This window comes from Canis lupus, chromosome 6 (genome assembly GCF_003254725.2).
Source record: "Canis lupus dingo isolate Sandy chromosome 6, ASM325472v2, whole genome shotgun sequence".
Lineage (NCBI taxonomy): Eukaryota > Metazoa > Chordata > Mammalia > Carnivora > Canidae > Canis > Canis lupus.
The window spans coordinates 38,148,870-38,408,555 of NC_064248.1; the positions used below are offsets into that span (position 1 = coordinate 38,148,870).

General features: G+C 55.2%; 13 protein-coding genes and 5 long non-coding RNA genes across 52 annotated transcripts; 8 read left to right on the plus strand and 10 right to left on the minus strand.

The window, feature by feature from the left end:
- Positions 1 to 5,649: 5,649 nt before the first annotated feature.
- LOC118354941 (uncharacterized) lies at positions 5,650 to 26,159 on the minus strand. Of its 2 annotated transcripts, XR_007411307.1 has the most exons (4): positions 24,261 to 26,158; positions 22,601 to 22,769; positions 14,443 to 14,813; positions 5,650 to 5,921 (listed from the first exon to the last, which is right to left on the minus strand). It is a non-coding gene; the product is annotated as an uncharacterized LOC118354941 (long non-coding RNA). The 2 variants fall into 2 exon arrangements; XR_007411306.1 differs by lacking the exon at positions 5,650 to 5,921 and having other exon boundaries at positions 13,320 to 14,813; positions 24,261 to 26,159.
- A 19-nt stretch (positions 26,160 to 26,178) lies between these two features.
- Positions 26,179 to 44,621, plus strand: SRRM2 (serine/arginine repetitive matrix 2). Of its 13 annotated transcripts, none has more exons than XM_035717282.2 (15): positions 27,369 to 27,442; positions 29,603 to 29,882; positions 30,731 to 30,838; positions 31,023 to 31,187; positions 31,380 to 31,457; positions 32,256 to 32,318; positions 32,427 to 32,459; positions 32,663 to 32,713; positions 32,887 to 32,979; positions 33,636 to 33,828; positions 34,807 to 41,504; positions 42,249 to 42,533; positions 43,635 to 43,748; positions 43,868 to 43,978; positions 44,067 to 44,621. In XM_035717282.2, exons 1-15 carry the CDS (start codon positions 27,406 to 27,408, stop codon positions 44,074 to 44,076), a joined length of 8,319 nt encoding a protein of 2,772 aa, XP_035573175.2. In that variant the 5' UTR covers positions 27,369 to 27,405; the 3' UTR covers positions 44,077 to 44,621. The 13 variants fall into 13 exon arrangements, 8 of the variants coding, with proteins under 8 accessions (XP_048967434.1, XP_035573175.2, XP_048967432.1 ...); XM_049111475.1 differs by having other exon boundaries at positions 43,871 to 43,978; XM_049111476.1 differs by having other exon boundaries at positions 32,259 to 32,318.
- A 460-nt stretch (positions 44,622 to 45,081) lies between these two features.
- ELOB (elongin B) lies at positions 45,082 to 49,682 on the minus strand. Of its 2 annotated transcripts, none has more exons than XM_025416865.3 (4): positions 49,533 to 49,682; positions 48,378 to 48,512; positions 47,319 to 47,424; positions 45,082 to 45,246 (listed from the first exon to the last, which is right to left on the minus strand). In XM_025416865.3, the coding sequence occupies exons 2-4, from the start codon at positions 48,498 to 48,500 to the stop codon at positions 45,134 to 45,136; spliced, it is 342 nt and encodes a 113-aa protein (XP_025272650.1). In that variant the 5' UTR covers positions 48,501 to 48,512; positions 49,533 to 49,682; the 3' UTR covers positions 45,082 to 45,133. The 2 variants fall into 2 exon arrangements, with proteins under 2 accessions (XP_025272650.1, XP_025272649.1); XM_025416864.3 differs by lacking the exon at positions 49,533 to 49,682 and adding an exon at positions 48,658 to 48,805.
- A 3,089-nt stretch (positions 49,683 to 52,771) lies between these two features.
- On the minus strand, positions 52,772 to 56,378 carry PRSS33 (serine protease 33). Its single transcript, XM_025416871.3, has 6 exons — positions 54,969 to 56,378; positions 54,592 to 54,624; positions 54,325 to 54,487; positions 53,976 to 54,241; positions 53,571 to 53,740; positions 52,772 to 53,382 (listed from the first exon to the last, which is right to left on the minus strand). Exons 1-6 carry the CDS (start codon positions 55,009 to 55,011, stop codon positions 53,224 to 53,226), a joined length of 834 nt encoding a protein of 277 aa, XP_025272656.1. The 5' UTR covers positions 55,012 to 56,378; the 3' UTR covers positions 52,772 to 53,223.
- A 933-nt stretch (positions 56,379 to 57,311) lies between these two features.
- LOC112640512 (testisin-like) lies at positions 57,312 to 61,740 on the minus strand. 6 transcript variants are annotated; one of them, XR_004816410.2, is made up of 6 exons: positions 61,640 to 61,740; positions 61,168 to 61,332; positions 60,253 to 60,536; positions 58,195 to 58,349; positions 57,635 to 57,803; positions 57,312 to 57,432 (listed from the first exon to the last, which is right to left on the minus strand). XR_004816410.2 is itself a non-coding variant. In XM_049111482.1 (4 exons), exons 1-4 carry the CDS (start codon positions 61,624 to 61,626, stop codon positions 57,577 to 57,579), a joined length of 792 nt encoding a protein of 263 aa, XP_048967439.1. In that variant the 5' UTR covers positions 61,627 to 61,722; the 3' UTR covers positions 57,499 to 57,576. The 6 variants fall into 6 exon arrangements, 1 of the variants encoding a protein (XP_048967439.1); XR_007411308.1 differs by having other exon boundaries at positions 61,511 to 61,718; XR_007411309.1 differs by lacking the exon at positions 61,640 to 61,740 and adding an exon at positions 59,233 to 59,344 and having other exon boundaries at positions 61,168 to 61,459.
- LOC112640514 (uncharacterized) lies at positions 61,613 to 71,362 on the plus strand. Its single transcript, XR_007411312.1, has 4 exons — positions 61,613 to 61,658; positions 64,989 to 65,109; positions 68,024 to 68,121; positions 70,946 to 71,362. It is a non-coding gene; the product is annotated as an uncharacterized LOC112640514 (long non-coding RNA).
- LOC112640510 (serine protease 33-like) lies at positions 64,955 to 72,514 on the minus strand. Of its 2 annotated transcripts, XM_035717403.2 has the most exons (6): positions 71,546 to 72,514; positions 68,988 to 70,028; positions 68,316 to 68,478; positions 67,626 to 67,903; positions 66,389 to 66,555; positions 64,955 to 65,606 (listed from the first exon to the last, which is right to left on the minus strand). In XM_035717403.2, exons 2-6 carry the CDS (start codon positions 69,100 to 69,102, stop codon positions 65,364 to 65,366), a joined length of 966 nt encoding a protein of 321 aa, XP_035573296.1. In that variant the 5' UTR covers positions 69,103 to 70,028; positions 71,546 to 72,514; the 3' UTR covers positions 64,955 to 65,363. The 2 variants fall into 2 exon arrangements, with proteins under 2 accessions (XP_035573296.1, XP_025272651.2); XM_025416866.3 differs by lacking the exon at positions 71,546 to 72,514 and having other exon boundaries at positions 68,988 to 70,180.
- A 174-nt stretch (positions 72,515 to 72,688) lies between these two features.
- Positions 72,689 to 76,844, plus strand: LOC112640511 (testisin-like). Its single transcript, XM_025416867.3, has 7 exons — positions 72,689 to 73,107; positions 73,222 to 73,251; positions 73,357 to 73,383; positions 73,580 to 73,745; positions 74,262 to 74,545; positions 76,062 to 76,216; positions 76,514 to 76,844. Exons 1-7 carry the CDS (start codon positions 73,038 to 73,040, stop codon positions 76,739 to 76,741), a joined length of 960 nt encoding a protein of 319 aa, XP_025272652.1. The 5' UTR covers positions 72,689 to 73,037; the 3' UTR covers positions 76,742 to 76,844.
- A 9,718-nt stretch (positions 76,845 to 86,562) lies between these two features.
- On the plus strand, positions 86,563 to 88,530 carry ZG16B (zymogen granule protein 16B). Its single transcript, XM_025416872.3, has 4 exons — positions 86,563 to 86,712; positions 86,797 to 86,879; positions 87,096 to 87,195; positions 88,127 to 88,530. Exons 2-4 carry the CDS (start codon positions 86,825 to 86,827, stop codon positions 88,455 to 88,457), a joined length of 486 nt encoding a protein of 161 aa, XP_025272657.1. The 5' UTR covers positions 86,563 to 86,712; positions 86,797 to 86,824; the 3' UTR covers positions 88,458 to 88,530.
- Positions 88,531 to 90,457: 1,927 nt separating this feature from the next.
- On the plus strand, positions 90,458 to 93,529 carry LOC118354948 (uncharacterized). The gene is made up of 3 exons (XR_004816438.2): positions 90,458 to 91,227; positions 91,727 to 91,891; positions 92,006 to 93,529. It is a non-coding gene; the product is annotated as an uncharacterized LOC118354948 (long non-coding RNA).
- An 11,106-nt stretch (positions 93,530 to 104,635) lies between these two features.
- On the minus strand, positions 104,636 to 108,953 carry PRSS22 (serine protease 22). Of its 3 annotated transcripts, none has more exons than XM_025416873.3 (6): positions 108,305 to 108,932; positions 107,722 to 107,748; positions 107,292 to 107,463; positions 106,926 to 107,203; positions 105,680 to 105,837; positions 104,636 to 105,119 (listed from the first exon to the last, which is right to left on the minus strand). In XM_025416873.3, the coding sequence occupies exons 1-6, from the start codon at positions 108,384 to 108,386 to the stop codon at positions 104,907 to 104,909; spliced, it is 930 nt and encodes a 309-aa protein (XP_025272658.1). In that variant the 5' UTR covers positions 108,387 to 108,932; the 3' UTR covers positions 104,636 to 104,906. The 3 variants fall into 3 exon arrangements, with proteins under 3 accessions (XP_025272658.1, XP_048967444.1, XP_035573302.1); XM_035717409.2 differs by having other exon boundaries at positions 104,980 to 105,119; positions 106,850 to 107,203; positions 108,305 to 108,953; XM_049111487.1 differs by lacking the exon at positions 107,722 to 107,748 and having other exon boundaries at positions 108,305 to 108,941.
- LOC112640517 (uncharacterized) lies at positions 107,744 to 114,611 on the plus strand. Its single transcript, XR_004816431.2, has 3 exons — positions 107,744 to 108,114; positions 109,266 to 109,329; positions 111,612 to 114,611. It is a non-coding gene; the product is annotated as an uncharacterized LOC112640517 (long non-coding RNA).
- Positions 114,612 to 119,976: 5,365 nt separating this feature from the next.
- On the plus strand, positions 119,977 to 125,930 carry LOC118354943 (uncharacterized). The gene is made up of 3 exons (XR_004816432.2): positions 119,977 to 120,625; positions 121,186 to 124,129; positions 124,864 to 125,930. It is a non-coding gene; the product is annotated as an uncharacterized LOC118354943 (long non-coding RNA).
- Positions 125,931 to 126,564: 634 nt separating this feature from the next.
- PRSS27 (serine protease 27) lies at positions 126,565 to 133,271 on the plus strand. Its single transcript, XM_025416875.3, has 6 exons — positions 126,565 to 127,567; positions 130,232 to 130,258; positions 130,880 to 131,042; positions 131,741 to 132,012; positions 132,247 to 132,416; positions 132,873 to 133,271. Exons 1-6 carry the CDS (start codon positions 127,438 to 127,440, stop codon positions 133,161 to 133,163), a joined length of 1,053 nt encoding a protein of 350 aa, XP_025272660.1. The 5' UTR covers positions 126,565 to 127,437; the 3' UTR covers positions 133,164 to 133,271.
- A 1,358-nt stretch (positions 133,272 to 134,629) lies between these two features.
- KCTD5 (potassium channel tetramerization domain containing 5) lies at positions 134,630 to 159,185 on the minus strand. Of its 5 annotated transcripts, XR_007411313.1 has the most exons (8): positions 158,875 to 159,185; positions 149,115 to 149,223; positions 147,369 to 147,460; positions 146,504 to 146,599; positions 143,949 to 144,074; positions 142,685 to 143,035; positions 141,392 to 141,450; positions 134,633 to 137,984 (listed from the first exon to the last, which is right to left on the minus strand). XR_007411313.1 is itself a non-coding variant. In XM_025416884.3 (6 exons), exons 1-6 carry the CDS (start codon positions 159,124 to 159,126, stop codon positions 137,955 to 137,957), a joined length of 705 nt encoding a protein of 234 aa, XP_025272669.1. In that variant the 5' UTR covers positions 159,127 to 159,184; the 3' UTR covers positions 134,633 to 137,954. The 5 variants fall into 5 exon arrangements, 4 of the variants coding, with proteins under 4 accessions (XP_048967443.1, XP_048967442.1, XP_048967441.1 ...); XM_025416884.3 differs by lacking the exons at positions 141,392 to 141,450; positions 142,685 to 143,035 and having other exon boundaries at positions 158,875 to 159,184; XM_049111486.1 differs by lacking the exons at positions 143,949 to 144,074; positions 146,504 to 146,599; positions 147,369 to 147,460; positions 149,115 to 149,223; positions 158,875 to 159,185 and having other exon boundaries at positions 134,630 to 137,984; positions 142,685 to 143,004.
- Positions 159,186 to 159,463: 278 nt separating this feature from the next.
- Positions 159,464 to 238,859, minus strand: PDPK1 (3-phosphoinositide dependent protein kinase 1). Of its 7 annotated transcripts, none has more exons than XM_025416880.3 (14): positions 238,836 to 238,859; positions 202,585 to 202,851; positions 198,909 to 198,951; positions 198,585 to 198,722; positions 194,296 to 194,440; positions 193,212 to 193,309; positions 183,158 to 183,233; positions 179,761 to 179,829; positions 179,463 to 179,559; positions 178,081 to 178,254; positions 174,506 to 174,723; positions 166,163 to 166,220; positions 165,205 to 165,357; positions 159,464 to 164,918 (listed from the first exon to the last, which is right to left on the minus strand). In XM_025416880.3, the coding sequence occupies exons 2-14, from the start codon at positions 202,792 to 202,794 to the stop codon at positions 164,802 to 164,804; spliced, it is 1,596 nt and encodes a 531-aa protein (XP_025272665.3). In that variant the 5' UTR covers positions 202,795 to 202,851; positions 238,836 to 238,859; the 3' UTR covers positions 159,464 to 164,801. The 7 variants fall into 7 exon arrangements, with proteins under 7 accessions (XP_025272665.3, XP_025272663.3, XP_025272661.3 ...); XM_025416878.3 differs by lacking the exon at positions 238,836 to 238,859 and adding an exon at positions 236,720 to 236,830; XM_025416876.3 differs by lacking the exon at positions 238,836 to 238,859 and adding an exon at positions 236,705 to 236,749.
- Positions 238,860 to 242,366: 3,507 nt separating this feature from the next.
- Positions 242,367 to 252,267, minus strand: AMDHD2 (amidohydrolase domain containing 2). Of its 3 annotated transcripts, XM_025416882.3 has the most exons (11): positions 252,074 to 252,265; positions 251,752 to 251,888; positions 251,536 to 251,675; positions 245,246 to 245,300; positions 244,859 to 245,071; positions 244,686 to 244,774; positions 244,448 to 244,592; positions 244,265 to 244,372; positions 244,035 to 244,103; positions 242,962 to 243,063; positions 242,367 to 242,610 (listed from the first exon to the last, which is right to left on the minus strand). In XM_025416882.3, exons 1-11 carry the CDS (start codon positions 252,154 to 252,156, stop codon positions 242,522 to 242,524), a joined length of 1,230 nt encoding a protein of 409 aa, XP_025272667.1. In that variant the 5' UTR covers positions 252,157 to 252,265; the 3' UTR covers positions 242,367 to 242,521. The 3 variants fall into 3 exon arrangements, 2 of the variants coding, with proteins under 2 accessions (XP_025272667.1, XP_025272668.1); XR_003124078.3 differs by lacking the exon at positions 242,367 to 242,610 and having other exon boundaries at positions 244,035 to 244,126; positions 252,074 to 252,267; XM_025416883.3 differs by lacking the exons at positions 251,536 to 251,675; positions 251,752 to 251,888; positions 252,074 to 252,265 and adding an exon at positions 245,519 to 248,657.
- A 158-nt stretch (positions 252,268 to 252,425) lies between these two features.
- On the minus strand, positions 252,426 to 257,812 carry ATP6V0C (ATPase H+ transporting V0 subunit c). Its single transcript, XM_025416886.3, has 3 exons — positions 257,545 to 257,812; positions 253,304 to 253,487; positions 252,426 to 253,159 (listed from the first exon to the last, which is right to left on the minus strand). The coding sequence occupies exons 1-3, from the start codon at positions 257,621 to 257,623 to the stop codon at positions 252,955 to 252,957; spliced, it is 468 nt and encodes a 155-aa protein (XP_025272671.1). The 5' UTR covers positions 257,624 to 257,812; the 3' UTR covers positions 252,426 to 252,954.
- Positions 257,813 to 259,686: the final 1,874 nt, after the last annotated feature.

Here is a 259,686-nt window from a genome sequence, read left to right on the forward strand (position 1 = left end):
CCCCGGGCCTCCTCTCACCGCGACCCTCCCCAGCCCCGCGGGGACCCCTCGAGCCTCCCGCTCCCCTTCGCCAGGCCGGAGCCCCCGGTCTTCCGGCCGCGCGTCCTCGGCCTTTGCAGAGTGAAGACGCTGCTCCTTTCCAGAAACCTCCACGCTGCCCCGTCCCCCCGCCCCTGCGCCTCGCTCCCGTCTCCCTAAAGCTGCTGCTGGAAGTGCCCCCCACCCCACCCCCTCCCCGGGCTCCGGGCAGGTGCAGGTGCAGGTGCGGGTCCCGTGGGCCCAGCGGGTCCTCCGACTCCCGGCGTCTCTCTGCCCGCCCCCTCTCTGTTCCCCACCAGCCCAAATCCGCGGGGACGTCTCAGGGACCCCAATGCCCGAGGACCCCTGCTCGGGTGTGCTGGGGCTTCTGTCGCGGGGAGCGGGCGAGAAGCACTGGGTACGAACAATGAGTTGTGGGGTGTTACAGGTGGTGCGCGCGGTGGGGAAATGGGACGGGGCGTGGGGGGCGCAGCAGGTGGTTCCGGAGGGACACCGGGTGGGGGGGTCTCACTGGGCCCCGCGGGGTGGCCGGGACCGCCGAGCCGCGCGCGCGCCCCCTGCCGGCCACTGGCCGCCTCGGCCGGGGCCACAGAGGTCCGGGGCGCAGGGCGCGGGGCTGTTCCGTTTGGCGGGTGGTCACCCCCACCCCCTTTCTGAATAATTAGAAGACCTCCTGTTTAGGCGTCGGACCTAGTTGTTTCATCGCAGTCGCTCCTTGGCCCGCCTCGAGGTGTCGGATGTAGCCACATGGCTTTTTTGAATTATTTACTTCAAATGTGAAGTGCCTCGAGTGTTCATCAAGTGACGGATGGATAAACAGATGTTGTCTGTGCTCGCCCTGCAGGGTCTTTCAGCCCAAGGACAAATCCTGCCTGATTCCCTTGCCCTAAAATGCCCACAGTGCCGAAACCCATCTAGACAGAGAGATTTGTGGTTCCCCCGGGGCTGGGGGAGGTTTGAAGGGAAACTTGGACTATTCATGGGTGCGGATGTTCCTTCTGGTGTGATAAAAATGTTCTGGAATTAAGTGACGGTAAACTACTGAATTGGGGGCACCTGGTTGGCTAAGTAGAGGAAGCTGTGACTCCACCTCTGGGTGGTGAGTTCAAGCCACAGGTTGGGGGTAGAGATTACTTAGGAAAAAAAAAAAAACACTGAATTGTACACTCTAAAATGGTGAATTGTATGGCATGTGATTTAAATCTCCATTTTAAAATTTAGATTCAATAAATTAGTAATTAGTTTCAGAGGTAGAGTTCAGTGATTCATCAGTTGCATATAACACCCAGGGCTCATCGTATCATGTACCCTCCCCTTAATGCCCATCACCCAGTTACCCCAACCCCCCACCCCTCTCTTCTCCAGCAGAATTAAGAGTCTCTTATGGTTTGTCTCCTTCTCTGATTTCATTTTTTCATTTTCCCTCTCTTCCCCTACGATCCTGTTTTGTTTCTTAAATTCCACATATGAGTGAAATCATATGGTATTTATCTTTCTCTGACCTATTTCGCTCAGCATAATATCCTCTGGCTCCATCTACATCGTTGCAAATGGCAAGATTTCCATTTTCATGGCTGAGTAGTATTACACTGTTTATATATAAACCGCATCTTCAAAAAAAAAATAAATAAACCGCATCTTCTTTATCCATCTGTTGATGGACACCAGGGCTCTTTCCATAGTTTGGCTATTGTGGACATTGCTGCTATAAATATTGGGATGCAGGTACCACTTTGGATCACTACATCTGTATCTTTGCTGTAGGTACCTAGTTATGCAATTGCTGGGTCATGAGGTAGCTCTATTTTCAACATTTTGAGGTTAAATCTCAATTTAAACAGAAGGAACAGGGATCCCTGGGTGGCGCAGCGGTTTGGCGCCTGCCTTTGGCCCAGGGCACGATCCTGGAAACCCGGGATCGAATCCCACGTCGGGCTCCCGGTGCATGGAGCCTGCTTCTCCCTCTGCCTGTGTCTCTGCCTCTCTCTCTCTGTGTGTGACTATCATAAATAAATAAAAAAATTTAAAAATAAAAATAAATAAATAAACAAACGAACAATCAAACGAACGAACAATCAAAGTGGCAGCTTCATTAAAATTGCTCCCTCAAAAATGGTTTGTACTGGGGACGTGGATGGGACAACAGGTGAAAGAAATAAAGGAGATTTAGGGGTCCCGGGTGGCTTAGTTGGTTAAGCATCTGCCAGCTCAGGTCATGATCTCCAAGCTCTAGAATCATCTAGCCCCACATCAGGTCTCCTGCTCAGTGGGAGTCTGCTTCTCTCCCACTCCTCCCTCTGCCCCTTCCCACCACTTGTTCACTTGTTCTTTCTCTCTCTTTCATAGATACATAATCTTTAAAAAAAAAAAAGATTCAGAGGTACAAACTTGCGGTTATAAATGTTGAGGATGAGAAGTACAGTATAGGGAATGTAGTTGATAATATAAGAACATTGCGGGGATCCCTGAGTGGCTCAGCGGTTGAGCGCCTGCCTTCAGCCCAGGCTGTGATCCTAGAGACCCGGGATCGCGTCCCACATCGGCCTCCCTGCATGGAGCCTGCTTCTCCCTCTACCCATGTCTCTGCCTACCTCTCTCTCTGTCTGTCATGAATAAATAAATAAAATCTTAAAAAATATATATATAAGAATGTTGCTTGGTGACACAGAGCACAGATACCAAGGTGAGCATTAATGGATGGAATTGTTGAACCAGTATGGTAGACACCTAAACTAATATAACATTGTGTGTTAATTATATTTTAATAAAAAAAACAAACAACAGGATGTAGGGTAAATAAGATGGGCTTGGGAAGCCAAACACAACACTTAGTAGTCACAGGGCCTTGGGCAAACAACTAATCTTTATGAGCCTTAATTTCTTTAAAAGAAATTAGAATTCCTTTTTCCTTAGAAGAGAGGTCATGAGAATTCAATAAGATCTTTGTAAATCATTTAGCACATGTCTGGCACAAAAACAGCGCTCAGTAAATGTTAACATCTAATATGCTTTATGTAAATATATCTCATTTTAATCCTGTGAGTATCCTATGAGGTTGCTATTATCAGCCCATTTTATGTGTGAGCAGATGGAGTCTAAGAGACTTTGAATTAAGCTGATCATGGTAAGAGAGCTAATGATAGGCCGAGTCAAGTAATAAACCTAGAGAAACAAAACTAGGTTTATCTAGCTAAAAAATATTTTCTATATCCATAATTTTATTTATATTATCTTTTAAGATCTTTTGAAGATTTATTTATTCATGAGAGACACACAGAGAGAGGCACAGACACAGACAGGTTCCTCACAGGAAGCCCAACTCATGACTCGATCCCAGACCTGGGATCACGACCTGAGCTGAAGCAGATGCTCAACTGCTGAGCCACCCAGGTGTCCCTTTAAAGATTTTAAAAAAGACTTTATTTTTAAGTTATCTGCATCCCCAATGTGGGGCTCGAACCCAGAACCCCGAGGTCAAGAGTTGCATGCCCTAGAGACCGAGCCAGCCAAGAACTTCACATTTATTTTACATAATTACATTTTATTTATTCTTTTTAAAGATTTTATTTATTTATTCATAGAAACACAGAGAGAGAGAGAGAGACAGAGAGACAAAGTCACAGGCAGAGGGAGAAGCAGGCTCCATGCAGAGAGCCCGACGTGGGACTCGATCCAGGGTCTCCAGGATCACGCCCTGGCCTGCAGGCGGCACTAAACCGCTGCGCCACTGGGGCTGCCCCATAATTACATTTTAAATACTCAACAGTGAAGCTAAAATATCTTTTCTTCCTTGATTTTAGACATGGATTTTCTGCTTATTTTCATTCCCTGTTTGACACTAAAATCAATTATTGTTTAAACAATACTTGCAAAAATCACTGATCTCTTTTGTACGGATTGTATTGATCGACCTCATCGGATTCATGGGGTACTGGCTCCACTGTGTGTACAGTTTTCAATCAGATGTTACTTACTTGTGTTGAAAAAGTCATCGTCTTTACATAGGCCAAGAAGGGACGTGTACTCCAGCCGGTGTGGTGCCTGAATCAAATTACAAATGTGCCTTAGGCTCAAGCATACATATCCACATGAGATGGTTCTCATTCCTAAAGTATTCCGTTTCAATCTGGAGATAAATATAGTTTGAGTCTTTTTTTTTTTTTTAATAGTTTGAAATTTAAGCCAAGCTATTATTGGTGTGCAAGCCAACAGGTGATACCACCCATCATTTAATTTCCCGGTTCATATTTTTCAAATAAAGTAGGGTTGATGAAAATTTGGGTCATGCGATTTAATACACATATGATTTAAATTGCTAATGCGTGTAAACATATACTAGTTGTCATTCATTAGTGGAGGCTAAGGAGACAGGACAAATAAATGCCTTGGGAAGATGGGTTAGATCCTGGTCCAGAGAAGGACATTAGTGGAAAATCTGGCCAAATTTCAGTAAGTTTGAGAGTTTAGAAGTTTATTATTTTTTAATTTGACTACTTTTTGAGAGTTTAGAAGTTTAGTTAAAGGGGGAGAACGTGGGTCACTCAGTTAATTAAGCGGCTGACTTCAGCTCAGGTCATGATCTTGGGGTCCTGGCATCGAGCCCCGTGTTGGGAATCCCTGCTCAGCCGGGAGACTACCTCTCCCTCTCCCTCTGCCCCTCCCCTGCTCACATACATCCTCTCTTTGAATAAATAACATCTGTAATGCCTGGGTGGCTCAGTGATTGAGCATCTGCCTTCAACTCAGGGCATGATCCCAGGGTCCTGAGACCGAGTCCCACATTGGGCTCCCCTCAGGGAGCCTGCTACTCCCTCTGCCTCTCTCTCTCTGTCTCTCATGAATAAATAAATAAAATCTTTAAAAGAAAAACAAAAACAAATAAATAACATCTTAAAAAAAGTTTAGTTAAGGAGATTATATCAATGTTCATTCTTTTTTTTTTTTTTTCAATGTTCATTCCTATGGTTAATTATATTGACTATGTTAGACTATATTACCTATATTGGTAATATTAGGAAAAACTAGGTAAAGGATATATGTGAAGTCTTTTTTTGGAACTTTCCTGTAAGCCTAAAATTATTTAAAAATAAAGTTTAGGGATGCCTGGGTGGCTCAGTGGTTGAGCACCTGCCTTTGGCTTAGGGCCTGATCCTGGAGTCCCACATCGGGCTTCCTGCATGGAGCCTGCTTCTCCCTCTGCCTGTGTCTCTGCCTCTCTCTGTCTGTGTTTCTCATGAATAAATAAATAAAATATTTTTAAAAATAAAATAAATAAAAAGTTTAAAAAGTTCTACTTTGGGGATCCCTGGGTGGCTCAGCGGTTTGGCGCCTGCCTTCGGCCCAGGGCATGATCCTGGAGACCCGGGATGGAGTCCCACGTCGGACTCCCTGCATGGAGCCAGTTTCTCCCTCTGCCTGTGTTTCTGCCTCTGTGTCTCTCATAAATAGATAAAATCTTTAAAAAAATAAAAATGAAAAGTTCTACTTTCTGGTTAGGAAGATATTTCTTATCCACGCTTTATTTTTTTAAAGATTTTATTTATTTATTTATTTATTTATTTATTTATTTATTTATTTATTTATTTATTTATTTATGATAGTCACAGAGAGAGAGAGAGGGCCACAGAGGCGTCTACACAAGCAGCTATAGGACTAAAGGGCACACTCGGGTCTCCAGGGGAGCCCAGGGGCAGCGCTTGGCACACACTTAACCGGCTGAGCCCCCAGGCACCTCTGGAGAGTGCAGCAGGGGGCCACGGGGGAGCTGGTGGGGCAGCGGGGCCGCGGCGGAGGGCGAGGTGCATGGGCCTGGGCAGCCCCAAGTCCGCTCAGCGGCCTCCTCCAGTCGCCAGAGGGATTCAGGCTGTGAAGTAGCATCTCCACTAAACAAATAAAAAAGCAGAAGACAAGTTCAAGGAGGCCCACACCACAGAGACAGCTGGGTGCCCCGCATCTGTCTCCCCAGGCGCACACAGCTCTGTCCTCTAGGGCCTGGGTCTGCTCTTGGCCTCAGCCTGGCCTCCACGATCATCACTTGTCCCCCCCCCCACCCCCATGTCCCCTTTCGGCTGCTGACCTTGGCCTGACCTGAGGCAATCTTTGAATTTTTGCCTTGGACTGTGAGTGAGTGCAATTCTCTTTTTCAGGCTTACAGGTGATTGCTGCTAGGGGAGTCAAGTGTTCGAGAAAACCCTGTGGCCTGGCTGCCAGTGCCATAGCCTGGAGGTGACCGGTAGTACTCTGTCCAGCATTCTGGTACCTCGTGTACCTCGCCAGTCCCTGTAGCCCCTGCTCCGTGCTTGGGCCTGTCCTGGGCACTGGGGAGAGGCAAGAGAGCAGGGGACATCTTGCTTTGGAGACCAGGAATGTCAGAAAGGACAGTGGCCGGCCACGTGACCACTCTGGCCCCCAGGCCCTGCAACAGTTGCCCCAGAAAGCCGAAGCCCCACCTCTGCAGCCATCTGCAGCCATGGTCAGGACTCAGCCAGTGGCCACAGAGAAATCCTGCTATGCTCCCCAATCCGGGCACACAGGACACCCCTCCTAGTCAGCTGCCCCAGCTTCTCCAGGGCCACGGCCTCCAATCAGGGGCCTTTTTCCCCCCGTAAAGCTCTCCCAACTTTGAGTGTCTATCAGTCACAAGAGACGAGGTGGAGGGGACAGCGTGGTGGCAGCTCCGCACATCTAGGCCTGGAGGTCACCCTGCCTGGTGGGTGCAGAGAGCTCAGCAGGAGACTCCCTGGGTTAGCCCCCCTGCATCTGGAGGGGGTGGGGTTCATCCTGAAGCCAGTTGTGTGTGCGTAGGGTCAAGGGAATCTTATAAACTGAAACTGATAGACAGTAAATGCTGGAAAAGAAGCTTCCAGGCCTGGTGCCCTGTCCCTGCTGGGGGCCCCATTGCCCCCTTTCAGCTCTGGGGCAGTGGGAACTGGAGGCTTGCTGGGCGAGGGAGATCCCACACCCCTGCTGCTGGAAGCCTCCGCGACTTGTTTTTCCTTTCTCAGGCTCCAGATTGGGTGGAGGAGGCCCCGGAGGACCCCAGCCAGACAGCCCTGGAGGGAGGGGCGGGTAGAGGCCCAAAGGTCCCAGGCCTCCTGGAGGCCGCACTGGAGCTGGGTCTCCGGAGACAAAGAGCCCGACTCTGGGAAGGAGTGAGGCCCGCAGCAAGCACTCAACAGATGGGTGTTCGGTGGATTTTGTTTTTGCCCCAAAGTTGACTTCGTTCGCACCAGAAATGTCAAGCAGGGATAGCTGGCTGCCTCAGACATTCCCGCCCTGGGGGAGGGCGCTTCCGGGCAGTGCTGGGGGTGGGGGCGGCTCAGAGGGGGCTCCTGTCCACACAGCTTGTTCATTTTATCTGCAACAGGAGGGGTGCAGGCAGGGCCCGACCCCTGGGGAGGAGGGTGGGAGGGGTTGCTGGGCCTCCGGCCAACCGAGAGGTCCAGTCTCCTCCTGACCTGACCTACACCTCCCCCAAGCCATCCCGGGTCCTCCCTGTAAGTCACGTGCCCCCACGCCCACCCCTGCCAGCCTGGGCCGTCCCCCCACCCCCCTTCATCCCAGGCCTGCTTGGACCTACTCCAGGAGCCGGTGGCAAGCTCCGTGACAGTGGTGCCCAGCAGGAAATGCACAGTGGGTCACCGCAGTGACCCCAGGCCGACCCCACAGGATGCAGACGCTGAGGGGACTGTGGGGCTCAGAGTCCCAGGATGACGGGGGCAGGAAGCAGAGACAAGACAGGGACCCCCGAGATCCCCTGTCCTACCAGGGGGAAGAATGGGCTGTGAGGCAGATGCTGGCCCCGCTCCACCCTCTGCAGTGACCAGCTGGTGGCCCCAGGGCGGTGACTTGGCCCCTTTGAGCCCTACTTGCCACAGGTCATGGGGACCTTACGCTCCACCCCCAAGGCTGGAGGCAGACCACAGGAGGGGGCACGGAGGCACTCACAGGTGAGCCCAGCATGTGGCAGAGGCTCCTCCAGGCTCCGGGGCAGGTCCCTCTGACCCCCCAGCACAGCTCTGCCCAGGCCTGGGACCCCTAGCAGGGGTTGGAAGCCAAGGGGTCCCTTGGGTGACCTGAAAACATCTGGCCTGCAGCTGTGAATGCCCCATCCTGGTGTCCTGGGGTCTTAGCCCAGGGGGAAGTGGTGCCCCTCCCCATAGGCCCCTGGGCCATTGGGTGTCCTGGGTGCGCCTGGTCCACAGGAGAAATGACTGGGGTCCTGGTTCCTGTCCCCTCTCTAGCTGGCGGCTGGACATGGCCAGGCCGGGCTGAGGGTCAAGGGGGACTCTTGGGTCTCACCGTGGTGACAGCCACCTTGGGCACTCCTCCTGCCACCATCATCCCAGCTCTCAGAGCTCAGCCCTGTGGGGAAGACTCCCCACACTGTCTTTCTTCCTCCATGATCCAAATCTCCTAGACCTGGGGACCCACTCCCCAGAGGCCAAGGCCAAGTGTCAACCTTACAGCCTGAAGGGGTCACTCAGACAAGAGACCAGAGTGCTGACTCTCCTGGAGCCTATGAGACCACCCCTGGCCTGTTCTCTGGGGGGGAGGGGTTGCGGAGGTCCCACGACCCTCTTGGCCTCTGGTTTATGTGTCACCTGTGCAGGCCTGGGGTGTTCACATCCCCCCAGGACCCTTTGCTGGGGGGCCCACTGCCTCCTAGACTCGCCAGCCACAGGGGCCCTCACTGCCCCCTGGCCCAATACACCAGGAGCCACCCCAGGCTGCTCCCTACCCACCCTAGTTCCTGTTCTCCTGGGACCCCGGGGAGGGCCGGTGGCAGAAGGCAGGAGCTGACAGGAGAGAGGTCTCCTGTGCTGCCTCCTGACAGCGGTGACCGCTTCTCCTGGCGTCAGCCTCCTGTCCCCTGCTCCATCTGGGGTAACCCTCCTCTGAGAAATTCCAGGGGCTGCCAGCCTGGCCCCCCGCCCCTCCCACTGCCCCCCACACCCTGCAGTCCTAGGCTTGGCCCGTGGACCCCTCCTCTGCTCCCTGGGTCCCCTGAGGACACCCCCAGCGGCCCCCTGCGCCCTCTCCCTGCTCCCTAGGCAGTTTCATCTGGGAGGCGGCCTGCAGGGCATGGTCCTGATGAGGGAGCAGAAGGCTAGCTGAGGACAGAGCCCCCCGGGGCTGACACCCTGCCCGCCCCCCAAGGTGGGACATTGCTGGGGCGCTCCTGGCTGCCCGGGGGCTAAGGAAGGGGAAACAAAGGGTTACCTTACAGGGATCACAGTCCTGCTGACGGGAGGCCCCCTCAGGTCACAAGCATCCTAGTGATTTACAGGATTTTCTTCTCCATGACCTGACCTGGCGGGGGGGGGGGGGGGGGGGGGGGCAGGCTCCCCTCCTTGAGGGTGCACAGCGCTGATGGGCAATGCCTCGGGTGTTTCCTAGGGGTCTCCGAGGTCCTTTTCGGGGAAGGAAAGTTCTTTTGAATCCTTCCTACGGACGCCTGGGTGGCCCAGCGGTTGGGCAGCTGCCTTCGGCTCAGGTCGTGATCCCGGGATCCTGGATGGAGTCCCGCATGCGGCTCCTGCAAGAGCCTGCTTTTCCCTCTGCCTGGGTCTCTGCCTCTCTCTCTCATAAATAAATAAATCTTAAAAAAAAAAAAAACAGAAAAACTTTTCCTGACCTCCCCCGACTTCCAGGTACATACTCAGCCCCCTCACGCTGGGCAGCATCTCTTCCCGCCCATGGATCCTGATCCGGGGCTTTAATAAAACCCCCACTTTGCACCAAAGACGTCTCAAGAATTCTTTCTTGCTGGAAGGCTCTGGACCTCACCCTCCCAACCTCCCCCATGTCCCCAAACTATGTCAGTCTGCTAGCAGGCGATAGTGGGTGGGGGTCTGGACCACGCTGGGGACTGCTGCGTGTGGAAGGGAGCAGCCCACGCCCTCCCGCCTCCGCCCCCCGCCGCTCCCCGCTGCCACCCCCCACCCCCCCACCCCCCCACCCCCCAGCCAGCACAGAGGCACACCTTCCGCGGCCAGGATGTCCCCCAACCCCGGTCCTCATCCTTGTGTCCTGCGGCCCCTTCTGAAGGAAGGTCTGCTTCCCGCATGCACGACAGTCCCCAAGTCCCCCCAGGACCCCGGGGCTCAGCACCCTCTCCACCTCTACTCCTCCCTGCAGAGCCCTGCTCATTCCCAGCCTGGCACTAGGCCCCCCGGACACATCCTGATGGGGCAGCTTTCCTGCCCCTGCCCTGCCCTGCCCCTGCCCTTGCCTTGCCCTGCTCCTGCCCTCCCTGCCCTGGCCCTGGCCCTGCCCCTGCCCCTGCCCTGGCCCTGCCCTTGCCTTGCCCTGCCCTGCCCTGCCCTGGCCCCTGCCCTGCCTTGCTCTGCCCTGGCCCTGCCCTGCCCTGGCCCTGCCTTACTCCTGCCTGGGCCCTGGCCTTGCCCTGCTCCTGCCCTGCCCCTGCCCTGCCCTGCCCTGCCCCGCTCCTGCCCCTGCCCTGGCCCTGGCCTGCCCCTGCCCCTGCCCCTGCCCTGGCCCTGCCCTGCTCCTGCCTTGGCCCTGCCCTGCCTTGGCCCTGCCCTGCCTCTGCCCTGGCCCTGCCCTGCCCTGCCCCTGCCCTGCCCCTGCCCTGGTCCCTGGCCAGGCTGCCTGCCCTCACCTTGAGAAGGAGGCCGAGCTCTCCCTCCCCACAGGCTCCCTCAGACTGGCTGGGCCAGACCTGGAAATGGACTTGAGAGTGGCATTTCCTGGGTCCTACCTCCTGTGGCTTATGAGAAAAGCAGGGGTTCCCCTGAACCCCCGTGACGTTTTCTGAGGTCATCACGGCCCTGGTTTCATTTCATCTCTCTTTTGCATGCTCTGAAGTAAAAGCAGTTGAAATGTTCCTAGTTTGTGAGGCAACCAGGAGGGTGAGGGAGAGAGCGAGAGGGTTGGCTCTGGGAGAGACAGGAGACCGCGGTGAGGCCCCAACGGCAGGGGCAGTGCGGGACGTGCCCTAATAGTGGCCATGGGAAGGGTTCCCTGAGCGCCCTAATAGTGGCCATGGGAAGGGTTCCCTGAGCTCGTTGCCTAAAGCAGATTCAGGTGCAGCCCGTGTCGGTCCCTCGCATAGCTGCAGCCCCTCCGGCCAGCACTCACTACAATCCCCAGAGCCAAGGTTTTTGGCCAAAGACCCTTCCCCTGGGAGCTTGCAGCCTAAGGGCCTTCAGGCCTGGGACACTTCTCGGAGGAGGGGACTCTGGCCCTGGGAGGGCAGTGACTCCAATGCCCTTTAACCATGACCATCGGGAAATTTTAAGGAAGAAAAAGATTTATTATTTACAGGACCTGGAGGTTCCACAGCACCCTGGGGGCCATGGGGTGGGGTAGCTGGGGAGAGGGAGGGAGGGCCGGTGGGGAAGGGGTGGGGAGCGTGGGTGCAGCCTGGCCTTGTGGGGTGGCTGGCAACAGGTTTATTCGAGATGGCCCTTGAGGTAGGTGCCTCTTTGACGGAGGCCTCAGCAATCAAGGTGAAAGCTGGGCCCTTGGGATCCCTGGGTGGCGCAGCGGTTTGGTGCCTGCCTTTGGCCCAGGGCACGATTCCGGAGACCTGGGATTGAATCCCACATCGGGTTCCCAGTGCATGGAGCCTGCTTCTTCCTCTGCCTGTGTCTCTGCCTCTCTCTCTCTCTGTGACTATCATAAATAAATAAAAATTAAAAAAAAATTTATAAAGCTGGGCCCTTGCATCGCAGCAGAGGGAAGAGCCGGGTCAGGGCTCCGAGCTCTGTCCACCCCAGGCTCTGCGGGCCTCCACCAGGCCCAGTGTGGGTGGCTACTGTGCTGCCAGCTGGGCGGGCACGTTGTGACAAGGCAAGTGCCCTTCCACAGCGACTGTGGTACCCTAGCCTATCAAAATTACACGGGCAGTAGTCTGGACTGTGGTCTGTAGCCATCGCCCCAAACTGTAGGGTCCAGCCACGAAAACCCATGGTCATCCTGGCAGGGGCCACTCAGGGGACCTGTTGGAGGGTTTGGGTGATACTACCAGGTACTTTAACTACTTGTGCCACCTCTCCTGAGGGCAGCTCAGGCGGAGACAGGTGGGCTGGAGCAGAGACTGGAGGTAGAAGCTGATAGGATTCTCGGCAGGGAGCAGTGGGCAGGACCCCAGAGGAGAGGCTGACTGCGAGGAGGAGGGGGCAAGGGTGGGGCTGGAGTTAAAGGGAAGGTAAGGAAGTGTGGAATCTTCCTAACCGAGGAAGCAGCCCATTGGTCAGCTAGGGCTTACGGCCACCTGATGGGCCTGTTTGTGCTCAGCCTGGGGTGGGGGTGGGGGTGTCACTGTGGGAACTGGTCTCCTAGAGCGGCCTCTCCAGAGCGGGTTCCAACCTGTCCTGAGCTGCAAGATTGTTCCATAGCTCATTGAACCAGTCTGAGTCCTGAGGACAGGTCAGTTTAGTGAAAGGTTGGGTCCCATGTCAGGGGGGTGGGACTCCCAAGTTAGGCCTATGGTAGTTCCCAGCACCCCCTTGGATGCCTGAGACTGAAGGTAGTACTGAACCCTACATACACTATCCCTGGCTCCATTCATAGACCCCGGCTAAAATTTAATCTATAAATCAGGAACAATAAGAGATTAATAATAAGTAATAAGGGATGTCTCAGTGGTTCAGTGGTTGAGCATCTGCCTTCAGCCCAGGGCAGGATCCTGGTTGGGGGATTTTTTTTTCTTTTTAAAGATTTTATGTATTCAGGGGCAGCCTTGATGGCCCAGCGGTTTGGTGTCGGCCTCGGGTATGATCCTGGAGACCTGGGATCGAATCCTGCGTTGGGCTCCCTGTGTGGAGCCTGCTTCTCCCTCTGCCTGTGTCTCTGCCTCTCTTTCTCTCTGTGTCTCTCACGGATAAATAAAATAAAATATTTAAAAAAAATTTTTAAAAGAAAGATTTTATGTATTCATTCATGAGATACACAGAGAGGTAGAGGGAGAAGCACGCTCCTCGCAGGAAGCCTGATGCAGGATCGGGACTCCATCCCGGACCCGGGATCACGGCGTGAGCTGAAGGCAGACACTCAACCACTGAGCCACCCAGACGTCCCCTGGGTCCCCTGGTCAGAGGATTGAGCCCCACATCAGGCTCCCCACCGGGATCCTGCTTCTCTCTCTGCCTGTGTCTCTGCCTCTCTCTCTGTGTCTCTCATGGATAAATAAATAAAATCTTTTAAAAAATATATTAAGAAAACAAAAAAGAATGAGTAATAATAAAATACAATTGTAGAACAAGTATAATGATAGAAATAGTATATTGTATTATAAAATAAATTATGCGTTATACAATGAGAAACCATAATAAAACTTATGTGAACGTGGCCTCTCTCCTCGAACACCTCGTTGTGCTCCACTCACCCTGACTCCTGCCGTGATGTGACGGGACACAATAGGGGTTAAGGCTGGAGCAGACACTGGTGGGCAGTCTGAGCTCTGAGGGCACCCCGGGGAGATTTCTAGGTCTTCACAATTGAGGGCTTGAGGTTCTCCAGCTGGACGGAGGGCAGGCCGTGGCGAGGGCTGCATCTCCGCCGACTTGGGCGGTCCCCCCGCAGGGACCCACGGGTGACGGGCCTGGGCACCCTGTCACGAGCCGCTGTGCGGTGGCTCCGAGGCCGGGTCACGCGGCCCCACATCAGCCTGTGAGGCTGCGGGACGGGACGAGGGCAGTTCTAGTTCTCAAGGATTCCGGGTTGGATGGTGGGAGAAGAACCAGAAGTGCTAAAAGTGTGGAGGAGGGCAGCCCCGGGGGGCCCAGCGGGTTAGCCGCCTTGGGCCTGGGGTCTGATCCTGGGGTTCCGGGATCGAGTCCCACATCGGGCTCCCTTCGTGGAGCCTGCTTCTCCCTCTGCCTGTGTCTCTGCCTGTCTCTGTGTGTCTCTCATAAATAAATAAATAAATAAAATCTTTAAAAATCAATAAATAAAAGTGTGGAGGGATGTCAGCCAAACACTGGAGGCAACTGCAAGAACTGACCATCTAGCCCGGGGAAGATCATTGCCAGCATTAGGATATAGCCGCACAGGCCTATTACTGAAACACAATTGTTCCCTCCTCAATCACCCCGATTTTATCAAAGATAATCAGAGCAAGACTATTTTGTTTTCAGATTCAATCTAGTTTCAAATTACTTGGGTTGATTATTTACCTAAGGGGAACATAGTTTTACCGGACTTACACAAATAAATATGTTGCTATGAAAATATAAGAATACTACCAGGGGATCCTTGGGTGGCTCAGCGGTTTGGCACCTGCCTTCAGCCCAGGGCGTGATCCTGGGGTCTTGGGATCGAGTCCCATGTCGGCCTCCCTGCATGGAGCCTGATTCTCCCTCTGCCCATGTCTCTGCCTCTCTCTCTCTGTGTCTCTCATGAATAAATAAAATCTTTAAAAAAAAAAATACTTACCAGGAGTCTCCAGATTATGGAGACATCAGGCAGGGAGAAAAGGTAATTGCTTCATCTTGCTTGACAAAGGTAGACTTTACTAATTGCTGTTAGGTCATAGCTAGTTTAAGAGAAAGTTTCTTGAAATCTGGAAGATACGAGATTAAAGAACCAGCAATGTTTCAAACAAAAGTCATAAAAATTTATAATCATGCTCATCACATCTGTCAGTTCCCAGAAATTAATTCTTGTTGATCTTGATCTTTTGTTAATGGTTTTACGAGTCCAGGTTTTCTCTTGAGCTGTGTAAATTCTCTTGCAGCTGAGTGATGTGATCTGAATTATCTGAAGGGGTTTTCTAGAGTGCCCGTCAGTCCTTTCCGGGAATTTCTCTGAAAATGAAACAATTTTGCAAAAGCATCAGAATACAACAATAGCTGTCTGTATTTGACAAAAGACTTGAACATGGCCGAGGCGAAAGATCTGATTAGCGTTCATTACAGAGCAATTGACAATGAAATTTGGTTATTTTTGTGACACACAACATTTTAAGATGGTAACTGGAATAATGAATGATATTATTACATATCAGATTTTCAGGAGTTTTTTTTTTAAAGATTTTATTTATTTATTCATTAGCAATGGGGCGGGGGGGGCAGGCAGAGACACAGGCAGAGGGAGAAGCAGGCTCCATGCAGGGAGCCTAACATGGGACTCCATCCGGGGTCTCCAGGATCACACCCTGGGCTGCAGGCGGCGCTAAACCGCTGAGCCACCGGGGCTGCCCAGGAGTTTCATATAATTTCTGGAACACTTATAATAGCATATGTCCACATATGGATATTAATAAAGAGCTCACAGCATTATTTATTTGAAAATGCTTTCCATGTAATGTCACATATTAACTAGTACTAATTAGTTTAACGTCTCTCTTTATGAAGACAGAGAACAAACGTTTCAAGATATTCCACTGGCATTCTGGAAAACCCAAAAATTATTTCCAGGTCAAAAGACTTCATTTAGAATTTGATTTTGAGGGGCTCCTGGATGGGTTAAGCATCCAACTCTTGGTTTCAGTTTAGGTTGTGGTGTTCTGCGTGGTCTTGGGGTCATGGGAGGGAGCTCTGAGTTGGGCTCCAAGCTCAGCATTGAGTCAGCTTGAGATTCTCTCTGCCTCTCTCCCTGCCTCTCCCACTCATGCTCTCTCTAAAATAAACTAAATCTTAAAAAAAAAAAAAGGAATTTGAGGGGTGCCTGGGTGGCTCAGCCAGTTAAGCATCTGCCTTTGGCTCAGGTCATGATCCTGGGTCCTGGGATGGAGCCCCGCATCTGGCTCTCTGCTCAGTGGGGAGTCTGCTTCTCCCTCTGCCCCCAGCTCTGTTCTCTCTCTCTCTCTCTCTCCCCCTCTCAAATAAATAAATAAATACTTTTTAAGATCTTTAAAAGAATATCAAAAAAGGGGCACCTGGATGGCATGGATGATTAAGCACCTGCCTTTGGCTTGGGTCATGGTCCCGGGGTCCTGGGGTCCTGGGGTCCTGGGATTGAGCCCTGCCTCCAAGTGGAGAGCCTGCTTCTCCCAATCTCTCTGCCCCTCCCCCTGCTCATGTTCTCTCTCAGTATCTCTCTGTCTCAAATGAATAAATAAAATCTTTCAAAAAACATCAAAAGGTTTTGGGCAGTTAACTAAATAGGATCACAAATCATTTTTTTTTTAAGATTTTATTTATTTAACAGAGGGAGAGAGCACAAGCAGGGGGAGGGGCAGAGGGAGAAGGAGAAGCAGGCTCCCCGCTGAGTAGGGAGCCCAATCCGGGCTCCATCCCAGGACCCTCAGATCATGAGCTGAGTCTAAGGCAGACACTTAACCGACTGAGCCACCTAGGCACTCCAGGATCACAAATAATTATGAAACAGTACTTATCTCTTTTTTTAAAAAAAGATTTTATTTATTTATTCGTGAGAGACACAGAGAGGGAGAAGCAGGCTCCATGCAGGGAGCCTGATGCGGGACTTATCCCAGGACTCGATCATAGGACTCCAGGATCACTCCCTGGGCCAAAGGCAGGCACTGAACCACTGAACCACCTAGGGATCTCCCAACAATACTTATCCCTTTAACCAAAGTGACAAAAAGATTTCAAAGGTAAATATAGAAGGTGACATGGATCTGAGCAAAACTTAGCTCTTTTAATATGGAGAAGATTCCGTTTACTCAATAATCAAACACTTGATGATACAAATAACAGGAAGCACAGGAAATAATTTGGATAAAACACAGGATCTTGGTTTTCTAGGCATATTACTTAAAAGGTAAAGAAAACCCTAATAATCTCTTTTAGGGGCAGAGCAGTAGTCCAAGAAAACTTTGTCCTCTGAGCAGATGAAAGAATTAAGTTTTAGTTCTGGATCAGTACAATATCAGGACTACAGCTTATTTTTAAAGACTAAAAAGAATTTTTTTTATTCCAAGTAATCTCTACATCCAACATGGGGCTGGAAAGACCCAGAGATCAAGAGTGGTAGTCTCTGGGGACTGAGCCAGCCAGGCGCCCCAAGCCTATTTTTAAAACTCTTATAATAGTCATTCCATTTTTAGCCAAGTTGACCATACAAGATCCCCTGCCCCCCAATTTTTCTTTCTCTTCTCAACTTCCTATGTGCACAGTTTTTTCTTTATTTTCCCCTTTCTTATTCTGAAATAGCCAGCTTTCCTTTAGGACACAATTACTTTTGGAGCACCTGGCCAGCTCAGTAGGTGGAGTGCATGACTCTTGATCTCATGGTTGTAAGTTCGAACCGCATGATGGATGTAGAGATTGCTTAAAAATAGGATGAAATTACTTTCTTTCTCTTTATTATTTCTAGTAGTTTAAATTACATATATTAATTAAGTTCTCAACCCTTAGAAAACTTAGTTTCTAGTGCAAACTAAGAAATGTGCAGCTGCGAACTACACGGCCATCTTTTAGATTGTTAAGCTTATGAATACATCTCTTAATTCCTAGAAACATAACATTTCAGGGACGCCTGGGTGGCTCAGCAGTTGAGCGTCTGCCTTTGACTCAGGGCGTGACCCCCAGGGTCCCGGGATGGAGTCCTGCATCAGGTCCCTGCATGGAGCCTGCTTCTCCCTCTGCCCGTGTCTCTGCCTCTCTGTGTCTCTCATGAATAAATAAAATCTTAAAAATAAAAAAAAAAGAAACATAACATTTCCTCATGGGGCAATTTTTCCCAATTAAAAGGTGGAAGTATCACCCTGTAATTCAGAGGAATGCCCTGAGAAGAATTCTCTGGACTCAGGGTCAAAAAGGGACCTCTTGCAGGTTGGAAATAAAGAGGGGATCATTTGGGTCCCTATGGTCGCAGAAATGACCAGCCCACTAGATCGTGCCAAATTTGCACAGGATATGGGCCTCATCTTAATATTTGCTGTTCCCTGTGAGCCTCGGCAGTGATCACGGTGTGGGCATGGCACCAGGCAATACATATTATTCAAGTGAAGAGGGGGTATGAGTATCAGGCTCTGGGGGCCTTTGCTTCCCTTTTCCCTCTGCCTCCTCACTAGAGACCTTGATAAGCTCATCAGCTTTTCCCTTGGTGGCCAGGACGCCAGAAAATCTTAGGATGATGTCACTGGGAGCCCTCTTTGTGTCTGCTTTCCTTCCCGGGGTGTTCCAAGAGATCTCCCTGAAATTAGGGTACACTTCCGCGGGTGTGCTCTGTGCTGGGCCTTTGGGAAAAGCCCCAGGCTTCTGGAGTGGTGTATGAGGCTCAGCGTGTTGGAATACATGGCACCGAGTGATGCCCAGAAGCTTCCACGGGGTTTGGGTTTATCAAGGAGCTGGTACCCTCCTCAGGCTTCTCAGGGAGTGCTGGCAGCAGATGCTCAGGGCATTTACATTTGTGCATTAATCTTTTAGCAATATCTCACCAGGAATAGGATATCAGGGGACAGAGAACGACAGTAGTGTGTGAGGGGGTGGCCCAGAGACCAGGGCCTTTGTCGTTTCTTTCTCTGGTGCCACCGTTGGTTTCCACTGCAAGGTTATTGGACTCTTCTGGGTCGGGACGCATAGTGCGGGCATGGCCCACTGACTTTGGTCGCTGGTATAGGTCTCCTGTCCTCACTTATGGGAATCTTCTCACTGAGTCAGCCCTCACCTCCCCCTTGGGCGGGGCTCCTAGCCTTGAGATCCAGCCCACTCTCCTTAGCTCAACTTGGCCTTGAGATGTGGAGCACCCTCATGCATGTCAACAGTCAATTAAGGGCTTTATAATTAGTGGTCTAATCATCTCGTTAGACTACATGGCCTCCACCACAGATCACACTGCGCTAAGGAGATCATTGGATAATTATGGCAGCTGTGACCTTTTGGGGTTGGGTCACCGCAGGCAACAGAGGACAGAGGCAATTTGCAAAAGCACAAAGCTGCAGGACTGCCTGCAAGTGGTGCTTGTTTCCCAGATGGTGCCACCCACTGGAGTGAGTTAGGCCGTTGTAAGCAAGTTACAGGTAAAGGCATTCCCCTCAGTTAATTGCAAGGGCAATCATGCAATCCTGCCAACTGCAGATTGTTTTGTGTGCTGGTCAGAGCTTCTCAATAACCAGTGTTGTTGAGATAATTGCAAGAAGCATTTCGGCAACAACCATAAGGAAATTGTGGCGGGGGGTGGGGTGGGGGAAGTTTATTACTTTAGGACCAGGAAATTATACAACACACCTGGGGCCAGGCAGTGAGGTCTCTGGGAGGGAGAGATTCTGAGCTTGGAAAGGCAGGTTCACAGGCTGAGGGTTCTGCTTTTGTTGGGGTCCAGGATGCAGGCTTAGGGTTTCATGACTTTGTTCTTATTGCTGGATTTAAAATTTAAGAGCAGGAATTTAAAGCTGGGGGTGGTGGTGGAGAGGGATGGACAAGTGGCCCAAGTGGTCAGTTACTCAGATCAACTAAACTCTCTAATACAGAGGAGCCTCAGTTGGGGGACGTGGCCTGGCTTCTTAGTGTGGCTGGAAATGTGTTTGAGATAGCTTGCTTGCTTGCTTACTTTCTCTTTTAAAAATTTATTCATTTTTAATTTTTTATTTATTTTTATTTTTATTTTTTTGGCGGGAATGCCACTGTGAAATGGAGGCTTTAGCAATCAAAGCTGAAGTCACACACCAGCATTACTAAACCAAACCCAACCCAACCAAAACAACTGCCAGGACTTAAACTACAGAAGCATTTAGGTTTTCCGCATCTTTTTTTTTTTTTTTTAAGATTTTATTTATTTATTCATAGGCACAGAGAGAGAGGGGCAGAGACACAGACAGAGGGAGAGGGAGAAGCAGGCTCTATGCAGGGAGCCTGATGTGGAACTTGATCCCGGGTCTCCAGGATCACACCCCAGGCTGCAGGCCACGCCAAACCGCTGCGCTACAGGGGCTGCCCTCCTCATCTTTTTGTATAATGAAATTGTGCCAACACTGTACTTGGGAGCCCGTGAGGTGACTCTGTGGGCCCCCAGCCAGCAGCTCCCAAGTGGCTCTGGGGGCTCCACAGTGCGGGGCTAAGTTGTGGCCAGGTAGGGGAAGCCACTTTGTATTTTCTAATTTTGTAATTTTTAAGTGATGGGATTTGGCTGATCTTTTACCTTTCAGTGTTTGTTTTATCCCAGGAATTTTTTTTTAAAGATTTTATTTCTTTGAGAGACAGCACGAGTTGGGAGTGGGTGGGAGTGGCAGGGAGAGGGAGAAGCAGGTTCCTGCTGAGCAGTGAGCCCCATGTGAGACTCGATCCCAGGACCCCGGGACCATGCCCTGAGCCACTCAGGCATCCCCATTTCCTAACATTTTTAAATAAAAAAAGTGCCAAAAAAACAAAAACAAAAACAAAAACAAACAAAAAAAAAAGTGCCAAGCCTAGTAGTCATAATTGATCTGAATTTTCATAAAACAATCCTAAAAAAATAGCTACTTTAGGGATCCCTGGGTGGCGCAGCGGTTTAGCGCCTGCCTTTGGCCCAGGGCGCGATCCTGGAGACCCAGGATGGAATCCCACGTCGGGCTCCCGGTGCATGGAGCCTGCTTCTCCCTCTGCCTATGTCTCTGCCTCTCTCTCTCTCTCTCTCTCTCTGTGTGATTATCATAAATAAATAAAAATTAAAAAAAATAGCTACTTTTATTTCATTTTATTTAAGTTTATTTTTTTAGTAATCTCTACACCCAACATGGGACTCAAACTCACCTTCTAGAGATCAAGAGGTGCATGCTCTTCCAACTGAGTAAGCCAAGTGTCCCTAAACTAATTGCTTTGATTTTATTTTTTACTTTTTTTAAAGATGTATTTGAGAGCAGTTGAATGTGCACGCATGAGCGGGGCGGGGGTGGGGGCCTGCAGAAGGACAGAGAGAGAGAATCCTCCAGCAGACTCCCCCACTGAAGGCAGAGCCCCACACAGGGCTGGAGTGCCAGGACCCTGAGATCACAACCTGAACCGAAACCAAGGGCCAGACACTCAACCGATTGAGCCACCCAGGTGTCACAAGTTATTGCTTTTGAAGCTGTAGAAAAATCCCAAATCTGTAGAAAGTGTCCTCTCCAAGAAGGAGGGAGGGGGGCCGGGCACAGCACTGACAGGGCCAGTATGTGCTGCACAAAGGCTGCTGAGTACATAAAGGAGACAATGCCCCAGATGCTGCGGACTGGGACTGTCCCTGTGGCCCGTGGCAGGCCTTCCCTCGTCAGGCTCCATTAAAATTAAAAACCTTCATGCATGAAAGGATACTATCAAAACACAAGAAACATCCCACAGAATGGAAGGAAACATACATAAAGAACTCTTAAAACTCAATAGCAAAAAAACCCAACCCAATTTTTAAAAAAGGATGAAAAGCCTGAATAGACATTTCTCCAAGAAAGATATTCAAATGAACAAAAAACACATGAAAAGAGGCTCTGGGTCCTCAGAAAAATGCAAATCAAAACTACAATGAGATAGCACTTCTCATCCACTAGCATGGCTGGAATAAAAAAGGCAGATAACAAGTGTTGGCGAGGATGTGGAGCATTGGAACCCTTGTCCACTGCTGGTGGGGATGTGAAATGGTGCAGCCTCCGTTGGAAAGTGTGGCAAGTTCCTCAAAAGCTTAAATGAGTGGTTTGGCGCCTGCCTTTGGCCCAGGGCGCGATCCTGGAGACCCGGGATCGAATCCCACGTCAGGCTCCCGGTGCATGGAGCCTGCTTCTCCCTCTGCCTGTGTCTCTGCCTCTCTCTCTCTCTCTGTGACTATCATAAAAAAAAAAAAAAAAAAAAAAAAGCTTAAATGTAGGGGCAGCCCCGGTGGCGCAGCGGTTTAGCGCCGCCTGCTGCCCGGGGTGTGATCCTGGAGACCCAGGATTGAGTCCCATGTCGGGCTCCCTGCATGGAGCCTGCTTCTCCCTCTGCCTGTGTCTCTGCCTCTCTCTCTCCCTCTCTCTCTGAATAAATAAATAAATAAGTCTTTAAAAAAAAAAAAAAAGCTTAAACGTAGAGTTACATATGACCCAGCAATCCTAATCCTAGGTGCACACCCAAGAAAATAAAAACATATGTCCACACACCAAGTTGTATACCAACATTCACAGCAGCATTATTCACAATAGCCCAAGTGTGGAAACCTAAATGCCCATCAACGAACGAATGGATAAACACAATGTGGTCTATCCATGCAATGGAATACGTTCCGCCATGAAAAAGATGAGATTCTGACATTTGCTACAACATGGAGAAACCTTGAAAACATGATGCTAAGTGCAATAAGCCAAACACAAAAGAAGAAATATTGTGTGATTCCATGCTTGGGATACCTAGAACAGGCACATTTATACGAACAGAAAATAGAATAGAGGTTACTGGGGGTGGGAGAAGGAGGAAGAAAGGAGTTATTGTTAATGGGGACAACGTTTCAGTTGGGGTGATGAAAAAGTTCTGGAAATGAATGGTGGTGATGGCTGCAAAACACTGGACACTAATGGTGAAAATGGTACATGTTATGTACATTTTACCACTACACTGAAATACCATTCCTCACATCAGATTAGCAGGAAATGGAAAGTACAGCAAATCCACTTTGTTGGAGAGGCTGTGGGAAAGCAGGCCTTCTCCTATTTTCCTCCTGGAACAAATCTATCATTACCAACAATACTACAGGTTTTTACCTTTAAAAAATATTTATTTTTTGGGATCCCTGGCTGGCACAGCGGTTTAGCGCCTGCCCTTGGCCCAGGGCGCGATCCTGGAGACCCGGGATCGAATCCCACGTCGGGCTCCCGGTGCATGGAGTCTGCTTCTCCCTCTGCCTGTGTCTCTGCCTCTCTCTCTCTGTGACTATCATAAAAAAAAAAAATTATTTTTAAAAAATATTTTATTTATTTATTCATGAGAGACAGAGAGAGAGACAGAGAGAAACAGAGACAGAGAAAGCGGAAGAGACACAGGCAGAGGGAGAAGCAGGCTCCATGCAGGGAGCCCGACTCTGGGATCAGGCCCTGAGCTAAAAGCAGACGCTCAACCACTGAGCCACCCAAGCATCCCTAAAAATTATTTATTTATTTTACTGCTCAGGTCTGCTCATCCACTCTTCCTCCCACTGGCCGAGAGAGAGAGGAAGGGGGGAGGGCAGAGAGTGTAGGAGTGTGTGCGCAGGAGGGGGGCAGAAGGTCTGAGAGAGAAGCCGGCTCCCCGCTGAGGCCAAGCCTACTGCTGGGCTCAATCTCATGACCCTGAGAACTCAGTGTGAGCTGAAATCAAGAGTCGGATATCCAACCCACTGAGCCACTCAGGCGCCCCATGTGTCTTTACCATTTGCCTTAGCAATCCTAATTCTGGAATTACCTTGAAGGTACACCCTCAACAATATGAAAATACCTCTGACCTTGTTATTCACTGCAGCTTGGTTTGTGATTATAAAATATTGCAAACAATTTAGATGTTCATACACAGAGAAGAGTGATTGAATGAAAGTCCATTCATACATCTCTGTGAACTGATGTGGAATGATTTCCAGGCTCTGTTGCTAAGTGAAAAAGGCAAGTGTGAAAGAATATCTATAATGTGCATATAGAGGAAGGGGAATTAAGAAGATGTACATTTGCCTCTTCACCTGAGCAAAGAGAAACCTAGGAAAGAAAACCCAGAGAGGATTGAGACCGATTTCAAAAGGTAGTTGGCAGGAATTGCATGGAGAGAGGGAATGGGAGAAGCCATTTCTCTGAATAGACCTTCCTGTGCAGACCCGCCTACTGGAACTATGTTATTGTTTCACATTTAAAAAATAAAGTAAAATAAAATCTTCAAGGATGGCAAGAAAAATCCTAAAATTTAATACAAACAGAAATAAATGAACGGAAGCATTGTTTCAAGTGAATAATACACTCAAGGGTGAGAAAAAATAAAACTGGTAACTCAAGTAACTTCTGAATATATTCTTTAGAGCATATGCCCCCAGGGCAAAGACAAAAAGAACTCCAAAGAAACATTTACCTCTAATTGATAAGCTTCTCTGCCCCTCCAAGTATAAATGAACAATTCTGAAGCTTCTCTTTGGGATTCTAGCATATTGAGCACATAAATAAAGGAAGCCAAGTCCCTCCGGGCCAGACAAAGGAGTTACAAATACTGAGTGGGGAAGAGAAGGAAGCCTACAGGATTGGGTTGGAATTAGAGTCTGTAAACTCATGCTTATTCGCATTCGTCCACGTTCCAGCTCTGTCCTCCAAGAAGGCCTAGAAGAAATGATGCCCCAGTAATGCTAATTGTGCAGCAAGGAAACCATGCTGACTGCCCTTCGGAAACACATCAACTCTGGAAAGTATGTACCTCTTCGTGTTATGCGCTGAGAACACAGCATCACTTCCATGGTCTCTCTTGGCCAACGTGTGCGACCCCAGTCGAAAACAACGAAACATAAGACAGACCCAACTTTAGGGATGTCCTACAAAAAATGGCAATGTCATGAATTACCAAGAACTAGAACTGTTCCAGATTAAAGAAGTCTGAAAAAGACGGGACAACTGAATGCCAGGCGTGCACGGTTTTGAACCTTGTCTTACTAGGAAAGATTTATTGGAACCACTAACAATGCTTCAGTAACACCCGCAGATTGTAGGAATCCCTGGGTGGCTCAGCGGTTTAGCACCTGCCTTTAGCCCCGGGCATGATCCTGGAGTCCCAGGATTGAGTCCGTCGGATCCCTGCATGGAGCCTGCTTCTTTCTCTCTCTTTCATAGAACAACAACAACAACAACAACAACGACAACAACAAAAAAAACAGACAGACCCGCAGATTATGTATTGTTTCAGCCAGCTTTTCCAGATTCGGAAAGCCAGGCTGTGGATATGTAAGGGGTTCACTGTTGTTCTCTGCGTGCGGTTGTTACGAACATCAAATCAAATGCAGACTCACATACAGGATTCAGCATAAAACACTGGGTAAGGGCAGCCGGGGTGGCTCAGTGGTTTAGCACCGCCTTGGGCCCAGGTCGTGATCCTGGAGACTCGAGATGAATCCTATGTCGGGCTCCCTGCGCGGAGCCTGCTTCTCCCTCTGCTTGTGTCTCTGCTTCTCTGTCTCTCATGAATAAATAAATTAAATCTTAAAAAAAAAAAAAAAAAAACAACGCACAAAAACATTGGGTAATTACAAGGATCATCCCTGGGAAGAGAGTCTCACCGCACCCTGCACTCCAGAAACCCCAGCTCAGGTGCACACGGTCCCCTGGGTCCCGGGAGGGTCCCGCTCGCGGTCCCGGTCCAGCCCCTGAGCCCCGGGGGCAGGTTAAAGAAGAAATCTGTGAACAGCCAGCACAAGGCCCCGAAGGCTAAGGGCCTGCCGCTGCCTGCGGGGCACCAGAGGTCATGACCCCGGGCACCGCCAAGGGCGAGCCCAAGGTCGGCGGAGCCTGGCGCCTGTCCGCTCTGCTTGGAGACAGCGGCTGGAGAAACGGACTTTAAGTCGGTAACGGGAGACCCGCCCTCCCGTGCGAGGTGAGCAACCAAGAGTGTTTGTGACATTTCCGCCGTGCCCGGAGAGCCTGTCCAGGTTCCGGAGGAGAGCGCGGCCTGGCCACCGGCCTCCTCAGCCAGAGCCACCGGTACGGGCCGGCTCAGCGCCGGGTGCAGCGGCCTGCGGGTGGTCCAGGCCTACGCAGCTGCCGCGGCCTTCGGCTCAGGCCCTGCCCTGCGCCTGACGCCGGGCTTGGAAGCTAGGGGCGTGCCCGCTGCCTGGGGGCTGCGGGGGCTTCTCTCGGGGGCTGAAGGCCGAGGGCGACGCGGCCGCGGGAACGCCCCGCGAAGCCCGCGCTCACGCGGGAGCAGCTATGTCGCTGGGCTCGCACCATCAACTCCAAACATGGGGAGATAAAATGGCGGCCGTGTCCCTGGCGAAGCCACATACGGGTCCCGCGGCACGCACGACCTACAACTCCCACAGTGCTCTGCGTCGAAAGTGGGAGGGCGGGGAGCGCGCTAGCGACCCTCGATGTGGCGCTTAGGCCCTGTGCCCCGCCCCGCTCCCGGCGGAAACGCTCTGGAATACGTGGCCCGTTTCGGGCCGCTCGCCCGCCCTTCGTCGCACTGGCTAAAGGGATTTGTAGTTCCTTGGCTGTGGAGTTGACCCTCCCTCGGGCCTTAAGAAACTACAGTTCCCGGTGTGGCTTCGGCGCCTGCGCATAATGCCGCAGGGCGTACTACGGTTCCCGACGGGCCCTGCGCCGCGCGCGCGGGTGCGTGCTGACGCGCTTAGTTGGTCGTGCTGACGTGCAGCGCGGCCCAGGCGGGGTGCGAGTGGCGCAGTCGGAACCCGCTGCGGCCCCTGAGGAAGCGAGGAGGCGTCGGTCTCGGCTGAGGCAGGCGGGCGGACCGGCGAGGCGAGGCGGCAGCTCCAGGCCCCGAGGGACTCGGGAGCTTAAGCAGCGGCAGCGGCGGCAACACCTCTCCCCCTCGGAGGCGGCGGGCGGAGGCGGCGGCGGGTGAGAGGGTGAGGGAGCGCGCGAGCCGGGTGGGGGAGGGGCGGCGGCCCCCGGCGCGAGGCCAAAGCGCGCGGAGAACGGTCCAGGCCGCCGCGCGCACGCGCGCTCGCCGCTCCTAGCTCGTGCGGACGCTCTCGCTCGCCTGCCTCCCCTCCCCCCCTCGGCTGCGTTCGGTTCCCGTCGCGCGCGGGCTTTTACTGCCCTCCCCTCCCCCATGGCAACGGCTCGCGCCGCCGACTGCTCTCGGGTTCGCGCGCGCTCGCGGCGGGGAGGTGGGGAGCGCGCGCCTCGGCTTCTCGCCTCCCCCACGCGTGCGGCCGAGGAGGCCTTCCCGCGGCTGCCCCTTCCGACATTTTGTCGGTGGGGAGGCGGCGGCGGGGGCCAGTTCCCCGATCGCTTCCCCCGAGCCCCTCCGGCCTCCGGGCCCTCCTGCGGGCTTGCGGTCCGGCGCAGAGCCGCCCAGACTCCCGGGCGCCGCGCAGCCCCCTCCCCCATGCCTCAAGGCCGAAAATAGGCCTCGGCAGCCCGGCCGCTGCTGGGAGGCCCGGGACGAGGTGTCCGCGCGTCGGGCCCCGAAGCGCTAGGCAGAGGGGCGCTGCAAACCTTGCTCCCCCCACCTTTTTTTTTTTTTTTTTTTTTTAAGACGTGTTCAGCCCAGGTACGTAAAGGCAGTCTGGGTCTCTCTTAATTCTTTTTTTCATTTTTCCACTCTATAATCGTCTTCTCAAAAGTTGTGTTAAAGCCGAGGAGGCCGTTGGAGCCCTTCCTTGGGAAGGAATCGCTGGGCGCCGTTTCAGGCATTATTTGGCACCCAACTCTCGGAGGCTTCATTTCCACTCACGCTTATCTAAGATGTCGTCTGGACCAGAAATTCGGAGACAGTGTTGTGTTTTAAGTGTGTGCTATTAGGTTTTCTTCTTGAACTAATATTTCAAACTTTCTGGGTTCCATAGTGTCCTCCGAGCCACCGAAATGCCCCCTCTCCGCGCTTACCTATGTCCATTTTCCTGCACGTCTACCTCCTTGTTTTTGGTGCGTTGTCTTCAGTATCTTAGTATTGAATTTCCAGGTTGCTTTCTAACGCTTTGTTAGTTTGGCATTGTGATAAATTTCCCAACAAAAGAAATTCTCTGTTGTCTTGCTTTGCAGCTTATTTTTACTCTGACTTTAGCTTGAGTAACTTTTGTGCTTTCCCAGTCTGTGGACTCCAGTTAAGAATGCCTGTTTTATTACAAAGTTACTTTTTTTGGTTATTTCTCTGTGTTGACGTTCCCCTTAGGTTCTTCCTTTTAGTGTTTTGAGGACTGCCTCTGAAGCTGTGGGATTGGGGGGGGGGCTTGTTCTCTAAAAGTTCTACAATTCGTTGTGTTTTAATACTCTTTTCTCAGCAGCTACTGGTTTTTTCTCCTAATGGAGTGGGAGGATTTTTGTGTGAGGTGGTATGGAAGTGTGGGTGAATGGTTAAGCTGAAGAATTAATTGCATGTCAGAAGCGTTCTTTATGGGAGGCAGAAATTAGGTGGGGTTTAGAGAAAGAGACCTAGGTTTAGAGTAGGGAGGATTGGGATTTGAGAAAATGAAGTGAAGATTGGAAGGTAGAGAAAGTGATTTGTGCTGTAAGGAGATTTTTCAATTTTTTGTGCATATTTACTTGCCTTTCCTAGGTTTAGCTTTGTCTCCTTTACCTTAGGCCTTTTTTTTTTTTTCCAAGCCCCCCCCCCCCCCCCCCCCAAGCTTTCTTGGATCTGCTAATGGGATTGGGCAGGGATCCAGCCTTTAGAGTTTGGGGATAGAGGTACAAGCAGTTCTGGAATTCGGCAATTTTTCTTCCATTCGTTGTCTCCCCATACTTATGTTTTTGTTTGTTTTAGTATATTTTTCCAGGTGTTTGTATACTTTTTAAAAAAATTTTAGAATTTTAAAAATAAGTCTTTTATCCATTTTTATCTCTTTAACTAATTTTACTTATTTTTTGGGTTTTATTCTTGGGGTAATTTTCCCTCATTTACGCTCTGTGAAGCTGTCTTCGACAGGATAAGATGAGGGAAGAAATAAAGTATACATAATAGGGAAAATAAATAGAGTATGCGTAACTAAGCGATCTAACCAGAAGAATGGGGGTTTGAGGGTTCTTTGGAACAGGTTGAGAAAATAGAACTTGGTAGGAGGCATGGAGATAACATGAAAGGGATAAGACAGGGCTGGAGGAGAAACTCTAGGAAGTCAGATACAGAGGATTGCCAGGGAAAGCTGACAGTTTGAGGTTAGTGAAGATGGGTATAAAGTGTGAGGGGGCTTCTGAATAAGTTGAGGGCAAGGGACGTAGAGAGTACAGGGTAGTTGGAGCAGAGGAGGCTGATTTGATGTGTTCAGAGCATTGAGTTGAGAACAGATGATGTGTAAAAGCTAACGAGACTTGGGTGAGCTGCAGATCATGTAAGAAATCCTATTGGGAAGGAAATTAAAGGAATAAGTTATTAGGTGGGGTTGGTAATAGGAGCTTATAATATTTGGAAACAAGGAAATGGTCTCTTGGGAGGTAAAGAAGAAGAGGATTCTGTATTCAGGAATCATATGTTTATGATAGGCGTGCTGGCTTTTATTCTTGAGTGTGAGGTTGCACAGGACACTTGGTTTATGTTGGAACCAATTAGTCCACAGTTCAAATATGTAGGTTTTGTTTTTGTATCGGGGTAGTCTGAAGTTTTCAGGTCAGTTTTTAGAAGAACCTTTGAACTTGGACTGTGGGCCTTTAGGTGACACAGATCCATGGTGGTGGTTGTGCCGTGTTGGGAGATCCTAGTCAGTTAACAGATGTTTGGGATTAGATTGGTTGGTGGAGACGTCACTTGTGCTTATTGGGGCCAAAGGAGAATAAAGAGGTAGTGTGGAGAAATTTGGGAGAAATAGGTTTCTTTTTTTTTTTTTAAGGGTGGAAAAGAACATTTAGGTGCAAACAAATGGAAATAGTTCTTGCATTTTGGGGGGAAAGGGCTGTAAGCGTAGATGTCATTCAATGGAAAGTATAGGAAAGGTAAGGAAGGGTTTTTGTTAGGAGACCAGGAGGATTATGCAGCTAAAGGAGGTGTAATGTGGAGATTCATGTTGAAATAGGGATGAAGGAGAACAGGGATTTGGGTGGTGGTTAGTTTGGGGTCAGGGCCCTGACCCGTGTTTCCCCGCTCCCCTTCAGGAGCGGTGGTGCCCCCCCCTCCCCCCGGGCACGGGGCCATGTACAACGGGATCGGGCTGCCGACGCCCCGGGGCAGCGGCACCAACGGCTACGTCCAGCGCAACCTGTCCCTGGTGCGGGGCCGCCGGGGTGAGCGGCCTGACTACAAGGGAGAGGAGGAACTGCGGCGCCTGGAGGCTGCCCTGGTGAAGCGGCCTAATCCTGACATCCTGGACCACGAGCGCAAGCGGCGCGTGGAGCTGCGATGCCTCGAGCTGGAAGAGATGATGGAAGAGCAGGGGTGAGGGGAGGGCTGGGGGAGAGCCAAGCACTGAGTGCAGAGCTGGGGGAATTAGGTGGGATGTAGAGCACTTAGGGCTGGTTGAAGAGACTTGGAGAGGAGTTGTAGGAGGGGAGGAGGTTAAGGAGCTAGCAAGTGGAAAGGAGTTAAGGGACAGCTCAAAGTGGGAGATGAGGTAACTGCGACAAGAGGAAGCCTGAGGGAGTCTGAATTATTTAGGTGAAGGTCCTTGGGGAAAGGGGGGAGCCATTGAGAAACAAAAATGTACTTTAAGGGGAGAGGTGGGAAAGCAGGTGTCAGGCAAGAGAAGAGCTAAGGTATAAGCTGACAGGTGTTGCCATTGGTAGAGAAGAGGAAAGTAAACGGATATAAAGGATTGAGGCCTTGGAAAATATCGAAGGCAGGAAAAGAAGAACTGGAATAATAGCTGGATAAGGGGATGATGGGTAGGGAAGTGAAATTTTGGAGCACAATCAGGCAGAAAACCTTTTAGAGCAGTGGTTTTCAAACTTCAGCAGTGGCACCCTTTTTATACAGTGTACCTTACCTTGGAATCTCAGGAAATAGCCTGTTGAAGTTGGGGAGGAACACCTGGAATTCTGCTTAACTTTACTCTTTTGGCCCCTCGAGTGTAGCTTGTTTAAAATCCACTGTTCTAGAGGCTTCAGTAAGCAGAGAGAAGAAAGATAATAGCAAGATTTAAGAGAAAGGCCCTTTGGGTAACAGTGAGTGAAGTTTTATGTGTGCATGGAAAGGAAAGGGATCCTCCTGGGAATGAGGAGACTATAAACTTGGGACTGGGGAAAGTGCCTAGTCAAGCTTTAACCTTGAAGGGATTTGTTCTTTAGGTACGAGGAACAGCAAATTCAGGAAAAAGTGGCTACCTTTCGACTCATGTTGCTGGAGAAGGATGTGAACCCTGGGGGCAAGGAAGAGACCCCAGGACAGAGGCCAGCGTGAGTGTTTTAATTGTTACTTGTTTCCTCAGAACCCTAAATAGCTGCTTCTGTTGTCGTCTTTTACTTTGTACTCTCTGCCTGCTCTCATGTTCTTTTCCCAGTCTCATTTGGCTGCCTACAGTTATGTGATTATGACTGTTTTTTGCTAACTCTTTCTGAGCTTTGCCTTTTTTCCCCTTAGGGTAACTGAGACTCACCAGTTGGCAGAACTGAATGAGAAGAAAAATGAGCGACTCCGTGCTGCCTTTGGCATCAGTGATTCGTATGTGGATGGCAGCTCTTTTGATCCTCAACGTCGTGCTCGAGAAGCTAAACAACCAGCTCCAGAACCTCCCAAACCTTATAGGTACTCAAAGCCAAGGAACCCACATCAGCTGCTTTTCTTGATTCTAAGCTTTGTTTTTTGTTTCTGTGGGGGTTTCTTTGTTGGGTTTTGTTTTTGTTTTTTTAATCAAGCTGTTCAGATTTTGTTGTTTTGAAGCTAAAATGTCTAAGATATGTCTTAGTCTTTATTCTACTACTCTTTATCTTTCTCCAGCCTTGTCCGGGAATCCAGCAGTTCTCGCTCACCAACCCCAAAGCAAAAGAAGAAAAAAAAGAAGAAAGATAGAGGACGGTAAGTTAGTTGGAAAGTTACTCAATAGCTATTGAACAAATTCTGTTTTTCTTTCTGGAAATAAGGAGTTCTTGCTTTTAGGAAGGAGGTAAGAATTGTCAGATAAGGAAGAGGGAGTTACTGTTCTTTATTTATTTTTAAGATTTTATTTATTCATGAGAGAGAGACAGAGACACAGGCAGAGGGAGAAGCGGGCTCCCTGCAAGGACCCTGATGTGGGACTCTATCCTGGACCCCGGGATCATGCCCTGAGCCAAAGGCTGAGCCAACCAGGCGTCCTGGGAGTTACAATTCAGATTTCAGTTGGAGGAAGAATATGTATGTTTCTTGAGTGGGAAAGGGTTGATTTCTGTAGTTTTGCCAACTGAGAACTAGCTAGCAATATCTTAAATTGGATTTTCTTTTTCTTTCTTTTTTTTTTAAAATAATTATTATTTATTCATGAGAAACACACACGGGGGGGGGGGGGGGGCAGAGAGACAGGCAGAGGGAGAAGCAGGCTCCATGCAAGGAGCCTGATGTGGGACTCGATCCCAGGTCTCCAGGATCACACCCTGGGCTGCAGGCGGCGCTAAACCGCTGCGCCACCGGGGCTGCCCGATTTTCTTTTTCATTTGAGATTTATTGCTTCAGAGCAGAGGTACTTAAACTTCTTGGAGAATAAATAAGTGCTGGGCTTAGGTGTAAGACCATGGTGCTGTTAGTTTTTCTTTATTATTATTTAGAAGCCTTTGTGGGGATGGGTTGTAAGTCATGGAAGGAGCAAAGCAGGATGACTGTTTTTGAACCCATGTTTAGCAGGTCAGAGAGCAGCTCTCCTCGAAGAGAAAGGAAGAAGAGCTCTAAGAAGAAGAAGCACAGGTATGAGATGGGAGTATGTGGGGTGATAGGAGAGGCTTGATTGTTCCAGGCGTAGGTGTTGGTTCATGTTCTTTTTTTTTTTTCCCCTCCCCTCCTCCGTCCCAACAGGTCAGAGTCTGAATCCAAAAAACGAAAGCATAGGTAAGCGCTTTTTGGGGCATAAGGGGCATAGTGGCACATGGAAAGGTGAGCCAGTTTGGCCTTACCTGTTCTCTAGAGAGCTTCTTGCAGTATAGCTCAATTTCTCGATCTTGGACTGTTAATAATTTCCTGATTCTTTTCATTTCATTTTTGGTTTTATGAACTTTTAAAATGATTATTTTTAATAATCTTTTATTTGGCAGGTCTCCCACTCCAAAGAGCAAACGTAAATCTAAGGACAAGAAGCGGAAGCGGTAAGTGAATTTGTGTTGATTTAAGGGTAATTTGCTTAGGAAGTAGGTGAAGGCTACAGAGTGGGGGATGAGGAGAGTTAGTTATGTTCTTGACTAATGGTAAAGGGTTGAGAGATGGATGAGGAGAATTCAGTACAAGTGAGACAGCACTCTGAGTTGTGGCTTTTCTTCAGGTCTCGAAGTACAACACCAGCCCCCAAGAGCCGCCGGGCCCACCGTTCAACGTCTGCTGACTCTGCTTCCTCTTCCGATACTTCTCGCAGTCGGTAAGGGGTGGTCCAGGAGGAAGGGAGGGAGAGGGACTTGTGGGTTAATCAATTTAATATTTATTGAGCGCCCACGGTGTGCTAGGCGCTGCACAGACCATTCGGAAGACACGGTCCCTGCCCTCTAGGAGCTGACAGGCTAAAGCAACAGGATGGACAGACATATACATTTCCCCTTCTCTTTTTTTTTTTGTTTTTGTTTTTGTTTATTTTGTTATTTTTTTTTTGTTTTGTTCTGATGTATATGGACTGCCAGAATAGGGGGGGTGGTGGTTTGTTCGTGGTGTCTGGGGGAGGAAGGAATCCTTACCCTGGCTTCCTTAATCGGGGAAGGCTTCCTGAAGGAGGTGGGCTCAGAGGTGAGTTGTGAATGAAGTGGGTAGGGAATGGGCAGGGTGGAGGGTTTGGGGAGGTTGAGGGAGGTGAATAAAGGGGTAGAGGGAGAACATTTCTGGGAACTGTGTTGGGAAGAAAAGGACCAAAGTGAATTGGACTTGAATTTCCATATGAGTGAGTTGAGTCTTGTGTGTAAGAGAAGGCTTTTTGGAAGAGGGTTTGTACAGTCAGTAAAGGTGGTTGGGAGTTGGGGAGGGGGTTCTCTGTTCTTCCCTGAGCTGATTTCCTTCCTCTTCCCTGCCCTCAATTACCTTCCTCAGGTCTCGAAGTACGGCAGCAAAAACCCATACAACTGCCTTGACTGGGCGAAGTCCTTCCCCCGTTTCAGGGCGTCGAGGGGAGGGAGATGCGCCTTCTAAAGAACCAGGTACCACTAACACAGGGCAGCCTAGCAGCCCAGAGCCATCTACAAAGCAGCCTAGCAGTCCTCATGAAAAAGATAAAGAGAAGGAGGTATGTTTCTGAGTTAATGGATGTTTATTGGGTTGCAGGGTTAGGATGGATGTTTAAAGAGAAGGAAAGAAGTGAATTTGGTTCTTTTTGATCAAGTTCTCTTTTGTATTTACAAATTCTTCAGAATTCTGGTTTTCAGACTGCTGGCTATTGATAGGTTTTATGTCATTGTCCTTTAATGTGTTTATATACAGTCTGGGTAAAAGTTTATTTTTTCTAAATTATGTTTAGCTTTACTATCTGTGATATCTAGGCTTTTTTATTTCCTTAAATGCTCGTTTCCAACCCACTGGGTTGCTGCCTGCAATTTGAACACGCTACTATACCTGTGCTTTAAGTATGTGTCGTTTTATGGGTATTCTGATTGAGCCTTATTCACAATGTTTTCTTACTTCATAAATTCCATAAATAGTTTTTTGCTAAATTCTTAGCTCTTTGTTCTTTTTTTCACGTCATCAAGTTTTCTAACTACAGGATGGATCACTTCAAAAACTTAATGTTTTTTTTTATATTTAAAGCTCTTATAACTATACCAACTGTAGTCTTATTTACATAAGTCATGTCCTCGAACCTTTGCCTTTGTTTTTTATTTCAGTATTCTTTTTCAAGGGTGAAGTTAGATGCCTCCCACTTTAAGGGAAATTGCTTTGCTTCTCAATTTAATAAAAGTGCCTTTTTTTTATGTTGCCATGGCACTTTGTTACGGTTGTTAGAAAATGTCATATGTTAGTTTACATTGTGTTTTTTCTAGATAATAAGACTTTTAAAGTGATAGCCTGTCCATATTTTCATGTTTTCCCCACTGTCTTTTTATACGGTCTTTCGTTAATGAATGACTGCCTGTGGTGAGAAAAGGACCAGTTGGTGTGATGGGGTGTGTAAGAGGAAAATTTCATTGGAAAGGGTGTTTGGGGTCTTTTAGGTAATAGGAAGTTCTGGTGCTTATGTTCCTATCCATACTTTCTTTTCCACTCTTAGAAATCTGGAATTCGACCTAGCCCCTCTCCGGAAAGGAGCAGCACAGGCCCAGAACCACCTGCTCCCACTCCGCTCCTTGCTGAGCAACATGGCGGCTCCCCACAACCCCTTGCAACAGCCACCTTAAGTCAGGAGCCAGTGAACCCCCCATCTGAGGGTTCCCCAACCAGGGGCCGTTCACTACCTAAGTCTCCTGAGAAACCTCCCCAGTCTTCTTCAGAGAGCTGCCCACCATCCCCTCAACCTACCAAAGTTTCTCGACATGCCAGCTCTTCCCCTGAAAGTCCTAAACCTGCACCGGCTCCTGGGTCCCGCCGAGAGATTTCTTCTTCTCCCGCATCCAAGAGTCGCTCACATGGCCGGGGAAAGCGGGATAAGTCACATTCTCATACCCCTTCTCGAAGAGTGGGGAGGTCCCGTAGCCCTACTGCTACCAAGAGGGGGCGATCTCGGTCTCGAACCCCTACCAAAAGGGGTCATTCTCGGTCCCGGTCCCCTCAGTGGCGTAGGTCCCGGTCTGCACAGAGGTGGGGACGTTCCAGAAGTCCCCAGCGACGTGGCCGCTCTAGGTCTCCTCAGAGACCAGGCTGGTCTAGAAGCAGAAATACCCAGAGAAGAGGCAGGTCTAGATCAGCAAGGCGAGGCAGGTCACACTCTAGATCCCCAGCCACTAGGGGCAGATCACGTTCTAGAACACCAGCCCGTCGGGCCAGGTCTCGCTCTAGAACACCTGCCAGGCGGAGGTCACGATCCAGGACACCTGCCAGACGTAGGTCACGCTCTAGAACACCAGCCCGGCGGGGCAGGTCTCGCTCTAGAACACCTGCTAGGCGCAGATCTAGGACCCGGTCGCCAGTACGACGGAGGTCTCGTAGCAGATCACCAGCCAGGAGAAGTGGCAGGTCACGCTCTAGAACCCCAGCCAGACGGGGTCGGTCACGCTCTAGAACCCCAGCCAGAAGAGGGAGATCTCGGTCTAGAACACCTGCAAGACGAGGACGATCTCGGTCTAGGACACCAGCAAGACGAGGACGATCTCGGTCTAGGACACCTGCAAGACGAAGATCTCGTAGTAGAAGTGTAGTTAGACGAGGAAGATCTCACTCTAGAACACCACAAAGAAGAGGCAGATCTGGTTCATCATCAGAACGGAAGAACAAATCCAGGACGTCACAGAGAAGGAGCAGGTCCAACTCAAGCCCAGAAATGAAAAAGTCTCGCATTTCTTCAAGGCGGAGTAGGTCTCTTTCTTCACCACGGTCCAAAGCAAAATCTCGCTTGTCTTTGAGGCGAAGCCTTTCAGGATCATCTCCATGTCCTAAACAAAAGTCTAGGACACCACCAAGGCGCAGTCGCTCTGGATCATCCCAACCAAAAGCTAAGTCCAGAACACCACCGAGGCGAAGTCGGTCTGGTTCTTCACCTCCTTCTAATCAGAAATCTAAGACACCATCAAGACAGAGTTGTTCCAGTTCATCTCCTCAACCTAAAGTGAAGTCTGGAACACCACCAAGGCAAGGGTCTGTAACAAGTCCCCAGGCAAATGAACAATCTGCAACACCACAAATACAGAGCCGTTCAGAATCATCACCTGACCCTGAGCTGAAATCTGCAACCCCTTCAAGACATAGCTGCTCCGGGTCCTCTCCTCCTAGAGTAAAATCTAGCACACCTCCGAGACGGAGCCGATCTGGGTCATCCTCTCCACAACCCAAAGTCAAGGCAATAACATCACCAGTCCAAAGCCATTCTGGCTCTTCTTCTCCTAGTCCTAGTAGGGTGACATCTAAAACACCGCCAAGGCAAAGCAGATCAGAGTCTCCTTGCTCCAAGATGGAATCTAGATTGTTGCAAAGACAGAGCCGTTCTAGGTCCTCCTCACCAGATACCAAAGTGAAACCTGGAACACCACCAAGACAAAGTCACTCAGGGTCTACTTCGCCATGCCCTAAAGTAAAGCCCCAAACTCCATCAGGGCACAGTCTTAGTGAATCAAAATCACCATGTTCCCAAGAGAAGTCTAAAGACTCACCAGCACAAAGTTCAGGATTCTTCTCTCTCTGTCCAGGAATAAAGTCTAGCACACCACCAGGAGAGCTGTATTTTGCAGCCTCCTCTTTGCAACAGAAAGGACAATCTCAAACTTCACCAGATCCTAGATCTGATACTTCAAGCCCAGAAATGAAACAGAGTCATTCTGAGTCTCCATCTCTGCAGAGCAAATCTCAGACACCTCTTATGGGTGGCCGGTCCAGGTCCTCCTCTCCAATCACTGAGCTGGCACCCAAATCTCCAGCAAGACCAGAAAGAAGGGAATTGTCAAGTCCTAGGCTAAAATCTGGACTGTCTCCTGAGCAAAGCAAGTCCCAATCTGACTCTTCCCCATATCCTGCAATGGACTCTAAATCTTTTCTGGGGCAGAGTAGATTGGAGCCTTCTGAATTGAAAGAGAAATCAGTCTTACTCCTTCAGGAGGATTTTACTGCATCGTCTCCCATACCAAGAGACAAATTGAGTCCTCTTCCAGTGCAGGATAAGCCTGATTCCTCACCAGTACTCAGAGAAACACCTAAAACCCCGTCAAGGGAAAGAGGTGGTGTTGGATCATCTCCAGATACGAAAGACCAAAGTGCGTTAGCTAAGCCAAACCAAGATGAGGAATTAATGGAAGTGGTAGAGAAATCTGAAGAATCCTCAAACCAGGTTCTCTCCCATTTGTCTCCGGAACTTAAAGAAGTGGCTGGAAGTAACTTTGAATCATCACCTGAAATAGAAGAAAGACCCACTGTGTGTTTGAGTGTTGACCAAAGTCAGTCACAGACTTCTTTGGAAGCAGAAGTCCCTGCAGTGGCCTCAACTTGGAGTGGGCCACATTTTTCTCCAGAACATAAAGAACTGTCTAACTCTCCTCCACGGGAGAATAGCTTTGGGTCACCTTTAGAATTTAGAAACTCAGGCCCTGTTGCAGAAATGAATACTGGATTTTCTCCTGAAGTTAAAGAAGATTTGAATGGCTCTTTTCCTAATCAACTGGAGACAGATCCGTATATAGACCTGAAAGAACAATCAACAAGGTCCTCTAGACGTAGCAGTTCAGAGTTATCCCCAGATGCAGTAGAAAAAGCTGGAATGTCTTCAAATCAGAGTGTTTCTTCACCAGTACTTGATGCAGTACCTAGAACACCATCAAGGGAAAGAAGTAGCTCTGCATCTCCTGAGCTGAAAGATGGTTTACCCAGAACCCCTTCAAGGAGAAGTAGGTCTGGGTCTTCTCCAGGACTTAGAGATGGGTCTGGGACTCCCTCAAGACACAGCTTATCTGGGTCCTCTCCTGGAATGAAAGATATACCTAGAACACCATCCAGGGGGAGAAGTGAATGTGATTCTTCTCCAGAACCAAAAGCTTTGCCTCAGACTCCTAGACCAAGAAGTCGTTCACCATCATCCCCAGAGCTCAACAACAAGGGTCTTACCCCCCAGAGAGAAAGAAGTGGGTCAGAATCTTCAGTTGAACAGAAGACTATGGCTAGGACTCCTCTTGGGCAGAGAAGTCGATCGGGATCTTCTCAAGAACTTGATGGGAAACCGAGTGCATCCCCTCAAGAGAGAAGTGAGTCAGACTCTTCTCCAGATTCTAAAGCTAAGACACGAGTACCGCTTAGAGAAAGGAGTCGCTCTGGATCATCTATAGAGGTCGAGAGCAAATCTCGACCTTCTCCTCGGCGCAGTAGATCTGGCTCATCTCCTGAAGTTAAAGATAAGCCAAGAGCAGCACCCAGGGCACAGAGTGGTTCTGATTCCTCTCCTGAACCCAAGGCTCCTGCCCTTCGAGCTCTTCCCAGACGAAGCAGATCGGGGTCATCAAGTAAAGGCAGAGGCCCTTCTCCTGAAGGAAGCAGCAGTTCAGAGTCCTCTCCAGAACACCCACCCAAATCTAGAACTGCTAGAAGAAGCTCTAGGTCATCACCAGAGCCCAAGACCAAATCCCGTACTCCACCTCGCCGTCGCAGTTCTCGATCATCTCCTGAGCTGACTAGGAAGGCCAGACTCTCTCGTAGAAGCCGCTCTGCATCATCCTCACCAGAGACCCGTTCTAGAACTCCACCAAGACGCAGAAGAAGTCCTTCAGTGTCTTCTCCAGAGCCAGCTGAAAAGTCCAGATCCTCTCGCCGTCGGCGCTCAGCTTCATCCCCACGTGCTAAGACAACTTCAAGGAGGGGCCGTTCTCCTTCACCAAAGCCTCGCGGGCTCCAGAGGTCCCGTTCCCGCTCAAGGAGGGAGAAAACCAGAACGACTCGACGTCGAGATAGGTCTGGATCTTCTCAGTCAACCTCTCGGAGAAGACAGCGGAGCCGGTCAAGGTCTCGGGTCACTCGGCGGCGGAGGGGAGGTTCTGGTTACCATTCAAGGTCTCCTGCCCGGCAGGAGAGTTCCCGAACTTCTTCCCGACGTCGAAGAGGTCGTTCTCGGACACCCCCAACCAGTCGGAAGCGGTCCCGCTCACGCACCTCACCAGCCCCGTGGAAACGGTCAAGGTCTCGGGCCTCTCCCGCCACTCACAGGCGATCCCGGTCCAGAACACCGCTGGTTAGCCGCCGTAGGTCTAGGTCTCGAACTTCACCAGTCAGTCGGAGACGATCAAGGTCCAGGACATCAGTGACTCGACGAAGATCTCGATCCAGAGCATCCCCAGTGAGTCGAAGGCGATCCAGGTCTAGAACACCACCAGTAACCCGCCGTCGTTCAAGGTCCAGAACACCAACACGCCGCCGCTCCCGTTCTAGAACTCCGCCAGTGACCCGAAGAAGGTCTAGATCTAGGACTCCACCAGTAACCAGGAGGCGATCTCGAAGCAGAACTTCTATCACTCGCAGAAGATCAAGATCCAGGACATCTCCAGTCACCCGTAGGAGATCTCGATCTCGCACATCTCCGGTAACTCGAAGGAGGTCCCGCTCTCGAACCTCTCCAGTCACACGCCGCCGATCACGGTCCCGAACACCTCCAGCTATTCGGCGCCGCTCCAGGTCTCGGACCCCACTGTTGCCACGCAAACGGTCTCGAAGTCGCTCTCCACTTGCTATCCGCCGCCGTTCTAGATCCCGTACTCCGCGAACAACTCGGGGCAAGCGGTCCTTAACAAGATCTCCTCCTGCCATCCGAAGGCGTTCTGCATCTGGAAGCAGTTCCGATCGCTCACGGTCTGCTAGTCCTCCAGCAACAAGGAATCATTCTGGTTCTCGGACACCTCCAGTAGCACTCAATAGCTCTAGAATGAGCTGCTTCAGTCGTCCTAGCATGTCACCAACACCTCTGGACCGCTGTAGATCACCTGGAATGCTCGAACCCCTTGGCAGTTCTAGAACACCCATGTCTGTCCTGCAGCAAGCTGGTGGCTCCATGATGGATGGTCCAGGTCCCCGAATTCCTGATCACCCAAGAACATCTGTGCCAGAAAATCATGCACAGTCAAGAATTGCACTTGCCCTGACAGCCATCAGTCTTGGCACTGCGCGGCCACCTCCATCCATGTCCGCTGCTGGCCTTGCTGCAAGAATGTCCCAAGTTCCAGCTCCAGTGCCTCTCATGAGTCTCAGAACGGCCCCAGCTGCCAGCCTTGCCAGCAGGATTCCTGCAGCCTCTGCAGCAGCCATGAACCTGGCCAGTGCCAGGACACCTGCCATACCAACAGCAGTGAACCTGGCTGATTCAAGAACACCAGCTGCTGCAGCAGCCATGAACTTGGCCAGCCCCAGAACAGCAGTGGCACCCTCTGCTGTGAACCTTGCTGACCCTCGCACCCCTACAGCTCCAGCTGTGAACCTAGCAGGAACCAGAACCCCAGCTGCTCTGGCAGCTTTGAGTCTCACCGGCTCTGGCACACCCCCAACTGCTGCAAACTATCCTTCCAGCTCCAGAACACCCCAGGCTGCAGCGCCTGCAAACCTGGTGGGTCCTAGATCTACACATGCCACAGCTCCTGTGAATATTGCCAGCTCAAGAACCCCTCCTGCCTTGGCACCTGCAAGCCTCACCAGTGCTAGAATGGCTCCAGCCTTGTCTGGCGCAAACCTTACCAGCCCCAGGGTGCCCCTCTCTGCTTATGAGCGCGTTAGTGGTAGAACCTCACCACCGCTTCTTGACCGAGCCAGATCCAGAACCCCACCAGGAGGGCCAGGTTCCAGAACCCCACCATCTGCCCTGAGCCAGTCTAGAATGACCTCTGAGCGGGCTCCCTCTCCTGCCTCTAGAATGGTCCAGGCTTCCTCACAGTGTGTTCTTCCTCCAGCTCAGGATAGACCTAGGTCACCTGTGCCATCTGCTTTTTCTGACCAGTCCCGAGCTTTGCTTGCCCAGACCACTCCTGCAGCAGGGTCTCAGTCCCTTTCCTCTGGGACAGTGGCCAAGACCACGTCTTCTGCTGATGACCACAATGGCATGCTCTCTGGCCCTGCCCCTGGCATGTCCCATCCTGAGGGTGGGGAACCACCTGTCTCCACGGGGGCCCAGCAGTCTTCTGCATTGGCCGCCCTGCAGCCGGCAAAGGAGCGGCGGAGTTCCTCCTCCTCCTCCTCCTCCAGCTCCTCTTCCTCATCGTCGTCATCATCGTCCTCTTCCTCCTCCTCCTCTTCCGGTTCCAGTTCTAGCGACTCAGAGGGCTCTAGCCTTCCTACTCAACCTGAGGTAGCACTGAAGAGGTGAGAGGCTTGACTTTTAGAACTGTTTCTATGGGGCAGGTTTTGGGGATGGTTGGTGGTGGGGAGGGAGAAGCCCTGTCCAGAGGTTCTCTGCTCTTTGATGGAGGTATGGGGAGCTTGACCCTTAAGCTGGGGGTAGAAGAGAATGCTGGGGTGGGGGCAACGGGGGGGGAGGAATGGGTCAGATAAAAGTCTCCTAAGGTTAATTCTCTAGAGGATAATGATGAGTTTTCCGTCTCTACAGAGGACAGAACTAGAGGAAATGGACTTAATTTTACAGCAGGAGGGATGGCAGTTAGACCTCAAGAGGAACTCCCTGGGCTGGAAGGATCTTCAGAGGTCATCCCATCCCTCTCCCTGCCTCCAGGCAGGACGGCCCCTCCCCCAGCCAACCTGCACTCACAGGGGCCTCCCCAAACTGTGGCTCTCCGTGGAAGGAGACCACCCAGCTCACCTTCCACACCTGAGCCCAGGAGCCTTATTCCATCAGGGACATTCTTGAGGTTTAGCCTTGATCCCTTGTGCTGCGGGCCCCAGCCTGTTGCTTGTCTTAGCAGAGGTTGGGTCAGCTCGGGGCCACTGCTCTCCAGAGAACGCGCTCACTGGCTCTCTGAGCTCTCGGCCTGGAGAGCACTCACAGCCTTTCTGCAGCACCACTCCCCCACTGCCGTTCCTCCAGGCCAAGGAAGGTAGGGTTGGGGCTGGGGCAGCTCGTCTCCTTGTGACACTTTGCTTCTCCCACAGGGTACCCAGCCCCACCCCAGCCCCAAAGGAGGCTGTTCGAGAGGGACGTCCTCAGGAGCCTACCCCAGCCAAGCGGAAGAGGCGCTCTAGTAGCTCCAGTTCCAGCTCTTCCTCTTCCTCTTCATCTTCCTCCTCGTCCTCCTCCTCTTCCTCCTCTTCCTCCTCCTCTTCCTCCTCCTCCTCTTCCTCCTCTTCTACTTCTTCCTCCCCCTCCCCTGCTAAGCCTGGCCCTCAGGCCTTGCCCAAACCTGCAAGCCCTAAGAAGCCGCCCCCTGGTGAGCGGAGGTGAGTGCTGCCTTGCTTGAGATGGAAGGGGTGGGGTGAGACCCTGGGTGTGAGATCCCATGAGATCCCTGCTGGGAATCTCAGGTGGACTGTGGTGTCTGGTTATGTGGGAGGAGTCGGGCTCTCCTCTCCCTACCACCTTGGTTGTGTCCCATTGTGGCGAAGGGCTGCACCATCCGAGTGGGTGCTCCAGTCAGAATTGTGGAGTAGTCCTAGGTTCCTTCCTCTCCCTGCCCCTGACATGCATCCTGTTCCCTGCTCCCAGGTCCCAGGGATTCTAGCTTTTAAATCTCCCCGTTGCTACTGCCAGGGCTTTGGTCTGGCCACCGTCATCTTCTCCCGACTCTGTCCACAGCCTCTTCCCTGTCTCCCTGCCTCCACGCCATTCTCTTCCACACGTAGCCAGAGGGATCTTTCTAAAACGCACATCTGGTTACTTCCCTCCACTCCACAAATCCTTCCGGGACGCCCTGTGGCCTGCAGGATAAAGCCCCACCTCTGCGGGAATGGCGTGTGAGGCTCTTCACCAACTGGCCTTGCCTGCCCTGTGTTCTCCTCTCCTGCCCGCCCCCACACATGCCCTGTGCTCCAGCCACACCCAGCGCCTTGCAGTCTAAGGAGAACCCCATGCCTTTGGACATGCTGTTCCTTCTGCCTGGAATTCCCTTGTCCGCCTGGTGAACTCCTCGTTCTGCAAGACTCCGCTCAAACAGCACCTACGAGAAGACTACCCTGCCCCTTCCCTGCCCCACATCCCCTCCCCCGGGGTCCCCAGACCCACGTACATCGGTCCTTGTGGGGCTGCTTCCCATACATGGGGCCAGGTGGGCCTCCCTTGGCCTGCCTTCACCACCAGACTGAGCCCCTCCAAGGGCAGGGATTGTCTTTATCTTTGCATCCCCCGCTGCACCCCGTGCCCTGCCCCTTGGGGCACTCGGTGGATGGTGTGCGGGCGGATGGGTGAGTGAGCAGACAAAGGTGGGTCTGAGGCTGGCCCTGTGTGGTATGAGGTTTGGTGGTCAGGACCTGGGGGGTGGTCCTGAGTGTCGGCTGGCGGCTTTGGAAGTGCGTGGTGCTATGGGGGCTTGCTCTGCTCCTCAGGTCCCGTAGCCCCCGGAAGCCAATAGACTCTCTCCGAGACTCTCGGTCTCTCAGCTACTCGCCTGCGGAGCGCCGCCGCCCCTCGCCCCAGCCCTCGCCACGGGACCAGCAGAGGTAGGGCCTCCTGTCTGTAAGCCCAGTCTGACCAGCATTGCTGAGAAGTTCTGAGGCCCAAAGGGGCCAGTTTGATGTTGCCTTGTGTGTGATCTGATCTCTTCTCGGTGTTGTTGCAGCAGCAGTGAGCGGGGTTCCCGCAGAGGCCAGCGTGGGGACAGCCGCTCCCCAGGCCACAAGCGCAGGAAGGAGACACCCAGCCCCCGGCCTGTGCGGCACCGTTCCTCCAGGTGCGTCGTCCTGGCACTCAGGTGCTAGTGTCCTTGTGAGTGTGCGGGCTTGGCGGGCCACTTCCCTGACTGTCCCTTTCTGTTGCAGGTCTCCTTGAATCTTTCTGGGGCTCATTCTATCATACCCCAAGTTCCGGAGCTGCAGGGAGTGTCCCCTTTCCCCAGCAGAACTGTGGGAAGGGTCCTTGTCTGCCCCCCTTTGAGCCCCGGCAGCATCTTGGGGGCGGGCTCTCCCCCCCCCCCTTTTTCTTTGTTCCTGTGAAATGTTAATCTCTGTGAGTTTTTCCTGGTTCACGTTTTTGGGGGGTTTGGGGTGGGTGGGAATGAGAATGGGAGTTGTGGGAGGGGAGGATACAGTTGGGGACACCCTGGTCTTGAGTTAGAAAGGGTCTGGGAGGCCATGATGCCCCCTCCTTTACCCCTAAGTTCCTGGGGGGGCGGTGGTTTGGAACTTGGGAACTTGTGTGAGGTGTTCCCAGAGGGAAGGGGCAGGAGTGGAAATTAGTTGGCCCCTACTGCCCCCCAGTGAGGTTGTGGCCCCTCCCCCAACTTTTCTTCACGTTTCTTAAAGGCATTTTGGTTTTTTAAAATCTGTACAGCAAGAGCAACTTTTTCTGTCAAATAAAAATGAGAAATGCAGGAATTGGGTCTATAGATTGTTTATTAGGGGTGGAGACAAGAGCTGTCCTCTGACACTGCCCCCGCTGCCCCTTGGGCCTCAGGATCTCAGGCTGCAGGTCCTCCAGGGATCCCAGTCTAAAGCCTACACCCTGGCTCCAGCTTGCTTCTCCTCAGCTCAGGAGCTTGGGGGAGCAGTGGGAGCCTGCCTGCTGGGAGGAAGTCTCTAAAGGAACAAAGCCTCAAACCTTAATCCCCAGGCTGAGTAGAAATATCTTCTGGGGCTCCAGGTACCTCCCAGTCCTCTGCCAGGGGCTTCGGGCAGGTGGGGGTGGACGGTTGGGCCCACAGAGCTTGGGGTCTCTCCTGCTGGCCTAGCAAGCAAGGGCCCAAGAAGGAGTCTTGAATGGGGGGCAGACCCCATCCCAGGAAAAGGGTAATGCCTGAGTCAGAAGAGGGTGCGCAAAAAAGGCAGCAACCAGGCAGACACCCAAATCTCTTTTATTGGGGGGCACTGGGGGCGGGCCCAGGGCCCTCTCACTGCACCGCTTGTTCATTGGCGCTGCTTCCTGAGTCCTGCGGCTTCATCACGTCTGGCAGCTCAGGTGGGCTGGAGAAGGGTTCAATGCGCAGGGCCTCGAAAGCTTCATCTGGTGGACAGGGGAGTGGGGAAAGCTGGAGGGAGCAGCCACCTCTAGCTTCTGGGGTCCTCTGGGCAAATTCCCACCTCTGAAGAGGGAGTCTCCTCCTACCCAGATTGCCCATCTCCAACATCCCTGTCCCTCCTCAACCCTTTGCACCTACCAGTGTGCCCATGTACTGACCCCTACCCACTTGTCTCCTCTCACCCAGAATCTCCACCATCTGTTCCATTCACAGTTTTTCTCTACCACACAATTCTGAGTTCAAACCAGACTGTTCTTCCCTTACCTGAAACCTCCCGATACCTTCCCCATCACTCTGAATAAAATTCCAAGTCTACACATCCATACCTTGGTCTACCTGTCTCCTGCGCTCCCAGTTTCCCCATTAAGCTCTTTCCTGCCTCAGGGCCTTTGTATTTGATGATCCTGAGAATTCCCACTGCGAGTGGCTGGTTGGGGGCAGGCTGAGTGTCAACCCCAAGTCACCTCAGAGAAGCCCTCCCCCACCATCCTATATAGCCCCTGCACTGCAGCAGTGGCTCAGTCCTTTAAGCTTAAGCATCTGCTTTCTGCTCAGGTCTTGATTCCTAGCTCCCCGCTTAGCTGGAAGTCGGTCTCTGCCTCTCCACTCTGCTCCTCCCTCTTGCTGGCAAAATTATCAAAAACACCAACTCGGTGCATTCCAATGCCTGTGCGTTGCTACAGGAGTATTTACCTACCACTGGCCAAAATGGAGATTTCTTTTGACCAGCTGCTTCCCCCATTACCACCAGTTCCAAAAGGGCCCTTCTTGTTCCTGTCACCTCAGCACAGAGCAAATGAGCCCTGCTTCCTCACTTTTCTCCTGCACTTTTTTCTAACAGGGAGACTTTATCTCTTCCTGGTGCAGGGTTTTGAAGCAATTGGCAGAGTGGGTGTATAGCCCTCCATAGTAATGGCCAGAGACGGTAAACATCCTGTAGGGCACAAGACCCCTCACACGATTTTCCAACCTAGATGTCAACAGTGAACTGAAAGAAAGATCCCCTGCCCCAGCTTAATAATGGCTTCATCTTCCAAGCTACAGATCTGCAATGACCACTCTCTCATCGCCGCTCTCATTTTTGGTTAATAGTCCGGAAAAATGCTATTTAACACTTGATTTGACTGAGCAGCCAGTTTAGGGTGGGAAGAGTCCTGTGTTAGAACTCTATAAGGACCCCCCCCCCCATACATTTTGCAACAAAAGTAACCTGTGGGAGGAGCAAACAACAGCCAGTCCAGTTAAAATTGAAGCCTTTTTCTTATAGGCAGGACATATACGGAAAGCAGTGAACCACTCCCCCCAGGTATCCCTTGGATTTTTAAATACTAGGGCAGGGGCTGAACATCAATTCCAGGCCTGTCAGTCCCAGCAAGTGACCTAATTTCCTCAGGCTCAGCTACTCATTCTTAAAATGGGCACAATACCAGTCTGGAATGCACAGAGATGCCGTGGGATTAAGCGATGCCTGGCAAAGACTACTTGGCATGGTGCCCAGCTCAGGCAAGGTCCCGCCTGTCTGCATCTGAACCACAGCTCTCCCCGTGACTGCCAGCAAGCCTCAGCGTCCATGTCTCCAAAGTGGGGACAGCAGTGCTTCCCTCTCAGGCTGCGGAGTATTAAATAGGACAATGGAAATAAAATACAAGGCCCAGGACTCACTAAGACCTCTTTAAAAACAAAGCTGGTATTGTGATTAGGAATACCTCAATCCCTTGTGAAATAGGCTTCAATTTTTTTCTTTTTTGAAGATTTTATCTATTTATTCATGAGACACACAGAGAAAGAGGCAGAGACACAGGTAGAGGGAGAAGCAGGCTCCACGCAGGGAGCCCAATGTGGGACTCGATCCCAGGACCCCGGGCAGAAGGCAGGCACTACTAAACCACCCAAACCACCCAGGCGTCCCCTAGTCCCTAGGCTTCAATTTCGACAAGCATCTCCTTTGCCCCTCCCCCCCTTTGTGAGGAAACACTGTCAGAAGACACTGCCCTAGAGGCTGGGAGGAACAGCAGCAGGCTCCCTGTGACCCCTTTCTTTGGCTGCCCCCGCTCACCTGCTCGGAAGGCCAGCCCTACAGTGGCTGGGGCCTGCGGCCTCGCCGTCTGACTGGTGAAGCCACACTCTCCCAGTGTCTTGCCATCATCCAGAAGCTGGTCATCCTGAGGAGAGAGGCAGGCAGGGTGTTGGGAGAGGCCCCAGGAGGGGTGAGTCCCAAGGACTTCCCTGGTCAGCAAGTACCCTGAAAGTCAGAAGAGGGAAGATAGATGGCCCCCAGGAGGGCTGAGAACCACCCCCAGAGCATACCAAACACGACTTCCAGGGCTACGTGCATTACTTCCAAAACCAGAACCTCCCAGACTGGGGCTCCTCAATCTCCTTTCCCCACCAAACTCCAAGTGATCCTAATTTTAAGACTCAGTGACCCAGTGTGTCCAGTGGCAGACTTGCTTTAAATCCCAGCTCCGCCACCTTGGACAAAGTGGTGGATCTCTTGGAAGGTGTGGTTTTCTCATCTGTAAGATGGGAATTACCAGAATTTTCGCACCGTTTTGGGCAGCCAGGGGCTTTGCCGAGGGCAGCCGACCCGGAAAGCAGAGAGCACCGGGCCCGGAAGGGGCACACGCAGCGGGGAAGCCCAGGGACTGACCGCGGCCAGCTCCGTCGGGAGTGACTTCCGGCGAGGCCTAGCGGGGCCCCTGCCCCTGGACCCCTGCGTCGGGCCAAGGCGACGGCCAGCCTGCCCCGTGAAGACCCAGCGGCCCAAGCCGCCTTCGCCGCACGGCTGCGACTGACCAGTGAGGGCGGGACGGGCTTGCAGAGCCTCGCAGGAGCTCGGGGGAGGGGCAGGGAGGCCCGCTGGGCTGGGCCGCTCGGCTGCCGCCCATCAGGGCTGGGGGCGCTCCCGACCGGCCCGCGGGGGGCGGGGGCCGGGGCTTCAATCCCGCGCTCGGCCGCTGCTGACCTTGGACTGCGAGGCCGCCTCGCCCAGCCTCAGTTTCCCCAGCCGGCCGCCTCGCCTCCACGCGGGGGGAGTTCCGGCCACTGTTTACACCAACGACGCGGCCGCCGCGCAGCGCTGCCGCCCCCGCCCGCCCTCCCGCCCGCGCCGCACCTTGTACAGCCGCTGCTCGTCGGGCGGCCGCTTGAGGATGCCCTCGACGATGCGCTTCAGCTCGAACACAGTGCTCGACTCCTTGGCGTCCGTGAAGATGGTGGTCTTGTGGCGCCGGATCATGAGGAACACGTCCTGGGGGCGGCGGGCCGGCGTGAGCACGGAGCCCGGACCCCCCGCGCCCCCGCCGGCCGCCACTCCCCCAGCCCCGCGCGGCCCGACGCCCTCCGCCACCCCCCGCCGGCCCCGGCCCGCCGCCCCTCCCCCCGCACCCGCTCACCATCGCGGCGGCTGCCTGTCCCCCCTCGACGCGCCGGCGCGGCCGCGCTCCGCCCCGTTCCCGGCAGGCCGCGCGCCCCGCCCCAGCGTGCCTCGCGCCCGGTGGCCCCGCCCCGCGGCCGCCATTTTAAGTGATGCGCCCCCGGCTCGGCCGGACCGCGCGGCGGGCGGCCATCTTGGCGCCGTGGCGTGGTGGGCGTGGGACGGGGTCCGGCGCGGCAGGTGGCGGCGCCATGTTGGGAGTGGCAGAGCGGAAGGCCCCCCGCCCCCCACCGCCTGCGGTCAGGAGGTGTGGGCGCAGCCTCGGCGCTCCGTGGGGAACGAGGGGGGCTGACCCGGCGAGTGCGGAGTACCCCCGGGCCTGGGAGGGCTGTGACCGCTGTGCATCCTGGTCATCGGGGCGGCACAACTTTCGCGCCGCAGCGACCCCTTGGCTGCTGCGTGTGTCGGGGGGGGGAGGAGGGTCTGTTCATAATTGAGGGGCTCCCTGGCCGCCACGGGGGTGAGGTTCTGGGTCTTCTGGCCGCCCCCGTGGTTGGCCGTCCCCATCTCCACGACCAGCCGTAGCGGGGCTTGGTGACCTGGAGGGACTCCGGGAAGCGGCCGTCGGGGTCGGGGGTGGTCAGGGGAACTCGCTCGGCCCCGGGGGGGCGGGGCCGCCGCGCGCCCGCGGTCGCAGCTCCCCTTGGGACGCAGCCAGCCCCGGGAGGGCGCGAGCCTCAGCCAGGTCCCTGGCGGGGCCCCCAGGAGCCGCGGGAGCCCCCCGCCGCCGGCTCCGCCCCTCGGGGGGGGCTGCATTTGACAGTTGCGAGCGGGCGGGACCCGGAGATGCCGCCGGCGGGGCCTGAGTCCAGCCGGTGGCTGACGGCGACTCACCCGAAGAAACGGAAACTGCCAGTTGCTTTACCAGCAAAACTGGGCTTCAGGGGGGACGGCAGAGAATTGCGCGGCAGGACAAGGGAGAGACCGCAGGGAAGGGGCCATGCGGGCGGCTGTCACCCCCAGCATGTCCCCTGGAATGGAGCGGCTTCCTCGCGCTCGCGGGCGGCTGGTCCCGCGGGGCTGCGGCGGCCGGGCGGGGAGGCCGAGTGCCCCCTGCCGGCCTCCCGCCTGCACCCCGAGCGCGGTTTCCTTCTACTAATCGCGGGGGGGAGGGGGGGTGCAGGCTCCGCGCGCGGACCACCTGGGATCCAAATCCTGGCCCCCCACCTGCCCCCCAGGGCAGCTTTCGGCAGTTAGAGTTCAGTTTCGTCTTCTTTAAGACGACGGAACAGCTGTTTGTAAAGTTTGCAGATTTTCATCAAGAATTGGTATTCGGGGGCGCCCCGGGGGGGCTCGCGGTTGAGCGTCTGCCTCTGGCTCAGGGCGTGACCCCGGGATCCGGACCGAGTCTCGCATCAGGCTCCCTGCGTGGAGCCTGCTTCTCCCTCTGTCTCTGCTTCTCTGTGTGTCTCTCATGAATAAATAAATAAATCTTAAAAAAAAAGTTGGTGTTCAGGGGGCATCTGAGTGGCTCAGGGCGGGATCCTGGGGTTCTGGGATGGAGTTCCGCATCGGGGCTCCATGCTCAGTGGGGAGTGTGCTTGTCCCTCTCTTTCCATTGTCCCCCCACGCACTTCTTTCTGCCTCTCTCTCAAATAAAATCTTAAAAAAAAAAATCAGTATTCAGTAGGTGTTTCTACAACTGCAACCGTACTACTCATTTTTGACTTCTAGCCCCTGCCTCCTTGGGGGGGCCCCCACAGTCCTCTCCCCTCCTGTCACTCTTCCCTCCCTGGGCCTGGGCGGCCTGGCTTCCCCTGGCTCCCCAGCCCCAGGCTGACCACGTCCGCATCATGGCCTGCGTGCAGCGGCAGCGGCAGTGGGCGAGTAACAGGGCGGCTAGTCCTTGGCTCAGGCCCAAGATTTCCATTTAATCTCAGCATCTTTGCTACAGAGATTTGGAGGCCTTAGATCCTGTACTGCTGAGGAAGGAGAGCACGGGGCAGGGAAAGGGTGTGCCAAGGAGAGGGCAGCAGCCTAGTTGGCCTTCCTCTCCTTTTTTTAAAAGCATTGATTATCATATAATTATCATGACTGGTAGTTCTTGGGGTGCCTCTCATTTGTAGAGTGTTTTACAACTACTTTCATCCCCACAAGGGAAGATTTACAGCTCAGTATGGAGTTTGAGTCAGCTGCCCAGCTCTGACCCGGTTCCGCCTCACCTGCTGTGGGCCTTAGGGCACGCCCCCTAACCTCTCTGGGCCTGTCTGCCCATCGGTGAAATTGAAAACACCCACGAGGTGTTCTTGGAGCCGCCGAGAGCGTGCTCGTGCCAGGTGCAGCATTCGTGCCCAGCGGGCAGAAGGGTGAGCGCTTTAGCCATTTCCTTAGCCTTCCCAGCAGCTACGGCAGGGTGGGTGGCATCCATTCAGATGACAGGAGGGGATACTGAGGTCAAGTCAGTACTCTTGGAGGAGGCGAGGCCATCTGGTTGCAGCATCACCTGCCAGAGCAGGTGGGCAGCTAGCAAATGGCGGCCTGAGGTGGGATCCCAGCATGCCCCATGCCCAGGACTTCCCAGGACCAGCCCTGCTGCCCTGGTGCTCCCCTCCTGGCCGCACAGCCTCCTAGCCTGTCGCCTCGAAGGTCAGGCAGGTGCCGTGAGGCCAGGGGCAGTAAGCAGCTGTGGCTGATGCAGGGTCAAGTCCCCCCCACCCCTGCTGACCTCGCTGGCAGGCAGGATGCACCAGCACAGGCTGTTGTGCCACTGAGCCTGCTGGGCGAAGAGAGGCAACTTGCACATCAGGAAGGGGCTGAGAAGAGGGGAGCCGGGAGCCTGCACTGCTGGGAAGTGGAGAGAGGAGAGGGGATTATGACCCCCCTCTGCCATCCCCAGCTGCCTCCAGAAGCAGACCCTGGGCGGGAATCCCAGAATCCCAGCCTACCATCTACCAGCTGCAGCAGGACCCTGGGCCTTGGCTTCCCGTGTGACACCTGGGTGTCAGGTGAGGATCCCAGCAGCTGGTGTGGCCAAGCCATCGCGTGGCATCCGGTAAGGGCTCAATGTGGAGCAGCTCATTTCTTCTCACCCGCTGACCCTTCCCTTCCAGGGCCAGCCCCTGTCCCTCCAGCTCCGGACCCCCCTGTTTAGCTCCCAGGCTATACTTCAGAAACGGGGCTCTCTGAAGGGGGCAGGGAGGGACCGCTACTGAAATCACAGCAGGTCCAAGGCTGCGGCCCACGGCCTCCCAGCCCCTGGCTTGTTCCCATATTAATGCCACAGGAGGCATCCCTGGGAAGGCTCCAGGCTGAGGGAAGGAGCCGGGGTGGCCAGCATCACCCAGCAGGGACCACCAGGTCCCTGCTGACGCGCCCACAGCCATACCTTGTCCTGGACACCCTGCTCCCTGATAACCGTCCCCCAAGGATAGTGAAGTGCTTCCCCAGATGGATGGGCCCCGGCCGCAGGGAGAGAGCAGTCTGGAGTCCCCCACTCCCCCCGCCCAGTCTGTGCGCCTGGCCCAGCAGCACCAGCCTGCTGCAGCTACCCTCTCCCCCAGGGCAGGGACAGGGAGCCAGCAAGCCTCAGGCCCTCCCCAGCAGCTGCAGCTCTGAGGCAGGCCTCCGTGTCCTCCCCCACTGCCCCCTTTAGGCTTTGGGGTTTCCAGGTGGTGGTATTTCCTATTCCCTCTGTAGTTCTAGACACTGAGCTGTATCTATTGGGCTGGATGGTCTTCTGCCTGGGGATAAGCAGATGGCAGGGGGGGATAGGAACCGGGTCCCAGGCCCACAAGGGTGGGCAGGGAGCTGCAAGGGGCCTAGGGCAGTTTTCAGATGCAGGGGGCAAGGGGTGGGGGTAGGGGAGTGGCCCGGGTCTGTGGGCCTTGCCATGGCTGAGACACAGCCCCAGACTCCCCCTGGGAGGATGGCTGTAGCCACACAAACAACAGGCACAGCAGAAGCTCTGGCCAGGCCTGCCTGGGGCTCTCAGCCCCTCTTGGGTAGAGGGCATGATGCCAGGTGCCCCAGGCTCCTGAGCCTTCTAGACCCCTGGGGGCACCTCCACGGCAGTGAGGCGAGGTCTATGTTCGTTTGCTATTGCTCTGTAGTCAACAATTACCAACATAGCAGCCTGAAACAACCCAAGTTTATTAAATCACAGCTCTGTGGGCCAGAAGTCTGGGTGGGCTCCGCCGGGTTCAGGCTTGGCCTGGGGGGCTCTTATCTGGAGGCTGCGGGGAGGAATTGGGTCCCTGAATCTCCTTGACTTCCTGCAAAAAAAGGGGGCACAGAGGCCGGGCCGGGCACCAGCTGGCTTGTCTGTCTCTGGGGACACAGGCCCAGCCCCTGGTTGGAGCTGGAAAGGGTAAATATGAACAGAAGGGGAGAGAGGGATCATGAGACCAGGACACATGGGAGGCTCCTGCAGGATGGCTGGCGGCTGGGCTTGGTGAGCCCCAGGGGGGCAGGGGGTGAACAGATGGATGACACCTGTGAGCCTCAAGGAGGAGGGGGCAAGGTGGGGGAGACATGCAGGTCGTCGGAGGGACCCCCCAGCCTCTAGCTCCGGGTCAGTGTTACTGCACTAGAGGCTAAGGTGAGCCCGAATCCAGGGGCTGTAGGTGGCCACGTTGGTATAGACGCCTGGACGGTTGGGCAGGGCACAGCCCTTGCCCCAGCTCACCACGCCCACCAGCACCCAGCGCCCAGATTTCACGCAGGTCAGGGGTCCCCCAGAGTCACCCTGCAGGAGGAAGGCAAACCTAGGTCTGGGCCATCTGGCAACTTGGCATGGCAGTCCCGGGGCTCCAGTCCCCGAGGTGGTGCCTCCTGGCTGGGGTCCAGGACAGGCAGCCCTGGGTGTTGGGTTCTAGGGAGGCAGGGTGCTGGGCTTGGGAGCTAGACCCCAGACTTCCAGGCAGCTTCCCACACCTGACAGGCGTCTCTGTGGCCCTGGATGTAGCCGGCACACACACTCCCCGGCAGCACTATGTGCTCCCCGCGGGGCAGGTTGGTGCCCACGTGGTAGAGGCGGTCACAGGTGCGCGAGTCCAGCAGGGGCACCCTGACTCCCTGCAGAGGTCGCCAGTCCGGAAGGGGCTCTGGGGGGAGGAAGGGGGGCTTCTGAGAACTGGGAGAGGCGGGGGCTCACAGTGTGACCCGCCAGGCGGGGCTGGACTCTGCCATCCAGCTAGGAGCTAGGAGGGAGGTTTGGGTCCTTGGAGGGAGGTCGGAGGTGGTGCCCGACTGGGACAGCGCGGTGGCTGGGATTCCCCCTTCCCCGCCCAGGGCCGCCTCCCCCGCCCTCCCTCCCCCCCCCCCGGCCCCCTACCGCACCTCCAGGGTGGAGGCTGCCCCAGCCGGTGACCCAGCACGGCGTGCCAGGGGGCGGGCAGGCCTCGGGCAGGCAGACGGGCTGGACGCGGGCGCTGAGGGGCACCGGCCGGCGCAGCTGCAGCAGCGCCAGGTCGCCGCGGGCGCGCTCCTCGCTGTGGTCCGGGGGCAGCAGCACCCTGCGCACCTGCGCCCAGAGCGCGCGGGGAGACGCGGGGCCCAGGTGCAGCGCCCCGAGGCGCACGCGGTACTCAGATGGCCGCGTCGGCCTGCGCCATGGGTGGGGGGCGTCTGAGGGCGCTGGCCGCCCCTGCCCGCCTCCCCCTGCCCCCCGCGGCCGCACCCCCCTGACCTCAGGAAGCAGTGCGCCGCCGTCAGCACCCACTGGGGGGCGATGAGCGAGCCCCCGCACACGTGTGCCCCGCGGTGCTGGATGCTCGCCTGCCACGGCCACTGTCCATCCCGGGCATCTCGGCCCCCCACGATGCGACTGGACACCTGGGGCTGCCCGCAGGCTGCAGGGTACAAGGGGGACCGAGGGCGGGGGGGAGCTGGGGCCCAGGAGACACAGGGCCCAGGTCAGGGAGGGGCTGGCCCAGGGACTCCATGGCTTCCTTACCTGCGGATTCCAGCGTCCCTGTCCCAGCGGCTCCTGGAGGAGGAAGCAGAGAAGGGACAGGATTATGAATTTGGTGTCAGATAACGGGGTGAGCAGGAGGGAGGTCACAGATTAGGAAGGAGGGTGGACCGTACTGGTCGCTCGGAGCTGGTGCCAGGCTTTTGTGCAATCAGCAGGCTGGCCTGGTTACCTGATTTAACCCTCCCCCGGGCACTGGCAGGTGGGGTCTCACCCGGTACACACATGGGCCTGAGCTGGGAGAGATGGGAACCCATGAAGCCCAGATCGGGGTGCCCTGAAGTACTCTAGGGGCACCATGCCAGAGAGAGATGAGACAGGACACCCGAGAACACCCCGAGCCCCTGCGCCCCACTCACCCAGCAGCAGGAGCAAGGCCTGGAGGCAGGCAGCCCCCGTCATTCTGTCTTCGGGGCTGGGCCCGGGGAAGGGCGGCACCGCTCAGGGTCTAGACTCTGGTCTGAACCTGCAAGGACAGGAGAGGAGGGTCCTAGCCCCAGGTCCCAGAGACCCTCTGCCTTCCCTCAGCGCCCCCCACCCAGGTCCTGGGCATCTCCCCGGGGCACAGGTTCTATGCACGTCCCTCTGCCCACACCCCAGGGGCTCTGGCTGTCCCCCCAACCCCTGCAAGATGTGAGCTCCCTCGTGTCCGCAGGAGCCCTGGAGCCCTGGAGCCCGCCCGGCCCCTACTTCCTGGTGGGCGCCTGCTCCTGGCAGCCCCCAGCCCTGCTCTCACCCGCTTGGCTGGTGCACTCCCTGCTGACTGGGCAGGGGAGGCCCTGGGGGCTTAAAGGGCCAGAGGGGGTGGGGGCCCTGCCCGGGGCGATTAAGGAGGCAGGGCGGGGCTGCGGCTTCACCGGCAGCCTCAAACAAAGATGCTTTGAGCAGCACTTTCCAGGCGAAAGGAAAGGGACACCTGGGTTTGTCAAAGGATGCGGCTTGGGCCAAGGGGCCGAGAGCTGGGGTGGGAGCTGGGCCCGGGGGGCGGGGGCAGGAGCCGGGGGGGGGGCAGCGGCCAGGCAGCTCTGGACAATCCTGAGCCTGAGCCTCACTCGCGGCTGTCCCTGCAGGTCCCTGGCTGTCCCTGCGGGTCGCCGGCGCTGGCAACACTACTGCTCTGTCCCGAAACCCCAGCGCGGCAGCGACCCCACCTGCCCCAAGGAGCCCACCCAGACCCGCGCTCTGCGCTCTGCCCTAATTCTAAGCCGCCAGCGCTCCTCGCGTGACTGGAAGCAGACGCAGACTTGACCTTGGGGCACAGTCCACTCTTGAATTGGGTGTGGCCAGGACGTGAGGCTGCTGGCCCCAGTGACGCGGGCAGATGCTGGGGACAAGGCTTGGTGGAGGGTGGGGCCTGGGCTGCGTCCACCACCTGGAAGGCAGGCTCGGGAGCGCCCTTTTACCTGGTGGACTCCGCATCTCGCAGCGGTCCCTCCAAGTCCCTCCAACCCGGCCCTCCTGCTGGTGTCGCCCTTCCCGGTGAGGGAGGGGGCCTGAGTCACATCTGCCCGGCTCCTCTCTGTGAGGTGGGGTCTGGGTGTCTGTCGCGGCTCAGGCTGCCAGAACCCAACGCCAGACTGAGCCACTGGGATGAACATCTCTCACGTTCTGGAAGCTGCCAGGCCCATAAACCAGGTGCTGGGGAGGTGGGTCCTGTTCGGCGACCTCCGCTCCTTCTGCATGGGCTGCGGTCCCCTCTCCGCCTGGTGGGGGGCAGGTGCTGGACGCAGGGCGCACTCTCTGAGCGCTCTTCTTACAAGAAGAGGGGCCTGTGGGATCAGAGCCCACTCTCAGGAACCATCTTAACCTTGACTCTTTCCATACAGGCCCGATCTCTAAATATAGGCACTGGAGGTTGGGCTTCAATATGTGAACGTTGGGGGGGACCCGCACATCCAGTCCCTAACAGTCCTCCATGGCCAGAGTCGAGCCCAGCGCAGAGCAGGCACCGTGCGCGAGTCAACGGGCCGAGCAGGGCGGCAGGCTGGGGGTGAGGGCGAGGGCCACAGGAGAGGCGACCTGGTGGCATCCTGGCACCAGCTTTTCACCTGCGGTGGACGGCGGGCATGACCCTGCTGTCCACGCTCCAGCCCTAGGTGTCTGCCATTAGGCCGTGGCACGCTCCATCTCCAGGCCTGACACCGTGCGGGCAGGTTGTTCTTCTGTAAAAGGCTGTTGTGAAGATGAGCTAGGGCAGCCCAGGCCCAGCCTGCAGTGGAGCCTAGCTGATGCAAACACGTAAAAGTGCTACAAGAATGAAAGCAGCAGCCTCCTGTCCTCCCACAGCTCCTGACCTTTATGGCCTCGGAGGGCTTGGTGGCAGTGGGGCCACAGGTGTTCCCCTTGGGGCAGCTGGAGGGGCTGGTGGGATGGTGACAAGAGACCCTGGGGATACACCGCCATCTCTGGGGGCATGGGCCAAACCTGAGAGGGGAGCTGGCCAGCTCTCATGTCCTCTCATAAGTTATCTTTCTGGCTGAATTAACTGGAGAGGGCTCTGGGGTTTACAACCCAGACCTGCATGGTGCAGACAGCTGGAGCAAGGGTTGCCAGTCAGGAAGTGGTCCTGGGGTGACTGGGAGGGTGTCCAGGGAGCCACCCAGGGCCACAGAAGGCTCTGCAAAGCATAGACTCCAACATGCAAACCTGTTTATTAAAAAAGGGACAGGGATCCCTGGTGGCGCAGCGGTTTGGCACCTGCCTTTGGCCCAGGGCGTGATCCTGGAGACCCGGGATCGAATCCCACGTCGGGCTCCCGGTGCATGGAGCCTGCTTCTCCCTCTGCCTGTGTCTCTGCCTCTCTCTCTCTCTCTCTCTCTGTGACTATCATAAATAAATAAAAATAAATAAATAAATAAATAAATAAATAAATAAATAAATAAATAATAAAAAAGGGACAGTTGGGGGAACGGGGCCTGGCTCAGCAGATGGCCCCAACTCTCAGGGGCTCTGCTGGACTCAGGCCAGCTACAGGAGGGAGGCAAGCCAGAGCAGAGGGAGGAGCAGCTGCAGGCAGGGGGCTGACCTCTGAATGCTGCTGTGGGCCATGAGCGTCCTGATCCAGTTGAAATATGCACTGATGTTGGTGTAGACGCCAGGCCGGTTGGGCCTACCACAGCCGGATCCCCAGCTCACGATTCCAACCTGAATCCACAGCCCTCTCTTCTCACAGGCCAAGGGTCCGCCTGAGTCACCTGGGGGAGCAGTGCAGATGAGCCAGGCCTGGGGTGGGGCCGGAGGGGCCAGTGGAGAAGTGGGGCCAGTAGGAGGGACTGTGGAGCTGGGCAGACTGGGTGCAAACCCTACCCCCCACCCCGGAAGTGAACAAGCCTCAGTTTCTACGTCTGCAAAGTGGGGCAATAGTCTCTGTCTGCCCCCCCCCCATTTTCAGGTGAGGATAAAAGGAGGTACAATTAATGCAAAACAATGCTTGTCTCCCAGCCTGGATAACTAAGGCCTTCTGCTTTTTCTCACAAATAAATGCTAAGGGGGGTTGATGAGCATCACAGTGGTTGCTCCCAGGCTCCAGGTCCGGAGGGGTGGTGCCTGGTTCCAGCAAGGCGCTGTTGGGGCTGGAGCACTCACTCTACAGGCATCACGGCTACCATCCTCGGAGCCAGCACAAATCATGTCATTGAGGTTGTAACTGAGGATGCTGGGCTGTTGGAACAGGTAGTCACACCTGGAGTTGTTTATGATAGAGACCTGCACTTCCTGGAGATTCTAAGGAGGCGGTAGAGCTGCCAAGGGTTGGGGGTGACAGAGAGAGAGAGAGACGGCGACTTTAGCCTTTAGCCCTTCCTCTGCCATCTGGGACAGGGGTGAAGTCCCTGGGGAACCCACAGAGCCGGGGACATCACTCTCGAGGACTCTTCTGTGCCAGCCCAGCACCCTGCTCATGGTGGGTGATGAATAACATCGCAGAAGGATCCAATGGATGGACAGCTGACACTCGGTTTCCCTCTCTGTAGAAGGGAGATGACAGCCCCTGCCTGAACCACTGGGGAGGTCCCTTAGCCACAGCATGCACAGGGCTGCAGGGGGTGGGGTATAAACACACTGAGGCGGTTTAGGATTAATATACTACACCTGCAGCATCCAGCTTGAAAATGCCACGGATTTGTTAAAAGATATGAATCTATATCCAGAAGAAGCTGAACAATCTCCAAATAGGATAAACAGAACGAAATCCACACTGAGATATATTTTCATCAAACTATCAAAAGATGAGGGTAGGGATGCCTGGGTAGCTCAACTGGTTAAGCATCTGCCTTTAACTCAGGTCATGATCCCAGGGCCATGGGATCGAGCCCTGCATCGCGCTCTCTGCTCAGTGGGGGGCCTGCCTCTACCTCTCCCTCTGCCTGTTTTTCAGCCTATCTGTGCTCTCTCTCTTTCTGTCAAATAAATAAATAAAATATTTAAGTAAAAATAAGTAAAGGCCTTGAATAGTCATTTATCTAGGAAAGATCTACATATAGCCAAAAAGCACATGAAAAGATGCTCAGTATTACTGTCATATTAGGGAAATGCAAATCAAACCCACAATGAGGTACCACTTCACATCCACTAGTATGGAAAAAAATGGAAATAACAAGTATTGAGAAGAAGAGAAATTCTAACCCTCATTCATTGTTGATGGCAATGTAAAATGGTGCAGCTATTGTGGAATGCTGCTTCTTGGTTCCTCAAAAAGTTAAATATGGAATTACCACATGATTCAGCAGTTGTACTCCTAGGTATATACACAAAAGAAAAGAAAAGAGGTATTTAGGGACGCCTGGGTGGCTCAGTGGTTGAGCGTCTGCTTTCAGCTCAGGGAGTGATCCTGGAATTCTGGGATCAAGTCCCACATCAGGCTCCCTGCATGGAGTCCGCTTCTCCCTCTGCCTGTGTCTCCGCCTCTCTCTGTCTGTGTGTCTCAAGAACAAATAAAGAAAACCTTAAAAAAAAAAAAAAAAGGAACGAAATTCCGACATGTACTATAACATGGACAAATTTTGAAAACACTGCATTAAATGAAAGTAACCAAAGGGCCACAGAGTGTATGAATCCATTTACATGAAATAGCCAGAATAGATAAATCCATAAGGACAAAAAGCTTGTTAGTGGCTGCCAAAGGCCGGAAGGAAAGGGTAAGACATGGTCACTGCTCACTGATTGTCAGGTCTCCTTGGGGAGCGATGGAAATGTTGTGAGACTTGACAACGTTGATGGTTATACACCATGAATGTATTAAATTGCACAGTTGCACATTTTTAAATGGTGAATTTTATGTGTTGTGAGTTAAATCTGAAATAAAAAAACCCCAAAACACCTGAGACCTTTCTGACAAGCCCACCCCCAAAATTACCAAGCCCCTGCAGCCTGGGGAGTGTAGCCCCGGTCCAGCCGGCCTCCCTCTCACTGGGACTTCTGGCTCACAGTGTCTGGATGGGAGAAGGAACCGGGTGCAGGGACAGGAAGTCTGGTCCTTTCAGGGGGAGCAGCAGCAGACAGCCGGGGAGCAGACAATGCTAAGCTGCCCCCAGGAGGGACCCAGCTGCGCACAGACCCAGGTGGGGGCTGCTGAAGCTGGTGTGGGTGGAACAGATGGTGGAACATAAGACCCCCTGTGCACCTCTCACTTGCCCCCAGCCTCACCCTGATTTTCCTGGATGTCCCCCCAGCCAGTCACCCAGCAGTTGGTCTGGTTCTGGAACTTGGAGGAGGAGATCATAACACAGATGGGCTGGATATACTTATTGTAGGTGACAGAAGAGGACAGCTTCAGCAGGGCGATGTCGTTGAGTGAAGTCCCCTCAAATTGGGGGTATATGATAATATCCTTCACCCTGTAACGATGGTAGAAGGTCCACAGTTTCCAGTAATGTGGCCTAGAAGACAGCTCACCAATATGGGCCGTCCATTTTAAGGGATCACTGTGCCTGGCAAGGGAGGAAAGAGCAGTTATGAGTCCTTAGAGAACGGAGGGCCACCTGAGCACACCTGGGGCTCACTTCCTGAGGGGAGACTGCTTCAGGTGCTACTAGGGTGCACCCTGGACAACAACAACAGAGTTCCTTTCATGGCCTGAAGTGTCCAGTGCAGAAATGATGACGGCCCAGAGAAGATAGTCCAAAGTCCTAGAATCTGAGGCCTCTGGGGACATGGAGGTGAGGCAGCCGGGTGCCTCCCCTGGGGCTTGATGTGGCCCCTCAACCAGCCTGTTACCTCCCACCACTGTCCTAAAAAACAATGAACGGATGCACAGGACCAAAGCTGGTGGCATCCAAGTAGCTGCCTCCACCCGGGGCCACAGGCCAGGCTCTGTGCCCAGCACTTACCCACCTCCTTCCACCTCCTGGTACACCTCCGTGGGGAGGTGGGATGAGGAAGGGGATGGCGGCGCTGCTACTTGGGGAGAAAAGCCAGAAAAGCATGACACAAAAGTGTGTGTGAATGTTCTGAAGAACATTCTAGAAGATGGAGAACAGGGTTTTCCTCACGTGGCTGCAGCCTGGCCTGGGGCTGAGGGGCACCCCAGCGGGTGGAACCGGGCCCCCACCTCCGACTCACTTGAGGAAGCAGTGCATGGCCTTGAGCACCCGGCAGCTGAGCAGGCTTGCCCCGCAGTGCTGGTGCCTCCCCCGGAGCTGGCTGCCCTGCCAGGGCCATTGCCCCGGCTCCAAGTCCTTTCCACCCACCACGTGCGCAGCTGGATTTTGTGGAAGCCGCAGGGCCCTGCGACGGACAGGCGGACAGATGGACAGCGGCTGAGCCCGCGGGCGCGAAGGGCAGGGGCTCCCGGGACGGCGGGAGTCGGGGGTCTCGGGGCGGGGGCCTCCCGGGGCCTGGGGACCCTCCCCGCGTGGTCCGCGCCGGCTCCCCCCCCCCCCCCCGCCCCCGGCCCGGCAGTTACACGTGAGCAACGACGAGTTCTCGAAACCTGGGCGGGGGAAGAGGAGACGGTGAGGCGCCCCCGCGCTCGGTGGTCGGGGGTGGGGGGTCAGGGCCCGCGGGCAGCTCGTCCCACATCCCGGTGCCTTACCTGCGAACAGCTGGTCGAGGTCCTGAAACTCTGGGGGAGGTGCGGGGGGCGGGTGAGCTCAGCCCCGCCAGCACGCCCCCCACCTGCAGGGCCCCCGCCCCCCCCCCGCAAGACCCCCGCCCCCCCTCGACGCCCGCCCGCCCCCACGAGCTCAGCTTGCACCAGCAGCGCCGCCAGCGCCAGCAGCAGCGCCCCGACGTGCGCGCCCATGACCTCCTCTCCAGCCTCCTGCGCCGCCTCCGCTTCTGCCCGCTGGGGGGGCCCGGGGCGGCCCCTGGGGGAGAGGGAGCGCCCGCCACGCCGCCCGCGCCTGCCCCCAGCCGGACCTCTGGGGGTGCGGGGGTGCAGCCGATGTCCTCCCGGTGCCGGCTTGGCCCTTCCTTCCCCTCGGGCAGTTGCCCCCAGCCACAGCGCGCGCCCCAAAGGTCCTGCCTGCGGCGACCCCGGGGTCCTGGCGGCCCCCGCCCACCCCCTCCTGCGGGAAGGGCCGGGCTGGCCCACAGCCGGGTCCCCGGGACTCCCGTGGGAACACAGGAACAAGTCCTCCTGAGGGCGCGCTCAGCCGGGCGGTATGGGGCCGAGCCAGGAAAAGAAGATCCGTTTCTTTGTTGGGGGAGATGATGGCGTCAGGTGTAGCCCCTCCCTGAGCCCACGCCGGGCTGCTCCCGCCCAACCCAGGCTGCCCCCAGCCCCCTTCCTCTTCCTCCTCCTCTTCCTCCGAGGTAAATTTTGGAGTTGAAACCTCAAGGCGGTTTCACGGACACCATGAGGTCCTCCATCCCAGCGTCCCTGTAACCAGTGACTCCCTCAATGCGCCTTGGAGTGTGGGGGGTTGTGCCCTCTCGATGGCCCTCTCGGTGTCCTGAGCATTAGCGCGGATGGGGGAGGATTTGCAAAGCGATTGCCTTCTGAGGTCTGCCCAGCCAGAGGAGAGCCAGTGTGGGCTTGCGGAAGTCTCCCTCGGTGTGCACTAGTGGGAGCCCTGCCCCACAACGCCCCAGGGGTGAGTGGCCAAGGGATCAGGTGCTAGAGGCAGCAGCAGCCAGAGCGCGGTCCCTACCTGGAGGAGCAGGCGAGAGAGGTCCTCAGGGTGTCCTTGACCCAGGGCACCTTGAAGGAGATGCCTGTGAGAGGCACTCGGTGCTTGGTGACCTTGGAACCTTCTCCAGACCATGAAGCTGGCCCCCTTGGCTTCACACACTGGCGTGCTCACCCCCATCACCTGCAGAGTGAGGGGCTCAGGCAGGTGGACTCGGGACAGATGGGGCGTGTGGGAGGCCATGGTTGGGTAGGGACTGGGTCCCCAGGCATGGCAAGGGGGCAAGATTTTTCCCTAAAGTGGTCCCCCGGTGTGGCCTTTGGCACCACAGCACTTGTAACCTGCTAGTGTCCTGTGAGCTCCTACGGTCTGGGCCAAGTGTGGCACGTTGGTTGCCGGCGACACCGTGCCAGCCACCACATCCTGAAGCTGTTCGGGGAGCTGCGGCCCAGAGGGTCGCTCAAGCCGAGGTCTTGCCACAAAGGGTCCAGGCTCCCGCAGCCCACAACAGCCCCTCTGACCACCTCTCCCTTGCCCCCCAGCACCCCCCAGCACCCCCCCCAAGCTGTCTTTTCCTCTTCCTCCTGAACTCCAAGCTTGCTTCAGGGGGGGCGGGCTCTCCCTGCCGACTCCTCTCCCGAGGCTGCTCCACAGCCCGTCCAGTCTTGTGCTAAGGTGACCCCTCAGCAAAGCTTGCCCGGCCCCCCTCCCATCTCCAGCAAGCTCCATGCCCCAGGCCCCCCCAAGAAGTCAGCCATATCCAAAATGATCTCATTCGGTCACATGTGCACCTGGCCGTGGACTGCCCCCACATGACAAGCTATGTGGAATTAAGGGTGGACGGAGAGGCAAGGAAGGAAGGGGGAAGGAGAAAAGGTAGAAGAGAAGGAGGGAGGCAGAGCATCTCCCAGGGTGGGGGGCTCTGGCCCTGGCGGGCCCCATCGCAGCCATCCCAGAGGGCCCTCCAGGTATCCTGGCCCAGGAGGAGCAGTGTGGAGGAGCACGGGGGGCGGGGGGGGGCAGGAGGTGGCCCCTCCAAGCTCCTTAGGGGACGTCAGCTCTTGGGGATCCTCAGACAGGGTGCGCAAGGCTCAGGGAGGTCACTGAGATCCCTCCAGGTGGGTGAGGAGGTAGCATGTCCTCCTCTCCCTCATCTGTGCCACCACACTCGGCTGCCACCCCTCGAGGTGCCCACAGACGGTGGACGGCAGCAGCTGGAGCTCATGTCTGTGCTTACTTGTGCTCACCCTCCCCCTGGTGTGCCCGGCTGGCTACCCAGCACACTGCTCTGGCTGGCACATGTTGGATACGAGCAGCATCTGGGGCCTGGGGGGCGTGGTGACAGCAGCGATGACCCTGGTGTCAGCCCGTAGCTGCGGTCTGAGTGCCAGATGACCACGGAGATCCTGCACATGCTTGTCTCCCACAGGGCGGGCTGCGGTGTGGGGCTCACGCTCTAACAGTTGGGGCTCCAGGCTCGTGGCCGTCCTTAGCCACCGCCCCCATCCTGCCTGCACAGCTGCTCCCCGCCGCCCAGAGAGGCCCGGGGGCTGGGGCTGGGGGTCCTCAGCTACCTGGCCACCAGGAGACAGCCCTGACGGGGACACCCAGGCCCTGTGCATCCAGAGAAGCCTCCAGAGAGGGAGGGGTGTGGGGTTTGGGTGGCCTCGGCTGCAGGGACAGGGGACACTGGAGAAGGCGCTGCAGGGGCGGTGGGGGCGGTGCTCAGAGGATGAAGGTTTCTCAGCCTGCTGCCTGGGGGCCGAGGGGGCCGCTGAGGATGTGACCACTCGGCTCGCCTGTGGGTGGGAGAGCCAGGCATAGGCGGGGTGGCGCCTGTCCCAGAAGGGGCTCAGCCTGCCGCCTGCCCCCCCCATGTCCCACCCGATGGAAACCGTCGCCCTAGGACCCAACCTGGGCTCCCTCCTCCCGCTGCCGGCTGGCTCACACATCTCCAGCAGGTTCCAGGCTCCTGGAGAGCCAAGCTGGGGAAAGAGGGAGAGGATGGCCGGCGAGCTCGGCCCGGCTCTGAGCCTTCCAGGTTCACACCTGAGGTGGACGGATTCACTGCCAGCCCTGCCGCGCCCCCAGGGTGTTGCTGTGCCACCCACTGAACCTAGGGACAGGGCTGCCATGTGACTGTGCTCGGGCAAGCCCTGGAGCTTGAAGCCCTCAGTCTCCCCGTCTGAAAAACCGGGAATGGGAGATGCTTTCGCGGACAGCCTCTGGGGTCCGGAGGCGCGGGGGGCGGCTCGGCCCGCGAGGAAGCGATGCCCTTCTGCCCGCCAGCTTGCGTTTATTGCCTCTCAGGTAGACAGGCCCGCAAAGGCACCAGCCCAGCACTGGGGACTTGAAAGCCCAGTTCCAAGGGTCCCCCAAGCCCCCAGAGGAGTCCCCGAGTGCAGGTGCACCTGGGAATCGGACTTGGATGGTGAGTGAGGGGCAGGACAACCAGGCTCTGTCCCCAGGGGTTCCCAAGTTGGCAGGGAGGCTGAGGGCACCTTGAGGCCTATGGGTCCCAGGTCGTGGGGTCTGAAGTGGGGGGATGGGGGGCAGGCAGGGGCCGGGGAGGCTGGCGGAAGGCAGCCAGCCACGGAGGGTCTGGGGAGGGGTTTCTTGCAGGACGCAGGCCAGCAGCGGAGGGTCTACAACGCAGAGGCTGAGGCCGCAGGGCCCGCTGCCCGGTTAGGCAAGCCCCACGGCGGCCAGGGCGGCCCCCAGCGGGATCAGAACCAACAGCCTGGCGGGGAAGAAGGCTCTGACGCCTTGGGCTGAGCTCTGGATCTGGCTGGTAATCCACGTGGTGTAGACGCTGACGTTGATGTACACTCCTGGCCTTTTAGGGAGGCCGCAGTCATATCCCCAGCTCACTATGCCTGCCTGGGTCCAGACTCCAACGTCGCAGACCAGGGGGCCTCCAGAGTCGCCCTAGGGACAAAGGAGTCCAGGAGTGTAGGGCCACCTGCTTCGTCTTCCCTCCTTCCACGAGGGCCTCCCTATGCCCACCAACCTCTCTTCAGGCCTGTTGGCTAGGTCTAGTGGATGGAGGATTGGTGAGCTGGATGTTTCTGGAAGGCAGCAGAGGCCTGGGAATTTGGGGCAAAATCCCTGACACGTGGGACAAGCTGTGGGATGGGAATACCGCATTCTTTAAATAAAACCGTGCATTTCAGAGTAGGGGTTCTGAGGAACACTTCTGTGTTGCTACTCATGCTGTTTGCTTTGGTTTTGATGAAAAAATTCTGTGATTAAACAAGACTAATAGGGCATGTGATGAAGAGCAGTCAAAGACGAAACCAATGCAGCCTAGAAGTGACCTGCTCCTCAGGATAATTTGCTCAGAGGCCCTGAGTGTTATTTTTGGGAAAGAAAAAAAGACATTTCTGGCCCCAAAATAAAAGCTTTAGGAATAAGGGATATGGTCACAGTTTGCTTAAGCACTTTTGAAATATTTCATATTCTGATCATGTTGGTATGATGTATTTAAAGGGATTGTTTTTCTATTTGAATTGACTCTTGTATTTAAAACAATGTTGTCCTCCTCTGCCCTGGAAGGGGGGTCTTTGGGGGGGGGTGTCACTGGGTGACAGGGAGTGGGTCTGCCCTAGGGGGTCCCGGGGGGGGTGACAGGGAGCGTGTCTGCCCTGGGGAGTCCCCAGGGGGTAATGGGCACTGGGAGACCCTGGCCCCCATCAGGGCTGCTTGCTCACCCCGCAGGCGTCTTTCTGGCCACTCTCGAAGCCGGCACAGAGCATGTCCTCGAAGATGATGGGCTCCTGGCTGGGGTTGTTAGAGTTCTCCTGGTAGTAGGCATCACAGGTCTGGGTGTCAATGAGGGGTACGTTCACCTCCTTCAGGGTGAAGGGTGGAGGGAGTGCTGGGTGGGGAGCAGAGCGGCACTCAGACGGGACGGCACCATCCCCTGGCTCTCAGCTGGCCAGTCCCTACTCTCTTGCACACACTCTGATGAACTAATGACAAGAAGCCGTTTCTTGCCGTTTTGCACGCCCTCCTCTGCTGCTCGACGAACAGGGTCCCGCATTGGTGTTCAGGAAGCCCTGACACAAGGCCGAGGTAGCGCGGTGAGCCCACTCAGAAAGGGAAAGGGAGGGACGCCTAGGTGGCTCAGCGGTTAAGTGTCTGCCTTTAGCTCAGGTCCTGATCCCAGGGTCCTGGGATCGAGTTCTGTGTCGGGCTTCCTGCAGGGAGCCTGCATCTCCCTGTGCCTGTGTCTCTGCCTGTCTCTCTGTGTGTCTCTCACGAATAAATAAAATCTTTAAGGAAAGGGAAAGCTGTTCCCTTCCTTCCTGTGGCAGGACCTGCTCCAAGGTGTGGCGCTGCCCTCCCGGTGACCAGGCAGTGGGGCGAGCTGGACACACAAGGGACCGAGGGGCACGAGCCAAGACCCGGGGCAAGTCACTTTCAGCAGATGACCCTACTCTTCTCAGCCCTCCCAGGCTGTGGCCAGAAATGGCCTGAAGAGTGCCTCTCAAAGACTCATATGCACCCACACCTCAGAAGGTGAACTTTTGTGGGAAGAGGGCCTTCGCAATTTAACTAGTCAAGGTGAAGTCATCCTGGATCCAGGCAAGACAGAAAAGCAGAGGACACGCAGACCCCCAGGGGAGAGGCCGGGTGAAGATGGGGGCAGGCTGGGGCCACCAGCCCAGGGACACCAAGCATTGCCAGGAGCCAGCAGAAGCTGGAAGGAGCCTGGAGGATCCTCCGCTGGAGCCTTCGGGGAGCCCGGGAGGGGGTCTGGGGCCGCAGGCTGCTTATCCGAGGGAGGTCCCGGTATTTCACCGGCTCCCCTGTGCTCCGCCCATCCCGGTGTGCAGGCTCCGGGTCCATCCTGTGTGAGTGTGGTGGCCGGTGCTGCTGGCCAGGGAGGCCCCGCCCACACTGGTCCCCACCCCCCACCCCCCACCACGCTCCCTGTGTCCTTACGCTGATTCGCGGCGATGTTTCCCCAGCCGGTGACCCAGCACCAGGTGCCATTACCCAGGGGGTCTCCGGGTTTGGGGAGGCAGACAGGAAGGATGAGGTCAGTGAAGTTGACCGGTGAGGCCAGCTGCACTAGGGCGATGTCCCCAGTGCCGAGCTTCTCCGAATAATCTGGGTAGATGATGAACTGGGCCACGGCTTGGAACTCCTGGGGCTCATCGGCCTGAGGGTAGGAGGAGATGGAGCCCAGCAGCACGACGTAGGAAGACAGGGGCTGGTTCCTGGAGGTGGGGAAGTCCAGGGGGTCACGGAGGCTGTGCCAGGGTCTCCCGGGTGGGGGCCAGGGACCGTCTTGATTTGAGGGTCCTAACATTACAGACGGACAACTTGTTGTTTTATAGACGGACAACTTTACAAGCTGAGTGCACACCAGAAACGAAGAGTACCCCGTTTATTCCTCAAGACACCCCTGCAAAGATGCGACCACCTCCTCTATTTGGTGAGTGTGAGACAGGCTTGAGGGCAGAGGCCATCCTGGGTGGATAAGTGACCCCCCAGGAGGATATTTATGCCACCTAATTCCAGATGGGTGGAAGGCTGTGGTTCAAATGGGGAAGGAAGGGTGCTGGTGGGGAAGGGCGGGTCCTGGCTCCCCCCGGGGCTCATACTTGTGCCCTCCCAGAAGATACTCACTGGTGGAAGCAGTGGGCCGCAGTCAGCACCCAGTCCTCAGCAATCAGGGAGCCCCCACACACATGCTCTCCATTCTCCCTCAGGCTGACCTGCCATGGCCACTGGCCCAGCTGGGCATCCTGCCCTGACACGATGCGGCCTGTCATACGTGGGCGTCCACACACTGCAGGAGGAGTCCATGGGCCGGTTATAGGTGGTCCCCTCTGGGCTCCTCGGGCCCTGCAGACCCGGCCTCATTTATCCCTACCACTCATGGGTTGGCATCTGGTCTCTTCTTCTTGGGCTCCACGAGGTGGAATTCTTTGTAAGAATTCCTGCTGGAGGGCAGGGCTTGGTGACCCGGGGTGGGGGGACAGGGCAGCTGAGCTGAGGGAAGTGGGAGCTGGGGGCCTGGATGGGCTTTCCAGGCGCGGCAGGAACAGGGAGGTGGTGGGCCGCTGGCCCCGGGCTCCCGGGAGGGTCTGCAGCACTCTGTGTGCCACGTCATCGGCACCTGCCTGGTGGAGGCGGTGTAGGTGCAGCAGCCTGGGAGTGTCTGATTGAGAGCCTGGGCTCCTTAGCGCACCTGCCTGAGTTCAGGCCATAAGGGATGGGGCTGGGAGGATCTCCTCCTCTTTATCTGCCCGCAAACCTCAGGCTCTCACTGTCTCCCCACCCCGGTATTTGTCCTACCTGCATCCAGGTCTATCTCATTCATCAGGGAGCTGCCGGATGGGAGAGCGGGGGTGCTCTCCTGGAGGGCCACGGGGAGGAGGGAGAGCAGGACGGCAGTGAGGGCCAGCTCCATGGTGTGCTCCCGCCACCACTTCCGGGGCCAGAGTCCTCAGACTGAGGAGCAGGGGATGATTGCAGTCCAGCCCAGGAGCGGGGCTTGCCTCAGGGCGGGGCTGACGCCTCCACGCCTCGCCTGGCTCCCACTCCTCCTGGGCACAGGATCCTGGGTCTCCTCCACATCTTAGGCAAGACCCTGGGGACCCTCCCTCCCTGGCCCTGGCCTCCTAGCACCAGCCTCCCACACCACTGACGGCCACATGTAGCGGCCCCACATCAGCCAGGCCGTGTACCTCCCAACTGATTCCCCAGGAGCTAGTACGACCCCCATCTTACAGCACAGGAAGCCAGACTCCTGTGGTTGAACCACTTGCCCAAGGCCCAACAGGTGACGAAGCCAGAAATTCTACTTTGTGCCACAGTGCGGGGGGCCCGGGGGCAGAGGGGCTGGAACTGGCACCTAGGACACACTCTACTCTGCTGCCTAAGCAGTTCATTTCCGCCCCGGGGCTCTGAAGGTCCTAAGATGGGGCCAGGATGCCCAGGAAGTGAGAGGGGACCCATTATTCAAGGAGGTGGAGCAGACACCCTGGTGTCTTTGCCTGACCACAAATAGCAAGCACCTGGACGGCCTGGCCTGGCCTGGCCTTGCGTCTGGAAAACCTGTGGCCCAGAAAGCAGAGCTGCCCAGCCCTGGGCACAGGGGGACGGAGGGGTGCGGGAGATCTTCCCTGATTCCCGCTTTCTCCGTTTCTCAAGAAGTACCCATCCTTTCTGGTGCCCCGTCAACCTAGCCCAGGGGCAGCCTCCCCTCCAGAGCACTCACTCCCCTGGAGGGTGTGTGGATCTCGGAGCAGCCTCACATCCTTGAGTTAGGCCAAAATCACCTTCAGCAGATACTCTGGTGTTACTGCTTTTTCCACTTGCCAGATCTCTTGATTTCTGAGAAGAATGTGAATTTATTTATATCTTGAGCGTTTAGAACTTTTTTTTTCCTTTATGTATTTCAAAGCTCTGTTGTCAGTGCCATAAAGGCCTCATAGCTTTTTGGTGGCTTGTAACTTGGGTCAATGTGAAGTTTTCCTGTATTTCATTCTTAAGACTCTTAGCCCTGGGGTGCCTGGGTGGCTCCATTGGTTAAGCGCCTGACTTTTTAAAAAATATATATATTTTATTTATTTATTCATGAGAGAGAGAGAGAGAGGCAGAGACACAGGCAGAGGGAGAAGCAGGCTCCATGCAGGGAGCCTGATGCGGGACTCGATCCCAGGACTCTAGGATCACACCCTGGGTCGAAGGCAAACTAAAGGTCTGACTCTTGATTTTGGCTCAGGTGGTAATCTCGGGGGTTTGTGGGATTGAGCCCCGCATTGGGCTCCCTGCTCATCTGGGAGTCTGCTTCTTCCTCTCTCTCTGCAGCTCTCCTGCTTGTGCTCTCTGTCAAATAAATAAATAAAATCTTAAAAAAGAAAAATATATGCACAGGCTTGTGCTGTGATCAGAATGCCCACCCCGCCGCCACGTTCATCTGTCAAAATCCATCTGTTGAAGCCCAGTGTTCAGAGGTGGAGCCTCTGGGGGGTGATGAGGTCAGGAGGGTGGAGTCCTCGTGAGTGGGATCAGTGCCCTCGGAGACACAGAGAGCTCCCTCACCCCTTCTGCTATGTGAGGGCCCAGTTGTGAACCAGGAAGCAGGCTCACCTGAAACCTTGACCTCAGACTTCCAACCCAGGAACCACAAGAAAGAAATGCTGTTTATGGGCCACGCACCTACTTTATGGCATTTTGTCATAGCAGCCTGAGCGGACAAGGCAACATTCGACTCAGAGGTGACGTCACGTTGCTCTTCCTCCATGCAGGCTCACCCCATCCCTTGTTACTGCTGAGCTTGTGTTAGAGACCTAGGATGCGGAGGGGAGACCACCTGCCCGCACATTTGGCGGGCCAGCCAGTGCACGCTGCTGCAGACACACCTGGAGCATCTAGCTGCGACACAAGGCACACACCTGCCGGTCTGCCAGTCGGCTCACCTGACGGGTGGTCTAGAGCTCCGCCTCGTCTTGTCTTCTCTCAACCCTTAATTTTATTACTTAAAAAACTTCTTGTAGGGGCGCCTGGCTGGCTCACTGGTTGAGCGTCTGCCTCTGGCTCAGGTCTTGATCCTGAGGTCCTGTAATCAAGTCCCGTGTCGGGCTCCCTGCAGGAAGTCTGCTTCTCCCTCTGCCTGTGTCTCTGCCTCCTTCTGTCTGTGTGTCTCTCATGAATAAATAAAATCTTAAAAAAAAAAATTGCCAGTTCATCCTCTAGTTACCTCCATTTTAGTATTCAGCCCTTGCCTCCAAGGATTTCTCTAAGCAGCGTCTAGTGTCTGCCCTCTAGTTCTCTGATTGCCCCTTTCCTGGGTAGGAATTCTTGTGTGGTGTTTACAAATACCCTCAAGGAACTTTCTGAGGACGTACCAGCTGGGATTTTCCAAGTCGTCAGCTATTCAATGGAATGTCTTGGTTTTCTTTGAAGACAGCTCATTTTATTCGAATAGATGGTTCTGGTGCATGTACAGACTTTCCTCAAGCGTTGCTTTGTCTTGGTTGCTGTGGGTTCATAACAGGCTCGCTGAACAGGCCTAGCACGTTCCCACGCTGCGCGGTCTGAAGAAGGGGCTGGCTCTTGACCAGCTCCTAGGGAATCACCCCTGAGCCTTTGGAATGTCTTGCTTGAAAACTGTGTCTCTGTAGACCTGGAGCTGTGTGCGCCTCTAGAGAGTTAGCGGGAATACCACCTGGGGCCACCCACATCCTCAGGGCCTCTGGAGGGGCTCATGTCTGTGAACTAAGGTTAGCCATGTGGGCTGTCAGTGCCTGCATGATGGAAGCCCCATAATAGCACCCCCAGGCCCCTGGGCTCATGTGAGCTTCCCTGGCTGGCCGTACTTCACGAGTGTCAACACACGTCATTGCTGGGAGAACTGATCTCCACCCATCTGACTCCATGGTGAAGGGGAAGCTAGAAGCTTCCACCTGGCTCTCCTGGACCTATCCCCTGTACCTTTGTCATTTGCTGATGCTCCCTGTACCACTGTAGTGAGCTACAACCCTGAGTAGAACAGCTTCCAAGAGTTCTGTGGGTTCTGGTGAATCGTGACTCTGTGGGTGTCCTGGAGACCCCAGTTCAGTTGTCCCATTCACACCTGTAACTGAAGAGCCAACTTGGTGACTTTGTGCCCTGCAACTGGCTCCACTGAAGAGGAAAGCTGGCTGCGGGCCCTGTGCAGGTGGGCGGCGCCAGCTGGGAGCCGCAGACCTGGAGGGGGTAGGTGCCCTCCAGGTGGTCAAAACCAGGCCATCCTCCTCTGGCTCCCGTGGGGGACCCTTGCTTCAGCAGGAGCCCCATAGGCCCGGCCCCAAGTGCACCTACAGGACTTGTCCCTGTGTTTTGTTTTGTTTTTAAGATTTTTAAAATTTATTCACGAGACACAGAGAGAGAGAGAGACAGGCAGAGGGAGAAACAGGCTCCCTGCAGGGAGCCCGATGTGGGACTCGATCCTGGGACCCCAACTTCGGCTGAAGGCAGATGCTCAACTGAAGAGCCACGCAACTGCTGTCCCTGTATTCCCACGGGAGTCCCGGGAACCCGGCTGTGGGCCAGCCTGGACCTTCCCGCAGGAGGGGGTGGGCGGGGGCCGCCAGGACCCCGGGGTCGCCGCAGACAGGACCGTTGGGGCGCGCGCTGAGGCTGGGGGCGCAGGCCGAGGGGCAGGGCCAAGCCGGCTCCAGGAGGCCGGACGCTCCCCGACGGCCGCGCATCCCCGCACCCCGGCACCCCCGCACCCCCAGAGGTCCGGCTGGGGGCAGGCGCGGGCGGCGTGGCGGGCGCTCCCTCTCCCCCAGGGGCCGCCCCGGGCCGCCCCAGCGGGCGGAAGCCGAGGCGGCGCAGGAGGCTGGAGAGGAGGCCATGGGCGCGCACGTCGGGGCGCTGCTGGCGCTGGCGGCGCTGCTGGTGCTAGCGGAGCTCGGGAGGCAGGGTGAGCCCCGCGGGGGCGGGCGGGGGTCGAGGGGGGGCGGGGGTAGTGCAGGCGGGGGCCCTGCAGGTGGGGGGCGTGCAGGCGGGGCTGAGCTCACCCGCCACCCCCCCCCAGAGTTTCAGGACCGCGACCAGCTGTTCGCAGGTAAGGCGCCGGGACGTGGGACCAGCTGCCCGCGGGTCCTGACCCCTGACCACCGAGCGCGGGGGGCGCCTCACCGTCTCCTCTCTCCCCGCCCCACCCCCCCAGGTTTCGAGAACTCGTCGTTGCTCACGTGTAACTGCCGGGCCCGGGTGGGGGGGGGCGGGGGCGGGCGCGGACCACGCGGGGAGAGTCCCCAGGCCCCGGGAGGCCCCCGCCCCGGGACCCCCGACGCCCGCCGTCCCGGGAGCCCCTGCCCTTCACGCCCACGGGCTCAGCCGCCTGTATCTCCGTCCGTCTGTCCATCCATCTGTCCGTCTGTCCGTCGCAGGGCCCTGTGGCCAACGAACTGTTTCGACGCGCGTCGTGGGTGGAAAGGACTCGCAGCTGGGGCGCTGGCCCTGGCAGGGCAGCCTGCGCCTGTGGGGCTCCCACCACTGCGGGGCGAGCCTGCTCAGCCGCCGCTGGGTGCTCACGGCCGCGCACTGCTTCGACAAGTGAGTCGGGGGGCACGGCCGGCTGATGGGCGGGAGGGGGCCTGTGTGCCCTTCCGGTGCAGATGCGACCCTCGGGTGCCCCTCTGCCACAGGCCTGGCTGCAGCCATGTGAGGAAAACCCTGTTCTCCATCTTCTAGAATGTTCTTCAGAACATTCACACACACTTTTGTGTTGTGCTTTTCTGGCTTTTCTCCCAAGTAGCAGCGCCAGCCATCCCCTTCCTCATCCCACCTCCCAACGGAGGTGTACCAGGAGGTGGAAGGAGGCAGATAAGTGCTGGTCACAGAGCCTGGCCTGTGGCCCCAGGTGGAGGCAGCTATTTGGATGCCACCAGCTTTGGTCCTGTGCATCTGTTCATTCTTTTTAGGACAGCGGTGGGACGTGACAGGCTGGTTGAGGGGCCACATCAGGCCCCAGGGGAGGTACCCGGCTGCCCCCAGTCCCTAAGACATCAGGTGTGCTCAGGGACCCTGCTCTCTCTAAAGCTCCCTGACTGCTCTCTCTTTCCTGGTCAGGTACAATGATCCCTTTGAGTGGTCAGTCCAGTTTGGCGAGCTGTCTTCCGCCCCATCTATCTGGAATCTTCAGGCTTACTACAACCGGTACAGTGTGCAGGAGATCTTTTTGAGCCCCATGTACCTGGGGGCTTCATCCTATGACATCGCCCTGCTAAAGCTATCCTCCTCTGTCACCTACAATAAGTTTGTCCAGCCCATCTGTGTTATGATCTCCTCCTCCGAGTTCCAGAACCGGACCGACTGCTGGGTGACTGGCTGGGGGGACATCCAGGAAAATCAGGGTGAGGCTGGGGGCAAGTGTGGGGGTACACAGGGGGACCTTATGTTCCACCATCTGTTCCACCCACACCAGCTTCAGCAGCCCCCACCTGGGTCTGTGCGCAGCTGGGTCCCTCCTGGGGGCAGCTCAGCATTGTCTGCTCCCCTGCTGTCTGCTGCTGCTCCCCCTGAAAGGACAGGACTTCCTGTTCCTGCGCCCAGTTCCCTCTCCCATCCAGACACTGTGAGCCAGAAGCCCCAGTGAAAGGGAGGCCAGCTGGACCGGGGCTGCACTCCCCAGGCTGCAGGGCTGTTGGGGTTGTGGCATGGCCTCAGAAGGCCTCGGCATTGATTGATTTAGCCAAGCATTCTTTGCACCTCGGCCAGGGTGTGCACTCGGCCTTCAGCACCCTGACCCTGGCTTTCCCGTCCCTTCTTCATCTGCCTGCACTAACTCCTTGCCCATTCCTCTATCCTTGCAATCTCCAGCCATTCATGATCCTCAGCTCCCCATCCCACTCCAGGGGGCCTTGGGCCAGCATGAAGGGCCTCCTGTGTATCTCCCCATGAACTCCCTGAAACTGCTGGGCACAGCCTCCCCAGAGATGCCCTGGGTCTGGAGCTGCCCCATCCACTGCTCCCTGGCCCGGCCTGTTCCTGCAGCCCCTTCACACAGCAGTCACGACAAATGAAGCTCCTGGCATGCGTGCTGCTTGCCTGGCACTGTTCCAGGCTCTCAAGGCCGAGGAAGGAGCAGCGTGAGGTCTCTTTTCCTTCTGGGCCTTACCTATGGATGAGGCTGGGAACATTTTTGTATCTGCTTCATAAATGAGGAAAGTGAGAGAGACATGGAAATTGCCCCAGGGCCCCAGAGAGAGTCAGTGGGGAAGCCAGGGCTCCCTGGGTGGGTGTCCTTAAGGTCACAATCTGGAATTGGCAGCAGGGGGCAGCAGGTGCTAGAGGAATCAGGGCTAGCCCTGCCTTCCTCTAGAATTAGGGTCCTGTCCCTGCAAGGGGCTGGCTACTGTGCACCCCCCCCCCCCCCCCCCCGCAGACCTCCCCTGGCCGAAAGGGCTGAATGGGTGTGAGCCAAGAGGCTCTGGCACTTCTGTGGTGCTCCGCGGGGGAGCGGCCAGGGCCCAACTCCCCCTGAATCTTCCCTTACCTGGAAGTGGGTGATGATGGTGCTGCATCCTAGGCGGCCCTGGGAGCCCTGAGAGCACATCCTAAAGCACTGGCCTGTGGCTCTGGAAGCACTTCCTGTGTGAGGAGAGGAAGGCTCCTGGGCTGTTCCACCTGTGCAGGCTCCCCCCCCCCCCTTGCCCAGGGTGCTGGCTTGGGAGGGCTGCCCTGCGCTTGCTGCAGACGGGGAGGCCGGCTCTCAGGAAGGGGCTCTGGCAGCGTGCCGACCCCACAGATGCTGGCTGCTGGCCCCAGGGACCCTTTCCCGCACCCCATGGCCTGTGCCATTCCTCCCAACCAGATGGCAGAGGAGAGGCTCAGGGTGCCATCTTTCTCTGTCCCCTCCACCCCCGGCAGCACTGCCATCCCCCTACGTCCTCCAGGAAGTGCAGGTCGGCATCATAAACACTGCCATCTGTAACTACCTCTACGCACAGCCGACTTTCCGCCGTGACATCTGGGGAGACATGGTTTGTGCTGGCAACCCCCTCGGTGGCCAGGACGCCTGCTTTGTGAGTCCTCCTCCCTGCCCCAACTAGGGGTTTTGGGGGTCTGGCCTCCCACCACCCCAGCCCCAGGCCTGAGAGTGAACTGTCTCCTTGCACCTCATTTGGTCCTTGTGTCCACCCCAGAGGGTAGAGACTATCGCCCCACTTTGGAGATGCAGGAACTGAGGCTTGTTCACTTCTGGGGTAGGGGGCAGGTTTGCACCCAGTCTGCCCAGCTCCACAGTCCCTCCTGCCGGCCCCACCTCTCCACTGGCCCCTCCGGCCCCACCCCAGGCCTGGCTCATCTGCACTGCTCCCCAGGGTGACTCAGGCGGACCCTTGGCCTGTGAGAAGAGAGGGCTGTGGATTCAGGTTGGAATCGTGAGCTGGGGATCCGGCTGTGGTAGGCCCAACCGGCCTGGTGTCTACACCAACGTCAGTAGGCACTTCAAGTGGATCAGGACGCTCATGGCCCGCAACAGCATTCAGAGGCCAGCCCCCTGCCTGCAGCTGCTCCTCCCTCTGCTCTGGCTTGCCTCCCTCCTGTAGCTGGCCTGAGTCCAGCAGAGCCCCTGAGATTTGGGGCCGTCTGCTGAGCCAGGCCCGGTTCCCCCAACTGTTCCTTTTTAAATAAACAGGGTTGCATGTTGGAGTCTATGCTTTGCAGAGCCTTCTGTGGCCCCAGGTGGCTCCCTGTACACCCTCCCAGTCACCCTAGGACCACTCCCTGACTGGCAACCCTTGCTCCAGCTGTCTGACCATGCAGGTCTGGGTTGCATACCCCAGAACCTTCTCCAGTTAGTTCAGACAGAAAGATAACTTATGGGGCTTAGTTGGTGAAGTGTCTGCCTTCGGCTCAGGTCATGATCTTAGGGACCTGGGATTGAGCCCCGAGTCAGGCTCCCTGCTCAGCTGGGAGCCTGCTTCTCCTCCTCCCTCTGCCTCTTCCATCTGCTCTTGCTCTGTCTCTCTCAAATAAATAAAATCTTAACAAAAAAAGAAAAAGAAGAAAGAAAGAAAGAAAGAAAGAAAGAAAGAAAGAAAGAAAGAAAGAAAGAAAGAAAGGAAAGAAAGGAAAGAAAGGAAAGAAAAGAAAGGAGGAAAGAAGGAAAGAAAGAAAGAAGGAAAGAAAGAAAGAAAGAAAGAAAGAAAGAAAGAAAGAAAGAAAGAAAGAAAGAAAGAAAGAAAGAACGAGCCTTTATGGGAAGACATTAGTAGCCCCTGGGGCCCCAGGAGGACTGGAGCAGGGGTGCGGGGAGGAAATATCCTAACCTCCCCACTTCTCTAGCTGGTGGGCCCCACCACACATGCCAGCCACTCAGGCCTGAGCTCTGTCTCCCAGAGGCCGGCCTGGGGCCAGGACCGGGGTGCGGGAAGTTTATTTGGGGGGTGATAGCAAGAAGCCCCAGTGAGGAGGTTCCCGCTGCGGGCAAGGGAGGCACAGTCCCGCCGAAGCCCGTGGGAAATCACAGGTGGGAAATCACAGGGGTTGCCTCTGCATCCCCGGGGCAAACCCACCTGCGCACCTGTGATCTGCAGGGGGGGGAGGCCAGAAGGGGGGCTCTGCTTCCTCGAATGGGGAGAGTGGTCAATCGCCGGTGCCACCACGAACAAGACCAAAGTTCTCCCCTCTAGGCAGAGAGGCCCCCGCAGGGCGCTCACTGCCTCACCAATTCAGGGGCCCTGTGTGGGCACCCTGTTTCTGCTCCTTCCTGCGCTCCCCCTGCGCTGGAGGGGCTCCCGTCCCCCAGCAGGCAAGGGCACTGAACCCTGCCTTGGCTTCCTGGGGCTCCGGGGCTCCTGGCCCGGCTGGGCCCCTCACCCTTGCAAGGCTCCACGCACGCCGTCCCGTGGCCCTTGTGTGGCCAGCTCTTGTCAGACCTGAGGTCCTTGCAGGTGCTGTTCCCTTGGTGGAGGATGTTCCCCCTCCCGGCCTGAGACCCTCGCCCCTCACAGCCCTCCCACCAGCTGGTCTCGCCCTGCCTACCCCGCCCTCCGTCCCGAGGGGTCCCCAAGGGCCAGCAGAGACTACGCAGCCACGTGCCCTTGTTGCTGGAGCCACTGCCCGCCCGCCGGAGTGGGTGCCCACCACCCTCCTAGAGGCGCAGGCCGCGCCGGGACCCCGCACTGACCAGGGCACCTGCTTGGCCTTCCGCCGCTGCCGCCGTGGCCGCTGGTGCACAGCTGAGGGTCCTGCCCCGGGGTACCACGTGCTGGGGGGCCAGGGAGGCCCGTCTGGGGAGGAAGCTGGAAGCTGGGGGGCAGTAAGGGACTAGCATCCCGGGGCCCAACAGAGGGCGGCCTTCCCTTGTGATCGAGTTCACGGAGAGTTAAACCCAGAACTTTCATCTTCCAGGACATCTTTAGCCTGGAGTCAAGATTTGTCTTGGAGACTCCACGCCCAGTGCAGAGCCCACCTGGGGGCTAGAACTCTTGACCCTGAGCTCAAGGCCTGAGCTGAGATCAAGAGTCAGACCCTCAACCCGCAGAGCTGCCCAGGTGCCCCAAAGGTGTCGTTTTGAATGCCATCTGCCAGCAACCTAAATGTCCAATATTATGAGATTGCGTCAAAGTGTGGTTCTGGTGATCCTTAACCATTTCTTCTTCTTGCTCCTTTCGTTGACTTTTGTTTTCTAAGGAGAACGCATGCTTTTTAGAATCACCGTAAAGCTATTTGTACTTTACAAACAAGTCTGGCCGCGCAATGACACCCATTTCCCCCGTTATCTTAAGTTGCTGTCTGGGGGCAGCAGAGTTTGTCGGGCTGGGAATGAGCAGCCCTAGGCTGCTTGTGTGCAAACTTCCAGCAACCGCCCGCTTCCCACGTGCAGAGGAGGCCAGTCTGCTCTGTGCACAGGCCCACACGTGGATGCGGATCCTCGGCTCTGTAAGGGAGAGGCCTCCTGGGTGGAGAGACACAGAATGGGGCTGCGGCCACAGAGGCGGGGGGGCCGGGGTCCCCAACAAGTATGAGTAAGTGGGGGAAATAAACATAGTTTCAGGCCCCTTAAGTCTGCTGCGTGTTCAGGTGCCTGCTGGTTCAGCCCCGTGCCCTTGCGCCCCTCTAGGGGAGCCCCTGGGCCGCTGGGGAGGGAGCCTGCAGCTCAGCAGTGCTCCCTTGTGTCAGAGGGGGCACATGGCAGACAGGTGCCGAAAGCCCTGAGATTTGATGGAAGAAAAATCTGCCCCATAAGGTGTAGGGTGGGTGTGAGATGAGGGGCTCCTGCGAGAGGGAGGGACCCGGGGAACTGCCAGGTCCCGGGGGGCAGCGGCTGGCTCACAGGTCTCTTGTGAAATTCCCCCAAAGGGAGGGCTCCAGGATCACTCTGGGGAATGCTACCCACTGTAGGTCCCCTTGGAGATTTTTTTTTTAAAGATTTTATTTATTTATTCATGACAGACACAGACAGAGACAGAGAGAGAGAGAGAGAGAGAGAGGCAGACACACAAGCAGAGGGAGAAGCAGGCTCCACACAGGGAGCCCGACATGGGACTCGATCCTGGGTCTCCAGGATCACGTCCTGGGGTGAAGGCAGGCGCTCAACTGCTGAGCCACCCAGGGATCCCTCCCCTTGGAGATTTTTAATGCATCTCGGCATATCAAAGCCTGAAAGGTCCTGCGACCAAGACCAGTTTAACTTTCCCCGAAGTCTGAGATCACACAGTCCCTTTACAAATAAAGTCTAATACTGTGTGGAAATAACACCCCGTGGAGTACGCATGGGAGCCACAGCTGAGGGGATGCAGGGGGCGAGGAGGGGGCCTGGGCCACCCGGGGGTGGGGGGGAGGCAGAGGAGGAGTGCCACAGTCCTGGCTCTGCCTGGTGCTCTCTTCTGCCCGCTGGGCTCAGATGGTGATGATGACGATGGGGATGAGCAGGGTGGCCGGTGGCCTGGGCTACCGACAACAGCCAGTGCCCGGCTTTGGGCTTTGTCCTAATCCCCTCACATGTTGGCTCGTCTGGTTCCCCAAGCAGCGGGCGGTGTCGGCACCCCTGTGTAGACAGGGATGGCAAGGGCCGCCTCATGCCCCGAGCTGGGGTCAGCGGGACACCTGCTGCCTCCCAGGCCACCATGCAGCCCCGGGGGGCAGGGGTTGCTGGCGACTTTCGGGCCTCGGACTCGTTGCCCTCCCCCCAGCACTCCTGACCGACTTCTTGGCTTTCCAGGAGTAGAAACGTGGCTCCGACGCCTTGGTTCTACCGTGTGGCTCTCTCATTTCCTCTTTCCTGCATCCGTTCCCTTGCATGGCCTTGTCAGGTGGCATCGCTCAGACCTCTGACCCCTTCCAGTTCGAAGGACCCCTGTGATGACACGGGTCCCACCTGGGCAACCCAGGATAATGTCCCCATGTCACGCTGTTGGCTCCACCACACCTGCGGCATAGAGTGACGTGCTCAGTCTCCAGAGTTTAGGGTGCTGACATCCTGGGGCTCTGTTCTTTTGCCTCCTGCAGGGACCTCCCTGGGGAAGGGCAGGCAGGGAGTCCCCTTCTTAAGCCTTCCTGCCTGACAATGACATCGTGTTGCCCTCCCCCTTGACTGGTTATTAGCAGGTCTAGAGTCCAAAAAACGAAATAGCTTTTTTTTCAGCTCTTGGAAGACCCTGAAGCACCACCTTCTGGGATCCTATTCCGAAATCTTGGTAGCATTCTGCTGTCGCTAATAGTGGCAGCCCTGGCATTTGTCCTTGGAAGTGACACAGCAGCAGTCTGGTGGCAGGCAGGTGCCTTGAATCTGCATCTACAGAGCTTCTTCCATAAGCCTGAGAAAATGTCACTTGTCCACACACCCCACCAACTGGGTCCTTGTTTGTTTGTTTGTTTTTTTTTTTTTCTTGTTTGGTTTTTAAATATACTTATATGGAGAAGCCTGGGTGGCTCAGAGGTTTAGCTCCTGCCTTAGGCCCAGGGTGGGATCCTGGAGACGCCGGATCGAGTCCCACGTGGGGCTCCCTGCAAGGAGCCTGCTTCTCCCTCTGCCTGTGTCTCTGCCTCTCTCTCTGTGTCTCTCATGAATAAATAAATAAAATCTTTAGGGATTCCCTGGGTGGCGCAGCGGTTTGGCGCCTGCCTTTGGCCCAGGGCGCGATCCTGGAGACCTGGGATCGAGTCCCACATCGGGTTCCTGGTGCATGGAGCCTGCTTCTCCCTCTGCCTGTGTCTCTGCCTCTCTCTCTGTGTGACTATCATAAATAAATAAATTAAAAATAAATAAAATATTTAAAATAAATAAATAAATACACTTATGTGGGGGCGGGGGCTGCTTGGTGCCTGGGGGGCTCAGTCAGTTGAGCGTCTGCTTTCAGCTCAGGTTGTGATCCTGGGGTCCTGGGATCGAGTCCTGCGTCAGGCTCCCTGCACAGTGAGGAGCCTGCTTCTCCCATTCCCTCTGATGCTCCCTCTGCTCATGCTCTCTCTCTGTCAGATAAATACATAAAATATTTTTTAAAATAAAAAAAATACACTTATTAATTTTGTTTTCTGATTTCAACATGATAGGAAAAGGGTAGCAAAGAAAATGTGTAAGAAGGTTAAAACTGATGGTGATCGCCTACACTGTCACCCGGGGCGACAAGGGTTGATGCTCTAGTGTGTCCCTAGGCGCATCCAACATACAGTAGGCTACGAGATACACGAAGCCCTGGATTGTGGTTACGTTTAGAACCCATTAGAAATACTTCAGTTTCTCCATAATTATTCTTGTTTGCATAAGGGAAGTAAAAATCTTAGTGATATCTAAAATATCGGCTTTGAAAAAAAAGTAAAAATAAAATATCCCCTTTGGCTTTCTACAACTTTTTTGGAGAATAAGAAAAAGAAAAAAAAATACATTGGTGGTAGCACCCACAACATAAGTGAAAAATGATCACAAGTCTAATAAACCAACATTTACTCTATAAAAACTATGCTTTTTAAAATTTTATTTTATTTTTAATTTTTTAAAGATTTTATTTATTTATTCATAGAGACACAGCTAGAGAGAGAGAGGCAGAGACACAGGCAGAGGGAGAAGCAGGCACCATGCAGGGAGCCTGATGTGGGACTCGATTCCGGGTCTCCAGGATCACACCCTGGGCTGCAGGAGGCGCTAAACCGCTGCGCCACCGGGGCTGCCCTAAAATTCTATTTATTTATTCATGAGAGACATAGCTAGAGAGAGAGAGGCAGAGACACAGGCAGAGGGAGAAGCAGGCTCCTTGCAGGGAGCCCGACGCGGGACTTGATCCGGCGTCTCCAGGATCCCACCCTGGGCCTAAGGCAGGAGCTAAACCTCTGAGCCACCCAGGCTTCTCCATATAAGTATATTTAAAAACCAAACAAGGACCCAGTTGGTGGGGTGCTAAACTGCTGAGCCCCCCGGGCTGCCCTATAAAAACTATGCTTAAAAAAAAAATCTTGATCTCAGCTCAAGTCTTGATCTTAGGTTGTGAGTTCAAGCTCCACATTGGGCTCTGCACTGGGCATGGAGCCCACTTAAAAACAGAAAACCCACGACACCTGCATGTAAATATTTATAAATCTCGGCCACTGTTCCTAATCATTTCTGAAGCTAGCTTTCCTATGGGTGCAATGCTTTAGTCAAATGCACTTCATGTCTTCAAAGGGTTTTAAACCACGAGAATGGCTCCCGTGAGCTCCTCCCACAAAGGAAGATGGACCCACTTCCCACCCTGTTTGACACTGAAGGCTTCTACTTTCATATCCTTTATAAACATATAGGTTAAGGAACACCTCTCAGTTTTTTTGTGTGGTTTTTTTTTTTTTCTTTTTTTTTTTTGTGTGGTTTTTTTAAGGTTTTATTTATTTGAGAGAGAGAACATGCACTGGGAGGAATGGCAGGAGGAGAAGCCGACTCCCCATTGAGCGGGGACCCCAGGATCACGACCTGAGCTGAAGGCAGACTCCCAACTGACTGAGCCACCTACATGCCCCACACGTTTCAGTTTTTAAGAGTAATCACTTTATGTTTGTAAAAGTGGTACAGTCTTACAAAAAAAGAAAGAAAGAAAGAAAGAAAGAAAGAAAGAAAGAAAGAAAGAAAAGAAAGAAAGAAAAGAAAGAAAAGAAAAATCAAAGCAATACAAAGGAGGACAGGGGAAGAATAGAAAAATGTCCTAAATCTTATCAAGTGGAAGTAACCGAAGTTTTGTTTGAACATTGTTCAAGGATGGGCAGGTGGAAGGATGGGGAGGGGTGGGCCAGGGTGGAGGCCTAGACCCAGGTTCCTGCTTCTCCTAGACACCCCGCAGTCCAGGGGGACTACAAGATGTTTACAGAGGGAATCATTCTCTGAGTGTGTTGGACCCCAGCTCTGTGGCCGGGCCCGAAAGAGAGAGAGAGAGAGAGAGAGAGAGGCGCGTGGGGTTGAGATGATGGGGGCGGGGCCGGGGTTCCGGCCACTTGGAGGTGGGATGCAGGGCTTGGGGCTCAGGAGAGGCTCCCAGCAGAGCCCCAGGCTGGCTGGGTAATGCCCTGTGGTGAGTTAGACTGTGGCACCCCTCAAAAGGATATGTGCACTCGGAACCTCTGAGGTGACCTTATGTGGAATAAGGGTCTTAGCAGATGTAAATAAGGTAGAGATCCTGAGTTTCTCCTGGTTAGGATGGGCCGTAAATGCAACAACAGCCGTCTTTACAGAAGACAGGAAAAGGGAAGCCACAGGCCAGCAGAGCCGGTGAGGGCAGGGGAGAGGCTGCAGGGGTGCAGCTATGAGCCGAGAAGCCCCTTGCACCCCCTCCGCCCCGGGCCGACTGGCAGCCACCAGACACTGGAAGAAGCAAGGAAATGTTCTCCTTCAGAGACCTGGGGCTGAGTAAAGGTTTTAGTTGTTTATTTGAGGGGGAGATGGAACACAGGCGGAGGGTGGAGCAGAGGGAGAGGGCGACGGACAAGCAGACCCCGCGCTGAGTGTGGAACCCACGTGGGGCTCCATGCGGGGCTGGATCCCAGGACCCGGGATCAGGACCTGAGCTGCAGTCAGACACCGACTGAGCCACCCAGGCGCCCATGGGATTTTAGTTACATAAAAGATTAGATAAAATGTGTGGTTGGGCGTCCTGGTTTTCCAAAGTAAATGTTGCATTTCTCCGGGGGGAAAAGTGGAAAAAAAAATGCTCGGCTTAGAGCGTGGCATCAGTTTAAGGCCTTCTTGCGTTCTGTGCTGCAAGCCACAGAGTGCAGAGGGGTCTCCCCAAACCCACACCCAGAGGGTGACCGAAGCCCTGACCTCTGCTGGGAGCAGACCGCATTGTTCCAGCTCCCAGCAGAGGGAGGGCTGGGGCCGCCCACGGAGGGATTATGGCCTTGCAAATCCCCTGGTGGGGAGCCTTCCTCCCGAGGGACAAAGCGCCTGTGTGGACTCTCCCCAGGGCCAGCCCTGGGCCAGCGGGGATGAGGGTGCAGGGCGCCCCTCCAGAAAAGGGCCCCTTTGCAGGTGTGCACGGGCACAGGTGTGTGCAGGTCGCGTGCAAGCCGGTGCGTGTTTGCTGTAGCTGTGTGAGCGCACGTGTGCATGTGCATCTGCTGTAACCACGCTCCTGCGCTCTGAGAGTGCATGTTGTGTGCGCTCTGGGGCACGTCCGGGCACCCCCCAGCACCCCCGTCATCCAGGAGCACCCACTCTGCCTCCACCCCCCAGGGACTGCCCCCCGGGGTTCCGGGTCATACAGAGCCTCCTCTGGGCGCCGAGCCCGGCCGGCCTGGCACTGGAGAGCGGGCACCTGCGCTGGCGGGGAGCGGGGCCAGAACAGAGCCCCTTTGTGCAGCTCTGGCTCTTCCTCCACAGCGGCCTCCGTGGGCCCCAGGGCCTGTGGGAGGGGGCGAGGAGCCCTGGGAGGCCGGGCTTGGGGGGGCCTGGGCCCCAGGGCCCCTAGGGAGACAGCGCGGGCCCTGAGGGAAGGGTCGAGTCCACTGCTGCGGGCTGCCTCCCCTGCAGGGTGGGGGCCGGGGAGCCCCCAGGCAAGGGCCAGAGGATACACGTGGTTGGGTGTCTGGGTCACCGACTGCACAGCCCTGGGGGGTGAAGGCCACCCCAGAGGGTATGCACGCGAGAGGGCCGGTCTGTGTGCCCGCAGCACTACCCACGGGCAACAGCATTGAAATTCCATAGAACTTTCACGTCGCTAAGTGCTGCGCTTCTCTTGCATCGTTTCTAACCATTGACAAAATGTAAGGAGTGTTCTTAGCTCACGGGCTGTGCTGCAACAGGCGGGGTAGGGGGGCTCGATTTGGCCTGGGGGGGGGGCGGGAGAGGAGAGTGTGTCCCCGGGCCTGGGCGCCTCATGTAGGGGTGGAGGCTCCAGCGGGACAGGGCCTCCCCCCATGCCCAGGCCCCAGACACTGCCGTCCCAGTGCAACCAGTATGGAGAGCCAGCCACTGGCACTTATGTGACTGGTCACCACTGGCACTTATGCGACTGGTCACCAAAGGACAAGTGTGTCGTTTCTGATCTTTTGCAATTCTGAAGGACACGGCCAAGACCTGCACGCCAGCGGCTCTCGTGAGGGTCTGGTGTTCGGGCCCTTGCACGGAGAAGGATCACCGGATTCTCCTAACGTCCGCGACGAGGCTCTGCGGCCGCCTGTGTACAACTGATGACCCAGTCGCAGCACTCGGGGGACAGGAGCCCCCCGGAAGGCACACACCTCGTAGGCAGGGAAGCCAAGATTTGGCCCCAGTCTGGCTTCAGCAGTAGCACCGGCAGGGACCGGAGACCCGCAGCCTTCGAAAAGTACTCTGTCACCTCCCCAGTGAGTCTGACCCCGAGGCCTGACCCCAGGAGCCCTCAGCACTGGCCTAGGGAATCGTCCTGTCCCCGATCCTCTGTGCCCGTGCCAGGCACCTCGGCTATGCGGTCACCCCAAAGCCCGTGGAGGCCAGCCCATCCCAGCAACGCCTGGCCCACGCACAGAGCAAAGATCATCACCGTCTTCTAAATGACAAACCATGGAGGGCCAGCGCCTGGGGGGTCTCTTCCAGCTGGCCCCAGGCACACACGGCGCTCCCCGAGGGTCGGCGGGGACCTCAGCCTCAGCGGCTGGAAGCCCACGGGACACTGAGCTCTGCACAGGCCCGAATGAGGTCCTGGGCCAGGTTCTGAACAAGGCAGGAGCTTCTAGGGGGCACGTGGCCTGGAGCCCCCCATGGGGTGGAGACCTTCTGGCCAAGCTGGGGAGGGCCCCCAGCAACCCCGTCACATCTGGGTGCAGCTCTGGTCCAGGTGCGGAGTGGAGAGGCCCGGAGGCGGCAGGACAATGGTTGTCACCGTCCCGTTTTGTTTGTGTAGGCCATGGGGCCAAGACAATAAGCACAGCGTGTCCGGGAGCCTCCCCCAGGATGGCTTGGGACTCCCCCAGGAAGAGCTCCCACTGCCCGTTCCTTCCTGTTCCCCCCGCGGCCCTCACTCCTTCCTTCTGGATGGGGGCCCACAGGGCCGTGATGGGTATAAAGAGCCGGCGGAGAGCACCAGGCACAAGACTCTGCGCCACCAGGACTGGGCGACAAGACTCTCCTGGCCAGGTAGGGCAGCGCCCCTTCCCCCACAGGCCCGGTGAGGTGGGACGGGGTCCCTGTCGGACTCGGTGGCCTGCCTCTTCCCTCCAGGAGCCTTGGGACTCCCCATCCAGAGGCCATGCTGCTGTGGCTGACCCTCGCCCTCCTGGGGAGCACCGGCTGCTGGGCAGGGCGTAAGTCTGCTGGGTATGCCCCACCCCCCCCAGCCCGTCCCCCTGCGCGGCCACCCTCCGCCCACCGGGCCCTGGGCAGAGCCCTCGCGCAGACCGACTCCAATCTCGGGAGCCCGCGGGCTGCCTGGTGGGGGGGCCGAGCCCAGTTCCGGTCAGGGACGCACCGTACCTCCGCCTGAGCGTCCCTTCCTCCCACCCGATCCCCTCATCACCTAGAGATGTACGGGATTGGGCAAGGCAAATACTTCAGCACCTCTAGTGACTGCGAAATCACCGGGATCCGGGTGGCCACGAGTACCTTTGGCCTGATGAAGAGGTGAGAGGAGCAGGACCTTGGGAGCCGGGGGAGGGGCTTTACCCCCTTTCCCTGTACCTTCGCTGGGCTCCGGAGGACCCTGGGAGTTCTGGAGCCACGGCCTGTCCCTTCGTTCCTGTCCTCAGGCTCCTCCCGCCCTGCACACCGGCCCCTCTGGTTCTGTCTGCAAGTCCTGAGCGGCTTCCTGGGCTGATGTGAAAGGAGGGGTAGATGATGCTTCTCCCTCCTTTCTCATTTGAACCCCAAACAGCCTGTCAGTCTGAGATGCCTGCCTGATGGGGAACCCAGGGGACGGTCTGTCCAGGGGAGGGTCAGAGGAAAGTGATGGTCAGAAAAGACCACTGGCAGGACGCAAGTCGCCAGAAGTGTGCAGAGGCCAAGAGCCAGGCTCTGGGCCTGGCGGGGGATCTGTGCTCTGCACTCACAGGGTCCTACGGGGAGCGGCCAGCACCACCGGGGACAGAGCGCCGGCAGGGCCAGGTGGACGGAAGCCCTGATGAGCACAGCTAGGCCAGTGTGGGAGTCACCTGCCTCTAGGGCCTGTGACCGGGTCTAGTCCATAACTGGGGCTCAGAAGCTCCAACGTTGGGCCTGGGGACAGTTCCCCACCGTGAGCAGCGACAGCAGCTGGAGCCTGAGGGTTGTGGCGACTTGCCAAGCTCCCCTTATGAATGATGTCATTGATGCCCCCCCCCCACGCACTCCCACTCTTCAGGTAAGGAAACAGGCCCAGAGAGGCTGGGTGACGAGCCCAAGATCACAGGGCTCGAAAGCATCAGAGCAGGAGTCTGAGAGCAGCACCCCTGTGCCAGGACCCCAAATCCACGTGCTTGGGGAGGTCCACCTGTATGACAGGGTTGTTGTCCGTGCAAGGGGACAGAGCACCTGGGGAGCGGGGAGGCAGTATGGCAACTCTTCCCCCGTCTCCCAGTATCCAGGTGAGATGCGGGTCGTCCTGGAGCACAGTGTATGGCACCTCCGGGGGGAACACCCAGGAATTCATCCTGCAGCCGGGAGAGTACATCACTATGATCTCTGGCTCCTACAAGTTGTACATGCACTCCCTGGTCATATACACACATGTGGGTCGCTACGGCTTATTTGGCAAGGAAAGTGACTTCAACTTCATGGCCTACCCCGATGAGGAGGGGCAGGTGCTCACGGGCATCTGTGGCCAGCACAAGCTCTTAGGCATCTCGGGCCTCTGCTTTAACTGGGGCTATCCTCCAACCAACATCACAGAGGTGTATGCCTCCCTGTGAGCCAAGGGGGCCGAGAGGAGCCGAGTCTGGACCTCAGGCTGGAATCTACCGATTAATAAAGCTTCTGCACGAACGGTGCCTCCGGGTGTGGTCCTTGGGTCCGGGGTGTGACCGAAGCCTTCCCAGCCGGTGGGGGATGAGGCCCGGGGAGGAGGTGAAGGAGTAGGGAGGAGGGGGTCCGGCGCCCCAGGCCTCGGGGATTCCGCCAACGACAAGGGCCCGCAACGACAAGTGCAGGCTTCAGGCCTCAAAGATCTTCAGTCTTGAGGAGTCTGGGCTCTGAGGATGCTCCCGACCCCGTCCCTACCCCAAGCCGTCCAGCTGGCCTCTGATGGCCCAGGCTCAGTCCCCATCTTCTCTGGGGCCTTAGGGCAGCCAGCCGTTCACTTATTTGCCCACTCAGCACACACTTGCCGGGGCCTGGGCTCCCCTGGCCACTCAGGGTTAGAAGAGGCCAGGTGTCTAGCCAAAGGGTGCCCTGTAGAAGTGGGTGGTGGCATCTGCATTGATGGGGACACACGCAGGGCATTGTGAGTAGGCACCAGCGTACAGGCAGGGTGATGGGGGAGTGCTCCAGGGAAGCCTTCCTGGAGGAGGCAACGGAGGAGGGTGGAGGGGGAGTGGGAGCTGGCCCCGTAGAGACAGGAGGAGGAGGGCATCCCGGGCCGAGGGACCCGCAGGGGCAGAGGCTGGGACCAGAGGTGGCTGGGGACAGGGCTCTTCGATGTGTGATTTGTGACAGCAGCCTAGGGCGCTAATGCAGACTCCACACCCTGCCCGTCCCAAGCCTGGAGTCCCACACGGGAGTTCGCCGCCCGCGTCCCAGAGACAGCCCCCCAGGGTTGGCCTGGGTCACACAGCAGCAAGCCTCCAAGTTGGGGTTCGCGTGGCCTGGAGCCCCAGAAACAGGCCGACGTTTTACGCCGTCCTGCTCCTTGTCCTTAAAATGCTGGCTGGGGGCCATGGGGTGCTGCTCCCCCGGGGTCCCAGGGCCGGTTTCCGACAATCCTCGACCTAGGCTGGGGAGAAGAAAACAAAACTCCTGTTTATTTTCTTTGTTTCCTACTGGAAATTTCGGGTTTTCTTCAAGTGTGAGTGTGACCTCAGCCGGCTCCTCTGCAGCGTCTGTGACCTTGGCGTGTCACTTACCTTTGTCAAAGGTCATCTTGAAATTCACACTCCTCACAGCTTGCACACCATGGGTGTTTTTAGACTTGCCACTTGATCTGCGGGTGGTAAAAGGTATTTGGAGAACACACCAAGGGGCACATTGTGACAGATGCGTCTGTGCTGACTTTGCAGGACACGGTTTTCCTCCTGCGTGGTGGAAAAGCCCCCCACCCCCACCCCCACCCCCACCCCAGCGGTGCCGTGGGACCCCAGGGCCACTTCCGTTGAATGATTAATTCCTTGCCCTGCAGGTGGCTAAAAGGAAAATCTGTTTTCAATGTGAGAGAGACTCCTGACCACTCTCACAGGGGTGGTTCTTGGGGCTGGCAGCTTGCGGGGGGCGGGAACCCTATGTCCCCATGCGCCCTGTACGGCAACCAGGATGGTCAGAAATGAGAACATGTGGGCTTGAAGAGGGCAAGCACTGATCTGCGTTGGAGTCAAGGCCTTGTGACCAGGATCAGAAGGAAGGACGAGGACAGGGCGGGAGCTAGAGGTGGAGGAGGAGGGGGAGTGGGAGGAGGGGGAGTGGGAGGAGGGGGAGCAGGAGGGGCATGCCAGGGGGCCAGCTCAGCGCAGCAGCCGTGGCGCAGACAATCTGGATCTGCCAGCAGCTGTCAGAAAACCCTGTGTGGCTCCCCCCCGCCTCCCCGTGAACTCCGCGTGCCTGTCCCTCATGGTGCCTGCCTGGGGGGCCCACGAACAGGCCCTTTGGACCCACTGCCCCTGCTCCCTTGTAGCCACCACGGTGCAAGCCCTGCAGAATGCACCGCAGGGGCCCAGAAGGGGGGCGAGGGAGCTTGGGGGCACCCAGGCCTGCTTCCCTTAGTGACAAGGACCATGCACTCTGGCCTGAGGTCACCTGATCTCTGGGCCAGGGGACCCAGGCCCCCATCAGAACCCAGCAGGTGGCCTCATGGAGTGGCCTTCCCCACACAGGTCACTGGGGTGGGCCCCTGGGGTCACAGCTCCTACAAGGACTGCCCCCTCTTGAATCCGGTTCCGAGAGGCAGGAGAGCCTGCAGGGGCGCTCAGCAGCAGGGTGTGTGGCTCCTGCGCCCTGGGGTGAGGCGGGTGCCCTGGGGGTGCTCCAGTGGAGGTGCCCGGGGGGGAGGTGACTGGCGGCCCTCACAGTGATACGCTTGCCTGTCCACGGCACCAACGCCTTGTCCTGCAGGATACGGAGAGCCCCAAACCTCTGCTGGATGCCAGGAAGGAGACTGGCTTTCCAGACCATCTCCCCTCGATGCCTGTCCTGTCCTCGACGCCTGTCCTGTCTGGCCTCAGCGCTCCCAGCTGCAACGGCCCTCGGAAGTCCTTCCTGCTGTCCACCCAGCTTCTGAGCTTCATTGTCAGCCCGCGTTGTCCCTCACAAGTGACCAGTTCTTCCCTATGTGGACCAACCCCCGGCTGCTGGGGCTCCTCCCCATCGGAACACCTGCTCACCTGTCCTCATACCTGAGCTCAGGATGGCTCCTGCCCCCTCAGAGACCCGGGGCCGCCTCTGCTCCCATGTGTCCTCATGGGTCCAGGTGGGCCCAGGGCCCGTGGCCAGGACAGAGGTCTACAATGCTGCGGGCAGTGACCTCTTGCTGGCCTGGTGAGCAAGACTCTAATTGGGAGTGGGGGCAGCTTTCCCACCAGGTCCTCCTCCTGGGCCAGTGTCTCCTGCAGGGTCTGCCCCGCTTACTGCTCCCCCCTGTGGACCCCACCTCCCTGCCCAGCGCACCTGAGCTGTGGCCGTGGCAGCCACAGTGAGAGCCACAGGCCACTGTCAGGGGAGCATGTGCCCAGTGTCATCATGTGTGACCAGGAGCTGGGGGCAGCCTTGTGCAGTGAGGCGCTCAGCCCTCTCTCGAGTGGGAGAGGAAGATGATGGATAAAGGACAACAGAATAGAAACAGAGAGGTGGCCCCGATGGTCTTCCAGCCGAGCTCTAGGCCACCCTGAACCCCAGCTCGCTCCTGCTCTTTCATAGCAAGACATCTATCTCTCAAGGACGGTTGCCAGATAAATTTCAGAATTTCAGATAAAATTTTTTTTTACTGAAGTAAATATCAACATTGCATTTTTTAAAAATTTTTATTTGTTTATGATAGGCACACAGTGAGAGAGAGGCCGAGACACAGGCAGAGGGAGAAGCAGGCTCCATGCACCAGGAGCCCGACGTGGGATTCGATCCCGGGTCTCCAGGACCATGCCCTGGGCCAAAGGCAGGCGCCAAACCGCTGCGCCACCCAGGGATCCTTCAACATTGCATTTTTGTAAATATAACTATGTCCTAAATATTTTCCCCCTCCCAAGTATAAGTATATCCCAAACACAGTATGGGACGCACTTATGCTAAAAATTTTTTTCCTTGTTTATCTGAAATTCAGATTTAACTGGGCGTACCATCTTTATATTTGCTGGATTTGGCAACCCTAACACGAGGCACGTTGGGTGCTGCAGGAGCAGTCAGGGACGTCGGACACAGCGGCCTTTCTGGGACAGAACTGCAGGTGACATGAGAGCAGATGCGGGAGGCATCTGCAGCGTGCACTCGCCTGAGCGGGTGTCTGCCGCCAGGGAAGGTGCCGACCAGGGACCTTCAGATGCTCCCCTCCTGCCACGCGTGTCCCGGCTTTCCTGGGCGTCAGGCTCTCAGCAGCACCGGCCGCACTGATGTCATTCCCTTCTCCCTCCAGCGTCCGGGCCGTTGAGGGGGAGGGAGGGGCCCTGCGTCTTCATCGTGCACTGGGCCCTGAGGGCGGGCCTCCTCTTCCCGTCCGCCCGGCCCCCCAACACCTTGCAGGGTCCCGCCAGCCCCCAGGAGGTGGTCTGCGCCCCTCGCCCGCCCGCCCACCGACCCAGGCAGCCTGCAGCCCGCAGACCTCCGGCTGGCCCGGACTCTTGCAGGAACTCGGGGCTCTCCGGCGGGCGTCCCGGAGAGCACAGCTGCTCCGCCTGTGCCCCAGCCCACAGCCCCACCGGAGCCCTGCGGCCCAGGCCGCGCCCACGCACACGGGAGAAAGCCGGGCAGGTAGGCAGGGACAGTCACCGGCTGCGACGTCTCGACCACCAGAGGGGACTGATGGCCCAAAGTGGGCAGCTCGTGTTCTCTCCAAGCAGCCCGGGCGGGCAGGGAGGAGGAGAGCAGACGCGTCCTGCCTGCGAAGGGCCCTTCAACAGGACACGAAGCACCCGCCAGCCGCAGGGGGTCGCACCGGGCCACCGGGTTTCCCCCGGGTTTCCGCCTCTCGGTGGGCTTGCCGAAGCTCTTCCTAGGTTCCCTCTAAGAAGCATCCCGCCCCGCCGCAGCGCCCAAGGACCCCCACAAACCCTGCTGCCCAGGCCTCAGGACATCACATCTTCCAGTGCAAGAATCAGCCTCGGTAGTGTTTAGTGCCTTGCCCCAAGTCACCGAAGGAGTGAGGGGCCAGGGCCAAACTCATTCCCAGAGAGGAGTCCTGGGCAGGACCCACTGTCCCCGCCTCCGCCCCCACAGAGATGCCAGAGGAGGGACACCTGCCACCGGCCCCGGGTGCCCCCAGGGCTCCTTGTCCCCCCGCCCCCAGCTTCTCTCCTTTCCCTGGCTCTGGTGTCCCCACTGGCTCCCAGCCAGCGCCCAGGGCACAGCTAGCTCCATCCTACACGCCTGCCCAGGGCTGCCACCCATTCACCCCATGGGATGCGCTGGGAGCGGAAGGGAAGGGACGGCCAGCCCCGGGAGGCTGCAGGGGCGATGGGCTGCTGGGGTGCCAGGGCAGGCGGCGGAGGCCGGGCCTCCAGAGCTGCCAGCTAAGCCCTCAGCGAGGAAAGGGCACGCAGAGAAGGCAGACAAAGGGCCTGTGGTTCCACAGGCTGAGCCCCAGGCTGGAATCCCCTTTGTGGGTTTGGCTGCCCTTTCAGGTCCTGAGGCAGCTTCCTGGAGGGAGGGAGGGAGGGAGGGAGGGAGGGAGGGAGGGAGGGAGGGAGGGAGGAAGGGCGGGCGGGTCCAGAGGCCCCCCCGCTTCCTTCATCTTTACCATGTGCCAGTCACCGAGCAGAGGGCTAGGGCCCATCTTGTCTGGTCCTACTGAGTAAGCGATGTCTGCCCCATTTTCGGGGTGAGCTGGCTGGGACCCCAGGAGGAGAAGTCAATGGGTTGGGCCTTACCTGTGGCGGAGCAGGGACCCCCGGGGGCCAACACGTGGCCAGGCCTGAGCAGAGCCAGGAACCCGTGCTCATAGATGAAGAAGGCAGAAACCCACACGGGCAGCTGGTCCCTACCGGCCAGAGGCCTCCGCCAGGGGCTCGCTCCCGGTTTCCAGGGCCTCGCATCCATTCAGAGGCTGTAGAGACCCGTCCGAGAGAACAGCTGACCCCAGGGGTGTCTCTGTCAACGAAGGGTGATTTGGTAAGGAGCTTTATGCAAGCCAGGCAGGGAGGGCGCAGGGCTGGCCCCTGACCCTGGGGGGAGTCTCCGCAGGCATGGGGGCAGCTCAGTTTCATTGAGAGGGTCTCCCATTTTCCCAAGACTAGGACTAACTCCCTTGGTTTAGAGCTGTGGTTCCAGCTGGGGCTGGTGGTGCCCCCTCGGGACCTTTGGCCGGGTCAGGAGACATTTTGGGTTGTCACAACTGGGTGAATGTCACAGACCTTGAGGGGACAGAGGCCGAGACGTTGGTGGATACCCTACAATGCACCGCATGGACCCCATGTGCACACGCAAGATAGCTCTCTGGCCCCAAACTGCAGCAGGCCAAGGTTGAGACCCTCGGGCTAGTTGCTTCCCGCTTCCCAAGGGGTGCACCTCTCCCTTTCACCCCACGTGAATCTGGAGGAGATCCAGAGCGGGGTCTGTGTCCCCAGAGCTACCAACCCTCAGAGCTGGAGGTCTGAACACCCCACCGGCATGCCTTTGGGCCTGGAGCATCATCTTCTCTGTGCTCCCACCCCCTGACCCTGGTTCCCACCTCTCTGGGGCTCTCCAGCAAAGGAGGTGTCTGTGATGTCTCCCACATCAGTCCACAGGCCGTACGAGGCTAGCGGATATTTTTATTGTGGTAAAATACACAGAAGATAGAATTTGCCATTTCAGCCAGTTCAAACTGTGCGGGGCAGTGACCTCCAGCGCATGCACGGTGCTGTGCGGGTCACCATCCTCTAGCTCCATAAGATTTTCACCGCCCTCCGGAAGCTCCGGACCCCACAGCCATTACACAGTCACTCTCTAGTCGGGTCATGGGCCCTGTACAGCATGATGTTTAGCTGCATCTTCTCTGAGTTTTCCTGTTTCGTCTTCCCGCTTGGCCTTATGGAGGTTCAACATCCACACGATAAAATGCACCTATGTTCACAGTGAAGTTTAATTAAAATTTTGACAGATGCATGCACTCGTGCACCTCCCCATGGCGCGCAAAATGTAGACAGTGTCATCCCCGCCGGGGCTGGGTCTGTGACACCCTGTCTCCTCCCAAACTCAGCTCTGGAGAATCGCTGGTCCTTTTGTCACTAGATTTCCTAAGATTTCAAATAAATGAAATCATGCAGGATGTGCTCATCTGTGCCGCTTCCTCCGCCTACACCCGGCTTTCAGGCTCATCTCTGCTGACTGGCGACTTGTGCAGGCAGGGCCCTCCTGTCCTGATCAGGGGCTATCCATCCGTGCACCAGCCCACTATCATTGGGAGGTTTGTCTGGGCTATTTCGAAGAGAGCTTCTGGAACATGTGTGCATGAGTCTTTGTGACATAAATGCTTCCATCCTGCTGGGTGAGCGCCCAGCCGGGCAGTCGCAGGCTCCCAGTGAGCGTGGGTGCGGGCCTGTAAGAAGAGGCCGTCCGAGGGTCCGAGGCCACTCCGTGCTCCCGCCTCCAGCGCTCGGGTCCTGCACCCCCCGGCGCACTGGGCGTCGTGGGCCCCTGCTCCCCCCCCACCCCCACGGAGCCCCTCCCTGCATGCCCGGTGCCCACCCACACCTTCCTCCCAACGGCTCCAGCCAAACCTCTGCCCAGAGTTTGCTCTTTTCAATTGAACCCCTTTTCCTCCTGGCTGTGATCTTGGGGGATCTGGTGACTCGGTGACAGCTCAGCAGAAGAGGCTCCGGCCTGGGCTCACCCGCGGCCTCGCAGGCGAGAGCCAGCCTGTCCTGCGCAGGAGATTCTCTGAGGCCTTAACTTTCTCACTGGGGGCTCCAAGTGTCCCTGCTGCTGTGATGCAAAGATCCTTCGATGAACAGACTAAAGTCATTTCAGATGTTCCCAAACTGGGAAAAAATAGGAAAAGGAGTTCTGGCAGCCGGTGTGGAGGTGGAATGGAGACGGCCATCGACGATCCCATGAGATGCCATCTACAGGGTCCTTTTTCCTGCTACAAAAGTCATACGTGTGCGCTGCAGGAATTCGGGAATGTGCTCAACTGGAAAGAAGTCCCATTATGGGCAGCCCTGTTGGTGCAGCGGTTTAGCACCGCCTGCAGCCTGGGGTGTGGTCCTGGAGACCCGGGATCAAGTCCCACGTCGGGCCTCCTGCGTGGAGCCTGCTTCTCCCTCTGCCTGTGTCTCTGCCTCTCTCTCGCTCTCTTTGAATGAATAAATAAATAAATCTTAAAAAAAAAAAAAAAAGAAGTCCCGTTACCCAGAGGTGCTCGTTGCTGCTATTCCCGTGTATCTACTTCTGGTGTTTTAAAATGCACCTCAGCAGGAGCACCTGGAGGAGTGTGTGATGCTTGATCTCGGGGTCGGGGCTTCGAGCCTCGTGTTGGGCATAGAGATCACTACAAAATTAAAAAAAAAAATTTTAATGCATTTAGGCCTATAAAAGGGTCAAGTTTGATAAATAGGACAGCCAGCTATAGAGGCTGGCTTTAGGGAGGAGAGCAGCTCTCTGAGGACAAGAGGTGAACAGAGGGAAAGGTTGCCAGGGGCGACTTGAAATAGGACAGGAGAGAGAAGCAGGTGCCCCAGTGTCTGCAGAGGCTCGTGTGTGAGCTGAGGGGCCAGGGTCTGGGCAGGGGTAGGGCACACATGTGTCCACGGACATGAGGAACTCTGTGGTGACGGGCACCGGTCCCCAAGCGCCGCTTGTGGTCACAGCTCCCGTGGCGTGGGTACACATATCAGGGCGTGTCCTGGGGTTTGGATCTTTTTCCCAGAACCACGGGATGGATGGATGCACCGAGGAACACTTAGCGTCCATCACGCGCCTGCCTGGGGCCGGGCCTGATGCCAGGTGCTTGCATAAGTGCCACCGCCCTCAGTCCTGGCACACACCTGCGGGGCGGGCGATCCTCGCTCATGTTCCTGGGTGTCTCCGCGGCCCAGTGCCCGGGGCTTCAGCCCTCCATGGTTCGGGGCTCTGGGGCGTGTCCCAGGCTGCGGCGCAGCTGCTTGTCACTGTGGATTCCCTCTCAGTGACTCACGGCACTATCCGAGACAAGGTGCGTGCCAGGCCTGAGCCCAGGACCCCGGCTGAAGGAGGGACTGTTGGTTTATCCTGCTTTTCATCGTTGGCCAAGCTATCGTTCTGGCCTTTGGGCAGAAGCCAGTCAGCCTTCAGGAACAACTGAGAAAATTCTAACTCCTTCCTTATCCGCGTGCTGGCTCAACTCCGGACAGACGTGTGTTGGCTGCAACTGTTCCGTCTTATACAACACTGAACAGTGTGGCTCCTGGCCCTGACTGGTCTCTGGGAGGTGTCACCAGTCTCAGGGCCTGCCGGAGGCCCACCAGGTGCGCGGACTCATCGGTCACAGCGTGGGGTTAGGGGGGCTCAAGAGACATTCGGATGGGCAGGCGACTAGGGGCTCGGGACACAGGGAGTGCCCGTCCATGCCTGTCCTCCCACCCCACCTCCTTGGGCCTAGGGCACACACCTATCCCCCACCCCCCAGGCACCAAGACACCCACCCCCATCACCCTGGCCAGGACCCACTCTTACACACCTCCCCTCCCCAGGCACCAGGACCCCCACACCTCCCCCCTCACCAGGCACCAGGACCCCCCACACCTCCCCCTCCCCAGGCACCAGGACCCCCACAACTCCCCCCTCACCAGGCATCAGGACCCCCACACCTCCCCCTCACCAGGCACCAGGACCCCCCACACCTCCCCTCCCCAGGCACCAGGACCCCCCAGCAGGCTCCAGAACCCCCACATCTCCCCCCACCAGGCACCAGGACCCACCCCTACCCCCCCCCCACCAGGTAGAAGAGAACCTCCTTTGTCGGCTGCAGTCAGTGGGGGTCAGAGGTGGGATGTTATAATCAGAAAGGTCAGTCTTCAAAATCTGCTCCCTACCTCTGACGGGCCAGAGGGAGAGGAGACACCAGGGCCTGGGTCTGTGCTGCAGTCACGGACTTGGGGGAGGCCTTCCCTGGGTTTGCCTCTGGTTCCAGCTCCTTCCCTCTCTCCGGCCTCAGAGAGGTGGGAGCCCGGGGGCGGGAGGGGGCTGGGGGACCTGGGGGCAGGAGCTGAGTCTCACTGCCTCTGCCCCAGGCTTTGGGCTCCGGGGAGCACACGTGCACAGACACACGTGCACACGAGCACGCGGCCGTGGCGGACACAGGGTGGGAGGCCCTGGGCAGCTGGGGGGCCACCGGGGAGATGGGACCCCGGCCCTGGGGCTTTGGACTTCCGCTGGGAACCTGCCATATCAATCCTGAAGCAAAGGCCCAAGAAGTGAGGGGCTTGGTTTCCTTGCAATCTTTCCCGTCCTCTCCTGGCAGCTTTCTAGAAGGGTCCTCACTAACAAGGAACGGAAAAAACGGAGCTGGAGGATTGAGCCGAGAGCATAGGGACGTGATGAGCGAGAGCACGCGGCCAGGAGGGACAGACTGCAGGGCCCAGGGCCGCGGGGCGCGGGGCGCCGGGCCGAGACCGGAACCAGGCACGTGGGGGGCTGGGCCCTCGGTCTGGGAGGCACTGCTGGGGGGACCAGCCAGCTCTTGAGACACTTCTGAAGACACTGGTCATACTAAGAAATGAAATCCCATGGAGTAAATTTGAAGATTGGGTTGGCATCCGGGGCGATGCAGGGTCTGGCAGTGGGAGCTCCGAGTTTGCAAAACGGAGATATATATATATATTTTTAGAAGAAGGGGGCTGAGCAAGGAGCTAACATGAAAGTAAAGAGAGGGCGGCCCCGGGCTGCTTTCCCTCGGGGTGTGGACGGGGTCCTAGGTGGGTGACCACAGCTTCCTCGGTGGATGGCCAGGCTTGGGGGGCACACGAGCTCCTTGGCGCTGGCCAGGCTGCCCCCCACCCACCACTGCAGGTCGTGTTTCCCGGAGAGGCTGGAAGGGCGCGCGGGTCAGGTGTTCAAGTCCGGGGAGGGGGGACCTGGCTGAGGGGACGCCTTCTGGGGCCTGTGGTTTCAGCAGCAATCACAGCGGCCCCGTAGTCCCCGACACCGGCCCAAGCAAGCAGGCCGCGTTGAGCACTAGCAAGCAGGTGCAGCAGAAATGCTCCTTGAGCCCCTGGGGTAAAGGACCGCCTGGTCCCGGCCCTGCGGTCCCACGCGGTGGCCTACGGCCCCGCTCAGGCCCCGTGGGCAGTCCCGCTGGCTGCGGACACCAGGGGGCAGAGGGCAGGTGGCCCGTGCTCACGCTCGAACCCCGCCCCAAGCCGCCAACCTGTGTCCCTGACGCCTGGAGCCCTCCAGCCGCCTGAGGAGCCCGCGGGGGTGAGCCCCTCACCCGTGGGGCCGGCGCTGGCACAGCCGAGCCCGATTGCGGGGGCACCCCGTGCTATCTGGAGAACCCCAACCCCCACGCTGGGACGCACCCTGGGAACCTTGAAAAGACCATTAGCCGCTACTTCTGTAAACCACAGTACAAATGAATAAAAAATAGGATGGGGGAAGACACATAAAACGCGTACCTACGTGTTTTATAAAAATAGAAAGAGAACCTACAATACATAATTGCTCTGGCAAAAGACCCACAGCCAGAATCATGGAACCTACCCCTCGGTACCCAGGCCCAAATGGTCTAAGTGGGCAGAAGACCTGAAGAGGCAAATCGCAAGAGGGACGAGGCACATGCGCCCGGGAGCAGGTGCTCCGTGCCGCGGGTCATCAGATCACTGCAAAGTGAGAGCTCGCGAGACACCAGGGCAGCCACCCCCCCACCCCGGGACAGGAAAGAGCAGGTGTCGGGGAGGTGATGGAGACACTGGGACCCCCACCCTCAGCAGCTGCTCGGTGGGCACGTCAGACGACACATCACTTTGGAAAGGAGTTGGTGGTTTCTTTACAAGTTGAACACAAACGGGGGCACCCGGGGGGCTCAGCCATTGAGGCTCTGCCTTTGGCTCAGGTCCTGGGGTCCTGGGATCGAGCCCCGCGTCAGGCTCCTCCCTCTGCCTCTGCCGCCCCTGCTGGTGCTCTCTCACTCTCGCTCTCTCAAATAAATGAATAAAATCTATTTTTTTAAAGATTTTATTTATTTATTCATGAGAGACACACAGAGAAAGGAAGAGACATAGGCAGAGGGAGAAGGCTCCATGCAGGGAAGCCCGATGTGGGATTCGATCTCAGGACTCCAGGATCACGCCCTGGGCTGAAGGCAGGCATTAAACCGCTAAGCCACCCAGGGATCCCAATGAATAAAATCTTAAAACAAAAAATGATTTAAACATACACGCCGTGTATGACCCGGCCATTCCACCTCTGGCTGTTGGCTCAACAGAAATGAAATCGTGTCCACATGAAAACCCACAAGTGTTCAGAGCAGCTTTGTCAGTACCAGCCCAACCCAGAAGCAACCCAAATGCCCATCGGCATGGGAATATGGGTGAAGGCGCTGCGTCCTCCGGTGGGGTGCAGGGGGGGACACCAGGGGCAAAGAAGCCACGCTGCAGCTGCGCGGCTCCCGCAAGCGTCCCGCTGGGCAGAAGGAGCCAGGGTCATTCTGTTTACCTAAAACTCTTGGAAGGACAGAAGGCAGATCGGTGGTCATGCGGGGAGCGGAAGGTGGGACACAGGGAGGATTTGGGGGTGACCGAATCGCCTTGCACCACGGTCTGCTAAACAATAATACACATCCTGGGTAAAAATAAAGAGAGCGAGAACAAAGAAAGAAGCAAGAAGCGAGGGACAGAGCGTTGCTCCCGTAAACAGGATGGTGACAGGGTGGCATCTGAGTGTAGATCTGTAGGAAGTGGGGGCAGGAGGAGAGCACAGGTGCCAAGGCCCTGAGGCAGGACCGTGCCTGTGGTGTTCCCGACCACAGCTGGGAGCCCCGTGGCTGCAGGTCACGGAGGGTGGCGGGGGGGTGGACAGAGGGATGACATCATTTCCTCTGAGTGAAATGAGGAGCCAGCACATCTGGACATATTTCAGAGACAGAGTAAAACCGACAGGATCTGCCCACAGCTTGAAGGCAGACAATGAAAGAGAGGAGCCGAGGAGGCCTCCACATTTTTGTGTTTTTTTTTTTAAGTTTTATTTATTCACGAGACGCACAGAGAGAGGCAGAGACACAGGAGGAGGGAGAAGCAGGCTCCATGTGGGGAGCCCGATGTGGGATTCAATCCCAAGACCCGGGGGTCACAACATGAGCCGAAGGCAGACTTTTAACCGCTGAGCCCCCCATTTGTCCCCATTTTTGTGTTGTTTTTAAATCCTGCTGACAGAGGTACGTGTGATTACACGCGGTAAAATTCACCATTTTCAGCACGACGAGCCCACGAGTTCTGGTGGACGCACCTCCGCGGCTGCGCACGGGCCACGAGCTCCCGCCGCGCTCTAGCCCCCAGTGTGGTTTCCACAGAGCTGTCTACACGGCCTGCTCCGGGCAGCTACTCTGCCCCTGCTGCCCAGAGTCTGCCCATCAGTGCCTTACGGTTTGTTTTCCCGACGGGCATTTGGGTTTCGGGCGTTTGCCGATTCTGAATAAAGCTGCTATGGACATGTGCGTGCTGGTTCGTCTATGTTTTCTTTCCTCTTGGGTACATTTTAGGGGGCAGATGGCCACGAGTTCAGCCTCCGATTTGAGCGGAGGCTGCGTGTCCACCAGCACCCCGAGGCCTCTGCACACTTGCTGTTGTCCCTACTCGGAGCTTTTCAAACTGCGCAGTTGGAAGGATGGACCCCTGCCTTTTGCTGGGATGGGAAATTCTGAGTGATGCATGTTTCGGAGGGATCATTAGGACGCATTTGGGGTCTTGTTACTGTCTTGTTAATAAGGCTCAATCTCTCTCAAATAAATAAAATCTTTAAAAAAATCGTAAAAAAATGTGATGTGATTGACAAAATCTATTACCGTTTTCATAACAAAAAGTTTTCTGTAAAAAAGCTGGGTTTGAAACCAGTGTACCAGGAGTGGATTTAGCTGCAAGTAAAAGAAGATCCAACCAACAGCAGCTCAGAAGCCCACGGAAGCGTGGATGGAGGCAGCTGTCAGGGAAGGGGTGGTGGGCCCACCACATCCTCACACCCACAGCTTCTGGAGTTTGCTCATTTGGCCCAGCAACTTGTCACTTCATGGTGAGAAGGTAGCTGCTGATGTTTAAGCATCACGTCTACATCCAAGACTGGGAGGAGGAAGAGGAGGGGAAGGATGCCAGCTAAATATGTCCCTTTTCTCAGGAAAAAGCAGTCTTCCCAAGAAACCACCAACAGACAACTGCTTTCCTCTCCTTGGCCAACACTAGGCCCCACAGGCTCCTGGGACTTGGCTGGAGACTGGAAGGGAGTTTCACTTTTCCAGTCTCTAAGGTGGGGGAAGCCAGGCAGGGGCGTGGACACCCGAGGGAGCACAGGCAGCCACCACTCGCACAGCCACCGGCCACCGCAGGAGGGCTGGGCTGTGTGTGCGTGGGGGCTCACGCCCAGGATGCAGATGCAGGGCCCCGGGTGGGTGGGGGGGTCCTTGAGGGTTAAAGGTCCGAGGAGGGAGCAGGTGGAGGAGCTGGTGGGCCTCGCAGCCTGCAGCTGAGGCAGCTCCCGCCAGAATGACATTTGTCACTGTGGCCAGACGGCCCCCACCCCACCCCGACCTTGGGGAGGTCAGGAGAGCTCCGCCAAGGGCCGGTCCAGGTGGGAAGGTGCAGCTGGGGGATGTACTTGCCGAGGGGCCCCAGGACGTCCCCGGGGGGCACAGCCAGCGGGTCTCAGGGCTCTCTGGCCCTAGGAGGCAGGTGGTGTCGGTGGAGCAAAGCTGTGGGTCCCCCTGCCTGGAGTGGTCCAGATTTGGGGTGATTTCTGGGGCCCAGCTCCAACTGCCTGCTAAGGGGCTTCTCTGTGCCCGGGCCAGGCTGCCTGCGTTTGCACCTCCCGCACTCTCAGCCCCTGATTAGGGAGGGACATTGCACAGGCGCTGGGGTGGGGCCGGCGCTGCTTTCCCACTCTGGGTCCAGCCTGTCTTCGGGCTCCTGGAGGAGGGTGCGCTGCGGGGCGGGGGGGTGGGGTGGGGTCCTGGAGGAGGGTGCGCTGTGTGTGGGGATGTGCGCTTCCTGGAGAAGGTGCTCCCTGGAGGAGGGTGCGCGGCGGGGGGTGGGGGGTGGGGGGGGTGCTGGAGGCTGACTGCAGGGCTGAGAGAACCCGCCCTGCCCTCCCCGAGTGTCCTGCCGCTTGTGGGGCGATTTCTGCCCCCGCAGCAGACGGCCGACCTTTGTAGGATAGTGCTCCCTCAGGGGCCTCCGTGGGGATGACGTGGGAGGGGGATCCTCCGCTTACTGCAGGGGAGAAACAGAAGAGAGGAGGGGGAGGAGGAGGGGTGAAGGGAAGAAGCAGGGGCAGAACCCGGGCTGAGCCTGGAGGGCAGAGGGAGGAGGCGGGTCGGGTCGGGTCGGGGTCGGGGTCGGGGTCGGGGCGGGGAGGAGGGGTGGAGGCGGGTCGGGGGGAGGGCAGAGGGAGGAGGCGGGTCGGGGCGGGGAGGAGGGGTGAAGGGAAGAAGCAGGGGCAGAACCCGGGCTGAGCCTGGAGGGCGGTGTCGGGGTCGGGGTCGGGGCCGGGGTCGGGGCCGGGGCGGGGCCTGCCCTGGGTCGGGGCGGGGCCGGGGCTGGTGCCCAGACAGTTTGCTGTCTGTGTTTTGGTAAAACCGCCCCGGGCCTGCGGGCTGATGCGGCCGGAACACGAGGGCGTGCGAGCCTCGGGAGCGGACCTCCCGGACGTGGGGCACCGAGGGGCGCGGCGGCCCCGGGCCGGTCCCTCCTGCCTTCTCGGAAACTCACTTCACGGACAATTTCCCCTGGACATTTGCAAGCGGCGCTTGGCGTGACCGCCCGGCGGCTTCGCGGACTTTCCTTCAGAGCCAGGCTCTCCCGGGAGCCTCCCGCAGCTCCGCGGACCCCTGCGGCGACCACAGCCGCCCTCTGCGCCCCAGCCCGCCGCGTGCAGGGAGCCCGAGCGGGGCTGGGAGAGGTGGGGGCCTGGGAGGGGGCCCAGACATGGGGGCGCTGGGAGGGGGCCCAGATATGGGGGACTGGGAGGGGGCCCAGACGTGGGGGGTGCTGGGATATATAGGGGGCTGTGTGGAGCAGGTCCGCAGGGGGGGCAGGGCAGTCCTGGGGAGGGGGCTGTTAGCTGGCAGGGTCTCCCACCTGCTGTGGACGCAGGCCAGGTGACTCCATCCCCACGTGCGGCGTGGCCCGTCCTTGGCAGGACAGGACGACTCAGAGTCAGCAGGGAGCCTGAGTCACTTCCCGGAGCAGAGGCCCCGGCTGCCCCAGGCCCAATCAGGACACCTGCTTCCGAGGGGGGGGCGGAGGGAGGGGGCGCCGCGCTCTCGTGGGGGCGGGTTTCTCCTAGCTAGCCCGGTTCTGGGGCCTGGACCCGCCCTGCAGCCCGCCCCGCACCCCCCCGCACCCCCTCCCCGGCAAGGCCGGGTCTCCCAGGCCGCTGCACCTGCCGCCTCCTCTAGGTGGCCTCCCGGTGGGGGGGGGCGGCTAGGAAGGAAGTGCCAGGGCCAGGGCGGAATGCTGAACCGCAGGTGCACAGGACACCTCGCCGGCGGGGCCACCAGACAAACTCATACCCACCCGCCCCCGTTTTAACCCCAAGTGTGCCCCCGAATCCCAGTGTCCCTAACCTGGAGAAACAGGAAGGGGGGAATAAATAATTTATTGAAATTGGAGGAATAAATAAGATATGCGGGCGGGGGTACAAATAACAGTAAAAATCATTAGCACGTATACACCCTTTCACACACACACACACGCACACACACACACACACGCGCGCGCGCGCGCGCGCTCTCGCAGGCGGGATGGGGGCCGGGACCTCGCAGCAGAGGCGGCGGCGGCGGCACACGGGCGCCCCCCGGAGGCAGAAGGCGCACGTCCGGCGGCGGGAGGGCCGCCAGTCTCCCCAGGTCCCTAGGGCGCGGAGCCCCCAGCGGACCCCCTGCCCTGCGAGTGCCCGCGGAGCTGCACCCCCTGTGCGACCCTCGTCACCCAGGAGCGGTGGGCCGCCAGGCTGATGTAGACGCCGGGCCGGTCGCGCTCCGCACAGCCCTCACCCCAGCTGATGATGCCGGCCAGCAGCCAGGTGCCCTCCACCTGGCACATGAGGGGGCCCCCGGAGTCACCCTGCGGGGAGGAGGGGAGGTCAGGGGCCCACATGGGCCAGGGCTGGACAGTGCCCGGACCGATAGGGCAGGTGGCAGGTGGCTCCCTGGGGGGCAGGTGGGCGGGTGCATTTCTCTCCTGGAGGAAGACGTGCTGGAACTCCAGCAGGCCCCCGGGGCCTGGGCGGGACAGGCCTTGGGGATACCCCCTGGCGAGGAGCTCTCCGTGGGGGACCTCCTCGCTCACAGCCCCTGGCCCAGTGCCCGTGGGCAGCAGATAGGAATTGTGAGCAGGACCTACAGCGTCCAAGCCCAGGAGCTGACCTTACACCCGCCTTCCGTCCGCCACCGCAGTGCTGGAGCTGGTGCTGGGGACCAGGATGAGGAGCCCCCTCAAGAGAAGGCCCAGAGAGGGGTCTGGTACACCCAGGATGCTCAGTGGACGTTTGGTGTGTGGCCCAATGGATGGATGGCCGAGCCAAGTGGAGGCATCTAGGGGGGCTTGCAGTCCCAGCTGATTTGGGGGGGTGGGCAGCGGTGGAGCTCAGGGGGACGAAGGTGAGAAGAAGGTGGGGTACTCACCAGACAGGCATCTCGCTGCCCCTCCAGGTAGCCAGCGCACAGCATGTCCTCGGTGATGGCTTCCTGGCCGGCTCCTCGCCAGTACAGGCGGCTGCAGATTTCCGAGTCGATGATGGGGACCTCCAGCTTCTGCAGGGTCTGGGGATGGGCCAGGGGCACTGGGGGCAGGAGCAGAGGGTCGGACTTGGGATGCCCTCTCCTTATTGTCCTCACGGACCCATCCGCTCCCCACAGGGGCAGTTCCCAAAGGCGGAGGGACCTCTGTCCGGCTCTCCTAGACCGGTGGAAACCCCCCAAATTCCAAGACTCCACCTCCGGACCTACTGAATCCAGACAGGAGCATGCGCCCCAAGACCCCGAACCTTTAATGAGATTTCTGAGGCCCACAAAATGGTTCGAACCACTGGGCCCGGCTTGTCCTGCCTCAGGGACCACTTTGTCCCACACGGGCCTGGAATAGGGCTCAGTTGATCACCTGCGTTGGTGTGACCAGGGCTGAGGAGGCCCCGCACCCAGCAGGTGGCAGCCCCTGGGGCTGGTCGGTGCACCCTCCCCAGCCTGCAATTCCAGTTCTCGAAGGAGCCCCGGGGGATGACTATGGGGAGGCTGCCTGCACCCTCAGACTCAGTGGGACCCCAGGTACCTGGTGTCATTTCTCTTCATTCTTTTGGACAATCTGGTTCAAGTCCCATTTTTCTTACCCTTTTCCCTCTTAGCGTGGCCCCTTATCTACCTGCTCTGCTGCCCTGCCTCTTGCTTTATCTGACATGTGTCTCTAAATGGTGTTTTCCAAACCTCCAGACTTTGGTCTGACAATTGTATTTTCCAGTTATGGAGACTCGGTTCCTTCTGGAAATTTCGCCTGCAATCACGGCACGCAGCCACCAGCAGGTGCCTGTTCCCACTTGGGAGTCCCAGGGCTGTCTTCCTGTTCCGAGTCGGCCTGGCCCCACACGTGCTCCCTACATCACTGAACAGCGGGTTGGTCTGGCCGCAGCTCCCCAGACCGTCACTACGGACCCCTCTTGACTAGGAAGGGCCTACGGCTGTGCGGCGGGGCTTGGTGACCTCACGCCTCTGCGCTGCGGCTCATTTTCCTTTTGTCTCTGTCATCAGAAGACAGCCTTTTCCCTTGTGCCAGGCCTCTGGCCGCTACCCTTGGCTGCTCACCATGTCCGTGTCCCCGGGAGTTGGCCACTCTCCGTCCCCAGCCACCCCCGGGCACCCGGGAGGGGAGAGGCTGTACCCCCATCGCGGACGCTCCCCCAGCCCGCAATCCAGCAGCGCGTGTTCGGAAGGAGGTGGACGGAGGAGTCGGGCAGGCAGATGGGCAGGATTCGCTCGGAGAAGCGGACGGAGTGCTCCAGGCGCACCAGGGCGATGTCGGCACGGGAGCCCTCTCTCCAGGAGTACACGGGGTGGGACAGCACCCAGGCGATCCCCACCTCCTGGGACCTGGGGCCAGGGTTCCCCAGCTGCCAGGCCCCCAGCAGCACAGAATACTCAGATGGTTTGTTCAGATTGCTGGCAGGAAGAGGAAGGGGGTCAGCCAGGACCTGGGCCGGGAGGGAGCGGGGGGGGGGGGGGGGGGTCTGGGTCAGGCCGAGCATACCCCTTGAAGCAGTGAGCAGCTGTGACCACCCAGCGGCTGCTGAGCAGGGAGCCCGCACAGTGGTGGGTGCCGTTCTTCTGGAGGCTCACGACCCAGGGCCACTGGGCGTCGGTGCTGTCTTCGCCACCTACGATCCGGTTCAGCTGCTGGGGCTTCCCGCAGGCTGGGGGTGCTGGCGGAGGAGGGGCCCATTTCTGTCACCCGGGGCCTTCTGGCCCTGCTGGCACCCCGTGTCCTCCTGGCCTCCTCCGGCCTCTGCCCTCCCCCGCTGCCTTCCCGCGCCCTCCGCCCCCTGCTGCCCTGCCCCGGGCCCTCGCCCAGTCCCTGCTCTGCCCTGCAGGCCCCGCCGCTGCCTGCTCGGCGCCCTTGTGACCTGCTCCCCCCACAGAGGACACAAGCGCCCCCTCCCACCGCGCAGGACCCCACTCACTGGCGATCTCCGCAGCACGGAGGGCGGCTGGGGGCGAGACAAAGAAGGGTCAGGCGGCGGAGGGGAGCCCCCCGGGGCCCGGGGCAGGTCCCCAGGTCCAGGGTGGGGCATTTCCTGGAGCCCAGGCTGGGCGATGGAAACGTCAGGCTGGAAGCTGCGGCCTCCCCTCCCGCCAGCTTCCTGTCCAGCCTGTGCCCGCGCTCCGTGCCACCTGCCTGCTGGAGGAGGAACTGGCTCCTGGGTGCCTGGCACCGAGGGCAGGGGCGGGGAGCCCACCCCGACCCTCTGGGGCGCTCCCCCCAGACCTGAGGCTGCGGCCCGGGAGACCCTCTCAACCCCACACCCAAGGCCTGGAAGCCTGCGGACCCAAGAGCTGGGAGGGACAAGGACAAGGTCAGGCCTCTGCCCAGAGTCGTCCCCTGCTGGCAGCCACTGGACATGGCAGAGAGGAGCGAGCCAGTGCAGAAGGGGAGGGGACAGGGCCGGAGGGGACAGGGCTGAGGGCCGGGGGCAGGCAGGTGCGGGAGGCCAAGGGAAGGCGCTGGGTATGGACGGGGACGGGCCGCAGGTCGTCAGGACTCACCTGCAGAAGCCAGAAGCAGCAAGGGGGTGACGATCCTGAGACAGCCCCCACCTGGGGCTGGGGGGCCTCTGGAAACCATCATGGCCAGCGGGGGCGCAGGCACAGCTGGGAGAGCAGGCCTGCCCGAGAGGGAGTGTGCAGAGTTCCCTGGGTCCCCCAGGTTTTATCCTGGAGGTGGAATGCCGTTGGACCAGTCCCCCAAGTGAGTGAGTGGCTCAGTCCCTGCCACCCGGGGCTGTAGGTCACAGGAGGGGTGGGACTGCGGGAGGAAGTGAGCCGCTAAGGGGACTGAGGGCTCCAGCCGGGACCCCCACCTCTGCCCTGGAGCAGCGGACTCAGGGCTAAACCAGGGGCCCAGGTCCCATCCCCTGGAGGAGCAGGACCGGGACTCAACTGGAAAGGTCCCAGTTTGGGGGGGGAGGGGAAGGCCCGGACCTGGGTCTGCCCCAGCTGAAGGTCAGGGTCTGGGGTCTGCATGCGGACCCAGGGCCTTGGGGGCACAGGGGCTGCCCAGAGGCTCAGTAACGGCTCCCTCGTCCGGGGGCCACCGTGACTCAGCCTGGACACCTGACCAAGCCCCGGGCTCTGGGATCCCGTTAACCCACTTCCCAGAAAGCTGTGAATCAGGCCCCCAGTGGCGCCTGTCCTGTGGGTCCTGTCACTTGGTGAACAACTCACCCCTCACCTGCACTGCGGGGAAGCCCAGGCAGGGCCAGCCAGGTGCCCAGGTGGCCACTGACATGGCTGCCTGGGAAGGGCTGGGCCCCACCCCCTCCTACCCCTCCAACCTCCCCCCCTGCCCCTGCCCCTGCCCGCCAGAGGGTCAGAGGGCAGTGGGGCTCCACAGGGAGCCGGGGTGGGCAGTATGGGCACGCGGGATGAGACCTTGTGACCCGGGGGTCCCCACGGGTTATTCCCTGACTCAGACCCCTGCTCTCATGACGCCCCTACCCCTCTGCAGGAGGGCAGTCTAATTCTTCTCCGGACCCGACCCTACAGACCCGACTCTACCGATCCTACCGGAGGTATATGGTTTATCTCTGTGCTTTTGTTCATTTGAGCAACGAACCTCCTGCTGGGAAGGGGCCAGAAACCAACAGAGCAACTTGCAGTGTCCCTTGTGTCCGCATCCGGACATCCCAGCCTCAGGCTCCCTCCTGTTCCCATTCTGCTGCTGAGGAAAGGGGGTCAGGGCTGAGGGGTGGAGCTGGAAAGGACCTGGGGGAGGGGTGGAGCTGGCAGAGCTGGGGGGAGGGGCAGAGCCTGGATTTGAACCCCAATCTGGAGGCAGGTGACTGGACGGGACTCAGTAGACCCTGAGGGATCTGGGTCCAGGGGTGGATGGTTTTCGCTCAAGGTCCCAGGTGTCGGGGGGCTGGGGGCCTCAGGGGCCCAAGGAGGCACCTGACTCTGGCCTAGAAAAGCAGGACCTGGACACAGAGGCCCAGAGGGCAAGCGGAGGGGGCACTGCAGAGGCTGGAGCAAGGGGGGCAGGAGAGAGGGGGCATGGGGCTGGGGGCCTCTAGGCAGACCCTCAGGGCACCCCACTAGGCAGCTCCCCAGCATGGCCAACATGCTCTGCACACAGCCTGTTTGGGGGCCTGGCTCCAGGCTGCAGGGTCTGCAGGCAGGCGGCAGGAGTCTACAGAGCCACCTTCCCGAGACTGGGAGGCTGGGAGGCTGGGAGGCTGGGAGGCTGGGAGCCTGAGAAGCTGGGAGCCTGAGAGGCTAGGAGGCTGGGAGGCTGGGAGGCTGGGAGCCTGAGAGCCTGGAAGGCTGGGAGGTGGGGAGGCTGGGAGGTCTGGAGGCTGAGAGTCTGAGAGCCTGGGTGGCTGGAAGGTTGGCCTGGGTGGCTGGGATGCCGGTACAGGGAGGACTGCTGGTGCGTTTTACTGGCCCCCGCGTCAGTCGGAAGGGCAGGGGACAATGCGGGGTTAAGCTGCAGCCAGAACCAGGCCTTGGCATCAGGCCTTGAGGGTGAGCCCCCATCACACCCCAAGACAAGCCAATGTGAGGGTGCGGGAGCCCCGAACACCTCCCACTGGCGCCATTCCCCGGCCGGGAAGCGCACCCTCCAGGCCTAGGCGAGGGCCGGCTTCCGTGGGTGCTCCCCCCACTGCTCGGGATCCTGGGGCACCTCTGGGCTCCGCGGCTCGCCTCGGGCGCCCCCAACCCACTCCCTTCCTGCAGCTAAGGTGGTTGGCTGCCCCAGCTCCCTCGATAAGCTTTTGTTGGGCAACTGCTGTATGGCAGGCTGTGCGCCGGGCGCCGGGCCAGGGGGAGGGTAGGACAGAGGTCCCATCCTGGGGCGGCACGAATCTCCCAGGGACTGGGAGGCGGGTGGGTGATGGTAGTGACGTGTCACGGGAGGAGGGCGCGTGGGGAAGCCTGGGAGGAGGGCATAGACCCTGGGGGCCGGGGTGCTGCAAGCTGCGGCCCCCCACGAGGAGAGGCAGTGTAGGGAGCCCAGAGGCTGGGCATGCAGGTGGGTGCCCAGCGCCCTGGGGTCAGCGGGCTCTGCTGAATGGGCAAGTCCACCAGGCAGAGCCTAGAGGCTGCGAGGAGCGGCCCCGACTGCCGTGGCCCGGGGTCGCTGCCCGGATGCCCCGAGGGGCGGGCATGTGTGCGGAGATGTCGCCGTCCCCAAGATGGGGTGGCCCAGCAGGCGGCCGCAAGGGGCAGGACCTGGCAGGTGCCAAGAAGTCCTGAAAAGCCAGTGAAGACGGTGGCGCGGGTCCTCAGCTCCCAGAGCGGGGACCACGCAGATTCCGCATCTGTCAACAGCAGATCATGGGGCGACGGCAGCTGGCGGCCTGGGTGCCACACGGACGGAAGGACGGACGGCTGCCCACCCGGCCACCCCCGCGGCCGCGTGGCCCTGGCGCCGTCTCAGGACCTCTGTGACTGCAGCGAGGTGTGCGGGCTGCTGAGGCTGCCGGCCGAGCAGTGGCTCCCAGCGCCGTGCCACTCGGGGTGGGGACATGCAGGGCGGTCTGCTCCGTCCACCCAACTACGAAGTGCCACCATGCGCGGGTGACAGGGTGGCCCAGGGCGCGGCCGCCGCGCAAGCCGCCTGGAGCAGCCGGCCGTGCAAAGGGGGGGCACCGGGCGGGGGAGCCTGAGGACATTGCGGCCGTGCGGAGTTGCAGCCCAGGAGGGCCCCGAGTTGCTGGAGTCGCCGAGCCACGGGGGCAGGATGGAGGCAGGACCCAAGGGCAGGCGCGGGGCACGTCCGGGGGAGCCGAGGGCGCAGTGTTCGCACCAGCGGCGCTTAACAGGGTAAATCGTGTCTGTTTTACTGCAACAGAAACAACGGGGAGAAAAACCAGACGTGCCCCCTCGTGACTGTGAAGCTCGGACGCTCCGGGGCAGGTGGGCAGAGCGTCTTCCTCCAGGCCAGGCCTCAGTTTACCCAGCTGTGAGGAGGGCTGGTCCCCGCCTGTGTGTCCTGGGCTGGAGCCGCCCACCAACTGAGCAACGCGGGGCCGCCCCATCCGTGGGCAACGTCCTGCGGGCGCCGATGGTCTCGGCGGGTGGCCCTGTGGACACCGCCCGCGGCTCTCGTTGGCAGGGATGACCTCCCCTGGTGGAGCCACGCTCCTGGGAACCCACCTGTCACCCGGGGCCTCCTGCCTCCAGAGTCCATGAGGCCCCAGCCCTGTCCCAGGTCCCGCTCAGGGCCCCCATCCCGCACGGGCCGCACCCCCGGCCTCGGTTCTGCCCCGACCGGCCGCAGAGCTCTGCACCGCCCCCTTCCACGTGGTGCGGCGCCAGGGTGCTCGGGGCTCCCCCAACCCCTTCCCCATCTTCTGGCTCTCCAGCCCCACTCCCACCCACGCCTAAATTTCTGGGGAACAAAGATTTCCTGACCTTACTGCCAATCCTTGTGACACCCGTGTGAGATGGGGGCTGAGCACCCCCAGTCCTTGGCCTTCCTTTGTCTGGTCTTGGGGTTCCCGGTCCCGGTTGTCTAAGTGGCAACCCCAGCTGCCTCTTAGAATGTGGGACTTCCAGGGTCCAGGTATTAATTATGTGACTCTTGGGGGCACCTGGGGGGCTCAGCAGTTGAGCATCTGCCTTGGCTCAGGTCGTGATCCCGGGGTCCTGGGATCGAGTCTCACGTTGGGCTCCCCACAGGGAGCCTGCTTCTCCCTCTGCCTGTGTCTCTGCCTCTGTCTCTGTCTCTCATGAATAAATACATAAAATCGCTTGTCCACGACCAGGAGGGGTGAGCCCTAGGCCGGACAGGGCCGGGCCCAGAGGAGCCAGCGGGGAACAAGGGCAGAGGGCAATGGGCAAGCTGGCCGTGCCAACTCGCTGGGGACCCAGCGCCAGCTTGGTAACATGCCGCTGACTCACAGACCCAGGAGAGAGGGAAGGACCTCAGTCTTGAGGTCAGAAGTCAGCCAAGGGCTCACGGCAGGGAAGTGAACGTTGCACGGGAGCAGCCTGCCTGCGGGCAGGCGCACAATGAGGGCCCCGGTCCAGGGCCCCGCGGGGAGCCCTCAGAGCTGGGAGCTGCAGGCCCCCGCTTTCCTTCAGGGCGCCCTCCTGAGAAGTGACCTAGCCCCCCGGTGACCTGCGTAGTCATGCCTGCAAGGGGGAGCGTGGAAAACCAGCCCCAACCTCCTCTGCAGGGTGGAGAGCCACCTCCAACCACGTTCCTCCTCCCCCTCACCCCTGCAGGGCACTGGGTCACTGCTGGTTGCTGCTCACAGATGGCTTCTGGGTGAAGTCAGCGGGGTTTCTCCAGCTGGGACGGACGGTTCTGGGGCACCCGTCCATGCTGGAGTCGGGGGAGGCGCCCACTTCCACGATCACAGCCCATCTGGGTGCTGAGAACTTGGACGCCAAACAGGCATCTTCAACTAGGGGACCTTGACATCCCCTCGAACTCTGACGCCTTCAACCCCCCATCTCAGAAAATGGCATTTCCATCTACCCAAGTGCTCCAGGCCTAAGGCGAGTCACCCCTGACTCATCGGGTCTCCTCACCCATACCCAACTGCAAAGAAAACACTTCTCTGTGTACACAATACTTTGACACCACACGTATGGGATTTTGCTCACCGAGCAGTTCTCCAATTTTCTGTGGACGCCAACAGGACTTGGCACAGACCCCACAGGGTGAAAGCTCAGCCTCATAGGATCCCCCCCACCAACTTCAGGTGCCAATCCCAGAGAGTGGGTCCTCAGGTCACCCAGACTTCTGACTTGGCTACAAGTCCGGGGTTCCCAGGACCCCCTCCTCAGGTTCAATTATTTGTTAGAATAGAATGGCTCACGGAACTCAAGCCATGCTGATGTTTATCAATTTATTTTATAATAAAGGGTACAGGTGAAGAGCTGGATGAAGGGGCACACGGGCAAGGTCAGGGAGGACCCGAACGCAGGAGCTACCGTGTCGCGGAGTTGGGATGTGCCGTGTTCCCAGCACCAATCTGGAAGCTCCCTGAACCCCATACTTCAGGGATTTCCATGGAGGCCTCATCCTGTGGGCGTGATGATGATGAATTCCAGCCCCTTCCTGTCCCCTGGAGGCTTGGTCTTGCTGGTGACCGGCCTCTGTCCTGGAGCTGTCCTAGAGTTGCCTCCTCAAACAAGACACCCCTGCCCCCTGGGAAATTCCAGGGGATTTAGAAGCTGAGTCAGGCAGGGGGTAGCAGGAGTCCTGACACCGAGCCTCACAGATCAGAGGCGTCCACACGTCCTTCTGGAATAAACATAACCGCCAGCCGCTCGACAAGCTACTAGTTAACAACTGGACAAGGGGCCAGGCTGGTCCCTTGCCGAAAGCCCTGGCTGAGCTAGAGACCTGGACCCTCCAAGGACCCTACTCCCCCTTTCCCATGCCCTAATTCCCGCTGCTTAAACTCACCAGTAAAGAGTGAGGCTAAGAGAGCCCAGCCTTCCCTGGACCCTAATAGAGGCAGAGCCCAGGCCGGCACTCCTCCCGCCTCCCTGCGACCTCACTGGGTGGCCCTTGGGCATACCGTGTCCCCTACAGCACTTGTGAGTAATAAAATCGGGGTTGTTTTTGCAGTTTCCTGATGGCTGTTGCTGGGGTGCATCTTGCCATCAGTCACAGGAACCACAAGGGCCTGAGCAGCCACGGGTCTGTGGGGCCTGCCACTGGGGTGCAGGCAAGTGCCCCAGGTACTCCCCCCCCCAGTACTGGCAACAGGATCCTTCAGCGGGGCGCAGGGGCTCCAGCCACGAGCGGGGCCTCCAAGTCCTTCTCCTGGGCTCTCAGCTCAACAGCTGTGCCGGGACCGGCCAACGGCAACCAGGGGAGTTCGACCAAGTTCCATCAGGATGCTTCCTCCTGTGACAATGTACGGGGCGGGGGGGCAGGGGGGGGGCAGTGTGCTTGGAAGGGGCTCGACTCCTCTCAGGCCCCACATTCCCTGCTGCCCCTTCCTGGCTCGGCTGCTCCAGGGTCCAAGCACAGGAGGATGCGTGGTCCCCCCCAACCCCCCACCCGTTCTCGAAGCCCTCTGCCCTCCGGGACCTCCGCATGTGCTCCTCCACCTGGAAGGCCCTAACCCCATCTTCATAGGCGGCACCTTTTACGGCTTCCCGTCTGTGACTCTTCTACTCAGCACCGTGGGCACAAGTACAGATGTGCTCTGGGCAAACACGGTAACAAGAGGTCCCTGGTGGCAGCGCTGGTGTCCCCAGAGATGATCGGATCCCATGGGGTGTGTGCCTTTCTGTCTGATTAGGCTATTTACAGCTCTGTAGGGACAAAACTTAATTGGCAGAAAAATGACAGTAATGCAAATAATTCTTTTTTTTTTTTTAAAGATTTTTATTTATTTATTTATGAGAGAGAGAGAGAGAGAGGCAGAGACACAGGCTGAGGGAGAAGCAGGCTTCATGCTGGGAGCCTGATGTGGGACTCGATCCCAGGACCCTGGAGTCACGCCCTGGGCTGAAGGCAGACGCTCAACCACTAAGCCACCCAGGTGTCCCCCAATGCAAATATTTCTTGTCTCTAGAAAAATAAGTTACATCCCACCAATGCAACCAGTTGTTCCCGGTGTCTTGACAGCTCTGCCGGTTTCCATCAGTTGACAAATTCATTCCAGCAATCCTTGCCTGAGTATAAATGTGTGGTGCTTTGCACTCTCTTTTGAACAGGTTGTATGGGGGCACCTGAGTGGCTCAGCAGTTGACCGTCTCTGCCTTTGGTTCAGGGCGTGATCCCGGGATCTAGTCCCGCCTCCGGCTCCTTGCGGGGCGCCTGCTTCTCCCTCTGCCTGTGTCTCTCATGAATAAATAAATAAAATCTTAAAAAAAAAAAAGAACAGGTTATATGTAAAATCTTACTGGGTCCCTCCTTAACTGATAAATAAAATCTGAGATGACCTCAGAAAAGTCATTTTACCTTTTGGTGAAAAAACGGTCAGCTTATACATTTATTAAAGTTACTGTATGTTGGGCAGCCCTGGTGGCGCAGCAGTTTAGCGCCGCCTTCAACCCAGGGCGTGATCCTGGAGACCCGGGATCGAGTCCCATGTCGGGCTCCCTGCGTGGGGCCTGCTTTTCCCTCTGCCTGTGTCTCTGCCTGCCTGCCTCTCTCTCTCTCTCAATAAATAAACAAATAAATAAATCTCAAAAAAGTTATTGTATGTTTATCAACTAGATTGAAGGATAGTTCCACCAGGCCAGGAACTTCTCTAGTTTGTTGGGAAAAACCGCAGGAGACTTTGAGACATGCAACGGTGATGGCCATGCTTCCAGCGGAGAGCAGAGCTCAGAGAGCGGGTTCTCCGGAAGCATTGATTCTAGGAGGGTCTCTGTACAGTGGCCTTCAACTAGGCTGTTTTACCCCGTCTGCCCCCTCCATCCTGTGAAAAAGAGGATTCTGAACATTACAGTTTTCTTGCTCTGTAGCATACTGACCAGTTTTGCATCCAATTAGCACACTCCTGACTTCCTATAGATGTCTTTTCTTTGGATTCCCCTTTATTTTTTTCTTTTTTTTAAGATTTTATTTATTTATTCATGAGAGACCCAAAGAGAGAGAGAGAGAGGCAGAGACACAGGCAGAGGGAGAAGCAGGCTCCATGCAGGGAGCCCGACGTGGGACTTGATCCCGGGTCCCCAGGATCAGGCTCTGGGCTGAAGGCAGCGCCAAACCGCTGAGCCACCTGGGCTGCCCTTCAGATTCCCCTTTAAACCACTTTTGACAACCTCTTGGTTTCCTCATTCATTAATGAGTTAAAATTTTTGACACATCCCCATTTTATATTTATTTGGAAGTCATGCCTTTACCTTTTTGAAAATTACGTTTTTAAAAAATTTAAAAAAAAGAATAATTAAAAAAAATAATCTCTCTACCCAGTGTGGGGCTTGAACCCACAGCCCTGAGATCAATAGTCAGATGCTCTATGGACTGAGCCAGCCAAGGACCCCTTGAAAACTACATTTTTAAGATCTTACTAGTATACCCCTCAGTGCCTGGCACATAATGGCAATTTTATGGAATCAACTGATTAAAGAAACAGCTTACAAATTTGTATTTAATAAAGTAAGCTACAAATTCCATTTTTCCCTTTTATATTATTTCAATCTGCTTTTATTATTTTTATTATTATTTTTTAATTATTTTTATTATTATTTTATTATTATTATTATTTTATTATTATTATTTTTAAGATTTTATTTATTTATTACACAGAGAGAGAGATAGAAGCAGAGGGAGAAGCAGGCCCCACACAGGGAGCCCAATGTGGGACTCAATCTCGGGTCTCCAGATCAGGCCCTGGGCCGAAGGCAGACGCTAAACCACTGAGCTACCCGGGCTGCCCTCAATCTGCTTTTATTTTTTTTATTTTTTATTTTTTGTTTTTTCAATCTGCTTTTAAAATGTAACATATTGGGCAGTTTCCCGATGGCTCAACCACTGAGCCACCTAGGTGCCCCTAAAAAAATTCTCTGATTAGTTCCTGAAGTTATATCCCTAGTAGGGAAATCACTAGGCTATAAACTTATTTGATATGTATTGTCAAACTACTTTCTTTTCTAAAAAGACTTTTCTAGAGTTGTGTAGTGATTTCTATTTTTTCCCTTTACCAAATACAAATACAAATATTTTTCCTCGTGTCCTGGCAGTTTGAAGGTTGTCTTCCTTGCCCTTAAGGAATGAAGCACTAGCTCCCCAGTTGCTAATGATGCGGTGTCAGGGCTGAATTCACCAGTAAGGTGTTGCGAAAGAGGGGAGCACTGGTGTGGAGAGCGAGCAGACAGGAAATGTGTCAGCTAGGAACAGGGAAGGGGAAAGATTTCCCCAAGTCTAAGATGGGCAGACCTGCACACCTAGCAAAGTTCCATACAGGTGCCACTCAAATGTCCAGGGGCCCCGGGAAGCCGAGGCTTCACTGGGAGACCCCAGCTCTCAGAGGAGATCCTGTCGTTCACATGCCAGGGCCTGGACTGAAGCCCCATGCTCCCTAAACAGGCAGATTTTCAGCGGGGATGCTCTGACAGGGCCCCAACTGGATGTCCGCTACGGATTGGTAAATAGCCACATCCCTAAGGCCCCCAATTGCCCCAAATGCCCAGGTACTCCAGGCCTCCCCGAGACCGTCCCAAACTCAAACAATTGAAAAATTCATGCCTGGAGGTGTCTAGGTGGCTCAGCCTGTTGCAAAGCCAACTCCTGATTTTGGCTCAGGTCCTGGGATGAACCCCAGGTCAGGCTCCCTGGCGTGAGGACTCTCTTTCCCTCTGTCCTCTCTCTCAAAGAAATCTTTAAAAAAAAAAAAAAAAAAAAAGTTACTGCCTGTTGAGGCAGGGGCCTCTAAGCCTCCTGAGCCTGTTCTGATTGTTTAAATCTGCTTAAAACCGGTTGAGTTTGTTTCATGTTGCTGCTGCACCTGTCCTGGGGGGCAGGGGTGGGGAGCAGTGTGGCAAAGGGAGGAAGGAAGACTGAGCTGAAGGCATTAATTTCCTGTCCACTTCTCCAGCGGGCTCCCAACCTGGTTAACCCTCCAAGTCCTCCCTAACTTGCTAACTCTGGGCCCTCCATCTGTTCTAGATGCATAATACGCAGAGCAGCCCTGGCCGGTGACGCCTGTCGCAGCTCCAGGACCGTGCGGACTTTGGTTCCAACAACGGCTGGCTGCCATACTCAACACGTGGCCTCGCTTCCTCCTTATTCTGCTCAAAGCATCGTCCTCCCCACTGTACAGATGAAGAAATGAGCTCAGACGGGAGCAGGGAGCAGTGGGGAAGCATAGGGCCAGGAGTCAGACGCCCCAGGGCCATTGCAAGATCTCGATAAGCCTGGAGCATTCTCACTTCCGAAGCACTGACCACAGGGCATGGATCACAGGCACACACCTCTCTCCAGAGTAAATGCAATGGGCCCCTAAATATTCTGTGGGTTGCAGCTGGCTGGGGAGCAGTAATGCTTCTGAGGTATTTTTTTTTTTTAATTTTCATTTATTTATGATAGTCACACAGAGAGAGAGAGGCAGAGACACAGGCAGAGGGAGAAGCAGGCTCCATGCACCAGGAGCCCGATATGGGATTTGATCCCGGGTCTCCAGGATCGCGCCCTGGGCCAAAGCAGGCGCCAAACCGCTGCGCCACCCAGGGATCCCGCTTCTGAGGTATTAATAAGCATCTATTCGTTTCAATTTGGCAGCTCCTTCTTCCTATGTAAGAATAAGAGGTGTTTTTCAGGACTCGGTCCTTTTTATGAGCTCCGCGGTGCTGTAATTCTGGAAGGCTAACCGAGCTGAAAAGGTGGCCTTCTCGGGGCAAGCCCACTACTCCCCCCCACCCCGAAATATGACCCCCATCCTACACAGAAGCAAACCCTTTACAGGATTCCTTTGAGGACAATTAACCAAGGACCGTGACTGGTGACTCACACGGGTGAAGCAAGTAACGTGACTGTATTTTGGGGCTTGATCATGCCAGGAACACCTGGCCAGGGAAACAAAAGCTGCAAACAACCGGACTCTCTTGACTTCACAAAAATCCATTTAAAAATCGCACAAGTCTCGGGGCGCCCGGGTGGCTCAGTGGATTAAGCATCTGCTTTTGGCTGGGGTCATGATCTCTGGGTCCTGGGATCGAGCCCCATGTCGGGCTCCCTGCTCAACGGGGGACCTGCTTCTGCCCCACCCCCTCGCTCGTGTTCCCTCTCAAATAAAAAATCTTAAAAAAAAGCAAAAAACCCCAACTGCACAACTTTCAACAGGTAGCATTAAGCTCCAACTGCAGCTCCAAGGCCAAGACCGTCACCTTACCGGGACCGCAGATCCCGAACCACGTGCCTAACAATCCTCAGCTGTGTAGCCGAGCCTCCCCAATCCTAATAAAGCCCGCATCCGGAAGCCCTCTCACAGGGGCCCCGAACCTCCACGCCTCCGCCCGCACCCCACCTCCTCCCGCCTCAACTCTTCCAAGACCGGGCTCTCCCGGGGCGAGACAAGCGGCAGGCGGGCGCGGCCGGCGGCGGGGAGCACCACCCGCCAGCAAGGAAGAAAAGCGGCAGAAAGCGCGGCCCGGCGGCGGCCATGCCCCGCGCGGTCGGCCACGGGGCGAGAAGGCGGCCCCTCGGCCCGCCCGGCCCTCCGCACGGACGCAGCGGGACTCAGGACACCGCCGGCGGAAGTGCGCCCACCGCGCGGGGCGTGCCGGGAAGCCGCCGGCCGACTTCCGGCCGCAGAGGCTGCCGGGCGGGGGTGTGCGCGCGGCGCCGCCACGCGTGGGGCGGCAGGCAGAGGAGGGCGCGCCCCCCGAGACACGCAGCGTCCGCTGAGCTGGCCGCCCCCTGTTCAGGGTCTTTAAAAGCCGTAACTGAAAACACTTCCGTCCTCTCGGGATTGAGCACTTTAAAAACAGCGAATAAAACCGCTCTTCCTAAGCCTTGTGCTGCCTTCACTGCGACCTGTTGTTGACGTTTCCGTACGTGTCGCGTCCGCACCGCGGGCCGGGGGACCTGACTTCCGACCCTACAGCCAGTGCCCGTGGTGGCAGCTCGAGCGCAGCGAGGACGCGACGGTTCCCGCCGCTCACGCCGCCAGGTTAGGCCGTGGGTGGGGCCGCGAGCACCCTGCTGTTGTAAACTCTCAGGCCATTGGAGGAAGCCGGGAGGTCTAAGTACGGGGGCTTCTCATTGGCTGGGCTGTGGCAGTCTCCCATTGGCTGTGCCGTTGCCGCGACAGGAGGAAAGCTTCCTCCCGCTGCGGTAGTAAAGGAGCGTCCACCTGCCAGGTGTGACTCTCCCTGCTGGGGCGGCTCTTCCGGAGAAACGGGGCTAAGAGCGCCTCCTGCTGGCGTCCTGACTGCATTCTAAAGGTGGTTTCCTTTTTATCAACTTTTTTTTTTCTTTTAAGATTTTATTTATTTGTTTGAGAGAGTGAGCATGAGTGGGAGAGGAGGCAGAAGGAGAAGCAGACCCCTCGCTGAGCAGGAAGCCCGATGCGGGGTTCGATCCCAGGATCCCAGAGATCATGACCTGAGCCGAAGGCCGACACTTAACTGACGGAGCCATCCAGGGACCCTTATCAATTTTCATTATAAAAATTGGTGGATTCTGGCAATCACCCCACCCCACCCCACTCCCCAGAGCTGCTGCTTAAGCAGTCCCCAGCACATCACTTGGGTCAGACAGTGGCCAGGGTGGACATTCAAGAAAATAAGGGTCCGGGCTTCTTTGGGACCAGCATAGGAACGGAATCAGCCTCATCTTTATTAAGGCCCAATGCAGGTCCTGACCATGCTGCTCAGTGTATGTTTGAAGAAGGGAGAGAGGAAATTATGTGCTACCCTGGGCTGTCAGTTTACTTAAGGTCAGCTTGCCTAACCCTGGCCCTGACTGTGACTCTCACCTGACCTTTCTCTAACTGTCCTAACAGCCTTCACTGCACATGGGCAAGGCCTTGAATGCCAACACTCGAAGGAGTTTCCCTGGTGAATGTCAGCCAGGAAAGGATTTTGAATTGGGGTGATATAATGCAAACTTTGCTTTTGGATGAGAATCAGGCCCATACGGAGGACACGCTGAGGAGAGGAAATGAACAGACACCAGGAGACCTGCCTGTGCATTCAGGACTTTGTTCAGTACTCACTGTGGTGGACCTGAGGAGGTATAGGGCTGCAGAGATGAGGGTGAGCCACAATGCATGACCCCAGGGAGTTCACTAATGGGGCAAGAAATAATAAACAGATAATTACTATGAGTGTGATAAGTGCATTGAAAAACACAGATCAAAGTGCCAAGGGGTGACTCATTCTTTCTGGAGGAGGTAAGGAAGCTGTCACCCAGCCCGGACAAGTGGGGCTTGTAGGCAGAGGGAAGTTGTCAAAAGAAGGAAGAGGGTGGAGCTCCTGGGCTGACAAACTTGCCCTGGCAAAGGCCAGTGTTTGTAGAGGGCCTAGGAGACTGGGCTAGAACAGAGAGGCTGGGCCTGGTGGGGGTGAGGTGGGCATGGGTGTGGAAGATGGCTGCTGAGGCTGAGTAGGAAGGTGGGCTATGGGGTCAAGGAGCCAGTCCCGACAGAGAGGGGTCAGGATGTGTTCCCCATTATTCTCCAGACATGAACTCCACGTCTGCAGTGACACTTAACTTTTCAGATGTATATCCCACCTTCCTTCTGTGCTCCCACCAGAAAGGAAGACTGCACACAGTATGGCTGAAGGCTCCTGACTCCATATCTGGTACCCCTCCCCTTATGCCCCAAACTCTCATCTAACACACAGATACTCTCTATCTCTCATTTACACACTTTTTAAAAAATTTTACCCAAATTTGTTGTCTAGTTGAATGTATGACTCAATATCATTCCATAGGACAAATTCAAAAAATAAAACTTTGAATAGCATTTACATTTAAATATTATTTTTTTTAAGATTTTATTTATTTATTCATGAGAGACACACGCACACACACACACACACAGAAGCAGAGGGAGAAGCAGGCTCCATGGAGGGAGCCTGATGCGGGACTCAATCCTGGGACTCCAGGATCACGCCCTGGGCTGAAGGCAGGCACTAAAATGCTGAGCCACCCAGGATCCCCTACATTTAAATATTTTCATCTTTATGGCATTGGCATTCGGTTTGTGCATTCCAGGGTTCTAAACACTTCTATATTTTTTCCAATGTATTTGTACCTTAGGGTTTAAAACCATTTTTGTGAATGATGGAAAGTACAGAGATATTGTATATTCGCTGATTTTTTTTTCAATGGTGTTTACGGGATAATCATTTCATTCCCCACTGATTTGAAGTGGCATTGAAATAAGATGCATTTGTGTGTATTTGTTAGGATATACACACTTTATACAGAAAGATCACAGATACAGAAAGACTGTATGACCTCACTTATATGTGAAATCTGAAAAGGTCACAGGAGCATAGTGGTAGTTGCTGGGGCTATGGGGTGGGGGAAATGGGGAGACGTTGGTTAAAGAGTACAAGCTTCTGGTTATAAGATTAATAAGTTCTAGGGATCTAATATAGAGCTCCTTCACCGTAGTTAATAATAGTGCATTGTGTACTTGAAGTTTGCTAAGAGATTACATACACCTCAAGTGTTCTCACAACACACAAAGTTACTACAGGTGGTGATGGATGTGTTAATTAGCTTAATTGTGGTAATCATGTCACAATGTATACATATACGAAGCCACGTTGTACACTGTAAATATATGCAATTCTTATTTGCTAATTATACTTCAATGAAGCTGGAAGAATAAATAAGTAGATAAATAAATATTTATAAAAAGAGAAAGGGTAAACAGACGATACGGTCTAGCAAAGGTGAATCTATTTTACACATTTTTCGAGGCAAATTCATTAGCAGATCAGCAGGTCTGGTTGTTCTGTCCCTGAGTAGGTTTTGTAGAGATAACAAAGAAAACGATGCCCTTGTTTATGGATTCTGAGAAAATCCTGACAATCATGTGGTGGACACAGATGACAGGTCACAGGATGTCTGGCCTCGTCCTGACAGCAACTTTTCTGCTCACCCAGTTGTGTGCCATTTCCCTTATTAGACTTTCTCAACAACACCCCCCCTCCTGAAGAAAATCCCACAAGCTCTTAAAAGACCACATTTGACCATTGAGGCTTTGGTCTTTTGTTGACATGCTGTGATTCGTTGGATGCCTGCCTGCTCAGAATAACGGTTCTGTGGCGGCATCTGAGCACCACGTATCAGAGTGCAGAAGGGCAGAATGGCCTGAGAACGATCCCAAGCATTGTGAGAGACAAGCGGAGCGTATTTTGTATTCGGTGTTTCAGTCAACCAAGACCTAACAAGGACAACAAATGCCAAAGGTCAGACTGGCCAATGTCCTCAAGTGGCTTTTAAAAACTAACGGTTGGGGTGCCCAAGTGGCTCAGTCTGGTAAGCGTCTGCCTTCAGCTCAGGTCATGATCCAGGGGTCCTGGGATCGAGCCCCATGTCTGGCTCCTGGCTCAGCGGGGGAGTCTGCTTCTCCTTCTGTCCCTCTCCCATGCTCTCTCAAAAATAAATAAATATACTTTTTTTAAAAAAATAAAAAACTAATTATTGGTTTTAAGTCTTATTTGGGTGAGAGATAAATTACAGGTACAGTTTTTTTTTTTGGTGCACAGTTTAAAAAAAAAGATTTTATGTATTATTTTAGAGAAAAAGAGCGCACAAGCAGGGTGGGCAGGCAGAGGGAGACAGAGAAGCAGTCTTCCCCGCTGAGCAGGGAGCCCAACACGTGGCTCCATCCCAGGGCTCACGGATCATGACCTGAGCTGAAGGCAGATGTACAAACGCCCAACTGACGCGGCCATCCAGGTGCCCCGATTCCTCACTTTCTACAGGTAAGAAAGGTTAGCAGAGGAAGCTATTCCACTATGGACAGGGACCATTCCTAAGGAGGACGGATGATTCGGAAACTGGAGCCCACGGCCTGGAGGGTGGCACGGAGGGTCACGGAGCACCACTGCCAGGGACTCCGGACAAGCCACACTCCCTGCTCCCTGGCGGAGAAGGGAGCAGCACATGCCCGCTGGATTTCAGACGTCGACCAGCGACTGCTATGTGTGCTGGTGGACGACGGTTGTGCTGCCCCTGGCTCGCCAGGGGTGTTGGGTGCCAGGTGAACTCAGGTTCGCAGGTCCTCAGAGTGGGAGCAGCCGCATCCCTGAAGGCTCCACCGCACCTGAATTTGGTTTAGTTGACAAGATCCTGGAGCTCGAGGTGGGCTGATGGCAGCATGGAATGAGGCTTTGGGGGCCCTGGGTGGGCCTCGCAGCCTACTTCTTAGGTCTGCTTCCTCTCTTAACTTGACCCCCGCCCCCTGAAGTTAATGACTGCTTTTGTTGGGGGTGTTCATTTTTGTTTGCACCTACCTTCACTTTCCAAAGCCCTGCAAGGTCAATCCCATTAGCGACTAAGTCCCCACTTCTCCTTGTTGGCTGCATCCCTCCTTGGGATGCCCGTCTTCCTCCTGTCTGGGACATCCCTTCACTGTCATCCTTGGAATCCCGTTTGCCTTTCTCTCGGCTTGTACACCCTGCCCGGGTCCCATGTCTTCCTCTGCCTCCGTTTCCAGGTGGAGCACATCCTCCGGTAGGCTCATCAGTGAGAAAAGACTGCAGTGACAGAGGGCACGATGGTAACGATGTCGGCCTGCCTGTTGCTTGTGTCCCGGTGTCCCTGTGAGGCCTGCCTGCCCTCTGCGTGGGGCACAGCGGTCACCCCGGCACACCCCTTCTCCGGCATCCTAGAGGTTCCCCTCACCACTCTTCTGTGATTCGGCTCTGTGTTCCTCGGCCCACATTTCCCCACTGCTTGGTGCACTCCTCCCGAAGGGCACATCCTTCGTCCGGGCTTCCCAAGAACAGTGTGTGGGGGCTACCGAGATGTGCCTGAAAATGTCTTTTTTTTTTTTTCCAAAAATGTCTTTATTTTAATGTCTCCCGCTTACTGAGAGTGTGCTTCTTACTCATCAACATCTTTCCCTCTTCCTCCTTTCTGTTAACAAACTCTATCCTGTGGCCACGTGGAGGCCAGCTGACCTGCCTGGACCCATCCCAGGGCCAGGACACACGGGCCACTTTATGTCCTCTCCTGGGACGGTTTATCTGAATGGGGCAGAAAAGGAGCTCTGGCCCTCCCACCAGGTTCCTTAGGGGAGAGATTCTAGCTGGCGGCCACAGTCCTGGAGCATGACTCATCCTGGGGACTTGGGAAGGTGGCGCACTGCTGGGAGAGGCAGAGCGTCCTGGGCGTGAGCAGGACCACCGTCACCACCACCGTCAGCACCTGCCTCTCTTCCTTCAACTGGAGCATCACAGAAAGCTTCCATGGACCGGGTCCCACCAGCTCACCAAAGGTCCCCTGAACATCCCTCCTGTTCCATGAATCAAGGCCGGTTTCCCGTCCGCCTGCTTTTGAAGGAAATCCATCTAATGACAGACACGCTCCCAGCTTGTCTGCTGAACTTTCTGCTGCCTTTTCTTTTGGGAGTTGGAGGATGTGGCTGCTGCTGTTGTTACAAAAGTTAAAACGTTTTCATCATTATCATACTACTGAATTCTCCTTGCCAGACTAGTTTTTATTTTGTTTGGTTTCTTGTGTTTGCAACTATACATGTAACGTAGCCCATTAACACTTTAATGCTTCTCCTGTATTTAGGATTTTCCTCTTGTAACATCCTGGCCACGGTGAAGTCACCAAGTCAGGGGGAAGAGCCGAAGCCGAGCCCCGCTGAGCCGCCGGCAGCCCGCCCGCCACCGGGAGGAGGAGCTGCGCCCGCCAGACCGCATTCCTGCTCCACCTGCTGACCCCGAGCGAGCTCTGGCCCCTCCCGCCGCGGCTTCTATTTGCATCTACTTCTCAGCAAAGCCTATTAGTCAGATTGGTTCTCATTTGGAAACACTTTCCACAGTTTAGACGTTTTTCCCTTTATTTTTTAAAAATATTTTATTTATTTATTCATGAGAGAGGCAGAGACACAGGCGGAGGGAGAAGCAGGCTCCACGCAGGGAGCCCGACGTGGGACTCGATTCCGGGTCCCCAGGATCACACCCTGGGCCGAAGGCAGGCGCTGAACCGCTGAGCCACCCAGGGATCCCGTTTTTCCCTTTAAAGTGTGCCTCGTGGCCGCCTCCACGCCGGGGGCTGCGGCTGGAAGTGTGGGCACCGCGCGTGCTCAGGAAGCCGAGCGCCGGGGGGTGGGGGGATGAGCAGGGGGGCGACGGCACGCACCCTCCGCGGGGAGGGGAGGTCCCGGGGAGAGACTCTGCGCCCCGCAGCCCGCGGCCACCAGGGGGCAGGCCCGCGTCGACCAGCGGCGCCCCGCGGACGGGCCGGGGACTGGGTACTGCGGGGTGGCGGCGGGGCCGCAGCACACCCAGCGCTCCCCGCACCCGCTCCCGGTCCGCGCACCGCCCCCCGCACCGCAGGCGGGGAAACTGAGGCAGACGCGGCCTGCCGCCCGGCGCCCACCGCACCCCGCCCCGAGCCCGGCTCTGACGTCAGCCCCTTGCTCCAAATAACTTCCTCCGGAGCCGCTTCCGCCGCGGCCGCACGTCCAGGAGCCCGGCCCGCCGCGCCCAAGGCAGGGGCGCCCCGGACGCTCCTCCCGGCCCGGCCTTCCCAGAACCCGCTTCCGCCCCGCCCGCCGGCCCGGCCCGCGGATGCCGGGAAGCCCCCCGCCCGCCGCGCGGGAGGAGGGTGCAGCCCCGGGAGGGGGCGCTGGACCTCTCCTGCCCTTAGCAGCTAAGCCGCAGGCCGCACCGAGCTGTCCACGGATGCCCGCGTAGGAGTGGATGCTCAATAAATCAATGAATGAACCAGTGAACGAATGAATGAAACGGAGGGTCCGGCGGGCAGGCTGCGGTCGGCTTAGGCGGGGCCTGGGGCCAGCGGGGCGGGGGGATGTCTGGTCGGGACTCGGGGAATCCCAGGCCACACGCACCCAAATGGGGCAGGCACAGCCGGCCCCACAACCCGTCGGTATTTTGGGGTGAGGGATCTGGTGCCTCGAGGTTCAGGGACAGGTCATGGAGAAGTTTGGGTTCTGGGGCACCTCCTTCCGGCTGAGAGGACCTGGGCAGGCCTGGCCGACAGGTCGGGTGGCATAGCCGAGCCGACACTCACCTCCAGCATAAAACCCCACTTCATGGAGCCGTGTGCCTGGAGCTGGTGCTCACCGGCCTCCCGCTCACTGCCCCCCAACCGGTGCCCCAGCCAGGCCGAGACCATGCGGCACCTGCCAGCCCTGGCCCTGCTCCTGCTGCTGCTGGGGTTTGGTGAGTACTGGACAATGCAGAAAGCCGGTCCCCCTCCGGGCAGAGGGGCGCCCTCTGACCTGCCCGGAGCTCCAGCCAAATTCCCCACTCCCTGGACAGGCCTTTAGCTGCCGCACAGGCTCCCTTTCCTGCCCTGGCCCACGGGGGCCCTGCGGAGCAGGTGGGAAGGCTCTGAGGTTCACTCCTGGGGCTGTGACCCGCAGAAGGGAGGACGGGGCTGGGGGCGCAGGTCCCAGGACTCAGGCAGAAGCATGGGGGGCTCTCCTTCCCCTGACTCCTACCTCGTCTTTGGTGCTCAGGGGCCAAGCTCTGGGCTTGGGGCTTCTGCTTCCTCCCACCTCAGTCTCTTCCTGTCCCCAGTTACAGACACGGGCTGCAATGTACAGGATCTGAACTTGGGGCCCCTGGGCTTCGAAGCCTTGGGTCACCCTCTGCTGGGCCAGGGGAGGCTCACCTGGGAGTGGGGAGCTGCGGGTGCAGCAGGCTCCTGCTCCCACCAGACAGGGAGGGTGTGTGGGGAGGAGCAAGCCTGTGTCCCCTTCCCTTCTCTCGGTCCTGGCTCAGGGTCGGCAGGTGGCAGCCGGGGAACCCCACCCGCCAGGCCCCTTCCCACAGGCTGCGCTGCTCCCTGCCAGGGAAACCCTCCCGCATTCCTGGGCTAGCCTGGCCAGCCTGGTGCCACCTCACTTCCCTGTCCTCAAGTCACCTCCCAGGGCTGGGCCAGGTCACCCCAGGCTTGGACTCTGCTGGGGCTCCAGACCTCCTACCAGGGGTCCGAGGACACCAGGGCAGCACTTCAGTGGGGGGGGTTCCAGTCTTCCTGGGCTCCCCAGGGCCCCCCAACCCTTGCCCCCTGGCTTCTGCCTCCTGGCTTCCTGGCACAAGGATAGTGAGGTTTTTGGGGGGAGCCGGTCTCCAGCAGGGGTGTAAGCTGCCACTGCTCCCAGTGGGGTGAGTAATCCCGGTCGGTCACTGCCTGCTTCTGGCTCACAGCTGGGAGCAGGGGTCGTGGGCTCCTTCAAGAACATCCTCACCCCCACCTCCTAGAACCTCGGGTCTCCCCCCACCAGCTGAGCCCTGACCAGCTGCAGGAGCATGGGGGCCCTGGGCCCACACGAGGTGCCCGGCACCCCTGGGCAGCTCACCCAGCCCCCGACAGGGCACCCGCCCCGCAGAGCCTAGCGCTCCACAGTGCCCGCCCCAGTCCGGCCCGCCCCCACAGCTCTTCTGTCCCTCTACACGATCCCTGGGCTCAGGCCCCCTGGAAGGGGGGAGCCCTGTGGAATGCGGGTGAGATGAGACTATGATATCAGTTCCACGGCAAGGTGGGCAGAGCTCTGCGTGGCCCAGCGGGAGGATGGCGAGCTCAGGAGCAGGAGCCAGGCTTCCTAGACAGACAGCAGAAGCAAGGAGGGCTGCTTGGAGGAAGTGGCATTTCACTTAGGCCTTGATCTGGATTAGGACCTACAGTATTTGGGCCAGCAGAGTCCAGGAGGAAAGGGCCCCCAGGTAGAGGGGTGTCATTAGCGAGCGCTCAGGGGTCAGAGGGCTTGGCCTGAATGAGAAGCAGAGCTGCACTCAGCTGCTTTGAGGACTTTTGCAGACTCAAGGTGGGGGAGGGGCCCACCAGGCCACGGGGGTGTGAGCTCGATCCTGGGTGTGAGGGGAGGGGGGCTGGCTGCGGGGGGCACCAGAAGACCCTGGAAAGTCTCCACAGGGAGGGGAGGAGTCCGAGGGAACGTTAGTGTGGAATCTTCTGGAAGACAGCACTCTGCCCCCAGGCTTCCACCTGGCACCCCTACTGTGAAGAGTGCCCAGTCCTGCCTGTGCCTGCTCAGCCTCCAGGGTCCACCTCCTCCACTCCATGGTCCAGCAGGGAGGAATGGGGTCCTTGTAAAAACCCCCGGGGGCTAGCCCAACCGCTTCCTGCCCTGCAGCCTCTCCCTGCAACCTCTCCCCACTGTGGGACGGGTTACTTGGGGTCCAAGAGCGAACTTGCCACACCCTCTGGTCTCCAAAGGGGTCAGGCTGAGGTGGGGAGGAGCTGTCCCGAGCCGCCCCAGCTCTGATCAGATTCGCCCCCGGTGACCCAGATACAGCGCTGGGGGCGCGGGGAGACCTGCAGGTGCTGCTGGCCCTGGGCTGGGGTGTCGAGGCTGGGGCGGAGGTTCTCGTGAGGCCCAAGAGTAGGCCCTGTGTCTGCATCGAGATGGATCCCGGGGAGACGGGCCCTACTCTGACCCCGCTGCCTGTCCCCTCAGCTGGGGGAGGTGGCTTCTCCCCACGACCTGGGGACCACAGACGCCTGCGTGAGACTCCAGGGAGAACAGACTGTGTGTGAGCAGCTCTGGGGCCTCTTCCCGGATCCCAGCTCCAGCGTGTTCCAGGGTCGGGTGACAGCGCCCAAACAGGCCCAGAGCTTCCAGACGAGCACGGGGTTGGGGGTGAGAAGCTGTCCTGCCCCCGAGGCAGGCCACAGTGGGCTCCTGTGCGGCAGGCAGTCTGCCCCTGCAGATGCGCCCCGGGCCCTCCCTGCCGGGTCCCTGCGGGGACCGTCCTTGTGTCCTCAGGAGGCTGGGAGCGGAGCAGAGGAAGGCCTACACTGGCCAGCGGTGGGCAGGCTTTGGCAAAGCTGGCTGACCACCTTTTTTTTCTCACCTCCAGGGGCTCAGGGAGCCGAGGTATCACACGGTAAGCACCCAGGGCCCTTGGATGGGGGGACAGAGGAGGGGGCTGGTCTGAGGGCTGCAAGACGGGCCAGAGGCTCACCATCCCCCGGAGTGAGACCCAGAAGCCAGAGGTGGGGTACAGGGAACCCCAAAGGAAGGAACGGCTGTGGCTCAACAGCATTAGAGCCAAGACGGGGGACGGAGGGAAGTCTGCCCCGCAGCGCAGACGGCACGGGAGCCCCCGGAGGCAGGGGGCGGTGGCTGCAGGAGGCTCAGGACAACTGGAGACCATTCTGCTGTAACAGTGCAGACCCCTTGGGGTCACCTGCGTGCGGGGGGCCCCTCCGGGAGCCTGCTTGCTGGGCTCCGGGATAACTCCCTGACGTGCCTCGCCGGCACCCTCTCTGTGTCTCGTGACCGAGAGGCGGGTCTGACGTCGCTGGGTCAGAGGTGAAGGGCAGGGGCACGTTCCCAAGGCCGGAGGGGTGTGCCTGTGACCCGGCACCCACAGCCCTGACCTGCCCGAGGGCTCAGCGCGGGTCAAGGGTAGGGAGGACCCAGGGTTGGGGAGAAACTGGAGGCTAGAGTGCGGGGTTGGGAGCTGCAAGGGCCCCGAGTGAGCGCCTCCTGGCCTCGGCCCTAGTGTGTGGGCGCCCAAGGATGCTGAACCGGATGGTGGGCGGCTGGGACGCCCTGGAGGGCGAGTGGCCCTGGCAGGTCAGCATCCAGCGCAACGGAAGCCACTTCTGCGGGGGCAGCCTCCTCACAGAGCGATGGGTCCTCACGGCAGCGCACTGCTTCTCCAAGTGAGTCACCCCCCCTCCCACGGGGCCCCAGCACCTCGGACAGCGCCACGGGCCCTGGGGGCACCCCTTGGGGGGTGCCTGCCCTCTCCCTTGCCCCCTCCACACCTCGGGCCCAGGACATGCCCCTTCTGCCTGGGCCTCCGCTTCCAGAGGAGCTTTTGGGCTGGCGCAGAATGTCCCTTCCTCCTCTTGGCCCTGTCTGAGGTCACCCAGGCCCCCAGGCCCCTGAACCAGGAACTGGCTGGCCTCGGACCCTCAGGGTTTCCCGAGCGCGGATCTCACCTCCCCCCAGCGCTGCAATTTTTTAGGACTTCCAGTCTTAAATTCAGAAGTGTGGGCTCCGAGGGGGGGGTCACTTGCCCAGGGCTGGTGGGGTGGCCCCCGACTGCACCCTGTGGGTGGCCCCTCTTACAACCCCTTCAATTAGAGATACTTACTGGCCCCATTTGACACTGGGTCACGGAGAACTTGTGGGGCGACTTGCCCAAGACCACCTGGCTGGCATCGGGCAGGAGGGGGAGTGGCTTCGGCTTCTCCCCGTACGGCACGTCCCCCTGGACGTTACTGTTTTGAAGACAGCGTGCAGAGCACCCAGGCACTGTAGCAGAGGAACACCCCTGGCCCCTCCGTCTCCCCAATCTCTGCTGGGTCCCCACCGAGAGGGGCGGTCTCACAGCAGTTCTGCTCTTTCCCGCCAGCACCTCCGAAACCTCCCTGTACCAGGTCCTGCTTGGGGCGCGGCAGCTGGTGAGGCCAGGGCCACACGCCGTGTACGCCCGCGTGAAGCGGGTGGAGAGCAACCCCCTGTACCGGGGCATGGCTTCCAGCGCCGACGTGGCGCTGGTGGAGCTGGAGGCGCCTGTGACCTTCACCAACTACATTCTCCCCGTGTGTGTGCCTGACCCTTCGGGGGCCTTTGAGGCGGGCATGAGCTGCTGGGTCACCGGCTGGGGCAGCCCCAGTGAGGAAGGTAATGGGGTGGCACCACGAGAGAATGGGGGACAGGTCTGGAGAAGGCTCTGGGCTGTCTGTGGGAGGGGCTGCTCCAAACCAGCGCTCTTTCTGCTGATACTGGCACACGTGGATCTCTCCTCGTGGGTGGAGTGGGTGGGAAAGCAGCAGACGGGGGACGGTAAGGCGTGGGCCGCAGAGCGGTGGCCCTCCCTGAGACGGCGCTGAGCTGCAGGCTGTCTCTCGCCCCCAGACCGCCTGCCCAGCCCACGGGTCCTGCAGAAGCTTGCAGTGCCCATCATCGACACGCCCAAGTGTAACCTGCTCTACAGCAAGGACGCCGAGGCTGGCCTCCAGCCCAAAGCCATCAAGGATGACATGCTGTGTGCTGGCTTTGCTGAGGGCAAGAAGGACGCCTGCAAGGTAGGGGCTGGCGTGGGCCATGCCCAAGGCCGAGCCCGGCTCCTGACGTCCAGGCCGGGCCCAGGTGGAGGGGGAGCCAGCCCGGCTGGGACCAGGAGGCCCCTGCAGGCGGGGCCGTGGGCCGCGTCACAGCCCAGCATTCCAGCAGTTGGGAATCAGACTCCTGGGCCCCACCCAGGCTGGATGGTCGGTTCAGGGGTCCAGCGTGGCCAGAAACTTTGAACAAGCCCCTCCAAGGTGAATCAGGGCAGGCAGTTCTGGGGGTGCTGGGAAATGGGCTCCCCCCGCCAGAGAAGGAAGGACCAGCCAGCAGGTGCCAGGCTCAGGGTCCTGGGCAGGGACCTTCCCAGAGGAGCTGAGGGGAGGGCCGGGGACCAGAGTGCGCGCATACCCGTGTGCTGCAGCGGCTGGCTCCTGGGCCTGGGGGCTCTGACCGCGCCCCTGCTTCTCCCACAGGGCGACTCGGGGGGACCCCTGGTATGCCTGGTGGGCCGGTTGTGGTTGCAGGCAGGAGTCATCAGCTGGGGCGAGGGCTGTGCCCGCCGGAACCGCCCAGGTGTCTATATCCGGGTCACCTCCCACCATGACTGGATCCATCGCATCATCCCAAACCTACAATTCCAACAGGCCGAGTTGGGTGGCCAGAAGCGGGGGCCCCAGGTCCAGCAGCACCTCCTGGACTCTGTGCCCCGCCTGGCAGCCCACATGCTCCTCTCAGTCCTCGCGGCCCTCCTGGCCCTCCTCTGAGCCCCGGGACCCACGGTGTACATTTGTAAATAGCGCTCCTGTCCTCTCTGGTCAAATGCCCAGTTGTTTTTTTATTTATGTTTATGCTCCAATAAAAACCTGACCTCAGAGCTGGCTGCCCTGTGGTGCCTCAGGGAGGTGAGGGGAGGCACACGAGGTCGGGGGGTGCTGCTGCAGTGCTGGGTGGGGGCTGAGGCTCCCGGGCGGGAAGGGAGCTGCAGCAGGTGCACTGGACACCCGTCCCCAGATCCGCTCACAGGGGCTTCCCTGCTCCCCTCCCTGCCTCAGGATCTTTGCCAACATGGTCTTCATCAGGAGTATCACCCTGGGGGCAGCACCAGATGCCAGCGGGAAAAGTGGGGGCCCAGTGGAGACCATGGCCGCTCCTGCCTGTGTCTGATTCAGCCCAAGACTTCTCTAACATCGGGAGGAGCAAGGGCTGTTCCCGCTGCCCTGGGGTAACCCACCGCCCCCAGCTCCTTTTCCTCCGCCTCCTCCCTCAGTCTCGACTTCCCAGGGGTGAGTCTAGAACTGTGGGGAACTGGAGGCACTGGGCCCTCCTGCCTCCCAGGGGTGACTGGGTGGTGGTGAACTCACCGAAGGGCAGGGCGGGGACAGGCAGAGACATGGAGACATGCTGTGCCCGCGCCTCCCTCCCAGGCTCCAGACCCCCCCTGCAGCAGCCCAGGGACAGCTCTACTGGGCCACCGGCCAACATCCCAGGAGGCCAGAACCCCCGAAATTTTGGGGAAGCAGGCACCAGCACGAGTCCCCAGCCTAGGCCGTGGAGGTCAGCAGGATAGGGTCTCCCTGCCCAGGCCAAGGCCAGGACCCACTTCCCTCCTCCTTCCACAGGGTTTTGGGTCCAGGCCACACTAGCCAGAGTCTTCAGTGGTTTGTGCAAGGACTGGCGAGAATGCAGAAATGAGCTAGAACCCATCAGCAGCCCTCAGCTCTGCAGGTGGGGGTGGGGGTGGGAGGAGAAAGACTAGGCTGCAGGGGTCCTGAAGGCAGCCCTACAACGAGTTCTGGGAACACGGGCTGGCCTGGGTGGAGGGTGCTTCAAGATTAACTGGTCTCTTGGGGGAGAACCCCTGCAGCCTCTGTGTTGAGAGGCCAAAATGAAACCCACTGTGGGAACCGGACAAAGACCAGGCTTCCTTGGAGGAGGACTTGCCACCCCCATCGACCCCCGCCTCCTCTCATCGGCTGTCCCAGCCTTCTGGTGCCCTGAGGACTCCCACCACCCCCATCCTCTTGCCTCTGCTACAGGGCAGGGGTCTGGTCAGGGTCCTTCCGGGCACAGATGCCAGGACACCCCACCGAGCTAGGTTGGGAGCTCCTGTGTGGGACGGTGGCCAGCATGTGACTCTAGGCACAGTTTCCATCCCCTGGGCTCCCCAAACTCGGGCCCACCCAGACCCAGGGCAGATATTCAAGAGAGTGAAGGAGAAAACACTCGCGGAGACTAGGAATTTAAAAAGAGGTTTATTTCATGCAGTTGACACAGCAAGTGATGTGTGCTGGGACAAGGGCTGAGGAGAGAAACTGCCCTGCTATGTTCCCTTCTCCCACCCTGGCTGGGGGGACACGTTGCTGCCAAGCTGCGCCTCAGATAGCACACAGACTGGGAGACTGTCCACCGACCTAGGCTGGGGGCCCACGATGCAAAGCCCACCTGGAGGGGGACAAGCAGAGCAGCCCACAGGTGAATCAAGAGGAGGGGCTGACCTTTCCAGGGGCTGCAGCTGAGCAGGGAAGCCCACACCTGGGGCCCAGCGGCCCAGGTGCCTCCTGGGGTTAGCCGTGGCTCTGAGTCACAGGACTGGCCCTGGAGCATCTGTGCAGGAGGCCAGAGTCTGAGGCCAAAGGACCCCCTGCCCCCCACCTGATGCAGCCGCCCATAGTTCAGGTGCTCAGAAGGCAAGGCAGACAGGACACACGCAGGAGAGGAAGGGGTGTGTGTGCTGGTGAACGCCCCCAAAGCCAAAGACCAACCTCCTCCCAACCAGGGGCTGGAGTGAGCTGCTGCGTCTGCTTCAGGCCAAGCCAGAGACCATGCGAGCTCTGAGCACTGGAGGGCATAGGCTGCCGCGGACAGACACACAGCCACAACACAGGGTGGACTGACGGGCGCTGGCGCACCTGCCGGCCATAGCCTCCAGTTCTGGGGAGGCTGGACGAGGCCAGAGACACCTGCTGGGTGGACACAAGTGAACATGGGGGGTGGGGGAGAAGCAGGGGGACTGCTGGCCCCTGTGCAGTGCCCTGGAAGGTTCCGGCCTGGGCCCAGCAGCTGCACACTCCACGCGCCCGCCTCCCTCTGTCCTGCCCTCAGGGAGCTGTGCCCTCCCCACAACCCCCTGCAGCAGGCCGGCTGGAGGCCTCCCCGCCCGGCAGACCCAGAGGAAGGGCCCTCAGTCTTGGGACCTGGGCTGGGTGGCCGGCTCCCATCCAGCCCTGCATGTGGACAGGAGACAGGTTCAGATCCGCTGTCAGGAGCAGAGCCGGAAGGTGCCAACTGCTGTCTGTGCAGAGAGCAAACTCTCTGAAGCAGAATTTGGAGTCCTCTCCCCATGCCCCCGACTGTACACTGAGCATGAGAGCTCAGCGCCCCTGCAGCCCACCTCCCAGCCTGGGCCAGCAAGGCAAATGCCCGAGACCCCGGCAAACAGGATGGTCACCAGAGAAGACTAGGGGTTTGGGTGGCGCCCTGCACCTTAGGATCAGCCAGTATGGGAGGCAGAGTGGGACAGACAGGTGTGCACCCTTGGCATGACGAGCCATGAGTGCTTCACAAATGTCACTAGAAGACTATCTCCTTTGTCCCCAGGGATGGGGCAGGACGCTAGCAAGAGGTAGGTGAGGTGGTGGCGCTGGCACGGCCGAGGTGGGAGACGGGCGTGTGCTACTCTGCTGTGCCAGCCCCAGCGCTCCCCGGGCCCTCGTGGGCGCCCGACATGCAGATGGCCGCCAGACAGGCAGGGGGACGGCCACCACGAGCCCAGGTCAGCGCTTCTGTAGCAGTGGCTTCTCTGTGCGCTTTGAGACACTAACAGTTGTTCTCATTCATAAATACACAATTTTATTTGCTATTTTCAGGGGAAACTTAGGCATTAAACTGTAAGCTGATAAAATACGGATACCTAAAAAAGTATAAAAGTATAAATATCCCCTCAGAATAAATTTTAGTGAATTAAGTCTTAATATCTTTAAATTAAAAAACCACAAGCCTATCTATTATGTCAAGATCACAAATCAAACGACGCCACGTGGCCAACAGCGCACACAGCACACAGGTTCACCCCGAGGCCAACGCGGGGCTGCCCCCACCCTGGGCACCCCGGGGGGGACGGTTGCCGGGCCCAAATGTGTCCTCCAGAAAGACTGCGATGAATGTGAAGCCAAACATTTAACAACAGACAACAGACCTCACAGGAAGGAGGAGGTAAGTCCCAGGTGCCAGAGAACTTGGTTAATCAGGTTATTGGCAAAGAAGAGGACACAGGCGAGAAGCCTCCGGAAGCCCTGGAAACTAGGCACGCCCGAGCCTCCGCCCCGCTCGGCAGCGGTCAGAGCGCCCGGCGGCCCCGGCAAGGAAGCAGAGAGCTGCCCGCCTGCAGCCCCACGACAGCTAGGAAAGGTCTGTCCTCAAAGCATGCGAGCAGCGCTTTTTACAGGGGTTCTAGTAGGTCCAACGTCATGTCCTGTGGGCAGAGCCCGTGCAGGTTGTGTGAGTCTCAAACACCCCAAACCCCAGAGAGAACTGCATAGTTAGACAAAGAAGACGAGCGAGCTGGCAAGAGGGAGAGATTTGTGATGCATTGTAAACATCCGGTTTTCAGGGTGACCGGGAGTCTCAGCTCCGGGAGCCAGGTGGACAGGCCTCCGCCCCGACCTCCATCCCAGGACCTCCATCCCAGGCGAGACAAAGGCACTGACGGGCAACAGCTCCCCCACAGGCCCGAGGCTGGGCCAAACCCAACAAGCATCTACCTCCCCTTCAATGACTTAACGCATCAGTCCAAAATGCAGCAACACTTTCAGGCATCTCTAAAAAGTACAAACGCTGGGTCGTCTGTCCACACTGGGGAAGAAAGGATGCAAAGTTCTCTTGCCTGGAAAATGTAAGTGGAGAAGCCTCGACTGTTCCCGACGTGGTCAGGCAGGGGGAGCCTGGCTCTGAAGGAGGCCGGGCCTCGGGGCTGAGGCCCGGGAAGTAGTGAACACGCGGGGGCCGCCTCTCTCAGGAGGTACCCGCTGGGGCTGCAAGAAACTGCCAACCTCTTCCGCCGGGAAGGCAGAGCGACTCCCTGACCCGAGGACCAGGGCCTGGTGCAGCCTGGTGCACGTGGGTGACCAGTGGGCACCCAGAGCCTGTGGCCATGGCGCTGCAGCCACTTCCTACCAGCAAGGCCCTGGCTCCGTCACAGACTGTTTATGTTATGTTAGCACCAAGAGCGCTGTCCTTTAAATGATCTTCGGTGATTACAGGGGTTGGCTGGAAGCTTCCCGCCTCGGGCCCATGCAGCATGGGGAACACCGAGCGGAGGCCCCCAGGGGGACACCCACCTGGCCGGCACGCCTGCTCCGAGTGGGGACGCCCGGTCCCAGACAGGTGGTCCCGTCTCGCACCGCCCACCTTAGAGGCAAAAAAGGATCCACACCCAGATCTCTATAGAGAAATTGTCAAACGCAGGTTTCTTCTCACAGCCAAGCTTCCTCCACATGGCAGATCGTTGCAACTTGGGACAAGATAAAATGTTTCTTCAGCTGTCAACACTGTGCTTCTCACATCCTTGAACCCCGTTCTTGCAAAATCTGAAAATGCCAAACAGACAATGAGGACCTGGGTGCTGCACGGGGCTGCACCTTGTGGCCAGCTGGGAGCCAAGAGACCCTGAAGCGAAGCACCTGCTCCGGGAGCAGGGCCCAAGACCTTAAGTCTGCCTGCAGGTGGCTCAGGGGGCCAAGCACAGGCTGGAAGTCGGCCCAGCCAGCAGGCGCAGACCCTTGCTGCAGAGCCTGCCCTCCAGCTCTCCATCCCAGCCCAAGACAGACGTATGTGCCCCCACCTCCCACCACAGCAGCCAGCCTGAGACACGGGTGGGGGTCATGGCTCCTTATTAAGCGCCCAGAGGTCCCTGGCAGCCAGCTCCCCTGATGGCCGCCCTTGCTTGCCTTCTGCGGGTGACAGAGCCCCCCTGGGGGTTCAACAGCTCACCTGACAGGCAACAACCCCCGAGGCTCCAGCCTACATAGATCTGGGCTGCAGACGTGTGTACAGCCAGCGCCCTCAGGGCACCAGCGGTCCGCACCTCAACCCGTTCCTCTTCACACCCGTCACAAACCCGGCCTGAGCCCCACAACACACAGACTTGAGCTCCCAGAACTACCCCATCACCTCCACACCCGCCGGTTCAGCCTGCAGGGCTCACATCGTGCTCCTCAGTGCGCTGGCCTCCCTGCCTCAAGGGCACCAGCCCCTGCAGAGTCCATGGCCTCTTGGCCACCATGCCTGACCCTGTCCTTCTCCCTCCCCCTCGGCATCTCAGGGACAGAGCAGAGCCCCCAACTTCCTTCAGCCCCAGAAATCTGTGTATCCTGTCCACCCCCAAACCAGGCTGGGGGCTTCTAGAGGTCTGAGCACTGGCCAACCCCTAGAGAGTTGAACCCCACAGCCCAGGTAGAGGGGAAAGGACCACTGTGTCCCCAGGTGGGGGCTTCAGAGTCCGCACATCTCTTGCTGTTTAAATCCACATGCGCAGTATGGCTATGAAGCACCAGGTAACCAGGAGAAACACCCCGAGTCCCAGCGTGGCTCAACCCAGCCAAGGCCAGTGCTGTAGGAGGCAATGTGAAAGCGAGCCTCCAGGGGGCATCTTCTGCCTGAATGCCAGAGCTGAGAGAGATGGGGCCCTAGGGACACCGTTTCTGAGCCCTGGACATGCGCACAGCGTGGGACTGTGCCCTGGGAGGTACCAGGCTGCTCACACCAGGACCAGGTCCACAGAGACACTCTGGCCAGAAAGAGGCTCCCTGCCTCCCAGTGAGGCCTCGCCCTCCTGCTCCCAGGCCAGGGTGGCTGCCCAGGACACCGTGGTCACAGGAGCAGAGGCCCTGGGCACTCACATCCATGAAGCACTTGTTCTGAACCACTCAGGAAGGCACAGGTTGTTGAGGGTCACTCCAGCCTGTGCCCTGGTGCCCTACACACCCCTGCCAGCCCCTGGATGTGCCCGCCAAGGCTCCGAGGGCTCCGGGACAGCTGCCTGACATGCTCTCATGCTCTCCTGCCCACTGCGCCCATCTCCTGGGACCCCGCTTCACTCCCTGTGAGGTGCAGCCTCATCTGTGATGGAGAAGCAGCGCCCCAGATTGAACATCCCTCCTCAGGCCCCTAGGTTTAGGGAAAAGTCCAGGAGACCCCTGTCAGAGGGATGTGGTCTGGGGGAGCTGATGCAGGAGGGTCACATGCACTCCATCGGCCCTCGCAGGTCCCCACTGTTCCTGCGGTGCTGGCCCCAGTCCCGTCATCTTTGCTGTTTGCAGGGCAAGCTGGAAACCATGCTGAGGAGAGTTTCTGAGTCCACAGTGGAGAGGAAGCCCAAGCAACCGGAATGCCGCCCACCAGAGTGAGCCCCAATAACTACCTCCTGACGAGGATGGAACACCACCCCTAGGGCCTGTGTCAGCCACAACCCCATCTGTCGGGGAAAGCCTCTTCCCCGGGCTGCCTCCCAAGGCGGGGCCTGAGCCGACCACAGGGACCAGCTGTGTCCCTTGAGTAGCAGCACAGCCTGACATGCCCAGGCAGGTGCACCGTGTCATCGTGCGAAGGCAGGGCCCGCCCCACGGCTGCTCTATGACCAGCCCGCACCTCCCCTCCCACAGCCCAGTGAGTTGGGGCCACCGATGTGGCTTCTGCGAAAGCTGGTTCCCCTGTGCTCACACGGGTTCCCCCAGGGTGCAGCCGGGCTCTGACCACAGGCTGCTAGCACCACTCACTTTCCAGCTGGGCCAGGTTGGTGCCTGCTGCGCACGAGGCTGCTGAGCCCGAGGAGTGACCACTCCCAGCAGAGCTGGGCCACAGACACAAACTACACACCAGGTTGGAGTCTTGAGTGACGAAAGCAAAATACCCCCATGATTCTGGAGGTTCTCCATGTGCTGAATCAATACTGTTAGCTTATATTCAAGTTTCTTTTGACTTTCTCAACGTGGCTACTAGGAAGTTTGAAGCAACAGATGGGACTCATTCTGCCTATCTCCTGGCCTGTGCTCCTCCAGACCAAGGCTTGGTAAACTCCTGGAGAGCCAGGTGACAAATACTTGAAGACGGGTGGATCAAGAGGCAAGACTGAGAACGTTGTATAAAATCATCAAAAAGATAACTGAAAACGTAAATGCCACTCTTATTTTGCAATCTCCAGTCCAGACCTCTCACAGCGGGACGGTCAACCTTTCAGGGCTTAGCTGGCCACATGCCTTTCCTGAGCTCCCAGAGCAGAGGCTGAGGAGCCCCCAATCTGCACGGCTTGGTCCATGACACGGGTAGGGAGGGAGGACTCTGGAGGGAGCAGGGGAGCACCATGGATGATGTGTGGCTTGCCCACCTACAACCTGCCCTCTCTGGGCCTCGACTCCCCGTGTGCAAGATGAGGGAACAGAACAGTGGCCCTTGCTAATGGTGAGCACAGCTGGGCTCTGGACCTGGACAGTGGGAAGAGGGACGGGACACAGCAGGGATGTGAGCAGCAGTTGGGGACCAGGACGTGTTTGCGGAGTCCCTCATCACAGGGCAAACAGAAAGAAGGTCGTCAGAGACTCCTCTCTATCAGCATCCCACTCCTGAGGCTTTGGTGTCAGGACTGAGGTCCCCCCCTAAGGCACAGCCCTGGCTCTGTGGCCCTGAGTCCGTGGCATTGTGACAGGATGGGTAGGCCTGTGTCCTTGCCCACTGACACCCACAGCGATGAGGTCCTTTCAGCAACTGACACATGGGGTTCTTGTGCACCCCAGCCTGGGTCCCAAGGCCACCCACGTGGACATCCTAAAGGAAACAGACTATAGCTCCACCCTAGACAGCTGGCTCCACCAGAGATCTACAGTCAGCTTCTAGCGCAGAAGGTTCTCTGTCCACTACAGGTATGGGAAAGTGCAGCAGAGGAAGGGCTGGGGTCAAGGAGGCTAAGGTGAGTGGTCAATGCAAGGGTGACAGAGCTCACCATGACATTTACACTTAATCTGAATCATCCCCATCGTGACCCGTCTCCTCGTCGTCACTCTGGCTCGGCACGCAGCATGCGGCAAGGGAGAAGAAGAGAGGGCACCGTCAGTGCAGGCTGGGACGGGGTGGCGGCTGGGGAGCCCACCCACAGAGGCCGTTTCCCCAAGGTGGTGGCAAGTATGGGTGCTCGGGGGCAGGAACGCCCTCTGCCCTCTGCACAGGCGGACCAGCCTCGTGTCGGGGGTCCTGGGTCCTGAACCCACACGTGCAGACATGCCACAGAGGAAAGCACCCGATTGTTCCTGAGCCTGGCACTCCTAGGGCTCTACTCTGCCCTCCCTCTTTCTAGTGAGGAACTGAACCTTGCCCCAATAGAGGTGTGGCCTTTACTGCTGGCTCCAGAGAGGCAGTGACCTCCGGGCCACAGTGGACAGTCTAAGAACGTGACAGGGGTGAGGTCAGTTGGCCAGGGAACAGGAAACTGATCAGTCAAGCAGGCAGTCATCGATCAGTTATCAATCAATCTCGTCTGTGTCACCGAGAGCAGTAAAATCCCTGGACACGGAGGTGGGTGACATCCCTGGTGGGCAATGTTCTGCGTGCTAGCGCCGCCTGTCAAGACCCCGCAGAGGAGCCCTCACCTGACAGGTCTCCGGGCCTCTGCCCCATGCTCTGCCCTGCTGGACCTGAGCCCTCGCTCTCTATACTCCTGACGACAAACCACACCCCAGGGTCCCCTCAGTCAGCGAGTTCTGCAAGCCTTCCCAGCAAATCTCGGATGGGTGGAGGGGTCTGGGAAGCCCCTGAGCTGGCGGCCGGCGGTGGAAGCGAACCACCCTTGTGTGGACCATTGTCCTCACTAATCACTAAGCTCCCTGCCCGACGCCTGCCTGGAGCCGGGAGGCTGACACTCGCCACCCTCACGGGTGCAGCACTGCTAGAACCAGGCTGCACACGGTGTCCCCAGTCACAACCCCTAATCCAGCCCTGATGGTTTTCCATGGTGTTCCGGGGACCCCGACCATGTTTGGCCTCTTGGGGAGCTCCCGGCACGGCCCTCATTTAGAAACCAAAGCAGCTATCACACTTCAGACCCAGGTATTTTTGGAGAGAAAAACCGGGCTACATTTTCAAAAGCAAAGGGATTTGTGGTTGTGCCTGGAGCTTCCTCAGAGCACAGACGTAGCCTTTCTGCAGCAGAAAAGCCACCGGAGGGAAGTGAGCTCAGGACACCACCCCGGTAAAACTTTCCAAGTTCAAACATCAAAGTCTCTAAAAATGAACAACTTACAGAATTCTGCAACTGCTCAGAGAGATGTGCCTCCTTATGAGACTGGGAGCTCGGGGGGCTCGGTCACCCAAGACTCAATGGGCAGCACATCCCCAGGCCCAGCACCGTCGATGTGGTCCTGACCCAGGTGGGAGGCGGAGGGGCCTCAACGCCACGTGTGCAGCTACGGTGCTGCGGGCCAGGGTGGGGACATCCTGGGTACTGGACAATCGACCCCTCGTGAAGACACCCGACTTCTTCATGCTGTGAGGACAAGCTGCCACGAGCTCCGTGAAGACGGCCACCTCGGGAAGGCTAACATACGTGGGGGCAGTGCTGTCTGTTCCTAAGCCGACACCTCTAAGACAGGCCCTGAAAGAGTCACAGGGCAGTTCTGGGCCAGTGGCATCGACCAGAGGCCACCTGGGAGGGCTGAGACTCTGAGAAAGAATCAGGAGCCTCCAATTAATGACATCAGTTAAAATCCATTGGGTTCTGGTCCTTTCCTGCACTCATTCAAGTGCCCTGTGGCCCTGAGCCTTCACCCGGGGTGCCCGCCACAGAGCCCTACCCCCTTCCTTGGTACCCCCGCAGAGCTGGCTCCAGGGCCCAGGAGTGCTGCCAGGTAGAGTCAGCCATGGGCAGAAGCATCTGGAATCAGTGACCCCAGAAGACGTGCCAGCTGCTGCTCTGTGTCATGAGACTAACCCGAAAACGAGCAGCACGGCTGTCCCTGCACACACCCTGGGGCGATGGAAGAGCCAACACCCAGAGGGAGCCGGTGCCGTTTACACAGGGACCAGTCCGTGCTGGTGCCTTGCTGAGGCCACGCTCCCAGGAGTCTGAAAATCGTATCATCTGCAGGATCTGCTCCTTTTACAAACCAAACAAGACTCCCAAGACCAGGGTGGATGCGGCTAAGGCAGGTGCCACGCGGGGGGCCCCCATTCTCCAGCCCTGATGTCCCCAGTCCCTGGGAAAACAGCCCACCACAGCATCACTTAGAAGACAAACTTGCAGAAGCAGCTCTGCCTGCCTGAAGGTGTTGGCAGGGGGCTGTGGAAGCCCCAGAAGCTCGCCTCAAGGGGCGGCCGGTGCTCAAAGACCCCTCCCTCTATCACCCATGGTGCTCTGCCCACCGACGGCCCATGGGACCCACGGGTCCTTCCTTCCCTCCCAGGCTCTGCTTCTGATACGTCAGGCGAGAACTTGTGACCAGGGACGAGAGCATGAGGTGCGTGGGCCCTACTGCAGGCCCAGCGCCCACCCGCCCGCGGTCACCCACCTTGGCTTTCTCACTGGGCTCACTGGCCGTGCCGTACGGGGAGTTGTGCAGCTCCTTGGAGACCACGCAGAGAAACTCCGCCTGGTCCTCGCTCCCGTAGTTGTAGGAAGAGCCGATGCTGACCAGCTGCGAGGAGAGAAGAGCGCGGCGTGGGATGAGTGCTGCACACGTGTCCAGCCCACCCGCCAGTGGGGGACTGTAGCCTGCGAGCCTGCGCCAGCGCCAACCGGCACCACAGACATTAAGGAACAGGGTTCAGCCTCGAGGTTTCTAATGAACTCACAGAAAATGAAATCCCAAACACGTGTACACAGGGCACACACGTGTGCGGGCCACCCCTACACGTGCACCACGCATGCGACGGGCCATCTCGGCTGGGCCACTCAGCTCTTTCGGGTTCCGGTGGGGCCCACAGGAGTGGGGGCCTGATGCTGGGAGTTGGGGGGGCAGTGGCGGCGGGCTGAGAGCAGGTTGGGGGAGTCACGGCCTTCAGTGTAGGGCCGATCCCTTCACACGGGTTGGGCACACGGGAAGGTGAGCTCCCACATGCTGTGCCTGTTCCTGCTGCAGCTACCAGGCCTTCTGAGGGGAAGGCAGGGCTGATCTCCTCCCAGCAGGGCCATTAACCTGGAAGGGCACACTTGGCGTGGGGGGGGGGGTGCTGGAGGGGCCGGGGTGCGGGAGCCTGGATCTCACAGATGGACGCGGGTGAGCTGCGGCTTCCACTCTCTGCAGGCTCAGCTGTGTGGGAGCCGTGTGACAGGCAGACACACGCACAGCTGACCCGCCTGCTCATGCGCATTTAAATGCAAAATGAGTCCAAAGGAAGCCTCACACTAGTGAGGCTTCCCAGGGCAGAATTACTGAGCTGACAAGTGCCTTGAAGGGCCCTTGTTCCTTGGCCACACACGCTGGAGGTGGCCAGGGGCAGGGGCACCAGAGCGGCAGCGTTGGGGCAGCAGGCAAGGCTGAGCAAGGAGAGTGTGCTGGGCAGCACACCTGTGTGGCCGGAGAGGGGGGAGCACAGGAGCCGGCATGTTCTCCCGCCTCTCTGGGAGGTCGTTCTGGGTTCACGGATATCCCTGGAGAGATGTGCCCCGGCACCTGTGGACCCTGGGCGGGAGAGGGGCGGCTCTGGGTACAGACTGAGCTGTGGGTGCGCAGCCACCGAGAGGGCCGTCTGCACGCAGACGACGTTCTCTTACAAGGCACGTGAGCCTCATCGAGGGCCCTGCGCTTGGCGCCCACACCCCTTAGGGTTCTGGGCTCTTACCCACAGCACTTCCAACTCCTACTTCTGGGAAGTAGAGCATTTCTCCTCGAACAGGACTGGCTCTGGAGCTTCACCGGCAAGAACCGGGAAGACACCCTCCAGGGACAAACTAGGCAAAACAGGTAAGACTCAGGGACGAGAGGAACCTGGCTTGTGCAACGGACTTGGGATCTTCCAGAGGAGCTAAGGACAAAGCCTCAGGCTGAGCACAGATAGGAAGACAGAGGCTCACACAGGAGATTCTCCCTCTCAGCGAGAGCTACAGAGGAACCTCACTCCAAGTGAGGGGGACCCAGGTCAACACCCCAACTGCTACCTACAACTCCCGTGTCCCCAGCCCTTCTCCAGGCTGCACGGTGAGGGAGCACACGAGGGGCATGGGACGGGACGTGCGTCCCTCCGGACCAGCCACTCACTCTGCTGCCCTCCCCCGATTGGAGGGAGGATGCAAACACCACAGCTGTCTTAGTGACATTTTAAGGGGATGCCAAGCATGCTCTACAGTGTGATCCACTGTTCCAAAAGACCCACAGAAAAGGTATGACCTTTAGAAGGGAGCCTGGGGTGAGCCTGTAATTTACCGCCCTCCCTCCGGGCAGGACTGCTCACCGTGGCCAGAACCTGTGTGGGATGGAAGCCAGCAACACTCAGAGGCCCGAGGGGCCCTGGCCACCAGGGCAGGTGCTACCTGGGGCTGGGGGCTGGGAGCAGTGAGAAGTTTGTAGAAAAGGTACTAGCAATCATCGAGCATCCTGGACGTGCTCACAGGCCCACAGCCAGTGGGCAGCAGCTGTGCAGGCTGGGAGCAGGGGCTCCACAAAAGGAAGGGGCACTCCCACATCCTCATGTCAGGCCAGGAAAGTGGAGGGCACAGCTGCGCCAGAGCCGAGGGCAGGAAGGGGACCCGGGGGCCACAGAGCAGCCCCGCTGGGAAGGGCATCTGTGCCAACTGCAGCACAAAGGAGCCGAGGCCACCATCTGCTCAGCCAGCATGGGAGGGGATGTGAGGGGACAGGAGGGCAGGGCCAGGCCGGGATGCGCTCAGGCTGTCGATCCCACACACACGGACAGGCCAGATGGAAGCACAGAGAGCAGTCCTGGCAAAGTACGGGCTCAGGTGAGGAAGAGTAACCAAGAGAGAAGGGTGGGCTCCAGCACAACTCCACCCCCCAACATCCGTGACCGATCCAATCAGGATGGGGCACAACTCCACCAACACCTCATTACCAGTCCCTGGAGGCAGCAGGCTCATGGCAACCCTGCTATAGGGGTGGGGCCTCACCTGCTCGAACTTCCACCCATCAGACATGGTGGACACCATCTGGGTGAGCTCCTCCTCCTGACACTGCAGCACACGGTATACGTGCTTCACCGGCACCTGTGTGACGACAGCTGCGGCTGAGACAGGCCCCGCATGCCCCCTGCCAAGTCCGGGGACAGCCCTGCAGATGACGCAGGGGAGGATGACGCCCCTCGGGCTCAGGTCGTGGCACAGAGTGACCTCCCCCACCCAGCCTATCATCCAACAAAGCAAAACAGGCCGAAGAGGTGCCTTCGGAAAAACATTTTCTACCCCTCATCTGCCACCAAACATGTTTCTATTTCTAAATTGCAAAATTCAGTGAGTCATGCTCCTGAAACCCTGACAGCACCCTGGGCTAGACATGAGCACGCGAAGACTGTGCCCGGAAGCAAAGGCAGCCAGGAGGGGACGGCAGCGTGGCTTCCGAAAAGCTGGTGTGTCACCTGCTGCACCCACCCACCGACCTCCACCGAGTTGTGCTCCAGGCGCAGCCTCTGGTGCTAAAAGCACCAGACTTGCCCGCCAGAAGCCTGACCTCGCAGAGCTGCTCCTCTGGCAGGCTGCAGCGGCGGCCATGATAGCACAAGAGTGACCACCACATGGTGGCAGTGGCTCATGCCGTAATGGTCACAGCCTCACTTGTGACAGTGAATGACACTGGTGCTCTCAGCCCAGGCCCTGAGGAGGGACTCCCCTGCCCCCAGCACTCAGATGGGTGCTCTGCCCAGCTGGGTCATGCTAGCTACAGACGGGACAGCTGGACGAAGGGCGGGAAGGGAGGGGAGCGAACTGTGCCTACGTGGTGGGCCTCGGAAGCGGCAGGCCTATTAGTCACTGGTCTTACCTGGGAAGTTTTGCTGTCTCGTTCTCTAATTTTGTCCTTTACAAGTTTTATTAGTGAGGTGATATTGTAAAATTCCGCTTCCTCCAACACTCCTAGAATAGAGAAAAATAACTAATTTTTACCAGATCCAAAAATAAATGTTTCTCCCGCATCCTCCCGTGGACCCCACAGCCCCATGTGCAGACATGCTGGCTCTAAGTGGGGTGCCCCAGGATTAAGGGCAGAGGGCACGTTTCCTGCACACACTCCTGGCATGTGCCACTCCAGGTGGCCAGCTGGGCACACAGTCCCACATGCATCTATCCCAGCTTTTCCCTGGACGCCCCTGGACAGAACTTGGAGACCTCCCCACAGCCTGCGGACCACCTGCTGCCCTCACGTGAGGCCTGGGCTTGGCGGGTAGCTTTGTACAGGTCTATCATTTGGTGCCTCAGTTTCCCCATTCAACTGGAAGCCGAGGGGTTGAGAGCGCGGCTCCCAGCTCTAGGACTCTTGCCAGTTTAGGGCTGCCTTTCTTCCCCAAGGCTGCCACGTGTGCTCCACCTATTCAGGGACTCTCCAGTCCCAGGACCCCTTCCAGGGGTTCCGGAAGGGCCGTGCTGGCCACCCTGGCCAGGCCTCACTCTATGCCGTGTCCCCAAGCAGCGCCAGCAGCTTGGGCTGCGCCCTAACCAGGTGTCCAGGTAGCACAGTCAGAGGGGGCGCCTGGGGGTAAGCAGCTGTACCTACAATGTCACTTCTCAGGATGGCGTGTGGCCATGTCAGTGATGAAACGCAGACCTGGTGCCATCCTGTCGGCCATCGCCTCAGACCTGTGGGTGGGGACTGAGAGGCTTTGCGAGGGGGCACCAGGACCGTCCACACACTGCGCTGGCGTCCACCATGGGCCCTTCTGAAAGCATGGTATCGAGGTTGGTCAGGAGGCAGGTGATGAGGCAGGGTGGCAGGGGCCTGTCCCCAGAAAGCACCTGCCTCTTAGCAAGCTGTCCCAGGATCGGGCTGTGAAGTTTAGTCTAGAACTAAAGGGCTCCACAAACAGCACGGAGGAAGGCGCCCCAAACAACGTGAGTGCATGTGCATGCAGAAGGCCCCTTCGCAAGATGCAGGCTTGGGTCTGGAGGCCCAGGAGAGAAGCACACCAGGAAGTGGCAAGGAGCGAGCCCACTTCAGTCCCGGTGGTTGCTACAGGACCCCAGTCCCTGCAGGAGCCAGAGCCCACGCTGGATGGAAGCGCCTGGACCGCCCAGGGCCTCCCTGACCACTGAGCTCCCTACTGGCTGCTCTGAGCGCTGGAAGGCTTGAGAACAGGTGGAGCTCAGAGGTGAGGGTACGGTGGTGCCTTGGAAGGAGAGCACACTGAGACCAGGGAGCACCGGGATTCACCTGGCAGGTGTGTCCAAGACTGCCTGAGCCAAAGCAGCCGTGAAAGCGAGCAGCCTTCCGCGGCAGGAGCCCCGGCCCCAGCAGCCTCGCTAACTAGGCTCCTGAAGCGGTCCACAGCCCAGGTGACCTGTCCCCCTGGTGACAGCAGTCCTGATAGACCACCCCGGCCAGCAGCCTCCCCTCCTGGAGACAAGCGCCTGGGGGGCATGTGTGAGAGGCAGCCTTGAAGCAGTGAGGGGACGCAGGCACGTGGGATTTCTGCAGGGGAGGATGTGCAGGGCCTGCTCCTTGGCCAGCTCGGGCTGAGAGGTCTGTTGTCTTAAGTGACCAACCTGTCCACTGGGACCCCCGTTCCCAACTCACCTTCCTCTGCGAGGTCTTTGTTAATGACCAGCTTCCCGTGTCTCAGGTAGTTCAGCACAGGCCCAAAGTATGTGGGGTCTCTGTCGATTAAATAGGCACCAGTTTCATCCTACAAAGAACAAAACCCTGTGAGTCCTGAATGTGAAGGCCAGGATCTGCACGTGTGACACCAGGCCACACGGAGAGCGGTGCGGAGGCACAGGGGTCGTGTGTGTCCCTTAAGCCACAGTCAGCCTGCGCTGGGGCTCTGCAGGGAGGGGGTTCTGGGGGCCTCTGGCTATCGGCAGTCTCGGGTCTAGGCCAAGTCAACCTCCCTTTATTTACTCAGCAGCGAGGGAACTGTGTAGGGACCTCTCCTTAGCCGCAAACATGGCTGAGGGACGGTTTAGCCTCCGTGCCATGTGAACGCTATGAACACTAACACGAGTAAGTGAACACAGACTCTCCCCCTGGGCCCCGCAGCAGGGCCTTCTCATCCTGGGGTAGGGGTGGTGCGTCCGAAGCACACAGAAGAGCGACTGTATAGAGAGGCCTGACCTCCATGGCAAGGTGGCCCTGGGGTCCCTCAGGGAACGCTGACCAAAGGAGCCACACCCCATGGGCAGCGTCTATGAAACAGACCTTCAGAAGGCACTTCACCCACACTGGGTGGCCTTGGTTCCTCCCGGAGGGTCAGGGCCCTTTGCTCAGCTGCCAGCAAGTTCCCAGCACAGCCTGGACCAGGGACATGGACATGCTGACCTGCGCACAGCAGTGGGGGTACCACCAGCGAAGGGGAGCCACAGCCGTCTAGGAGCCGACCGCACTAGGGATACCGCGCATCTGCCCTGGGTCTGCTGGGCGGGTCTGGCCCAGGCCGCCTTCTAGCGGGGCTGCCCTGCAACCAGGGACCCCGCCACCATCTCCCTCTCTGCCGCTGCCCGTGGCGAATCCTGCTCCTCCGGCAAGACCACGTCCCCTCCCTGCGGCCCCAGGGAGGCCTCCCTTTGAGTCAACAGGGTAACCCCGTAAGTCAGTGGAACAGCTGATGTGGCCTGAAAGCAGCTGCAGGGGCTCCTGGGCCTCAGCAGGAACATGACCAGCTGAGACCCTGCAGGATGGTGTCAGCATGTCTATGGGGCGAGCGTGGTGGTGGGAGTATCTGAAGCTCCTGGGTGTGCTGTGCCTACGGACACCCGACACAGGGAGCCAGGGGGCATCCTGATGGCAAAGCGACACCCGCGTTAGGACCTGACTTCTCACCCAGGAGCATCACCTCCTGGACTGTGGGTGGCAGAGCCTGGAGGTTCCAAGGGCTCCCTGCTCTTCTTACATCGTCAGTTAGGGCGCTGGGACCTGGAGCCTTGCTGCTCAGCAGGCAGGACCCGGGCACTCAGCCCAGTCTCCTGCCAGGACAGGCCACGGCCTGCTCCCCTGTGGGCTTCTGTCCCCCAAGGCGGTGTCCCCACTGCACAGAGACCTCCCGAGTTCATCCTCATGTTCTACCCACCATCTAAGTTAGACACTGCCCCATGGACCCCTGCTTTCTGTCCGTCTGGACCCCTACTATTCCCCAAGCAAGGCCAAGGACCCCATGGACCAGCTTTTGGAAGAAGGATGCTCTACCAGTCTCTCTACTGGCAAAAAGTAGCCAGAAGGGACCAAGGCCTGGAAAGAAAGGGATGGGGTGCCACAACATGAAGTCCGGGGCCCGTCCCCACCCCACCCCCAGGTATGAAAAGAGCCCAGGGCTTGACATTTGCACATCACCAGGCTCAGAAATGACTCATCAGTGCACTGCTACCTTGACACTGGCAAGCTGGCAAAAGGTCAAGATCAGATGGAGAGAGGGCTTGTGCCACCTTCAGGGCATCCCAGGGGGCCTCCCTATCCCAGTGGGCCCAGGCCCCAGTGGGCCCAGACTATGAGTTCAAAGGGACAAAGGGACCATCATCACACTGCGCTCCCCCCTTGCGGAGCAAGCCTGAGCTCCAGTGCCTGCCCTGGTACAGGGCAGGTTATGAGGTGGTGCACTCAGCCCAGAGGCCGTTTTCATGCCGCCTCCAACATGCCCACCCTGAAGGGAAGCACAGAGCTCTCCTCCTGAGGCTGCCTGGAGGCCCACCTGCCTGGACCCAGAATGGTAGGTTCACTGAGTGGCCTTGCGTGGGAGACTGTGCCACCCCCTGCCAGTGACGAGCCAGCTTGCCCAGCCCTGCCACCAAGGAGCAGCACTTATGGAAACTCAAAAGTGGTTTCTCCCATGAAGTCCCGCCAGGGCTCCCTGGACCGGTTTCTTCTTGGGGATTTGTTTGGAGCAGAAGGATTCCAAGATCAGGTGGGGCCAGGCAGCAGCGTGAGTACGCAGTGCTCTGAACTGGGCTCGTCAGAGGGGGTTTCAATTTCCACAGGCAATGTGGGGGTCCTACACCAAAACCCCAAAACTCCACCAGGCTTTATCTTGGGCGACTGCCTAGATGATCACAGACTGACTCTTAGACACACACATGTAGGCAAGACCTCCATAAACACTACGTGTCTGAGCACCTGAGCATGCGCAGCATGCTCTAGCGCTGGCGAGCGCGGCCGAGGGCTGGCTGCAGATAGGTACCTTCAACACTGGTGGGCGTGCCCACAGAGGTGTGAGGGGCCTCAGAACCTCACATGCTTCTGGAAATGCAGCCCTGGGACCTCACTTCAGAATATAAGTCTTAGGTTCACTTACGCAAAAGCCTAGAGAAAAGCATCTTGGCAACACCTACACTGGAAACTGGGGAGTGGTGGGGGCATGGCCGCTGGCTCTCCATGCGGGCCTCGCCAGCTCCACTGCACCAGCACGCGCAGGCAGGAGCCCGGTCTGGTCACACAACAGGCAGCAGGGGACTGGTGGCAAGACTCGCGGGTCCCTTGTCTCCTCTTTCTGTCCTGTCCTCAATTCATAGAATAAGCGTGTGCTACATTTGTGGAATGGCAAGCTTTGCTGTTGTGTTGTTTGTAAAAGAGCCAGAATTAAGACTGCTTTCTCGACAAATCATTTCCCTCTATTAACCTTACCCACTTCTCACTGAGTTAGCGTTTGACCTACTTGTGAAGTGCTGGCTTTAAAAATATACACCTACCTTAAAGGGCTTAACAGGGAAGCTGGCCGGGGAGCTCCAGGGAAGCTGGAGTACGCAACAGGGGCCAGCTGCCCACAGCTGCCAGTGTGCCCACGGGGAGCAGGGCGGCCCAGTGATGCCCAGGCCGCCTGGATCCCACCCCAACTGGGACCCACCTTCCTGGCTGAGCTACTGGGCTATGGGCCCCAGGCGGGGAGGCTGCCGGACCACAGAGATCACGCCCTGGCCACGAGCCCTGATTGCACAGTCATTTTCCGAGAGGAGCCAGTGGGCAAAGGGAGGGCTAAGCCCACATCACATGCTCTCCCAGGAGACACCTAACCTGCAGCTGTAACATGGAGGCGGCGGAGTGGGTAAGGCTGATTTGAAACCACCAAGAGAGCTCCACACCCCGCTCTGTCCATTCCTTTCTGAGCCCACCCAGCATCCTTAGCCCATACCCCTGGGTAGGAGGTAAAGCTCTGCAAGGGGCAGACTCATGACTATACCACTCAGTAACGAGCCCCAAGGCTGAGTTCTCCTTGCCCACTCTGCGTCCAGAAGTAAAACCTGACCCGCACATTAAAGGGAGGATTGAATGCACTGCCCAGCAAAGCACTGTGGATAAAGTGGGGGCTGCTCGTCCCTCAGGGCCAGCCGCTCCCTCAGCCCAACCACAGGGTCCTGGAAACGGTGATGAGGAGTGAGGATCAGGGATGTCAGACTCTCACCAAGATTCTAAATGGAAAAGAACTCTGTTGGCATGAGAGCTCTCTATGGAGCGTCTGCACTTGGCCCCATTACATCACCTTCACGGCCTCCACGAGCACGTCGGGAAATGGGGGACACCGCACCACTCCGGTGCAAGAGAAGCAGCACAGCCACTGGAGACTGGCAATGAAGAGGGCTGAGTGTCCTGAGCTAAATGGGAGATAAATTCTGTTAAATCGCCCCATTAAAAGCTAAATGCAAATGCACAGAATTCTTTGCACACAAGCATCTGCAATGAATCTAACAAGAAATACTTAGCTTTTACTCTGAAGCTATCCATTTTAAATGACTATTTCAAATTCCTGCACAAAACTTTCAGTCTCTATTCTCTTGTTTGTTTTGTTTTCTCATTTGTCAACCCTCCATCCAGAAGAGGATGAGACGTCACCGATTCCAAATGATGAGGTGGAGACCCAGAGAGCCAGGACTACACAGGGGTGGTTCAGAGTGACCCATTCAGTCTGGCAGGAGCCAGGGGCACTGAGAGGAGACACCACGTCAACTGTGCACACACTGCAGCAGGTGCTGGGTCACCCTGGGGCAAAGGGACAGTCCTGGGGAGGTGCTGAGCGGACCTGCCAGCCCAAGGGCCAGCCATCCAGCTCACAGCTGCTATGAACATTTATGTTGCAAGGCAGGGCACCGTCCATCTGCCGGGATTTCTCAGGTGCTCCCCTCCCTAGACACATTCCAGCTACAGAACACCTGCACGTAAATCCTCCACAGATATCACATTACTTATTTTGGTGGCGTGAGTGTGTGTTTAATATAAAACTGCTGCATGAAAGACTCAACTAGAGATGGAAACAGGTGGGAACCATGGTCGGTTGGGGCAGAAGCTCCACACAGGGATGACCCAAGGTCCTTGGCTGCAGTGCCCCTCCTCCACTGCCTCGGAGGGGAGGTCTCCTCAAGCCTGGAGTCCCCGGGCCCCAGGGCGACAACCACTCCGCGCTGGCAGCCTGACACTCTGCAGCAGGGGCGCCTTGCCAGAGGTTCATGCTTAGCCCCCGGCTCCCATGAGGCGCTCAAACCCTCCCTGCCAGCTGTCCCCACAGCCATCGCCCTGTTGGCTCCCAGGTGGCCTCTGCTCTCTTCCTAACCCTTGCCCTGCTGGCAGATCTGGTGCAGAGTTTACCCTCCCTTTCTGCTGGGGCAGAAGGGCAGACCCATGGCTCCTCCGCTCCCTCACCCAACCTCCGCCCTCCCTCCTGCCCACTGCAGTGGCTAGGCGTGGTTGGCGCCCCGCGCTGCCTGCCTCTCCCTTACCTACTTCGGCCTATCTGCCAGAGCTGGCCCAGCTCATCACCTGCAGAACTGCCGTCACCCAAGCCTGACGTGCAAAACTAGGCAAAGATTCTAGAAGCCCCACTGCTGAGGAAACTAGAACCCCCCAGAATGTGGACGATGGGAAGAGACACTTGTGCACACCCACATTTGGATGCCTTGAGCCTCTTCCAAACATGTGGGCGGATGGTACCAGAATCCTGAAGCTGTGTTCTCCAGGCTCAAAGACCTCAAGTTTCTTACAAGAAAACACGGTGGCTGCCCAGGAAGCCGTGTCCCCCCCTCCCCCCCCCAACGGAGCACATGCTCCAGTCTCCGAAATCGGGAAGCTGCCCTTGGGCCTCTCCTGAGATCAGCCAGGAGCTCTGGGTGGAGCGCGGAAGAGGCCGCCAGGGAAGCATGGGAGACACGCCGCCCTTCCCGGCTGGCGGAGCACAGGAGCGACCCACAGGTACCAGGGTTTGCGGTGACTCAGAGACTATGTGCAGAAACGTACAGTAGCAAGAACAAATTCTAAAGTGGAGAGAAAGCGTTTGTTTTAAAAACAAAGTACAGGGCAGCCCGGGGAGTGATCCTGGAGACCTGGGATCGAGTCCCATGTCGGGCTCCCTGCATGGAGCCTGCTTCTCCCTCTGCCTGTGTCTCTGCCTCTCTCTCTGTGTTGCTCATGAATAAATAAAATCTTAAAAAATAAAAATAAAATAAAAACAAAGTACAGAGTAAAGTAGAAACGGCCACGAGTCATCTGTTTGCTGCAAGGACCCAGCACAGGGCACAGGGTCCGAAACTCCCACAGCTCCTCCGTGACTTTGGCTCAGAGCGGCACACCGACTCACCCTCAAGTCGCACAGCTACGTAAGTTGGGTCGAAGTCAGGCCCGAGTCTTAGTCTAACTCTGCCACCAGAGGAGACACTCCATCTCCCCAGGACCCACGGCACACCAGCGCCAGACTGGATGTCTCTGGTGCTCTGCAGTCCAGGGAGAGCGGCCCAACTAAGACCTGGTGAGAGCACCCTGGCCATGCACACACCTCCCTCGGTGCAGAGCCAGCTCCTTTAAAGGACCTCCAAGCATCCCCTCACAGGTGAAAGCGGCCAGACACCCTGGGAACAAGCAAGCACCTCAGGGTTCCCATAAAACCCAATTTGCAAAATCAGGCAGGCGGACAACAGTTTTCTGACCACTGCTCTGAACGAAGCCTAGTCACTATGCAGTGGGCAGAAATAGGAAGTGCTTTGCAGTGACAACCATTTCCTCTCGGGCTGCCCTCAGATGGCTGATGGTAGGACAACTGCAGGCCCAGGGCTTGTGTCTGACGTCTCGAAGCAAGTTCTTCACACTCAAGGCAAGTCCCTTCCCAGGACTTTCTGACCTGGACTCACTGGCTGGTTCAGGTCCCAGGGCTGTCCAGTTAGGTGTTCTGTGAAGACCTGCTGTGCCGGGGGAGGGCAGGGGCCCCTCCCTCCACTCGGGTCTCAGACCAACCACGGCATGCGGTCAGGGCTAGGAACATGCTCAGAGCCACATCCTTGACCAAAGTGTGAAATGAAACGCGCCCAGTCTCGGGACACCCACTCAGAGCCCCAGACAGGATGACCCGGCGCTCATGGGAGCCTGGGATGCTCTAAAGAATTCGGGAAGTTAGCCTCTTGCCTCCGATTTAGTTATACAGAACATATCTGCTCTTTCTACTCTAAGGAATCCCCACTTCTTTTGCCAAGTGACTTAAAAGTTTGTACTTCCACCCACATCCCTCATCACTTGGCCCTGTCTGTAAAATCTCTTCCACTATCTTCCCAATCCTGAAACTCTTGCCAACACCAAGTACACCCAGAGTGAGCACAGGCAAAAGCTGCAAGTGACATGTCATCAGAAACACTGTGGTCACCCCAACCCTCAAAGACCCATTTGATGCCACAGCGTCTGCAGCCCGAAGCCTCCTGGCCCCGTCAAAGGACAAAAGCTCAGGTTTTCTCTGGGCCTGGCTCAGTGACAGAGACTGAACCCACCTCAAATCCTACTTAATCCCAGTGGTTTCCAACCACCAAGTAGCAGTATTTCCTGTTTCCCTTTTAACTCCTAAAGCATCTCCACACTGAAACAGAAGCTGATTCAGCTCTGAACAAACGCTAACCTGTTTTCAACAATGCCTAATGGGCCAGGTAGCATGGACTACCAAGAGACTTAACCCAAATGAATCACACGGCAAGTATTCACAAAGCACTTCCGGGAAGGAGGATCATACCTGGCCCGCCCCTTACAAGAACCTGGGAGAAAGATGACCCAGACAGCAGAGGGGCAGATGCTTGAAATGAATACCCCAGACACAGCCCTGCTGGAGGAAGCCCCAGGAGGAAGTGAGAATTCACACTTGGCCAGTCTATAGAGAACCGCCAGCGGGCCAGAGTGGGCCGGAGTCAGCACTGAGACAAAAGGGTAAGGATTTGGAGCCCAGAGTTGGTCCCAGGCTCAAGCCCAGTGGCAGCCCTGCTCCCCATTCTCCCCAACAACCTGTCTGTCGCCTTCTTCAGAAAAGGTTCCATCAACTCCACCTCTCCCAGAGGTTTATGTGGTGTTTAAGAGCAAATTCCAGGCACTCTCCCAGTGAGTCCCAACCCAGCAGGTTCCTACAAGGTTCCCATCTCCCCTTTGAATGTCCCCACCCAACCCTTATCCAAGCACCAGCTTGCTGCAGCCCAGGTGCTCAATGAACACGGGTCAAGTGCCCAGCAGGAACCCTGCACCAGGTCTGTGCTGACGTCCAGCCCTAGGGACAGCTGCCAGGTATGCTTTCATTCATTTTAACTATGCAGTGAGGGCTTCGAGGTTTTCACAAGTGAATCAACATCCTGTTTCTCTTCCATCATGTAATCACTGGCGTCCCACTCCTCCAAACACCCCTTCCCCTCCACCCTCAGCCTCCGGTTTCTTACTCAGGATCTAATTATCTAGGAGTGAACCTCTGGGATGTTCTTTCATCAGAATTGGTGGTGGTGGTGGTGGTGGGGGACCGAGAAGGATCCAGTATCTCACACGCGGTTTCTCATCTGAAGTAAAGCATTCTCCCCTCCCATAATCCATGTGAACTCGCATTACTATTTCTGGTAAATTCCTGTTGCCTGTTACAAAACCTAACCCTTACTATCAACTATCTTATGAGACAGAAACTGTATCTGCTGCGTTACCTTCACGTTCTAAATTTCACTTTGACGATTTGGAACTCAAATGTGGGTAAGCACAGGACGACGGTGACAAAAGGCAACCGTTGCATGTGCGTTCTGGTGGGTTAATCACCTCCCCCAAAGGACTGTTACTGTGGTAGAGCAGTTTTAAGTCATTTTGAGGCAGTAAGATAAAGGGATGAACTGCCTTAACCGCGCAAGGTAGAGGTAATTGGCTTTGAATCAACTGTTTGTGACTTTGCGTCAAAATAAATAAATAAATAAATAAACAAACCCAATGGACAAGAACAATTTAAAATCTGATTCAACATACAAAGCAGGATCTCCCGAGTAGAAAACCAAGTGAACGAAGCACTGTGGCCCAGTGTTTTAAAACAAACAGTAAAACATACCTGTCTGCTATAATGGGAGAATCAGGGCAAACAAAAGCCTACTTCTGCCCTGGAGAGGATGAGGATGCCATGTTCTGGGAGGTCAGTCCCCCAAGAGTGGAGAGCTCAAGGGGCAGCGGAGACCCTGGAGCTCTGGCGACCCGATCCTGAGGTCATGCATGCCACACCAAGGATGGTCTCGGTGGCCTTCCCGAACTTGGAGAGGGAGCGGAATCTTTCTGGGAAGACTGACTTGCACGCCTGGCAAGCGCTGAGCTGGCGCGGCGCATCGCCAAGTGCAATTATGTACGCTCAACTGAGAAGCCCCAGGAAAGTTAGAAGGTTGCGAACTGCCTGGGATAAATACAGGGAACACGTACTCTCGCAGCAGAGCCCCGCCGGAGTTTCAATCCGGACGGATCCCCACCAGCTCCTCCTCCGCCACGCCAGCCTTACAAAGGTGATAATCCAGACGGTGTCCGTGAGGATCCGACCACAGTCACGAGCACTCAGACGAGAGGCGAGCTGCACGCCGACCGGTCGGTCGGGAGGGCGGTGGGGTCGCTGCCCCAACGAACTCTCCCGCCTCGTCGCTCCTCGCTGCCCCTTCGCACACGACAGGGCGCCAACTCTCCAAATGCAAGTCACCGGGGAACGCAGGTCACCGCGTCGCCCCCCCCCCCCCCGCCCGCGAGGTCGGACGTGTGGAACGCGAGCAAACGAGAAGTGCGGGGACTCAGGGGCTGAGCGGCCCCCAAGGACCCGGGGCCCGGGGGGGTGGTGGGAGGGGGAGGCGGCGCCCCTAGGCCGGGGGCCGGGGCTCTGGGGCTGCGCAGCCCGCCAGGACCCGGGGCCGCGGGGGGGGGGGAGGGGGAGGAGGCGCCCTCACGGGGGGGTCGGGGGCCGGGGCTGCGGAGCCCGCTCGGACCCGGGGCCGGGGAGCAGGAGGGGGAGGAGGGGGAGGAGGCGGCGCCCCCAGGTCGGCGGCCGCGGCGCTCCGCCCGACGGCGCCCTCGAGCTCGGGCGCCAGCCGCCTCCCCGGCCCGGGACGCGCAGGCGGGCGGCCCTCACCTTGTCCGAGTCCAGGTCGGGGTCGGCCTGGCACAGACGGTACAGGAAGGATTTCGGGTCCCGGCACAGCGTCTGCCGGGTGGTGAGGAAGTAGGTGCCGCCGACGTTGAGCCGGACCCACTTGGACACGCCGCCGGGGCGCTGGGCCAGGGCGCCGAGCCCCGCGCTGCAGCGGCGGCACAGGCCGGCCCCCAGCCCCGCCCCGAGGCCGCCCGGGGCCGGCGGCAGCAGCTCGCAGTGATTCTCCGCCATGATCCCAGCAAGCCCCGCCACAGGTCCCCTCTACCGGAAGCGTCCGGCCTTTAATACTGTCCTCCGAGCTCCGTCCCGCCCACGGGTCCGCCCTCGTAAAGCGCCCGCCCTAGTGTCACGCGGCAGGCGGAAGTTCCGGTCCGGAAAGGCGACCGGCCGAGCCCCCTTCCGGCCGGAGCCGAGCGTAGCGCTGGGCGGGGGTTCGCCGGCCTCGCCCCCCCCCCCCCGCCCCCCGCACGTGCGGCGCTCCGACGCTGGGTTCCGGGCCCGGAGTTCCGGTGGCGGCCGCGCCTGACCCCGCGCCCCGGGGCAAAGAAGAGCCGCGCCAGCCAGCGTCTACACTCTACATGCTCTTTATTACAAGACTACCGAGCATACGTGGAAAATTCATCATCCAGGAACTACATCTAAAGCACAAATATTTGAAAAAAAGAGAAGAAAACAGATTCATTAAATTATAGGATTAAATCATTGACCGAATAGAAAATTTATATAATAAAGCCAGAAAAAAAGTTGTAAAATATAGTTTACAATAATTATTCACATTCAAGGCTGTACATCAATACATACAACAACGTGGCCCCAAACATGAATTCAATCCAAATAATTCATATATTAGATTTTAAATAACACAGACTGAACTAGAGGCCAACAACAGCCGGCAAATAACCTTATATAAGAATAAAAATACAAAAGTGTATATCCTAATATCATTGCATTATTTGTTTTCATAAGTTTTAAATTTTTGCTTTGCCTGTACATCACAGTTACAGCTACAGACCAGGTAGAGAATTTTACACATGTTCTAACTGACTGCCACCAACCTGAAAGACAGCTAACACACTACTGATTCATCCTATTTTGTGTTAAGGAACAGCTACAGCAGCTCTAAATACTGGAAAAATTTATTTTTGTCAATGTCCAATCAAACTTCTGGTGAGGACAGAGGCTTTTCACCAGCAAAACGACCCCGATTCGGAAGTCATCCTGCCAGGCGGGTTGGACTAGGGTGGATCACACACTATAAAAAAGGTCTGCCTCTTGTAAAAAATGTTCTCTGTACACAAAGTCTGGTGCTTCCTCATACTGAAGAAGTGGGTTCTGGGGACAATTCAGGTTTACGTGTGGCCTGTTCAGGTGCCCATCGAGCTGTCTTCAGCTACAGACAGGCCCACTCTGTGGGCACAGCTCCCTTCTCCAGACCAGTGCTCCCAGGCAGCCCTGGGCCAGCAGCCTGCACCACCCCAGACACTTGGGGGGCAACTCCTGACTTAAGGCACTTGCCAGCAGGCCGCCTAAGAGGGAAGTGCCACACCCACTCGAGTCACCATCAGTTCCAGAGCTTTGGATGAAGAGACTGTGTTAAAATGTACATGGCAACATCCCTAAGAACAGTACCTTCATCATACTCTGGCAAGGGAGTGAGCACCCTCAGTCTGAGGACCACCCTGGGGGACAGGGGACCTGGGTTGTCAGAGGAGGGCAGGAAATCCAATTCTGCACAACCCAGCCAAAATCTTGGCAGACTCAAGTGACACTGAGCATGGCCCCTAATAAATCTCACACACCTCTCCCCTCAGCATCAATGGACCCCAAACTCAAGTGAGAGATTAGGAATGAAACCAAATTGGGTGGTCTGGGTTTGAAGACGGCCAGACAGCCTGCAACACGGTGAGGGAGGGCAGGGGAGAAGCCCTGAAACCCACGCGGGCCCGCACACTTACAGCCTACAGCGGAATGCAGAGCCGCGGAGACCTTCCTACTGAGTGCCACCACCTGAAGGGCATGGGGGCAAATCAACTTCTGTAAAACCCAACTGCCTACATGGCCTCTTTTTCAAGGAGAGAATTTGCTCTTTTACTGATTCCAAATGGCCCAACGGATTTTCTGAGTCTACAAACTTAATTACAAGTCATCCACTAAGCGTGTGGCAAGGTCAGTTCAACACTTTTTATCTCTGCTGCCTGTGCGGATGCAAATTCAGTACCATTGTGGACACAGTACAAGCTTCTGAAAATATCACTGAGCACTTGAAAGCCGTAGCAGCAGGGAGGGGAAGGTAGATAACATGCAAGCATAACCAGATTCTTTCAACAAAAATAAGGAAATTAGTTTTTGGAAAAAAAGTCGGTCACAAATGGACTGCAATAAATGGTATCATTTTAGCATTATGAAAAAAAATAGGAGAGCAGTCTTATTAAAACATTCTTTGGAACACACACCTTACCAGAAACTGACTTGTTCAGAATCTGTAGGACACAACTTAGGTTCTGTACTGGAACTCTAAGCATCTAAGCATCATATCAAGACAGAGACTGACTAATACCACCTTTAACACAAATACACTCTTTGACCCAAAAACACTACTTCTAGGAATGGGGGTGAGAGGCACAGGGATCAGAGTCTCAGAGTCAAAATCAAAGATTTATGAGGATATTCATCACAGCATTATTTAAATAGTGAAAAACCAAAAAACATCTAAATGTTTTATAACAGGGAAATGGTCAGATAAATTATGATAAAATTTATAACCATTAAGCTCTACAGTCACTAAAAAGAATGTTTTTAATCATTGTTCATGACGTGGAGAAATGCAGAAGATAAATAATTGAGTGAAACAAGCTAGATGCAGAACACTAGGTGTTTCATGTTCCCAATTTAGTTAAAAAAGCAAACAAATGTGTGCAGGGGGGGGCTATACACCAAAATGTTCACAGTGGTCTCTCCTGGGTGGTAAGCCTACAGTTGATATTCTCACAAATGTTTTAGAAAGTACAGAACCACCTGGAGCTCCTGTGCCGGCACCTTGCCCTGGGGGAGTCTGTGCCACAGGGCCATCTCCCGCAATCCCTACGGGCCTGGGCCACAAATACCACAGGGCAGTAGTGGGGGCCTGGGGTAGGGCGGGTTCAGAAGAGCAGGCACCCTGCAGTGCCACCAGCCACCCCCCCCCACCCCCCCACCCCCCGTCCCCTCCACCGTCCTGGTCAGGAAACCACCCCACCTGCGCCTGGCTCCCTGGATTCCCAGAAAGGGGTGAGGTGCGGTGGGCCACCTGAGCCTGGGGAGCCACGCAGTGTGGGATTGGCCCTGCCTGGCGGGCTTGTGGTTTGGCACCTCACCTTGTCCTTGCCTTCCCTCAGTAAGACACATGGCTTCTGGGTCTGCTGAACAACAGGGCACTTTCTCCCTTTGAATGAATCACTTGTACTTCCACGTGTGCTGTGTACGCACTGGACTGACGGCCACAGCCACGTCTAAGAACGGGAGGCACCTGCATGCCGGGACAGCAGCTCTAAGGACAAGCTGGATAAAACTAAAGGTGACACGAACAAGCACGGGGCAGGAAGAGTATTATGTGCCTTAAAAAATAAAAAGGGAAAGGAGGCTCCGAGAGGAGAAAGATGGCCTAGGGAGGGCTCAGCTGTCGCTGGCTTGGGCAAGGGCAGTCCCTTCAGCTCTGTTGGCTGCCAGCTGAAGCCTGAGCCCCTCATTCTCTGGTTTCGGAGGTTAAGATGGAACTGGTGGGTGAAGCCTGGGAGGTAGTGGCGCCGTGCAGGGGGAAGAATGCAATGGAAGCTGCGTCCCTCCCAGAGCAGCTCAGCTGAGGGCTCCTGTTACAGCCCAACGCCAGCTCTGCTTGCCAGCTCTGCCCAGGTCCCTGTAACCAGATCCCAGAAAGAACAGTGGGCAAGAGCGGGCCCCCAACTCTCCCAACTGCATGCCCACGGACACCGGTGTTCTGAGAAAAGTAAACGTATCAACAACATGGGGAGTAAGCTGGAAACGACCTTCCTGAAAGCCTGCGAGACTTATTGTTTGAAAAGCAGATGAACAGAGCAAGTCTTTTCAAAAGCGAGGAGAAGAGGGGAGCTTGACCTATACCCCTGGCCCAGGACAGTGTCCCGCTCCCCAGGGTTTCCCAAGAGCATGCACACATGCTCGTTTGCTCACACGCAACTCTCACAGAGCAGTGCACGAGACCCCAGTGGAAGCCACCAGAAACCTTGCCCCACCTCTGCTCCTGTGCACCCTCACCGCTTGCCCTGAGACCTCCACAGCCACACTTCCCTCCCAGGCTGACAAGGGTCACTCTTATCACTAAACCCATTTGACAAAGCATCTTTTATCTTGATTTGGACCACCTGTCAACACAGGGGGAGACGGATGGTTTGTTCGAAATACGAGACGGGTGGCAGAGTCGTCAGGGGGAATCTTTCCCGTGTGAACCTTGTGCTGGTGCCTTCGTGAAAGCCTGAAGGAAACCGCACAGTTGTTCATCCCCCAGAGGCAGAGAGACGTGCCTGTGAGGAACTTGCAAGCAGTAGTGCCTCCTTCCCTCCCACCTGGACTGCGGACTGCCCTCCAGGGACAACATGGGCAGGAAGAGGAACGCCGAGCCCACCAGGCCCACAGCCATCCTATGTCCAGGGAGCAGCAAAGAAATCAAAGGACTGGTAAATCCTGGACCTGCTGCAGTATACAGCATTGTGCCACCTCTGCAAGGTGAAAGGCAGGCAGCCTGAAAGTAGAGGGGGTGAGCGGCCTGGGTGCTCGGTCTCCAGTGTGGCGTTCCTACCCCTTGTGCAAGGTGAGCAACATTTTCTTCCGGGCAAGGTCCACATCTCGATGGAGATAAATGACCTGGCAGCATGAGAAGGTTTCCAGACTTTCACTGTGGAGACGTAAACGTGCTGGGAGACCACAGGCACCCGGAGTCCCTCAGCCCCAGCAAACTGCTCTGGGGTGGGGGGATCTGCATGTTCCACCCTCTAAGCACTCAAGAGGCGCTCACCAGGCAGCACCCCTCCACGTGGGGGACGCAGGCCCAGTCTGCCCTGCTGCCGTGGCCTCACACGGAGCAGGGCACCGCCTTATCTCCTAGCACAACCGGGTGCCCACCTTGGACAGTACCTTTTCCAGGCCCGAGCTTGCTTTCTAGCTCTGTAAAACCACCCCGCTCAGAGGGACATTCAATCCCAAAGCCCGCTGGCACCCTCCAACCCCAGCAGCGGCCTGGTAGTGCACCCCAACAGCCCGCTCCATATCTCCCCACCTGGAGCCTGCCCGATACACACAAGGCATGGAGTGTGCACAGCCACAGAGATCTCACAGCCAGAGCTATGCAAGAAGGTGAGCGAGGGACCCTGGTGGGGCACAGGGGGCAGCAAGTAGGGACACAAGAAAAGGAGCACACAGACCTAAGCCAGGAACCCTCCCACCCCAAAAAGATGGATGCCACCCTCGGCAGAGGTGCACACAGCTCCCTGCCGACGGGTTCTGGGAGGCACATGCCCCTCCCCTCCGCCACAGGAGGACTGGCCGGCAGGTGACCAGGGCATGTGGTGCAGAGCTGGTGACTCAAGTCTGTTCCACTCGCCCGGGCAGGAATTAGGCAGACGTGCGTGGCGCTGGGTCCCCATGGCAAGGACAGCTTGGGGAGCCTCCACAGAGCACAGAGAGCAAGCAAAGCAACCCTGAATTCCTTTTCGTTATTGGTTTTGTTCTTTGTGTGGTTGGGCATTTTTTTCTTTTCTTTTAAATAAAAAAGCTGCAAGGTTCCGCCGTCTGCATCCCCCTTGAGATGGCTGGCAGGTGGTCTGGAAGTGTCCCGGAGGGCGGCGAGCCACGCTGGGGCACGTGTCCTGGCAGCTAGTGCAGCAGCCGTGGACGTGTCACTGCACGGCGGCATCTGGGTGGCTCTGGTTTCTGTGTCTCCACACTTCCTGGATCTTTTTGCACCATTTGTGAGCATTCCCACTCGGGTCCATCAGGTAATACGTCCTGTTTGGCTGTGGAGACAGAGATGGTTTAATGATCCTGGGGGCAAGGGGTGTCCCGCCAAGACCACCACCCTCTGGCGGCCACTGTGGGCACTTGTGGAAGCACACAAGTGTGTGTAGGCCTTATATGTGCAGGCAAGGACCTAGAGATCTCTTAAGTCACCCCTAAACTGACAAACAAGCACAAGTGACCCCGGCTCAGCTCAGGGGTGCGCTGTGAGTGTGGAGCCCCCGGGACAGGAGATTAAGGGGGAGATAACTGCCTGTAGAGGAGAGCCCGCAGAGACAAACTCACCGTGTGCACAAAGAAGGTTTTAAAGTTCTTGGCCTCTGGTCGGAGTTCTTGTGACCATGGAATTTCACCTTTCAGGACTTTGTTGACAGGATCCACATAATACAAGTGTGGCCCTTCTGTGAGCAGTAACTGTCGTCGTCGTGCAAACAAGCCCTATGCAAAACAAAAGGACCCTGTCTGTCAGGACTCAGAAGTGGGTACAGACTGCACCTACCGCTCCCTTGGAGGCCAGCCATCAGAGCAGCCCAGGGCATGGGGACCAGCGCCTGTCAACTCGCCTGGGACTTGGCCTCCTCCCATGGACCCGGCCTCTCAGATCAGAGAGGAGCAGAATGCAGCACCCAGCCTGCCTGGCCTTAGTGAGCTGGGTCCCAATGTCCCCACTGGGGTCTGTGTCCCTCCACTGCCACAGAGGGGAGCGGCAGCACAGGCAGGCAAACCCAAGCGCTTGGCCTAGCCTGCTGGGGACAGTGAGGGTACCACTCATGACCTCTGTTCCAGGGAGGTGGGGCCCGGGCAGCGTGTGTGTCCCACCAGGAACAGAGGCCTGGGGCCTGAATTTAGAAGGGCCTGTGTTGGCAAAGGGAGAACGTATGTGAGTCTGATAGTTTTCACACAATCAATCCATAAAACATAACAAACAAATAACAATTTTCAAAAACAAGTCTAATGAAGTAAAAGACAACTTGCTAGGATATCAAAACCCCGGTCTCAAGACAGAAACGAGAGAGTGTATTTTTATTTTACCACAGCCTTCCTGTGTGGTTTCAAACAGCTTCCCCTGAGTGGCTCAAGCCTTCCTTAGCCGTCAAATCTAGAAATTATCTTTCAGAGAAAGGGAAGCAAGAGCAAGGATGCATGCATAGCAAGGTCAGCGGGCACCCGAGGTGGAAGGCCAGATCCCGAGGCGGCTGAGGGGAGACAGATGTTCGGCAGGTGCTGGCGGGAGCTGACTTACCTTTCGCTTATCTACGGGACCCATCTTTAGTATTAAGTTATTTTCTACAAACTGGTGCCTATAAAAAGAAGGAAACAAGAGATACTCAAGTGAGTCGGGGACAGAAACTCTCCAAGTGAATGAACTTCCTGAGGGCATCTGCGAGCCTTGCTCAAACCCCTCCTGTCACAGCCCTGACTCGCTCCAGGAACTCAGGAGGCCCCAAGTTCATGGAGCATGCAGGTGGCCACTGCTCTAGAGCATTCAGTTGTGGGATGCGGACCAGCGTCGACACACGTGAGCACCGTCACCTGCTGCCACCTCTGGCTGGGCAGCATTTGCGCAGCAGTAGAAAGGCGGTGGCAAGGTGACACACACCCTCCTTGATTTGAACAAAGCTGGGGTGAGCACAGAGCCCCTGAAAGTGCGGGGGCCGCTGAGAGTCAACCTCAGGACACAGACTGCTGGCCACGTGCTACCCAAGCCTAGGCCCCCCAATCCGATGCTCAGAAACCACCATGCAGCTGAGAATCACGGGTCCCGGAAAGACCCATACTGGACTCGGTTTAAAAACACCTTCTTTGGTGTTTTTACGACAGTAAGAGAGCACTCCTACTCAAATACGGCAGGAACTTGGAGGAGAAAGCTAGGAACACAGCTTGACTTCGTGTATGTTTTTAGCAAGTATACTTCACTTTGACTCCTAGGAGTATAAAAGAGGTTGTTTTAATGTCTTCGGGTTCTTGCTTTTGGTTCAAATGAAGAGTTACTAGTTTATGCTCCATCTGGCTTTACCAAATTTCCTAGTCTGAGGATCTACTGTAGACCACAATGTCTTATGTTTGCAAAGTCATAAGATAACTGTCGCCTCACACACACTCACACAAGTGGTGACAGTTTACCACTTCAGTATCTGAGTGCAGCCACAGGGGACCCAGGGCGCATGCAAGAAGACTGGCTGAGCTGGTGAGTTCTCACTCAGCTTTCCTGGCCCTGGGGTCTGCCCAGGCTACCCCAGCCAGACCCCTGCCGGCTTCAGAACCCATGGAGGCCCCACCCCCAAGCACTCAGCCTACTTGTGAGTGGACATGGCAGCATATGGATTTTGAAAACTAAAAAGAATTTGAACAAAAACGTGCTATATGAGAAAAGGTACAAAAAAAAAAAAAAGAAAAGGTACAATATCTCACTCTCAGAGGTACTTAAAAACCAAACCAACAAACAAAAACAAGATGTGAAACAAAGAGAAAAACATTCAGAAGATTTTTGAAAGGCAGATAGAACGATCTGCAGCACAGAAACACACAGATCGTACAGAAAGCCTCTTCTAACCAAGCCCTACTGTGGAAGAGCTGGATGTGTAGTAAAGAACCACAAACTAATCATAAGGGGGAGACTTGAATTAAACTGTACTGAGGGCGGAGGGCTGGGGTGGGGCTCAATTTCAGCTCAGGCTTGTGAAAGATGCCACCGCCACGCCCTCCCGGCAGTCAGGCCCCTGGGGCTGATGGCACCACAGCACCAAGAAAGCCTGGCAGACAGGTAAGGAAAGAAGAGGCCTCACGGCGTCTTTGCAGCCTCAAGTAGTCTGACATGAGAGACAGGATACGATATTAAATTAACAGGACATTCTGGTTTTCCCTGAGCTTGAGAAACCAGGGAAGATTTTTCTTGGACAGTTTACACGGAGTCCAGTTCACTGGCCGCCCCAAAGTGACCCCCAACTCCCAGCAAGGGAAGAGCTAGAAGAGGAAGGAGGAGTGACTTTCTAAGCAGCAGTCACGGCAGGAGGACAAAAAGCACCTCCAACTACAAAACCACCCCCATGAACAAGGAGGAGGCTGGAGAGGTCTTCCGCAAACACAGCCCACAGAGTTAACGTCTGCACGCCGCAGAGCACATGCAAAGTGACAGGAAAGGCTTAAAGCTTCAACAGAAAACTGAGCAAAGTATACAAACTAGAAATTCCCCAAGAGGAAGTGATCCCAAAATTCTCAATGGCTCTCAGTAAACAAAACTGAGCCGCCCTTCTTGCATGCCCTACTGGGGTGCCCCAGTCCGCGCCTGCTCAGCACCAGCACCTGTGGCTCTGAACTTACGACTCGCCGAAAAACAATCTGGAGATGATGTATTGAGAAGCAATCCCACTCCCAACAATCTATCCTCAGGAAGTAAAGAAAAATGAAGACTAGGGCACAAATATCCACAACAGTATTCTTTATACCAGCAAAACTGAAACCACAGCAATGGCTCAGCAACAGAACATTCTGGCACTGCAGGGAAGCAGGCAAGCCCCTTTCCTGTCCCTGCAGTGAGGACCCCACTGACAGACCCCAGCCGCACCGTGGGCGGACCAGGAGGCCCTCAGTCCTGGTCACACACACATAAGCGCAGCCCCCGCACTCTTCCCCAAGAGGCATGGAGGCCGCAGGGAGGCTACTGGTGTCCCGGATGGTGAAAGCCTAGCGGGGACTCCTGACTGGATCCAGTGGCTGGGGTAAAATAAACCGAGGCAAGATGCAGAGAGGCTCAAAGCTCCATTATTAGCACAAACAGCACAATCCAGTCATGCAGTGCACTCACCGATTAGCTTACACAGGCTAATCACTTTGAATTTACTTCACTCCCCTGAAAATGCACCCCCCCCCCGCCCACCAGCCACCTCTTCCTCGTTGGCAAGTGGTAGATGTTGTCTGAAGACTCTGAGCCAAAACCAGACCTGAGTCAGAGACTCTCAAGACTGTGGTTAGCAGGCAGGTCACCAAAGCCCCGCTTCACACACAGGCGACACTCACCATCAGCTCTGTGCAGAAGTCCAAGCGGGCTTGCCCAGATGGGTGACAGTGTCGAGATACTCCTTCTTCCTGATTCCAAAGCCAGGGTTCTTTCCTCCTCACCCTATCCCACAAGCAAACCCCAGACCCCAAGATCATTCTGGAGGATGCAAGCCTGAGGCCATTTCAGAGCAGTCACTCCCAGGGGAGCCAAGCAAGGCTGCCAGAATGCCGATGTGGCTCTTCTGACCACCTCAGGAAGGCTCTCCATGCTGGGCTTTGACACAGGTAAAGGAACAAGTGATTGGAGCCAGTTTGCTCTAAAACGCCAGCTCTTGGGACTCCTTTACATTCTTTAATCTTTATGGAAGATCCCAAAGGAATTTCCTTTACTGGGGTTATACCCACTGATATTCATGTAGGAGAAATTAAAATGGAGATATTTTCAAATATTTATTTAATTCATTAAAAATCAAAAACAGCCCCATAACATACTAAATAACATTTTTATTCAAGAGTAACTTTTTTCCAAAACAAAGATAATTAATGTGAAGCATGACCCTGTTGTACATTTTGTAAATCTCCTAAACAGGTGGTTTCACAGAAGACAGCTGGGCACGCCTAGTGGCCTCCGCCATCACTCTGTGTGCTTTCCAGGCTGAAGCACAAGAAACCAGCCTCACTTGGGCAAGGAGCTAGAAAAGGGAGGAGTGCCTGTAAAAGCATTTTCAGAGAGTGATGGGCATTCTTCTCTGATAACGCGCCCAAGCTCAACAAGTGGAGCTCCTTCACGGTCCACTGCCACACGGAATCTGAGTCCCCATGATGGATTTTTCACACTATGGGACATTAAAATTCATCAGTCCACCTGGCACTTTGAATAGCTCTGTCACCCAGCAGTCACCCGGAAGATGGTGGTTTGCTGAGTCACGGAAATCCTCCCAATGCTGACAAACTTTGTTCCACGATTATCAACAAATCAACTTGTTGCCATCACTATCTCCTCAAAAAGAGTCTTTAGTTGCTGGGAAGATGTCAAACTTACAGTGAGGGATAAAGTTTTCCAAAATCCTAATTTCAATTTTTATCACTGGTGACAAATACTGGCAGTTGTTTGTCTTAAAGTGACAGACTCATTCCACTCATTTTCCAGAAAAAACGGCCAAACAGCCAAGTCTGAATAACCAGTTTGCCAGTAAAACTCTGCAGTGAAAACAGTCTTCCATGCATAGAGCAGCTGGCCAGCTCCCAACACCAGCACTTTACTTGAGATAACTCACATTTGGGTTGGCAGCAGAGATGCTTCCTGCACACTTTGCATTTCATTCAGACTACTAATAAAATCAGTAATTTTTCATGACCATTCCTCAGTGAGACCAGTTTTTTTTCTCCCGGTGTAGGGATGGCTGTGGTCTGTGAGATCCCAGGGGCTCCAGCAATGCTTGGTACCACAACCTGGACTCACGATCTGGCACCTGTGGTTTACCTACCACTGTGTCTGTACCACCGGTGCACTGCTCAACACATTTGTTCCAGAACAAGCAGTGAGGCTCAAAAGAAGCACTTCAGGCAGACCCCATGCCTGAGAAGGTGCATGCAGCTGACACTGTCTGCTTTAAGCCACTCTTACTGTTGTCTCTCTCCTGGGCACAATGGTGATTCTAACAGAAAAACTGACTGCACCAGTTGCAGAAGAGGCAACCTTCCCAAACGGTGAGATCACTGTAGTAGGTGCTGGACAAGTTGGTATGGTGTGTGCCATCAGCATTTTGGGAAAGTCTCTGACTGATGAACTTGCCCTTGTGGATGTTTTGGAAGATAAACTCAAAGGAGAAATGATGGGTCTGCAACATGGGAGCTTATTTCTTCAGACAGCTAAAACTGTGGCAGAGAGAGGTTACTCTGTAACTGTCGACTCCAGGGTTGTGGTGGTAACTGTGGCACATCTCCCCTCCCTACCCCCATAGGAAGGAGAGGGCCGACTCGGTCTGGTGCAAAGGAATGTCAGTGTCTTCAAATCCACTGTTCATGGTCCCAGGTGTGAGTGACTGTGGTTTCCAATCCAGTGGATAGTTTCATATATGTGACCTGGAAACTAAGTGGACTACCTGAGCACCGTGTGATTGGAAGAGTATAATCTGGATTCTCTTAGATTTCACTATCTCATGGCTGAAAAACTTGGCATTCATCCCAGCAGCTGCCATGGATGGATTTTGGGAGAACATGGCGACTCAAGAGTGGCTGTGTGGAGTGAATGTGGCAGGCGTTTCTGCTCAGGAACTGAATCCAGGAATGGTGATAGATGATGACAGTGAAAATTAGAAGGGAGTACATATGATGGTGGTTGAAAGTGCCTATGAGGCTATCAAACTAAAAGGACATACCAAAAAAAAATAAATAAATAAAAATAAAAGGACATACCAAAGGCACTACTGGATTAATTATGGCTGATCTTACTGATCCATACGGAAACTATCCAGGATTCATCCTGGGACAACAATGGTGCAGGGAATTTGTGGCATGAGAAGGAAGTCTTCCTGAGCCATCTGTGTATTCTGAATGCCTGGGGATTAACCAGTGTGATCAACCAGAAGCTGAAGGATGATGAACCTGCTCAGCTCAAGAAACATGCAGACACCTCGAGGGACCTCCAGAAAGACCTAAAGGCCTATGACTTCCAGCTTCTAGGCTGTAGAGATTTCAACACTACAGTGATTAACTGTGATCCTCTAGTTTTCATCCATATGCATGGACCGCGGTTCGCTTTTCTCTTCCTAAATATGAGAATCTGGGCTCACAGACTTGAAGCCCACACTGTTCAATGCTTGCAGTATGAGCCGTATCTGATTTATCTACTCAAGGCAAAAGTGCAACGTGGCCAGAGGGATGCCAACTCATTCCTAGTGTCTGCAGCCACGTCTTTACCTGGGGAGCTGCTGTGCCAGGGCCCGTGGCAGTGCCGGGGCTCCTCGCCTCGAATGTCACCCGGCAGGTACTCTGCCTTGTCAACAGCTCAACACTCCTTGGCTTCCAAGTTGTCACATGCACTTCGCCAGCCTGGACAACGTAACTTCTCTGTAAGATGCCACAGCAGCTTTGTAAGTTTGGCTTTTTTTTTTTTTTTTTTTTTTTGTAAGTTTGGCTTTGAAAGAGGTCCTCATGTGTCCATGTACAATGAGCAATTCCTCTACTGTTAAAACTCTTTTGGCGCTGCAGCTCCGCCAGCACGGTAACAGTACGCGAAACCACCTCATTTCACAGGTGTGCATGGAGGCACAGACATCCATGCTTCTGAGGGGCGGAGGGCCATGGCCTGGTGAGCTCCACACCTACGGTTCTGCCCAGGCTCCTGGGGCAGGCCCCTCCCTTCCATGTGGCAGGGTGCTCTCTTCCAGGCAGGGCTGCCTCCTCCTCACCCTCAGACATGGAGGGCGGGGGGGGCAATGTGGGCTGGGAAAGCACATCTCTCTGAATCAATGATTCCCTACTTAAACTTGAAAATGTTATAAATGCCCTTTTATTTTAGAATATATCATTAAAGTCAACAGTAACAGTTTTGATAAAATTTAGAAATTCAGAAATCTTTATATTTTATTGAAGAACAAGTCAGCAGAGTGTCCTGAGGTCCTGTGGTGAGTCCACGTAGGTCTAAGGAAACTTCTGGATCTCAAAGCGAGGATTTACCAGAAGACACCAAGTTACAGCAATCATAGCAGGTGTAACTGCAGACAGCTACTAAGAGCTCCGCAGAAATACTAAGAACTCACTACGTCTCTAAAGCTGCTCATACTTAGACGGTAAACCAACTCCTGCAGAAGATTCAAAACAGACAAAGCACACAGTCCAGGAGCCTCAGAACATCATCATCACTGGCCAGTGTGCAGTCTCTAAAGCAGTACACTGCATACTCAGGGAGAACAAGGTGAGAAAGCAAGTATCCTCTTCGTGTTATCCCACTATTATTATCACGCCCTGTGGGCCGTGCATGGAGAGTCATTGTTCTAAAGAACAAAGTGCTTAACATATCTTGCCCTGGTCAAATAAGAGATGCTGTGAGCTCTTGGAAATCACCAGCTCCCAAATAGGCCTGAACCTGGAGGAAAGGGAAGAGAAGCCGGAACAAAGAGAGGGAAGGCAACGGGCCTTGATCCCACCCAGAATCCAGGCTGAAGGGCCTCAGCAAATGCCCTCAGCCAAGGCATACAGCCTTCTGGGGAGTTAGCCCATGGCTGCAGAGCAGGCCCTTCTTAGGGACCGCATCACGCACAGGCCCAGGAAGCTTCTGCACGACTCTGTGCACAGACCTGCCTGGAGCACATGGCCTGGTGGTGCTCAAACCGTTCTGACCAAAGCCCCTTGCTCCCTGCTTGGTACACAATGATACTCCTATGTGATACCACTTTAGGAAGGATAAACTCCCAAGAAGTGTAGATATTCCAGTTGGCCAACATCTAATTGTACTTTTGCTAGAGACAATAATTTCAAATGGTACGGAATCCTGGCCTCATCACCCACTACTTCTCCTCTGCACCCTGCCTCCTCCTCCTCCTCCTCCAGCCTGGTTGCCTAGCCCAGCCCTCCAACCAGTCTGCTTCTCTCTCCAACCCTTTTCCTACCCCAACATACCTCCCCACTCACCCCTGTGACAGACTTCCCTCCACCTGTGAGTCAAAAGGGAAATCATAAAAACATGTAAAGAAGGTTGTCAGGGTAGACACACTCTTTTCAACATGACCAAGATGGAAAACAGAAAACAAAAACACAGACACGTTTGGTTTTTGTAAGAATTTGCAACTTCTACACAAAAATACACACAAAACCTCAAAATGTAAACTGAAGAAAAACATTTGTGAAATATACAACAAAAATGTTCTTCCTATCCATGGCTCTTGGAGTTGATTTCAAAAATATGGAAAACGTTACAAGTAGAAAAACAGTCAAAGGACACAAAGTACCTTGAAAGAGAAGTACAAACGGCCAATGAACACAGATGTTTGCCTCAACCAGAATACAAAAGCAAATTCACGTGAGTCCATTTTAGAGCATCAAAGTGCTTAAGGGGAGGCAAGAGTACTGGGAGCCATGGGTTCTCCAGCACTGTGGACACAGAGCACTGGATCCTTACACATGCGCACCCTCACTCCACCTGCCAAGCCAGGGCTCCCCTTTACGAGAAATATCTAGGCAAGTGGGAAAACCTATGTGGGAAGGATGATTTGCAATAGTGAAAACTCTGGAATGCCCCCTTGCCTCATCAGGGGGTGGTGGTCATTTGGTCAGTGGTAAATCTACGTCAGAACATGGATGCCCGGAGGCCTGGCTCACTGAGCCCCAAGGGCTGCAGGCCTGAGAGTCTCAAACCCACTTATCCCCAGGCCCAATACTTCCAAATCCCCACTTCAAGCTGGACCTTTTGAGGGTCCTTGTTTGCAAAGCATTAATGGCAGCAAGGAACGTGTGAGGTGGCGCAGGGCCCTGGCAGGCAGTGGAGACAAAGGCCAGGTGCCCCGAGCTCTTGGTCTCCTGCTGCTCGGCTCCCACGCACACCACTCTTTTAAATGGAGTACTGCTCATGTCTATGGGTTCTTACCAAGGGTTTCCACTGGCCTGCTTCTCCAGTAACAACCTCTTCTCATCTTCGGAGAACTCTAAGTCCAGTTCAAAAGAATTAGTGTCCAGATCATGGATATACTGCTCGATGTTGCTGCCCGCCATCTGCGGCAGGCCTGCGTCCGAGGCGGACAGGGAGTGGGAGGAGGAAGACGAAGACACCTGCATACAGCCAAACTGGCTCAGGAGGTTGTCATACTGCACAGAGAAGAGGAAAGAGTGAGAGCCATGCCTGCTTTCCCTTGGGCCCCAGACCAGACCCAGCAAGCTCACACCCTGCAGGTCCCGAGGCGCCTGTGGCCGCTCTGACTCCTCCTGCACCAGATCGTGGGCCACTGAACCAAGCAGGGCTGGGTGCTTCCAGGTCAGGTCTCCCTCCTGATGGCTTGACCCTCAGTCGTCATTTCCAGGAAGGGGAGACCCAGGGCCTGGGGCCTGCTGCCTAAGAAGGAAGAGGAGGGACGAGCAGCCTTGTGAGCTCAGGAGCCTTCCTCCTTGGCCCTGTGATTCCATGTTTTCTAAGTCTGTGGCTGTCACTATGTCTTTCAATTTGATTACGATCAATTTTTTTTTTTTAAGTATCCCTTTAACTATAGCAAATAATAATTAAGCTTGACACAGTTGCCTGCTCTTCTGGGGAAACTATAAACAGTGGTAATACAAAAATTGATTTACTCACAAATGCTCCACACAGGCAGAGCCTGTGCACTCAGACACCCTTAGAGCTGGTGACGGAGCCAGAGAGCTCCCATCAAAGACCTGAGGAGGAGTGGTTGCCCTCAACAGTCTAGTCCCCTAGCTGCAGGTCCCACGCCTGAACTCCACTGCAGCCAAACTCCACTCCAAGGGAAAAGAAGCTACCAGCAATCACTGAAACCAGAGTCTGTGTGTCCTTCCAAGTCTCCTGTGCCTCCAGAAAGGCTCTGGCCTCTACCCTTGGAGGGGGGCCCCAGACCTGTCTGTCATTCCTCTCCACCCCTCTCCCACCCCGATCCTGCTCCTGCCCTCCTCACTCACTGCCAGGAGTGGCCTTTTCACTAGTGCTCACACAGCACAGACAGCAGGCTCAGCGCCACCTCACTGGCCCTGGCTGGGACTGACCCTGGTCACTCCCATGGCCCCTCATCTAAGACCTTCTGGCACAGTCTCTGCTTCTGCTTTGTGAGGACTCTCTGGGCCAAGGCCACCTCTGCTCAACATCCCAAAGTTTATACAAGCTTCCATGAGCTGTCCCTCATCCTGGCCCCAGGTGTCCCACGGGGCTGTAAGGCCAGTGAGATGGATGTCTCCATCACCTTCATTTTGAAAACAGGGAAACTGAGGCTCAGAACTGCTCCAAGACCCCAGCCTGCTAGCTAGCCACGAATTAGGACCAGTCCTCTATGTCTTTTCCAATATAGCAGCTGCCCTGCTCTGGTCTCAGAGCTGTTGGCTTCCCACCACCGCCACCGCCGGCTGGGCAATTCCTGTCTTGGGGGCTACACTGTACTGCGCCCCACGGAAAGCTCCAGATATTGGATCTCGGCTCTCTGCTCTTCAGCAGCAACTGGGATGACCCGCAGAACAAAGTGTAGGCCCAGAAAGAATGTGTGACAAGGGGTGACATTGCCAGTGTGCATCAGGCAACCCTGCATGCTGCTGCAGGACCAGGCTTTCCCTGAGGGCATCACACCTGGCATTACTCTGGGGTCCAACCGCCAGCACCACCACCAGCCACAGCAGGGGATTAGGAACACCCGAGAAAACCAAGTGCCCACTCTCTTCATTCCCTGAGCAAGACCATTTTGTTTCTTGCCCCCAGATGGAGACCCCTTCCTGCTGAAAAGGACCCTGGACTCTCTCAGGGCCTCACAGATAAGAAGATGCCCTCATAGACCGTCAACATGCACTGGACAGGAGTGCCCCCTCCTGTATCTGATACCCTCCCAGTTCAGGACTCATTTTACTGTCCAAATGGAAAGTCTGGCATAACGAGCGCTGCCTGAATACCGTCCAAGGCTTTCAAACCACTCAGCTTTGAAAGCTGAGGATGAGCAATCTAACAGGAAGCCATTAACAAATGGAGCTGGTTTTACGATGGCCACACTTGAGTAACTGAGAAGCCAGGGCTCTCAGTGCAGTAAACAGGACGAATCAGCAGGCAGAGGGCCTGCAAGAGACACTTGACCGTGCGTGCACATGGCTCCATGAAGCCGAGCCCCCTGGGTACCGAGCCCTGGGACAAGGATGGCAGGAGAGGCTGCGTAGAGCCGGCAGGCGGAGCAAGCTGCTTCCTGGGGAGGCCCCAGCCCACCCGCGCCCACCTGCCGCGGCTCAGGAAGGCCGTGAGGACCCGGGGACCACCGAGGTGGGGGAAGCAGGTCAGCGGTAAGCACAGATGGCTTTCCACATCTGGCTTCCTTTAAGTCTGGACACAAAAGATATTCTAGGACAACAAAAGGGGGGACGTGTTACTTACAACAGTGAAGTATGGGACGGAAGAAATTTGGTCTCTAAGAGGTGATACAAGCAGTCATTTTAGCTAAGCTTTGGATGAGTTTTAGGTAAAATCTAGAATTCCCTAGTCAACTAAAGTGGCACCCCCAACAGGGTAACTAGTTAGAATAAGGCCCAATGACAAGTTAAACCAAGAGAACGGACTATTGATGGTAACAGAAGCATGGGAAATCATCTTTACACAGGAGGGCTCATGGTGGAGGGTGAGAAGAAAGCACAGACCTGCCCAGGAGGTGGTCACTGACTGTGTGATGTGGGCGCATCGCAGCTCACTGCACCCCCCTGACCTCTTCTGAGTGCTCATCCTCCGTAAGGAAAACTCAAAGTTAAGACTCCAGCCTCCACCAGGCACCAAAAGCCATACGTGACCAGGGGCCATCCTTGAGGCCATATCCCTCAAGTTCAAAGCAGCAGCACCCTGGGCTTCTCTAAGACATTCCAGAATGTCTTTAGACACAGATTACAAGGCACTATCTAAAAGCAGAAGACAGAAGCCCAGGGGGACAGTATGGAGGGGGCTGCTCCCACTGGCTCCAGTCCCCCCAACCCAACGTCAGGCTCCCTCTGGGTGAACATTAACTACAGGGAATAAGAAAAGGAGACCACCCTTACCACCCAAGCCTGACAATGTGCACTTGGGGCAGATGTGTAGGTGGAAGCCTCATCCATACCACTGATGGGGAGATTTGGAGGCTGCAAAGTGCTCAACCACCCACAGGTCTACGATGGCCTCCGCTCCAGCCACACATCCATTAGCTGGGCTCCCAAGTCCCATGGCACTAACTCCCTGTGCACAGAGGAACAGTAGCACACAGCACCACTGGGCTGTTCCTGACACACAACCCTACACCCACATTCATGATGCATGCATGCACATACCCAGACACACATGCACATAAGTACACACATCACACTCACACACATCGTATGTGTACACATAAAGATGCATACACATGTACATACATCACACTCATGGACACAGATGAACACTCACTACACCCCCGACACACCCTCCACATTCATACACACTCACGCGCAGGCACATGCCAGCTGGCTTACGTTTCCGTAGCAGTCCTCATCATCCTCCGACATCGCTGGCAGGTAGGCAGTGAGCTTTGGAGGCGTCTGATGCTGCAGGTTCTCCCATGTGATGGACTCGAAGAATGGATGAGCTCGCAGGGGGCTGTACCCTCCCATTTCCTCACAGCCTAATCGCTTCGTGGCATCTAAAACCTGAGACAGAGCAGAAGTCAACACAAGTCAGTGTCCACATCGAAAAGTAATGCTGACAACGACATTCTTTGTGAGTACTCCTTTTCAATTCTTCTCATCTCACACAAAGGAGGGCACTATGGCCTATCCCCCCACCCTTCACGGTGTGCTGGGGACAGCAGAGTCACCTCTGGGGCTACATTCACCTCTCTCAAGTTTCTATCTGTCCACTCACACAGGTGAAAACAACTCAAAATTTAATGAATAGCAACAAGTGTTCTCTTAAAAAATACGTAAGTCGTACAAGAAAAGAATGAATGTACTGGTTTTAATAACAAGGAGACCAAGATAATTGTGTAGACGGCGAGCTACCATGGACAGAGAACAAAATGCTGTGTTCTCCCACCCGTGCTTCCTCTCAAAGGGCACCATCCCCACCCCCTCCGATCTTCAGCTGCACGCCCCCAGACCCACCAAGCCCCCAGACCCACCGAGCAGCAACAGGCTGCCGGCTGACAGGATAGGCATGGGGTGGGGAGGAAAGAGTCCGAGACAGGACAGGCCCTGCTCCCCAGGACCAAGGGAGGGCAGGGACACTGCAGCTGCTAGACACAAACACACACACCTTTCCTGGGTCAATCTGCTGACCTCTACTACAGAACCCAGGCAATCTTTAAAACCTTCCTGTAGCAGACTCTGAGGTCGGCATTCACATACATCACCACGCAGGATTTCAGAAATATGCCACTGCAGTACAGCCAGTTGCTCCAACAACAAGTAACTTAAAATGCTATGTATATCAATGAACAAATGCAAAATGATACAATGATTTCCTATGTTACGAAAGCAAGAATCAGGCATTTGGAAATTGAAAAGGGTTCACAGGGACGCCTGGGAGCTCAGCAGTTGAGCATCTGCCTTTAGCTCAGGGCGTGACCCTGGAGTCCCACATCAGGCTCTCTGCATGGAGTCTGCTTCTCCCTCTGCCTGTGTCTCTGCCTCTCTCTCTCTGGGTCTCTCATGAGTAAATAAATAGAATCTTTAAAAAAAAAAAAAAAGGGTTTACAGAGATCAGATAGAAGATACAAATCTACCTACAAGCACAAGCAACCCAAGGACACACTGCTGTGAAACACAGGGGCCTCTGGGAAAGCTGCTCTGACCCAGTTCAGAGGGACTCGGGGTGTGGCTATCAGATCATCTTATCAGAAAAAATTCAAAATATTTACCAAAAGTTTTTCCACAAGGTCTCTTGCCTTAGGGAAGAATTTTTCAGGAAAGTCATACTCCAACTTAATGATCTTCTGAAATATAAGATATTCATTTCTGTAAAACAAGAAAAGCCATCACTTTGGCAGAGTACACGAACGTCCCCAGCACAGGGCCTTACGCCTTCTGGGCCAGCAGCCTCCCTCTCCTGCTGCGGAGACACCATGGCTGAGGTCCCTGCCTCTGGCCCCAGCCCCTGCCCCCTCCCAGCTCTCCAGCAGCTGCTGCGGTGGGCCTGGGGGCCGTGGGTGATCTTACCCTGCTCGAAAAGGCGGCAGTCCTGCCACGAGCTGGTATATTATACATCCGAGAGCCCAAAGGTCTGAACTTTAAGGGAGGGGAAAACAAACAAGAATGACATTTGTAAAATTTCCGTGACAAGCACAGTTCATTCTGCCCTCTCTGTTCTTGCTGTCCCTTTTCAGCCTCTGATCTACTTCCCTCCTTTGAGATCAGGTCAGTGTGAGAGTGGGGACCAGAACTCCAAGGATCCCACACAGAGGGACACCACAGGCCAGGCCATGCAGCCATTCCCACAGACCCGCCACCTCCAGTGGGGGCTACCCACTTCCTCACAGGGCCAGCGTGACCTGGGCAGGGGGCAGAGGTCACTCCTGACTACAGGAGACACCCGCACTGACAGAGAAGCACCTTCCCCAGCTCCGGGCGGTACTGGGAAGGGAGCCCGAGGCAGCCACTGCAGGTTGGCAGAGCTAGGAATGAATTTAGGTTTTCCCATAACTCACTTAGCGTTCACCCAAGGAGACAGACACAAGCTCATGGGCACCAACGAGCCAAATGACACAATCCTTAGGAGTGCACAGAGCAAGCTTTAACTCCTTCCCTTCTTGAACTGGCTGTGAAAAAGCTCTACCTCTCCTTTATAAACGTTTTAATTCCACATTTTAAAAGAAACAGGTCTACACTCCCCAAGGTTGTTCCCAGAACCAGCTAGTGGAGACCCTGGAAGGGGTGCTCTCCTCACCCGGATGTTGCTGCCTGGCTCACACTCACCCCTCTGCACCTTCTCAGAGCTCCCAGCTGACATCTACCTTGTGTATTTTAGTTCCTCTAAAAGTTCTGCATTCTATTCCCAGCTCAGCACTACAGAAATATCCGCACGACACTGGTCCTGCACCACCAGCCATCTTCCTGCCGAACCCTAAACATACATGGGCCCATCGGCTGCTGGATACAACCAGTTACTACAACAGGCCCCAGTCAGGTATTCCAGGAGATGGGACCAATAGGATGAGGGTGGAAGGGTCAGGCCAGCAGCAGTGCCAGGGGGGGCAGAAAGGGCACTTGACACGGGTTAAAACAGACAACAGATCAGAAATCTGAGGCACGACATACAGGTGGAGTGAAGGGCATTTAAAAACGTAACCTACATTCTACCTACTAACTAGTTTTACACTTGGTTTTCTCTATTATCTAGTCTAGCGAAAACGGGGAGCCACACAAGACAGAAGCCAAAAGAAAAGCTTCGGCCCTTCAGAGCAGCAGCAGCAGCCAGAGACTACACGGGAGGCTGTTGGCGGGCTGCCACCTCCAGCAAGTGGGACTGTCACCACTGCAAGCCCCTGGGTTCTTGTCACCTCTGTGCACTGTCTGAATGTTTATCATCAGCAGCTCTCCTACCATTTAAAATGACTTTTTAATACAATAAAAACTAAAGAGGGAAGCTGGTGTAACAATTCTGGAAAGCACTAAGTACAAAGGATTTTTAAAATGGTAAGTTAAATCAAGTCATTCCACTTCTTGAAATCCAAAGAGGACTGTGAGGCAGCCCCAGCACTCCTGGCAGACTCAGGACAGGCAGGGGTGCCCTTCCGGGTAAGGGATGTGCGGCACATGGCTGTCACACCAGATTGCACCACGTAAATGAAGGAAAAGCACCTGAGTGCCAATAAAAAAGGAAGGGCTCAGTGAACTACAGAAAATCCACGTGCCAGAAGCACATAGCTGTTAGGTCTACAGAGGACTTCAGGGAGATGGGGAGATGCTTGCTCCACAATCCCAAGGAACAGGGCTCAAATCTGGTTGTTCATCATAACTCCAGCTGAACAGAAGTCACATGAACACACAGAAGATACACTAGAAATAACTGGAAAGACATGCCAGGTCACTATCTGGTGTCTGTAAGTGGGCTGAAGACTCTGAGTGTTTCTTGCCCTTTTATCCTCCATGTTTTCTAAAAATTCTTTATAAAACACAGGTGTCAGTTTTAGAATCAAAAAATACACCTTAACTATTTTTGAATAAATATCACAACTTAAACCTTTAGAAGCATAAAAAGATACACAATGATGTCTCCCTCACAGCGTTATCCCCTCATGCCCCTGGATGGCCACTGTCCCCACTGCTGGCGCAGCCAAGAGAGCTTAAATGACAAAGTGAATGTGGGCAGACATTCTCTTTCTAGTTTTCTTTTTTTTTTCTTTCTTTCTTTTCCTTCTTTCTAGTTTTCACGCAGAAGGCAGTCACTCTATGTCTTCCAATCTCACCCAGTAGAGCCTGGAGGCCTTTCCATCAGTGCTAAAGGGCTGCTTCATCCTAAAAGCCCCAAATCTAGGAAAAGCTAGCCCGTAGGCAGCCGTGACATATGCTTGGAGAATCTGGCCCGCAGCACTCACCTGGGGCCAATTCACTCTTGCTGGTAGAGCCGTGTCTGCACTGCACAATGCTGAGCAGCATCCCCGGCTTCCACCCACTAGACGTCAATAGTACTCCCTCCCCACTCCTGCCAAGCTGTGATACCAAAATTGTTCAGAAAGGGCCAAATGTGCCCTGCGGGGCAGAACTGCCCCAGCTAAGAAGCCCCGCCCTACAACAATATCCGGTCATGGTAAGAGTCAGAATCTGTTGACTGAGTAAGATTAGGAAAGTGGCCCCTTGCAGCCTGTCAGTGTAGGACGCTGATGGCACGGCCCTCAGTCAACTGATGGCGCCCCCTGTCCCCCAGCAACAAGGATCCGGGGAGAAGCTCCGGCCACAGAACTTGCTGTCATCTGGAATACCTCTCCTCACTGACGCCCCAGACTCTACTGCCACCTCTCAGTCTTTCGCCTGCCTCCCCACCGAGACTGCTTCCCCAATTTCTCCCATCAGCATCCCCGCCCCCAGACCCCAATGCCCAACTGCATCGCTGTTGGCTCTTCCCTCTCCAGACCTCTGTTCTTGTGGGCAGAACCTCATCTATGCACCTGTCACTTTCAGAACTAGGCCCCCACCTAGGCCGTCAACCTGTGGCTCCCAATGGCTGGCCCTGGCTAGGCAACCAGCTCCACCCCCTCCCACAAGTTGCCTTCTGGGCCTCTCCCCACACTTGGCAAAGCCTGTTTTGCTGGAGTTGACCTGTGGCCACTGCCACTGTGCACCAGCCCAAGGCAGTGCTAAAGATCCTAGGGCAGAGAGCCACACTTTCCCCCACTGAATAGTTGCTCCTAAAGGAACAAGATCAAATCTCAAAGCATCAGCAGAGACAGCCCCAGGAAGTATAACATGCAACAATAAAGTAGCAGCCAGGTTATCAAAGAAAGATAATGATAAAGGCCATAAAAAGCACTCTCTTAACTATTAACTTTACATCAAAGAATGGATGCAATAGCTACTGTAGGGAAAAAATATTTTGGATCAGATGAAAGTGAGTTACCTCTTACACGCCGATTTCTCTGTGAGCAGTTCTGGAGACACATACTGGGCTGTTCCGACAAACGAGTTGGCCCTGGCTGAGGAGAAGAGGGAAAAACGAGAAAGGTCATAGTGAGACACAAGCATTTATAGACACTGCACCGTGGATGCTCATCCATAAGGATGTCATGGTTCATGTGGGCATAAGTGGAGCTCTTTGTCATAGTACTGGTCCCCTGGAACCAGATTGTCCATTCCTGAGAGCCTGACTTGTCCACAGCCCTCTCCTCCAGCCCCCTTCTTGGTACTCTCTCCTCTAAGGGCTGGCTCAAAGGACATCTACTCTGTGACACCAGGCCTGACTGCCAGGTCAGTCCTCCCAGGCCACCCCACTGCACATCATCTGGGTGCCTCTCACAGGCACACTAGAGTGGCACCCACCCAGTCTCTGTTACCTAGGAGCATCTTGAAGACAGGGGGCCCGTCTATTTGGTTCACTACTGGACCTTTGGTCCCTAAAACAGCCCCACACTCACAGCAGGCACAGATGGGACACAGGTAGATGTGGGCATGGACTGGACCTCCTGCAGGGTACGCACCCCCAACAAACAGCTTACAGAGGTTAGGGGTGACAATGAGAGGGAGACCCAAGAGTTCTGGCCAGGGAACCTCTTTAACACCCCGCTGCCTATAGCACAGGGCTGTTCAACACCAGATCTACTGAGCTCAACGCACAGACTCCTAGGGTCAGTGGCAGCAGGACTCTCTGGACTCATCCATCACAAAAGAGAACGCAGCAACCCTTGTGTCACGGAAGTGGCCCTCAAGGAGTTCAGGGACTCACTGGCAGCTGAGCGGCCCACAATGCATGGCGCCATGGACACAAGCCAGCCTGCTCCACTACACTGCTCCTGAGGTATCCCCGAGGGGCGTCCTCTAACACAGTGGATAGCACAGCCAAAGGATCAGGACTCCCATGTGACAGCTCCCCACTACCTGAGAGCAAAATGCTTCTCCCAGGAACATGTGAAACGCTATGTCGCCTCCAACGCTTCTCTGGAGATGCCCCACATCACTTGCCGCAACCTGCCATGAGCGGCCTTACACACCGGCCCCATGTGAACAGCACTCTGTACATGCACCGAACAGCTGTTGACAAGGCTCTGGTCCTGCTCGGACAGGCCCACAGAGACCACCTTCCCCAGTAGCAGGTCCTGGCATGGTCCCCCCCATGTGCTGTCCTAGCACCCCACAGCAGACAGGAGACCTAACACCACGGATTAACATCACTGTGCTCCGGGCAAACAAACACTGTGACTTAGCATGACTTTTTCACAGATCAAATGGTCCTTTTTCTCAGTATCTTTAACAACCATGCTAGAAAGTATCTGTCCTAAGGACACATTTTCCTGAACCAACCTGAGAAGTCAAACATGATACCAATATACCTACCAGCCAATGGTCTCCAGCCCTCCAGGCCACTTTTGAAACCAGGGACACAGAAAGCAGTGACCAGTCCCATGCAGGGTCCTGACAGGCCCCAGGGGACATGTGGCAATGCTGGGAAATATTTCCAGCTGGCACAGCATGGCCAGGAGGAAGCTCCAGTTACTGGGGGGAGAGACACCAGGGGTGCAGCTAAGCATCCCACAGGACAGCAAACTGCAGGAGTTCTCAGCCTATAGATCCCCAGACCCTGGGTGGCCTCTGTGCAGCCTCACAGGGACAGTGCTCTCCTACCTTCTGAAGATACAGCTCTCACTAGAGCAGGAGGAGCCAGCTCAAGTCTGGAAGGTTCTGGAGCATGGAAGGGAGTCTGGAAGGGGGAGCATGGAAGGGAGAAGGCTGAAAGTGCCTTCATCCCTCCTACTCTGGTGCACGTGTGTTCCATCAATGGAAGTGGGCTTCCCCTTCTGCACTAACTGGAGGCTCTGTCCTGGGCACCTCAGCTTGGTCCTGACAGAGCGATGACTTGGGGTTACAGCTACCGGGGACAAAATGCAACAGGCCTATGTTTCGTCTGCCTATAAAATCTTGAAAGTGGATGGCTATAAATAACACAACACCTGAACTAAGCCCAAAAGGAAACCAAGGCCCCCAGCCACACCGATGCAGCACATGGTGGTCTGAGGCTAGAGGCGCCCATGGTCATGGTGGCCGTCACATCCTCGTTCACCATCTCTGGGGGTGCCTTACAGCTGCAGGGGCTCATCATGGCGGAGACTTCCTGACTGCTGGTCCAAAGGTTCCTAAGGGCAGATGCCCAGGAAGAAGACTCTACGTGTGCTGGCTCTTCCCCACCTGTCCTCCTCAGTGTTCCACACGGGGCAGCCTGTGTCCTGCAGCCCTGGAGCCAGCGGGAGCCCCTCTGCAGAGGGAGGCAGGGGAGAGCAATGGGTGTCACTCTTTCCCGCATGGCTCTCCCACCACAATGTCCCCACCCCCACACTCCCCCAATGCTCCTGCCCCCAGAGGCTCACAGTCCCACCATGGGGATCCAGCACAGTTGCTGGAGAGCTGGCTGAGGGGCCTTGCTCTCCGTAATGGTCCCTTCAGTAAGTTATTTTCCTGTAAAGACTTTGTGGCCGCATTTGCATCCTGCCAGGACCCTGAGCTATATACTGCCAAGAACACTGAGGTGATTCATAAGAGGAAAAAAGAAACTGAGAGCCAAAACCAAGAGAAACCACTTAATGATGCAATGAATCAAAGAAATGCAAATGAAAACATGATGGCCTATCAAATCAGCAAAGATAAAAAAGGAAATACACACTGTTGGCAAAGATTTAAGCAGACACATACACTACTAGTGGTGGGGATATGCAATGGTGTAATTTTCAGGGGAGCAATTTTCCCATAAGCATCAAAATCCATAGAGAACACACTTGCCATCTGAGCCAGCAATTCTATCCCTGGCACCTGGTCCTCAAGGATGGATCCAGCACGGGCAGGAGGACAACATGGACCCGATGGCCCCAGGAAACTCACTTGGTTAATTCACTGCCTCTACTGGTTTCCATTCTGCATAGTAATCATGTGTTGCTTCTGTGATTTGTTTTTAAATGTTATTATTAAAAAGTTCTAAAAACATATTTTTGGGGGTGCTTGGGTGGGTCAGTTGATGAAGCATCTGCCTTCAGCTCAGGTCATGATCTCAAGGTCCTGGAATTAAGCCCGTGTCAGGCTCCCTGGGAGTTTGCCTCTCCTTCTCCGTCTGCCCCTCCCTGCTTGTTCTCGCTCAAATAAGTCTTTTTTAAAAAATCACATTTTTGTATGGAAATATATATATTATGATGTATGTATATTATACATAATTAAATAATTCAGGCTACCAAACAGTATATAGGGGTGTGTGTGCCTTTAAATAGCTACATGGTGCACAAAACAAAGTCCAAAAGATATACACCATTCCCACCCCTGCCACGGCTGGGCTTTAAACAGTGAATCATGATGTCTTTAGGGCTGTGTGGTTGCTGCAGGCTTCCTGGGCCTGAGTCTCCCATGACACCTGCTGCGTCCTCTCACCCAGGAGCCTGTGCCCACCTTCTCAGATGTGGGACACCGAGTCGAGGCCCCAGAGAGGTACGAAGATACCTGAGGAGAGGAGTTCTTGTCATGAGACGAAGGACCCCTCTGGCATGCGGAAACGAACAGGACTGCCCTCAGAGTGATGCTTTAAAGGCATAAAATAAAATATGCAGGATGACAAAGGACAAAAGTACCAAAATACAAAAGTAGTAACAGAGTGTGATGTAATAGTACGTGATTTTTATTGATGCAATAATAAGATCTGGCAGGTCTAACACAACAGATCAAGAGTTGTGAGAACTGTGGAGGTGCCTGGGTGGCCCAGGTGGCTGGCTGAGTGTCTGACTCTTGGTTTCAGCTCAGGTCATGGTCTCAGGGTTGTGAGATGGAGCTAGCAGCAGGCTCCGTGCTCAGCAGGGAGTCTGCTTGAAGATTCTCCTTCTGTCCCTCCCCCAACTCGTGCAAGTGCCAGAGAGGAAGGAGGGCCCTCAAGAAGTGTTCCTGAGGTCAGAGGACACCTCTACTCTCTTCAAAGCTCGAAGCACAGACTGCTACTGCCTTACCCATAAACCCGCAAGTGAAGCACAGCAAACACACTCCACAAAATGGGCTGGGACAAAAGATGAGCAAACTGAATACAGCAACACATAAAAAGGAGTATGCACCATGACCAAGTAGTTTTTATCCCAGAATGCATGGGTGGTTTAACACATAAAAATCCATCAATATACTACATATTATTAGAATAAATGGGAAAAAACCCACGTGATCTCAATAGATTCAGAAAAGCATATAATAAAAATTCAATACTGCTTTATGACAAAAATGTCACAAATTAGGAACAGAAAGGAACCTCCTCAACTTGATCAAGGAGTTTATGAAAGCCTCATAGCAAGCGTCCCACTTGATGTGAGAGACTGAAGCTTCTCTCCTAAGATCAGAAACAAGACAAGGATGCCTGCTGTGGCCACTCCCATTCCACACCATCCTGGAGGTCCTACCAGGGCAGGCAGGCAATAAGAGATCAAAGGTGGGAGCCTGGGTGGCTCAGTGGTTGAGCATCCGCCTTGGCTCAGGTCGTGATCCTGGAGTCCCCAGATCAAGTCCCACGTCAGGCTCCCTGCATGGAGTCTCCTTCTCCCTCTGCCTGTGTCTCTGCCTCTTTCTCTCTCTGTGTGTTTTACATGAATAAATAAATAAAATCTTAAAAAAAAATCTTAAGACAGAATAATATTCTGTGAGAAACGACCACACTGTTTACCCGTTTGTGTAATCAACTAATGGACAGCTGAGTTGTTTCCACTTTCAGCTATCATATATAAAGCTGCTCTAAACATTCCTGTACCCCTTTTTTTGTGAACACGTTTTCAGTTCTCTTGGATCTGCACCTGGAAGTAGAACTGCTGAGTTATACAGTAACTATGGGTAACCTTTTGAGGAACTGCCAGCCTGTTTTCCAAGGCGACTGCACCATTTCACATTCCCACCTGGAGAGCAGAGGGTTTAGGTTCCTCCCCACCCTTGCTAACGCTGGTTATCACTGTCATTTGATCACAGCTGCCCTAGAAGAAGGGAAAGTGGTAGCTCAGTGTGCTTTTGATCTGCATTTCCCTAATGACCTTCAGCATCTTTTCATGTGTTTATTGGCCGTTTTTAATCTTTTTTGGAGAAATGTCTATTCAGACCCTATGCCCACTTTTAAATTTTCATTGCATTTTACTCCTGGAGTTATGAGTTCTTTATACATTCTGGGGATAAAGTCCCTTAAGATAAATGATTTGGAAATATTTTTTCTCGTTTTACTTTCTGAATGGTAACACAGCACAAAAATTTCCCAACTTGATGTGGTCTATTTTTCTTCTGTTGCTCATGCTTTAGGTGGTGTATCTAAGAAACCACTCACTGTCTAAGCCAAGGTCATGGAGATTTACACCTACACTTCCTTTCAAAAGTTTCTATTTCTGCATCCTATATTCACATCTCTGCTCCAAGTTAACTTTGGAGTTACCTTTTGCATATGGTGTGAGGTATGGGTAAATCCTGTTTTTGATGAACTGGTCAACACCAGAGGATGACAGTAAACCAGTTCACAGCTTTCACAAGCAGCAAATAATGGGGAAAGCAAATATTTATCCTGTTTTTCCTCCATAGTCAATATCACTATAATTAACCAAATAATTGCTATGGCAAAGTTTCTCTTTAAAGAAGAACTCCAGCCCATGAATCAAAGAATGACTACAATCATTGTGTATTCTTAGAGAATTAAAACATCTAGGCCATTATGGCTATAAAGCGCTGTTGACATCACAGAGAGATGACGGGGTGTTGTAAGTGTCCGAATGGAGAACACAACCCAGCTTTTGGTTTGAAAGGACTGAATCTGAATTTGATCAAGGGGCCAGATCCAACTCCCCATTTCTAGCACATTACAGGGGACAGGAGCATGTTACATGACTCCACAGAGATGCAATCAGGAAACTCCAGGAAACTCTGTAAGACAAATGACCTGGTTTCTTCAACAGACTCCACGGGAAAAAAATAGAGTAAAAAAATTTTAAGAAACAAATTAGCTAAACCCAAATGTGGAGCTTTATTTGAATCCCAATTCAAGTAGACAGCCACCAAAAAATTATGATGTAAAATCCAGACATCTGGAAATTTAACACAGTATTTTAGGATATAAAGCAATTACTGTTAGCTTTTTTTTTTTGAGTTAGCTTTTTTATGCGTGAAAATGGTTTGCTATTGTAGCTTTATTTTTATTTTTTTTAAAGATGTTATTTATTTATTCATGAGAGACAGAGACAGAGAGAGAGAGGGGCAGAGACATAGGCAGAGGGAGAAGCAGGCTCCATGAAGGGAGCCCGACGTGGGACTCAGGACTCCAGGATCACACCCTGGTCCAAAGGCAGGCGCTAAACCGCTGAGCCACCCAGGGATCCCCCTGTAGCTTTATTTTTTTAAGAAAACTTTAGGGCAGCCTGGGTGGCTCAGCGGTTTAATGCTGCCTTCGGCCCAGAGTGTGATCCTATAGACCCGGGATCGAGTCTCCCTCTCTCCCTCTGCCTCTCCCTCACTCCCTCTGCCTGGGTCTCTGCCCCTCCCCCTGTCTCTCATGAATGAATGAATGAATGAATGAATGAATAAATAAATAAATAAATAAATAAAATCTTTAAAAAATAATAATAAAAGAAACTTTATACTGGGAGAACTGAATGGGAAGTCATCAGAGAGGGAGAAAAACCATGAGACTCTTAACTACAGGAAAACAAACTAAGGGTTGAAAGAGGAGTAGTGGGTGGGGGGATGGGGTAACTGGGTGATGAGCATTAAGGAGGGCACATGATAAAAAAAAAAAAGGAGGGCACATGATGTGATGAGCACTGGGTGTTATATGCAACTGATAAATCATTGAACACTATATCTGAAACCAAGTATGTACTTTATGTTGGCTAACTGAATTTATATAAATAAAAAGTAAAAGAAACTTTGTATTTTAGTAATAAATACTAAAACATTTACTAGGAAAACAAATTGCTGATGGTGGAAATTAGGTCACATGCATGGTTTGAATTTTACAAAAAGCAAGTACTCTATGTAAAAAAGAAAAACAAAAAACCAATTCCATGTATCATAGCTATGACTAAACAAATACCCATATTGAGAAGACCAGAGTAAACCATTTCTCAATGTAAAGAGTTATATCTGGTGGCATAAGCATAGGAACTTTCTTCTCTAGCATGCAAGCTCTGCTTTGGGGTGGGTGGAGCTGTCCTGCTCATGCTATAGTGGGGGCAAGGCAGAGGCGCTAGGGCAGGGTCCAGAGTTCACAGCACCTCAAGACTGGTCTGAGGGTCTGGATGATGGCCATCCATAAAAGGTACAGCTAGAGTGAGTGACAGAAGTGACTTCAGCTCTGCAGCCTCCCCTCCATCCCCTCTCCTGTCACCAGCCCCAACACCTGCCAGCCCTCCCCCCTCGTTGGAAGAGTGGAACCTCTACATCTGGCTACATACCAGAAAGACCTGTATGGCTCAAGACATAGGTTTCTAGACACAAACCCTAAATCTGAACCTCTGTGGCATCCTGAGCTCCCCAAGCCTCTTACAAAGAAGGCAAAGGTCAGTGATATGGTCATAAACAAGGGGCTTACTCTGCATGATTAAGCTGCCCATATTTGGACAGGTCTGTGGGAACCCTTGTTAGGTTAGGTTAATCACAAGTCCTCATCAATCCCACATACCCTCCTCAATAGCTGCCCTGCTGTTTCCTATCCCTGCCCCTCACAGACACAGACACGGGGTCACTATGACCCCCCCAGGAAGCAGTGGAGACAGACAAAGTCTCTAAAGACGGAGAGCCTGCCTCTTGCTAGGATGGTAAAACATGCTCATGCTCACAGTACAGCTAGGGAGCCTTGGCCATGTTCCCAACAATGCCTGTGCTCTGCAGGCTTACGATGTCTTAGGGAAACCATCTCTGTACAAAAGTTAAAAGCCAATATAAGAATAAATTCTAAGATTCTGAACCATTTCAAAAAGAAAGTGAGAGCAAGTCACTACAATGAATCACTCATATAATTATACATTTTTTTCCCTCTTTCCCTAAGAATGAAAAAAAAAGCCAACTCGTCTCTATATACAAGTAACTCTCCCTGGTTTACGGTGTAAGGATTTTAGTCTTCAACTTCTAGAAAGAAACAAACACAGGTTTATTTCACTATTTGACCACTCCATTTAAATTCTTCTATTTTCTAAATGGCCACAGGACAACAGGACTGGCTGGTGTCAAGTATCTGAAGGGAATGCGTGCGGAGGAAAAAAACGGGCAGTACAGACCTTGAAGTGGCGGCCTCCCAAGGCTGACTGGGGGGCCCCATGGGGAGTCATACATGAGAGGACAAGGATGTTTGGGGCCACAGCAGTTCCTGTTTGGTTCAATTCAGTCATAGACAATGCTTATGGCTATGGGTTATGCCGCATCCACAAAAATGCAGCTGCCAGTCAATACGATGTTACTCTGCAATAGAAATGAGTCTGAGGCATCTCAGAGCCTAGAGGACTTCTCCATGGGGGGAAAGATGGAAGAGGAGCTGCAAAACACAGGCGAGTGGCACCGGGACTGAAATTTGTTGAGAACTAAGAGTATCTTCCTTGATTGCAAGTTTTGTTTTGGCCCCAAAAGGGCGGTGGCTTTAGGATTCTCAGAGAAGTTCCCAAATCCAAGAGGCAGTCTTGGGTGATTCAATGAGGGTCTGCACAAATACAAAGGCACCGACAGAAGCTTCACAACAGTATTGAAAGCACGGGGCTGCAAGAATGCCCAAAAAGCAAAGATAAAGCGCCCTGTGGAAAAGAACTCACAAAAGGGAAAGGAAAGGGGAAAGGAGAGGGGAAAGGAAAAGGAAAAGGAAAAGGAAAAGGAAAAGGAAAGGAAAGGAAAGGAAAGGAAAAACGACTCACAGAGGCCCAGCCGTGAGGAAAGAACCCCTAGCATCAGCCCAGCAGCCACCTGCACTCACATGGTCACTAAATGGGCCTCAGTTCAACTGAGGCAGAGGCGGCCTGCGTGGCTGAGCTAGCTAGGGCTCTCCCACTGCTGCATGGGGCTCATGGTTCCCCTCTTCCACAGGAGGCCAGTGGTAGCAGAGTGGCAGCTTCCATCTGAACCCAGTCCTTCTCTCTCATGTGTCCCCACGAGCCCTGGCAGAGGCAAGCACATTGCCCCAGCCTCTTGGGCCAGGCTCAGGGTGGCTCTGTTGGTGACACTCATCCTGACTCCAGGTTCATTTTCAAGGTCCTTATTAATTTCAAGGTCCCCGCTGGCTAGGGCCTTGGATTCCCAAGGCACTCTTCCGGCCCACTCAGCAACTCCTCCTCAGGTGATGGAGTGGTCACAATACATAAACCAACACCAGCCACTACCCTAGTATAACAGTGATTAGGAGGGCTTATAATTATAAATGTGCACTTGAGCAGCAGGTTAAAAACCAGCCCCTGCTTGTTCTGTGATTTCGTAGAACCTCACTATGATCAGTGTGCCTGGGCCACCAGTGGCAACTACACAGAAGAGACGGCAGGTCCTAAAATATAGAGACAGTGCTCTCAGTTACAATCCACAGTGCCAACAGAGAGAGCTGAGAGCTGGCTCCATGGACCCCACACTCCTGCACAGAAGACCAGGAACAAATAAATGTGGCACCCTGGCCTTTTCTAGGACTAGGGAGGGTGAGCCATAGTGCATACACCCAGGTGCTCACAAGGACCTGGGATAACAACATGCAGAGTGGCTGGCAGACCAACCATAGACAGCCTAGGAGAGCCCTCTGTCCACCCACTAGACCAGGTGCAAACAGCCCAAGCCTTCAGTGAGAGCCACCACGTGAGGCAGGGCCTTCCCCTGTGAAAGCTTAAGTATTTGTTTTACAATAGCAAAGGTATTATAAACCGTCATTAACAACGGATACAATGCCATTCAACACATTTCTAAGTTGTTTTTGATCTTAAGCACTGAACTGGGGCCAGCTGGAAATAGGGCCACTCACACACCTTGTTTACTCTCCGGGGATAGTACTTTTGCAGTTCCAAAATCTGTGATCTGGATGTGCATGTCTTCATTTAACAAAATGTTTTCTGGTTTCAGGTCCCTGTGAAAGCAGATTTTTTACAACTGAGATGAAATATTTAAATAGTAATGTTATTACACACTCTAAGTTTTGCTGAAAACAAATGAACTGATTAATACTTAGAATCTTTATGAACGAACAACCAAGAACACAAGTCTATAAAGTTCATACTGAACAAACATTAACTGCATTTAATGAGTACATTCAAATTACATTACTTCATAAATGCATCTGTCATTTTCAATATACTTTTTATTAAAGTGTAATCCATCATTTTTAACCCATAAGAGAAAGATCTTTGAAACCGATTGTGGTCATTTCACAATATATATAAAATCAACCATGAGAGACGTCTGGGTGGCTCAGTGGTTGAGCGTCTGCCTTTGGCTCAGGTCATGATCTCAGGGTCCCGGTATCAAGCCCGGGGATAGGCTCCCTGCTCAGTGGGGGAATCTGCTTTTCCCTCTTCCTCTGTCCTTTACCCCCTTGCTTGTGTTCTGTCTCTTGCTTACTCTCTCTTAAATATTTAAAAATCTTTAAAAAAATTTTTTTTAAATCAGCCATCATGTTGTACTTCTTTATACAGTGATAAATGTTCATTGTTTCTCAATAAAACCAGAAAAAAGGATTAAAATGATAAATTTTGTTATAATAAAAAACAATAACAACAGCACATTTGAACACTTTCAATTTGACAGTATCAGAAAGTCGACAAGAGCGCATTCGAACACTTTCGATTCAACAATATTAGAAAGTCATGGAAAATGAGATGAGAAATAAGTACCCATGAAAGCTACAAGGTGGGGAGTAGAAGCACCAGGGAGGATGGCCAAGAGAACCACCAGCCTGGCAACTTCACCTGGCTCAGAGACGCCTGTGAGTCTCAACATCAGGTGACATCAACTTCTCCTTAGTTCTCACAAGGAGGCCTCCCACTCCTCCAGAAAATCAAGCAGAGCTGACCCCGAAGCCTGGGGAGCAGAGCCCACAGGCCGCTGGTGTGGTACCTGTGAATGATGCCCTTGCCATGCAAGTACTCCAGAGCTGACACCATCTCGGCCGTGTAAAACCGGGTGCATGTCTCATCGAATGAGCCAATTTTGCGAATATATTTAAGTAGTTCTCCATTTTTGGCATAACTAAGACCAAAGTCTAAATGTTGCATTGTTAAGGAAGAGTATAAAAGTCATTTTTTAAAACCAACCTTATAGCCCAATAGAAATATTTTTAATTAATGAGAACTGAAGATACCTTGGGCCTGAGACAGCAGCCCCTCTTCAGATCAGACTCTGCAGTGACCACACCCACAGCCACGGGAGCTGATAGGAATCCCTGGTCCCAGCTCAGGTTTCTCATCAAGAACACAGTGACACATACTCCTCAGCCCGCCTGCTCCTTCTGGAGCAGAAGACAGAAGACACCTACAGGCTCAGTGAAGAGAAGCCCTAAGAGAGAAAGTGGCCAGAGCCTGTGGCATACGTGCCTCTTTGCAGGTTTCAGCAAAGGAAGGGGGCCCTCCATCCTAATTCAGCCTCCCAACCTGCACCACAGAGGACCACAGCATTTACTGAGCACCAACTGCGTTCCACAGTGTGCCGAGTCAATTCACGTAAAGGTTTCTCAAGTGCATGCTCCTGTCCAAGTATAAAATAACAAGTTTTTAAGAGAAATGCCATTTTATTATCTTTTTGATCCCATCTATTTATTGGCCACTCACTGGGGAGAGACATGAGGAACACAGGCATCTTTCCCTCAGACACCAGTGTGGTGGGATTTGCTTCCATTCTTCCTCAAGAGGATTATAGACTGGAACAATAAATGGATCCCATATAACAGCTTCCTCTTTAAAGCACCAAATATCTGCACCTACCGGTACTTCACTGCCCCCTAGCAGCTAGGGGACACGGGGACAGAGGAGGCCTCACTGCCCTAGGTAGTGGCTCTGAGGGCAGGAAGGGGTGGCCCACGCTCAAGATCTTCCGTATGGCTTCTGTTGGCCAGGGCACTACTGTCTCCCATCAAGGAGAGAGTTTGACGCTGCAGGGCAGTGAGGACAAGCCCAGGATGGAAGGGACCAGTGACCAAAGCTGCCCAAACCTGTCTCTGATACAGCCCCACTTGTGGCCACTCAAGCCCTTCCAACTAGGATAATAGGAACCTGAAGCAAAAAAAAAAAAAAAAAAAAAAGAACGAAATTCCCCCCAAGAGCATGCCTTCTTCATGGGGAAATCAAAGGGTTCCAGCCAGACCCCTTTGCAGCTCGTGGTGTCCCTGGCCTCCTCACCAGTGACCTGCAGACTCTGGCCTATCTGACCCCACACAGAAGCTCGGCACTGGCTGGGCAAGCAGCCCCACCTGGACTAGCAGGGAACCTCACTGAGGAGTGCCCAGAAGCCTGCAGTCTATGTGACAGGCTCAACCTTGTCCACAGGCACAGGGCTTTTTTGAGCTTCGAGGGATTTGCCCCTCATCTGACCACTCCGAGTTCCTATTTCCTGTGTGAAAGACACTTCTAGTTCTTTGCTCAGTTGTGAACCTAAGGGGACCAAAAGGTTTTGAACATAACAAATGTTGAGGATGCTGGCTCCAAGCCCATCTTGCCTCCAATCACACACCTTCTTCATCCCCAGAAGTATACTCCCAGACCTCCTCAGTCCATTTCACATCCTAGAACATTTCTCCCTCCTTTGGCACAGCCAATGGCCCAGGGCAGGGAGGAGGGGGGCTATTTTCTCCAATGAAGTGGGTAAATTCCTGGAAGGATGAGCAAAGACTAGGTCTTTAATAGAGCCTGGTAAGCTCAATGCCTGTACTTGACAGAGGAACCTGGCCCAGAGAGGTTAAGCAACTGACTCAAGGTCATGAAGCCAAGGAAGGACAAAAGTGGAGCCCAGGCTCCTAAGGCTTAGAGTACTACTCCTGTCCCCAACCTGTAAGAGGGGACACACAATGATGAGCAGCCATGAAGAGGACCCTTCAATGTCCTCATGGGGCCACTGAGGGCTGCCGCGCAAGCAGTGACAGCAGCTTAGTGGGGACAGGATTGCTGGAACCAGGCAGAGGCAAACATTCTATAATCCCTAAACAAACCAACAAGGAAACCCCATTCTGCCATTCTATATGCCTGTGGCTACTAGACCACTTCACTGCTCCCCTTAAAGGTGGAACCATTAGGCAAAACTCACCGTGTGTGCTACCTGGACATCCTCAACTCTCTTGAAAGACCCTCCCCACTCCCAGAACAACTTGCACCAGGGCCATTCCAGAGGGCAGACACAGGCCCCAGGTACTTGACCACACAGCAGCATGATCTCGCTGCCCAGCAACCCCCCTACTGGAAACCAACTGGCCCTGTGGCCCCCTGGGGTCTGCCCTCTCCACTCACTGGCAACACCCCACCTCCTGCATGCCAGTCTGTGTGGGGGTGAGTTGGGCTCAGGTCTCAGAACTCTTCCCTCAGAAGTGCCCTCCAGTGGCCAGCCAGCCCACGGATGCCCCCCAGCCCTGAGTTTGCATGCTGCCCTGACTCCTCACCAAGCTCCACCAGCACCTACTCAGCAGCAGCCAGCACCAACAGGTATATCAAATGCCAACGCCACACATACCTCCAAGCCTGGTCTCTCCTGCCTCAATTACAGCACCCCTTGCCCCTCCCCCGACTCCGAGGGCCCACACCCAGGAGCCCCACTGCCTGGCTCACCTACAGGAGCCTTTGGCACCTGCCACAGTCATAGCAAATGCTGCTTCTTTCTAGCCCCTCGGGACTCCCTGCACACTTGGAAGAAAATCTGTAATTCTCACCAGGCCTCTAGGGGAGGAGAAGCTGGCCCCTGCCCAGCCTTTTCGCCCCACCAGCATAGGAAGCACTCCAAGCTCTACCCAGGTCTCTGGCCGGAGCAACACTTTCCTTCACCCTCTTACCTGCCCCCTCACTGCCCTTGCTCCCTCAAGTCTACTACATGGGCACTGATGGTCTAGGTATGTCTAACTCCTCCAGGGAATGTAGACTCCACAAGGGCCGAGCCTTCTCCACCTCTTCACCAGCATATTCCCATCGCCTGGCACTCAACAAAAACTTCTCAATAAGCAAAAAAACAAATTCAGCTGACAGTTGAAGGAGTCAGAAAATGATGTTGAAGGGGGAGCGGGATGGAGCAAAGTTCTAAACCAGAAGACTCTGTGTAGAAAGAGGCACGGGGAAAGCCTTTGGGGGGGAGCCAAGCCCTTACAGGGACCGGCTTTAATGAGGGGGTGGGGGAGACACTGAGGACACCTGAGGGCAGGAGAAAATAACTAATGCCAAGACTGAGATTGAAGCCTGAACAAGCCCCAAGGCAACTCCATTTGACAGCTAACCTCTGACCTCTTTTGGTGGAAGAGAAACCAAAAGAGCATCCACTGGGACTGAGGACAGAGTCATTGGGGCACCTAGGGGCTGGGAAAAACTGCAGGAAATGGCTGTGGAGTGAGGAGAAATTGGCCAGCCAGGCCACATGGGCAGGTCTTGGGACAACACACCACAGTGTGGCCATAGTGCCTTGGTGCTCTGTCTCCTCTACTCCCTAAGTAAAGGTAAAAGAGGGGGTAAAAAAAACATCGCTCTAGGGGTTAGAGGAGAAATCAGGGAGCCAGAGAGGCCCTCAGAGGAAGCAATCAGTGGGGTGTGACAGCACTGCTGGAGAGCTGGAAGCACTGGGTGATCAGAGCTCTCCACTGACAGATAGCAGATGGAGGCAGGGCCAGGGGAGGGGTGAGGGGAGGAAGGAGGGAGGAGGGGGGGCTGGAGGGCCTGGGGAGGACAATGTTCTTGGTACTAGAAGAAAGAGTTTGGGCTCCTGTGGGCGGCTCCCTGGACTTCTCACCTGGGGGCTAAGCCTAGTGAAGATGTCCCTTCCAACCAAACCCCCAAAAATCCTTCCTCCCTCACTTCCCTGCTTTGAGCAGAGGACTTGACGTCTGATGGATATTCCAAGGACACCAGTTAGAAAAATAAGCGAATGCCTCTGAATAAATGTCTACCTACCACGGGGTTAAAACAATAACAATCCTTTATATACAACGCTTATAAAACAAAAAACCTCAAAAAGGTTTATGATGATTTCCCTCAAAGTAATGTCCTACTTTAGTCAATGTTAGCAATCCCAAAGCAAAATGATGTGAATTTATTTGTATTTAGAATATGTCGACCTTGTCCTTTCCAGGGAAGGGACTTGTGAAAATACACAAGAGGGTCATGATTCCAAACAGTACAGGGTCAGTGGTGTGATTTAGAAGGCTCTGACTGTTCAAAGGATACACAGCTTTTCATCATCCTGAAATGTGAAGTAAAGTTTAACAAAGAACGGGTGATCCAGGCGTGACATCACGTCTCTCTCTCTGGTTACATACGGGACCTTGTTCTCTTTGATAATGTGACGTTTCTCTAGAATTTTAACTTAAAGTAAGAGAGAAGCAAGTTACTTCAATTGATAATGGTAAAACTAAAAACAAAACTCATAAAGGTAACTGGTACAAATTAAAGTTTTTCACAAAACATACCCACCGGCTTTGTGGTCTCTAAGACCAACAGCATCCCACCCCCTGCGTCCTAGACATACAGCCCCCTAGACTTAGTACTTACTAGCATATTCCCTTGAGGTTGCCAGTTCTCGGGCTAGAACAACCTGGTTTAGGAAGAAAAGGGAAAAAGAGAAGAGAAAGAAATACTCAGTGTAACCTGCGTATCAACTCTCACAAGTCACCTTGCAGCCAACCACACAGGCTAACCTGCCCCCACCATAAAGTTACATTTAAGTATCTGAAATTACATTAAAATATATTTGTCCTGTGCTAACAAATTTGACAGGATGTCAACGACTAAGTTAATGTGTTCTAATAGACAGCAAACGCAGAGATCAATTAACTGCCTTCAGAAGGTTCTTGATCAGCTGCTAAGTTCCCCTGGTGCAGTGAAGTACACATTCAGGAACATTTTAGACTAACGTAACCCTCACAGATAGTAGAAAGAAACAGCAAACAATACCTCAAATGAGTCCTGGGAATTCCTTCAAAAAATAACTCTTAAGAATATGTTCATTGTAAAAAGCCGCCCCGAATTTGGGTTTTTTCAAATAATTGTGACCATACCTTTCAGCTGACACTGTGCTCAGGTACGGTACGCTCTCCCTGCCAGCGAGAGCACAGAACTGAAGCTAAACAGGGCACACTGGGAGTGCCTCCTGCAAGCCTCACCTCCCACTCAGGGTGCAGTCCCACTTCTGACAGGGCCTTCTCAGTAGCAGAGCTAAGGATTGTCCTCAAATTCCATTCTGGGGACAGAGAACCAACGGGACATAGCACAACATGGGAAAGATATTTCTACACGAGCAGCTCCTGACCACAACTGAGCACCAACTTCTACATGCCTGATGAAGCCAGCTGTCTGGGAAGCGGGGTGGCCTCCACCCACCACACAGTTGAGGCAGAGAATGGCCCTCCTAGATACCTGCACAAAGGGATGGCCCAAGGACCAGAGTGCAGATGGAAACCTGTCCAAATCCTGAGGGATCCCTGGGCCTTCTGGGAAGACCTTTGGGAGCCACAGGCCAGATTCATCCCACTACAGAATTCCCCAGCAGTGATCCTGGGAAAGCACTGTGTGAAATACCTTGCAGTTATTAAGAAGAATGGAGTTGGATTATATGTGCTCAAGTGGAAAGATCTCAGAGATCTTTCTAGAGGAATATACCTATGCAGGCTGTTCTCAAGCACCGGGAGGTGATGGGCAGGGGCTGGGGAAAGATACTCCCTCCCTAGGTTGTGTTTATGAAATATTACATTTCTTCAGGGAAGCACGTACTAGCTACTTAGTAGGAAAAAAGAAGAAAAAACTATTAGAGAGTACTAATAATTAATGGGATCATTTCTGAAGGAGGCACTTAAGAATCTTTCTGTTGTGTGAATTCAACATTTCACATGCAGGTTTCCTTATGGGCAAAGGGCAGAAGTATCCCTCTTCCCAGAGAAGAAGACATGACACATCCCTCCACAACACCAGAGCCAACAGCAGGGCTAATGTGGATGTCAAGATCACCCCTGGAGGGCCAGGCAGCAGCAGGCTGAGCCTTCCCACTCTCCAGGGCCAGGCTCGGCCAAGCGCAGATCCTGCCCAGATCCTGCCCAACCTGGAAACTGCCGCTGGTCCTCCACCCTCCCCTGGAAATCTAATTTTAAGTGGTCTCTATTTCAAGAGTTATAAGACCTAAGGGTAGCACATATAATTTGAGACCCAGGGCTGCAGGATTCCGAACAGTGCCAGAAAGAAGCCTCCAGCTCCTGGTGCTTTTCCCCAGCACCTCCCTCAGTTCAAAAGGACCAGGGATGACAAGAACTAGAACTGGAGCTTTTCAACACCAGGAGTGCATCACCCAGAATGGATGGTGCCTACTTTCACCTGCTATGCAGACCCATGGACAAGGGGCAGTTTCACATATAAGTGATCATTTACCGGTTGAGATAAATGTCCATGAAGCACAACTGAGAAGAGGGAACGCTCCTTCTTTTACTGGACTATTTTAAGTAATCATGCAGAACACCCAAGGTTCTTTTCAAAAGTGCTGCTTCTTTCTGAGAGGATCTGTGAATACCAGAAGTATTGGGGACCATGCTCATAGCCGAAAAGTTTTATCGGGCACAATTCTTTCATAATTTAACAAACTGCCAATTAAAAATCTAAATTAAGGGATGCCTGGGTGGCTCAGTGGCTGAGCGCCTGCCTGCCTTTGGCCCAGGGCGTGATCCTGGAGACCTGGGATCGAGTCCCGCATCAGGCTCCCTGCATGGAGCCTGCTTCTCTCTCTGTCTCTCTCTCTCTGTGTCTCTCATGAATAAATAAATAAAATCTTTAAAAAAAAATCTAAATTAAAAATGTAAGGGGAGGGCTGCCCTGGTGGCTCAGCGGTTTGGCACCGCCTTTAGCCCGGGGCCTGATCCTGGAGACCCGGGATCAAGTCCCATGTCGGGCTCCCCGCATGGAGCCTGCTTCTCCCTCTGCCTGTGTCTCTGCCTCTCTTTCTCTCTGTGTCTCTCATGAATAAATAAATAAAATCTTTAAAAAAAAAAAAAAAAGTAAGGGGAGCAAAAGGCTAACACTGATGAAAACCAAGTCGGGAACATGGCAAGCTGTAAAACTGCACGTTCTTCTGTATAGTTTGCAACATTTCATGAATTTGTGAAAGGAAGCAGGGGAAACACACTTTACATAAGGTTTCTTTCTGGAGGGTGGACAAAAAGGCCCTGACCGTTGCACAGGCCTCCCCACAATCTGCACAAGCCCCCAGCCCCATCACCGCCCCATGGGGCTCACACCTCAGCAAATGGGCTGCACTAAACCTTTATTTCTTCGCTTAAAAAGGAAAAATGCCACAAGACAGGCACAATTCACTCAGGTAACAAACAGAGGTGCCTTGCATGTGATGTGCTGATGTAGACTGAAGCCAAGGCTGCGAGAACCCAGAGACTAGCAGGGCTAGCCCCTATGGGGAGCCTGATGTGGGACTCAATCCCAGGACCCTGGGATCATGACCTGAGCCAAAGGCAGATGCTCAACCACTGGGCCACCCAGGCACCCTTATATATCATTTTAAATAAGAGAGAAATACCACAAAAAGAGAGAGAGAGAGAGAGAGAGAGAGAGAGAGAGAGAGAAATAGTAAAGGTCATTAAATGATTCCCAAAAGCTCTGAAGAGATACTGATACTGATACTCTCAAATGAAGGGGCAGAAAAGCTTCAGAAGACCTTGCTAATGGGACTTAAGGACATAGGATGGAATCTGTTGATGACTGGTTAGAATAAAAACTAACTGCATTACAAACCAAACCAGGGGCACCTGGGTGGGTGGTCAGTGGCTGAGCATCTGCCTTTGACTCAGGTCATGATCTCAGAGTCCTAGGATCAAGTCCCGCGTCAGGCTTCCCACAGGGAGCCTGCTTTTCCCTCTCCCTGTGAGTCTCTCATGAATAAATAAATAAAATCTTTTTAAAAAACAAACCAAACCACAAAACAATCAAGATGCCTTTTAAAGCTTTCATCTATAAAACCAAGGCTTAAATATTTTAACCATGTGATCTACTTGGTAGTAGCTGGCACCAAATGACCCTCTGCAACCGGAGTAGAACTCCCGAGGGGTCTGAGACCCCCACCCCCTGGGGAAGAATATAGCCCTGGTAATTGGGTCCCCTAGCTCCAAGTCCTGAGTAAAATCAGCCTTCCCAAAGAAATACACTCATTCAAGAAACAGCAGTTGTATATACTCACTGTGGAAAAAGAGCCTTCACCAAGAATTTTCCCAAATTTGAAGTCTTCAGGCCGTTTCTTCCGAGGCTGTGGTGGCGGCTGTGTGGTGTGTTGCAGCGAGTTGGTGCTCGGTCGAGACTCAGCCGCGGTGCTGTCCATGGTGGGGGCCTGTCTGCTACCACCACTGGGAATGCCGGGGGCCGTGCCGGACTCAGTCTGGGTCCTCACCATTGATGGGGACGGGCAAGAACATAACACCACACTGGACTGGATAGGAACGGTGTCATACTGGAGGACAAAGGAAAAAGAGGTAAGACTCAAAGCAGCTCAACTTTTCCTACATGTCTGAACTAAAGTGTTAACATTGTTATAACACGAATGCTACCAAGTATTGGGCAGGCCATCTGACTTTCTGCCACAGGATTCAGGCCACCGCTCTCCTCTCCCAAGTCCCTTCCCTGCTCAAATCCCAACCCTTACCCCCGATCCTGCTGCCCAGCACCCTCATCGTCCATCACCTATCTGCCTCCCCCTCCTCCCTCAGTCAGCACTGAGTGAATCTCCAATTACCCCCCAATCATGGCCATTTGGCCTTCCCATCATTGCCCAACCTCAATGCTACCTGCAGTCAACCCCAACCCACGAAGGAAGCCAGTCCAAACTCTTTGACCATGGTGTCCCCATCCAAAACTCCTTGCCTACTCACCCATTCATACCTCATACAAGACTGGACACACAGAAGGTACTCAATTAGGGCTTGAACAAACAGATTGGTTTAAGACTATATCCCAAACTAAAAAGAATTTTAACCTAGAAGTAATAGAACATGGAAGTAGAACTTCATGGAAAGAAGAGTCCAAGAACTGTCAATTACACATAAAAGTTATAGCTGAGGGGCGCCTGGGTGGCTCAGTCAATTGAGCATCTAATTCTTGAGCTCAGCTCAGATCCTGATCTCAGGGTCTTGAGTTCAAGTCCTACAATGGCCTCCACACTGGGTGGGAAGCCTACATAAAAAAAAAAAAAAATTACAGTTGATAAAAATAAATAAGTTTCTCAAAAAAGATAGCAGTGGCATCACTGGTTACCAATCGGGAAACTACCTGATCAAGAACCCAGATGCTCAATTTCATCAAAGTTATCTCCAAACCAGGTAGTGTTAGGTTTTTAAATTATTTAAACAAATGAAACATTTAACAAATTTTATTTTTTAATAAAGTAAAATAAAAAGCCATAAAAAGGAAGTACTGATACATGCTACAAATTAAATGAACATGGCAAACATTATTATGCTCAATGAAAAGGGCCAGACATAGGGACGCCTGGGTGGCTCAGCAGTTGAGTGTCTGCCTTCAGCCCGGGGCGTGATCCTGGAGTCTCAGGATCAAGTCCCACATTAGGCTCCCTGCATGGAGCCTGCTTCTCTCTCTACCTGTGTCTCTGCCTCTCTCTCTGTGTGTCTCTTATGAACGAATAAAATCTTAAAAACAAAACAAAACAAACAAAAAACCGGCCAAACACAAAAGGCCACATACTGTGGGATTCCATCTCCACGAAATATCCAGAAGAGGTGGATCCAGAGACAGAAAGCAGGTGAATGATCATTAGGGGCTGAGCTGGAGAAGGGGGTTAGTCTGCTAATGGGTATGGGGTTTCTTTCTAGGGCGACAAAAAAACTCTAGAACTAGATCATGATGATGGCTATATAACCTTGTGAATACACTAAAACTCACTGAATTGTTTAAATAGATGAATTAATTGTACAGTATACAAATTATATCTCAGTAAGCTGCTACAAATACTTATATCACATATAACTGCACTGATTTATAAACAAGAACTCATTCAAATTTATAAGACATCAAGACTTTAAGTGAAGAAATGGACAGGCACCAAAAAAACTCAAGGAACCAAAAGATGAAAATATGCAAGGTATCCAAAGCCACGTTAAAGTGACCAGAGACAGCCCTGAATGTTTGTAATCAGGGGAAAGGTTGGAGGATGGATAGACAGAAATGACAATTAAATATGTTCACAACACACAGGAACAGCAAATGCTGGCAAGGCTAGGATAAAACAAGGTACTCCTCTAACAGCAGCTGGCACCAATACACCCATGGTGCTGTTATCTTGTCTTCTGGAAAGCAATTTGGTAATCTGTGAAGAAAGCAATGACAGAACAGTTGCCAATGAGACACAAAGAAATACTACAGACACGAGAAGAAATAGTAAAACTTTAGGTGGGTATTAAGAGAGGAATAGACAGGGAACTTGGGTTGGTCAGTCAGTTGGGCATCTTGCCTTCGGCTCAGGTCATGATCCCAGGGTCCTGCGATGGAGCCCCACATCGGGATCCCTGCTCAGCAGGGAGCCTGCTTCTCCCTTTCTTGCTCCCCCTACTTGTGTACATGTTCTCTCCCAAATAAATAAAAAATAAAAATATTTGTCTCAAAGTTAAATCAGAAATACATACAAGTTCACCCACAACCACAAAGAAAATTGCCCTTCCTAGCTCTGACTCTGCAGTGCTCTAGCAGTGACATTATGAGCCTACCCACCACCAGATTGTTGGAGAACACCACAAAATGAACCCAGAGCATCCAGATTGTTTCTAATAGTATTCCCCAGTAAAAGAACTCAGGGGAAAAAAAAAAAAAAAACCAAAACCAAAACAACTCAGGACAGCAGTCAACTCCATGTCTTAGAACAGAAAAATGGGAATATGGTATTTGTATCCTTTGCTATGTCTGAAAAGGAGGAGGCCTTCACAAGTGTCTGTGGTAGGAGGAAAGGGTAGGGAAACTGGGCTGGAGGGACTGTCACTCACTAGCCAAGCTGTGACTCTGTAAACCCTAAAAAGAGATCAGTAAGTACAGCTCATCAGAATAAGCCAAAATGGGAATGCCTGGGTGGCTCAGACGATGATGCCTCTGCCTTCAGCTTAGGTCACAATCCTGGGGTCCTGGGATCAAGCACCACATCGGGCTCCCTGTTCAGTGGGGAGCCTGCTTCTCCCTCTGCCTCTGCCCCTCACCCTGCTTATGCTAGTTCTCTCTCTCTCTCTCTGTCAAATAAAGAAAACCTTAAAAAAAAAAAAGCACCAACCAAAACAGAAAAATCCTTGAGTCTATGACGATTTTTGTCATACATAGGTGATAAGTGTATTGATACAATAAAAGCCTACTGATTACATTTCATTTTATAAATGTGAATGACTGGGATCCCTGGGTGGCGCAGCGGTTTGGCGCCTGCCTTTGGCCCAGGGCGCGATCCTGGAGACCCGGGATCGAATCCCACATCGGGCTCCCGGTGCATGGAGCCTGCTTCTCCCTCTGCCTGTGTCTCTGCACCTCTCTCTCTCTCTCTGTGACTATCATAAACAAATAAAAATTAAAAATAAATAAATAAATAAATAAATAAATGTGAATGACTAAGGGTGCGTGATCACGCAGAGCTCTATTTTTTGTATTGTTTGTTTGTTCATAAAGGATAGACAAACATTTCCTCTCCGTTTACAAAGGATCAGGAGACAACAGGGAAGTATGAAGAAACCAGAGTTCACGAACAGGAAGGGTAGGTGGCCACAGTAAGCAGCAGTGTGCACTGGGTGACAGCTCAGCCACCTCAAAAGGAAAGCTGAAGGAGAAGCTCGTCTGGAGATGCACTAATCACATAAAGTTAAAGACCAATCTAGAGAGAACATCCTGCTCCCCAGACATGACAAGTGCAGAGGCAGAGAGGGCAGCAGGCACCCGGACAGCCCCCACAGTGCTGCACAAGCCTCTCTTCCAGCAGACACACCGTGCTCCAACTCCCAGCCGAGGAATCACCACCGACAACTGGGAGGAGGCAGGCTTCTTGCATGTACAGGTCTCTGGAGAGCATTAGATGCATAGGCAAGGGGCAGGCCTACCTTGGAGATACTGTAGGCTCCCTTTCAGACCACTGCCAACAGAGTGAATGTCACAATAAAGAGAGTCAAATAAACTTCTTGGTTTCCCAGTATATATAAAAGTTATATTTACACTCTAATGTAGTCTATTACATGTGCAGTAGCATTATGTCCAAAAAAAGCAATGTCCATGCCTTAAATAAAAAATACTTTATTGCTAAAAAATGCTAACCATCAGAGAGCTTAGCTGGCTCAGTCGGTAGGGCATGAGTTCGAGCCCTATATTGGGTGCGTAGAGCTTACTTAAAAAAAAAAAAGACCTATCATCGGAGCTTTCAGGAAGTTATAATCGCTGATCACATATCACCATAACAAATATGATAATAATGGAAAAGTTTGAAATGTTGCGAGAATTACCAATATGTGACACAGACACACAAAGTGAGCAAGTGCTGTTGGAAAACTGGCACTGACTGGCTGGTTCAGGGTTGTCACAAACTTTGAAACTGTAGAAAACGCTGTATCTGTGGAGAGTAATCAAGTGAAGCTCAATAAAAGGAGCGACACCTGTGACCAGTGTGAGAAATTATCCCACACCCAGTACCAGTGGAACATTTGGAGAATGACTATAGTACACAGTACATATGTGACCAGTGAGACAAGTCCTCCAGCTGGACTGTGAGTCGAGGTGCACCATTTATTTATGGAAGACTGCTGTTTTCTTGAATGCTCGATGGCTGAGCAGTAAGCCAAGTATGCCTTACACATTTCATAAACACTCCACCTCACAAGAGGCACCAAAGGTTGGACCAAGCTCTGGGGTTCAGACAGTACCTTAACGGTTTGTCCCTTTATGACCAAAGCATACAACATAACAGAAGCCTAATCCAATTCAGTAACTTTCCCAGAGATTAGCAGGAATCTCTCTGTCCTCAGAGTCAGTTAAGTGGGGAAGTCACAGCCAGGCTAAGGCCCATCAAGAACTGTGACAGGCCTGGACTGTCCTCACAAGCCAGGCAGGCTACACTGCGAGTGAGAGCTATGCATACAGAGCTCTGGGCACTCATAGGACTCCTGGACACAGCCAAGGATACATGCTCCCTGGGCCTTTAGGTCATCCTGGGTGCAGACCCTCAGGCCCAGGACTGAGACACAGCTGGACTATGTGACCTAAAGGACACACAAGGGAGGAGAAGCGGGAAAGAGCCTGCAGTTCAACAGCACAGGGCCTGGGTACTACAGCAGTGTTGTGAACTAATCTGGCCACGGGTCCACTGGGCAGTCACCAAAGACCCGCAGATGAGGGGAGGGAAGAGTACTGCCTCTCTGTCATGCCCACCCGCACCCTCTCCACCTGTCCCAGCAAGTTCATAAATCTGATCAACATGGGCTCACCTAAATTCACCTATGTGCCCAGCCTCCTGTCAAGCAAGGCTCAAGGAGAGAGCAGAAGAGACACATGAGACAGTGACCAACACGGCTTTTAATTCAAAACCAGCAAGCGAAATACTGATCAAAATCTCAAACATTAGCAAAGGCACCAACATATCTGTCCTGTGATTTGGCACAGGTGGGGGACAGCCCATGGCTTCATCTCAGTGGGCAGAACCTCAGCCCTACAGGTGAGGTAGGTAACATCCAAGAGCAATAAAGAGTTTCCCAAAGGGTGAGCCACTATGCCCAAGGGAGGCAGGGCATCGCAGGCAGCAGGTGTCCACAGCCACAGAAAGTGAGGGGGCATTGAAGACTTGGGTGTGACAATCCCCAGCAAACTGGTTATTCTGGGGACAAAGGATCCTGGCATCAAACATCCTGGGAGAGCCTTAACAGGGTTAGGAATGCTTACACTGGCTTCAGAAGCACTTACCAAGAAAAGTCTTCAGCACAGACTTCCTGACTGCAAACTGACCAACATCCAATGCATGAATCTCACTCCCCTCAAAACGACGACCAGGTAAGTCTGATGAGTCTCTGGTTTACAAGCATGTATTCTTGAGAGCTTTCTTTCATCAAAGTGGTTTCTACAGTTATTAAAAGGTCTCCAAAAGAGATGGTCAAAGGAGATCACTGCCCCCTGAGCAGGTCCTACCCAGGCAGAGCAGCCCATGGGCCACACCTCTGCCTATTCCCAGGCTCTGCGGCAGGTTGCTGGCTACACTATGTGGCACACTGGAAACTAAAGCACTATCTTGATAGATGCGGACCTGACTCTACTACAGACCCCATGACATTGAGCAGCACCAGACCTGGTATAAGTGCAGCATCATGCTGGATAAAGCCTGCTCCCTTCCTGTCATCCATCCACAGGTGAGGATAGTAAGTGCCACAGAAAATGCCCAGGCCACCTGAGCAAGTGTGAGAGGAGATAGCAGGTGCCATGAGAACTGCAGTTTGAAAGTCAGGAGGTGTGTATGTCTTGTTGGGAGAGACAGAGTGAATGAGACAGGATTCAGACAGCAAACAGCTCCAAGGACAGCACTGCAGAGCAGCCACTTTCCCTGCACACCTGCAGTACCGGGTCTGCCACTGTATCCATACCTCTGCTGTAGAGGACTTCAAACCTGAAGCTGCAGCAGCCCAGTGCCAAACACACGGGGTCAGCCCAGATGTGCTATCAGAGCTCCTTCCCCAAATAAGTGCATGTTCCTGGCCACAAGCAGTGAGCATGACAACAGTTTCCATCTCGTGGAAATGGGGCTCATGCTGGGAGTTGCCAGGGCCATATTAAAGCACAACCCGGGGACGCCTGGGTGACTCAGCGGTTGAGTGGCTGCCTTCAGCTCAGGGTGTGATCCTGGAGTCTTGGGATCCAGTCCCGCATCACGCTCCCTGTGGGGAGCCTGCTTCTCCTCCCTCTGCCTGTGTATCTGCCTCTCTCTGTGTCTCCCATGAATATATAAAATCTTTAAAAAAATAAATAAAGCACAGCCCGCTAGGAGGGAGCCAACCACTATGAGCTCCTAGTTTTAGGAAGTTTGTGGCCACTGACAGATCTTCCATCCCAGTAGTTCTCAACTAAGGTGATTCTGCCCCCCCAAGGGACTCTCAGCAATGTCTGGAGGCATTTTTGAGTGCTGTTGCTGGGGGAGGGAGGAAGTCATACTGCATCTAGCAGGTAGGTTACAGAAATGCTGTAAATGTCTCACAATGAACAGGATGGCCCCACAACCAAGAATGATCAGGTCTGAGTGGCAACAGTTCCTGGGGGAGAGGTCCTGCTCTATTCTGGTGGACTCTTATGCTCCCTTCCCCAGGAAGAACTCCAGCAAGTATTCAGTGACCACCCTGAAAGCACTCAGCACTCAGGTAGGCCCTGGGTGCTATGAGTTCCTTCAGCCACTCCTTGGGGCAGGAGGGAGAAAGAAGTACAAGAACCAGAAGCTGGGATCTGTGGAGAGCAGCAGGTGTGCCCAGTCTGAAAAAGGCATGTGAACAAACCCTAATGTTGTGTTTGGGAGAGAACAAGAAACTCCCATGACCTAAACAGTATGCATGGCAGTGCTGACGAGGCTTTGCAGCAAAATACCCAACCAGGGGTGTGGCTTCACAGGACAAACCCCACCACCAATGTGCTCCCCGCCCTCTGGAGCTCAGGGGCAGTACAGGGACGTGGAACCAGTGGCTGGTGCAGGAACTGGAGGAGATGGGACAAAAGGGAGTGTGCACACCACTAACATGGGAACAGGGAGTTAACACCCCACTCCCTCAGCAGCCAGACACATTCAACTCCCAAGAGGGTAAGAACTGCAATCCAGCAAAGATGCACGAATCTGAAATGTCTCCACACAGCCCCTTGCTCTCCGGAAAGCAGTCACTCCAATAGCAGCTGCAAGGCCTGGGCTGGGGAACCGCAGGAGCACGGGCTATCTTATTCAGTTTCTCCGGGGTTCTGGGCTCAGCTGGCCAACACACAGGTTTTGGCTGGAACACTGCTTGACAATGCTGTTTCCAAATGCCAGCCTTTGACATTTCACTTGCTGTAAGATTATACTCAATATCTCTGATTTAAGGTTTTAGGTTTTTTTTTTTTTTTTTTTAAACTAATAAAATAAACTCTCAACTTGGACCTGGGAAAGAAAACCAGCTAGGAGCCCACTTTGCCGTAAAGAACACCATTTATTCCATGGTAAAGCAGGCCAATGCGAAATAAGAACACATCCAGCCAGAAGTGGCACATGAAGGGGGAAGCAGCTGAGCCCAGCAGACCTGCAGCCTCTCAGCCTGTCCCAGTATGACCGTTCCTGTGGGGAGTCACCTCTCCTGCAAGGAGCCCCCCCGGACGGCAGGGATAGGTACATTAAGACTTAAGACAATTCCACACACGTTATTCTTAGCACTGTACCTTGAAGGTGGTCTAGGACTGAGATCTTGGGTAGACAAACACAGTGTTCTGTATACTTCACAGAGACTAATCATGAGATAAAAGTTGAGCCCCAGTTATTCCCACCTGTAAACACGAATGCACCTGGTACTCTTACCTTTACTGGCAAGTTCACCCTGCCTCAAAACACAATTCCAATGAGAGGTTTGAAGGCATTAATCAGCCTCTCCTTTGAGAGACATACAGCACCTTGGCATAAATGAATATAAACTAGTCGTCTTACTCTGTTGTTGGCAGCTGGCTGAAACTGTCAGCATGCTCTGGAGCCTGAGCCAACCTGTGCCTGCTTTGTTTTGGCGGATACTGAAGTAGAAGGCTTGGCCATAGTGAGAAGAGAGAAACAGTGCATTTGCTCCAGAGATGCAGGAGGGTAGTGAGTGGCCCTGAAGCCAGGTAGAGCAGGGGCAGGGAGAGAACGCCAAACAGGTAGCACAGTCAGTCATAACCACCACTCCTTCCACCTCTAATTCACAGGACTCCACTGCTTTTCCCACCCCCAGCTCAACAGGATGATCGTTGTCTGCCACAGCTTACAGCACATCCAGCAATTCCTGTCCACAGTCCTGGGAGGGGAAGGGGAACTCCAAGACCTTGAATCCACCCAGTGTAGACCACTCAGGCTGCTGGGGAGGTCACTCTCCAAAGCCATGGGTTCTCTGTTACTTCATAGGAATATAAGTGCTCGTTTTGCTCATCAGAGTTTCCTTTTTTTTTTTTTTTTTAAGATTTCATTTATTTATTTGAGAGAGAGTGCATGCGCATGCAGTGGTGGTGTGTGTGTGGAAAGGGGGGTTGGGCAGAGAGACAAGCAGAATCTCTGCTGAGTGTGGAGCCCAACACAGGGCTCAATCTCATGACCCCAAGATCATGACCTGAGCTGAAGCCAAGAATCACATGCTGAAGTGAATACACCACCCAGGCACCCCACTCATCAGAATTTCTTAAAGGAAATAAATTAACTACATTATTTTTTTTAAGATTTTATTTATTTATTCATAGAGACACACAGAACAAGAGGGGGGTGGGCAGAGACACAGGCAGAGGGAGAAGCGGGCTCCATGCAGGGAGCTCCACGTGGGACTCGATCCCAGGTCTCCAGGATCATGCCCCGGGGCTGCAGGCAGCGCTAAACTGCTGCACCACTGGGGCTGCCCCAATTAACTACATTAATCCAAATAATAAACATTACCACTATGCTTGGAAGGGTCCAGGGGCATGGCCATAAGGCAGACATGGTCTCTGCCCCTAGAAAGCTACATCCTAATAGCGTTAATGGGCCTGATGTCATTTACAAAACTGGTTGGTTAAAGCTGTAAGGGTGGCACGAAAGAGACTGGCATGGGCGAGTGCTGGGGGTAAGAGGCAGACCTCTGACTTGGTGCTAGGGCCTCAGTTGGCAAGAGGCTTGGTGGAGGAAGTTTCTCAGGTGCTAGGAGTGGCCTCAGGTGGAGGGCCAGGGGAGTGCTGGCAGCTTAGATGGTGCTGCATGGCAAGGAAGAAAATATTCATGTATAGAAAGTAAAATGTAATGACAGCTAATCATGCATCACATTTTTTAAAAGATTTATTTATCTTAGAGAAAGAGAGCATGCACATGTACATGTGGAAGGGGGGATGGGGGAGAGAGAGAGAGAGAGAGAGAGAATCTCTAGCAGACTCTTTGCTGAGCATAGTCTGATGCAGGCCAATCCCACGACCCTGAGATCATGACCTGAGCCTGAAACCAAGATTTGGCTATCTCACCGACCACCCCCCACCCACCCGCCCCGTGCCCTGCAATACATCATACATTTTAAAGTTTCACTTTCCACTAATGTTTCAGACTCAAAATACTGCAGCCGTCACGAGTCAGAAAGAAAAGCCAGTCATTCTGAAATCAACATCCAAGTGCAGTATAGAAAGAACTCTGGATTTTTGAGATGGCAATAACAGATGCTATGAGACTGACAGACACTGACACACCTGCTTTGCCATTATGTGCTTTAAGTGAAACTCCAGGGCCTCAACACAGCTTCAGTAATTTGAGGCAAATTCAGTCCTCTTAAGACCATACTGCTTTATCCACTTCATCAACAAATGAAGTAGTTCACTGAGTAACTACTATGTGCCACGCACTGCTCTACGTACTGGAGATGTAACAAAGAACAAAACCAAGCATCTGCCTTCAGGTCAGGTCACGATCTCAGGGTCCTGGGATCAAGCCTTGAATTGGGCTCCCTGCTCAGCGGGAGCCTACTTCCCCCTCTCCTCTGCCCTCTGCCACTCTTCCTGCTTGTGCTCTTGCTCTGTCAAATAAATAAAATCTTAAAAAAAAAAAAAGCTACATTCCAATATGGCACACAGATACCCCAAAAAACAAACATCAGGTAGTGTTACAGTGTCAAATGATGATAAGAACTATGAGAAAGGGCAGCTCCAGTGGCGCAGCAGTTTAGCACCGCCTGCAGCTTGGGTGTGATCCTGGAGACCCGGGATCGAGTCCCATATCGGGCTCCCTGCATGGAGCCTACTTCTCCCTCTGCCTGTGTCTCTGCCCCCCATCCCCGAATAAATAAATAAAATCTTTAAATAAATAAATAAAAAAAAGAACTATGAGAAAAATAGGGCCAGGAAGGCAAGACAGGAGTATTTGATGTGAGTAGCTGTGAGATGTGCAAATTTAAACACAGAAGCCCTTACTAGGAAAGTGACATTGGAGCAAAGACCCAAGGAGATGGGGAAAGCTCTAAAGAAATCTGAGAAGAGCCTTCTCAGCAGCCCAGTTTGACCCACAGTACAGGCCACCACCAGACAGAACCCCTGGGTGTCAGAGCCCCTTAAACACCCCTTCTGGGTACCTCAAACTGTAGGGATGGGAGCCTGAGAAATGGGGCTGCCCAGAAGGGTACAAGCATCTCCTGAAACAGAGTGTGATGCTAGCCTAGCCACAGTTATACGGTCCCACATCAGCCCTGGGCTCTGAGATGCTGGCCACCAGACTACTACTGCTCTGGTGTCCCCTCTGCTCCAGCAATTACAGGCACAATGACACAGGAACCTGTCATAGGCAGCCTTTCTCCTTCATGGAATTCTGCAGTTTCCTTCCTGCCTTGGCCATCGCACAGCAGCCAAGCACCTCCGTGCAAGACCAACTCTCAGGGCCCCTCCCTGACAGAGATGTTTATAGGGTCAACTGTACGCTCCTGCTTTCTCTTCCCACAGCCTGGCATGTGTGTGTTTTAGCGATTAATTTTACCTCTGTAGTTAAGAAAGATAGCCACAGTGTTACTCTTTAAAGCACTTAGGCATCAATTGTGAAACAAAAAGCCTAAGAGAAAAGCCCTTTTAGTGTGAAAAGTCCAAATATTTTTTTTGTATTATAATTGTTATTCTAAACAGCCAATAAACATATATATATATTCTTTTACATCTTGTGCTCTCTTTGGCAGCACATATACTAAAAATATTCTTTTATATCTCAAGGTGGTACTTAGGCAGCATAATGGCACTGAGATGGTCTGCCACAATCGGGGCGGGGGGGGACAATGGCTAACTGGCAGCCCCACGGGGTGGGGGTCGGTCCCAAGGTGCCCCTTCTAGCCAGCCAGCACTCCACCCTATTGAGGCAGCATGGCTGGGAGATCCCAGGTGACCCAGGACCTGCGGGTGAGTCATTCCCTCCCGGCACAACCCAGTCAGCTTGCCACCCACCTGATGACCCAAAATTGTAGTAAGTAAATAGTTTGGGTTACTCAATAGCTTCTGAAATTTAAATTTCTAGAGAAATTTAAAGTAACAAAACCCTAGTTATGCCTATCCACTATCCCCATCCTCCCTAATAAAATGGAGCTGACCACAAGTTCTCAAGAACTTTGCCACCGTGTCACCATGAGAGTCACATCACTCGCCTTTCCTACATACACATGTGCACATCCCAAATCCAAGCCCCTCACACCCAAGGGAAGGCTGGGCGCCACGACCTGCTTCACCGGTTTCACACCAGTGGCTTCTCTGGCTCCCCATGGCCTACATCAATGCTGCTCCCTTCCTGCTAGGAGTTCCCCCACTAGCCATGCTCATCCCTACTGTTCCTTCCCCATTCCCCAGTACCAGCAGCCCTCAATCTCTCCCTCCCTCAGAACGAGATCCCCTTCTGTGTTTCCTTCTCCTGTCTCCTATGTGGCTGGTCAGGACAAGCCTCAGTAACTCCCTCACTGCTGAAAGATGTGGAAGATGTGTCTGGGGCACAGCTCTCTCGACAACAAGGAAGGACAGCTGCTCTCAATTGACCTGGGTTATGAGATTCATAGCCACTGACCTCTGGCAGCCTTGGGGTCTCTGGAAAAGGCAGACACACATGTCCCCCATGTGTCTTCTCCACATGAATCTCGTTCTGTGCATATTTGTGTGTCGTAGAGAATCAGTAAGCACAAGTGACACCTGTTGTGCTCACCTCACCTTTTCTGAGCAGGAACCACAAGCAGCCCTTCACAAGAAAGACTCTGACAGGAAGACAAGCGTGAGTCTTAACTGACATCCAGGGGTGCCTCGGTGGCCCAGTCTGTAGGGCGGCCAGCTCTTAATTTGAACCCCACGGGAACTCCACTTGAGGATCTTGGCCCCTCCCCATGTGTACGCACAAGCATGCACTAGTGCTCTCTCAAATAAATAAATCTTAAAAACAAAACAAAACCAAAACCAACAAAAAAAACAAAAAAAAACAACCTGACTTCCAAGTGAACTTGTAAAGTGGGTATTCTCTGTAGACTTGTTTCATACAAATTATATGTAAAAACTTAATAAATTTCAACTTCTTTAACAGTTTGAGTATTGAGTTCAACAGTCCCCTTTCAGAAGTAGAAACTTTCAAGGGAAAAATAATTTGAGACCAAGTTACATTTTCATATCCACCAAAAACATAGTAAGGCTCAACTGAACTACACACTACCTTGCTTACCCACTAAGAGTTAAGGAAAACATCAGCATCAATATATCCAGTGACCACCATTCACAACTGCTAAATATAACAAATATTTTTGACATACAGATTAAAACACAAACTTGGGGCAAAGGAGAACAAATGACCCACAGATTTCCTTCCCACATCCCGCCAAATCTCACACACCAGACAAGATAGCTTCACTAACCCTTAGGAAACTACCTACCAGGTTAGTTAGTTTCCTAGGTAGATGGAAGCTTATTTTTATTTTTTAAAGAGATTTTATTTTGGGGGGCACATGGGTGGCTCAGTGGTTGAGCATCTGCCTTTGGCTCAGGTCGTGATCCCAGGATCCTGAGATCGAGTCCCACATTGGGCTCCCCACAGGGAGCTTGCTTCTCCCTCTGCCTATGTCTCTGCCTCTCTGTATATCTCTCTCATGATAAATAAAATCTTAATTTCTTTGGGGGGGGGCACCTGGGTGGCTCAGTCACTTAAGCATCTGCCCTCAGCTTAGGTCATGATCCCGAGGTCCTGGGGTCAAGCCCCATGTCAGGCTCCCCACGCAGTGGGGAGCCTGCATCTCCCTCTCCCATTCCCCTCACTTGGGCTCACTGGCTCTGTTAAATCAATCAACCAATCAATCCTTTAAAGAAAAAAGATTTCATATTTAAGTAATCTTTACATCCAACATGAGGCCCAAATCTAAAACCCCGAGATCAAGAGTTGTATGTTCCACCAATTGAGCTGGCCAAGTGCCTCTGGAAGCTTATTTTTAAAATACAGAGCCACGTATTTTTAAAGCACCTCCCACAGTCAGTAATCACTGGTGGGAAAGCACAGGTGGGAAAGTGCAGGCAGGGGTGAGCAAGCTCAGCCAGGTCACAGGAGGCTATTGTCAGTGTCTGGGGAGAAGCCACAGTGACTCCCAGGGCTCCTGCATCTACACAGAGGATAAAGCTCAGCTGCAGAGGAGCTTTCTAACTCAAAGTAGTTTGAAGGTGGTTTTAAGATGGAAGACTCATGGTTTTTCCTCCTTTGTTTGAAAATGTAGTTTAGGGGATGCCTGGTTGGCTCAGTTGGTAAAGCATCTGCCTTCAGCTCGGGTCATGATTTCAGGATCCTGGGATCAAGCTCCATGTAGCGTACCCTGCTCAGTGGGGAGTTTGCTTCTCCTTCTCTCTCTGCCCCTCCTCCCCAGCTCAAGCTCTCTCCCAAATAAATAAATAAAATCTTTGGGAAAAAAAAAAAAAAGAAAATGTAGTTTAAAAACACTTCACAAGGAAAAATGTCTTATCCACTCATCCCCACTAACAGACATTCACTAAACCACTACTAAGAGCCCATCCTACCTGAGCCCTGGAGACTAGAAGGAGAAAAGGCAACAGCAGCTGGGTGGACACCAGGAGGCAGAGAAGGGATTTGCAAGAAGAGAACTGACTGGCAATTCTTAGATCCCTCCAGATGTTTCTTTATCTGTCTTATCTTTATCTCTTCAAGAAGGATAAAATGCAAATTAAGCAAGGATTTCAAACAAAAGAGCTTGGGAAGTCTGAGGGTGGACTCAGGGTTGGTGTGAGGAGAAAGTCTTTCACCTTGAGAGGAAGGCCACAGCTCTGCACCAGAGCCAAGGATTCAAAGCTGTGGGCCTACACTCCCCCTATCTGAGCAAGGCAAGTAGGTTCTTAAAACATGTTTTGGTTCTTAAGGGTCACACTGAGGAAGAATCTAATTCTGTGATACCACTAGAATAAATATCCAAAAGTTTAATCATTAGTTAGTTACTAAGCTGTTTAAACCTTTTGTGTATGAACTAGTAGTCTGGGCCTTGGATAGACAGACAAGTCGCAAGCACAAGTGAAGAGTTAACATGGAACTGTTGGAACTTGCACTCCACAGGGCCGATCTCAGCTTTGCTCCTCACTGGCTGGCTGACCTTGACAAGTTACATCTGTCACCACTCTGTGGCTCAGACTCCACCTCACAGCCAGGGATAAGGAGAACTAGAGTTCTCAGGCTTGCTGTGAGGATTTTAATATACATACATATATATGTGTATATATGTATGTTTATTCATTTGAGAGAGAGAAACAGAGATAAAGTGAACGAGCAGGAGAAACTCTGCTGAGTACGGACTTCCATTTGGGGCTCGATCACACCACCCCAAGATCATAACCTGAGCTGAAACCAAGAGTCAGATGGATGCTCAACCAATTGTGCCATCCAGGGCCCTTTACTGTGAAGATTTAACAAGTTAATCTATGCAAAGCCCACCAACCAGCCAACTCAGAGGGTGCGCAATAGAAGCGCTTTTATGATTAAATAACACAGAAGACACAAAGGTTTCCCGTCCAAGGGTCATCAGATCATAAAATAGGCCTTTTGAGACAACAAATGAAGCCTATCCCCTTCCCACTTATGGTTTATGTGTCTGAGTAAAACAGAATCAAATACATACTGTATTAGGAGGTCAAATTCTAACTCTGGCAGATAAAATGATACAGGAAGGGTGAACCCCCTAACCACCATGAGAGAAGCTATGATCAAAATCAGGCCCTTCTATGGTCAAGATGCTGCCACACAGCCTAAGGCTCCAGCTAGCAACTTCTCCCTGGGAAAGGATCCCAAACTCAAAAAGCTAAGTGGTCTTTAAATGCTGCCTGGGCAGAGTGTGCTCTGGAGCTCTGAAAGACTGCAAGACAGGTATAGCCAACACACCCCACAGTGGGAACACCTTTCTCTGGACTTCTGTGTTTGCAAGGGTGGGAAGCTGCCATCAATCAGACCAGCTCATCCCAAAGGAACGCTGTTCTCACATCAACTGGCTGCACTGGCAAAGAACATTTCTGGAAGAAACTCCTCTCACCCCAAGAGATTCCATCAAGCCAGGCCCAGCAACCACTACTGACTCCCTAACACCCCTGAATTCCACCATGAAGAACTGTGGTGGAGTAGCAAAATCAAGGACCCAAGTTCTAGATTTGAGACTTAGCTGAAACCAGGGTAACCATGGGTAAGCCATACTCTCTGAACCATAACTGACTCTTCTAAAAAACAAGGTTGATAACATCAACCCAGCCCCTGAGGGCTGCTGAGTGCCTGCAACAGACAAGAGCAGGAAGCACTTTGGGAGGTGTGTCCCGGCTCACAGGGCAGAGTGGGCGTGGCAGGAGGGGATGCTTAAGCTGGGGTGCTTGTCTTGCCACATGCTCTGCAGGCCACATAGGTCTTCAATCGCACACAGTCAGGGAGCTGGCCGACACAAGACAAGTGGCCACCAACACTCTGGTGCAGCACCACATAAAGCAAAATGCAGCTTCTCCTAACCGAAGTTGGAACCACACTCACCAGCTGAAGCTCCAGGGGGTCAGCTGGCTGAATTTAAAAGAAGACCAGAGGAAGACTGTTTCTACTGTTCCATGGAACAGAGCAGAGAAAGGGCAAGCATGAAGGGAGAAGCATTCAGTGGGTGATGCCTGAGGATGGCCACATCACCTGTCTTCCCACTGTGTCCCCTGTACCCTCTGGAGCCCATCACCGAGCAAGAAACAGGAGAGGCAAGAAGCAGAACACAAGGTGGGGACCGCCAGCCGCCTGAGGTCCAGTGCTCAGGCCTGACAGAGGGCAGCACTCAGCAAACACCATCTCTGAACGTCACTGTCCTGCATCCTCACTGTTGACTCTGTACACATGTCACCACATACACTGTGATACCCTGAAAGTACAGTCTGCATGAACAAAGGAGCTCTGCTTACTTCTTGCATTTTGGAAATGTCTAAAAGTATCCTTCACACACCATTAAGTTGATTAATGTGAACATGAGGATGCCAGGTACCCTTGGACCTGATTATAATCAGGAGGGCCACTCAAGGGCTCCTAAGAACTTAGCAAAACCCTATGTTTAATGCAGGGTGGTGGGCACATGTGAACCTGTTCACGTGTTCATTCTTTAAATTCTCCATATAAAGGACACCTGGGTGGCTCACTGGTTGAGTGTCTGTCTCTGGCTCAGGTCGTGATCTCAGGTTCCTGGGATTGAGTTGTGCATCAAGCTCCTTGCATGGAGCCTGCTTCTCCCTCTGCCTAGGTCTCTGCCTCTCTCTCTGTGTCTCTCATGAATAAATAAATAAATAAAATCTTTAAACAAATAAATTCTCCATATAATTATATACACCCCTTACAGATACTTTAAATACTATTAAGATAAAATTATTAAAATGCCATTTTTTCTCTAATTCTAAAAATATTATTTATTAAGTGCTTACTGTTTGTTACACATTCCTCTCAGCATTTTATATATATTATCATGGTTAGTCCTCAAAACAACTCTCAGCATCTCAGCATCCTTTTTTTTTTTTTCTACAGCTGGGGACACTGAGGCACAAGGCAGGTCCTTGGCCACAGTCCCACACCCAGCAGTGAAGCCACAGTCAAACTCCACCCCAGTTAGCAGAGGGTGTCTCAGATGCTGATAGTGTGTATCATGTAGGTTATGGAGAAGTGTGTCCCTAACCTGGCAAGCTCTTTGTGGGGTGCATTTAATAATCACTACCAAATCACATCTTAGACTCACACTCTCTGCCCTCGCAAATTCATCTACGTAGAACTTAGCTCAAAGAGTCAGAAATTCAGACTAAAATGCACATTACAAAAACATTCATTAAGGGGCACCTAGGTGGTTCAGTGGGTTAAGTGGCTGCCTTCGGTTCAGGTCCTGATCCCAGGGTCCCAGGATCCAGCTCCACATCAAGCTCCCTGCTCAGTGGGAAGCCTGTTTCTCCTCTGCCTGCCACTCCCCCTGCTTGTGCGCTTGTGTGTGGCTCACTCTCTCAAATAAAACAAAAAAAAGGAAAAGTTTAAGCTGAATGTTAGGTAAAAACAGCAGGTCAAAACCGAGTCAGGTTCCAACGGGGGTCCCAATTTAGTTAGCAAACAAAAGACAGGGAACAATGAGGACTGCTGGGCCGTTGGGCAAAAAACAGACAGATCTTCCAGTGGGCTCCCCTTAACTATTAATCTTGTTAGCTGCCAAGGACAAAGTCCGACCTGGGCAGGGTCAGCATGGACGCACAGGGGCTCCCAGCAGGTAGGGATCTCAAGAGGCCTTCTGAGTGGCTCACTCACCACAGGAGACCCTAAGTCCTCCATGGACACTGGTGAGATCACATGGGACCAACAGACCTTTTGAACTTCCAGGGTCACCAGCTCACTCATTCACAAGGACTAACAATGTGTGATGAGTACTTGCTAACGAGATGAATAAGCTAGTATCTTTCAGACACAGATCCTCTGGGTGGCATGGAAATCATTAACTACCAGTAGGGGCCCAGGACGGAAATCCTATTTCTGCTTTTCAATCCTGTCATCCTGGAGCTATATCAGAAAAACAGCAACATTTCAAAGACAATTAATCCATATACTTCAGATTTCATTTCACAGCCAAATAACCCTTGGACAAAATCTAAGATGAATATACATTAAAAGCTTTACTAAGTAAAATCTATTAGAAAACAAGAACAACACACTCTTGCCTTCTGTTTTGCTCAAATTAATAATTTAACATATTAAAGTTGACAACTAAGAAATACTGGGTTTCTAATCTGAAACCACATTAATTATATACACCACTTAAACATGAACCTCTCACTGGGAATTAAATTCATTCAGCAAATGTCTTCCCAACAATCTAGTCTGGAAATCTGAGTGATACCTAACTTGAATCAAAAGGTTACCTCATGCAACCTGCTGCACTGCACTAAGGCCAGCAGATCTTGCTTCCTGTGCTACCCACGGGAGCCAAACCCTGGCAGCCCCTCTTTCCCAGTCTCTAGCTTCTGACCCCAGCTCCTTAGAGGGAACTGCCCATGACTTCCAAGACTCAATAGTCAAAAATTAAAATCTCATGCACAGGCACTTCCAATGAAATGAGGACCTTTTTCTGGGGTTCCAGACCTACCATTCCCTCTCCTCTGGTCCTCTCTGCTGGACGGGGGCCCCTCAGTGCTTCCCACCCTTGTGACAGCTACAGCTGCCTGCCCCTTACCTTTTCCTTCCTGATGATGAGTCTCTAATTGTGCCCTCTCCTCCTCCTCCTGTGTCCTTCCATCTCAACGTGGACAGCACTGCACTCCTGTCCTTGCTGGCCCATGGCTCCCGGACCCGTAAGGGAACAGCATCTATCCTGGCAAGGTGCAAGATTCTAGGGAGCAGTAAAGGGACTGATGGGAACTTCCCACAGTTTCTTAAAATATTCTGGTTTTATCTTCCATCAGTGTTTCCCACACATAAACATACAATCACAGCGATATGGATAACTGTTCTAGTAACCCTAACAGATTATCCTGTAAAAAAAATACCAAATTAATGTGTTCACATTTTTGCTTTTAATCCCCTCAAAGTTCTCTCTCCTTGAAATAAGAAAACAAAAACAAAAACAAAAACAAAAACCAGCCCCCAGAATGCCACCAGCCACATGAATAAATGTCATCTGGCAGGAACACCCCTCCAACAGCGAACACTTGTGTGGTTTGCGACAGCAGAAAAGAGAGCGATTTCTAAAGGAGGATGCCACCACTCCTGACACCTGAAAAGGTGCCAAAAGCAGCTGTTTTGCCTTCCTGGGCTCCATATCTGCAAATTTTGAATAAAGAGTTTCTTACTGGGAATAGTGGCCAACTGAAACACAGAAAGACTGTCCCAGTGTTAAGGGCTAACGCCCCCAGGAGAACTTCACAACACCATCAGCATGCAGAGAAAGATCTATTTTGTCTAGCATGACATTCAGCCACATCTCCTCCCAACAATCAATTTAGAGGCAGAAAAGGAGGATGAGGGCAGGAAGCTGAGCAGGCAGGCCCGTCTGTATTTGGCCTTGTCTTAGCCTTCAGGCCAGTCAGAGCCCCGTTGTGGCCCACCGACACCTTAGGGCACATCTGCCCCTTGCCAGGAGCCACCACCATTATTTTGTCCAGAATGTTCTCCCCTTACACTTGTACCCTGCTCTTTCTTCTTAACAATTCCTACCTCAAAAACAACAACAACAACAAAAAACAATTCCTACATCTGTAATGGTCTCATACCTACTGTGGTTATATGGAAAGGAGGCTGGAGAGGCAAATGTGTAGATGGGAGAGAAAATAAACCAAATTCATCTCAGATTTTCCTGAGATGCTTATCATCTGAGTTCCAGGCTAGAAAAAACTCCAGACTCTGCTCAGGGGGTTCAATCTAAAAGCCCCTAGTAACAGCCCACAAGTTCATCTGTGACTCAAGGCAAAGGTCTTCAGACAATCAACAAGTACTGTAGCTTCAACAGAAAGGAAGAAAGCTAAAAAAGAATGAATAAAAGCTAACCACTTACTTTCACAAAGGTCAGGTGACAACTCCAGCCTCCTGCCTGCAAAGAAAGGACCTAAGCAGACTGTGGCAAATGCCCACTGGATCACTAGCTGCAAATACTCCAGGGCCTGATCCTGGAGACCTGGGATCGAGTCCCACGTCAGGCTTCCTGAATGGAACCTGCTTCTCCCTCTACCTGTGTCTCTGCCTCTGCCTCTCTCTCATGAATAAATAAATAAAATCTTTAAAAAATGAAAGAAAGAAATGCAAGGAAAGACTGAGAGTATGTGCTCGAACAAAGAAGAGCAAGGAGACATGATGATAACTGACTGTGGCTCCCAGAAGGAGCCTTAGGGGTTAACTGAGGGAGCCCCAACCATGGCTGTGTTTGGTTCAGAGCATGGTGCCCACACACATTCCTTAGTTTTGATAGATATGGCATGGCTGCATAGATGTTAACACCAGGGGAAATAGGAGTGACAGGTCTTATAGAAACTCTGTGCGGTCTTGCAACTTTTCTGTACCTCTAGAATTATTCCAAAATAGAATTTACTTTATTCATTTTATTTTATTCTATTTTTAAGTCCTTTCTACACCCACAGTGGGGCTTGAACTGACAACCCCAAGTCATGCGATCAAGAGTCGCACGCTCCAACTGAGCCAGCCAGGCACCCCAAGTTTATTTTTATTTTTATTTTTTTTTAAATTTTTATTTATTTATGATAGTCACACACAGAGAGAGAGAGAAGCAGAGACATAGGCAGAGGGAGAAGCAGGCTCCATGCACCAGGAGCCCGACGTGGGATTCGATCCCGGGTCTCCAGGATCACGCCCCCGGCCAAAGGCAGGCGCTAAACCGCTGCGCCACCCAGGGATCCCCCAAGTTTATTTTTAAAATGCTTGTTTGGGCAGCCCGGGTGGCTCAGTGGTTTAGCGCCGACTTTGGCCCAGGACTTGATTCTGTAAACCTGGGAATGAGTCCCGTGTCAGGCTCCCTGCTTGGAGCCTGCTTCTTTCTCTGCCTGTGTCTCTGCCTCTCTCTCTCTCTCTCTGTCTCTCATGAATAAATAAAATCTTAAAAAAATAAAATAAAATAAAAATATGTTTGTTTGGAGTCTACTTTGATAGCTTCAAGCAAACTCAAAGGATTTGGAAACATCCCGTCATTTAAAAACTTGACTCAGGATCAGTGCTCAACACTAATTTGAAAAATGTAGGTAGGGCTACTAAGGAAAGTAATACACTTAAAAGAAAGAAAGAAAGAAAAAAAAAACCTAACAGAAAAAGCTTAGAATACATTTCCTAATACCACCACCTTCTTCAGCTTGCATGGCCCAAAAGCCTTCTGTTTTTGGAAGCAGAGGTTTCTTAACACTAGAAACAGCACTCCCCCCTCAAACTTCCTCCACACCCGGCTGTGCCCTCCACCACCACCACCACTCCACCCTCTGGGCTGCCCAGCCAGGAAAGCCCCGGTACAGTGCACCTGGGCCAGGTTCCCCTGCACTCTTCTCTGGAGCAGCCCCACAGAGGCTTGCAGGACAATGCCCTCCTCTGGGGGCACCAACCTCTCAGCCCCTGGGGTAGGACTGTGGTTGGTGGGGCTCACAGGGGCAGGGAGTGTGTGCAGGCTGTCCTCCACCCACTGAGCTGCCATCTCTCACGCAAGGATTCCTTCAGGCCGGGAGCATGGAGCCCTGGTTCTGTCTGTGTCTCTATGACGAGCACACCCTCACCCCCTTCCACTCCAGAGACAAAAAACACAATGCCAGCAGCTTCTGGGAGAAGAGTTTTCTAAGATATTTAAAAAAAAAAAGGGGGGGGGCATTTAGATTATGAGTTTTGTTTTCTTTTTTAGGAATGAGAATAAGGGCAGCCTGGGTGGCTTAGCGGTTTAGCACCGCCTTCAGCCCAGGGCCTGATCCTGGAGACCCCAGATCGAGTCCCATGTCAGGCTCCCTGCATGGAGCCTGCTTCTCCCTCTGCCTGTGTCTCTGCCTCTCTCTCTCTCTCTCTCTCTCTCTCAGTGTCTCTCATGAATAAATAAAATCTTAAAAAAAATGAGAATAAAATGCATTCACAAATAAAATCTATATTTAGATACACATTTTTAAAGCTGTATATCTGATAATAACCAGCTACGTACATACCATCAGTTGAAGACTGTAATTTTGACCAATGAAAAAACCCCATGAAAGAAAAATGCCAAACTGCAGGAAAAAAAAAAAAAAAAAAAAAACAATTAACAATGGAAAAACCAGGCACTAAACGCTGAGCTTCAGAGATCACGCACTGAGGGAACAGATTATTCTCTCAGTCTCCTGTCCAGCCTAAATCATGGGCCATTCCAAGAGGAAAAAATGCAGAACAGCTCAGTGCTCACCCTCAAGGAAGGAAGCCAGTTAATAATGACAAGAGCCCGGAAATGAGCAGTTATCAAGCTTCTTAGATTTCTAAGTAAGTAGCTTGCGACCTTACCTGCCCCCCAGGGTCTGGTTGCTGTGACTCTAGATCAGACCTTCCTAAGAACGGAGCTGAGCAGAGCCAGTGTCCAGCAATTTTCCCAAAGAATGGGCTGGTCCCATCATTTCCCAAAGGAGAAATCCATGCAGCACCGCTTAGCGGCCAGCATTGGCACATGCTGGGTCTCATGTTCTTGTCACTCCTAACCTCCTCCTAGGTTGGTGGCTCTCGCACTCCCTGAGCATGGTGAATCAAAGGTGCGTAGGTCCATGGTGGGAACCTCTAAGACAAGGTGGGCTGCTTGGACACCCCCCCAGGACCACCAGCCACACAACCGTCCAAGGGTAGCACTTTGTGCACCTGCAGCCACAGCTGTGATGCTGGATGTGGCTGCACCCAACCACAGAGCACGTGCCCCTTTTAGGACATGACACTTTTAAAAATTAGAGCAAAGTCGAGGCCTGGAGAAAGCCCTCATGGACCCTGCCCAAAGCAGCAGAGAGCTGTGCCATTCCTGTAAGGTCCCTACATCATATAGAAAGAGCACCTTGGCTTCTAGTCAGAGGGACTATTAGGGTGATCCTCATCCTCAGTTAGGGATCTTTAAGAAAACAGTCCTCCTGATGGGAAAGCAACTGCCTTGGGAGTAGCCGCCTCTCCTGCAGAGTCCACATCACCAACGCTGGCTCTTCTACAGGCTTGGCACTCAGCGTCTGGCTACGTGAGGAAAGGGGTTCACAGCAGGCCTCACCCACTATGGCGGCAGTGCCAACACGAAAGCTTCAGTTCAAACACTATATGCTTGACACTAACGGTTTGCTTATCCAGATTTAACCCAATAACTGGGCGCCAAAACCCTCCAGAAGAGCTGTAGTACAAAAATAAATCAGTACCTTTGAAACACAGCCTTTCAAGGGTCAGGTAAATGATACAATATGCATATAGAAAAAGCAATATCCCTTTCTAAATTGTATTTCCTTAAAGAATGAAAGAGTAGGACGTGAATCTATGTTTAACCACTTGACTCCTTCCTAGTTTGGAATGCTTTCATATTGGGTATTAAATAGGCAACAAACAGTTGATGATGAAACCCTCTCCCCTCAAGCATGTATACCTCTAAATGCAAGGGAATCAGAATGTAGATGTAGGAATCAGACGTGTTTTTGGTTAACAAATAGCAATGATGGTAAGATAGGTATGTGACAAATACACCACAGGAAGCCCAGATATGAGAACCATGAGGAGAAAGCATGAAAAAAATAAGAGAAGTCATCTAGAGATTCAAGGTTTTAAAAAAGATAAGGACATAAGACGCAGGACCTGTTCCAGAGCTGACTATATAACAAAACCTGTTGCAGACCAAAGTGGCAGCGGGCGGGGGGGGGGGGGGGGGGGAAACGACATGGCACTCAAAGAAGCTGATTGGTCAGAAAAGGCTTCACAGCACCAGGGGCTAGTTTCCACTGAGGGGAGTTTCTTCAGGCAAAGAGGAAGAGCCTAAAGAGGAGAACCAGGCAGCCCAGAACATCCTGGACACTATTCTGGGAAGTGAGGGCACCAAGGCAGGAGTATCTGAGAAGGGACCCTCATCACAGAGGAGCAAAGTGAGAGGCCATAAGAAGCTGGGGGATGTCCCAGGAATGCTGGAACTGCGGCGCCCTTCCAGCAAGCGCTCACTTCTCGGTGACCAGCAAAGGGGGAACTGGGAAGAAAGCTTGTTGTGTTTTGAGCCCCGCCAGGGGAGAGTGTATGATGAGAGCACAGTGCAGCCATCCCCCAGGTGGAATCACTTCCTTCACTGCATGGCAGCATCCACAGCCAGGCCACAACGGGGTCCATGTACCTGCTTTACACGGGGTTCAAGAGCAAGGTCTCCAAGGGATAAGGCCCTCCCCTCCAGGGGTTGGGGCAGAGTTCCCAGGTCCACTGCAGGCCCTGTGCTCCCCATCTCTCAGAAACTGGACAGAGAGAGAAAGGTTAACTCCAAGCCCCTTTCCTTGCAGGTCACCACTGCAGGTCAAAGCACTTCACAAGAATTTTTTTTTTTTTTTAAGAATTTCTATAAGACTGGAAGCGTCCCTGCTAATCTTATCAGCCACCTCTGACAGCATCCGATATACAGCTGTCGCTTTGAGATACAACTCCCACTGCAGTACAATTAATTCCAAAAGAGAAAAACAGGTTGAAGAATGAGACTTTAACAATGAATTCATTGTAACAGCTAAGCTCTCAGCTGGGTGAATTCTGACTCAAATATTGCCGAGATGTACGAGATGCACACACACAGCCGTCTGCACGCGCCCTCTCATCAGCCTTCTCCAACAGGGGCAGACCTGCCACCAGCTCCACAAACATGCAGAAGGCACAGACCTCAGGACGAACCTCCCTGGCATCCAGACATACCTTCACATCTAGCCTTTAAACACTTCACTTCCTGAAGACTGCAAGCTGATTCAAAGCACAGCGGCTGGTGCAGAGGGCAGGCCATCCTGCCTGTGAGGCAGAGGTCGCTAGGCCACCAGAACTAGGTGTCCGCCTTTATCGGGCCCCTGGACAACACTCCAAATGAAATGTTTGTTCCTCCGTGGGCTGCGCACCGAGGCCAGGGCTGCTAATGTAGGGCACGTCCCATCTCTTCTATACAGAGTTTGCAGTCCTGTCAGGTCTACTTATGTGGGCTTTTATGCAACCCAACTATTTAAACAGAAATCTGAATCAGTTGCCCTAGGGATGAGGGATTTCAAATCCCGATGAGGGATTTGAAAGCCACAAACCTAGATCCTGTGTAACAAACTACCTCTCTTAACACATTCAAAATGACTTGGAAAAAAAAATGACTTGGAATTTCTTGGAATAAAAATTAAGATTAAAATCAGGAAAATCTTCTACAATAAAGAGATGAAAACACACTTTCTGCAATTATATGATTGCAGCCAGTCAAGCACTGAAAACAGAACATCGTGAACCTGAAAAAGGCCTTTCTCATCTAAGACACCATCATCAGAAGGTACTCCCCTTACTCTTGGAAAAAATGCACTCTGTCTGTTGATTCAGCTAGAGACTGGATACACAACTGGTTCTTGATATTCAAATAATTTTTTAAAGAGTCTGATACCAAACACGACCCAGTTACAGAAGGCGGCACTGCTGAACAAGCCTGAACAATACATGTCCAAAACTTCATTTCCACACCAGCACTTCCTCCACTGGTGATTTGCCCTTTGAACCTGCCTTCAAAACAACTGCACTCCTTCCCCCTATGGCCCGCTGTCATCCAAAGGGCAGGCACAGAGCTTGCACACATCGGCCCTAGTTCTCACACCTGCCTAGGGAGTCATTTCTGCAGCCAAGGTTCCTCAGCAGCGCATAGGGTTCCTGCAAAGTCCATTTCCCTAGAAGACACTCCTCAGGAAAGGACAAAGCATAGTGCAGGAACGGTTCTCCACACTCCAACTCAGAGAGGACTGAGCTTACTCACCCCGATTCTGCAGCAATTCCCTGTTACCACATCTTTGCCCTAAATGCACCCAAACCCCAGGCAGCTCAGGAGACAAGAGCATAGAGTGAAAAGGATGCACACCCAGGGATCCCTGGGTGGCGCAGCGGTTTGGCGCCTGCCTTTGGCCCAGGGCGCGATCCTGGAGACCCGGGATCGAATCCCACATCGGGCTCCCGGTGCATGGAGCCTGCTTCTCCCTCTGACTGTGTCTCTGCCTCTCTCTCTCTCTGTGACTATCTTAAATAAATAAAAATTTAAAAAAAAAAAAAAAAAAGGATGCACACCCAGGAGCTGCCTTTTCTTCCTCATCCAAGCTGTGCTAAAGGCAGCCCGGAGGCTAGACTGAAGAGCTGTCCAAGGCCTCTCTGTAGGCCCCACAGCTACACAGGCTGCTGCTGGGATCCTTCCCACAAAATACTTGTCAGAGAACAGCACAAACCTACACTTCCACCTCTTAGTACAGGGGCCACGCCTCTACAGGCGGAACTGCTATAGGGTTATCACAGGTACAGAAACACATCACATCAAGCAAGACCGAGGAGGAGGAGCGGCCCAAAAAGGAGTGTGGAAACCCACTTTTTTTCATGTTCCCCACTTTCCCAGCTGCCTTCTCGCAAAAGGAGGCAGCCACCCTTGCAAAAGCTAGAGTGGCCCTCCCTAGAGCGTGCAGAGAGCCACTCTGTCTCATCTCCCATTTTACCTTTCCCGAAATCTCTGCACAGTTCTTGTTTCCCAAAGGGAGGATTCCTAGCCTCACCCATTCAGAATATCAGCCCTCAAATACAGATGAAGCAGAGCCTCTTTCCAAACAGCTGCTTTCTGACAGCGTGAGGCTGAAACAGGCTTCAGGGGTCACAGAGTTCAGCCATCTGCCCAAAGAAATAAATAAGCGTGCTGTCCTTCCATGTGAAGACGTCCCTCCTGCCTCTAGCACGGCACAGTCAGGACCCTTCAGGCAAAACTCCCAGGAAAGACATTCTGGGCAGTGCCGTGCTGAGCTGCCCAGCAGACCCTCCCTCAGGGCACTCCCCACGTGAGGGCAGAGCAGTGCCAGGCCTCTGCTGTCACTCAGACGTGGGTTCACACTGCATTCCATTTACCAGGCAGATGTTTAACCTCCCTGCATCCCAGTTTCCATACCTGTAAAATGGGAAGGACACCTACCTCACACAACACTGTTAACAAAAATCAAGCAACACTCGCTGAGCTATCTGGAAAAGTGCCTGCTTTTAAAATAAATGCTCAAGAATTGGTACCTACAGCCTTTGGCCCACCTGAGGATCAAAGCGCGGTAGGCCACTTTCAGACCTAATTTGGATTGCTCCCCCTGTTGGCTGCACATGCTTACAGAAACCGGGAAATTTAATCACCAGGTCAGGGGCTTCTCCACACATCACCACCTTAAACATCTAGACGCAAACTCCCTTGAACCATGCAAAGTTATCTGTCCTCAGGTGAACAGCCAATATTGGGAGGACGTCTCTGCCATTTTTGAGGGGGAACGTGGCATATTCTCACACTGTGGGTAGAGGAGGGTGGGGATCCAGCTGTAGACACAAAACCCTTATTCCTCTCACTTCCCGATAGGGAGGTCTCTCCTTTTTGCACAACTCATTTTCTCTCACTGGATTCCAACATTTTTGCACTAAAAAGATGACTTATGCAAAGAAAACCCCAGATGTCCAACGCCCATTGCGTGCAACAACCGAGACCACGAGGAAATGTGCTCTTTGCCTCTTGCCACGACTTCCACCAAAGTACACCCCTTGCGCTGCAACAACACCGCTGTATGAAAAGTTCGTTTTATACACTTCCACGATTGTCGTCACCCCCGGCCTCCATTGAGGCTCGCCAAGAGGCCCAATGCGTGTTTTTGCCTGTTAGCCCAGACACCCCAGGGTACAGCCACATGTTGCAACAGTCAAAGACGGCCCCGTCGCCTTTCACCATTTTTCTCAAGCGAACAGGTCCTCCTCTCAGACTCTGGATCGTCACCCATCTCTACAGCATTCTTAGCCTGAAGTCCATGGACGCGATGCAGAAGGTTCAAGACCCTGCTAAAGTAATTACAAAACGCGAGTAACTCAGTGTTTTCCTCTGGAGAGAATTTACACCTTCCATCAGATTCTCAGAGGCGTTCCAGACTCCCCAAAAGGATTAAGAACTGCTGCCACAACGCTGTATATGCTGAAAAAATGAGTCAGGTGAGTTTCCAGGGCCTTCGCTCACTTAAGTGATTCTGATTTGCCTTCTGAACCGAGTTCTGCAAGCTGCGCAGGCATCCTCCCATCACCCACTCTCATAGTCGCGCCCGAGGTATGAATCCCGAAACCACCTTCCCGACTCCAAAAATCAAACACAGTGGAAACATCAAAACACCAAGGATACTTTTAGCAACGGAGAAAAAAAAAAATAAAACAACAGGGAAACACTAGCGATACTTTTAAGCAAAATACTCCACCCCACAAGCGCTTTTCTTCCTCCTCCTCCTCCTCCTCCTCCTCCTCCTCCCCTGCAATCCCTCCTCCCTGTCACGATCGTTCTGCCCTCCGTAGCAGCTTCCGACCTCCCGACCTCCCCGGGGCTTCCCACACTTGATGCCTGCGCTGGAGAAGAGCCCCGAGGCAGGAAAAGCACGCAGGGCCGCCCCGCCGGGCCGCGGACGGAGTCGCCAGCTTCCCCTCCGACCGTGAATGGAGGGGGGGGGGCGGCCTGGAGCATCAGGTGCTCCGAGCCAGAGCGCGTCCCTCCCGCTTCGCGGCGGCGGAGGCACCGGGACGCCCTTCCAGGGGGAGGCCCGGGGCGGGTCCTCCGCGGGCGGAGCGAAAGGTAAACCCGGGGGCTCGGCTCCAGGCCGCGGCGCTCCGAAAACAAACTTTCCAAGCACTTCCACCGCGACAGACCAGTGACACCTCCCCGGCCTCCCCCGCCCTCCGCGCGTCTGTCAGCGCCCCCGCCGGGCAGGCGCCCGCCGCGCCGGGGCCCGGGCTCCCCACCGCGGCCGAGCGGCGCCCTCACGGAGCCCGCGGTCCCCGGCCCGGCCGCCCGGCCGCAGGTGAGGCGCCGCCCGGCCCTGGGGACCCGGGGCCGCCTCGCCTCGCCGGGCCCCGGCGGCCGCCGCCGCGCTGGGCTGGCTGACCGGCCGGCGCGTCCGGGCGGCCGGCGCGCACTCACCAGCTGGCTGGTGGTCCTGGCCATGGGCCCCGCGTCGGCGCGGGCACCTCCCCCGCAGCGCTGCGCGGCTCGGCGCCTCCTCAGCGTCCTCCTCCCCGCGGCGGGGCCCCAGCAATGGCCGCCCTCATCCTGCGCCCGCCCCGCCGCCCGCCGCCCCCGGCGCCGCCCCGCCCCCGCGCGACGCCGGACGGGACTTCCGCCGCCGCCGCGCGCGCCCATTGGCCGCGACCGCCGTCGCTCCGCCGCGGCTCCGTCGGCCCCGCCGGCGCCCCCGAGCCGCATTTCCGGGTTGGGGCCCGACGGGCGGGAGCGGCCCGGCCCCGCCTCAGAGGGGGGGCGGCAGGCGCGAGCCAATCCCGGGGCCGGGGGGCGGGGCGGGGGAGGGAGGCGAGCTGTCATCCCCGACGCCCGCGGGGGAAACTGAGGCTGGGGGGCCCTGAGCGGGCCAAGGTCACGCCCGGGGCAGCGGCGGGCCGGGCTCGGGGCGCGGCTCTGCACGGACACTACCAGACGCAACTTAGCGGCTCACCAGACTGACAAGCGTGCACGACGGAAACTCGGGCCATGAAATCACGTTAGGAGGCGGAAAGCTCCCGTCGCATCGCGGCCTGCCGCACGGACGCCTTCGGAGCTTTCCTGATGACGAGGATGCCGAATTTCTCTGCACTTGTTAATGATGCTAGCGTTATGCTTACGTTTTCGTAGTTGGTAAAGTACACATAAACTTTACCACCTTAACCATTTTTAAAAAATATTTGATAGAGGGGGCAGCCCGGGAGGCTCCGAGGTTGAGCGCCTGCCTTCGGCCCAGGGCGTGACCCCGGGGTCCCGGGATCGAGTCCCACGTCAGGCTCCCTGCATGGAGCCTGCTTCTCCCTCTGCCTCCGTCTCTCTCTGTGTCCCATGAATAAATGATACATTTTAAAATTTTTGATAGCACAAGCAGGGGGAGGGACTCACGGAAGGAGACGCAGACCCCCTCTGAGCAGAGAGCAACCCCTCCCCCATGTGGGACTCGATCCCAGGACCCCTGGGACCATGACCTGAGCCACCCAGGTGCCCCCCCACCCTAACCATTTTAGCATAAGCCAGGCGTACAGTTCCGTGGCATTCAGTGCATTCACATTGTTGTAACGTGTTGTTCAGACAAAAATCACGCTCATCTTTGTTACCTCAATCTCGCATACTTTTAAATAACCTTTTTTCTACTTCCAAACGAAATACGTATTTACTTTTAAAGATAATTTTTAAAAAATATTTATTTATTCACGAGACACAGGAAAAGACACAGGCAGAAGGAGAAGCAGGCTCCCTATGGGAAGCCTGAAGCAGGACTTGATCCCAGGACCCCGGGATCACAACCTGGGCCAAAGACAGACCCTCAACCACTAGGCCACCCAGACGTCCCAAAAATAACGATTTACACAATACAGAGAATTAGGTAAATGAACCGATAAGTCCACAAACTAGAATTTATTTCTTGAATGGCAGTGATAGCTGCTAATGTTGATCCATCACTAAGGAATTTTCATGTCTAAGGACACCTGGGTGGCTTAGTGAAGCATCTGATCTCCGGATCCTGGGATCAAGCCCCCTGTTTGGCTCCCTGTGACAGCAAGTCTGCTTCTCCCTCTGCTCCTGGCCTCTGCTTGTGCGTGTGCACTCTCCCAAATAAATAAATAAAAATTTTTTAAAAAGTAAATACGAGGGCAGCCCCGGTGGCTCAGCGGTTTAGCGCCACCTTCAGTCTGGGGCGTGATCCTGGAGATCGGAGACTGAGTCCCAGGTTGGGGTTCCCTGCATGGAGCCTGCTTCTCCCTCTGCCTGTGTCTCTGACTCTCTGTGTCTCTCATGAATAAACAAATAAAATATTTTTTTAAAAGAAGTAAATACAGAATTTTCATGCCTAATCCCTAAGGAAGCATGCCTGCTAGTTGCCCCCTTTCCAGATGAGGAAGCTGACACACACTGAAGTTCTATAACTGCCCCAGGTCCTGCAGTGCCAGAACCAGGACCTCGATACCCGTATGCCAGAGGTTATGCTTTGACCATGAGGCTTCCAGTCCTCTGTATATGTATGCAATGTAAAGAACAATAAGAAAAAAAAAAAAGGCAAATATAAGTTCTACTCCCCAAAAGGGCTTCTGCAGTTTTGATACTTTTTTCACTTAGCAATGCATCATCCTCTATTCCATACAGCTCTCCTGCCATCTGCCTGCCATCTTCCCCGGTTGTGAAGGATGCAGAGGCCCGCGCTGGAGGAAGCCTATGGCTTAGAGATCCGCGTACTGATCAAGCTCCCTCCTGACATTCAAGTGGTTCCCGGACGTCTCGTCAACAAGGCCCTGCACTCAAATTCAGGCACACCTTTATTTATTTCCTTAGGATAAATTCTCAGCAGATGGAACTGGTGGGTCAAAGTGCATGGATCCCTCTCGGGACTTTAGATACAGGCTGCAAATCGCCAACTGCTTACCCCCCACCAGACACTAACCCTCAGTGAACACAAAGACAAGGTCAAGGTGGAGCTCTTGCCACCACACCAAGCCACATTCAATGCTCGGGAACACGGGAACATTATCCCTTACTACAGATTAAAGGCACATTTGATTTTGCCCACGATGGCCCTGTGAGCAGTAGGTAACTGTGACCATTCCCCTCTTTCACAGAAAGGAACTGAGGCTTTAGTGCCCTGCCTACTCTCAATCATAGACTTACTAGGTCACAGAGCACAGAGCTCAGAACCAGCCCTGACAGCACCACAGCCCTGCTCTTAGCCACTGCATTCAACACCTCCCAAGAAACCCTTCTTTTGTATTGATTTTAGTCCTCACAGAGTAATAATAACATCCTCAGAGAATGCTAACCATTTTTACTTAATTCTCATCACAACCCTATGAGGTACTTAGCATTTATCACCATCTTACAAGTGAAATTTGCCAGACAGTACACTAAATGCAATTGTAAATAGATACATAGCTTTAGAGTTTAAAAAATATATGTACACACCAAGAGCAACCTTTCTCAGAAAGTTACTAATGGATGTGCTCCACCAAGTGACAGAGTAAATCAAGAAAGAAGTAGATGTGAGATCCAGTTAACAGGAAGAAACCAACCACACAGGAAGGGGATGGAGGGAAGTCCCAGGATGTGTCTCCTCAGCATGTATGGGTTCAGTCTCCCCTCATGCAAAGCACTGTGCTAGATGTTGGCAATTCCCTGGTGAACAAAACAGAAAAATCTCTGACCTCGTGGAACTCTGATGCCACAGGCAGGAGGCAGGGCAGGGGAGACAAACAAGTAAATCTTATGGGATGTGAGAAGGTAGTAAGTGCTATGAGGAAGAAAGAAAACCAGTGCCTGGGGAAAAGGTGCAGTTTTCAATGGATCATGTGGAGAAATCCCAGGATAAGAACAGAGATTCTGGGGATACTTAGGTGGCTCAGTGGTTGAGCGTCTGGCCTTTGGCCCAGGGCATGATCCTGGAGACCTGGGATCGGATCCCACGTCGGGCTCCCTGCATGGAGCTTGCTTCTCCCTCTGCCTGTGTCTCGGCCTCTCTCTCTCTCTCTGTCTCTCACGAATAAATAAATAAAATCTTAAAAAAAAAAACTGAGCAAGAATCTAAAACTGGCTTAACTTGAAGGGGAAACAAAAAACAAAAAAGAATCAAAATGTCTATCGACACAGAATGGTAAAATAAATTACAGTAGTTCATCCTGGAGAATTCGATGCAGCTACTGGAAAGAAGAGGGTAAAGGTCTCACGAGAGAGTGAAGGGGAAGATCACACAATGGGAACTGAGGTCTTGAGTTTTTGTTTTGGAGTCACTTACACCAGCATGACCGGGTGGTTCTACAGTAATTCACAGAGAAACGGAGAGGGAGAGGGGGAAGTACCTGTCGGGAATGCTGAGCCCACTGGAGCAGCAGGTGGAGCAGGGGAATGTGTGAGGGGAGAAGGCAGGCCCTGGCCCTGGCCTAGCAGCTGAGTGGGCAGCGGGGGCAGGGCAGGGAGGAGCGGAAAGAGGAACAAGGACAGTACACAGTTCTCATGGGGCCTCAACAGCAGGTGGGCCTCCCAAAGCCGGGCCAGGCCCCGTCTCACCCAGAGAGAGGCCGGGTACCCCTGCCATGGCTGAGGTCTGGCTGTGGATCCCAGAACAGTGGGCAGCAGGGGACATGGACTCACCTGGCCCCGCACACATCATGGGCATGATGGCTGGAGGAAAGAGAGACAGAGCCCCTGGCTCTTCTCTCTCCCTCCCCTGCCTGGTGCCCCTGACCAGTGGAAGGGTGACCCCAGGCCAAGAATGCAATGCTTGGCTTGACATTGTGAGGTCGTGTTCCACCCAGGGAAGAACAGGGGGATGCCCATAACCACCCTGGGAGGGGGCCATGGGTACGCGGCCTAGGGTGGTTGGGGAGCCCTCATGGCACACCTGGCCCGTGCTCCACCTGGCCTGGGACAGTTCACCTGTTTCTCGCTTACTTCTATTCTCCCCATGGCCTGAAGGAGGGAACCCAGGTTCAGAGGCTATGGAACTCGCCCAGCATCACACAGCTGATGTGCTAGCTACTGAGTTCTGTATAACAGGTTATCCCCAAACTCAGACACGTAAAACAAACATCTATGACCTCACAGATTCTGTGGGTTAGGAAGCCAGGAGCAACTTGGCCAGGTGGTTCTAGTCAGGGAATCTCCTGTCAGCCCGAACACCAAGTCACCAAAAGGCCTGGCTGGGGTGGGGGTGGGGGTGGGGGTAGGCCTGAGTGGCTCAGTCTGCTCAGCATTTGACTGTTGGTTTCTGCTCAGGTTGTGATCTCGGGGTCACTGTATGGAGCCCCAGGTAGCGCGCTCAGCATGGGGCCTGCCTGGGATTCTCCCTCGGCCTCTGCCCCTCCAGGCCGCGCTTGGAGATTTGGGTACTCTCTTACTCTCAAATAAATAAATAAAACCATTGAAAAATAAATAAATAAAGGCTTGCCTAGAGTGGGAGCATCTTCCAAGGTGGCCCATTCACTCACATGTTCAGGGAGGCTAAGTTTCCTCACCACGGGGGCCTCTCCACAGAGCTCCCTCAGTGTCTTCATGTCACAGCATCCAGCTTTCTCTAGAGCAAATGATTCCAGAGAAAGAGAGCACACCCAACACAGAATCTGCAAGGGCTTTTTTTTTTTTTTTTTTAAGTTTTTGTTTTTATTTTTTTACTATTTTTTTTCAAGTAGGCTTCACGCCCAACATGGCACTGGAACTCACAACCCTATGATCAAGAGTCACATATGCTACAAATTGAGCCAGCCGAGTGCCCCCTCCTTGGTTTTTTGTTTGTTTTGTTTTTTTTTAAGATTTTATTTATTCACGAGAGACCTACAGAGAGAGACATAGGCAGAGCAAGAAGCAGGCTCCATGCAGGGAGCCTGACGTGGGACTCGATCCTGGGACTCTGGGATCACACCCTGAGCTGAAGGCAGATGCTCAACTGCTGAGCCACCCAGGTGTCCCCCACTATAGCTTTTATACCCTAATTTCTGAAGTGATCCAGCATTGCTTCTACCCACATTGTACTGGTCACACAAAATCACCTGGTGCCATGTGGGAAGAACCACACAAAGCTGTGAATCCCCAAGGTGGGATCACCGGGGGCCATCTGCAAGGCTGGGCACCAGAGCTCATCCAGGGAAGAGCCAGGACCCCAATTCTACTGGGGTGCAGAAAGAGATGAGGAGAGACATGATGAGAAAGGCAGGCCAAGCCTGTGGCCCTGGAGGTTTTGAGAGCCAGAAAAGAGTCAGGCGAAGAGGCAGGGAGGGGAACCAATTACCACACATCCCGTTAGGAAAACACAAGAGGACCCTTCAAAGATAATCATGTGGTCTCCTGCCTCTGCCCACTAAGTGCCTGGTCACCACACCCAAGGCTCTCAAGATGCATCTGGCTGCAGGTAGACGGATGAAAGATGCCTGGGGTGCCTGGGTGGTGCAGGCAGTTGAGCATCTGACTCCTGGTTTCTGCTCGAGTCATAAGATTGAGCGCCGAGTTGGAGTCTGTGCTCAGCACAGAGCCTGCCTGGGACTATCTCTCCTTCTCCATCTGCTCCTCTCCCTACCAACATACATACTCTCTCTCTCAAATAAAAAAGTAAATCTTTAAGAAAGAGAAAGATAAATGTCAAAGCCAATAATTTGCAAGCCACCTGGGAAAATACCTTCTCATACAAATTGTGGTACCTAGAAAAAAAATATTTTAACTAAACTGGAAAACAAGAAACACAAAGTTGCATCAAATCTCAGGTGAGCAGCCTTCCCTCCCTAAATTTCAACTCCCCCACTGTAAAATGGTCTGACTCCAAAAACTGTTTAAAATCCCAAAGACTGTAAACATCCAGTGCTGACAAGCATGTAGGAAATGAGCACCCTCCTACGCTGATGATAGGAATATGGCATTTCTTTTAGACCCAGGCACTCGGGAGCTCTGGCCCAGGCCCTTCTCTCTAGAAGAGATGGTAGGCGGAATAATGGCCCCACCAAAAATGACCGTGACCTGTTCACCCAGGTCGTGAATGTGTGACATAGAAAGGAGGAATTATGGCTGCCAACAAGCTGACCTTAAAAGAGGATTATCCAGGATCATCCAGGCTGGCCCAATATAATCACAGGGGTCCTTAAAAGATGGAAGAGAAAAAGAGTCAGAGTCTGAACGAGGCAACATAAATAGAACAGTCCAACCTGCTGGCACTGGCTTTGCAAATGCAGGAGGCGGTGAGACAATCAGTGTGGGCACCATCTGGAAGCTGGGAACGGAAGATCTCCCCCTAGAACCTCTAGGGAGAATGAACCTCTGCCCCCACTTTGATTTTGGTCCACTGAGCCCTATTTCTGACTCCAACCTCCAGAGCTATAAATGTGTGTTCTTTGAAACTCCTAATTTGTGGTAATTTGTTACAGGAACACAAGAAAACTAATAGGAAGGCCCCTCTGTGGCACACGGAAGCCAGGAACCCAAAGGGCCTGAAGGCGTGCCCACACCAGGTCCCCTTCAGCATCACCCACGGTCCCTCCTGCTGGGGGCCCAGGCCGGGGGGGTGGGCAGGGAGGAGCCACCCCATGGTCCCTCCTGCTAGGGGCCTGGGCCTTGGGGCGGGGGGGCAGGGAGGAAGGCCACTGCTCGTTGGCGGGCGCTGGTTAACGTCATAAAACGTGCATCTCAAGGCACCTGGGGACCTTGTCACAGTAGCGAGACATTTCCACGCGTCCCCACCCAGACAGCTTCCCATTCCACGCTGCCTAACCAAAAAATAATAATCAGCAAAGCAATATCAAAAAGCACAATCCCGGTTTATAAAACAAACCAGAGAGAATCAAAAGGAAAGGCAGGCTCGGTCGGGTCGGAAGGACCACGCGGCGCCCTAATCGTCGGGGAGAGGCAGGGCTCGAAGACGGGCCCGCGCGGGCACAGGGCGCCAGGGGCTGGGGAGGGCCCAGGTGCCCAGTGGGGTGCCCCCCACCCCCCACCCCGACCAGCTCCGGGCTGGGGACCAGGCCACACAGGAGCGCGACCGGAAGGAGCAGGGAGGGGCACAGGGGGAACCCCGCGCCCTCCGGGTCTCCCGGCTCGCGGCTGGTCCCCTAAACCGGGACCGGGTCTCAGGGCGGCGCGTCCCAGCGCGCGGCGGGCCCGATTGGCCCCGGCAGAGGCCCGTCCTCCCGCCCGCCGCACCCCTCCCCCGATCTCTGGGGCCGCGCGACCCGGCGCTGGGGCTGCGGGCCCCGCCCCCCGAAGGAACCCCCCTGGAGGGCTGCCCGCCCTTTCCCCGCTCCTCTGAGGGTCCCCCCCACCCCCCTACCCGGAGGGCTGCCCACCCCCGCCCTCCCAGACGCTCAGCACCAGTCAGCGCCCCAACGCTGCGCTCGGGGCCTGGAGGACCCCTCGACGGGGAGCCCCGGCCCTCGGGACGCTCCGCAGCTCCCACTCCTGGGGAGTCCGACAAGCCCCCCCCCCCACAGGGCCCTCCCACCTCCCACGCGAGGGACACCTCCCCAGGGACCCCACCCCAGCTTGTCCTCTCAGCGAGCCCCCCCAACCTCAAGGACTCAGGCCCACCCACATCGACCGCCCTGCAGCCAGGCCGTGTCCTTGCTGGGGTCCTAAAATGGCAAGGACGGCTGTTTAAAGCCCTGCAGCTTCAGGCTCCCTAGTGGAATGGTGGGTGCCAGGTCGCGGAGGGGGGAGGGGTGTCAGGGATATTATCTAGTGGGAAGAGCTACTCTTCGGGGTGACGGAGAAGCTCCGCATCGCTGGCGGTGCCGGCTGCACCCCTGAACGACGAGGGTGGCCGCAGTCCCAACCAAGGCACCAGGCCTGTGCCAGTGGGTGGTGGGCAGCTCCCCTTGCAAGTGCCCTTCCCACCCAGCGCTGGCTCCTCACCCTCGCTGACCACCAGCTCCACCAGCCCTTCCCAGATCCTTTGCCCAGCCAGGCAGTGCAGGGACAGGTCCCCGTGCAGCCCGGGGTGGTGCAGGCCAGGCCAGACCCCGGCTCTAGTGCTCACCAGCTCTGGAATGCTCAGTGCCCCTCCCCCAGCTGAGAATGGGGTGACCAACAGGAAACGCCTTTGGAGTTTGGCAGAGCAGCCGTAAGGCACCTAGAATGAGGCCCGCACCCAGCAGGCAAGGGCCGCTCAGCTCCTCAGCTCGGCAGGGATGAGACGCTCCTCTGCCCCCTCCCTCCAGCGCGCCCGCCTAGCTGGGCCCTTCCCCTGTATCACGGGCGCCAGCAGAGGCAGGAGTTGCTCAGTCACCCGTCAGGCCTAGGACATCCCTGTACCCCACTGGCATGTGGCCTGAGACCCCATCCCTTCATACCCCTACAAGTGGCCTCTGCCCCAGGCCTCGCCTGAGCCTGGCCTGAGCCTGGCCTTCCGGTGCAGGTTCTTCCCAGGCTGCTCAGGGCCCCGGAGGCACTTCCTGTAGCGGGTTCTGCGGCAGAGGCAAGGGGCATGGTGGCCGCACCCGATGGCGTCCCAAGACGCGGCCCTTGGACCTCCCATTCCAAGGATGGCACTCATGAGAAAGGGGGAAGGTGCTGCCCACCCCAGCACATGACGGGGGAGAGTGTCAACCCCGGCTCTGGGCCTCCACCAGGCCCTGCCGGCTGATCCCGTGTCACAGTCCTCAGTACCTGCAGGGGCCCCCATCCGGGGAACGCAACCACCCACACCCCCAGCGTGGGGGCACTGCTGCCAGGGCCGAGGGGACGTGGAAGGCCTCAGATCACACTAACGGACAAAGAGTTGCAGGGCTCGGGATACCAGTGACCTCCGAGCCGCCCAGCAGTACCAGGCAGGCTCACCTGCAGCTGTGCAACCTCCAGCGTGCATGTGGGATCATCGTGCCCACCTGGGAGCCGGCTCAGGCGAGGGGTCGTTCAGGGAAAACACTACAGGTAGTGGAGCCTTGATTATCCCAAGGGCTCAAGGAAGTAAGGCTGCAGGCAGGGCAAGGAGTGGCAGCCAGGGCGAGCTCAGGCGCCCTCGTAAGGCTTCCTGCACTCCCAGCCTGGCGAGCTGGGGTCCAGAGGCCCGTGCAGATCCCTTCCAAAGGCTGGGGGAGCACCTGGCACTGTGGCCCTGCACCCCCACTTTGCCTGCCCAACTCAAGGGTGCAGAGAGCAAGGCCATGGGACACTCTGCGCTGCGCCCCCCCCCCCGAGGCCCCTCCCACACCCAGCTCCTGACTTGTCTCCACAAACGATTCTCTCCTTGTGCAAAATCCCAAGAAGCACCCTTGCCCTCAGTCCCAACATGTGAACTTCTGATGCTGTCTACACTCACTGTCCCAGCCCCTTCCCGTCTGCTCTCCAACCTAGGACCCAGGGCTTCCCCTCCCACCACCTCCAACCACACCTCTGCCTGGGGCTCTGTGGGCCTCAGGCACAGCTGTGCAACTGGAGAGGGCCCCGTCACCTCCACTGGGACCCCGCAAGGCTGCCACAAGCCAGAATCCAGCCACTCCCACTCCTGACCCTGAGATCCAAGCACTCCACCTCCCCAGCACCCCCAGACAGCCACTGAGGTGTCAGCGCCCTGCTCTGACATGACGGCGCCCTGCTTTGAAGCAAAACTCGGAGACCAGACAAGTCCCTGCTGGGCGCATGTTTATCCAGCTGCGTCCTGAGCGGAGGCCTCCGCCAGGGGCAGGGTGGCCAATGGCTCCCTGGAGACCAGCTCCTCCACGGCTCATCCCCGCCAGCGTCCAGCCAAGGCTGGGCATCCTTTCCAGCTGTGGTCCTCGGTCACTGCCTGGCCGCCTCCGCCTGCCACACCAACTCGCCCGAGATGTAGGTGGCCCGCACGTGGAGAGAGTCATCGAGCATCACGAAGTCTGGGTCAGAGGGGGGCGGTGAGAAGGAGGCAGGGGTGGGCCCATCGCCACCCCCACTCCCTCCCCCACCCTGACGCCACTGGGGAAACAGGCCTGCAACATGACTTGGGCACAGCACCCCAACCCATCGCAAGCTGACCCAGGTCCTGAACCAGCATTCCCAGCAGTAGGGTACAAGGGACAGAGGCCCCGGCAGCCCTTCCCCCAGCCTTGCCTCCTATGTCAGAAGGAGAAAGGAGCACATGGGGAGGCTGGCAGCTGGGCAAGGCCACCTGGGCACAGGGAAGATCCCACCTGCCCTGGCACTGCCCCAAGTCTTCAGTGGCCCGGGTGCCCGCATTGGCCCCTGACCTGCATCCGCCCCGAAGTCCAGGGTCCCCTTGCGCTTCTCCAGCCCCAGCAGCTGAGCGGGGTGCAGGGACGCAGCCTCCAGGGCCAATTCCACACTGCAGCCTGCTCAGAGGACACAAGTGGGTAACATCCCCCATCTCAGCACCGCTGGCAGCCCCTCCCCACCGCAGCCCTGGGGCTCCAACGCCTAGGAACTGGAGAAGAGAGATGTCCCAGGACCCTGCGGCAGGTTGCCAAGGTTCCACCTGCACCCCATCCGAGGACACTGCTAGGTACCCTCCTTCCGCTCACTCACCCATCCCATCCTGACAGGCCTCCCCCTTCTCACACGAAAAGGCCTGCAGGCCCCTCCCCTGTCAGGGTCCCAGAAAGAGCCCTCCGACAAAGAAGCAGTAGCCTGGGCATCAATAAGGCCACCTCGACTTGACTTCCTACCCCTGCTACCCGTAAGAGGCCACATGACCAAACCCCATTCCTTCTGGTCCCATCACCACCCCAGCTGCCAGGCCGAAGCCACTTCCTGCCTCCTGGCCTGTCTCCTACTGCTCAAAATAGCACGCTGAACCCTGGAACCCCCAGGGACACCCCAGCCCCATGGCACCAAGAATCCCACGGGGCCTAGCCAATCACATCCTCTGCAGACACCCCTTCCAGGCTCCCCGAGAACACGCCCACCCTCTTAGGAAGCCTGGAGCGCTGCTCTGACCACCCCCTCCCCCCAGCTCTGTACCCGTGAGCCCACAGGGTCCAAGTTGGAAGGCTTTCCTGCGCATAAAGTGAGGTCCCTTCTCTTCTCAGGTACCACGGCTTCACTGCCTGTCACCCTGGATTCCAACCACCTGCTTGCTTGTCATTGTCTTAACCTGCCCCTGAGCTACTTGCAGAGGGGCCTCGGCCACATCCCTGGTGCTCATCCCTTGGGAGCTCCACCAGACGAGGGATGTGGGTACGAGACTCTAGTGGTCTCCACGCTTCCCTCCAACCTCTCCCAGATGTAGCTCAACATACACACACGCACACATGCATGCACACACACTCGCACCGCACACTCCCCCTACCCCAGCCTCACTGACCTGTGGCCTGCAGGAAGTGCCGGACACAGACGTCCATCGGGGCGATGCTGCCACTCAGAGTCTTGGTGCCTTGAGAGCAGAGAGGGCAGGCTCTGGGGGACCAGAGGCCACCAGGCACTAGGTGGGGGGTGGGCACTGGGCTGGCAGGGAACACCCGGATTCTTGGATCCCACGGGAGGCTGGGGGCTGTTCCCACATGGGCAGTCAGCAGGGATGTGCGGGTGGCTCACCTGCCACATAGGCTGTCAGCCCATCTACTTCCACCTCCTGCTGCCCCAGCGTGTGACGGCCATTGCCCAAGCCCAGGGCAGGGACAGCATCGGTGACCAACACCAGCCCTGCAGAGAGAAGGGGCCTTAGGACTTACCCCTACGGGGTCCTCCCAGCTGCTGCCACCCTGCCCTGCCACTCACCCTGGGGATGGGCGCGGTGGGCAATGCGCAGGGCAGCGGGGTTGGTATGTGTGCCGTCAGCAATCATCCCGTAGAAGATGTGGCGGCCTGGTGGCAGCCGGTCACTAGTCAAAAGCCCCACGATCCCTGGGTCACGGTGGTGGAACTGGGCAGGGATAGGAGGGAGGCAGCTAAGCGATGGCAGGAGCCTGACACCCACCCACCCCGGGCACTGGCAGACGGGGGGCGGGGCACTCACAGGCAGCATGGCGTTGAAGAGGTGCGTGATGAAGGTGGCCCCACTCTGCACGGCTTCCTCCGCAGCCTGCAGGTTGGCCACCGAGTGTCCTGCATAGGGGACCTGGACTCAAACTGTGCACCCAACCCAGGAACCCCCGCCATGGGCCCAACCCTGGGGGCGGCCCTCCTCACCTAGGGACACACAGATGCCACGGGCCGTCAGCGCCTGTATCACCTCATGGCTTCGGCCCAGCTCGGGGGCCAGCGTCACAATGCGGACGTTGTCCAAGGGCCCGTAGGTGGCCAGCACGTCATGGAAGGCGTTGGTCTCAAAGGAGCGCAGGTGGGCTTCGGGGTGTGCACCCCGCTTCTCCCGACTGATGAACGGGCCCTCCAGGTGCACCCCTGGGAGGAGGGGAGTGGATGTCTCCAGCTCGCCTCCTGCCCTGCAGCCCCCGCCCCAGCCCCTATGGCCTGCCCAGCCGCCCTCCCAGTTGGGTCTCTGGAGGAGGAAGGGCTGCCACCAGGTCCCCAAGGAGCCTCCCAGGGCGGGGGCAGGAAGAGGGGTCAGCCACTCACCGAGGACCCCTGCCCCATGGGGACCACCACTCTTCACAGGGATCTGAGGAAGGACCTGGGGGGAACCAGCTGTTAAAGCCCTGCCCCCTATGGCCCAGCGCCCGGCGGTCAGAGATCAGAGATCAGCCCCCCAACGGCCTTCCCTCAGGAATGGGAAGCTCCAGGCCCCCAGGCTCGGCCTGGGGAAGCGCAGTTCGAGAACTAACAGGACGCGGAGGTGAGACCCGAGGCAGGCCCAGGAGCCGGGGGAGGAGCTGGGCAGAGGGCAGGCACCTGGACAGCAGCGGGGACACGGCGGGCTGTGGACCTGGCCCAGGCGACGGGCCTGGCCTCGGGCTGCAGGACCAGAAGCACGGCCAGGCTGGAAGGGGGGTGCACTCCGGGCGGAGGGGTGTGGGCCGGAGAGCCTGGTGCGGGCAGGGCCGTGGGCTGAGGCCTCAGCGCCATCGGAAGCTCCGGTGTCCGTCCAGGTGCTCACGGTCCCCACCGTGGACGCAGACAGGCAGGTGCCCCAGGTCGCACCTCCCGCAGGAAGCCATGTGGGGAAGGAGGTGGGCAGGGAGCCCCGCGGGCAGCAAGGTCCCTGGGCCGCGCTGCGGGACAAACACGCCCGCCTCCTTCCCCCCCCAACCCGGGCTCCCCTGCCCCCAACAAAACCTGGAGATCTGCGAGAGGCCGAAGCCTTGTGTGACGCGCAAGACAAGAGCAGAACTGTCTCGGGAGCCTGAGGACGGTGCTGGGCAGATGTGGGGGACCCACACGGGGTCCACGTGGGGACAGGCGGTGCTCCGCAGCCCTGCCGCTGGAGGCCTGGCAGCGCCCGCCGCCCTGAGAAGCGCGGGGACCGAGAGACGCCTCGCCGCAGAGCAGCTGTGCTGCCAACCGCGCCCGTGAAGCACCAGGAAGCGCAGGAGAGGCCCAGGGGCTCCAAGTGAGAGGTGCAGACGCACAGGGAAACCTCCGGCCCGACGCTGTCAGCACGGTGCAGTGAGGCCTGGCCCGCGGTGGCCGCAGGAAAGCTCCCGGGCACCGCAGCCTGCTGGCTCCCGATCTCACACGGAGCCGACAGCCAAGGCTCGGCAGTAGCCGGGGGAAGCCGCCGAGGACACAGGACAAACGGGGCAGGGCCGGCGGGGCCAGGACGCGTGAGGACAGGTCCCGCACCCGTGAAACGAGGACGGAGCGTCAGCATTCCGAGACACAGCAAGCTTCTCCAAACTAAGGCTACATGAGCAGCCAAACAAAAAACCCAAAAGAACCGTGTGGTAAAAACAGCAAACACTGAAAAACAGAGTCAGAGAAGACTTAGAGAAGCCACCCGGAGGCCCAACAGCGGAGTGACAACTCCTGGGAAGAGGGCGACAGGGAAGCGGCAGAGAAAATCACGAAGCAATCACTGAAGACAAGCAAACAAAACCAAAAGTCAGACTTCGGCCTGAGCGGCGGAGCTGACGGCCAGCACGATGGAGGAACCCCGTCCCCTCACACTGAGGAGCCCAGGGCCAAAGGGAAGGTGCCATGAGCCCCACACACAAAGTATCAGAGTTCAGTGCCTCTGGCTTCTCAGCAGCAGCCCCGGGAGTCACAACACAACACAGCAACGCCTTTAAGATTCCAGAGCAGAGTCACTCCTAACAGAACTGCAACCCCGTCAAGAGAGGAGGCAACAGGGGCATCTGGGGGGGGCTCAGTCAATGCAGTGTCTGACTCTCGATCTCGGCTCTGGTCGTGATCTCAGGGTCCTGGGGTCAAGCCCCACATCAGGCTCCCTGCTCAGCGGGGAGTCCACCTGAGATTCTTTCCTCCTCCAGAATGGCTGGCACGTGCCTAAGGAGAGGACAGAGGCTCAGGCAGGCAGAGAGGAGATATTGAGAAGGATGGGCTGACCCCGAGGATCAAAGGGGTGGGGTGGAGCAGGGCGAGTGGTGCGCCGAGGCCTGTACCTTGGGAAGGCCCCTGTGGCAGGACTGAGAGCCGGGAGCGTGGGGCTCAGGAAGGGGGAGGGCAAGCAACGTGGAGGCAGCAAGACGGGCACGTGCCCAGGTTCCAAGCAGGGGGGAAAACACAGGCGGACAACCAGCAGAGAAAACAGAACCTCCCTAAAATAATAAATCTTTTTAAAAAATAATAAAGGGGGGGGGATCCCTGGGTGGCCCAGCAGTTTAGCACCTGCGTTCGGCCCAGGGCATGATCCTGGAGTCCCGGGACCGAGTCCCACGTCAGGCTCCCAGCATGGACCCTGCTTCTCTCTCTGCCTGTGTCTCTGCCTCTCTCTCTGTCTCCCATGAATAAATAAAATCTTAAAAAATAATTATAGTAAAAAGGGCCACCTGGGGGGCTCAGTGGTTGAGCGTCTGTCTTTGGCTCAGGGTATGATCCCAGAATCTGGGATCATGTCCCGCATCAGGCTCCATGCACGACCCCCTCCCTCCCCACAAGGAGCCTGCTTCTTTCTCTGCCTGTGTCTCTGCCTCTATGTCTCTTAGAATTAAATAAAATCTAGATAATAATAAAGAGAGCGTAAAAACACTCTGACCTTCAAGATCTCAAAAACTTCACCTCCTATGACCCCTTCCTCTAGCAGAAACTTGTGGATGTGCTCCAAAACGAAGGCATAAACCAACAAACCCAGGATGGGGGATCTGCAGGGGCTCCCCCCAGGTGAGAGCAAGGGTGTGCCAGGACCACTGGGCCCAAGGAAGCCAGCAGTCCGCACTGGGAAATGGGTTCTGGAGACCACTCCAGGAAGGCAACACTGTTGGAGCGCCTGGTACGTGCTGACGTCCCGAAAGAAGAGTGAGGAACTGGCAGGAACCCTGGAGTTGAGTCACCAGATAAAAGCAACGTAGCACACGCAGAGCAGCGACCCCAAGGGAAGCACAGCAGGCAGCAGGAAGGTGGGAGGAGTATCTGAGTCCCCGTCACCAGTGCTGCCAGCTGGCCTCACCAAGACTGCAGGCGGCCACCTGGGGAGGTCAGTGGGGCGGCTGGAAGCCTGGGAGGACAGCCTCACCCTGTCCTCTGGTGGGACGCACACATGCACACACGTGGCCCTAAACCGACAAGTCGGTAGGAGCACCAGCCTGTACTGGAGACCAGAGAGCAAATTCCAAGAATCAGCTGAGCTGAAAGGGACGTCTCTCCATGGGAGCCAGTGGGGACAAAGGGCTGGTTTTCCTAATGAGTCACGTGATGATAAGTGTAAGTTCACTACAGATTTTGTTAAAAAACAAAAAAACAAAAACAAAAAAAATGGCTGAGTTTTTCCAGAATAGATGTTTCCCCCCCGAACAGGTGGGCATGCATGTTAGACACTGAAGAGACCCACTGCCTTCAGCCCATTGCCCACGTGCCACCGGGAGACGGTGTCGTGACGAGTGTCAGGTTCCATCCTCAAGCTTTCTCCAAAGTCCTCTGAGGGAGCTCAGCGCCACGCACAGCGGGGAAGAGATTGCCCCAACCCAAGGGGTGGCTGGGATGGTGGGTGAATCCTTGGACTGCTGTCTGCAGCGAGGACACCACATGGGACATTCCAGGGGGTTCCGCAGAGGCTCTCCTGGGGAACGACACACAAGGAGAGGGGACCCGCGCCGTGTCCGTCCCTGGCTGCTCTCCCCACCTGGGCTCACATGTGCCACTCCTGACCCCATAAGCTCCGAGTCTCAGATTCAGAACCTGAGGTCCAAACAAGACACTCAGGATTTCCTTCAAACCTTGAAGCAAAACAGAGATTTACAGGAAGAGCTAGAGAACGCTAAGCTGGGAGGGCAGAACACGGGATAGCACGGACAGACGGACAGACGTAGGGGAAACGAGGCCAGTTCCCGGCAGGAAGGCAGAGGAAGAGGTCAAAGGACACAGGGCGTGTGGGGCCAGAGGCAAAGGTGTGGCTGCCTCCCAAGGAGGTGCCACGTCTTGGCTAAGCAGCTGATGGGACTTGAAGCAGAGAACAACGCGCGATCAAACAGTCAGGCTGAAGGAGACCGCAGAAACAAACCAGGTGGTCTCAGTGGACCAGAACATGATGACAAAGGACCTGACAAATGAAACAATCCAGTTCTGCCCAGAGTGAGCCAGCCCTGGGGCGGGGCGGGATCCCAGGGAGTAGTCCTGTAGTTGCTAAGAGAATACCAAGATCCAATTTTCACATTCACCACCCTCCACGACCTTCCTTTCTGCTGCCTGAGGCTTTCAACCTGCAAGTGCTTATGGAGGATGACAGCTACTAGTAAAACCACGTAAGCCAAAAGTCCCCAAGGCCAGAAACCGGCGGTCCTAAAGAAAAAGCCCTCACCTCCTGCGAGGCAGCGGTCACATGTGCTGCTGAAGGTGTAGGCGGTGTGCGACCACACAGCAGAGCCACAGCGTCAGGACTTCAAAAAGGAAGCATCAAATAGAACAAGGCAAAGATCTTCCAGGCAGTGGGCTCGGAGATAGAAAGAGAACAGCCTAGAATGGCTGGCACGTGCCTAAGAAGAGGACAGAGGCTCAGGCAGGCAGAGAGGAGACACTGAGAAGGATGGGCTGACCCCGAGGATCAAAGGGGTGGGGTGGAGCAGGGCGAGTGGTGCGCCGAGGCCTGTACCTTGGGAAGGCCCCTGTGGCAGGACTGAGAGCCGGGAGCGTGGGGCTCAGGAAGGGGGAGGGCAAGCAACGTGGAGGCAGCAAGACGGGCACGTGCCCAGGTTCCAAGCAGGGGGGAACACACAGGCGGACAACCAGCGGAGAAAACAGAACCTGGTGCCGGTGTCCAGCAGGAAGGTGAGCTTAGTTTTTAACAACCGACTATGATGGGAGACCTGGGGGAAGTTTCCAGAAAAATGTCCACAGCTGACGGTTGACCAAGTCCTTAATACGTACAGCACAGGGCAGCCCCGGTGGCGCAGCAGTTTAGCACCACCTGCAGCCGGGGTTTGATCCTGGGGACCCTGGATCGAGTTCCACATCAGGCCCCCTGCATGGAGCCTGCTTCTCTCTCTGCCTGTGCCTCTGCCTCTATCTCTGTTTCTATGAATAAATAAATAAAATCTTTTTAAAAAAATACATACGGCACAACCCCAGGAGATGGACATGGTCACCTGTCTCAACTTAGACTTGAGAAAACAGACTCAGAACAAAATAGTGTCCTGTGACGCCCCCCGCTAACCAGTGAAGTTATGGGGCCCAGACCAAACCCAAAGCCCACTCCTGACCTCCCCCAACATCCAGCTTGGACTCTCTGTCCACACACCCGGGAAGGACCCCACAGCGGGCAACATGATCATTGTACAAAAGACCCTGCACTGGAGAGAAGCATGGCACTGGAGCAAAGATGAGGGATTACAGGGTAACAGTCACCTCCCTAAACTCTGCTCAGGTAAGGGAACACCCACACTTTTCAAAACTCTCAGCATCAAGCAGTTAAGAGGCAGGAGGAGCAACGCCTGGGTGGCTTAGGAGTTGAGCATCTGCCTTTGGCTCAGAGTGTGACCCCAGGGTCCGAGTCCCACATCGGGTTCCCTGCAGGGAGCCTGCTTCTCCCTCTGCCTCTGTCTCTGCCTCTCTCTGTGTCTCTCTCATGAATAAATAAAATCTTTAAAAAAAAAAAAAAGCACGAGAAATACTAACTGCTCTCCAGCAACTCGGAAACAAAAAAACCCAATGATAAGACGTGGTAAAGAATAAAGACAGAGGAGATCCCTGGGTGGCTCAGCGGTTTAGTACCTGCCTTCGGCCCAGAGTGTGGTCCCGGGAACTGGGTGGGATCGAGTCCCACATCGGGGTCCCTACAGGGAGCCTGCTTCTCCCTCTGCCTCTGCCTCTCTCTGTCTCTCATGAATAAATAAAATCTTAAAAAAAAAAAAAAAAAGAATAAAGACAAAACCCCACAAAGGAAATACCAGGGAGGTTCGGATGGGAGGACCAGTGGGAGGATGTGGGGGCAGACAAGAGCAGCAGGAGGCCGGGCTGGGGGCAGGGAAGCTTCTTTCTGGAAAGCACACTCCCCTGACTCAGCGAGCACAGACAGGTTGGGGGGGATGAGCCTGAGGAGCAGGCACGGATGTGGCAATCAGAAAGTCCCAGCAACCGGTTTCTGGAGCCTGGAGGGCAGCTCAGAAAGGACGTGCAGCCGGGGAAGGCACTGCCTGTGGGACACCCGGATGAGCAAGCCCTGGGGCAGGACCCCACGCGGTGGAAGGAGGCCAACAGGTGAGGCCAGGTGCTAGTGGGAAGTGTTGGTGGGAGCAGATTCGAGAAAGTGCTGCTGCTTCTGGAGCCCCCTCTCCTGGACACTGGGAGCCCGACCTCACCTTGTGATAAACCTCTGGTGGTGAGGTGACCAACGTGGGGCAGAAAGAGGTGACTCCATGCGACAAGATTCTCTGGGCCACCAGGGCGACTCCTGAGCCCACGTCCTCCGTGGCCTGAGAGAAGTCAACGCCAAATCCACCTACGGCCACAAAGAGAAGGTCCCACGGTGCCCAGACCACCCTCTCGGGGTCGCCACCCGCAGCCCTAGACCGCACCGTTGATCTGCACGTCGATGAAGCCGGGCGCCAGGATGCAGCCCCCGCAGTCCCGCCGCTCATCTGCCACTCGCCGCTCCTCAAAGAACAGCTTCTCGGGGTCCAGAACGCGGCCTTCGCGCACCCACAAATCCTCCCTGCGGCCAAAAGCGGGGGGGGGGGGGGTAAGGCTGCCCGCCCCGCACCGTGGGCCACGCGGCAGCTCCCTGGCCCGCGCCCCGCACGAAAGCAGCCCGCAGCTCCGGCCCCTACGCCCGCCCGCCCCCGGCGCCCCCCGAGCGGCCGCCGCCCCGGGCGCCCCCGAGCCGCCCCGGCGCCCCACCTGAGCAGCGCCTGGCCTCGCAGGATGCGGCAGTTGGTGAACTGGAGCACCGGGGCCCGCGCCCCGTCCTGCCCGCCGCGCATCGTGAGCCACCGAGCCCGGCCGAGAGGGCGGCGCCCGGAGCCCAGCAGCCCAAGCCCGCTACCCGCTCCCCGCCGACTGCGGACCGCCGAGCTCGGCCGCACCCACGTGACCCTCAGCTGACTGAGGCGCATCACGTGAGCGGCGGGCCCACGTGACCGGCCGCCCACGTGACCAGCGCGCCCCGGGCCTGCAGGGATTCCGTGGCCGCCCCGTCCGCCCACTCCGCCCCGCCCCCAGCCTGATCCCACACAAGCGGTCCACACAGGCGTCCAGTCACAACCGAGAACTTTATTGGACACGGCTCCGCTCAGGGCCCGCGGCCCCGGACAGCCGGGGCTGGACGAGAGTGGTTCCATCCGAGCCTCAGGGCAAACGGTAACCCCATAACGCAACACTACCTAAGGTTACTATATAGTTGGGAGACGGAGGGCTGCTCCACAGACGTATGAACAGATCAAATCTTTATAAATAATAAACATCCAGTGAAGAGAAAAATGACAAGTCTAATTCATCCTTAAACACAGAGCACTCTAGGGCAGATGAGTGGGGGCGGCCAGGGGCTTGCATCCTCACTGGTCGGGGGCCTAGATGGGGAATGAGTGGGCCCAGATGTCCACGGCACGGGGCGGGGGCAAGGCCGGAGTAACAGACGATGGGCACTAGGACACTGTGCATTTACAAGACCAACTACTGGGGGTGGGGGGCAGCTGCCCCGTGCATGTGTGTCAGGCTGTTCATTTTGGAATGAGGGGGTGGTCTTTACATCATATTCTGTGGCTGGTGCGCTTGGAGAAGGGCTACTTTGTGGACAGGATGAGGGCAACAATGAGACCGTAGAGGCCGAGCACCTCGGCGAAAATGAGGATCAGGATCATGCCCACGAATAGCCGAGGCTGCTGGGCGGTGCCACGCACACCAGCGTCCCCCACGATGCCAATGGCAAAGCCAGCCGCCAGCCCGCTCAGGCCCACACTCAGGCCAGCACCCAGTTGGAGGAAACTCCTGCGGGGAGAGAGGATACAGGAGAAACATTAGCTACCTGCTGGGGAAGCCACCCACCCAATGCCCCTCCCATGCCCTCCCAGCCCTGTGTAGTGGCCTGACCCCAGGCAGGGCAGGACAGGTGCAGAGGGACCCAGCACTCACCTGTAGAGGCTGATGCCATCATTCAGGGAATTAGCGATGAGGACTGCCACCACCAACCCATAGATGGCAATAATACCAGCCATGACCACTGGGATGATGGATTTCATGATCAGTTCTGGCCGCATGACAGACATGGCTGCAATGCCGGTGCCACTCTTGGCTGTACCATAGGCGGCACCTAGGGCTGTGGGGAAGATGGGGGAAAGGCAAGATGAGCTCAGAGTACCAGGGACCAGGACCCTGGGAGTAGCTCTGGCACAGTTGAAGGACACCTTAAGTTCTAACAAAGAGGACATGAAGTTGGTACCCAGCCAGGGGCAGGAGGTAGCCCTCAGTGGCAACAGCCCCAGCTGGGCATGCAAGGAGCCCAGGTAGCTCACTCTTTCTCCACCGGAGACCGTTATGGCTGTCTGGCCTATCTGTGCTCCTGCTCTGCTGTGAAATGCTGGCCCCATCTTCCAGGGAGCCTCTGTGTAGCTGCCTGCAGCCTAGAGGGTGGAGCTGTGATGGGTCCAGCCCAGTCCTGTGGAGAAATACACAGCTGGGGCCCTTAAGCCTTAAGATTCTGGACATTTTTTTTTTTTTTAAACCATCTTAAGTCCCGGATATTCAGGTCAGAAACGGCCTGGCAAACCACCAAGTGACTACATCTCAGCAGCCCAAATGTCAGGTCAGGGTCAGCCAGTCTGCCTCGGGGCTCCACCAGGGACACGCTGGAAGAGCCTCAACACACGGCCTAACCACAGGGTCAGAGGAAGCTGGCCCCACAAGCCCGATCTCCGGCCACAGCTTTCCCAATTCCCGGCTCTGCCCACCACACCACTCCCAGCCCTCCAGGAGGGCTAGCATCTTGTCAGCAGGCTGAGTGCATTCTCAGCCACGCAGAAGGTCCGGACCCTCAAGTTTGGAAAGAATCCTCTCTAAAAATTCAGAGCAAAAAGTGTGAGCCAAGGAGAGCTGTAGTAACCGAAAAAGGTCACAGGGAGCCCCCACCCAGGCAGACCTTCCAGAAGTCCCCCTTCGTACACTCAAAAGCCTAGATTCCTTGAGGCCTCCAGGAATGGGGGTAGGGAGGAAACTCTAGGGTGGCCTGTCTCCTCTGATGATATCCGTCCTCCCTCTAGAGTGTGCGGTCTTCCTGAAAGTTCTTTTATCCTGACCTCAGAGTCTAGAGTAACTTTTGCACAGAACAGAGCCACAGGGGGCCAGGTGGCTCTTCTGACTCCTGCCCTTCAGGGTCTCACTGCACCACTTGAGCAGAGAATAACATGGCTCCGAGGTGGAAAAGAACAAGACAATCCCAACCTTTTTTCGGCATGTTTTATTCACCTATTTGGGCCACAAAAAATGGCTACCCTCTATGCTCATTACCGAGCAGGGAAGTCAAAGGAGCTCTAGCTTCCCAGGGCTCCAAGCCTGGTGAGGACACACATGGCACCTCCAAACAAAGCAACACATCCTAGAAGAGTGGGGAGGCTGGTGGGGGAGGGGGGTCTGGGGAAGGGCTCCATAAGGTAACACTGGGTAGAAATGTGAGTGAGCAAAAAAGGACTAAAATGACACGAATGGAGACATCCACCAACATGACACCAGACTGGGAGCTACTAGAAAGATAAAAGAGGTTGCAGTGGAAGCAGAGGAATTGTACTGCCTCCATCACCTGGTCCTAAAGGCACCACTCCTAGACACTCAGCACCATCAACCTGGGGCTCAGGGCTGGTCTTGACAATGCTCTTCTGGAACTCTGCTGGTCGCAGTATATTTGGGGGCTCCTACTGCAGGCCCAGCACCACATCAGGCTGTGTCACACACATGCAAGAGACCAGTGCTGTGGCTTATTACTCAAGCAGGAGAGCACAGGTGACATGTGGCACTGAGTGAGAAACTGACTACTAGGAAGTCAGCGTTGCAGGGAGCAGGACACTGCCAGACATGGAAAGTGAGCTGGGCTCTTTTCCAGGAGGTGGCAGGAAGATTGTGTGACTGGGGGTGGGGAGGCAACAGGACGAACAAAGGGAAGAAACAGGGCTGACCATCAGGGAATAGTGGCCTGGCCTAGGCAGCAGCAGGTATCCCCAAAAGCCCTGGATGTTAGCTAGCTCTGGAGACTGAGCCCGACAAGGTCCCAAATCAAGCGGGGCACAGAAAAGAGTGCAATCAGGAGGCAAGTCTGGGAACACACGAAGGGCAGGGTACTTGCCGGCAGGGAGGAAGTCAAAGAGATTGCAGAAAAGGAGCAATGGACAGCCTGTGGAAGAGTTGATGAAGAAAGAATGGACAGGACTTTCGTCACAAAAAAAAGGGGAAGCAGGAAGGGAGATCGGGCCCACAGGAGCAGGTGGCACCAGTCCTTGGGGGCCTGGGGTAACCAAAAAAAATCGTAGACCACTGATACGCTGGTTCTCAGTAACTTCCAGAGGCCTGCCTTCTGGTCAGGCTCCATCTGAAAATATCAAGTTAAGTTCTAGAAAGGAAGAGATGTACCTGGTGACTGAAGACAGGCCAGGAGCTGGGTACAAAAAAAGGGCTCAGGGGGCAAACTCAGGGCTTCCAGACCAAGCAAGGACAGCCAGAACTCAAGGAATTCTGGGGCAGGAGAATCTTGTTTTGTTCACTGACGTTCCCCTGTACCTGACACGTAGTAGGAGCTCAATCAAGATTTGCTGAATGAACGAAAGACAGCCACAGGTGGCCAGACCAAGTAGAATCTCTGAGAGCACTGTGGAGGCAAAGAGCAGAAAAGGCTGGGGGGAAGCGAGTCACAGCAGCCTGTCCAGGAGCGCTGGAAGCAGGCAACCCCTACAGATGTGGAAAGAGCAGGCCCGGCTAGGAGGGAAGGGGAAGTCCGCAGACCACTTCTCCCACCACAATTGACCCCTAACTCACACGTGATGGGAAGGGCACGGCTCACTCAGCAACTCATGACTAGCGGACAGGCCCAGGCAGAGGGAGGCCGGCAAGAGAGCAGAGTCCCCAAGCCCCTGCACCACAAGTGTTTACAGTCAGCAGAGGCTGTTTGGAGTCCAAACCTTCCCATACTTGCACAAGGAGCTTCCCCAGTCCACCAGGTAGGGTGGGGCAGGGCGGAGTCATCAAAACCAAAAACCAGACCTACCCAAGAAGGCCCAGAGGAGACCAGGCCAGACCAGTCTAGAGGGTTGCAGGGGGACCAGGGCTAACCTTCCTGGGTCCCACATTCCTGGGCCCGGCCCACAGGCCTCTCTCCCACATACACCAATTTCCACTGAATTCGACACCCTATGACCATTAAGACACAACTTCAGAATAAGAGTGCTATCTAGACACGGAAGGCCCCTTTTCTTCCCCCAGAGGAGCCCTCCCAATCTTGGGTCTCAGGAAATCATTCATTCATTCATTCATTCATTCATTCAGGCCAGAACTAGAAGACATCCCTCTAAGGACAAAGACCCACTCCCCTCAAGGCAGACACTTCACACCACCCTCTCACGCACCCTGGGGCAGACTCTTGGCAAGCGTGCACACTCACAGTGCTGTTGCTGGCCTGCCTCCCAGGCACCCATCCTTTGCCCTTGCCCTGTCCCGACCCCCACCCTGTTCCACGCAATCCTAGGTCTCAGGACCAGCCCCTCAGCCCAGCTTCCCACAGCAACCCACACACCCCAGGACTACTGGGGAAGTGACAGCCCCACCCCCCGCGAAGCACCTGCCTCTGGCTTCGGATCCACTCCACTCTCGTGGGGGAGGGAGGGGGCCGTAGGGGCGAGGAGTGTGTGTGTCGGAGGGAGAGCCGGGGGCTCATGCCCTGCCCCCACCTCCGCCCGACAGGGCCGGCCCCCGTCAAGGGGAGCCTTCCAAGGAGTGATGTCACACCTGCCCGCAGGATGGGGGGTGCAGAGCAGGCGCAGGATCGCGCGCCCCCACCCCAGCCTTCCTCCCGCCCGCCTCTCCCAGGGCTAAGATGGCACCGGCGCCGCCGCCCCACCCCCGCACCGACACCGACCGGGGCAGGGCTGTCGGTCAGAGATCCCCGGGAGACTCCAGACACCCGCACCCCCGCCCCGCCCAGCCCGCAGGCCCTGCGCCCCGCAGCCCTCTGCGGCCCCGACCCCCACCCGCTGTCACGTGAGCCCCGGGACCCCCCAACAGCTCGGAATTACGTCAGCGTGACGTCACACACCGAACCCGGGGGAGATGCGGGCCTCCGACCCGCGCGCCCGCGCGCCCCCAGCCTCCCGGGTCCCTCCTGCCGCGGCGCTCACCGCTGAAGACCATGGCGGCCGAGGCGCCCATGACTGCGAAAAAGGAGGCGTACTCGGGGCCGTTCTTGGCCTCGGACATGTCTGCGGGTGGGGAGAGGGCGAGCTTCAGCGGGCCGAGGCGGGGGCGAGGACGGGCCGGGCTCGGCGGGCGAGGGAGCGCGAGGAGCGGTCAGGCGGCTGCGAAGGCGACCCGGCCCGTCAGCCGCTGCGCTCTAAATACCAGCACCGCAGAACAAAATGGCGGCCGCGGCCGCGTCACATGATCCGGGCCCCGCCCCTGAGGGCCGTACCATGCGTGGCGGCGGGGGGGCGCCCCTCCCGCGGTCGCCCTAGCGGTCCTCTGACCGCTCCCGCACGGTGCCGCCGCCCGACCGGCCAAGACCCGGGCGTCCCGCCCCACCTCGGCCCCCGCGAGCGCGGGGCCGGACGCTGAGAGCCGTTCACCCCCCGCGGCGTTGGGCCCGTCCGGCTCCCGGGCGGGGGCGGGGCGCAGGCCGTCTGTATTAGCATAGGGGGCGGGGCCTGCGCGCCCCGCCTTCTCTGCGGCTGCGCGGCGCTAGCTGCTGTGGGGTTCCGAGTGCGGCTTCGCTTTACGTTCGCCGGGCGGCTCGGCCGGGGCTCTCTCGCGGCCTTCACCCCGGGACCGGGGACGTCTCCACACTTCGCGGGGCGGCCCGAGGGTTCGGGCAGGCGGAGCCCAAATCCCAAGTCCGGGGCGCCGGCCCGATGTGCCGCCGGCCCCGGGAAAGCCCCCCACCCCCGGCCCGGGAGGCCCTGTGCCCCCGGGCTCCCCCTACCCCGACCCTGCCATCCGTCTCCCGCAGACACGGCCCCAGCTGCCGCCGACGCAGCGATCGGTGCCTTGTCTCCCGGCTTACGAGGAGCCCCCATCGCGCATCTGCCCTTGCATCGGGGACCCAAACTTGGGGGGGGGGCTCTTCGCCCTTCAGGGCGTAGGCGTGACCGCCCTGAAGCCCTGTGGGTGCTGTGACCTGTGGATGCTTCCCCAGGTGTCCGCACGCTCTGGGACCCATGCCCTCCGGCTGTGCTCCCGCAGAGCCGGCACCTGCGGGGCCGCATTTATTTCGGGGAGGGGCGGCCGGCGGTTCCCTCCCAGCCCGCACGCAGCGGGCTGCCTTCTCTCTCCCCACCTGCTCTGCCCCGCTTCGCCCTTTGGTCCACTGCGGGTGGGAGCTGGTGCTCCGCCCTGCTTGGGCTCCTGGCCCCCTCGCTGACTGTCCTGGGTGGCGGCTTCCCCACGTGGGCGGCGGGGTGGCCCCAGGCCTAGCGCTCCCGCCGCACTCCCTGCCCGGGCACCTCCCTGGCGCCCTCCTCCCCGTGGCCGGGCCGCAGCCACGGTGTGTCTGGTCTGTCCTGTTTTGAAGGGAGGAGGCTGCCATACGACGAGGCCTGCCCTCCTTGGTCGGCTGCCCTCTTGTCTCCTCTCCGACTTCTGGAGAGCGGCCTTCTGGGGGCGCCTGCACCTCACCTGCCCTCCCAGCTCCCTGCCTTGCCAAGGTCACCTGAGATGGCCATTGCTCGAAACCAGGGGACGGCTGTCAGGCCGTGGGAGTGGGCCTCGTGGCCACAGGGCAGCTGCCTGCTGCACACCCTCCCCCCTCTCCAGCTCACCTCCCACAGCACTGACCCCTCATTACCTTCTTCCCGGGGTCACAGGGAGGAACAAGGACCAGCCCGGGCCCTGCAGGGCTGGGAGCCTGCGGGCAGGGGGAGTTCAGAGGAAGGGGGGCAGGTGCCCCTGGTCAGAGAGCAGCGTGGTCGGAGCCCCAGAGGTGGGCAGAGCACACCCTGCGAGGGCGGCGGGGATCCTAGGTCTAGGGGTCAGAGTGGGTTGGGGAGGTCACACTGGGTCTGGGGACCCTGCTGCCACCCCAGGCCAGCGTGTCCCCACCGGCCTCACCGCCTCCCCTCCCCCCCCCCCCCCCCCCCGTTCCATTCTGTTATTTCCATTTTGGGCAAAAGACACAAGCGTCCACCCAGCTGCTGGCACCAGCAGCCTTAGTCACGCCACTGCTCACTCCCGGTTACTCACCAGCCCTGGATCCCGGGGCTTCCGGGCTCGGCCCCCACCCCGCCGCTAGCCCGAGCGGCCCTCCTTTCCCGCTGGGGGCTCCTCACAGC

Excerpts from the sequence above, each read along its gene's own strand:
- SRRM2 (XM_035717282.2), top strand. The coding sequence starts at position 27,406 with ATGTCCATTTTCCTGCACGTCTACCTCCTTGTTTTTG. Across the intron at positions 27,443-29,602 it reads CGTCTACCTCCTTGTTTTTG|GAGCGGTGGTGCCCCCCCCT; the intron begins GTGCGTTGTCTT and ends GCTCCCCTTCAG. Across the intron at positions 32,460-32,662 it reads TCCAAAAAACGAAAGCATAG|GTCTCCCACTCCAAAGAGCA; the intron begins GTAAGCGCTTTT and ends TTTATTTGGCAG.
- ELOB (XM_025416864.3), bottom strand. Across the intron at positions 47,425-48,377 it reads ACGAGCAGCGGCTGTACAAG|GATGACCAGCTTCTGGATGA; the intron begins GTGCGGCGCGGG and ends CTCTCTCCTCAG. Across the intron at positions 45,247-47,318 it reads AGGGCTGGCCTTCCGAGCAG|ATGAAGCTTTCGAGGCCCTG; the intron begins GTGAGCGGGGGC and ends CCTGTCCACCAG.
- PRSS33 (XM_025416871.3), bottom strand. The coding sequence starts at position 55,011 with ATGACGGGGGCTGCCTGCCTCCAGGCCTTGCTCCTGCTGCTGG. Across the intron at positions 54,488-54,591 it reads AGGGACGCTGGAATCCGCAG|CCTGCGGGCAGCCCCAGGTG; the intron begins GTAAGGAAGCCA and ends TGTACCCTGCAG. Across the intron at positions 53,383-53,570 it reads GCCACAGAGACGCCTGTCAG|GGTGACTCTGGGGGACCCCT; the intron begins GTGTGGGAAGCT and ends TTCCTCCTGCAG.
- LOC112640512 (XM_049111482.1), bottom strand. The coding sequence starts at position 61,626 with ATGTGGGACGAGCTGCCCGCGGGCCCTGACCCCCCACCCCCGACCACC. Across the intron at positions 61,333-61,510 it reads GAACTCGTCGTTGCTCACGT|GGCCCTGCGGCTTCCACAAA; the intron begins GTAACTGCCGGG and ends TGTCCGTCGCAG. Across the intron at positions 60,537-61,167 it reads GCCATGCACTGCTTCCTCAA|GCACAGTGATCCCTTAAAAT; the intron begins GTGAGTCGGAGG and ends CTCCCTTGCCAG.
- LOC112640510 (XM_035717403.2), bottom strand. The coding sequence starts at position 69,102 with ATGGAGCTGGCCCTCACTGCCGTCCTGCTCTCCCTCCTCCCCGTGGCC. Across the intron at positions 67,904-68,315 it reads GCGGCCCACTGCTTCCACCA|GAACCAGCCCCTGTCTTCCT; the intron begins GTGAGTATCTTC and ends CCCCACCTCCAG. Across the intron at positions 65,607-66,388 it reads GCCAGAAAGACGCCTGCGGG|GGCGACTCTGGAGGCCCCCT; the intron begins GTGAGCAAGCAG and ends CTTTGTCCCTAG.
- LOC112640511 (XM_025416867.3), top strand. The coding sequence starts at position 73,038 with ATGGGCGCGCACGTCGGGGCGCTGCTGGCGCTGGCGGCGCTGCTGGTG. Across the intron at positions 73,108-73,221 it reads AGCGGAGCTCGGGAGGCAGG|AGTTTCAGGACCGCGACCAG; the intron begins GTGAGCCCCGCG and ends ACCCCCCCCCAG. Across the intron at positions 73,252-73,356 it reads CCGCGACCAGCTGTTCGCAG|GTTTCGAGAACTCGTCGTTG; the intron begins GTAAGGCGCCGG and ends CCACCCCCCCAG.
- ZG16B (XM_025416872.3), top strand. The coding sequence starts at position 86,825 with ATGCTGCTGTGGCTGACCCTCGCCCTCCTGGGGAGCACCGGCTGCTGG. Across the intron at positions 86,880-87,095 it reads CACCGGCTGCTGGGCAGGGC|AGATGTACGGGATTGGGCAA; the intron begins GTAAGTCTGCTG and ends CTCATCACCTAG. Across the intron at positions 87,196-88,126 it reads ACCTTTGGCCTGATGAAGAG|TATCCAGGTGAGATGCGGGT; the intron begins GTGAGAGGAGCA and ends CCCGTCTCCCAG.
- PRSS22 (XM_025416873.3), bottom strand. The coding sequence starts at position 108,386 with ATGATGGTTTCCAGAGGCCCCCCAGCCCCAGGTGGGGGCTGTCTCAGG. Across the intron at positions 107,204-107,291 it reads GCTGCTCACTGCTTCAAGGG|CAATCTGAACAAACCATCTG; the intron begins GTATGCTCGGCC and ends TCTTCCTGCCAG. Across the intron at positions 105,838-106,925 it reads GGGGAGCGTCCGCGATGGGG|TGCCCCTGGCCCATCCCCAG; the intron begins GTACAGCCTCTC and ends TCCTGCCCCCAG.
- PRSS27 (XM_025416875.3), top strand. The coding sequence starts at position 127,438 with ATGGAGCCGTGTGCCTGGAGCTGGTGCTCACCGGCCTCCCGCTCACTG. Across the intron at positions 130,259-130,879 it reads GGGAGCCGAGGTATCACACG|TGTGTGGGCGCCCAAGGATG; the intron begins GTAAGCACCCAG and ends CCTCGGCCCTAG. Across the intron at positions 131,043-131,740 it reads GCAGCGCACTGCTTCTCCAA|CACCTCCGAAACCTCCCTGT; the intron begins GTGAGTCACCCC and ends CTTTCCCGCCAG.
- KCTD5 (XM_049111485.1), bottom strand. The coding sequence starts at position 135,741 with ATGGGGAGAGGACTCCAAATTCTGCTTCAGAGAGTTTGCTCTCTGCAC.
- PDPK1 (XM_025416876.3), bottom strand. The coding sequence starts at position 236,734 with ATGGGGAGAATAGAAGTAAGCGAGAAACAG. Across the intron at positions 178,255-179,462 it reads ACCTTGTGGAAAAACTTTTG|GTTTTAGATGCCACGAAGCG; the intron begins GTAAATATTTTG and ends GCTCTGTCTCAG. Across the intron at positions 166,221-174,505 it reads CAGGCCAGTGGAAACCCTTG|GCACCAGTTTGTAGAAAATA; the intron begins GTAAGAACCCAT and ends TTCTTTTTATAG.
- AMDHD2 (XM_025416882.3), bottom strand. The coding sequence starts at position 252,156 with ATGCGCGGCGGGCAGGACGGGGCGCGGGCCCCGGTGCTCCAGTTCACC. Across the intron at positions 251,676-251,751 it reads CATCGACGTGCAGATCAACG|GTGGATTTGGCGTTGACTTC; the intron begins GTGCGGTCTAGG and ends TTGTGGCCGTAG. Across the intron at positions 244,104-244,264 it reads GCTGACAGCCTATGTGGCAG|GCACCAAGACTCTGAGTGGC; the intron begins GTGAGCCACCCG and ends TCTGCTCTCAAG.
- ATP6V0C (XM_025416886.3), bottom strand. The coding sequence starts at position 257,623 with ATGTCCGAGGCCAAGAACGGCCCCGAGTACGCCTCCTTTTTCGCAGTC. Across the intron at positions 253,488-257,544 it reads GGCCGCCATGGTCTTCAGCG|CCCTAGGTGCCGCCTATGGT; the intron begins GTGAGCGCCGCG and ends TCTTCCCCACAG. Across the intron at positions 253,160-253,303 it reads GATGGCATCAGCCTCTACAG|GAGTTTCCTCCAACTGGGTG; the intron begins GTGAGTGCTGGG and ends CTCTCCCCGCAG.